The sequence below is a fragment of the Clinocottus analis genome, unplaced genomic scaffold, assembly GCF_023055335.1.
Source record: "Clinocottus analis isolate CAN_PGR_092001 unplaced genomic scaffold, fCliAna1.0.p SCAF_6, whole genome shotgun sequence".
NCBI classification, from domain to species: domain Eukaryota; kingdom Metazoa; phylum Chordata; class Actinopteri; order Perciformes; family Cottidae; genus Clinocottus; species Clinocottus analis.
This window is the reverse complement of record NW_027176218.1, coordinates 6,758,643-7,011,700: the sequence shown is the minus strand read 5'-3', so window position 1 is coordinate 7,011,700 and position 253,058 is coordinate 6,758,643. Positions and strand designations below refer to the sequence as shown.

General features: G+C 43.1%; 6 protein-coding genes, 1 long non-coding RNA gene and 1 pseudogene across 23 annotated transcripts; 4 read left to right on the top strand and 4 right to left on the bottom strand.

Moving 5' to 3' along the window:
* Nucleotides 1–19,217: 19,217 nt before the first annotated feature.
* Nucleotides 19,218–106,090, top strand: LOC137803806 (reelin-like). 2 transcript variants are annotated; one of them, XM_068602553.1, is made up of 64 exons: nt 19,218–19,791; nt 37,200–37,307; nt 52,562–52,700; nt 63,150–63,220; nt 70,212–70,244; nt 70,358–70,436; nt 70,569–70,665; nt 71,731–71,782; nt 72,933–73,041; nt 73,659–73,899; nt 74,142–74,287; nt 75,694–75,845; nt 75,943–76,058; nt 76,294–76,502; nt 76,996–77,124; nt 77,222–77,331; nt 77,538–77,604; nt 77,844–78,077; nt 79,051–79,212; nt 79,881–80,117; nt 80,334–80,526; nt 81,349–81,461; nt 83,367–83,504; nt 83,652–83,838; nt 83,932–84,137; nt 84,272–84,443; nt 84,637–84,843; nt 84,978–85,213; nt 86,264–86,421; nt 86,529–86,736; nt 86,850–86,926; nt 87,387–87,545; nt 87,648–87,842; nt 89,180–89,453; nt 89,558–89,698; nt 89,803–89,980; nt 90,120–90,204; nt 90,299–90,481; nt 90,635–90,803; nt 90,923–91,028; nt 91,149–91,375; nt 91,490–91,713; nt 92,097–92,247; nt 92,393–92,651; nt 92,829–93,078; nt 93,415–93,583; nt 93,761–93,901; nt 94,139–94,316; nt 95,053–95,246; nt 95,336–95,586; nt 95,710–95,864; nt 96,037–96,251; nt 96,462–96,639; nt 96,730–96,905; nt 96,987–97,093; nt 97,191–97,433; nt 97,534–97,709; nt 97,802–97,875; nt 98,246–98,407; nt 98,555–98,712; nt 99,042–99,261; nt 99,436–99,633; nt 100,253–100,351; nt 104,691–106,090. In XM_068602553.1, exons 1-64 carry the CDS (start codon nt 19,542–19,544, stop codon nt 104,785–104,787), a joined length of 10,428 nt encoding a protein of 3,475 aa, XP_068458654.1. In that variant the 5' UTR covers nt 19,218–19,541; the 3' UTR covers nt 104,788–106,090. The 2 variants fall into 2 exon arrangements, with proteins under 2 accessions (XP_068458654.1, XP_068458653.1); XM_068602552.1 differs by having other exon boundaries at nt 99,042–99,267.
* Nucleotides 106,091–106,596: 506 nt separating this feature from the next.
* On the bottom strand, nt 106,597–106,980 carry bncr (bouncer). Its single transcript, XM_068602430.1, has one exon. It carries the CDS (start codon nt 106,978–106,980, stop codon nt 106,597–106,599), a length of 384 nt encoding a protein of 127 aa, XP_068458531.1.
* A 952-nt stretch (nt 106,981–107,932) lies between these two features.
* LOC137803718 (protein Bouncer-like) lies at nt 107,933–108,851 on the bottom strand (annotated as a pseudogene).
* Nucleotides 108,852–110,625: 1,774 nt separating this feature from the next.
* On the top strand, nt 110,626–125,007 carry pik3c2g (phosphatidylinositol-4-phosphate 3-kinase catalytic subunit type 2 gamma). Its single transcript, XM_068603517.1, has 33 exons — nt 110,626–110,698; nt 111,098–111,459; nt 111,574–111,653; nt 111,800–111,957; nt 112,766–112,880; nt 112,966–113,077; nt 113,471–113,541; nt 114,026–114,089; nt 114,265–114,390; nt 114,549–114,579; nt 115,006–115,189; nt 115,285–115,407; nt 115,587–115,715; nt 116,248–116,362; nt 116,457–116,590; nt 116,843–117,031; nt 118,297–118,390; nt 118,598–118,692; nt 119,327–119,507; nt 119,641–119,748; nt 120,037–120,129; nt 120,466–120,595; nt 120,704–120,840; nt 120,960–121,129; nt 121,231–121,387; nt 121,483–121,592; nt 122,045–122,213; nt 122,400–122,518; nt 122,641–122,740; nt 122,835–122,898; nt 123,065–123,144; nt 123,289–123,414; nt 124,064–125,007. The coding sequence occupies exons 2-33, from the start codon at nt 111,163–111,165 to the stop codon at nt 124,214–124,216; spliced, it is 4,014 nt and encodes a 1,337-aa protein (XP_068459618.1). The 5' UTR covers nt 110,626–110,698; nt 111,098–111,162; the 3' UTR covers nt 124,217–125,007.
* Nucleotides 125,008–125,574: 567 nt separating this feature from the next.
* On the bottom strand, nt 125,575–140,419 carry LOC137804069 (1-phosphatidylinositol 4,5-bisphosphate phosphodiesterase zeta-1-like). 3 transcript variants are annotated; one of them, XM_068603036.1, is made up of 13 exons: nt 140,277–140,406; nt 139,883–140,034; nt 138,972–139,162; nt 137,328–137,529; nt 135,186–135,330; nt 134,756–134,908; nt 133,004–133,198; nt 132,746–132,902; nt 131,683–131,799; nt 130,066–130,238; nt 128,296–128,422; nt 126,031–126,180; nt 125,575–125,774 (listed from the first exon to the last, which is right to left on the bottom strand). In XM_068603036.1, the coding sequence occupies exons 3-13, from the start codon at nt 139,159–139,161 to the stop codon at nt 125,692–125,694; spliced, it is 1,692 nt and encodes a 563-aa protein (XP_068459137.1). In that variant the 5' UTR covers nt 139,162; nt 139,883–140,034; nt 140,277–140,406; the 3' UTR covers nt 125,575–125,691. The 3 variants fall into 3 exon arrangements, with proteins under 3 accessions (XP_068459137.1, XP_068459135.1, XP_068459136.1); XM_068603034.1 differs by lacking the exon at nt 139,883–140,034 and having other exon boundaries at nt 138,972–139,259; nt 140,277–140,419; XM_068603035.1 differs by lacking the exon at nt 139,883–140,034 and having other exon boundaries at nt 140,277–140,414.
* A 16,006-nt stretch (nt 140,420–156,425) lies between these two features.
* On the top strand, nt 156,426–232,632 carry LOC137803610 (pleckstrin homology domain-containing family A member 5-like). 14 transcript variants are annotated; one of them, XM_068602228.1, is made up of 29 exons: nt 156,426–156,557; nt 156,700–156,776; nt 158,116–158,173; nt 199,748–199,831; nt 206,349–206,469; nt 206,612–206,716; nt 208,712–208,784; nt 210,796–210,896; nt 212,519–212,634; nt 214,096–214,602; nt 216,015–216,498; nt 216,910–216,993; nt 217,722–217,841; nt 218,833–218,886; nt 219,756–219,836; nt 222,187–222,249; nt 222,337–222,417; nt 223,336–223,485; nt 223,617–223,718; nt 224,331–224,486; nt 225,061–225,216; nt 225,782–225,896; nt 227,107–227,222; nt 228,441–228,644; nt 228,760–228,921; nt 229,854–229,987; nt 230,416–230,558; nt 230,848–230,947; nt 231,707–232,632. In XM_068602228.1, exons 1-28 carry the CDS (start codon nt 156,466–156,468, stop codon nt 230,937–230,939), a joined length of 3,831 nt encoding a protein of 1,276 aa, XP_068458329.1. In that variant the 5' UTR covers nt 156,426–156,465; the 3' UTR covers nt 230,940–230,947; nt 231,707–232,632. The 14 variants fall into 14 exon arrangements, with proteins under 14 accessions (XP_068458329.1, XP_068458328.1, XP_068458327.1 ...); XM_068602227.1 differs by having other exon boundaries at nt 228,438–228,644; XM_068602226.1 differs by having other exon boundaries at nt 227,107–227,234.
* Nucleotides 183,781–185,356, bottom strand: LOC137804313 (uncharacterized). Its single transcript, XR_011080124.1, has 2 exons — nt 184,063–185,356; nt 183,781–184,028 (listed from the first exon to the last, which is right to left on the bottom strand). It is a non-coding gene; the product is annotated as an uncharacterized lncRNA (long non-coding RNA).
* A 1,142-nt stretch (nt 232,633–233,774) lies between the features above and the next one.
* Nucleotides 233,775–252,805, top strand: LOC137804528 (zinc finger protein aebp2-like). The gene is made up of 9 exons (XM_068603820.1): nt 233,775–234,343; nt 235,495–235,705; nt 236,147–236,254; nt 236,558–236,744; nt 237,681–237,805; nt 243,189–243,256; nt 249,903–250,016; nt 251,149–251,178; nt 251,952–252,805. The coding sequence occupies exons 1-9, from the start codon at nt 233,838–233,840 to the stop codon at nt 251,956–251,958; spliced, it is 1,356 nt and encodes a 451-aa protein (XP_068459921.1). The 5' UTR covers nt 233,775–233,837; the 3' UTR covers nt 251,959–252,805.
* The last annotated feature ends 253 nt before the right edge of the window (nt 252,806–253,058 follow it).

Here is a 253,058-nt window from a genome sequence, read left to right as displayed (position 1 = left end):
GCTTTCACAAAACAAATTCCTGTGAAACAACTTACAATCTGTGTCAGTCCTCTACATTGCGTGTCGTTAAGTGTATCCAACCATTACCTGTTCCTACGCTCCAACAAGGCTCTCACAATAGCTGCGTTGAGCCTTCAGGAATGTTAAAAATGGGGGATTTCAGCTAGTTTAACATTTTTCTGTGACAAACAGACTCTTGAGCAATAAATGTTCTTTTATAGTAACAAATATATGCCCTGTGGCAACGAGTTGATGAAAGCTTTGTGTGTTTCTGTGTGTGTTTGTACACAAGTGTGTATATTGAAGGTTTGGCATTGTGAGGCGGAACAGGCTGCGTTTGCTGTGCGTGACTGACTAAGAGCAGAGCACCAGGAGCAGCCAGCTGTGTACACCCATGGACAAAGGCTGCACGAGGGAGAGAAATAATTCACCACACCAGGTCAGATCACCAAACTTAAACACGCCCTCTTCCTCTCCCGGTCTATCAAAAACACTGGTCAACAACTTCTTTCTTCCTCAATTCGTCTCCATCTTTCTGGCTGTGTCCATCCGTAAATCATCCCAGCCTCCATCCACCTCCCCCCCCCCTCGCTCCCCTCAGCTCAATCGCAACACACCGGCTCCCTTTTCTTAGCAAACCTTTCTCTCATACATTATTGAGACTTGTTTTTTTTCCTTGAGTCTCAGAATGAAGAAGGGGAACGGATCTTTTGAATTTTTAATGCCCCGCATGAAAAATGTAGCATCAGTCATTTCTCAACGAAATGAACTGGTAAACTTTTAGCAGGACACAACACCCCAAGTCACGAAATGGTGCGACTCGAGGAAAGAATTGTGGTGAAAAGCCCCTTGGCCTCTGATTTGGAGAGGGAGGGAAGGGCATTGGTGGAGGACCAAATGAGACAGATAAATATGGAGTGAAATGTGACAAGCTGAGGTTCCCATTGAACGCATCATCGATCACAACCGTCTCGAAAACACACGCTTTCAGACATTGGACAAACACCTCAAAAAAGGAATAGAAGGTGCTCAGAATGAGCAAGTCAGGTGAATACAACTGAAGTGTCATCTCAAGAACAAGGAGATATTCATATTCAGTGAATACCTGGAATAATTTGAATCCCAAAGGTGGCCGGTACTTTGTAGTCTTTGTTAGAACACCCTCCAGTCATCCAACCCACGAGCGAGTCCCTCGTCACCCAAGCCACTGAGCATGCTCCACAGCTCTTCAAACAGCAGCCAGGTCAAGGTCAGTGTTGTGAAATGGTAACGTCCTTTGTCAAAAACAAGACTAACTGCCACAAATCAAGTCTGGACCACATATCCCTGCATCTGATGCGATTTATCAGGGCTCCAGCAACAATCCAGACATACTGTGACGGGAGACATGGGTTGTACAAAAGTAATGTTTGCTGTGTAGTCTGTGTACATTATTACGTTATTCTTTCTCTCTATTTTGCACCGTACTTACATTATTCGTAGCATATAAAAGGTGATTTATGCCCGAGCAAGTAAATAGCTGACGGTATTGTATGTCAGACAAGAGATGAGCTACATGAAGCAAGGATAGTAGAATTCAGGTAATGGATTCGACATCTATGGCTCTGGAAGCTTTCTAAGAAATATACCACTGCGGATGCGACAGGCTGATCTGCCCTCGTCTAGTTATCCAGATCATAAATCTCACTCTGAAGAAAGCTTCACTGTCTTCCCCCTCCAACCCTGTTCCATACATAAATGCATCTCACCGCTCAAGGTGGGGGAAGAAACAGAAACGGACCTATAGCCTGAGGGGGTCGTATATTCCTGCCATAAGCCCGGAGCATGTCATCTATATTTATGCACTCATTTAGTTGTTTGTGTCTGCAGATTGGCCACAGCTTGTAGTATCTCATAAATAATCTGCAAAATTGATGTAATATACCGTACCCCTATGCCCCTCCTTTACAACCTTGCATAATCTCAAATGAGAGGTTTATGCCTACATACACATATACAAATGAATGAGATGATGGATCAAGCTAGGGATGAATTAATGGGTAATCAGTCATCATTTCCATAATTATATTTGGCATATTAATGCAATGGGAGGCCTTTTCGGGAATTGTCTTGTTGATCATGTAATATTGTCTCTAAAAGTTTGGATCTTTGTACATTGAGCTCTGTGTTGGCTGCAATGGAGGGTATCGCACTCTTATTTGTCTCTCTCATGTTGGTTGCTTTTATTGCGCGTCTGCTGTCTCTAGTAGCCTTGGCCAGTTTATCACTGACTGACAGCCATTTGTCAGGGGGAGTGAGGTAGTCTAGAGGACAGGGACAGGGAGGGGGCCGCTGCTCCAGTTTCAGGAGTCGAATTGACAGCAAGAGGATGTTTCTGCCACAGGCCTTGGGTGGTTATGACTGTCTGGAGGATACATTAAGGGACCTGCCCTCATCTATAACACAGCGTCTCCGTGAACCCCATTTTGCCAGAGGTTCTTTTTTTCACAAGCAGCAGCAGCAGCATTGAAGGACAGCAGGAATGTGATTTACACCGTTTTTACAAGGCATCTGGTTGGACAAACAGAGATCAATTAAGACAGAAAGGCAATCATAGGTGTCTTTGAGCTACACCAGCAGGTAACTTTAGCTTCTCAATAATTCACCAGGTTTTAGAAGGGATTTATTCTCTCCATTGCCAAGAAACCACATAGTAAACCGTTGTGAAAAAAAACCATGATGCTGAATGCAATATTTTATAGTGTGCGTTAAAAGCAGGTGTTTCATATGCAGGTTTAATCCTTACATGCACAATATGCAGAATGTATAGCCTGCGGCCATGGACTGAAATAGAACCAACAGCCTGGCAATAAACTGTCAAGAGACAAGGAGCAAAAAGGTTCAAATGAGGAGGAGGAACAGTACAGGCCCAGCTAATGAAAGAAGGAGTGTACCACAGAAAATTCTCCATAACAACAGGAGGGAAACCGGAGAGCATCTATAATCATATGTGACAAAGGTGAATGTATTCTGTCTTCATTTTAACGCTCTTCCATTCCCTCTGTGATGGTGATGAAGTTCTAATAAGAAATTGATTTTTTTTAGGTAGAGGGAAGGCAGTTAAAATTGTGACCTTCTGACCCCATTGCTCATTGTCGGTGTGGCAAGGAATGGTCTTCATCCCTAAGAATCAATGCAGCGGGCCTCGTAGCCCTCCTCTGCCGATTCCAGAGGCCCAAATATGTCATCAATGTGTCATCGAGCATACGTCTTCGGCAGAGGCGACTGGACCTTCCTCAGCCGCTCCCCCCTTGTCGGATGAGAGGGCGGAGAGTGGCATTTCCCCCAATTCTGTGAAATGGTGCAGAAAACAGGAGAAAGAGGGACACGCCCCACCGTGTCTATCAATCCTGAGTCTGCAGCGCTGACCTCCTGTGAAACTTCATCTAGATGCCCTCATCTATCTGTCAGTGAATGGAAAGGAGGTAAAGAAGGAGGGGGTGGTATTGGAGCCAGCAGCCAATCTCCCCTCCCTTCTCAGATGCATAATTCAGTGTTTCTCTCACAACAGCCTGCGCTTCGAAGGGCTCAGCTCCCCCAGCCATGCGGCCGGCAGTCTGCTAATATGAAAGAAGCTCAGAATCCACTCTGTTGTTCCTTCAGGCTTTCTCGCTCTACATTCTCCGTCATACTTGTATGATTTATTCAGCTTGTTCATCCATGGCGTGAGACTCGGACCCCAATGGACGAGTTGGGGAAACATTTTTGTCCTTGTCAGGATCCAGCCGCAGAACTTGGCAGAGGAAGTGTGTCGGCATCATTGTGGGTTGTCAGAGTGACACTGGAGTAGCTTAACCTCCCACTGGTGGTTAGTTTTACTGCTCCTTCAGAGCGGCTCGCTGCTTAGCCAGTGTACAGAAACCCGGCCTTGGCCTCAATCAGCAGCCGAGGAAGAAAGCGTAGAGGACAAGAGCACAGGGTGACTCTTCCTGCTCCTCTAAATACTGTCCATTTTTGCTTCAGTCATTAAAAGTTCACTGAAAAATCTCTGCCATGCAACTTCAATCACATCAAATAGACAATTATAAAGTATTTACGCGTCTAATGCAGATACAATGAGTCAGGATTGCGGTATTTATTCATATTCACACTAAACATTTCCCCCCTGCGAGGGACTTTGGGACCATGGTGATTTGTCGGTTGAGGGAAGGAGGCCAGCTGTTTATAGAGTTAGACCTCTGGTAGGGGTATGGTGCTGGCTGAGAACCAAAGCTCCACATAAAGAGCCTCCTCTCTGAGCCACTGGACTACTTTCTATCTCCCTGAAGTAGATTATTGAAACTTGGCACCACCACAGCCATGAAACCGAAACGGTCTGGATAAGTTTGTCTGCTACTACAATGAATGGACTATGAGGAAGAGATGCCAAACATGTCATAGATTTCGAGGAGAAGGTTCATCAGTCAGCTGGTTTTCTTTAACCACTGTTCATTGTGTACACACAGGTATAGCCAGGAAGCAGGCTAGTATGTTGAATCATTTAATTTCTATCGGTGCTTTAAAAATGTGTTTGGAAATATATTATCTAAGGTTATAAAAGTGTTTCTTCCATGACTGTTCGGTAGCCCGTTTAATTTATTGGATTTGGCGGCATTTAGTGATCAGGTTGCAGATTGCAACCAACATAAACTTCTCCTCCAGACCAAGCTTTTTGGTGCCTGATGCGAAAACACGAATGGTCCTATCTCGAACCAGTGCTTGGTTTGTCCGTCCTGGGCTACTGTAGAAACGTGACAGACAACCTGAAAAGGATCTGCTCTGTATGTGCATGTAAACAACCAAAACACAGCATTTTTGTTAAATGATCCTGGCACAGGACTGGATTAAAGAGTCACAATTCCCTTCTTTTTTTTCTCAGGTCTGGATCGATCTTGAACTTTACATTATATGGTTGTTTCCCTCGTGCATGGAACGTTTTACTTCTTGTTATGAAGGGCCTCGCTGATCAATATCTAAAGACATTTTTCTTTCTTTTCCCTCCTAAAACAAAACACATGAGTGTGTCGGGTGCTGGGGGTGAGTGAGCATCGCCCGGCCCTCATAACCATAATCCATTAACTTCTGCTGCTGATGAGATCCCCTCTCCCAAATCATGATTGGAATTGCCATTTAATTGCACGGAAAGTTTCCACCCTGGTCCAAGCAAATGAGTTTGATCTCTCTCGCTGTTGTGTGAACATTTCCTATCCCACTCTTATCTCCCTATCTCTGGTGCTCTCTTGATCTTCTCCCTAATAGAGAAGAACGTAGCTTGGGGAGCAGGTTAATTATGCGGGAGCTCATTACTCATGTTTAATTATTGCAACTAGATTTTTAGCTGATCAAAACGTGTCTTCTCCTCTTCATTGTGAAGAGTGAAATTACTCCATTGTGTGATTTACCACTTATATGATTGATTTCATTTCAGCTGAATATTATTTCCTTTTACAAAATCTCTTCTCATTAATCCCAGAGGATTAGTTGAGCACTACAAAGCATGCCAAATGGATGATTCGTTCGAAATATTTTAATGGATAAAATCTCAGAGCAGATAGGCATTTATAATATATTTTTAGCAATACTAACCATCCGTACCTGTAAATGCACATTGTAGGTTTACAGGCTTTGCTTTGTGTAAGCTGCTAGTGAGGGACTTAGTCATTAGCTGACAGTCATTAGCAACTTGTTTAATTGAACTCATTTACAGGCTGTGCTAATCCGCTGAGGTGACCTTGATTCTGCGTCTGGGTAATGTTTATGCAGTGCAGCAGAGTGTGTCTCTTTGTTTGCTATTATGAGCACAAAATGCAGTGAGGCCCATGTTTGGCCGTAAAAGTCTACACTTCATTAGTCATAATTACCTTTGCTGTTGCCCAGAGAGGTGATGAGCTTCTGTTCTCTTACGAGACTGATGCCGGAGAACAAAACTCATCAGCAGAGGTGCTGAGGGCATGGAGTGCTAAAATCTTGGTTCCCATCTCTTCCTCTTTTTCCCCTTTTTTAATCTTTAACTGCTCACTGTATTTCAATCTAACCTTTGCTGGTGAACAGAGAGGTAGTAAATCTGACCGGCTCATGCAGACAAATGTATAGTGGGGGAGATGAGAAGGCTATAAGGAGGGGCTTGTTGGAGTGATAGATTAATGAGCCGTGAGTGTGTGTGTGTGTGTGTGTGTGTGTGTGTGTGTGTGTGTGTGTGTGTGTGTGTGTGTGTGTGTGTGTTATATCTAGATATATATATCTAGATATATCTAGATATTTATATCTAGATATATCGATATGTTATCACACAGACAAGGCCATGGCTCATTAATCTATCACTCCAACGAGCACCTCCTTATACCCTTCTCATCTCCCCCCACTATACATTTGTCTGCATCAAGTTCACGTGTTAATACCGCATTAACTTCTCAATCCTTTAACAACCTTAATTCTTTGATCATGTGTTCACAGAAAAAAAAAAAAAATTAAATTAAAAATTAAAAAAAGGGGTTGAGATTCCATGAAAGACACATGTTTTTTGCATTGGGAGGGGCACTGCCGCACACAGGTGCTGCACGTTCAATCTCTCCCAGACGGCGCAAATCAGACCTGGGCGTCTTACGGCTTTCCCAGTCCGGCCCGCTTGAGGTCAATCAAAAATGAAAAATAAATAAATAAGATGCATGCTCGAAATGCAATACAACAACACTGCTTTTACTTTGAAGCCGATTTATGTACGTGCGAGTGCGCTTCTGTGGCCTCAGCGACAGGCAGTGTTGAGGGCTTGCAGACTTGAGCCTGACGTGAAAGCAGGTATTGTCATGTAGTTTCTGTTCTCAGCGAGCAGCGGTGCTGCCACGAGCCGCTCCGACTCACAAAGCACTCACAGGCGGTCCACTCCCAGCTGCAGGCCCGGCGTCCAGATTGGCCATTCATCGTGCATGCGCAAAGCCGCTGCTTCACTGATACCGTCACATCTCATTTAAGAGTAGACTTAAAACGTTCCTCTTTGACAGCGCTTATAGTTAGGGCTGGCTCAGGTTAGCCCTGCTCCAGCACCTAGATATGCTGCTATAGGCCTCAGACTGCTGGGGGCATTTTAGGATACACTGAGCTCCCTTTCATCTTCTTCTTTCTTTTCTTTTCTCATCTCCCCTCTCCTTTTCTCTCTCCTTCTGGATAAGTTATAGTCTTTCAATGCACATTACTAACTCTATTCCTTTCCGGGAGCCTCTGTGCTTCCTTGCCTCAAGTTTCCATGGACCGTGGCTGTCTGGAGTTGGACCTGCACCCCCACCATGGATGATGGCTCTCTGGAGCTGGTCCTGCATGCTACGATGGACTGTGGCTATCTGGATCGTGGTCCATGCCTACCGCTCATTATATGAATGTTTTTGTTATATTCATGTAATGTGCTGCAACTCTGTTACGTTGCTCATTGTGGTCACATGACATCTATTGCTTCTGTCCATCCTGGGAGAGGGATCCTCCTCTGTTGCTCTCCCTCAGGTTTCTTCCCCTTTTCCCTGTGAAAGGGTTTCACTACCTTGACTTGGGGGAGTTTTTTTTTTGTGATCCGATGTAAGGTTCTCGGACAGGGATGTCATGTATACAGAATGTAAACTCCTCCAAAGCACACACACACACACACACACGTATATATATATATATATATATATATATATATATATATATATATATATATATATATATATATATATATATATATATATATATATATATATATACGTGTGTATATGCACACATGTACATATACACACTATGAACTTTCCTTATATTTTAAGGTTTTACAGTTTGCATTTCGTACATCATATTTTGCGTACACTTTACCCCCATCTTTACGAACGGCACTAAAAGAATGACCAACACATGCTTGCGTGAAGATGAGTCATTTTCCTGCGCCCCGCATCACCAGCCATATGTTGACACAGTGACACAGTTACACAGTGACTGCCACACGCAGGATCGACTTCCCTGGCTAGTAACCAGAGACAAACAGTGCAGTGACACAGAGGGAGAGGAATAGATTTTTCTTCTCTTCAGGTCCAGCGAGTTGAAAGGGAGAGCTTCCCTCAGGGCGAGAGCTAGAGACGTCGGTGTGAAGGGCAGAGGGAATAAGGAAAGAATAAAGGAGAGAGTAGGAGAGACTGAGTGAGTAACGGTGGATAAGCGTAGGAGAGAGAGGGCAACGATTGAGAAAAGGGCAACCATAGAGAAAATAGATTAGTCGAGCAACTACAGCAACACTTGGAATGGTATGGAATACCAGAAGAGGAGAGGAAATGAATGGAAATAGGTTTTAGATTTTTTTTTTTAAAGATAACACACTACTTTGCCGTCTTTGGAAGACATACGATTGGTCGGGGAAGGGAAGTGAATATACAAAGCACATAAGCCTGTGATTGGCAGACACATTTGTGATGGAGACAGACAAAGAAGGAAAGCTCTGTGAGCATAGTCAATAGCCATTTAGAGGAGACGAAGTGAGAGATGACAGCTGAGCAGAAGGGTGTGAAGAGAGGAGGATAAATGAATGAGGGAAATGCTGGGAGGATGGGGAGAAGTGAGTGGGGGAGGTCCTATTGTATATTGTGCTAGAATAGGACTGTCTTGTGACCTTTGACTCGTAATTGAATAAATGAGTGTGTGGAGCACTGTGCTGAAGGACCTACAGTGAAGGTTTCAGCAGGCCATTTCATTTAGTGTCAAGGTGTGGCTGTGTGTGTTTGCATGCAAGTGTTTCTGGTAATGTGCGTCTGCACCTAGCTGTTAATTACAGTCTCTAACCATCATGATGATGGCGGAGCAGATGTGCATGGAGCTCCGGTCTCTTTGTCATTGGTACACTGTAGTGGAACAGCTATTGTCCTTGGCTTTTATGATTGAACATGCAAGTGCACAGCGTCCTTTTAATTCACTGACTGAATTTCAAGTCAGGAAACAAATTCCACATCGGTTTCCTCTTTTACACGTATCACATTTCATTTTCGCTTTGGGTTTTCTCTTGACTGACAAATGCTCAAAAATATCACTGGATACAACTTTATTTGCAATTTGGCATATGTCACTTTATTAAGCCTCATCTTTAATTGACTCCCTTTTTAGATCAACTAGATGCCTGTGTGTGTCTGTGCTTTTGTTTGACTTGTTGATACCCCACCATGTGGGACCACCAGCTCCTGGTTCACTGACCCATATGATTAAGGGCAAAGGCCTCCCTCCTTCTATACGTAGCCACAAAGATGAAGGGCACATTATCATCTGTCTCATCTGTCTCACTTGTTCTCCACTAAAAACGCTCCCCTCGGCCGTACCTTTTCTTCCTCTATTGGTGGCTTTCGAGAGTACGATCTTGTGCTCTGTTTAAAAGATGTTGTGTAATGTCTGACCAAATCCATTTGGTTTACCCAGCCCAGGGCAAGATGTTCATCCATCTGTGTGGGGTTTACATGCCAAAACAGCAGTGATCCGTTGTGTCTCTCCAGCATCCACACCCACAGAATCCGCATCCCCACAGCCACTACTTATTTCTGCTTGTTTACACAGTGTAGCACAATATGTATTCGGCTACAACTCGGCTTAAATGAGGTGGTGGGTTGCAGCGTTTAGCCCGTGGAGTTACAGCAGGCTAAACCTAGATGATAAAAAAGAAGGTTGCATGCTGACTGCGGCCTTCCGTGCAGAATTCATAAGCTCCCATGACATCTTTAATTGGCGCCATCCCACCAACCCCAAAGTTCAACACAATAAACTGTGCAATATGCAATGCAGCCAATTGAATTTGTGACAGTAGATTTACACAAATGCATACAATGTGGACCTCGCCCCACTGCAGTTAGACTGTTAGAGGTCAGACCCTGCTCCTGTCTGGCGCTGCCCGAATTCATGTTGGGAATAAAGGAAAGCAGAAAACACCGTCGGTGTAGAGCTGCTGGTCTCTGGAGGCCCCGTGATAGGTGGGATCGATGGAGTTGAGATGAATGCTGGGTAGCCAGTCTTTGTGCTTCTCCAAAATGAAACCGTGATCAGGGATATGAAGAGGAGGGAGGAAAAGGAGAGCAGGGAGGAGGAGTAGGCTCCAAGACGGGTGTGAAGCTACTGGTTTAAAATGAGATTTATACTTATTTATTTATTTATTTAGCTGAGCTCATAGCTCAAGGCTGTCTGCTTGCTTTTTGTTGTGTGTTCCATGGCCTCAGTGCCCCTTCCCCCTCCTCCCTCTGTCTATCTGCAAGTGCAAATATGTGTGTGTGTGTGTGTGTGTGTGTGTGTGTGTGTGTGTGTGTGTGTGTGTGTGTGTGTGTGTGTGTGTGTGCATGCACATTTACACCTCTACTGCCCGTGTTTTTTCCAAGTGTGTGTAAGTGTCTATGAGTGTCTATTTTATCACTGCATGTGTGTTTACGCACCCTCTATCTTGTATGAAGTGAGAGCCTGAGCTGGTGTCTTGGGATGAATGGTATCTTTTGGGATAGATTTGTTTTATTATGTGTGTGCCAGACATGCTGGGCATCTATTGCACACACAAGAAAAGCAACCTCTCCCAGGCTGTTGCTGAGCACAATGCCTGAAAACAGCTCAGATTATGCAGGACACAGCAGAGTTAGAACAAGAGCTTTTTGTCTTTGTTTTTTTGTGTTTTTTTTTTACAAGTTCATGGACATTTGCACCAACCACACGAAAATCAATATTGTATCTATTAGGCTATAAGAGTTTTCCGTGAACGCAGAAGATTTTTTTTTTTTTGTGAGTGTGCGTGTAGGATTTCAAATGTTCGGACATTTCTCTATCATTCCTCTCATTGATTTTCAGCCTTGCTGATAGCTTATATTCTCTTGAATGCAGAACGAGTAACATGGGGGGATTTGGAGCAAGAATACTAAAAATTTCACGCCAGAAGGTCAGTCCATGATTCATTTTGTGCAGAAAACTGAGATCAGCTGAGGAAATGAAATCGTGGGACCAAAGACACATGGATCTGCCTCTTAGCGGTTAAATGTCTTCCACTCGCTCTGCTCTCGAATGCCACTCCGACACTAGCGTTCCTGTTTGTCTTGACTCTGCTGCGTCCCACATAACTTTGGCCTCCTGTCCTTTTCTAATTGCCTGCATGCTGGATGTTAGAATGGGGAAATGGCTGTCTGTGGTGTCAAACCACTCAGCGTTCACTCCGTCTGTCTCTGTCACAATGTGGCCATGTGTCTGTCATCTCCCATGTCTCATATTCCTCAGCTTGTTCTTTCACAGCTCCGTTACCATGACTGCAGGATGGGAGGGGAGTTGCTGTCATGACAGTGAACTGGGAGCTGAACTGAAAACGTGGAGTTTGGAGAACAGATTTCATGTCAAGCGAATGCAAGGCGTACGAGGCCAGCAGCCTGTGGACGCAGGCAGGTCTGAGCAACACACTTTGGCTAAGGTCTGAACTAAGAAAGAACTATGACTCACAGCTATTGAAAAATGCATCACACTTAAATTGTTCCAGACCGTGAAGTGCCTCCACCATTTCAACGCAGAAATACTGTATACAGACGCGCGTCTGCTGTAGCCGCTGCAGACAATGATGTCTGTTTGAATCCCATTTGTAATTCACTGGTTCGCGGTGAAATTGAGTGTGACTCACAAGGCATACAGAGCTAGGGCCAGCCCATCGGGACAACAATGTGCACCTGTACTGGTTTGACCTGTACTTATTTCTGTGTGTGTTCAGTGGAACGGGGGGCCCTCGCAGTGAATACTGAAAAAAAACATACTGTGGCACTGTCCCAATTCTTTACCTTACACTTATCATGGCATAACACATAAGGACCTAGAACTCTAACTGTAGACTGCAACAACCACTGCTGTAATGTTTGATTGAAAGAAGGCAACTCACAATTGCCCTTCCCCGAGACCGCAAATGTATCACCAACACCTTTTTCCCTCCACTTCAACACAATACCTGTGGGTTTTTTCAACATCTTTTTAGTCATGCAAAGCAAAAATGAATGATCTGTGCCAAACAGCTAGTTCCAGGGTATAACTCACCTGAGTACCAAATGGTCTTGGCACGCTGCTTGTCTCACAGGCCAATTGCAAAGGCAACCACTCAGGTAAGGACATTCTTCCGTTTTCTTCCTACGAATAGCTAAATAGTACTCATGACCAGTTTTAGGAATATTTATTCAGGACATTAATTAGTTTTGGGGGAAAACACAGAACAGAAAAAACACTCTGAAACACAATTCTTCAACCAACACAAAGTAGTTTGCATATCCTGATAAATGTCTTCCTTTCAACTTCAAACTATATTAATCTTTCCATGGACAACATTGTCTCGAGATTGAAGAATGAAAGAACTTAACTATTTTGGTTATCTTTAAGAGCTTTCACGTTTTACAGTTCACATGTAGATAAGGTCTTCAGCTTTCCAAAGGTGGTCGGCAGTAGCCTCAGACTGAAAGGTAAAAACAACTGACTCACTTGTCTGGATTCATTCATTTGATTAAATTCTCAGACACATTTCTCATCACATACTACACTGTGAATCATCTAATTGTGTCTAACAAGTTTTTCAGAAGACACAATTTCACTTCGACACCTTGCAACCCGTCAACTTAATGCTAAGACACTTTTTATGGCCTTATCCAAACAACAGGTTTGGGTCTGGTGGTCAGTGGTTTATGTGTGAGAGGAGGACCATGTGGGGAATGTTGATCCGACTGTTTTTCAAAGGATGATCCTCCACTTGGTCTGGAGGACAGTTTCATTTGTCGAGGTCTCAGCGGGGCCACTTCCAGGGGCTCTTGGCCTAAGCCTAAAGGTATGGGATAAATGGGGGTTCTCATCACATGCTCATGTTTGAAGGCATTGCATTTAAAGAGAAAATGAGCTAAAAAAAAATGTAAAAACATAACATAACTGAACTCGAGAACCAACAAACAGTACAACAATTTTCTGTGATCACTGTCATGTAAATATTTCACTGTTTTTAGCAACTGTTAAGTATAATTAGTTTACTCCTTGGTTCCAACTGCAATCATGATTCAGTCACTAGATTACTGAACAATTTCAGCACATGACAATCATCATTATTTCAGCGGTTGCGCCAAAGACTGAGAAGTCTGAATACATTATACAAACGTGAAAACATTCTCAAAATGTCAGGTGGTTTAGGCTCAATATTCTCACATGACAAACCACCCATGCATATAATAGATAAACATTGACCCACCCAAGACCAGACACGGCAGCAACTGGAGCAGAACTTAAATGGACCCGAAGAAAAGGACCAATGTTCACACCCACACAGTTTTCTTTTATGTTCATGCGGAGCAGAAGGGGATTAATGTCTCAATCACTGTGGAAACCGTGTATTATTTATCTTCTTTTTATCTTACATAGAATCCGTGTACAGATAACTTGTTGTTACAAACATAATGATAACTGTTGCCATTAAACACTTTGTTTCCACTGTGTTTCTGTAGTAGTCAAAATACAGTTTGACTTCTGGAATATTGGCATTTCATCTATTTTACTGTGGCTGCAAGCACATGGAAACAAACTCTCCAATGTGTAGTGGCTTCATCTGGGGCTGGGGTACAATGGAAAAACACAGATGTGGACTTGTGTGTCAGCAAACTCACTCATAATAACTAAATCCTACTTTTCTTGGGTCCCGATGTATTCAGTAAAATCGTATATTTGCAATTAAAAGGTCTGATAAAACTGTTGGCTTTCTAGTGTCTATACGTGTACCGTAGAAATACGGTCATTGTTCATATCTAAACCAGCACATACACAAAAAAACACGTCTGTGCCTTTTGAGGATCTCAACACATTCAAGTGTCTTCTTCATGTCACTGCGTTCGCCCAATGCTGAGTTGTACTCTACCATCGGAGTTGTTCCTTGTGTGCTGGCGCAGCGGGAGCCTCGACGGTCGTGACTGCAGCCCTCCCTCCGTGTCAGGGCATTGAGTTTTTGGGGTGATCCTGGCTGGTTTTATTTACACGTCGAGTAATGCACCCCTCCTTTGACTTCTTTCAAGGGGGACAAGCTTTTCATGGGACTAATTGGAGTGTGCAAGCCACCACAGCTGAAGTGCTCCCGCAGGGCCTCTCTTTCTCTTTTTTTCCTTCTCTTTTCTTGCCTTCTCCCCTCCTCCAACACCCGGGCTTTTATTATCATTTGCCATATCGAGTAAACAACCTGTTAGTGTAAATTAGGGTCCAGTGAGTGATGAAGCGACACATCCAACCCCTCCTGCCTCCTCTGCCTCTGCTTTCCCCCCTCTCTTCCTTTGCCATCACACTCTTTCCGTCCCTTTGAGCTCTTTCCTCTTTTGTGCCCCCACCCTCTGTTCTGCCTTGTTTGGCATGCAGCCTTTTCAAAGACAGTGGTGGTGATGGTGGTGTACGTATATGTGAGTGTGTTTGTGTGTGTGTGTGTGTGTGTGTGTGTGGATGCAGGGGGTCTGAAATGAAGATTGAAGTGGACAAAAAAGCCCGGGCGCAACCTTGAGGTAGAAATTAATAATGATAAAAATAATTACTGCCCCACTCCCCTCACCCACGCCTCCCCGACCTAGTTTTCATAATGGAGAACGATAGCCCCCAGTCGCACACTGTGTGTGTGTGTGTTTAAGTGTATATTAGTGTCCCTGTGTGTCTGCACATAGAGTAAGGCGGTGCAGGACGGCCACGGTGTTGTGGGGATAGATGTAGGACGGGACCTACATGGAGAGAACACAGAGGCCATCATGTACAGGGAAGCGTGTTACTGTTACTAAAGACAGCTACAGGTAAAACAAATGGCTCACACTGTTTCTCTCTCTTTCCCGCTCTTCTGCACGAAAACACTTTTGCTGCGTTGACACTGACTTTGCCCTGGATTTGTGCTCACCTTTTCAAGGGTCCTTATTTTGTGTGTGTGTGTGTGTGTGTGTGTGTGTGTGAACACTGAGTGCAGGTATTCAGCAGTGGTGTGTGGAACAGACGGCCAACACTGTGATGTGACCGATCTCTGCCAGTAGCTCTGGTCAGAGAGCGCTGCAGAAGGTCACACACATGTGCATGCACTTGTGCAGACACACACACTTTTTATAATGATGCAGGACTATTACACTATTGCCGTCTTTGACCATGTGATTGCACATCTTTTTGCCGTTATAAGACCGGGTTTTGTGTGACACATTCTTACTAATTTGATCACATTTTACGCCCCTGCTCAGATGTAGAGCTCTAGTTTCGCGATCTTCAGTTTTAATTTGAGTCTGGTCTATATTCTCTGCATCACGCCAGCAAATCTAGTAAGAAAATACACCGATAATCTACTATTAATTATATCAAAGACATATTATACATGATATGTATGATCTCATTCTAATAAATGATAAAACAAGTATCGCACACGTGCTTTAAAATTTCATCCCCTCTTTTTCAACTGTTCTCCTGGAATTTTCAATTCCCCTGATTCTTCTCCCACGTCATCAAATATATTTATGATAAAATAGCCGTGTCACTGGTGTTTGTGATAACGGTTCTAAATATACGTACTCATTTCTCAATGTCTAAACAGAAGGCCCTGACAACGAGCAAACACACACAAGCAGGCAGAGAGGAGCAGAACCTGTTGACCGGTGCAGAGAAATATGCAACTAGTGACGTAGCGCGGTGTCAATCTGGCGTTATTGTGGCATCGATCCAGGATGTAGTTTTGTTTTCATATGAACTAAATCAAGAACTTACACTTGATCGTTTTCTAATTAGTTGGTTTGCTCGAGGCAAACCTTATACCGAGCACATGTTTTTAAAAAGTGTTGCCAGACAACAGCTTTTTTTTCTGATGAAGGCTTACACCCCATTCTTACCCATCATATGCTTTACTAAAACCTCTCTGAGACCAACTGAAAGTCCTTTGCATCCGTAGACTCAAGTTTTGGAGTTTTGCAGAAGAGTCCTTCTGGCCTGCTAATACTTTTCTGCTGTTCGAAGTCCCTGGGCTATTCAAGCCTGACATGCCTTTGGGCTGACACACCATCTTTGGACTGCGGTCTCTTTAGCAAAGAAGAAGTTGTTATAGACCTTCGAAAGTAACAGCAGGCCAGTTGTGAGGGAGATTTGTCCCAAAATGTTGAAACATTGTTTTGGATATATTCCTCTTCCTTGCTTGAAGAGAGTGCCAAAATATGAGAGTATGCGACTAATGTGTTCTCAAATGATATCATAATATAAGGACTTTTTTTATGATTGTATTTATAATAGCATGTCTGCAAGCTTTAGTGGTTTTTTTTGTTTTACAACTCTGTGTCCACTGTCTAAGGTTTTTGAAAATATGAAGTGCAATTAAATAAACTGTCACACTCTCAGTGGATTATTGGCATTATAAATATCCGATATGACTCTAACTAGACATGTTGGGACCACCACCAGACACAACATCACATATTTTACATTTGCCACCCTGAAACAAGTTCCCCCTAGTGTCTTAGCAGCCTTTTCTCAAAAAACATCTCTTGCTTTTTACTGGACCAAAAAGAAACATCTTGTTCACTTGTTAATAAAAACTAAATCATCATGCTAAATTCAAGTGAAAACTTCAAAGTTAGGAGGTACAATGCTTGAACTACAATCTGGCAACATTTACAGAGTAGAATGCTATCAAAGCGGCACATACTGTAAGGACTTAAGCTCATTAAGAGGCCTCACCGGTCAGTTAATGAAGTTAGATTAATTAAAAGTGCTTAATTAAGGCATTGAGGAGCTGGAGAGTGGCTGTGGACTGGCTGAGAGGAACAACAGAGGAAGACTGCGATAACCTCTGACCTCACTCTCCGGTCTCAGCAGAGTAGTCCACCGAGCTGACCTCGTAGAGCAACGGGACGACGCGCAGTGTTTCTGAAAAAGTTACTGCCTCAGTTGGCTCTTTACTGTACTTTCTTCTGCAGCTCTTTTCTCACGGTGCTGTAGTGCACTGCGTCGACATTGTCGGAAATCAGCTTACTAACACTAACATTAAAACACCTGGTCCTTGTGAAGCCGCAGTCACGCTTTCCACATGGCTTTATCCCGCTCTCTGGTGTTGTGTTGTCCCATGCGCAACAGAAGCAGCAGAGCTCTGGTCACAGTATTACCATGGACTCTATTTCATTTCTCTTTTGAGCAACTGTGATGGATTCTTCAAGGTTTTTATGTTTTGGAGGAGAATTGTTGATGCAAAACTCAGAATCAAACACATGATCTCATCAGGCATAAAGTGTTTGCTCAGTGGAGACAGAATCATGAAAGACTAAATATGTCAAAGAAAGCACTGAGCAGGTATTTATTGGAGAAAGGCAGAGCTTTTCATTTACTTTGGACCAGCAGAATAGAGATGGTTAAGCTCTAATCTTCTTCAAAACCAGACTTTAAGTGTATTTGAAGAATTTCTAGGCTGTGTAGGGTTTTCTGACTTTTCTGGCTTTGCAGGTTCATATAAATCAGACTTACCACCATAAAACAAATCCCCAAAGTAAGACTGTGAAGCTCTTTAAAATTGCATAACGTTTGCCTTTTTCTCCAGCATTCCTGGATGTGTGGACCGCTATGTATACACATGCTGATTTTAGCTGGCCTGGCAGGTGAATGACTGCGCTTGAGAAAAATCATACTAAATAATAAAGCAGAGAGAAAGAAGTAATGGGCAGACATACAGTACATACGGTATATGGTACATACATGCATTTTGCTCCTGCGTGTATCTTCATGTTCATCCATGAATGTGCATATGGACATGTGTGTGGGATGTGTGTGGGTATAGGTGTGTGTGGGTATAGGTGTGTGTATAAGAGAGATTCAGGGTTTAGACTGAAAGAGCATCTGGCCACGCCGGCCCGGCTGTGTGCTCCTGCTGTGGGTCAGTCAGGCTGTTTGGACGTGAAGTGGCTGTGAGTGTGTGTGAGTGTGAGTGTGTGTGTGTGTGTGTGTGTGGGTGTGTGTGTGTGTGTGTGTGCACCTTGCTGGCTTGGGAGTGTTTATGTCTGTAATAGGCACTTAACCACACAAACCCAGCAGGCAGCTAAAGAGAAACGCCAGAAGAGATGCTCAGTGGTGTTAACAGCAAATTCTTTAAGTTCTTTTCTCTACCATGATAATTTATTTAATGTGGTTTTCTCTGCAGAACCACATTACACAGCAAACCTTCTCTGCTGAGAGAATATTCGAGGGGGGGGAGGTGGAGGGAGGGCAAAGTGTATCACTTACACAAGGAGAAAGAGATGGATGAGAGAGAGACATGAAAGAAATGTATGGCTGAAAAGTGTAAGGGGTTCAGATCCATGTTGTTTGTAGTTATTCCTGGATAGGAGAAAGCAAGAAGTGGGGGTGAGGAGGGGTGGGGGGGGGGGGGGGTGTACAGGGTGTTGTTGGACAGATATACTTATCCATCATTTGTTGAGCTGGAGCAGAGGCTGGTGGAGGGAGAGAGCAGCATTATGCCTGGTGTCTGCACTGTAGTGGTGGGTTGATCTAGAGCAGAGAGGCAGCGCATGCTTCTCTGACAGGGAGAAAAAAGTTGGAGAATCCTGTGGAAAAGAAGATTCTGATGGAAAACCCGTGAAAAAAGCAACAGTAGAGACGGAGAAAAACAAATCGGAGTGCTGCTGAGGACGAGAGGAGAGAGTGAGATACAGGGTTGGAAAAAGAGGGAGATTGAAAGAGGGGAGGGGGACTAAGTGGGAGAGCAGCAGAGAGACACAAGGAAGAAGAGGGAGGTGAAGAGAGCGGAAGAGGGAGGGAGAAGGAGGTGTGATAGTGGGTGGGAGAGGAGGAGACAGTCTGGTGGACGGGCGAAAAGACAAAGGAAAGAGAGGAGAGTGAAAGGGATATGTCAGTGAGCTGGTTAGGGATGAAGAAACTAACAGATGCATAGAGATAAGACAGCCAAGGTCTCAGGAGAGGGATACAGGAGTGTAATGTGGAGTAACACAGTGGTTTAGTAAGAGGTAAAGAGAAAGAGAGAAGAGAGGGGGGAGGAAAAGATTAAAGAAAAAGACTGAGTGATAGACTGGCCAAGAAGAGGGAGGAGAGAAGAGCTGGATGAGAGAGAGAGGAGGGAGGCCGTCTCGTACAGCGCATACAGCACGCGTGGAGCTGGCGTTAGAGCGAGAGAGCGACAGAGAGAGGGAGGGAGGGTGGGAGGAGAGAGGGAAACAGAGGGAGGGGGTGAGGTATTTAAACGCCGGAGCAGGACAGCACAGGCGAAGCTCTGAACTCCCCGAGAGTGAAGGTAGGACAGGGAGAGGAAGCAGAAGAACAGAGCTGGACAGTTTTCTTGACGGCAAAGCCCACACACTCACACACATAAATATTGCACAGACAAACACACTGCCGAAACAGACGCACTTATTCTCACGCACGTACTTTTGGACTTTGGACTCATTCGTGGACTCCAAAACGCAGGTCCTCTGGAACTCTACCTGTGCCTTCCTCGCTCCCACTCATCACTCTCCTCAACTCTCCATCCACCGCCACCACTCTCTCAGTCCCTCGCTTGGTGAGGGCAGATGGCCATGGCGCGGGCCTCTCTCGGGGGTGCCTTAGGCTGTGCCCTGCTGGCCCTAGTCTTGGGGAGCAGCATGGATTTCGGGGCGCCCCCTGCGAGCTTCTACCCCCGTTTCAACCCCTTCTTCTTCCTGTGCACCCACCATGGGGAGCTGGAGGGAACCGGGGTGGCAGAAGGTGGGGGAGAGGTGCTACTCACCCTCCAGATTACGGGCAACCCCATCGCCTACACCCCTGGACAGGAGTACCAAGGTGAGCACACCCCCTTTGGCGTCCACTTTCCTTTTTGCTGCACGTTGAAGAGAATGGGATCTATTGTTTTAGCAATTTGTAATTATCAGTGTTGTGTCACAGCCAGAAGGGACATGTTAAATGGATCTGATTTGTACATTTAATTTGTTGTGAAAATACATTTTGTATGACTGAAAATAGTTTTCCTCGTGTGAAAGAAATTCACTTTACAATTCTAGATATTTTCGTGGTGGATGGACATTGCTGAAATGTGCTAAAATTAGTATTATGCCTTAACTAATGTGAAGTACATTTCACATTGAGGAGATAAAAACAACTTTGTGATCCAGAATTCCACACACGCGAGTACAGTGAATACGATTCACTTGCAGGTGTTTTGTCTCGCACATGAGGAACCGCTGTGGTGTGTGCAGTTGGGAGGGTGCAGTTTGTGTGGGGTGGCTGTTGTTGGAAACCAGCATTTATGTAACTGTAATAAGTAGTGATGCTGAGTGGGACTCCTGTTCAGTGCTGTGAGCAGCTTTGGTGTTTTACTGAGCTGCGATCCCGATGCTCCATGTGTAGGTGGCTTCTCCACAGGACTAACAGTGAGATATCCCTTCAACTGAATGAGAGTGAGAGCGAGTGAGAGAGAGAGAGAGAGAGAGAGAGGGAGAGGGAGAGAGAGAGAGAGAGGGAAAACGGCGAGTACGAGTTAACACACGGAGCACCATAGAAAGCTCTGAAATAAAGATTTTGAAATCAGTAAACCAGGCGTAGCGTGTAAGAGGGGACAGAGATTAATATCCCCTTTCCCACACTGATGTGCTGGCACCTGGTCCTGGAAAAATGATCCCCTCTGACCTCCCAGACTGTGTCATCATTGCTCCGTCACTCACTCTCGCCACTCACTTAGCACTGGGGACAGTGACCCGCACAGGCCACCACAGTCTGAGGTCACATTCCCATGCAGCTATCTTCTTCACTAAGAGTTAAACATATATACATTTGATGTATTACTGATCAGATCTAACTTCCTAAATATGCACACACAGACACACACACACATGTTGTGTGTGCATTGCCAATATATTTTCCTAACCCTGTCTTTGTTGTATTTGATCTATTTTGATATGGCACAGGATACAATCTAATTCAAAGTTTTCTTGCACTGTTAACAATTCCATTATCATGGCAAATAAACATCTTGATTAAAAAAAAACAAACAAGCTGTGCTGCAGAGTTTGTGTAATTGTATATAGAAAGAAAAGGATATGAGAAGGCCAGGAAAACAGAGCAGGAAAGGAGAGAAGTCTGGAAGAAGCAGTATTATCCTCTGTCTGAAAATAACAGCCCGGATCAACCCTTCAGTCAAGCACCTTTTAACTGGGGCCGGGCTTGTAGGGAGAGCGGGTGGGGAGAGATTTGAATAACTAGCTGGTGGATGGGAGGGATAGAGCGCACGGAGAGGTTTAAATAATTAGCATTAGAAATGTGGTGGACTGGGAGGAGGGAGAGATTTAAATAGGGCCACGGCTGGGATCGGATGGAGTTGGGGGGAGATTTAAATGACGATGAGAGGATTGAGCAGATAAGATACCGGCTTGGACAGAAAAAATGACAGGGTTCCAAGCTGCTCACTTTTTTCCCCCGTTCCATGTTTTGGCACATGATCGCACCTCATTGTTAAATTTCCAGGGTTTTGAATGAGTTTGTATGGAGATTGAAGGATGAATGGCAAGTGAGCAAGTGAAAACGTGGCTGGCTGTGTGCTTGGTTGTGAAATCAGGAGCAATCCCAGTCCCTGTCTCTCTCTTTTTCCATTTCTCGCTCATCTTTTCAAACCTTCAGGATTATATCCGTCTTTTCGTGTTCTTACCACAGTCACAGCCGGCCTCATTGTGGCAAGAATTGAACGTTTTTTCAGTGCTATATATACATGTACAGGTGTTAGATTGAGGTTGGACATGTATCTGCCTGCTCCGCCTGCTGCAAGCAGAATGAGAGAAAAAGATAGAAAGAAACTGTAAATCACATATTCTGGTGGTGTGAAGGAAAAGGCAAGGGAAGTGTCCGTGCCATTTTTTTTGCCGATGCTTCTTGTATTTGGTTTGCGCACAAAAAAAAAACAACAAAAAAAATGTTTCATTGCTTTCTATGTGCTCTCTGGGCTTTAGTTTTGGATTACATTTGGTTTAATCTTCTAAAAGCAACGTGTGATCTAACCACTGAAAGCGCTGCATGTGGAAATGGTGGGCGGAAAGGCATTAGAGATGCTGGCCGTGTGGTTGTCGAACGGCTGTAGAAAAGAAAACTGAAGAAAGAGCGCAAAGGAGAGAGGTTGTTAGTGGAGGGAGGAAGAGTCAGAAAAAGAAAAGCGAGAAATGACCCCTTCTTAAAGAGGCAGGAGGTGAGTGTCTCCGAGACCCACCTCAGCATTCGGTGCAGAGCCAGAAGAAGATTCTGTGCGGCAGAATTGTCGTACAGTAATTGGGTTTCTGACCTGACCTCACTGCCTCTCGCTTCTCTGTTGCTTTTGAGTGATAAGACCATGCGTGGGCAGCGTACTCTGTGTGTGTGTTGTAGACGAGATTACTGTGTTTAGCTATCAGAATGAAATGACCAAGAGAGGTTGCGCTACTCTCTATGTTAAATGTTTGAGAGGGTGGGTGTATTGGCAGGGTCATAGTGGACAGAAAGGAAACCGAAAAACTGTAGAGACACTCTGAGCTGCTGGGAAACGGAACGAGGGGAAATGAAAAGATTTGTGTGCTTCCATTCAGACTCTCGGGTCAATCCTTGCACCGAACGAATGCAGACCAAGTGTTACACACACACACACGCACACACGCACGCACGAACACACATGCACACACACTGCCCACATGCAGCCTTATCGTTCAGAAGAGAGAGAATGAACTGAGGTCACAAAGGGATTTGAGCTTGTCTTCTAAATAATCAAACGGCCCTTTTCAACCACTTTTTCTACACTCAGGAAGAAGTCCTTTATTTCAATAATGTCAAAGCGTTTCATACATTTTGTCTTTGACCTCTTTTAACTGCTGCGGGAATGCGAGACGTTCTCCATACAGCAGCCGCTTGTTTATAGGAAGCAGCGTCAGAACACAAACCCCAGAGCTCTGTTTCTAAACACAGTCAATCAGAGCGCTCTTTTTCTCTCCTGTTGTTTCTGGTCCCTCTTCTTTGGAAACATTGCATGTTAATTTTTACGGATAGTAGCAGTTCAAGAGGCGAGGGTGACGCAGCAGTGGGAAAACAGGAAGAGGCAAATTCCTCCCAATAGGAATTTAGACGGTTTTAGTATCAGAAAACATGGTCTTTCCAGGAAAGAACATTTGGTTCAAATCATGAGCAGACGGGACACCAATCTACGGGGTCCTGCAGTGTAATTAGAAAGCACAATAGAAAAGATTGGTGAAGGAAAGAAACGGCAGCGTGGTGTCCTCTGCAAGTCCGTAGAGCCCAGTCGGAAAAATGGAGGTGCAGAAGCAGAAATTGGGCCAGCGAGGTTGATTGTGTATTGAGATATTTGAACAATTATTTTGTAGTAGTACATAGTATAAGTTTGTAGTGATGCGTGTGCACTTGTGATTAAACCTGTGTTAATTATGACGGTGGTTGTATAGTACTCATTGTTCTGTCTAGTGAAAAGCTTAAGTGAGTGCTTGTGTTGGCAGTATTCATATTAGCATATAGAGTTTTTGGTGTGTGCTACTATATGCCGGGTTATTGACGTCAATGTGAAGCACTGAATGAGCCACTTACACAAGACCTTGCTGGGGCGTGACAGTTCAGGTAGGCAGCATGGCTCTCCCTCTCACTATTGTCACACTGAGAAACGGTGGTGCGAGGGAAATGGACAGAGGGTAGAACAAGGGAGCTGCTTACAGAACTAGTTAACAGTACAGGCTGAAATGGACATTGCTAATCTGTCAATGGTGTCGACAGCAGTCCCGGTTCCATGGACCTCTTCGTGTGCAAATGATTGAAGAGGCCTGAGAAACAATCAACATTTCAAGGAGATTTGGACGGTGCCACTAAATGACATTCTTAATGGGAACTTGGAGATAAATTCATCCCCACGAAATGCCATCAGCTTTGCAGGATAACCTATCAGATTAGACATTGTGAATTACTTCAGCTGCTCTCCTGCCAACCACCAGAAACAAGTCAATGTGCCCTGCGATGGGAAAGAGACCATTATCTATCTGCAAAGTTGATTACTTGTCGTGGTTGGGGGAGATTTTTTTTTTTTATGTGAGTGTGCTGTTGACCGATGTCGGTAAAACAACAAGTCGGTCATGTCAAAGTGAAGGTCACAGGCACGGGGCCCCGGTAATGCTTGAGGAATTCAGGTATTATCTCTCCATATACAGGGTCACATCAGCAACGCTACAGTGAGACACCATGGAACCACAGGGTCCATCTTCAAGTCTTCGCAAACTCACAGTCGAGTCGTAGATTAAATACGAAAATGCCATCAATCTGCTGTGACTTCCGCAGCCCGTCAGATGTCATCATCGCCTTCTGCAGCACTTAACCTCGAAAGGGACCGTTACGGGTCTGCTTTCTGACCTCTGACCGCTGCTTGTCAGTGCTGCATTGCTTGGAGCTCTGTTCCTACCAAGTGATTAGATTTGGCCGGTGTCCCTACTTTTCCCGTCCACCCATCTAGTTCTCCTTCACATATCTGTTCAGCTTAACTGTAGCATTTCATATTTATCTATTTAAAAGACCAAGGAAACAAGATTTTCTTCCAGTGTAGCAAGCATTGGTCAGTGAACCATCAAAAGACTGGCCTAGTTTTCATTCAGACATTCAGTTTAGGGGAATAGGGACACTGCAAAAAGGGGCAAGAGTGAATGAGGAATACAGGGATAGAGGCTAATGGTTGAATATGTATCTCTTGTGAGCAAAGGAAAAGCAAAACGCAGCTAGCAGGAGCACTCTCAAGTGGTCCAAACCTGTGCATTCATTAGCTTTCCAGCTCTTTAGCCTCTCGGCCTCCTGCTGCTGTGCCTGACTAGGTCACTTCACTGAGTAGAGGGAAGTGTGTCAAGTGTATTACTGTTTGTAAGGGCTTGCTGGGTGTGTTTGGGTGTTTTGTCTTTGTGGACATTGAATGATCAACCATTTAAAGAGCATTGTATCTACCGAGATATGCCAGTTTCCTTTTTTATAAAAAGGAGCAGATGGGCGAGAAATGAGAATAGATATTCATTGGGCATCTTCTCTTTGTCACAAATGCACGCTTGGCCATGCACACTGCACTCAGCTCTTAGTGGGTGATCCATCATGACATAGAGACAGGTCAGATGCTACGCTGGCTAAACACAAATGTCATGATCAGCGGGCTATTACAATTCTTTGTGTCGATGTTACAACAGAATCTGACATGATAACATGAACAGGAGATTACTATTTTCCTCCTGTCAGGGGCTAAGTGGCTGTGTCACAGGCAAATGCTCGAGCTATTATAAAATATGGCATAAACCCATAAAATTGTAATGATGATACAGAAAACTTGGGCGGACGCACTCGTGTGATGTGTGTCTGACTTTTGTATTTCCTCATGAAGAGGCAGTGAGCCGCGGTGGATCTGGAGAATTTGAAGCCGAGATAGTTGAGACGGCCCAGATGTCACCTGTGCGCTACATTTGTGAAAAATTGATTTGCTGCATCATAGAACGGAGAATCACCTCAGATAACAGTGACATTGTTAGCCTTTGCCAGGCTGGTGCCAGAGTGATGCCAGCATGGTGCCAGGTGTGGCGGAAAGAGCTAAAAATGAAGGCAGTGAGTGGATCCCCGCCAAGCAGAGGTGTGAGCCTGTGCCAGTCTTATCTGGGCAAGCGGCAATGAACGCTTGCATTTTTTATTTTCAATTTCCTCAGCGGATTCATTTTCCAGCCAAAACAAGAAAGCTCTTAACAAGCAATTGTGAGCTGTTTTTTTTCAGTAACTTTTATGAGTGGGCAGACAAGTGGGCGTAAGTATTTTCAGGATGTTGGAGTGTGTGCTTGCCTTTTGGGGGTTTGCCTGATTTGGAGTGCCTCTCTGTTGATAATACAAGCTGGGGTGTGCAGATGCTATGCTCCTGCTGTCCTTCTATGTACTTGCTTGCTGTGTTTCCCTTGTGTCTGGAAGGTTTAAGTTTTCAACAGCAGAAGCACCAACAAAAATTCCACTCCTGGCATAACTTCAGCAAACGTAAAATGCCGAAAATACCGTGGCATTATTAGTTTTTCCACGCCTGAAGCACAAAGCTTTTTTATTTTTGTTGGTTACTCACTCACATTCCTGTTGTTGCTGAAGATTACCTTTGATGAGTAATTCTGTATTTAAGACATTGTATATGTATCAGTCCCTATGGTGAAGCACAGTGAGAAACAACCCCAGCTCACAAAGCCCACACAACATGCGCTGCACCCTGAGGGTGTGAGGCTGAATCCCAACCACAGTGTATTTACTGCTTAAATGTTCCAATCGAAAACACAAGGGAAGCACCGTTCTACAGTCTATTTGAGTTATGTTTTATTGGCACATTACAGTTCCCCCCCTCATTCCTGATGCCCCTTTGATGTTTACTTTCAACTTACAAACAGGTTGTAAACATAATTACAAAGGTTGTTGTTGTTTTTTTTATTATCACAGAAAGCCCAAATACCAAGTCCTTATACAACATTCAGAGCTCCGTGTGTCTATGCAAACTCATGCTAATGTCCCCATCCCAATCTACCTCATGACAATGGACCAGTGTTCATTCTCCTTAAGGAGTACCAAGTGGCTCTAAGCCGGATTTTGAAAAGTGATGGATCCTTTTTAAACCTTTCCTCCCTCCTCCCCATCCTTCGTGCTGGACGTGTTGTTCTCATGGGGTGGTTTCCCAGCCGCTGTTGATTAGCGTATCAGCTTTGCCTATGGCCTCTTCCTTTTAGAGAAAGGAGCTCCTGTTGGAGGGTTGTGTACCTCCTCCTCCTTCTTCTCCTCCTCTTGCTCTGGATCCTCCTCCTGGCGGCTTCATTGAGAGAGCTTTAATCCCTGCTTGGGGGGCAGTGTGTCGTCTGTGCTGATAGCATTCAGAGGGCCTTGTAGCGCTCCAATGGACCCACTACAGAGGAGGCAGCATGGTGCAACTCGCTGGGTGCTGGGCACACGTCGCGTGGCTCTGGCGGATTAGCCCCAGCTCTACCCCCCATTCAGCTCCAGCCTCCTTCAAACAACCAGGCCCGGTTTACCCACAGAGACACGGCAGGCTGGCAGAGGCAGATTACACATCCGCACACATGCACAAGCTCGCACATATTGCTGCCTAAAGTGACAGCATGGGTGAGGGGGTTAGTGTTAACAGGGGCCCTGGAAATACCTCATTCCCCTAATGCCCTGTTGTGAAATCCCACATATCAAACCTCCAGCCCCCACAGGTCTACGTGACACCAGGGAGCAGCATGACTTACACCTCACTGGACCAGGTGTTTGATTGCATGTCAGGGAGTGATGGGCAACTGGAAGTCAGAAGAAGATGAAGTGAGACCTCACCTTTATGCTTCACTATACTCGAGGGAGTCTGGTTGCGTCCATCCAACATAAAGGAGAGCGTCTCTCTGTTTTTGGACTGATGTCTCTCCTCGACTTCCCTTTTCCTTCCAGTGCTCACTTTCATGGGGACAGATATTGTGAAAGTAGACCAGCTGTTAAAAACACCTCAGCATTTTCCTCTAAGCGAGAACAACACAATGACTCAACACAGTTTTGTATGTGCACATATCACTTTGTCTTGACAGCAGACAATACACAGTGATAGTCACGGAGTGATCCTCGCTATCAAGTGAAAGCAGAGGTCTGAGGTAGAGGTTAGGACAGAAAAGAGGTGGAGATGAGAGATGGGTGATGGAGGGAGCGTGACAGTGTTAATTACAGCAATGACTGCATTCTTACCAAGCTGAGCTGGTGTGATTAAGACTGGATGTCAAGGGAAATGCTCCCCATTGATCCACTGCCAGTGGAGACCATCTAGTTTTTCATTACTGCAACCAGCTTGTTAATTAGAAATCAATCTTTCCCCTCTGCTCTATGAAGCCCCCCCTCCACACCGCTGTGTCACTTTCCTTCCACCCAAACATTCATACCCACAAGCTATGGAGGCATGTCAGACTTTGACTAATGTCAGTACTTTTTCACTTAGTTGGCCATAATCTGTAATTTTCATGCCAAGAAAGAGCAGGGAGCGGAGGGCAAAATAGTGAGGCACAATATCCTGCCTTCCTTTCCAACTCCCAGGACGTCTTTCAGGCCTTTTCAAGAATTTGCCAAACTCTAGATTGTTTGAAGATTAAAGACTGAAATGTACTTGCTGAATAACAATTATCATGTTGTTTTTCAACTACATCTGTGTGCAATTGTGTATTTTGGAGGATCAATGAGAGACCTGTAGATATTTTCTGTGGAAAACTAAATGAGACCGAATGGCATGGTCCATTGCTCTTTACTCTTTAAACGGTTAGTGTTATTTTACATACTTTGACATTCATTTAATAGTTTTGATAGTTGATCTATTGACACAATGTATGATTATGTAATGCATTACATTGTACCTGTTTTGGATATACAGTATATAATGGGTCACTTTATGCTCTATAGTCCCCTAACTATGCAGATACAAAGAAGTGCTGGATTGATAAACACATTGTTTAAGCGGGAAGTAGAGAGTAAAGAGGGTGTGGAAGAAATGCTGAAAAGGACGGACAGTGGGGATGTAAAGTGATCCCCTGTGTAAAGTGACAATTCCATTATTCATATTAGAGCTATTCTATCTGTGATAGTGGGAACATGTTACTGCTGTCAGTCTGTAATACTGTCGGCAGCTTGAGCCTGCCTTTGTGCTGTGTGTATGTGCTCCTATGTGCACATATGCATAGGTGTACAGTAGTAGGCGCTAATAGGCCGAGTAGCTCTCTGGTTTTGCAAAAGGTAAATGTTTTTTGAACGGTACCGCCGTAATTGTTGTTACTCTTCTGACAGGTGTGACCCTGAGAAGCCTCGACTGTATTACGTAAAAACTCTCATATTTCTTGAAAAGCTAACTTTTTTTTTGGAACACTAACAATAATTTCAAACATAACATAAAATCAGCAGCATGTCTTTTACTTTTCACGAGGTTGAAACAGTTCAGAAGTCCAGATTGAAACTGATAAAAACTGCAGTTTGAAGTGTCAGCCCATGAGGACGGCTAAGATGAGGGCGGGTGCACCTGGTGCTAACTTACTCACTTATTCTCTTTCATCTCGTCAACCGTAGTGAGCGTGGAATATTTAATGTTAGGTGAACATTCAGCAAAAAAAAGCAGGACTGTTTTAAAAATATATACATTTTAAGTATAATATGAAAATAAAGTATTAACTTTTTGACGGTAATTCATTTATTTTGGAAATAATTCAATAAAAGCACTATATGTGATTTAAAGAAACATGACTGAGTAGGTCCAAGATATTGACCTTTGTAAAGTTTGGTGCCCCTTGGGACATGAAAAATAAAATTCTGATAAAACGTTGTAGCTTCCCACCTTCCTTGGATCAATCACATTATTGAGGTATCAGCTTGCACACTAGATACTGTGATAAATACTGCAGTATCTGATGACCTGTGGGACAAGTTTCCAAGGTGCCGGGAGCTTTTTGAATCTTAGCACTTGAGCCATTGTGCTGGAGACCTCCAACACTGGCTTTGGCTATCGAAGATCCCCTTTCCACTTTTCTACGTAAAATAACTGCTTCTTTTAGTTCAACATTGTGTGTGTAATGGGTGGTTGTTCAAAATATATGACTTCTGTGGCCGGGTAGTGTCCCTTTTGTTGACATGATCGTCTGTCCCTCAGTGTCTGTGGCCTTTCAGAGCCTTGTCCAAAGTCTCAAGGCCCTGTTTTGACAGATGCCTTCCGGTCAGGGCTCGTTCAGTTGTGAAGCAGTTTGGGGTGGGAGGTGGGGGACAGACCAGCTGTGAGAAGGGGGTGAAGGTCACTTAGGCTAAGTAGCCTAGTGTCCCTGGGAGGGACATGGCAGCCAGTGGGGCTATATAGGCTGTCGTTGACAACTTGGCCCTCATTACCTCCTTCCTGTTTCCTTTTAGAACAGCTCCCAATGGAGCAGGTGAGACGGAAAGAGAGTTATGCAACAGTTTCGGTCCATGTGCAATGTCTGAATTTTGTCAGTGCGTGCTTTCACAGCTGGTTGGCTCAGTGTGATTGTCCCTGTTTGAGTGAGTTTTTCTGTGCAATTGCATGTCCTGTTGACGTTTGTCTCACTACACATGTGAATGGATGTGTTTAGTGTCGTTGAGCTTGTGATAGATTTAATAGTGTGTGTGTGTGTGTGTGTGTGTGTGTGTAGGTGTGTGTGTGTGTGTGTGTGTGTGTGTGTGTGTGTGTGTGTGTGTGTGTTGTGCATCTCTGCCCCGTGTAAGGAGTTGTGGTTTGGGTCTGACCCCAGTTTTTGAGGCTGACTGGGCTTCCAGTGTTTTCCTACATTCCTTTGATTTTGTCTCGGCATTCAAAGCCATATACAGAGACTTGTCCTCCGTAGCCTGCGTTTAGATTAAAATAGTTTGTATTCTCCTGTTGAACACTTTGTTTTTTCATTGTGTGTTAGCGTATCCAGTATAGCTCTGATAAGTAAAGGAAGATGTTTTGCTTGTCAGGGCTGGATGGCTCAAGCCTTTACTCCGTCTACAGAACACATGGTGTTGATCACAGGGACAGCTCACTCTCCAGTCCTGGCAGTCACCAAGTGACAGAGGGAAAGAATCATGGTGTTCCTGAACCTTATTACAATGTAACCCTTTACAGCAACCACCAATTATGCATCTTATTCTGAATGATATGTCCTTTATGCTGACTGCTCTGTAAGCAAAACGCTTAATAAGATGTTTAAAATTAGTAATTGTGCAGCATGTTGTTGCTAGCCGCTTTGGGCCTCAGCTCTTTTTTTAATCCAGTGGTCCTTTGTGTCTTCTATGTACATATATTTAGATATTCTTACCCTTTTCTCCTCTCATTCTATCAAGATTTCATCAAGATTGATAAAGACAATGTCCTCCCTGTAACATAACTGTAGATTATCAAAACCTATTTAGAGTCTCATAGCAGAGATCAGTATGAGCTCTGCATGCTGTTTGAGGCCTCTGTACAATGAACCAATGAATAATGTTTAAAGCCCAGAGAGATGATTTGCTATCAAAGCCACTCACAGGTAAAGAGAATAGCCTTTGAGATGTCCCAACGGGATGGACTTCTTCTGAACATATAATGTTCAGTTAGAAACTATGAAAAGATGTTCTGTCGTAACTGATTTGGCCTTGGTGATTAGTGGATGTGCCTTCATAATGGGGTGGGACCTTCCTTATAAATCAAATTTCGACCTTTTGGCACATCACTAAGACTGTGTGCTGAATATAATAATCTAATTGTTAGATATGAATGCAAATGGTGCTATACCTCAGAAATCCTAACGAAAGGAAAGACATTTTCAGCAAAGCATAAGAACTACAATACTCTGGAAGCTTCTTTTTGTGGAGAATAACTTACACACCTGTGCTAGTTTGTGCTCAAGCCTGTCACACGCGCGCTCATATGAATGTAAACAGACACACGCATGGCATGAGAGCAGCACAATGAAGTGTGATTCTGAAGCAGATTATGTGTGAGGAACAGGATGTTTGTGTCAGAATTGCCTCTTCACTCCTGTTTTTCGCTACTGCTGTTGCAGGGGTGAAGCCAAGTTAGGCAGTCAGTGAGGCTTGGACTGCACTCGTTGGTAAACGGAGGAGAACCTCATCAAATGGGACCAAGAACAAGCTTAGGCTGCACATTATAATCTCTGGCAGGGATCGTGAAAAGACCTGTAAACTGGTCCCCGGAGATGAATTGCTTTCATGCAAAATATGTTCGAGATGTTGCAGTTAAGCAGACCTGTGGAAGCTCAGTGGTTGATAGGTTGTCTGTGATCGAGTGTTTCACAGCAGCAGATGGCAGTGCCAGCAGGCCAGGATGGTGCCAGAAGGTTACGCAATGGAATGATGCCTCTAAGACCTGACTAGAACACCACATGACACATATATGTGCAGAAACACACTTCCCACACAATCTTCTGAAACTGCAGAGAGCCGTTCATACTTGCAGTTTCTCTGCATCTTCCTGTACTTGAAAGGGCCTGTCTTTCCCTTCTTTATCAGAGGAAATAGTGGTCCATCCTTCAAAGTGTCAGGCTCAGGTGACTGAACCATTTCAGGAAGCTCAGAGTGTAGTGGCACCCCGAGACTGGCATGGCCATGGAAACAGATGGAACTATAGCTTCCCCATGGTCTGGTCTCCATTTCCTGGTCCTCTCTGGGGCACGTGAGTGTCTGCCAGTGGGATATGGGTCAGATGGTCGGCTATCTTTATCCAGATTGTTGCCAGGAAAACCTTCATCCATTTGGAAACAAAAAGGGTGTCCTCCTGAATTAACTTGATTAAAAAAAAAGGGGATTTCATTGATAATACTTTCTGTTACAGTATCTCTTTTCAACTGTCTAACATTTCACATAATTTGACTCACTCTTTCTATCATATGCTGTAATCATGCAACAGTGCACACTATGCTTTTTTTTGTCTGTGAGTGCTCAAGTGAGTGCAAAGTGAGTGCTACCAAATCCAATCTTGTCAGAACCTCTTTGTGTAGTAGCCACGTCTTTTCAGTCTTGGGGACTTTCCAAATGTTTTCTGAGACTTGTTTTTAGGAAAGTTAAGGTTATGAATGTGGGTGTGGTGAAGACTGGTGGGTGTGTTTGTACACAAAGAGCAGAAAGGATCTGTTCAGGCTGTGCCAACCATACAGAGACTGAAAATGCAAGTTGTCTTGGCTGCGACATAGATCAGGTCTTCTCTCATAGCTCCCAGACTTCCTGTCCAGCTTCAGCCCAGTCCCTCGCCATGCTGTTTTTTAAGAATGAGCTCATGCCGCTAAGGATTGCCAACCACAGTGCCGACCATGCTTTGCTGTACCTGAAGCGAGGCATTACCAATGTTTTTACGATACCACCGGGTCCTATTTTTCAAGCCCCTAATATGATTGCTGACCGAGCACACAGTGCGCAACACTTTGGTCTGTTTTTCACTGTTTAATAGACCTGCTTTCTGTTTGAGAAATTGGCCAAAACCATCTATCAATCATGGCTGCTCCCTCACTGTGTGCACTATGAAGAAAGAAAGAAACAACCAGGGGGAAAAAACAGATTATCTGTCTACCTCAGGTGCATTCATTTCTACAGGAAACGCATTCCTCTTTGGGACCAGTGTAAAATCGTACTCTCGTATCTGATGACATTTTAAACATCTATTCCCTAACTTCCTATAGTGCCATGTTTGTCTCATGTTAAGGATGTTTTTACAGCGTTCAGGATGAGGTGATCCACTCTGGTAATAGCAGGAATCTTGATTACCAGACGATAAGACGTTTGAAATTCAAGCTGAAATATTAATCAAATAAATTAAAAGAGTTTAGGGGTCGAAAAAGTAGCATCCCCCATTCTGCTCATGGATAATTTGCCAGCAATTTTTTTGTGATCTTATATTTGCTCGTTAGATTGTCACAAAAATAAATTTCTCATCATTGATTAGTCATCACCCTGTAATTTTTGTCTGTGTCTGCTGAAGCTCTGAAAGACTTATCAGCAATAAGTGTGTGTTTTGTTGGCTTGTGTGGTGGGCTGGTACTTTGTTCCTGAACTTCACTCCTGGTGGATCCAGAGAAAGTGAAGAAAGCCCAGGGCCCATCAATAGTTGAGTAGAAGCACGGTTGTGTGTGTCTGTAATGAGGCATACCACATCGCATCATTAATATTACATGTCGGCTGAGGGCCAAGGGAGGTGCTCTGTGGTGTGTTCAAGTATAAAGTATGAACGTGTGCATGTTGGTGTGAGTGCTATGCATGAAGTGTAATGAGTGTTTTTTTCTAAGCTTGGTGAACAAGGAACTACTGAAGCTGGACTTGTCCAGGAGCATGTAGACTCTTGGATGTGGAGTTCATGTGGAAGAGAGGGATCCAGAGTACCCAAGAGGACCTGTAGGTCACCCATGATGCACCTGCGAGAGAGTGCTCTGGCTCCTCAACATATAAACAGCTGCAAACTGCACATTTTACTCTGCCACCACCCAAACCCCTCCCCTCCCCCAACACTAACCTGGCAATCAAAATAGACAGAGTTAACATACTATAGTATACAATTAAAGTTGTGTGCATCGGTTGATTGATTCATAAACCGAATAGTCTGCATTGTATCCAAAATACCTATTTTAGAGACACATAGAGTTATTTTTAGCAAACAAGTCCTGTTTTGTATGTCCTTCACTTTAAAGTCTTGTTTGCTAGTAAAGCTATTGGCCTCTTGAAAGTCTTACAGTTGGAAAAGCCTAAAATGCAGTCCAGATGTTTGGATGAACTGTGCCTAACCACCTGGTGTGTTTGCACATGAACAAAGTATACACAGCAGGTTCACACAGAACCTGCTAATGTGTTGAATGAGAGCGTTGGTTATAAAGTTCACCCCCATTCCCTCCTCGTGGCTCCTCATCCCCTCAGCCAAGCACTCAGAAATGAAGTATGGACAAGAATTTTAAAGGCTACCATCAAAGGCCGCCAGCCTCCTCCCTTAGATGTGTGTGTGTGTGTGTGTGTGTGTGTGTGTGTGTGTGTGTGTGTGTGTGTGCGTGTGAGAAGTTCCCCCACAGGTGATTGGATCTGATCTGATCTGATCTGATTGGCTCGTTCGTCTGTTGCGTTCCGCAAGCGAGGGAGAGAGGGGTGTTAGAGGCCTGTCTAAATAATTTAGATCTTGCATTTGTATTGATCAGGTAGCGCTGCTCTCCAGTGGGCCACTCCACTACTACTACTCTCTCCATCCCTTTTCGCCCCTGTTCTTGTTTCTTGATTGTAACCTTGTGCCCTTAGCTTTGCCTCCCCTCCACCTCAACTCCCACATCAAACAGAGTGCAGGCACACTGCTGCGAGGGAGCAGAACATGCATGAGAAGGGAGTAGATGGGGGGAAAATGCAGGAGAGAGCATTTTTACCATGGTTCCTCAAACAGGAGTGAGGCGAAGGGAAAGAGGCTGGGAGAGAGGTGTAAGCGGTGGATAAAGAGAGAAATAGCATGGTGGAGGCAGAACATTTTTTGTGTGTGCGTGTAGCTCATATGCCAGTGTCTGCGGAGATTAATGGAGTGTGTATAACCTTGCAGGTCAGTGGAAATGCAGAAATGAGCATATTGTGTGTATGGAAGCTGGTGAAGCCTGGGCCAACTTACTACATTAAATGCAGTCCATTACTCCATTACTACTGTATCATGCCATGGCCTTGGATCAATACAACAGCATGTAAACACTGATGACCTGGGTCACCACACTCTGGAAATGGATTTGTTGAATAGGTAATGTATTCAGAAAAGCAAAAATAGCATAAAGAAGGAGCACATGTATGCTCCGAATGAGCATGGTAATTGCTTGTTTGAATGGAAAGACATTTTCTCTGCATTCTGTTGGCGTTGCAGTTGTTAGAGGTGCACTGAGGAACATGGATTGAATATGATAATATGTCGGTTGCCAAGCAAAATATCTCTTTCTCACAATACAGCTTCTTGCTCATGCTGGAAAATATTGCAGTGCACACATCTGACAACAAGAGGAATTTATATTAGGAATTTATATTATTAAGCTCCTGTTTACCCTGTTCACCATGTTTCATTTGGCTTCGATCATATGGCTTAAGTGGGCATTTTTTAAAAATATTCAGAGTGCGCAGACTTAACAAATGTAATTTACTGTTGCATGGTAAATACAACATACAGCTGGATTACTGTGTAAGAATCACGTCAGGAGAAGGGGAGGACATGTCCGGATTTAATAACGAGACTTGTGGGATGCATTATTGAGGCTTTGATATGGAGGAGAGACGGGAGAGGAGAGATGGGCTGAACTGTGCTCTTATGACAAGGTGTAGCACTTCCAATATACACATACACATGCAGAACACACACATTCAGACACACACACACACACACCCAAACGCTGGGCGCCTTGCGTGAGGACGTGTTAATGGAGTCACCGAGACGGACTGGCAGGAAGACTGGGCCACACAGGAGTCTGCTCTGCCCAGAATCCCACACCAATCCTCGAAGAAAGAATGCCCTGAAACCAAAACCAACATATTGCTATTCTTGCAGAAAACGCACCAACGCCTCGGGTGTCTCCTCCATTTCCCATTCATTTTGTCCCCCAAAAGCGGGAGGTTGCAGGGTCAGGAAATAACAATGTCTTCATCTTTTCCCACTGGAAAGGATTGTTTTCCTCAAAGTGTAAAAGTGTATTTTTGTGGGGGTGTGCTCTCCTTTGAGCCGCAGACTGTTCCCCAGTGCTCTGATCCGTCTGGCTGGAAGGAGTCCAGTGGCTGAGCTCTTTTCCTCCAGCGATGTAGCTGGCTCTGTGGTCCCGTCACTCAGGGCCTTTGTTTACTGGGTAGATCAATAGTGAACTTGCTGCTGGATCCACTAAGCTGTAGATCTCTGTACAGCTGGGTAATAGACCTCTGGCAGTTCTCTACTCTGCTGCTGTTTGTGGTGACCTGTGATTAACGGAGACTCAGCAAGGCTATCAAAGTTACAGCCAATTAGCTCACCAATCTCTTCTAACTTGGTTGTCAATGTGGACAGGCTTTGATTAAAGTGCAGTGATTTGTTCAGGATGAGCGAGATTACATTGTTGAGCTGTTGGTTGTGAGACACACTGTGTGGTTTTGGAGTGTTTTTTCTTCAATTACTTGAAAGTGACTCAAACGTCACTGTGCCACTGTGTGTGTGTGTGTGTGTGTGTGTGTGTGTGTGTGTGTGTGTGTGTGTGTGTGTGTGTAAGAGAGAGAGACATTGTTGCTTCAACACCTGCTTGCACATTTGTGCGCTCTCCTCTGCCCCTGCAGGGCGTTTGGTCCCATGGGCCTCCCAGTAAATGGTCGCTTTCCATTTATTAAAACCCGAGCTCTGTGCTCATTAGCAGCAGGATGTTAGGGAGCTGTAGCGTGTATTCACTTTCAGTCTTCCTGTCCACACGAATGTTCATCACACCAACTAATTATCTGTGTAGCTTGCAAACGAAGTGTGAACATAACTTAGTACTTGTGATATCTGACACCTTATCAGCAGTAATTTACAGTTTATCTCACTGTCCTCTTTTGAGTTATCAATAAAGGGTCGCTAATAGATGTGAGGATCATGTATTATATTTCATAATTTACATGTGTGAAACAATTGCTTTACGATATAACCGACTGGATGTGGAATGACAGTGACTTCCAATGTTACATGTATCCTGTTTCTGTGTCCTCAGTTACCATCTCTACCAGTGTATCTTTTGATGGTCTGCTGGTGACGGGCCTCTATACCTCCACGCCAGTCCAGTCGGCTCCCATTCCTGCTCCAGCGGCGTTTGGCTTTGGTGAGTGCTCATAAGAAATCCCTGTAGGCTTTTCAGAGTCGTTTCCCCACTCAGGCTCTCTGTGCCAACACAAATGACAAATTCCTCATTAAATGCTGAGCTTTGCATTTTAGCACAAACAAGCCACTCTTTGATAATGTAAATAGTATCTTGGTCCTGGGACTATGCAGTATCACAGCGAGCACGATCCAGCTCAGTTCTCCACATCCGTTCCCAGAATGAGCAAAAGACCACTTCCCCTCTCCTGTTGTGACAGGCCGTGATGAATGAGGAGTGGGGATGATGTGGTGACCATGGTTTTGGCCAGATGCGTTTTCATTGATGCTTAAGGGAAGAAAAACTGAAAACTGATTATGAGATGAGAAAAGGAAAGGATATTGGGCAACACATCTGCAAAACTATGAGCCCTCTGAGAGACAAAACCAAACCTCAAATAATAAAGAAGAGAATATTAATGACCATCAGTCCAGCTGGTCAGATGTTGAGCTCCAGAAAAGTTGCATTGTACTTGGATTATATGCTGTATAATTTCAATAGTAAGAATTTAAAAAACAATCAAGGAATTGGGGACTTTTTAGTGTTATTCTTGCAGTGTTCTCAACATAATCAACATATTGTATTTGCATCATCTCCATGCATAGCTGTGTGTTATCTCAAAAGTTAGATTTGTCACGTAAATTGTTTTGACAAGTACAGTACAAAGCGTATTTTTAGACTCTGATGAAGCATGTGCGGATGGATTCCCTCCGTGCAGGCTGGGGGGCTCTCTCGGGTGATGGATCAGCCATAAAGAAGTCCTGTGAGAGCATGGCTACTGGCCCAGAACTGCTGCCCAGCGGGCTCACTTATCCCGACTAACTCCACTGTTCTTGAGACGCTGACTTCACCCCAACCGGGGCAGCTCTTCTCTCTTGGCAGCCCTGCTTTCTGGGGAGGCATATAGGCAAGGATTGCATCACCTTTGCTCCACTCTCATTGATTTTAAAAGTTTTAAGAGAAGGGCTGCACAGACTGACATGCAGCAGCTCGTGAAACTCTGAGCTGCTGCATGTTGTGTGTGTAAATAACTCCGTTACGGTATGTGTAATCTGCCGAGCAGCCGATCAGCTCTCTGCGCTGTGCCTCTCTGCTCTGTTTCTACTGCATCCTCTCCCAGTGTGCTTCACAGACATAAAGGCAAAACACTTAGGTGATTTATTAGTGAGACTGCTGTCTCAATTACAATTTTACTTTTCCTTGAGTTTATTTCTCTGCACAATTGTAAGGTAGATGGCATTTCCTTGAGATCCCAAGCGCAGCCTAAGGGGTCACATCTTTGGAGAGGAGGATCTTTGGCCTTTGGAGGGCTGAAGAATGATCATCATCATCAGAGAGAGAGAGAGAGAGAGAGACTAAAAGAGCTCCATTCATGAGCTTATGGAAACCTGGTTATGCTGTGCATGAGAGAGACGAAGCAACATGCTTTGAAGATAATGCAATGGAACAACAATGGAACGAGACACTGCTTGATGTCCATTGGTGTTGTGACAAATATAAAAAGATCTGTGAGAACAAGAGGGTCATGTAACTCCATAAGGGAGTTTTACAATCCCCGTGTTTAGTGTAGAGGGCCCTACATAGGGTGCGGCTCTAATCCCCCTCAATGGAGGCATGTAGGGGACGCAGCTACACATGGACATATACACCCAGAGAATGCAAAAAAGAGATACCCATCCACTCTGACTCAATAGCACATACACACACTCCAGCTGCTGGAGCAGCGACTGGCTGAGGTAACATGTGGATGACAGATGTGTCTGTGCGGGAATCAACATGAACTCCAGTAGGAGAGTTCACCTCACTGCACCGGAGTATCTCACACACGGGGAGAAGACTGTAGAGGCAAATCAAGATTGCAGAATGCCTTTGAGATTTGAAATCAGACTTTTAGGTTTGTAGATCTTGAATTGATGCTGGGTTGATGCCAGCGGAGAGAAAGGCAATGACGGAAAAATAGTGAGCATAAGTGGTTTGACGAATAAACAGTTAAAGGCAGGGCTCTGAAGAGACAGAGATGTTAGTCTGTGCACACTCTCTGTGGGGATGTTGATTGGTTGGTGTGGTAAGAGACAGAACGATTGCCGGCCGAGAAAGAGACAATTCCTTGTGGCCTTCTGTGTCACCCTTCATTGCCTTTTTACGGGGAAACCGGCGCATGGCCTCACTGCATGCAAATGCTCATGCGCCATCACTGTCCCTCTTTCTTTGTCTTTTGTGTTTTTCTGTTTTTTATATGTCACACGCACTAATGTAGATACCATCACATGTACACACACACACACACACACACACACACACACACACACACACACACACACACACACACACACACCATTGTATGGAGACAGTGGACTGAGCACTTTATTGGCTTCCACTCCGTCTGAATAACAATGCACTTCACACTACATTAGTAATAAAAATGTGACGCTTTGAGGGAAAGACTTTTTACTGCGTCGCCAGAACACCCACTCATTGTCGAACTAACCAAAATGTAATGGAGCAATTGGGGTGGTAATCGGTGTACTGTGAGGACTGCCATATCTTTGACTGCTGGGCTTCCTAAAGGCAGGGGATCCCCCACTAGCCGGCGGCTGGCTAACCACAAACCTTTATGATGCCGTAATTGCTTAGCTATGGCAAGTGCAAAATCAGACAAACTGGAGCTAAAAACAATGTTATGTTTGGGAGATATACCCACTTGAGAGAGGCAGAACACAGATGTGTAAATTGAGTGTGGTTTTTATAAATATGACCTTAATTAAGGGGCCCGATGAACCAGTCTGGCTGAGGCAGAGCCGCAACACTTATTCTGTTTTAAAGTGTGAGGCGCTGGCAGAAAGGACTCGACATGTCACTGTGGGATTCATTCGGTCACAATACACAGTTCATGGGCGAGGTCGAGTCTGCAAGGTGATTTGTTTCATTATATCGCCTTGCATAGTTTGACAACCTAATTGCCAAGCAGACGCGTTTGCAACAGGTTTTACACTGAAACTTGCGCGAGGGGATAGTTAAACACATTGCCAGAGAAGGAACATGATTCTGAACTGACTCAGCCGCTGGAGAATTGCAACTACTGCTGCGTGTCTTTCCCTCCTTTGACTGTTATTCCATTAGGAGCACTTTCTTTCCATTCCCGCCTCTTGTCTTTCTGTTAGGAACTCGCACAGATTTCAAACTTTTTACGATGAACACAATGACTTTTGTAAATTGTCATCATCGTTTTCATTTATTTGGTCGGGTTTAAATAAGGACAGTGTGTTGTTGTATGTCGCACAGCAATAATGACGTGATGTATTGGACTCCACAGACCGGGCCTGGCTGGAAAGAATTGTCACATGTGGTCTAATTTGCATTGCTCACTTAATGGCAAAATGTTTCCCATCACATCATTATCCTTTCAAACACAAAGACAAGTATTCATTCTTAATGTCTCCAGATATTTTATAATTACGATGATGAAGAAAAGGCACTTGATGGAAGGAGAGCGCTTTGAAAATAGACAGGAGGGGGGAAATGGATGGGCGAAAATGCCAGCATGGGGCTAACAAAGTGTTTGAGATTAAGGGAATGAGTGTGAGTGGTGAGGGAGAGGAGAAAATTGGAGAAAGTATGAATGAAAAATAGCGAAGAGGGACCAATGAAAGGGAGACAGTATGTGAATGATGTAAGGGGGGGGAAGGAGGGAGAGAAGATGAGAAGGTGGCGCTCCATCACTCCCTCTGACGGAGTGGCTGATTGGTGTTGCCGTGCCAATGCTGAGCCGCTGAGAAACTGGTCATTGATGGATGGCTCGTTTGCAGGGTGATGTTTATTTTGTCGTTAATTTGCATATTTGTATGTATTTGCGGGCGGTTGGCTTCTGCTAGCAAGGACCAGTCCCCATCTCAATATGATGGATCTGGCTGTCTGACAAAATGGACAGCTTAGTGACAGGGACATCCAGCCGACACTCTGTCCCCATGACGGATGAGCTCATGCGAGCGCACAGCACGTTTAGAGATGAAATCCTGCTGCACCTTGACCTGTGGAGGAGGGGCCAGAGAAGGCGCCGCCAAAAGTGTAATCACACCATACACATTTTTAACAGGACTCATGCAGAATTAGAAACATAGGGAAATACATGACACGATCACGGACGCTCTTTCCTTCTCATCGTGCACAATTATGCATGCAAATCCTGCTATCCACATAATCATCCATCTCAAGGCTGAAGGTCGGCTGTCTGTGTCCTTCTGCCACTAAGCCAGATTGAATGTCAGTCAGAATGTCAGACTATGAGAGATGGCAGCTCATCGTGTCAGTATTTACTGAGACACACTCACAGGTGTGATTCCTGCTGAACAAAGCCTTGTTTTGGAAGCAGTAACCGTCCCAGGGGAGCACAAGTGTGCTTCCGCATGCCTCTTCCATCAATGGCATGAGGAGAAAAACTGAGATGGAGATACTGTGTAGGGAGAGATGGAGGATAAAGAGGAATGCTATAGAGAAAGGGTGGTGCTGGGAGGAGGAAAGGGGTGAGGGAAGGGGTTCCCATGGGGAGAGAAGCTGTCAGTCCCTAGGAGACTTCAAACGCACTGAAGCCCTGTGATCAACCTGCTCCTTGGCTCGTTGCTGACAGCTCCCTGACTGCGCCGCTTAGACTCCTTCATGCACACACACGCACACACACACACACCCAAGTACACACTTGCTCTCACACTCGCTGATTTATCCACTCATACCACAACACATTCAAATTCCATTGACATACACACAATCATGCTGATTCTCACGTGGAAGATGCGCCTCTGTGACACATTTGCTCTGACATCCAACCTTGGACTCCCCTGAAGTTCCCCTGTTGCAACTCTGTCAAGGACACTGCACTGTCCCAAACTGTTGCTCCGGATCTGAGCAGAGGCAAGGTAGTGCTGCGATGATGTTGATAATGATGATGTGCGTGCTTATCTAAGCCATTACTCCTTCTCTGCTCAGACCTGAGGCACCCAAAGGCAGATCCCTCCTGATGATGAATTCATTAGTGCAGAAGATGAAATGAGTTGTCGGGGGCTGGGTTATGTATGGGAGGTGATTTGTGTTCTCTGCTGCACAGCGTTAGATCAGACTCGCGATTGGCTGGGTCGGCTTGCTGTAAATCTCACTGCTTTGCTGGCACAGGGCTTTTCCCACCCTTCACGCCCAGACCGAGCCTCTGTTCTGTCCCTCACATTGCCCAGAGCGTCCTCCGCCACCAATCTCACAATGCCTCGAAGCTGCTAACAGGTGGCTAAACATTTGGGTGCTCTCAGAGTCCAGAGGAATGCTCGGGTGATCGCGCGTCACAAGTTACGAAACTTCTTTCCATGCACATGTCTTTTTAGAGGCGAAAAGCCATCGCAACTTTCAAGAATTCAAACAGAATACAGCGCAATCCATTATTAATTCAAGGTGAACCTACAGCAGACTCCGGACTAGTGCATTAGTGTGTGCCATACATCCCAACTGTGCAGGTCTTGTGTCTCAGGTGGGACGGTACATTCGACCTGTCGGTGCACTGCTGCTGGGAGTTACTGGTTGGATAAATGCACACTCGCTCTCTTGGAAAACACAGTCCCGTCTTTGAACTCCCACGGCTTCACTAGGTGTGCTCGCATTTGTATGTGGTATTCAGTTTGTGTGTCCATGCTCATGCATATGTGCATCTATTTGTGTTGGGGAGTGAAGCTAGGTGTGCGTGTGTGCATGCATGCGTATGTGTGTGTGTGTGTGTGTTTATATTAGTTTTTTGTGGGGGCATGCACATGCTGAGCATTTGAGTGTTTTTTTTTTCCATTTTCTTCGCTGTATTTTCGCTGCATTCAAATGTATAGTAAAACAGGTCCAGGGTGACCACGAGAGCAGAAATCGGGGAAGGCAGGAGCTGGACTGACTGATGGTGATTTCAAAGTGTTGTGTGAGATGTTCGCCAGTTTTATTTTATTTATTTTTTTTATCCTGCAGGAGAGAGCAGCAGGCGTAGGCTGTTCCTCCCATGTGTGGTCTCTCTTGAGCAGAGCAATGTTATTTTCTGCCATGCAGAGAGGTTGGTTACATGCCAGAGAGAATGAGAGAGGAGAGAGAAATAAAGACAGAAAGAGCTTTGACTAAAAGACTGCTCACTTTGACACATTTCTGTGAACACTAGTGGGTTTGCATCATTTCAACAAAGAGGCAAGTCGACTTTGAAATGTGTCTTTGTTGTGTTGTGATATAAAACTCCTTATGCGCTATACCTCCACATGCACCTTGCAAGTGTGTGGGCATCTGTGGGTTTGGTGTGCAAACTGCAAGAAAGTGATTTTACAAAGCCTTCTCCACAAAGTGCATACCATCCAGGCTGCACTCTGAGGTCTATTCATTTTTAAAGTTCCCTTGCAGAGAGTATTAGAAAAAGTGCTCTCTCTGACTCTGTGAGATGAGGAAGCTTAGTGGTTCCACCGGTTTCTCCCTGTAGGGCCCGGCTTGGATCTGGCCCTACACCCTCTAAAAGCCTCAGAGAAGAACAGGAATGCTCCACTGCCTCGCCCTTTTTTTTTTTTTTTTTTTTTTTACATCACATACAAGTTATCTGTGAACAACTCACCCAGATCCAATCTGACCCATATTTTGGCAGCAAAAATAGTTGGTGACCTTCTCAGTGTTTCGCCCTCCTTACGAGAGCCAGGCTGTTGCTGTGATTAGTTCACTGCCTCCCAGCACTCCTCAGTCAGCCCAGGCTCAGCTCCAGCCTCCTCCATAAACACATCTAGGTACACACACACATACTACATATACACACACACACACATGCACTTGCTGCGCATGCACCATGCTTTGCTTCCCACTGGCTCCTCACCTGTCGCCCCAGGTCTCTATCTCTCATACTCAACATGTGTGTCAGGACAGAGCCTGCGAGACCCCGGCCTCACCAGTTTGTTTGTTTGCTGCATTGACGGGTGGGGAGCAGGGACGTGGGTGCAAGAAATTAGCACAAGTCAAATCAGATTAATTAATCCCCAGCTCAAACTATTAGCCGAGGAGTCGTGTTGAATTAAAAATCAAATTAGCCCTGGCGCCTGCTGTTAAAGCTGTGGTGTGTGCCTGCCAAGCTACAATGACACACACCCACAGAAGCCAGCCGCTCATGGGCTTCACTGATGCATGGATGTATGGATGGATGGACGGACGGATGGATGGAAGAAGAAATGGGTGCTGGAGGATTGGAGGTGTGGGGGAAGGGGAGTTTAGTGACTTTGCCACCCAGTGTGGTAAGCATATCCTGGGGTACTGGGGCTGGCTGTCCTCCACTGGGTGCTGCTCCACAGTCCTCACACCTCGAGCACTCTCTCCAGGTATGGCTCTCAGCAACATTTCACCCTGATGGTTTACATAACACACACACACACACACACACACACACACACACACACACACACACACACACACACACGCTGCAAAAATTCAGCTTCCAAAAACAAGAAAAAAAAGTAATAAAATGAGGGAAATATTACTTGAAATAAGACAAATTATCTGCCAACACAACAGGAAAATTTGACTTGCCAAGACTTCTTGAAACAAGTGAAATGCTCTAAAATAAAAACTGCCTGATAAGAAGAAATATCTTGTCAATCAAAAAACAAGCGTGTAATGCCTTGATCTAAGATATTTCATCTTACTTAGATTTAAATTTTTGCAGTGCACACACACACACACACACACACACACACACACACACACACACACACACACACACACACACACACACACACACACACACACACACACACACATCTTGAGCCTGGGATTGAACCCAGTTTTACACAGGCTGCTGTTTCGCACCTTGATTCTATCAAAAACATAAATGGAAATTCTAGTTTTACACAACTTCAGTTGCATTTTTGCTGTTTTGGCCGTCGGTACTATCAGTAGTAAGATTATGCTCACCAAATGAATCGTTGATTTCTAAGAATGTGGCAACATTGCAAAAAAAAGAAAGTCCACCCCAGCAAAACAACTTGAGAAATCTAATGATCAAATATGTTTTAAACATTCCCCCTGGTCAGTCAAGTAATGCATTGTTGTGGTTTTCTTACCAATGACTCACATGCACATGCATGTGTACATGCACTTGGGTGTACCATATGTGTGTTTGTGAGTATGTGAGTGTGCCTTTGAATGGATGACAGAGCTGTGCAGAGACGTAGAAGTCTCATCTATCACACAGGGTGGGTCTCCAAAACACACAACACTTGTTTGATTCAGAGCAACATTCATTTCAATTATGACACATTAGTTCAGGGGGGTATATTATGCTCCAGTAGTGCTCCTGTATTCCATTAATCATTTACGCTTATGTGGCTTGTAGCTCTTGATCATTGAAAGGAAGCAGCACAAAGCCTCCAGCAATGAACTAAATGTTTATTTCCTTCAAACTTGTATTATTTTTATATTATTCGGTTATTGCTTTTGATAGATGCAATGATGTATAGGGCACATAACAGAAGAATAAGCAATAATGTAGTTTGTAGAGTAATTGTTCACGTATGACCATATGTTGTTGTGTACAGTGCTGTTTCTCTTTCAGCTGGTTATAGCCATAGCGGCAGCTCTTGCAATGAGCTGTGGCTTTGTGTGTTGTGGGTTTGTGTGTGTGGCCTTGCCTTCAGAAGTTTATGGATAATGGATGATGGATGCTGTGAGATACAATGGGAGCCTAAATGAAAGAGCAGTTGTGTGAATGTATGCATATGGGCAAAAATTGGTCTGGTGCTGAGGGCCGGAGCCTGAACACGGACATTTTGTCTGTACACAAATGGCTTCTTTCACAGGACAATCAATTAAACGTACCGCGCTCACATGGAAAAACTTAATAATGTAAACACATACATATGCACAGGAAGCCTCTCATAAATACACGTGTGTGTGCACACTCACCTACACACACACATACAGCTCAGCAGACCTGCAGGTGTCCTCTACTGCCACTTCATTCATGGGGCAAACCTCGCCCACTCATATTTTCCCACAGAGTCTGCTACCCCATCTCCCACTGGCCACAGGCATCTTTCACCACCCATATTACCACACAGCTTCATCCTGGCATCGCTGTGCCGGACCCCTGCCACCGCCCCGACGCTGCCAACCCGTCTCCATGGTAGCGTGATTGGCAGATGCTGCGATGGATGCTCGTTTGAGCCAATAGCAGATGAGAGTCAGGTCGTCATGCGCCGCGAGACCGCCCAGTGGCCTGGCTGACCAGCTGAGGATGGTGTTGAGGAGAGGCGGTGAATGCAACACAACGGGCGAACACAAACGCACACACACATAGCATGGGATCATTCAGCAGCACAAAGCATATGGGGTCCCTACCCAGGCTGTCAGTACTGTTGTGATGTATCATTTATGTCGCCATTGTGTAGCCTTTTCTTGACGGAGGCATTATTTTGGCTTTTGACAGATTCCCATACATTCACAGGCTTTTAATAACACATGTTAATGATCCAACAGGTTTTTAGAATTACCAAATGAATTATGAGCCTTGAATGTGCCTGCTCTTCAAAATGATCTGCGCTGGTAACATTGGATTGCTGAGTCTGAACAAGTGGGATAATGATCACTGCTTATAAGGCTGTGCACATAGTGAAGACACACACACACACACAACAGGAGGACAAAGATGTGAATCATGATTATTAATCTGTGCTCTTTAAATGAGATGCACATTTATGTCTTTAATCAAAAAGTATATAGTGAACAGTGATAAATGTATCCTCATTTGCTTACAGCACATTACGCTACTTCATAGGGATTTATTTTATTAACTCTCCGGGCAAACTGCTGTGCGTACACATGCATTTTAATATTCTGTTTGTGGTCCTTTATGTATATGTGTGTGCAGATGTGCAGCGTGGAATTTATTGAACATGAATTCATTATTAACAATTGGACCAGTTTATTAGAATTTTTGTTTAAAAAAAAAAGAAGAAAAAGTAACAAGCATCCAGATTCCTTTTAACCTTTAGGACCAAAGTGCATTTTCCCGCTGCCTACCTGTCAATCAGAACTCTCGCAGGAAAAACATGTTTAACTGTCTTGAATGCATCTTAGAAACCATTAACCGTAAATGAACACAGTCGAATCACAGACACACACACACACACACACACACACACACACACGCACGGATCAGTCAAAGTAATAGTTTTCTGTTGCTCTCCAAGCCAGACATTGCTGAAGGACAATTGGGGAATACGTGCCAAATCCAGTAGCGGTTTGGTACTGACCAGATGTCAAATGGTGTGTATAAACTCTGAATGATTCTCGTAACTGTGCATATCAATTTGAATGGTGCCTCTCGAATCCTCGCAACTCTGCCACCAAAACCTAACTATCAGCTCTCATGCCAGTGAGACCGGCTCCTGCTGGTCCTACAGTGTGAAGTCGCTGCCAGGCTGAGCCACCGATTGCCCATCTGCTCCACCGGGGAGAATTTTCACTCCATCTATTTGACTTGTTTTGAGCTTGGCTGTGGAAAAACACATTAGCTTTGCAAAGTGAGATATAAAGACAGATACACAATAAAAAAAAAGGCTGTGTCCAAACAGATAGATGTTAAAGAGGACACGGACAGATGTGAATTGAAGTGTTTACATATTTAAAAGAAGAAAAACCAGATGGAGGGGAAAAATGTGGAGAAGACGTTAGAGACATGGGTGGACTGAATATGAATACATAAGAGGCGACAACTTCCCACTTCCTTTTTATGGGGCGTTTAAAAAGATTCACTACAATTACCAGCAGAGATTGATGTCAGGGTGACAGCCCTACAACCAACACATGACCCTTAAAATCCTGACACACCCATTTCCTGTGTGTCTCAGTATCTGAGTGAGGTTGTGTGTGGGCATGCCCAAGCGTGCATATATATGCATGTGTGTGTGTGTGCGTGGGTTTATATTTATGAAACATGCTCTGCCCAGTCACACCGTGGGAGTTAGCAGGTCATCTTGCCTTGCCATTAATCACTGTCGACAGCTCATAAGTGCCAATCTGCATGTGAAAGACCTGCATGAGTTTGAATGTGTGAGTGTGAGGAAGTATTTGCATGTGAGCGTTTGAATGTGGAAGTGTGGTTGCAACAGTTCTCCCAAGCCCAAGATGATTCCCCTCAACCCACCCACCCCCCCCTCCCCTTCTGTAGCAGCTTATTGAATCAGAAGTGGCCTCTGCTGATTTTTACCCAACATGCAGCATGGTGGCATTTATACTGCAGCTCCAACTTCTGTCATTGTCAGCTCGTTAGGGGAGTTCTGCACGCGGCTGATTGTTTGCTAACGAGTCATCACAGTTAACCATCACAGTCGATGAAGCATAAAAATGTGTCCACTGTTTAGAAAGAGGTTAAACGCCAAAATGGAGCGAGTTCTTCCCATCAATCGGTTACTTACTGTGTGTTTTAACGGACCTACGTCAAGTACTGTGATTTGAGTAAGGGAGTTTTTTGTGTAAAAGGGGAGATAAACAAAGCACAAGTTATATTGACAGAATAGAAAACAAGCATTCAAAGCAAAGATGAGATGTGTGAGAGATGTCCCGCGAAACATAACTCGGAGGTCGACAGAATGAAGAATGAATTAATAAACAGTTTTTTAAAGTTGGCGTGACCCCAGTGTATAAGGACACAGGAAGGGCTTTGTTATATATTTTAATTTCACAATGACGAAAGAGCATGCCTTTTTTATGTCCCTGGACAGAACCAGGAATGTTAGAGTTCTCCTTTTTCTGCCCAGGTTCACTACAGCTTGTTGCTTTACTGGAACATTTGGGATTTGGATCTATTTGAATAATAGTGATATTTTCTCTCTCTCTCCCTCTCCCTCCCTCTCTCTCTTTCCCTCTCTTTCTCTCTCCACACCCGGACATGAAAGGGAATAGTTTCGATATTTGCATTTTTACGCCTGAGTGTATTTTTCAAGTGGGAATAGAAATTCTGTGAGCGGTGTCGATTCCCAGCGCTGCTGTGTCCTGGAGTGCATCAGTCTGCCTTTTCATCTTCACCCTAGTCTAACTGCTCTCTGCTTCTCTTTAGCCATATCCTCAGTTCCTCCATCTCTCTCTCTCTCTCTCTCTCTCTCTCTCTCTCTCTCTCTCTCTCTCTCTCTCTCTCTCTCTCTCTCTCTCTCTCTCTCTCTCTTTCACTGTCTGCTGCTCTTTTTCTTTATTTTCCTAATTTTCTCACAGTGTTATGCTAATTTTCTTGTCTCAAACACTGACTCCCGTGTTTGGTTTCACTTCTTCCAGTATTCCTTCATTTTCCCATTCAAGTTACAGTAGCTTGAGGTGAATTAATTATGGTTGTATTACAAGAGTGTTTCATCACTGTAAGTGAAAAAACACTTAAAGTTGTTGTTGGTGCCCTGCCCACCTTTTTCATTCACTCAATAACGACAGACAGCACTGCATTCCTTTTAAATGAGTTTAACCGGCCAAAGCCCATTTACTGCTTACTGCTATCCCCTCTGCTCATTCTCCTGCTCAACTCCATCACCACGCTCTCTCTCTCTCTCTCTCTGTTTGTCTTCGTAGCTTTCCAGATACTATTTCCATTGTCACGAGTGCTAAACTTTTATTATGCACATCTGCGGGGATTCTCAGATTGCACCGCAGCAATGTGGTGAGAAAGATTCACTGTGGTTCTCCTTCTCTTCCTCTGCCACAAAATTGGACATTTATTGCCAAATCTGTTGTCTTGAGACCCTTGGTTGCGACAGTAAATAGGTGGCTTATAACAGCAAAAAAAAATTGTTCTGGAAATGGCACTCTTTTGTGTCAGAGGGGCTTTACAGAGAGAGGAGGAAGTATAGATATGCTAGCCTGAGTGCTATGAACGAGCAGCACAGAAGCAATTTCTGCTTCCCTGTATGTCGGCGGTAAAGACAGGCTGCTTAGGAGATCTTGCCTGGGCAAACAGCATTGCAATAAAGCCAAGACCGTTATGTGTGTTTATGTGTTTCCCCGTGTGAGTGTGCATGTGTTTGCTTAGGAGTAAATCGTGGTCCTGACACAGAGCGGTTGAAGCCGAGGGAACAGCAGCATTATTAGTGGGTGATTACATCTCGGTGTGGTGTTCCACACCAGCAGCTCCTTAGCGATGTAAAAGGCGGCTCTGCTAGACACCTCGTAAATCTGACGCACAAGGCCCACACGCGGCGCGCACTTTAGCATAATGATACAATACGTTTTTGTCACGTGAAACCTTTTAAATCATGTGATTATTCAGTTTGAACTCTAGTTAAAGAGCTTGATGTGTCTCTGATGAGAACGAGGGAACCTTTGCAGAGCCCGCAGGGTAAACAAATAAATGTGTGTCGCTCAATTTAAAAACAAGCTTGTTTTTTGTATTTTTTTTTTTGTCCGACAACAACTTGGTTTGTTTGGCCCGTGGCGCACACATACACACATCAACATAATTTTCATGCAACGGTACAAACACACACATACACATAAATACACACAAAACAGCTGGCAGAGTTAAAGCGAAACATTTATGGTGCTGTCGACATTGTGCGTATTTATGGATGCAATCTCCGCAGTCAGATTCATTACTGTCAGAAATGGGCGGAATTATTTATCTTTAATTAATTAGTTTTGAACCACACGCACGCACACAATCTTTACATATTGATTTGCACATTGATTCAGGGGATATTAAAGCTCCAATGTTATTAATCATTGTTGATTAGGTTTTCAGTGAGCTGAGTTATGATTGAAGAGAGGAGAGGAAAGTATTGTGTTTTGCGGGTTATGTCGAGCGGAGGCCAGCCGCGAGAGCAGTGCAGCACATCTTCATGCACAGATGAGACATCACATACATTTTTAAACTTGTTTAAATGTGTTTTCTCTGTGAACATTGGACCGCACTATGTTGACTTTTGATGTTGACGCTTTGAAATGATTACAAATGCTCAGATTTCTGCCGAGGAGATGCACACTTGTTTGTGCAAGTGAATGGACAAGTTGTGTTTGCATTTGTGAGAGTCACGGCTCAGTTTGCTGTTTAGCTACAGTACATTATTTAACTGTTGTGTATGTCTGCGCTGTGATTGATGACTCTGGCGGCGTCCTAGCCTTGCCCTCTGCGATACGAAGAAAAGATTATGTGACATGATGTCATTCCATCGGTGCAATCATAGCCGGACACAGACCGTCATTAATAAGAGCGCCGCTATGTAGTGTCGGCTCACAGGGAGGGAGAAAAGAAGGAGAGGGTCAAGAAAAAATACCTAATGAAAGGAGAGCTGGAGAGAGGAAAAAAAGACCAAAGTAGAACCGGTGGATGTGAAGAAAGCAAAGAAGAAGAAAAAGGTGGATGGAAAAAATAAATATGAATGGAATGACATGAGATCAAACGAAAAGAAGGGCGGATGGGATAAGGTGGATGTGTGCAGTGTGCAAAACTGGAGACATTGGTATAGGTATCAGTACTCTTATATCACGCAGGTCCGGGGGCTCGCCATCGGCTCGTCACTTTATTCAGAGTTATGCTGATTTGTCTGTAAGAGCTGTTACTTTATGATGTATTTCTCTTTTCGTGCTCTGTCTCCGAACAAATATTATTGCAGTATTTTAATTGCATACAAGCTGATAGGTTTGACTTTGTTGCAAATCACCTTGCACAGAATATCATTTTTCATTTTTGTATGACTTTCATTTAATGAATCAGCCGTACTTGAGATACTTTTTTAGCAATCCATCACAGTGAACTTCATTATTGTGCTTTATTTTTGTGAAGTGTCGTGGAGTGTGGACACATTTCTGAAAATCTGCTGATTGGAAACCAGTGAGAGTTGACAACCAAAAAGAAGAGGCTGTGAATTAAAGATAATTATTGACATCACATCCATGCTTTATTAATTATTTGCCTTTGGGTGTGGCTTTCTAACATTCATTTTATGAAGGCAATGCAATCAAAACATAATCTCATAAATGAGCTCACAAATAATGCTAATGTAAAGTTTCCAAAGATAAACGCAGACGTGACATGTACGATGATTAATGACCCAAACTTTAACAAAACAAATGGAAACTTTAGGGGAAAAACAAAAAAAAATGCATCTGATAATAAATGTTTTCATAATAATAATCCCCACAAATGTTGAGTACAAAGTAAATTATGAGATCATTTAATATATCTGTCCTTCTCCTCCCTCCTCCAGGTGTGATGCCAGAGCGCCAGTTTGGTGGGACCCAGTTTGTTTGCAGTGTGGTCGCTTCCCATGTCAGCCACCAGCCCTCCACCAGCTTCAGCTTTGTCTGGATCGCTCCTCCGCCTGGCACTGGCTGTGTCAACTTTCTGTAAGTCATGTGTGAGCGTGGAAGATAATTGCTGACGGAGAAAAGAACAGACCTCAACAGCTGTCACGGGTCTGACTCAGACATGGAAGTCGTTAACTGTCGCAGGATGTGAAAAGGCCATCCTCTCAGCGAAAGCATGCATGATGACTGGAAAGAGGTTAAACTGGGGACAGAGATTGTGTGTATGTGTGTGATAGTAGTGTACCTAGCTTGTACAGTGGTACGGGTGAGTGTGTGTGTGTGTGTGTGTGTTACAATAAATCCCCATCCTCTCATTCATTCAATGGCCTCGGCCCATCTTCTCATTGGAAACTGTGTGAGTGGTTGAACAGATCCGCCAATTCCCGAAATGCCTTCTATTAGGGGTTTAAAACAGTGTGTCCTCCCTTTCCAAGCGTGCTGAAGAACTACGGTGACCTTAAAGTAACGTGAAAACTTTAAAGGCTCTCGCTCCAGCCAGTGGTTGGTTAGTGCAACATGACAGACTGCAAAAACACAACAATTCTTAGTTGCAGGTGATTATACATGAATGAAAACATAGTTATACATATTATATTCCATTTCGGCTGATAAATCCTCCTAAATCATACAAAGTGTTCATTTAATCTGAAAATGAGACATTGTTATCATCATATAACTGGATATATCATATAATATATATGATATATCATATAACTAAGCTTGTATAGTCAAATCAAACTGCAAACTAATCCCCTTGTTTATTTATTTATTTTTTAATTGCAAGTCATCGTCTTTCAAGATTTGAAAGACGTTGCAAATTGCACATCAATGTTTCATAGACAACTATATTAAACATGTTGGCAGTACTCGTGAAAATTCCTCAATGAATTTCTGGAGGGACACGATAGACTATCAGACAAAGACTTTTATGGACAGACTGACAAAAAGTGATTCAGCTGGGGAATTTGTTGAAGTGGAGCTGCCATTTACACAATATCCACAGAGCCAAACAGATTTACTGGCTTTATTTTGTCTGCCAGCAAACACATTTACTGTTGAGCGTGTGTCAGCTTACGAGGATTGTGCGTTTCCTCAGTATTTGTGTGCCGTCCATGCGTGCGCTGTGTGTTTGCGTGCGAGTGTAAACCACGGAGCAGCAGTGTGCCATTGCTGGTGACAGTGTGGCTGGCAGGGGGCCACTACTGTATGACAATAGGGGCCCCTACGGCTGACCTTATCAAAGTCAGCCAGTCACACTCCGGCTGGCGGGACTGCTCCTTTCACACACACACCCGAACACACTCGCTGCACCCTGTTCCAGTTCACAGCTCCCATCTCCGCCAGTGGGGTTCAGTGACCTGACACCGGGAGGAATTCAACAGGAGAGGCCCTTAAGACTGTAAAACCAGGGCCACATTGGGTGCCATATTGTTTTTTTTTCCAGCGCTGACATGGCAGTGTTATTCCTCTTGAGGTTGAGATCAGACAACTGTCAATTCTGTTCCCTGTCATTTTTTTCTTCCTCTTGCTTTTTTGTTTTTCTTCTAAGAATCGAAGAATTGTTTCATAGCGGATCTTCGAATCACCTTAAAAGGTATAAAACATGTCAGTGAAATGGCATTTGTCTTGACCATACACACTGTATGAATGCAATGTCCTGCCCATGTCCATAGCATTCCTGCCCTGATTGATACACGGGCCGCGTCCATGAGTGTTTAAATTAAAGGCACAGACATCCTATGTCCTTCACAGGGCTGGAGCTGGTCAGCCACTGCATCAATACAGGGCCTGGGAGCAGTTTTATGGGCAATATTGTGGGAGCGTTCCCGGTGACAGATCGCTAGCAGGAGTGTGATGGAGTGCAGTGACGTTGGCATCCAGAAGAACTCATTTTCCGGGCGGCTGTAAATTGCCATCTAAAGAGAAGGGAGGCCTTGGAAGAGAGGAGGAGAGGAGGTGGAGAAACAGGGAGGACACACACACACACACACACACACACATACACACACACACACATCCACAAGTGAAAACCAATCAAACAATTCAAACTCAATCTAGGCGATTAACAGACAATCAATCAGCAACAATTTCAATATTATTCCAGTCGTTTATGGAGCAAAATGCCAACGAACATCTGCTGCTTCCATCTACTCAAATACACAAACAAGCTGTTTTCTGTTTCATATCACTGTAAATTGAAGATGTTGGTTGTTGTTGAACAAATAACATTATTTAACAACACAAACATGTTGCCTTTACATCGAAGATTGTGATGATTGTAATTAACAATGAATTCATTCATTAATTGCTTAATTATGGAAAATTAGCCAATGGATAAATCTGTAATAAAAGTGATCATTAGTTGCAGCCCTAATTTAATACGCTCTTAGAAGTTATACCTGCAGCTGTCATGGTAAAGCTGTGGGCCAGGATCAAACCTTTTCTTCCATACAACACATAAAAAACGAACTCAAGCTTGAATGATTGCATGAAACACAGTTGTGCCCCACTTTTTATTCCTCTTGTTCAGACATGACAGTCCACGCCGCTACACAATCTACTGAATGCTTTGCTGCACTTAGCGAAGGTGAGAATGGTTAATAGCTTCCTCTGGCGAATGCATAGATGCACTGGTGTGTCTCGTCCTTTCTTTGCCTTTATTCTGCTTCACTTACATCCCCAAGGCAGTCAGTGTGTGTGTGTGTGTGTGTGTGTGTGTGTGTGTGTGTGTGTGTGTGTGTGTGTGTGTGTGTAGGCGCATGCATCCATGGGATTTTGAACAGCTACCTTCAGAGAAACATATTCAACAACTCTCAGCATGGTGCATAATTCTTGCTTGTGTACGAGTGCTAACTGGCTGTATTCAGGTTTATTTGTATAAACACAAGCCTTGCACGAACATATCCTTGTATGTGTGTGTGTGTGTGTGTGTGTGTGTGTGTGTGTGTGTGTGTGCGTGTGTGTGTGAGATGTGTTTTTGATCATATTTTTTAAATTTCTGCTACATGTGGTTACTGTTTGAAACCACTTGTAGGAGCAATCAGGAGGAGAAATCCAAATAGAGTGAGGAAGGGGAGGTTGGCTCTCAAACACTTGCTTGTCTTGTTACCTGTGATTAAAAAGCAATGGCTCCTGTGCTGTAATTATGCCGGCTGTTGTTGTGTTGTTGATACTGCCATCTGTTTAAAGTAGGCAGGTCTGTGTGAGCATGCGGTTTGTGAGAGACACACTACGGCGTACTACGTGGCTCACAGTCCACGGCTGCTTCTGTAGAGAGGGCGTCGCTCTGAGCCAACGTGACTCCATGTGCGTTCACAACTGTGGTCGCAGCCGCCATCCTCTGCTAAGACGCCAGACCCCACTAACGAGACGTCATGCGGCTGCATGTGTACAAGACAATTAATCATGTTTAAAGTGATCAATTAAACTCGGGAGTTGACCTTTCCATTTCATGACAATCATGTGTCCCTAAACTAAAGCAGTCTGGTGAATCTGAGGTCAAAGGTCAGAGTTCAGACGTGAGGCTGACAGATGACCTATCTCACCCCGCACCTGAATTCTCCTCTTAATAGTCTACTCCATTGATTTCCTATTTTTCCAGTCAATGTAGTGTTGCGTTTTAACATAAAATCACTGGTAGATGAGCTCCCCTCATCATTAAAGCTCCACAGTAGCCTGTGGCTGCGTGACACATTCACTGGAGACATTGGGCCTGGGAACATGAATGATTGGTTCAAGGTGATCGCATTTTGGCATTGTAGATGTAGAAATATGGGGTATAAATGTGAAGCATGACAGAGCACATAAATCTGGTCCACTTTTTTTTTCTCTGCAAACCGACCAGAGCTGCAAATATGACACAGCCCGCCCATATAATTCCAATTTTCATATATCACACGTTACGATATATAAGACAGCAACTCTTATATCTCTCACATTCCCTTCTCTTTAAACTTTACTAAACTTTTAAAACGTTTTAGTTTTTCAGAATTTAACAGTAAATCAAACTTATAGAGGCATCTCCATGTCCTCAACAGTTCACAATGCAGACTCCTGTTGCTGTTCCCCCTAAAGGTCTCTGCATCCATGATATTGCCTTATTTCCCCAGGGACGGTCCATGACCCCTGTAATAAAATACATACACCTGTGTACACAGAGACACACACATGCACACACACACACACACATATCTGTCAATATTACACATCAGTGCTTTGATCAATACTGCCATAAATTGTCTACATCACATCTGTGCCGCGCCACCGTCGCAGACTCTCATCAGGAGGTCAACGTCCCCCCTGCTGGGATGTTGACCTCCTTATCAATTTGAGATGAAATAGAGCGTGGAGATTGAAACGAAAAAAGAGGGCGCTTGATTATGAATGCAGCAAAATGAACCATGCTCAGGGGAGAAACATCTTCTCCGAATGTCTCCAGTATTGTTTGAGAAAGAATTTGCTCTGTTCCTGCAGATGTGCTTCAATGTGACTGCTGGATTACAGACATCTCTCATCTCTCTGTTGTTGACTCTGTGTCAATACGGTAGATTATTCACTTTCTCCCCCTCTGGTCCTCGTCTGACCCTCACTGGCAGAGCGAATAAGGGGAGACAAAGGTTTTTCAGAGGCCGATTTTCTCAGATATTGACAACAAACCAACAGCTTTTTTAGAACCAGCTTGTTTTCTTTTTTTTTTCTTCCTCACATATTTACTAACTGCTGTTGTTTTCCTAATCCCCCTAATTATTGCTCACTAACTGTAGTCAAGGTCAATTGCTCTTCTCCTGGCTGTATACTGACTAGTAAGTGTGCTTCTTCTGGCTGTATTTGGAGCCGTAACTCTCCATATGACCCTGTGCTAACAAGCAGGTAATTTGCCAAACAACTCCCAAATCCCTCCTCTGTGGAGCTTCATTAAATTTGCATGTTCTCCAAGAGCCTTTTTCAATTAATTCATTTAGGGTCAGTGGGAGGGGAGGGGGGACGAAATGATGTTATTCCAAGAAGCCAGCCACGCCTCTTCGGGCCCTGATTGGTGGGAACATATCAACGCTGGGTTTAAATCAAGGAGTTACTTTACATTTCATCCAAGCTCCTCTGTGATTTTCTGAAGCAGCGCATTCTTCCCTCTGACTCTCATTGTCCTGTCTTCACTTCTCCATCTTCCTGCCGCTCCATTCTTTTTCCCGTTGTGCTTGATTGCTGTGCCATAACCACAGCTGGTCCTCAACAAGGAAGATAAATCAACCAATTAGGGTGTATTATTTTAAAGGCTAGGTCCAAATGCACCAAATCAGTGCTGGCTACTGAAACTGCACCCGGCTGAAGCGCCTCATATTAATCATGATTACCAACAAGCCTCGTGAGCTGGGAGGGAAAATTGGCTTTTAATTGGGATTTGAGGATAACGGGATGGGAGAGAGTCGTCTAACGAGGGAAAAATAGCGAAGCAACGTGTGTGTTCTACACCCTCAGATGTCATAGTTTGTGTGGCGGGTAAAAAAATGATGTTTTTTACTCCCTTTTTGCATAAAATCAGTTACACAGGTTTGTCCGTGTGGTCAGTATTCAGGGCATATTTGTGTCTTTAAGATAGCAGTCTCTATATTTGACTGCATGTATACGGCTCTAGGGTAAATCAACCGTCCTCGCTGTGTGTGTGCGTGTGTGTGCGTGTGTGTGTGGTTAGCAGGAAACTGTCAAGCCTGCTCCTGAGGGATACTTATGGCCGACAGCAACATGTAATCTAACATGGAAGACATGCTTGGTAATTACCCACTCCAGGGCCTTCTGGGAGCTCTTTGAGTGACAGCCTGTCCATCTGCATACATGTTAAAGCTCCTGTGTGGCTTGTGAGTGTGTGTGTGTGTCTGTGTGTGTGTGTGTGTGTCCGTGTGGACTAGATCTTGTATGCCTCACTATTTGACAGCAGATTGTGGACTTTGAAAGACGAGGCCATCTAACCCCCGTCTCTATCCCCACTGACCAGATCCCCCCCGCCTCCCTCCTATCCTCTCCCCTTCAATTTATCCATATCTCTCTCTCAATCCTCCTCTTTTTCTTCATCTTCCTCAATCCCTCCCTCTTTCCCATCCCTCAGATTTGCTCCTCTAGACTAATGAGAGGGTCGAGGATGACACTTATTTTCACAAGATGAATGATCCCTCGTTTGAGTATTGGAGAGAGGAGAACACCAACATGTTACGGGCCCTAATTGCTTTCCCCCCCAAAGAAAGTCAAATTAACATTTAGATGTTCAATAAATGTTTTGTGTGTATCAGTGCTGGTCGTCGTGTGTGTGTGTGTGTGTGTGTGTGTGTGTGTGTGTGTGTGTGTGTTTGTGCTTGTGCGTGGCTCCCACAGTGGAGGCGGTAATGAGAGACACACGTTGAGGAACCACTGGAGTGTGATGGCAGGACAGACGCTGGCGTCGCGCTACGATGATCACACGCTCTCTCCGGCTCAGACTAAATGCCCTCTCCTGGCTACTGTTTTAACGACATACACGTTATTAAGTCACACATAGTCAGACCACTCAAACACAAACACACACTTCCAAAGGAACTCTTTCCCACTGAATTGATCCCTTCTGTCAGTGTGGAGAAGATGCCTCTGTGTCTAAAACAACATAATTAGAAACAGACAAGTGTTTGTGGTATTTCCAAAGGCTATTCTGCATTTTTACATATTAAAATATGAGACAGCGTTCACATTGTAGTGATATTATAGTGATTAAACACGTTCACTAAAGTACTTTACTTTTACTTTTTACTTTTCAGTCTTATATTTATCGGACGGTTGCTTTTTGGATTAAGATTTTAACAACAAAATCTATTATCAATTCATCAAATTTAATATGTTGTTACAGATTATATAACCCAACTGTCCATTAAATATTTAAAAGTAGCTCCACCACAACCGGCTACATTAAAACATTAAACATTAAAATGAATGTTATTATGCATCAGTAATGAGAAAATTGAAAAATGTAATATTTAATTAAATAATTTTGACAAACCATTCCTCGTAATAAGCACTTTGACTTTTGATACTTTTAGTACATTTTGTTGATAATACTTCTACTGGAGTATCTGCGTCATTCATTGAGCTTTACTGTGTGTGTGTGTGTGTGTGTGTGAGTGTGTGTGTGTGTGTGTGTGTGTGTGTGTGTGTGTGTGTGTGTGTGTGAAACATGTGTGTTCGTTCAGGTGTGCTCTTTGATAGAGCCCTCTGTCTCCTGGCAGTGAACAGAATGTGTTTAGTGAACTTGAGCTGAGACTGTGTTTAGTAAATATTTAAGAGTCTTGTTCCTACATCCCCACCCGCTGTTTCGTTACGCGCCATCTTTTATTCATAAATACCAAACTCAAATTAGTTTTCACCCAATTCTGAAATATGAGTGTAATTAAGTATGTTTTCTCCCCAGCGCTGCAAAGGCACAAGAGCTCTTTACTAATTGATGAGCGGCCTATTCATTTATTCATGAGCTGAGATGAACGTGTAAATGCCTTGGCACCCATAAAAGTTCTGAGTATGCATGGTGGGCCGGGGTGGGGCGGAGGCGCGAGGCAGAAGCCGCATGAGACCGGAGAGAAGGACGGGAGATTGAAGCAGGAGAAGGAGAAAATCTGCAAAATGGATGTGGGACTCACTGACTGCGGCACCCACTATATCGTGTACGCCCCATAAAGTTTTGCTCAATTTCAATCTTTTCCTCATCTTCTTGGTCCGTGTTATAATGTGGAATACATTGACTGGGTGTGGCACAGCACACACACACACGCACACACACACACACACACACCCAACTGTCTGGATTGCTTCCATAGAGTTTGACATACAGTGAATTTGAAATCACAATGAGGTTTTTCAGACCTCTATTATTGGTTTGACTTAGATAAAGGGAAATGTTGTGTCATGCCTCTGGGTCCTGGGTCTGGCCTAAACGCTGAGACAACAGTGTGAGGCACACACGTGTGTCCTTATATGGCAGAGACCAAAGAAAAGAGGCCTTTTATTTCCACAAGTGCTCCTTGAAGGGACTTTCTCACTGTCTGTGGGTGGCACACACAGTTCTGTCTCAATGTGTGTTTTAGTGCGAGCCGGCTCCGATTTACAAGCCACAGAGGATGTTCATATTTAACAGCAAAGCCAAATTACAACATGAGAATTTTGTCAGGGAGCCGACAGATGACACGACTCCAACTGCTCTCCTCGCCCTTCTGGACAACACTGCAAGCAGTCAGTGAGGAAACACGTCATGTCTGCAGCGTTTATCCGCTTCATGTTTTTGACCTCAAACCCACTCCAATCGTTTCCCTCTTGAGTATTATGTGGGGAAAATGCAGGTTATACAGCCGGACTGTGTAATACTGATTTTACTAGCCATCTAAAAACGTAGTTTTGTCTCCGGTTGCACAGAACGTTCCTCCATGGGGCCTCTACACAACCCATTTTGCTGCTGCCGCTGACGAGAAGGAGCTACAAGAGCTCTGGACTGTAAAACGTAACTCATTTTCCAATAACTCATTTCAAGGACTCTCAGAAGATTGCAGCTTGTTCCATACTCTTTCCACCTCAATCTCCACCCCTGTGTCTGAGTTATGGAATTTTATTTTCATGTTTTAACACTTTAAACTATTACTGTTATCCCCCTTTTTAAATAAAAATAAATAAATAATAAAGCTTTTAATTTATATCGTGCCTTTCTTGTTACTTAAAGTCACTTTACATAACAGTTAAAATATCCTAAAAGCTAAAGAATAAAACAAATAGAATAAAACAAATACAAATAAATAAAAACAGTAAGAGCACACAGTCATACATTAAAAGCAATAATTTGGATATAATATTTATTGACATTATTTTGACATTATAACAACTTTGCATTACTATATTATTATTATTAGTAGTAGTAGTAGTATTTGTAGTAGTAGTAGTAGTAGTAGTAGTAGTAGTAGTAGTAGTAGTAGTAGTAGTAGTAGTAGTAGTAGTAGTCGTAGTAGTAGTAGTCGTAATGCAACACACGTTTATTTGTCTAGCACCTTTCAACAACAAGACATAATGCAGAAGAAAACAAGATTTAAAAACAATTCAGAACACTCATTAAAACTTTTAAAAAAACAGTCAAAAAGCACAAAATGGAATAACGGTTGCAGTGCTGTTTAAGAAATATAATACAGTAGTGAGATGCAGGAATGGTTAATATCCTTAAATGTGGTTCAATAATGGAAACGGCAAAGAGGAAAGTATTCAATAGATCAAAAGGAGCAGTCGGAGTGATAGCATTATGGTTGTTCATCATGATCGTTGACATTAAGAGCTGCTTTGTTAGTGTCCATCTTTCCCGGTATAATAAGAGCAGATCTCTTTCTACATTGTTCACAGTGTCGAGCATATCTCAGAGTCTGTGTAAAAGATACCACTGCACCTGATATTTCACCCTCTCAGATTGTAAAACATCTCTCCATTTTCAAATGAATAATTCATTTCATGGCCACCGGAAGGACATTTATATTGCATTCCATACATTCAGCACGCAACATACCATTTCCCTTTGCGTGCAAGAGGTCAGTACGGTAGTACAGGGAACTGATGATATTGGAAGGTATTTGATAACCCACACTTCATCTGATACCATACGGGCACAAAAATGTTGTTGATGAAAAAATAAAAACCAAATGATCTGTGATTGGTAGAAGGTTGGTAGGGTCAATCATTTCAACTCCGACATGGATGTTTTCACAAGCTGACAGCCTCCTGGTACAGTGCAAATGACAATGTCGCTGTGATGGGAGATAACTGTGCTTTAATAATGTTGCTACGCACGTTACCTATGTGGATGTGATAAAGCGACAGATCCGTTGGAAAGGGCTGCACGGTGGTCCAGCACTGTTGCCTCACATCAAGAGTGGTTGAGTCCTCTAAAATGGCGCTATTTGTGTCAAGAGCGGCTGTCATAGGTGTGAAAGTGAGTGTGAATGTGTGTCTATATGTGTCATACCTGTGATAGTCTGGCAACCTGTGAATACTGCCTTCGTCCAATGTCAGCTGGGATCAGCTCCAGCCCCCCCCCAGTGACCCCAAACAGGATGAGCACTTTAAAACACTGGATTGATCGATCCATTGGAAAATGACATTTTGACGTGGTGTCATCGTTAATCTTAATGTTCACCTTCATTTTGATATGACACACTGATTCACACTCTTCATTTCCAAACGTTTGCCGGCTCCTTGCCTCATCTGCATTAACTGATAAGCTTGTTGTTTGTTGTGTTTCTTGTTGTTTTTACCTCAAAGTCACATCGTAATCAACGTCAGAAAATGTCCTCTTTTATGGAGGATGCGTCACACATTTCGGTTTCGTGGGAAATTATACCATCTGTGCTGGATTGATCTTCACATATTAAGACCAGTTAACTTTCTCCTGAGTGCAGTTTGTGTTAATGCTCTTTTTCTCCTTATCTTTCTCTCTCTTGTTTCTCTCAGAGCCACGGCAACACATCGGGGACAGATCCTTTTTAAGGATGCGCTGGCCCAACAGCTCTGTGAGCAAGGAGGTGAGTAGCGTCAGCAGAGAAGTATGAAAAAATAAATATAAAGAATACTGCAACTTGCAGGAAGATATTTATTTGTGGATAGACATATATGTTGACACACACATGTGCTGCGACATATATACATACCAAACACCCTTCTCACCTCCCATTACTGTCCATCATATGCACAGATTGTCAGAATATGGATAACACATTATGGTCGATGTGCTGCTTCTTCTTGACAGTGGCATCGCTGTACTTCCTGGCTCTCTGTCTGCCTAATGATGTAGCCGGAGCCAGAGATATTTGGATGTCCTATATTGCCAGCTTAATTTCAGCTTATGCTAAACTCATCTTTTTACTTCTCTCTCTTTCTCGCTCTCTCTCACTCTCTCACTCTCTGCCGGAGATTTGCGCTTTATGGCCGACACTTCTTACATCCACTTTCTGTGACAGCCTTAAGTAGCTATTGACAGTGTAGTCCCACTCGGCATGCTGAGTGTGTATAATTGCTTGTTTACAGGGAAGAAGCCTCAACCTCACTCAAGAACTCCTCCTTGTAGATCAAGTGTGACTTTTAATGCTGAAAGTGGAGAAGTACACTAACTGCTGCTGGGGTCTTTTTGCAAACTCTTTCAGGGGGAAAACAACAACATTTCAGCCTCAAGGCATACTTAGTCTTCATTAGAAAATAAATAACCTCAGCGGCGGGTCTCTGAGGGCTCTTCATTTCTCGTATGTCCCTCAGCAGGTCATTGGAGACACGACCGATGACTGGAGTACATGCAAGGAAGAAAGTGCTCAACTGCATGGCCTAATGCCAATTAGAAAAGATGGCGCCAAGAGCCTTCAGTGAGGCCTAGAAGGGTGACAGAAAGAGAGCGACATGGCTCTTCTCCTCTGTCTCCTTGCCTGAGAGCTCATCCTCTCACTACCACTGACACACTGCCCCAGTGTTCTCCCTCTGCAAATGAAATATCTGTAGCCAGCAACAGTCCCTTAGTTGTGCGGTGCCAAGGCCCTGCAGTGTCACACTGACACACAACGACAGAAGACAAGCTGGAAAACTGAGATTTAGACCTCACAAGCCCTTGTAGGTGGCCTTGTAGTTGTGAATGGGAGCAAACGGAGAAACTAACAGTGAGGAAATGTAAGAAATGTAATCTCCAGAGACAATGTACGGGTGGGAGAGGTAGGACTAGTGGTGACCATGATATGGGAAACATGTACATTCCTAAAACTTGCAAAAGTGACAAAGGGACAAAGATAGTGAGATGAAGAGATATACCATTATTATTATAAATATTATATATATACATATATATATATAACTTCTACCTGCACGAAGGAGAGGCCGCGGGTAGAAGCACCAGCACCCCCAGGTGCAGCAGCATCAACAGCGCTGTGGCTACTTTATGATGAATATGACTGTAAATGTAAAAAAAAAAAAGTAACACAATCAGCATTTCACTCCCCAGACGCACATAATCCTCTGTGGGAAAGGGGTCATCAGAAAGTCCTTAGATTCTAGGTTCTAGGTGAGACGCTAGCTTCACTGACCAATCACAGAGCATGTTAATGGTCCCGCAGGCCCTGTGACCAATCACGCGTCTAGGGTCTCCTGAAGGCTCTTCCAAGTTTAACAAGGCTAATTTTACATAGATAAAGAGAAGTGAAATGTGATTGGATAAAAAATGCTCAATCCATTAACGGTGTTAATTATTTGATCATTTGTGAAAAACAATTACATTATAAAAAAAAGTTATCGTGCGGTGCCCAAATATCTCAGAAAATATTACAGAAACTAACTTAGAAACTGCTGAGGTAAAAAAAATATACATACCTCAGGCAGGTGAGGCAGAGGCCTTTGGCCTTCTCTCTTCCGGTGGGATCAAATAGGCTACCATCCCAAATTAAGCAGCACAGTGGCAAAGAGAGTGCAAGCTGCTTTGAGCAAAGTTACTTCAAATCTAGGTATTAGCATTCAAAGTGGAATAAAAGATATACGGGGCCAGCTCAAGCCACTTCAGAGGTTCATATGCTTAAGACTCGAGCTTTGAAAAGCTGGAGAAATTAAAGCTATCTAAAGCAGGGTTGTGATCCATGGAGTAGAGGGCGGGAAGGAGGAAACGAGAAAGGAAGTGATGGAGAGAAAAAGGGCAGGCTGCTCAAACAAGAAGGCAATCGGGGGCGATCAGCCAGGGTGAAGACTTTCAAGAACAAATGGGCACATTAGCCATGGAGATGAAAAATAGAGGGTGACATTGGAGTGTAAATTTCAGCTTAGCATGATAAAGATATGGAGATATATATATATATTATAATGTAAATAAGTGATCTAAGGATAAAGAAAGAAGAGGAGAGGTATAAGCCTTTAACTCAGGGTTTGACATGCAGCACTTTGCCTCTCTGTAACAGAAAGCTTCCCTGAGTGTTCACAAAGACAGGTGTTTGTTGTAATGTTTCCTCTCTAGGGCCCCTAAAAGCCTGCTGAGACCTATGCAAAGGCTGGATCTGTGTGTGTGTGTGTGTGTGTGTGTGCGTGTGTGTGAAATGATCTCTCTAGCGGTGTTGGGGGCTGCCTGGTCCCAGACACACTCCTCTAACAGCCCCTCTCTGCTTTGCATGTACTCCTCCTCACCCCATTCCTTCATTTAATGTTCCATTCATCCCTCCAACTTCTCTCCCAGTTTGTTTTGATCGACACCCCATTACGGTATTCAACAACCTGCACAGAGGAATACCCATATTTTGTCCTTACTTGTGGATTCAGAAGACAAAACTAATGGTTGTCTGCTGCAACCAAATTAAATGCACGGCACAACGGAGAAGTTCCTGGCACCAATCAGCACATTGCCAAATCGTTTGGACAGGCTTCTAGAGATACTTTAAAGCATGATGCGGCACAATGCAAATTACGGCACACTTTTAAACGACTGCAAGTACACGAACTGACAGGCAGGAAGTCGAAACAGAAGTACATTCCCACTTCTACTGAGCGACCATAAAAAGTCTTATTAAGTCCATACAGGAGGAGCCAAGGTGGAGAATGAGGAGAGGTAGGGGTGGGCGAGGAAGGGGTGCTGTGTGCAAGAGGGTGGAGGATTGTGGGTGTTCAATGGCGCTGCAGGCCGTCCATCAGCTCTATCTCCTGACAGCAGTCCTTGCTTTCTGCCCGGCATCGCCAGGTCCTCTCATTTCCACTGAGGGAATAAATCAGGTCTTTATGGGCCTGGCCGAGTGCACTGCACCCCAGATGGATTATTAAAGGGACATATAACTCAAAGAGGCCACTGCTCCCTGAGGGACGCCTGATCACAGCCCAACAGAGGAACGACGAGTGGCCTCCCCTCTCCCACCTCCTCGCCACCCACCCAGTCTGCCAGCCAGCCTGCTTGCCTGGCTGAACGCCGGCTCGCCTGACATCCCTCATCGTTCACCAGCAAGAAACCTTGAGACTCCGCTATCCAGTCTATATCTCTTCCCCTCTTGCGTCCTGACTGTCTCCTCTAGCACTCTTTTCTCCACTTCTTCTCGTCTCTCATCCCAGTCTTCCTTTATGTTCATCTTAAGCTGATATTTTCCTCTTTTGCTTATGTGTCTTTGTGTCATTTGAGTTGGAATTACCTTAATTATGAGACTTCAGCAAGCAAGGTGGGATGTGTGAATGAATATGCGGTGTGTTTCTCTAATACAATGGCAGCAAAGAGATGTTTGTCAAAGAAGACAAACAAAAAAAACCCCACCAAAACTGCATGTTTTATAAGCCTGTCCTCATGTTTTTAGACTCTTGGTCCAACTCCTTAATTCCATTTTGAAGAAATCTCATCTTTACCTTGGATTCCACTTTACTTATAAACACAGCTAGAAAAGGTAAAACGGAGATTGGAAAATAGTCTTTTTCCTTTGCTGGTCTCCTCTCCACTCACTATGATTATTGTAATGATGCCAATTGAAGCCCAAACAAAGGCCCTGGTTTTCGCTGAGTGGAGTGAAGTGGCTCCTATCTGACATTGGAGAAGCATTTCCCTTCTCGTCATTGTAAAAGGAAAAACAACAGCATCCTGCATCCTGGTGAGTCTGTAATTGCAACCGCCAGTTAGACGGGAGCAACGCAACTTCAAACGCGGTTAGAGTCGTCAAGGATGTGAGTCAGACGAGAGGGAAGAAGAGCAAACGAGAAGAGAACAAGGGAGATTGGAAGAGCCGGTGCAGTTTACGCGGTAGGGAGAAAAATCTGAGAAAGAGAGGAGATTAGAGCTGGTAGATGGAAAGAAGAGGGGGAGAAGATTTAACATGACTTGTGCCCTGCGCTCTTTGTGCCGATATGTCTGAGTCTGCCAAAGCTTATGCTCATTTAGTCCCCCCCCCCTCCACCCCGCCACTCGTACTACACCGACCCTGCTCATCAGCACCCATCCAATTTTTGTCCCGGAGTAGTTTATTGAGAATACCCTCCTTTTTGTTGCATCTGTGTATATGTGTGCATTTGTATATTAGGGAAATAGCAGAGTTGGGTCAGCTCTGGAAGAAAAAGCTGTCTGTGTGTGTGTGTGTGTGTGTGTGTGTGTGTGTGTGTGTGTGTGTGTCTCTGACTGCTTGTCGGTATAAGCCCCGGCCAGGGAGATACAGGCATTAGCAGAGATGAGCTGCAAATAGAGGAGGCAGTAATTGAAGTCTTTAAGAAAGTGAGAGGGGCTTAATCCAAGTGAAATGAGCGCCACTGTCTGCTCCCGATGCGCAGAGGGTTAGGCAGAGAGAGAGAGACAGAATGGGTGCGGATGGAGGGGTGGGCACGAAGAAGAGATTGTGGTAGAAGGAAAGTGAGAGAGACAGCAGGAGAGCGTGATGAAGCGTGGAGAAAGAAAACTGTAAATGAGGCCTTTTTGGAAAGCTTGAAGGGATTATCCACCCCAAAAAAATAAAAATCTTTTGGGCCTTTCTTTCGCAAAATGGCCTCACTAGAAAGACTGAGAGAGATTTAGAAGGGTTTGTTTAAGAGAGAGAGTGTAGAGAGCAGAATACCAACCAAGCATTTATTACTGTATGTCAGTTTGAAAGGGTGGATTACCAGGAATCGGGTTTTAGTTCATGCTCCGCTCAGGTTGAGGATGTAAGATGAACAATTTCTCATGTAAACTGAGCACAAAACTGAATTTCTTTTTTTTTTTTTATTACAGTTTAATAGGAATGTTAATAGGGTACAAGAAACATGAGAGAGTTGCACATGTTGGGATTGATAGCTCCTCTAAACATGTTTTGAATCAGCCATTTGGAGGATTATAGGGTGAGGAAGGGAGAGAGCAAGGGAGACAGAGTGGGAGTAAGAGGGCCCTTTGATCTGCTTTTAATGGGCTTCATCGTGGAGCTCGGGCTCCAGCCATGGAGCTGAGCATCAGGGCCCACCAGAGCGGCAGCAACAGTCGCAGCCATTGAACCGCCCAGCTCCGTCACACAGGCCACTAAGACTCCAACTTTTGCCGTCAGCATGAAACTTTTCCATCACTCTTTGAATAGTAAATCCATTTCTAAGTGCCCGGCATTTGGATCCAATGGGAAGAAATTACAGCTTGAGCTCCAAATAAAGAGCCATTTGCAGAGCCATTACGATAGTAAGAAATCTTTTTTTTTAATAATCCCCCCCCCCTTTCTTGATTCATACTTCGTTGTTTATGAGGGGTTTTAGGTGGGCTTCTCAAATGTAAGCCCCTCTCTCAGTGGAAATTTTAAAACCGCTGCGAGGTTTCCAAGAAACTCTTAAGTTACTTGAAACTTTTGAATGAGAGCGTTATCTCAGTGTGTTTTATCAGGTGGGCAGACTCATCCTTGAATGGAGAATACTGCGGCAGATTATCCGTCTCTTCTGTCTGGAGTAAGGCTGTCTTAAAAAAAAAAAAAGCCTACCAGAGTAAAAAAAAGCTCAAAGGGATTGAAGGATCACATGTTCACTAAGGTTAAAGCCGCTGTGCCAAACCCAACAGGGACTGATGAGGAAACAATTTTAAATTAAAATTCTCTAATATGAGCAACATAAACTCTGAAAATGTGCTGACCAAGATAAAACAAAGGTGCACTTTGCTTTATGTTCTCAGTTGCTGAATCCTCAACATACAAAAGGGAAAGTGTTGAGTTTGATTATCCCCTGGTTCATCTTTTAGTTGCTGCAAGTCTGAGTTTAGTGTATGACATCCAGCAAACTGCATTATTTGTTACACCCTCCTGTCTCTTTTTCCCTGTGTTCACCAGCTAATAAAACACCAGAACTAATCTTTCAACATGTCCTCAGTTTGATGTATTACGTCTTAAACCTCACTCGCTGCTCCATCTTTTCTGGAACGAAGGTCACCACCCAAACAGTACTTTGAAACTTTCTGTTTTTTTCTTTTCTAAAACGAGGGTGTATTCTATTGTGTTCTCAGTGATTGAGTCAGAGCCAGTGTGTTTTCTTAAACCCATGTTTGATTCATTAAGTCTGCACACTCACCACCTCCCCGCCCCTCTCAGAGCTGTGTATCCCCTGGGACAGATTGATGGTTAAGTGTGTTTGCTAGGCACTAGCCACAGATTAGAGCACACAGGCGCCTCTGGGGGTGGATGGCGGTTAATTGGCATTGAACCGTTAATCATGGCCGCCCGGCCTTTCATTACTGAAAGGAATTAACATCAGCAGCCAGGAGACTGCCGCCGCGGCCGGCCAGGACACAGAGAAAGTTTGTTTTACTCAAAGATGATTTAGGAATGGGCACATTTTGCTGCGCTGAATGACCATTGCACACTTTTTCCCCATACAATTAAGTATGTACACTGCACTGATAGAAAAAGTTGGTGTAGTCTGTACATTTACTTTTGTTCATACATTAACATGAAGGTTCAGTCCTACACTTCCACTGCTCTCAAGCTGCCTTCTCGAACAAACCGCCTGTAAATTAGGTTTAGGCTTGGCATCAGACTCTTCATGTGAATTCTAGACGTTAACTCACAATATTTCCTTTCTTCTCCGTTTCTGTTCCAGCTCCAACCGAGTCCCCACTGAGACCGAGTCTTGGTGAGTTTGCGTGCTTGTCTTTTGATATTCTACGCACACAGGTAATTGCAACGTTCAATGCACGGTATCACACAGGCCGTGTCTAACTGTGAGCATGTGGTGTTTCCGCGCAGTGGAGCTCCATGGGAAACATGCTGTGCTGCGTGACGACTTTGACTCGAACCTACAAGGAGAGCTGGACCCGAGCATCTGGTAGGTGAAAAGGTTACGACTCTTCTTGTAATATAAAGAGTTCAATCACTTTGTAAATCTTCGATGTGCTCCCTTGATACGTCTTGCTTTTTTGTTGTTGTTATAACTCAGTTTCCTCTCCCCTCCTCACAGGTCTGAGTGCAGTAACTGTGAGGTGGGAGAGCAGTGTGGTGTACTGATGCACGGCAGAGCGGTCACTTTCTGTGAGCCCTTTGGAGAGCGAGAGCTGGTAACTGCCACGTGTAACCACAACGCAACCACTGCACATTTTACGGCCCGTTGACCATACAAACCTAAACCGACCGCTGGTTAGCCACAACCACAGCCACAGGGAATTACAGCGTATGAGCTGCGACCACAGTAGAAGATAATGTTTTAACATCTGCATCTCTATAAGCGCTGCACAAATGTCTACATTACACTACTGAACAACTCAAGCAAACATGAAGCCGCATGTCATTAGTTGTGTTAGTTGGTTATACAACTTTGTACATAGCAACTTTTTTTTTAATCATCTGCCAACTTTAACTCCAAATATCTGCAAAACTAGCTTCTCAAACAATCTTCAATTTACAGTCGTGAAATACAGCAGTATCAGGACGCTGCCTGGCATGCAGTGTGGCACATACACACACACATTTAAACAATGCCAACACACACCCATACACTCATAATTGCTTATCAAACCACTTCATGCTCTCTGTCTATCTTTACAATGTTGATTTCAGACTGTTTATTTGGCTGTAAGAGATGAAAGCCAGTCAACAGCAGAGACGTGTTTAGTGCCTCATGAGTCTATTTACTTTTCTGATAAACAGTTGCTTTGTCTGTCACTGCTCCAAATGTTTGATGCCGCTGCCTGGCAGCTTCTCTGTCAAGTGCCACACGCGAGCACATCCAAAAACACAAAAACGCTTACACACAGAACGGCTCAGATTTAATATCACTGACAATGAGAACATCTATTCAAGTCCACACAGCCTTTCCTATGCTTCTCAGAGAGTGTCTGTGTCACACACACACACAAACACACACGCACACACACACTTCTAGTCTAGTTGTGTTTTATATATATATACGCTATACTCACCTCCAGGGGTTGAAGTTCTCACCCTTCTGCAGAGATGTGGCAACATGTTGAAAAACACTTCACACACTTTTTGTTGCATGCAAGTAGAACAAACTTCAAACTTTTCACCCCAGCGAAACAAAGTTAAAACACTTATATAACGTTCAGTTAAGGTTTTGATTATTTATGGGTGATATCCTAAACAGCTGTGTGTATCTTCCCCAGACCACTGTACCTCTCAACACGAGCACGGCCTCAGTCCTGCAGTTTGCCCTGGGTGAGTATTAAATCTCTACAAACACTGCAAACGATACGTGAAAACAGATTTTGTTATAACAGCCTTTTATACAGTGTGAGGCCTTTTGAACCCTGTTCAAATATCTTAAACCCTGCGTGCACAGTGTTTGTCTGCCAGAACAATAGATCCCTGTGTCATCCTCAGGAAATCACCGTGGTTTGTCCTATTTCATGCCAGTGTGGGTTTTCCCTCTCTCTCTCTCTCTCTCTCTCTCTCTCTCTCTCTCTCTCTCTCTCTCTCTCTGCCTCTCCTATCACAATGATGAATTATTTAAAATATTCTGGAAAGACACCCAGAAGGTCATGGCAGAGTTTTTAGAGAACGTGTCATGTTGTATTTTTCATGTCCATTACATGTATCCCCCAATTCTCATGGGAACATGACTGGGAGGAAATGAGAGTACATACTGTAACGGTACAACCACCCCCCCCATCCACACCCCTCACATCCCCCAAACCTCCCCCTCTGTGTGTCTCTTTCGCTTTTTTTAAAACAATTTCTCGTCCTGTCTGGCTGTGCTCTCGTTTGCAGGTCATTAATATGAGTTTGTGATGCAGTAGTGTTGTGTATGGAGCCGGTTAATGCCCGGCTGTATTCAGTGGGGATGGGCCAGCACGGCAGGATGCAGACGCTGCACACCGTCGAGCGTTGTAGGAAATGGGGGAGAACAGGGGAGGGGGGAGGAAAAGGTGGAGTGTGGGGGGTTAGCCTACTTCGTCCATTAGCCACCTTTGATCCTACCAGCTACCACGGCACCCCCACAAACCCACACACATGCACACATGTACAGACAGTGTCAAGCTCTAGTCTAGGCTATAGCGTCTCTGGTCCTCCATCGGCTCCTCTGATCACCTCTGCATACTTCTCTCAGCCCTGTTGAGCTGCTGATCACTTACTTCCACCACGACACCGTTTAGACACCATTTTCCACTCGGCTAAAGGGCGAACGTGGGAGCAATCAGTCAGAAGGAGCCACCGGGCCGGCCCGGCTGCCCCTCAGGGTATACGAAGGATCATTGCCCTGCTGATGAAAAAAAGGAAACTCGCTCACACTTTCGGTAGCTGTTCCCTCAACAAGAGTGTTAACTGTCATATATGTCTGTCCTCTGTGTGCATTTATCTTCCCCAGGCTCGGGCTCCTGCCGGTTCAGTTACTCAGACCCCAGCATCACTGTGTCATACAGCATAAGTGGTAACGCCAACACCTCAGATGACTGGATCACACTGGAGAAGATCAGGTCTCTTTCTCTCTCTCTCTCTCTCTCTCTCTCTCTCTCTCTCTCTCTCTCTCTCTCTCTCTCTCTCTCTCTCCTCTTCTTCCTTCTTCCTCATCCATCCCACAGTCCTTCCATCTGTTATGAACACTCGTCCACGCTTTTTTTCCCCCCTCATTCACACCTCCCCCTCTCAATTTGTCATTCCTCTCCTGTTGGTTTCTCTATGATCCCCCTGTTTTTCATCCCTCTATCCCTGCCTTCTCTCTCTCTCTCTCTCTCTCTCTCTCTCTGTTTAATCAGCTCAGAGGGAGAACAGAGGCATAATGTAATGATCTACAATATTTTATATTCTAACTACAATATTTAGCTGCAGTAAGTGGATGTTGTACTTGCTTGTGGACAGAGAAACCAACTCCTAAATCAGTGAGTCCAACATACTTGGACTCATCCTGAAACCTGCTTTTTCGCTCTCAGTTTCAATCCACCATAAGGACAAATAGTGTCTCTCCATATGTGTCTATTTCAGCCTCATTTAAATGTTTAATTAGGATTATTTAGTGTGTAAACATTGAACACATTTAATTACATAAACACAGCCATCACACACAAGACCCTCATGTTATGTGTTTCTTCTCTAGAGCTCCAACCAACAGCAGCACTGTCGTCCACCTGCTTCCTCTGCCGCATCAGTCCAAGGCTGATGGAGTTCGTCTCCGCTGGTCTCAGGAGGTCCCCCACGGCCCCGAAGGCTATGAGTCCTGCTGGGGGCTTGACAACGTTCTGCTGGTTAATGCTGCCCACAGACCACCCCTCATGGAGGATAACTTGGACCCTCCAGACACTGCCAACTGGCTCTTCTTCCCTGGAGCTACTGTGAAGGTGCACCGCTAAATCAGCGGCCATTGACATGGATTTACTTCTTTACACAGATATTTAAATTACAAAGAAATAGGATAGATTGATCAGTCCAATTAATAAACTCACTGGTGCCTGAAAGACAGCGTTTCAACTTTTGATTTGCTGCATGAGGAGAAAGGGAAGAACATTTCCACATTAAAGACACTGCTTTTTAAAAGTGGTAACCTGTTGCTCTTGTTAACACCCGTGTTCTTATTCGCCAGCATGCCTGTCAGTCCGATGGCAATGCCCTGTATTTCAACGGTGGTGAGGGAGTTGGCCACAGCTTCGCCTCCACCAGAGACATTGACCTGCATCGTGAGGAGGGAAGGAGCTACTGGGAGGAAGACTTTGAAAGCCCACCATCAAAGTAAGCCAAGATGATGACATATGAACACAGCCAACTCAAACCCACGGAAACGTTATCCTTGATAAATGTAGGGCTTGGATGAGAGAGAGTTAACACAGGTAATTATTTTGGGAGCATGTCAGTGCTCTGGTATTTCCCTGTGTGTGTCTATGCACATGCTTTGACACCTGTCACTTGTCATATGCCAAGGGATGCGACATGCAGCGTGTTGTACAAGTGTAAGTCAAGCCTGGGGGCTGACACAGGTGAGTGCCATGCCTCTGACTGCTGCAGAGACAGCAGTCCATCTGTTCAGATTGAGACACACACACACACACACACTCTTGCTTTCAAACACATACTGGCCAGCAGACAGCAAGGTAACACAGTCGGAGGCACTGCAAGAGGCAGAGCGATAAAAGCAGAGAGGTGATAGATAGTGTTACTGCCAGAGAGTAATTAACAGACCTCATGCACCAGGTCTGTCAGTTCGCCTTTTCATTAATGAGCGGCATCTACAACAGGAGGGTGTTTCTCCGGCCGACCCACCCCCTCACACTTCTCTGCAGCACGCCAACACGCTACACTGCATGCTATCTCTCGCCTATCCGGCGTCATGGGCTGACACACATGTGTGAGGTAGACAGGGAGAGATTGCTCGTGTTAAGGCGACTTTCTACTAAGTGTCATTTACCCAATACTGGCTGTGACAGACTCCAGGAAAGCGAAGGGGAGCGAAAGAGAAAGAGGCAGTGGAGGTAGAGGAACACAGGAGAGGGCTGACACACTGAGTTAACTTCTGTCACTGCTAATGAGGATCCTCCACTGTGCAGAAATATGTGTGTGTGTGTGTGTGGGTGTGTGTTTTTGTTCGTGTGAGTCCTGTTCCAGGTGATTTATACTGTATTACTGGCATTGTGTGTTTGTTTACGGGCAGGTTGCAAATTACGGCAACTGTTTACTGACTTCCGTAATACTCCAGGGGGAGATGCCGTGTTAAAGAGGCAATCTCTAAACGCAGGTGTTTGCATCCTATGATTTGCATGTGCCATTAGGTCAATAAAGTCTCATTTGGGGGTTAATATTTGGCAAAGGTTAAGTACTTAAGATTTAGAAATAAATGAAGCTCCCCTGTTTACTTTTCTATTAACTTGACTGTAAATTCACGTTATGTTGTTATGTTCAGGCTTCTTTTCCTTCTATAACTAGACTTACCGTACTCTCAATAGTTAGTCGTTGTCCTTTTAAACTATATTCAGGCCATAAACCCTCTGACTGTATTTACAAACACATAGTTAACGTTTTAAGAGTTGTAGCATGATTGTTAAACGGCTTTAACATTTTGTTGTTTGCCATACATATTGTGTTGAGAAGCGTCTTTTTTCCTCACTAAACCCGTCCTCCCTGCCTGTGTGTTTTCCACCCAGTTGGGACATCGAGGGCGCTACCTATGGGATCCAGTGTGGAGAGATCGAGTCGGGCTCAGCTCTCGTGTTTGAGAAAGAGGGCCGGAGGAGAGTGTGCACCCCGTACCTCGACACCACGTCTTATGGAAACCTTCGCTTCCACTTTATCATGGGTATGGAAACCCCCACATTCATTTCTCTTAAACAAAGGGAAATCATCACACGAGCATGTGACACTGCATGCACATGGTGAGGCGTGTCTTTGTTTAGGTGGTGGCGACTGTGATCCCGGAGAGTCTCACGAGAACGACGTGATCCTGTTCGGGAGGTCTGAAGGCAGGAGGGAACGCGTGGCCCTCGACACCCTCCCTTACTCTTCTTACAGGGTGAGACACACACACATGTTCACACGTACACACAAATGTTTACTTGTACTTCTTTGACAATAATATACTCATATCTAGGGGTTCTGGACTGATCAAATCAACTAATTTAAAACGATCTTATTGAGCTTTAGGGTATTGTGATTGTAAAAATACAGACTTTTCACTATTTTCTATTTAGTATCTCCCCCCTGGTCGGATCTGTTCATTCTTTCATTCTCTCTTTTCCTTATCTCAGACTCCTGCGGTGGTATCGGTGGCGCTGCCCACTGAGCTACAAACACCAGTCACCCAGTTCTGCCTCGAGCAGCGGTCACATGGGGGTGCCAATCGCCATGTGTGGGCTGTGGACTTCATGCAGCTGCTGCCTGTCCTGCCTGGCACTCACACACATGTTGCCCAGTTCTCCATCAACCTCGGCTGTGGCTCCTACCAGCCCGCCAACAGGTGTGACACATTTTTAAAACTAGGTTAGGTTCTGCTTTTATCTGGAAAATATTGCCACTTTTCAGGTTGAAATCACAAAATTGGGCTCCAGCAAAGGAGACCTCCACGCGCCAAGTTTGATTCACTCATTTTGGTTTCAGTAGGGTTGATGGTGCAAAGGGAACGTAAGGGCACGACGCTTAAATGTTTCTAAACAGCTGCATCTGGAGAAATCTGAACTCAATTAGTATCTAAAAATAAGAAATGTGAGTTTGTTAAGATCGTGTTACATTTCTTCTGAGTATTTAAATCCCAGAGTTTCAAATGTATTAAATTGGGCAGTGCTTTTTAATAAAATAGTGGAAGTGGTAAAGGGACTTTACAGTAGAGTCTCAGAAGACATCCTTTACTTTTTCTTGTCTAATCTAAATTAGAGCACTCGGGTCATTTTACTTTATTTTAGTTAGACAATTAAAATGTTGAGATAAGACATTCTTCTGTTGTTTTCCATTAGCGTGAGTCTGGAGTTTTCCACTAACCACGGTCGCTCCTGGTCACTGCTCCACACCGAGTGTCTACCAGAGCTCTGTGCTGGACCCCATCTACCTCACAGCACCATCTACTCCTCTGACAACTACAGCGGGTATGGATTAGTCTGGATTAGCAAATGTTTGTGTGACTTATACGTATGTATCAGTCAGTCACTTTGGATACATGCATAATGTAGTTTGTCTCTCCAGGTGGACCAGAATCACCATCCCTCTGCCCAACGCTGCTCTGACTGACACAACACGTTTTCGCTGGAAACAGGCTGGCACGGGATTGGGCAACATGTGGGCGATAGACAATGGTTAGTACTTTACATACAGGTCACATGGTTTTTTGTTTTCACACCAAAAATGACGTCCAAATTCTCCTTCATAATAATTTGTTTAGGGTCACAGACATTTTTTTTATTACAGCTTATCTCAGTATTTAAAAATGTTTAGTTTTGCATTCAAATCCAAATATTTAATGATCTGATTATGTAATTTCCATGCCTGTGTTTTGCTTCAGTGTATCTTGGTCCAGCCTGCCTTCGTTTCTGCTCTGGGAGAGGACATTGTTCTCGCACAGGCTGCAAGTAAGGATCTGCTTTTTATTAAACCAAATAAATCCAAAGTCTCTCCTTCAAAAACGAGTCTGCTCATTATCCACCTAATGCCTTACAGCACCAATCACCATTCAAAGTTAATCAAATTGTATTATGGTTATGATTTATTAATGGATTTTCATTATCACTGTCTTTTTTTTCTCATTTATATCCTTCACTTTTCTAATGTCTTCCTCTCCTCTCTTCCTCACTCTCTCTCCACCTCCCAGATGTGACCCAGGCTTCAGTGGTCCAGCCTGTGAGCTTGCCTCCCAGACCTTCCCGGCTTTCCTGTCGGAGGGTTTCTCCAGCACACGCCTCTCCTCCTACCACAGCTTCTCCTCGCTTCGTGGCGCTGAGGTCAGCTTTGGTTGCGGGGTGCTGGCCAGCGGCAAGGCCTTGGTCTTTAACAGAGACAGCCGGAGACACTTGGTTACCTCTCCACTAGACAGTTCCCAGGCCAGGTAATGAAAGAGCTGATACAAAACAAGATCATGAATAAAAAACAACAAAAGCATACAGACACAAACATAGACATGAGGAAACTCACATGTAAAACGCTCGTGTAAAAACTTGCTCATGTTCAGCATGCACACAAACCGATTTTGAATCTGCTGATTTTGCCACAGATTTCTTTGTAAAACTCTGGCTTGTCTTCATCATCCGCCTTTACTTCTGATTAATACTGCAAATGTTCCAGGCAGTCAGCTCCCCACACTCCTTCTTCGTCAATCCCTCTTTCCCTCATACTCTGGGTTCCTGTGCTGGGAGATGGATTGTGATCATGGAGGGGACTGCAGATGAGAGGAGTGATGAAAGGAGGGGATGAAAATGTGAGGGAGAAAGATAGAGAGGGAACGGTGAAGTTAGATATGGCATCTGTGTTAGATTGATTATGCCTGTTGAAACTCTCAGTGTGCCACCTGATGGCCATATTTAATGCCAGTTTCCTGGCTGATTGAGTGAACAGCTGCCTGAAAGAGGAAACAGCATCGCTATTGAAGCACTGCTCAGCCAAGGACAGAAAGAGCTGGAGCGTGACTGGCAGCCCAAGAAAAATGATAGGAATTACAATAAATATTACATTAGTATATATGATAATATGTCAAAACAAAGCAGAACACAAACAAGGATGAAAACGTGTGCTACGGTGGAACTGTGTACCGCAAACACGGACACATGGAAGTGAACTCTCATTTTCTCTCTGTCTGTCTTGCTCATTATTTCTTTTCACCTCCTCTCATCTAATTTTGCCCTCATTTATTTAATCATCCCATCCATCATCCCGCCACCTCTCTCCTACTTCTCTACTCTGCATGGCTGTCTTTTTGCCTTCACGAGCACTCACCTTACTTTTCCTTCTTCTCATTCATCAACCTGCCCTCTTCTCTTTTTCTTTCACACTACGTCTGTCCTAACTGCTTCTGCTCTCTGCAGGTATCTACAGTTTACGCTTCGCCTGGGCAGCCGCAGCACCCTGAGTTCATGTCCTGCTCCGGACCAGCCAGGAGAGGGAGTCCTACTTCATTACTCCTCAGACAACGGCATCACCTGGACGCTGCTGCAGCACTACGCTTACCAAGGCTTCCATGAGCCAAGGTAACCTATGCTAAGAGTGTGTGTGTACACTTATGATTCCACGGAGATACTATGACTCCATTAACACACACAATTGCGCTGCTAATGGTGTGCTGGAGGTGTAAGCCACTGGGACCCATTGAGTCATTTAGAGCAACTTATGTGTGTAATGAAGACAAAGTGGGCTGGGTTCCAGATGCGCAGGCCGTGTATCGCCGCTGGAAAGGTCAACTGACAATAAGTCAGAGGCAAGTTTTACACAACTATCTGACCTGCAGGTGCAATTGCAGGTTGTTACAAAACACCAAGATGCAGGAATAAGGCTTGACAAAGAGAAACAAGTTTTTGGTGTCGAACAGATTGGGCATTAAGAATCTATCTAACAAGTGACGCAGATGCTTTATTCATAAATCTTGATCGTATTGACCATCTGCGTTGTGTCAAAATCTGTTTCGGATTGTCCAAGCAGACTGCAATTATACAGGCTTTAGATCCAAGTCAGAGTCTGATTCCCAGTTCAGTCAGCTTGTGTGATTAATTTAAGCTAAAATGTTTGCCATTTTGGGTATTAACCCCAAATGCACTATCCTCACATGCGAGTGAATGTGACTATGCACTACTTACTTCAAGCTAACATCCATTGTCATTGTCGATAAACATCTGTTTCATAATCTCTTTCTCCCCATCAGGATTGTGTCAGTTGAACTACCGGCCGGCGCTCGTAAGTTCGGCGTGCAGTTCCGCTGGTGGCAGCCGTACCATTCAGGACGTGGTCACGATGTGTGGGCCCTGGATGAAATCAGCATGACCTCTGTGCTGTTCAACACCATAAGTCTGGACTTCAGCAACGTGCTGGACGTCACCCAGAGTCTTGGTTTCTATCTGGGCCATGTCCAGCCCTACTGCCAGCATGACTGGACCCTCAGGTAGGAGATCAATGATCTGATACAAAGCACTGTGTTTGCCGTTATTCATCAGTGGCATTTCAAAGCTTCTGTTTAGTCTGAACATGATTGAATAGTTCAACATTCGTCTATTTACAACTTTGATTTGCAACAGTTTGTATTTTTACCTGGCTTGTCTTACGTCCTACAAACCAAAAATCATCAGATGCAACAATAATGTCATATGTTCCACTCCAGTTTCTCTGGTGAGCCCAGCCCTGGCTTCAGTATTCGTTACGTGGAAACTCAGTCAATGCAGATCGGGGCCTCCTACAGTGTTCAGTTCTCACTGGTCATGGGCTGTGGTCGGGAGCCCTCGCCACACATTGACACTCAGGTCCGCCTGGAGTTCTCCACCAATCATGGCCTCACCTGGCACCTGGTCAAAGAGGTAAGGAGCGTAAACACAGCCAACATTGTCCCCCATGTTCAGTGATTGTTGACACCGATCCTTTTCGCTTTTACAGCCAGGTTCACACCGACGATCGTTGTTTATGACTAAAACTTGTAGAAGTCGTCCTCGAGAAATGACATGGGAATGTATGATTTATTCATGATCATGAATATTGATTTATCCATTACCACCTCCGTAATAATATGTAAATAATGAGAGTCTTTAAATGTGGCACTTTGTTTCAGATGAGAAATTATTGCAATTACTTTTTATCATCCTACTATTAGCAAATACATGGCAATACTTGAATCAGCAAGCAGATTATCTTCCCATGATTCAACAAAGATTTTCTGCGATCACAACTGGCTCATAAATATTCATAAGCCACCAAAGTATCTGCCAAGATTTTTATTGCCTTTGGAATTGAATAGGGCGTAATGAGTCCTCCATCACTGAATTTTCTCTAATTCTCCCATGTGCATGAAAATGTAGTCATCTGGCAAGTGTGGAGTGTAACTCACTGAATGTCATGTACTTCTAATCCTTGCTTTTGTTCCAGTGTTCAAGGTCAGAAATACTGTAATCCAGCCTTAGCCTTTCATGTGCACACACTGAGGGGCTCATGCAGCCTCAGGGTGTGTCTGCAGTGGATCACACTGTTTCTGACAATGTTTGCAATAAAACAAAGTCCACAATGACAAATGGAAAAAGTTTGTTTTAGGAATTCTGAGTAATCAACATGAAGCAATGCCTTCCCCCTCCAACTGAGTATATGATAAAACGTGTATTTTAATGAACGCTGTTATTTCTTTCACCCAGGCCTGTCTGCCTGGAATGCCAAGCTGCTCTGAGTTTACAGCTCCCAGTGTCTACCACCCATCAGAGTTCAAAGACTGGAGACGCATCACTTTGTCTCTGCCTCAGAAGACATGGTAAGATACGCCCATCTGTACGCTAGACATAGAAGACATGATTACGAAAGTGCCCTCTGGGATATCAAATCCTCTGATCTGATCTTTTATCTTTCATATCTTTTGTAGTTAACAAGCATAACACACCTGAGATTGAGTCGGATGTATAACACAAAGCTGAAAAAGAGGACACCAGGAAGCGTCTGCATCCATTAGTGTTAATGTCTGCATGCATAGACAGACACACACCCCTCACACACATCAATACACAGCCGGGGACATATTATTTTACATCATATTCTGATGTTTTAAAAAAGAACGTGAACCATGTTTTGCTTATAATCATTTTCACCAAGGCACTGTAACCATGAAACGACCTGTTCTTTAATACAAAACGTTCAATTGCACACTAACAAAACCTAGCAAAAAAATCATTAACATTTCCTTATATTCATCTTGAAAAACCTCAATACTATGACAATAATAAACAAATGAATAAATATTATGTATTATTGTTAACATCTCAAAACTGCGTGTGAACTGCATTTGCCAGTACGAACTACTCACTCCTCACTTAGTAATGTTGCCATGTTGGAGCGATGTCAAATGTAAAGTGAGACATACTATACCCTTTATAGTGGACTCAAAGAATCCCACAGAGCATTGTGAAAAGTGGAGTACAACTGATTGTCACTAATCGAGCTCTATCTACCATCATGCATTGCACTGAAGGAAACATGGCAGATGGACGAGAGGAGAGAGAGAGAGAGAGCCGTGTGATTGAGACAAATCCAAGAGTTGTGGCGTGGAAATAATATCTTTAATGTGATGAAAATAGCTTACAATATATATTTATTTAATGCATGTATGTCTGTATTTATTATGGGTATTAAACCAGCCGACGTTGATCTGGCACATTTTCATGATGTGACAGCAGTGAGTGTCATATTGCTGATGAGCTCACTTCACAGTCCTCTATATTGTCATCTACATAGAACTCCATAGATAGAGAGTAGGGGGTCGTGAATGAGTGAGTGATTTAGGACACAACTTATAGTTGTATAAAGATAATAACATTCTAATGTTTCAGTCTAAAGTGCAACCAGAACTGAAATAAGTCCCGGGCTGAACTGGTCATCCTGTACGCAACAGTTCCTGAGGAATACATGGACTGTTACAGCCCAAGCTCACACATGTATCAAACATATATCAACTCACACAATCACATAAACCTTCCACATGGAGCACTGTGACCTCCACCTCCATTTCATTCCGCCACCCAGCCCCTAAATAAATTGGCGGTCTAATCTCCTGCAGGGTGTGATAAAAGGTCACAGGGTCATGGCAGTAAATGATAATAAAATAGCTGGTGGCCAGTTCTGTATGATCAGGTGGTGGTCTGAGTTGATATGGGTCATCGAAGCAGCGAGCCAAGACACCTGCCTACCATAAAAAACCCAATATACCTGACTATCTACGCTCTGTAGACCATTTGTCATAGCTCGACATGCACGAGCATGTATCCACACTGCACACGCATTCACATCCACAGCCTACCTTTAGAGATGATGATGATAATTCCCTATGGCAGAAGCCCCCACCACCACCACCACACACACAAACACACACACACACACACACACACACACACACACACACACACACACACACACACACAAATAGACATTCACACATGTGATAAGGTTAATCTTTACCAGCCAGAACACTTAATCCACCAATCTCTATTCCTATAGAAGTAGATTAGTGAGTCTAACAGGATGATGTGGTTGACATTTGAGTAACCACTGTTGTGCATTTTTAACATTATGTTTGTTATTATCAGTTTCAGTATGTCATAAAATGTTATTTCGCTATAGTATAAATCAAGGTAAAATGTTTTTGTGATTGTGTACTTTCTATGTTTAGGTCCAGTGCCACACGGTTCCGCTGGATCCAAAACTACTATGGAGAGCAGGACGAGTGGGCCCTGGATGACATCTACATCGGTCAACAGTGTCCTAACATGTGCCACGGACATGGCTGGTGCGACCACGGACACTGCAGGTCAGCTTTCTCCTCAAAGATGTTCTTTATTGCTTTTTCTAATCATTCAACAAAAAGGCCCAATTATATCTTCTGATTGATGCTTGTGGGATTCTAATTAAAGCAGAGGTGAACCCAGAGCAAAGATAAGACGTTCTTCTCTTGTAGGTGTGACGATGGTTTCTCTGGAACAGACTGCCAGCCCACCTCCCCCCTCTCCTCCAGTGTACTCTCTGACTTTGAGTCCCAGGATGCAATGCTGGCTACGTGGCAGGAGGTGATTGGTGGAGAGGTGGTCACCCCTGACGTGGGCTGTGGGGTGGTCTCATCTGGATCGTCCCTGTACTTCAGCAAGGTAAAACAACTATAGCATTCATGAATAATTTTTGCTTATAGGTGATCATTCCTTTTTTTTTTAATATGCCTGGATATGTGTGTTTGTTGTCAGGCTGGACTGAGGCAGCTGTTGAGCTGGGATCTGGACACTGAATGGGCAGAGTTTGTGCAGTTTTACCTGCGGGTAGGCGGAGACTGGGCCGAGTGTAACCAGGCAGACAGCAGGGAGGAAGGAGTGCTGTTGCAGTACAGCAACGATGGAGGCATCAACTGGGGCCTCATCGCTGAGATGTACTTCACTGACTTCACCAAGCCTCGGTGAGAAACCTGCAGGAGAAAAAAAATGATATTCCTCATCTCTACTTTTACTGTTTATTGTTGTCAATACAGAAAAAAGATGATTCTATTTTGGAAGAGAAACATCAATAATCTGTCTCGTCTTCCCTTCTCAGCTTTGTCCACTATGAGCTTCCTTTGGCCTCGAAGACACCCTCCACAAGGTTTCGTTGGTGGCAGCCTCTTCACTCTGGGGATGGATACGACCAGTGGGCCATTGATGATGTCATCATTTTGTCAGAGAGAGAGAAACACATCATCCCCATGGCCAATCCAACTCTACCACAGGTCAGGAATCAATTTCAGCAGTCTTTCCTTTCATTCGTCAATTGTTCTCATCTTGAAATATCATATTTTCTTGTTTAGTAAAGTGTCAGCCAAACTTAGACATAACTTTGAATCTATCTGAAAATGTGTCTATTTATCTTATGAAGTAATATGCTCTGCTGCAGACACTGGTACCTGTCTTTTGTCTCCACAGAACTTTTACGAGAAGCCAGCATTCGACTACCCTCTGAACCAGATGAGTGTGTGGCTGATGCTGGGTAACGAAGGCATGGAGAAGGAAAGCAACAACAGCTTTTGTGCCTCAACGCCATCTGCCATGGTGTTTGGGCGCTCTGATGGGGACAGGGTAGCCGTCACCAGGGACCTGGCCCTGCGCCCGGGCTACACTCTTCAGTTTAAGGTACTCACATGGAAAGTGTAAAAACTCAAGGGCCAATTTAAGGGCCAATTTTGGAAAATATGCAGACTATACCAATTCATCAAAATTAAGATGTTGTTTTTTTTCATTTTTTTGTCCACGGTTTCCCCCACCAGTTGAACATAGGCTGTGAGTCAGAGTTCAGCGCGTCTGCTCCGGTCATGCTGCAGTACTCTCACGATGCCGGTCGCACCTGGGCGCTGATCCGAGAGGGCTGTTACCCAGGAACCCCAGGGGCAGGTGTCTGTGAAGGCAGTGGTCGTGAGCTTAGAGAGCCAACTGTTTACAACACTGGAGACTATGAACAGTGGACCAGGGTCACTGTGGTCATACCACGCAATGTTGCCGCCAGGTAGCTATATGGTACCATACATGCAATTGGATTTCCAACGATGTAATAGGAATTTTATTAATTTACTTTGGACACAGAGGGGCAAATTCACAAAAGGATTGTGCGGGTTTTGCAGCTGCTGAACCTGCACAAACAAAACTAAATAATCTTATAAACGCAGCCGCAAAGGGGGGAAATTTACCCCAAACTGCCCCGCCAAGCAAATAGCATCTTGGTGCTTGCCCGCTATGTGTTATTGGTACATATTTAAATAAGGTAATATGCATACATTTGTATTCAAGTGAGCCTCATTGCAAAAAACGTCCAGTTCTGAAGTGTTGCGCTACTAGCCACACACAATTACAGTGAAATTATTAGCGTACTCCTTTATTTTGAGAAGCAGTGACAGGAAGCAAAGATATTCCATCTATCCATTATCCAAACCACTTATCCTAGTTAGGGTCGCGGTGCAAAGATATTTGTGCTATGAAAAATTCATGATTAAAGCTCCCTTACATATGATGTTTTTAAACACATGAGACAAAAAAAATTCAAAAGAGGCTGAAAAATAAAATTACTATATAATTGAATAAACAAAGTATTTCTTCCCTCCATTCCCAAATCCTGAACTTACATTTAGTCCCTTTCCTCTTTCTTAATAGCCTTCAGGAGGTTTGGATGGAAGCAGCCCCTCCTGACAAGACCTCTGGCTCAGGCTTATCCCTCCCTCCCCCCCTTCTTAACTGAAGCATTGGCCTCAAACTCATTTATACTTTGCCACATAGATAATTGCAATCAGACTCAAAAGAAGGGAAAATTGCACTCAGCTGCAAAACTTTATGGACGTGTTTGTGCTGTAATTTCATTACAGTGGTGCAATGTCTTTGGTGAATCTGACCTTGAGACGGGGCAGACAGCAGTTGCAAATGATACGCAATTCGTGGTGCTCTCAGCGGACACTCAATCCATTCTTTGTGAATTCCCCCCCCCCAGAATATCTATTTATTAAATGGTAAATTGAAATGTCTGTATTTATCTCTTTCCCTTGTCCCCTTCCTCTCATTTTCACAGTAAAACCAGGTTCCGTTGGTTCCAGGAGAGCAGCATGTACAGAGATGCCCCACCTTTCGCCCTGGATGGGGTCTACATTTCTGAGCCTTGTCCCAACCACTGTGGGGGACATGGAGATTGCATCTCTGGAGTCTGCTTCTGTGATATGGGATTCACAGGTACAATTGCAGATAGAGACGGGAAAACGCTGAAATTGAAAGCAATGAAATAGATAATGTATGTATCTTTACATACTACACTTCTGATTCCCTATTTTATTCTATAGTGGAGCAGGATAGCTGTGTCCCATCGGTAGCCAGTCCCCCAGAGCTGACTGAAGGCTTTGAGGGGAAGCTGAGCCCTCTCTGGCAGAGCCTAAGTGGGGGACAAATTGGTGGCGGATGTGGCATCATCGGTGAGGGCAAAGCTCTGTACTTTAGCAGTCCCGGGAGGAGAGAAGCACACACAGTGCCTCTAGACACCACGAACACACGGTGAGGGGAATTCACACCTAGAAAACTCTCATTTGGAAGCACTGGAGATCAGTTAAATTGCTGTCTGTTTTCTTTTCATGTAAAACTGACATTTAGTCACTGTTTACACACAGGTTGATCCAATTCTACATCCGAATCGGCAGCAAGAGTTTGGGGCCCACTTGCACCAGGCCTCGGTCCCGCAACGAAGGTAATTATAACATTCTGTGTTGAGGCCCGCTGCTGCATTCATGTGGCTGTTCCTTAACAGTGCAGTGCAACGAGCAGCGACACCTCTGATCTGATCAGTTCACCACTGGCTTGTCTCATTTGTTTGTCTTTGATCTGCCTTGCGATTGAGCCATGGCTGTGTAGGTTCACGTCTGGTTGTCTGTTCTAGTCTGTTCACCAGTCAGCAGATTGTGGATCTCTAGCCGGCAGCAGTGCCGACGGCTCAGTCTGGTCGTTCCTGCAATGTCAGATAAAACACTGCCAGCTTCCTAAACAGCTTATCTAAAAAGAAAATCAGTGCTACTGGTCTGTTATTTGATACTATTGCATTTCATTTTTGTTAGATTTTGCTTTACTAATTTTACTTAATTTTGTACTTATGCAAAGGTATTTCCCACCTAAAAGTGCTCATAACTCTACTCTTTATTCTGTGATTATAGGTGTCATTATCCAGTTCTCTACCAACAATGGTATCCAGTGGCAGTTCATCAGGGAGCTGGACTTTAGTTCCTTCCTCGAGCCCCAGGTCGTAACCATCGAGCTTCCACCTGCTGCCAAAACCCCTTACACAGTATTTCGATGGTGGCAGCCACAGCAGGGTATGTGCATAATCAGGAGGCACAATATGACAGAAAAGCACACAAAAAATTACAGCTTCACCTTTGGTATCGATGTTTATTTCTCTCTCTCCATCCTTGTAGGGAAACACTCTGCCCAGTGGGCTTTGGATGATGTCTTGATTGGTATGAACGACAGCTCCAGAACAGGTTTCCATGACAAGTTCGAAGGCATGACGCCTCTGAGGCACAACTGGTACCGCATCCAGGGCGGGGAAGTGACTGTGGACTGTTTATCTCTGGACACAGCACTTACCTTCAACTCCGAGGCCATTGATAGTGAGTTACACAAAAACATTACTGCTCATAAGCGCATACATTCATGAGGAGGGCTTATGACTGCAGGGTTGGGAGTTGTAATTCCTCGACTGGCTCAGAAAGTCTGTGCATGGAGATTGAAGGCGTAACTCCCTCAACAATCACTGTCAAGTGCCCCCTGACTAAGGCACTTCACACCCAAATGCTCCAGTGAAGCTGCAGTGTTTGCAGTAAGCAGCCCAGTGTGAATGTGTTGAAGTGAATGTGAAGCAGGATGTAGCAGAACCATATACACAGCTGTATATATTAGGGACGGGAAACACCAGAGGTCCCACGATACGATATCGTCACGATACTTAAGTCCCGGTACGATATTATCACGATAATGCGGTATATTGACTATTGCGATATATTGCAATTCATTTGCTTTTTTTTCAACCGCAAATTTGCCCCCAAAGCAAAGCTTTCTTCACAAAAAAATAAATAGATATTACTATTCTAGGACCAAAAACGCTTAGAATTGATTAAATAAAAGATCGATACTTGGCTTCCGTGTATCAATACAATATCACCACGCAAAATATCGCGTTACTGTGCTGTATCGTTTTTTTCCCACACCCCTAGTATATATGCACATCTAGTAAACCACCACATACTATATATTTACATACTCAACAGAAGTATGCACATACAGGCCTGCACAGTGAAATCATAGTGTTACCCACACAATAGGCTGACATTGAATCACCCATTTACTGTGGCGCTGTGGGTCCTGCATTATTAATGAGCGCAAACCTGAATGAACATTCGGCTTGTTATTTATGCTTGCACCAAGCTGTGAATGGATTTACTTTGCACAAATATTACATTACAACAGGGCCCATTCATTACGCGTGCAAAGCCTGATCAATTTGGCAGCACGTCTGTGAACATAAAGCTCCCGTGTTTTGTTGCTGTTCGTCAGTCTCTATCACTGTTCTTGTATGCGCTACAACCTGCACACATTTGACAATGAACTCCTGTACCGAATATAGTCAAAGCTCTACTTGCATTTAGATTTTGTGTTTTGGGTGTAGACTTTTCATTTCATGTGGCATTGATGTGTAAATTAGTAACATGTGGGTTTTTGTTATTGTTTTCTATTTAGTGTTAACACACACAATTTAACTCATCATCGAGTTCCCAGTGACACCGGGACCTCAGAATTGGGCAGAATCCAACATAACTAACCAGACACACACACACACACACACACATTTTGTTGAGGGGCAGTTTAACAAAACATTGTTTCATCATGGTACCCTAGTGTGAAAACTAGAATCAGACTAAATACGTTTTGTTTTACTCTGTGTCTGCAGAGAAGCCGAGGTATGCAGAGAGCTGGGACTTTGAGGTGTCGGGCTCGTCATTCCTGCAATTTGAGTTGAGTATGGGCTGCAGTAAGTCCACCTCTTTCTCCCATGGCGTGCGACTGGAGTACTCCACAGACTGCGGTCATCACTGGTCTCTCATCACCCCGGAGTGTGTGCCCCCAGCCATCGGCTGCGCTGGTTATACTCAGAGTTCCATCTATACCTCAACCCAGTACAAACACTGGCGGAGGATCACCGTCTACCTTCCCAGTGCTGCTAAGTATGTGTGTTTTATACCTAATATTAGTCAGTATTGGTATATTATCTAAGAGTGCATGAACTCCTGAAGCTTTAAAAAAAGAAAATGTCGTATGTATCCCTTAGTTCCCCCAGAACTCGGTTCCGCTGGATCCAAACCCACTTCACCCCAGGGGCAGAAGGATGGGCTTTAGATAACGTGTTACTTGCCCCTGGCTGCCCCTGGATGTGCTCCGGACACGGTCTGTGTGACAATGGACGCTGTGTGTAAGTTAAACAGACTTCTCCGCTCAGCTGATGAATTCTAATGTTTTGTCATTTTTACACATATTTTCCGACTTCATGGAAACGCTACCTTTACGTTCTTATAGGTGTGACAAGGGTTATGGAGGGACCCACTGTGTGCCTCTGGCCCACCTGCCATCTGTGCTGAGAGAGGACTTTAATGAGAACTTGCAACAGGAGACGTGGCCTGAGGTGTACGGAGCAGAGAGGGGAACTCTGAGCGGAGAGCCTCTTAAATCTGGCACTGCCCTTATCTTCAAAGGGGTATGCCTCCTTAACATCATGCAGAAAACAGCCAAAGCATTCATAATGCAGTTAAATCATGCAGACACAGCTTGATATTATTCGACCGCTGATTACTCTGAGCTGATAAACACTGTAACCCTTGTCTGTTTGTTTGCAGGACGGTCTGCGAATGATAGTGTCACAGGATCTGGACTGCACCAACACTCTTTACATCCAGTTCTCCTTCAAATTCATCACTAAAGGTAATATAAAACTTGGTATAGCTGTACTTTGGAACATAATATTGCTCAGGATGTTGTCTATATTAATAATAGTTTTTCTTGTGTGCTTTTCTAGGTGTCCCAGAGCGCTCCCATTCAGTGCTGCTGCAGTACTCTGTGAACGGAGGAATCAGCTGGCTGATGCTGGATGAGTTTTATTTTCCAGCTTCCACTGACACTCTGTTCCTCCACCTGCCGCTGCCAGCCAGCGCTCAGACCAACGCCACCCGCTTCAGGCTCTGGCAGCCCTACAACAGCGGTGAGTGGACACATTGTGTGGTTGCACACTAAAATTCACTCTGTGCTCTTGCATATCTTGTCTGTGTCTTCGACACATTGCAATCACTTCATGCGGCCTGAATTAGTAGAACCAGTGTCTAACAGTCTCCATCCACAATATTATGTCCTTCAGGTAAGAAAGAGGAGGTGTGGGTCATAGATGATCTCATCATCGATGGAAGCTCACTACACAACCCACCGATGGTGATAGACAGCTTTGAGGATGGCCCCAATGAGTCCAACTGGTTGTTCTTCCCCGGGGGAAACACTGGCCTCTACTGCCCCTACCAGAAGACCGGACTGTAAGAGAAACGTTTTTAATGTTGACTTTTACTGTGTTTCTGATTTAATCATTTCTGATTTAATCATCTGACTAATCATTGTGTGTGTGTGTGTGTGTGTGTGTGTGTGTGTGTTTCAGGGAGGAGGATGAATCAGCCATGGTGTTTGTCTCCAGCGAGCTTGGCGAGCACTCCATTACCACCAGGGACATCGACGTAAATGAAAACACTATCGTCCAGTTTGAGGTACACAAACGCAGCCTTGATGACTCCTTTTCCAACGCAACAATAACTCATACTCAATCGAAACCTTAATCACGGCTCGTCATTCGTGACTGATTTTGTGTATATTTATGTCTCTCTTAGATTAATGTCGGCTGCACAGCTGAAAGCAGTTCCTCCCACCCAGTGCGTCTCGAGTTCTCACGGGACTTTGGTGCCACGTGGCACCTTTTGGTGCCCCTGTGTGCCGGTGGGCCACACCCCTCCTCACTGTGCTCCACAGAGCTCCACCCTGCCAGCATATATTTCCCTGGTACAACTCAGGGCTGGAGGAGGGAGGTCATTAACTTTGGCAAGCTTCGTCTCTGTGGGTAAGGACTGGATTCATCCTGAACAACATAAAACAAAACAAGGTGATACTTTATTCTAATTGTGTTGACAGTATCTTCTGTCTCTCTAATTCTTGCTCTTTGACCTCCTGACAGGTCAGTGAGGTTCCGATGGTATCAGGGCTTCTTTTCAACTGGTTCGGCTCCTCCAACATGGGCATTAGACAATATCTACATTGGCCCACAGTGTCAGGACATGTGTAACGGCCACGGGACTTGTGTGGGTGGCAGCCACTGCGTGTGTGACCCCGGCTACTCTGGAGCTGACTGCTCTGTACCTGACACCCCCAACCCGGACTTCCTCAAGGAGGACTTTGAAGGTAAACCAACATACAGACACAACAAGCCATCAGGAAATAACAGTTTATCTAAATGTAAGTGTGTGTGAGGAAATGTGAGTAGTATTTATTGCTCAGTCAGAGTTAGCATGATTTCAGGCTTATTACACTTATTATGCCCTTCGATATATTTATTTTTTAATATGTAACTTTCTGGGATCCCATTAACCCAATTACTTTTACCCACTTTTCTATGGTTGCAGTTGTGTACCTTAATTTGTGCAATTAATGCTGATGTTTTTATTAATATCTTTAAAGCATTTGATGACAATATTTGAATAAGTAAAGGCACAGTATATGATGCATTTGTGATTGTGTGTTTACTGTTTTGTTGTGTGTGTTTGTGTACATCTTTGTGTCTGTAGGGGGGGCAGTGGATGCTGAACGTTTCAGACTACTGAGCGGTGGCAAACCATCCAGGAAGTGTGGTATCATGTCGAGTGGAAACCACCTGTTCTTCAGTGAGGATGGCCTGCGCATGTTGGTCAGCAATGACATGGACCTGGCAAATGCCAGGTAAAGCTCCCGTCCCTCAAACAAACAACAAAGAAAAGCAACCTTCCAACTCTCTGTATATACAAATACACCACCAACATTTTGGTTGTTGTTTAATTGGCATTCGTCAGTGCTAATTTCATGCGTTCATGGCTGTACTCTGCAGGTTTGTTCAGTTCTTCCTGCGTCTCGGTTGTGGTAAGGCAGCTCCAGACCCTCGCTCCCAGCCGGTTTTGCTGCAGTTCTCTGTTGATGGAGGTCTCTCCTGGGGCCTCTTGCAGGAATTTCTCTTCAGTAACAGCAGTAATCAGGCTCGCCTGGTGGCCTTGGAGATCCCGCTGCGTGCCCGTACGCCTTCCACTCGCCTCCGCTGGTGGCAGCCGTCTGAGAATGGACACTTTTACAGCCCATGGGTCATTGATCAGGTACAGTAAGTGAGGATCCATCCAACCATCCGTCCATCAATATATCTTTTAATCATTTTCATTCAAGCAGTGAAACATCATGGCAATCCAAGCTTTCTTTTTTCATATCTCTGACAAATCCACTTTCTCTGCCTTCTTCACGATAACTGTGTAAACATGTGCCTTTTCATTCCCTAGGTGGTAGTAGGTGGCAGTGCCAGTGGATGGGGACCGTTGGAAGATGATTTCTCATCAATCGACGGGCGCTCATGGCTCCTCCACCCTGGAGGAACACGGATGCCTGTTTGTGGCTCCGATGGGCCTGCCTTCGCATTCATAGAAAAGTCCAACACTCGCTATGCTGTTACCACTGATATCAGTTTGGGTCAAGACGCCTTCATCCAGTTTGACTTTTCGGCTTCCTGCTCTGTCACCAACTCATGCTACTGTAAGCATCAAGAAATGGGAATAAGCTGTTCTTTGTAGTCAACGGGGCTGCAACTGACAATTATTTTCATCACTTTGCAGTATGGCAATTATTTTGTATTAAGTAATTGTTTTGTCCATAAAATGTCAGATATTATTTTGAGAAATAGTTGCAAATTATGTATTTGTTGCTATATTTAATGAAACGATGAAATGATGTTAAACGAAGTCCTAACACAACAACATCTTTATTTAGTTTAATCTTAACTTAGTTTGGAGACTGTCAAGATGTTCATTTTTTATGCAGTTTCTTGAATATGCGTCACGCTGACAACTGTGTTCCTCTTGATTTCTGCAGCGGTAGAGTTGGAGTATTCTCTGGATCTGGGTCTGACCTGGCAGCCCGTGGTCAGAGACTGTCTGCCTACAAGCCCCGACTGCTCCTCCTACACCCTGCAGAGGCTGCTGGTCTCTGACACTTACAACAAGTGGGGCCGCATCACGCTGCCTATCCCATCATATGCCAGGTCAGCACTACCCCGAACTCGCTCCTGGACAAACTTGTGTAGCATGTGCTGATTCAACAGTATACCCATATCATAAGCATATAGTGCCATGTTAGGATTTACACTTTAATTCCTTGCTGTATATTTGACTTTATCATAACCTGTGAGACGTATCTGTTTTTTTATTTATGTCTTTAGGTCTCCAGCCACGCGGTTCCGCTGGTTCCAGCAAGCTCCCTTTGACAAGCAGCAGACTTGGGCTCTGGACAACCTTTACATTGGAGATGGCTGCCCAGATATGTGCTCTGGCCACGGACGCTGCCAACAGAGCTCCTGTGTGTAAGTAATGGCAGCCTCATGCAGGCATTTAATGTATGACTTCTCAGCAATAAGGTGTACAAATGACATCAAATGTGTTTTCTTCGTTTTTTGCGTGCGTTAATGTGCTAACTGAATGTTTTATGAGGAACATTGTGTCGCCCTCATTATTCATTTGATTTGATCCTGTGATGTTACTGTATCCAGTGTGTTTGTGTTACTTAACTCACTGTACCATCTGATTTTGTGTATCTCCAGCTGTGACCCAGAGTGGGGTGGTGAGTACTGCGATGAGCCTGTGGTTCCTTTGCCCTCTCAGCTAAAGGACAGCTTCAGCCGCGCTCCTTCACTCAGCCAATGGCACGTACTCACCGGTGGGAAACTCAGCACTGTGTGTGGAGCCGTGGCCTCTGGAGCTGCTCTGCACTTCAGTGGGGTAAATATCCATCCATCCCCTCGTCGTTTGATTCTATTCAATTATGAAATGCTTCCCAACCAAGTATCTGGTGAATATTAAATGCAATTATATTTTGAAATACGGTTTTCACACCCTCTGGGGTATTTACTATCAACTCTGGTTTGTACAAATTCAAATGCTCAGTCTAGTTTTCTCCTCACATTCTCTTTTTCGACATTTTCTTCATGTGAATATGATCAATGCATTAACTTACCTTGCTAGGTAGGCATTAAAAGAACACACTTTTGCAATAAAGACTGCAAAAGCATTGGCATGTGTTGATTCAATGTGGCAAACAGACGATACAGAGAACAGTCTGAAAGATGCTGCTTGGAGGTAGTCTGTCGGTTAGATGTCAGGCCTTATGTCAGCTTTAAGTTTTCCCGAGGCACTCTGGGCAGTGTTGTTAATGGATATCAATTGACAGGCTGTTTTTAATGGACACACTGCCCAAGAAAGCTCTGAATAGCAGCAGTTAAAAGTCTTGCATGAAGCTGTATCAAGATAAATTACTACCTTGGTTAAGTTGAAACTTTATCTCAGTCAGTTTCGTTATGTTGGTTATGGTTCAACAACGTTTTATGTAATAAAAACAACATAACAGATCATAAACCTTCTGGGTTTGTTTTTAGATGGATTCTACAGTTAATAAAAAAAAATAGAAAGACAGATCAATACTGATTGACTTCACTGACTACGTTGTGTCTGTGCTCAGATTTGCAGCCGTCAGTTAGTGACTGTGGACCTGAACCTGACCAACGCTGAGTTCATCCAGTTCTACTTCATGTACGGCTGCATGATCCCCCCCAGCAACCGCAACCAGGGCGTGCTTCTGGAGTACAGTTTGAATGGAGGCATCAACTGGCACCTACTGACGGAGATCTTCTATGATCTGTACACCAAGCCTGGGTGAGTTTCTTTCCACCGACGACACATGTACACGACTAGCTGTCCTGCAGGGCATCTGTGACTTTCTTCTTGTTGTTGTCTGTGCTCAGGTTTGTGAATGTGCTGCTGCCCCCTGCTGCCCGTCAAGAAGGAGTGCGTGTGCGCTGGTGGCAGCCACAACATGAGGGAGCGGACCACAGCGACTGGGCTCTGGACAACGTCCTCATCGCGGGCTCGGACCCACGGGCGCAGATATCTGACACTTTTGGAGGGGTGGCGCTGCCCAACCATGAGAGAGCTGCTGCTGATGGGACCTCAGGGAGGATAGAGCAGCTGAGCGACCAGGAGGAAACACCGATAGGTATTACTGAGTCAATGCCTCAATCAAACAGAATACACAGGGATGTCACAATTACTTTTACCTCCAAACAAAGCCTGTTATTCATATTTATTTTTTGCTCTCCCTTCTTTCTCTCTTTCTCAGTGAGCGATCACTGGTTGTTCTCAGAGGACTGCTCAGTGCAGCGTTTCTGCAGCTCCCCTGATGGAGTGATGGTGTGTGGCAATGCTGATGGGAGAGAGGTGTATGCTGTTACACATGATATTGTTCCTGACAAGGGCTGGGTCATGCAATTTAAGGTAACTCCTGAGCCTAAAAGGACTCAAAAAGGCAAAACATAACCGTGTTGCATGATGTCCTTCAGTGTATAAAATTCATCGTAATGCAATGTATTCAACCTTCGTGTGCAGTTCAGTCAAAAAGACTTGATTTGCTATGATGGTGGCCTTGTTAATATCTGTGTTGCTTTAGATTGCGGTCGGCTGCAGTGAGCCAGAGCGTCATGCGGACCGACAAATCCACGTTCAGTATTCAATGGACTTCGGAGTGACCTGGAAGTACCTGATGCCCCAGTGCCTGCCTGCCGACCCCCGCTGTGCAGGTCAGATCTCCCAGCCGTCAGTCTTCTTCCCTGCTGAAGGCTGGAAGAGGGCGGTCTATCTTCTGCCTGACAGTCTGGCTGACACGTGAGTCATCCTCCCTCATATCTACCTTCACATGCTTTCGACAATGCACACAGTGCTGATTCACATTTAATTGTACCGTCGAGGCAATCATGACCTGAATTATGAATCATTGAGAGATCAAATCATTGTCATCAATTATTAAAACTTTCGTTATATAAATTATGGGAGTAGTATGCATGTTGTTTGACTAACCTATCCTATCCTATCCAGTGCGGTGCGGTTCCGGTTTTTCCAGCAGCACTCAGACATTCAGTGGGGTGTGGAAAACTTTTACATCGGGCCAGCGTGTGCCGGCCACTGTGGGGGACATGGAGATTGTCTGGACCAGCGCTGTCTCTGTGACCCAGGGTTCACTGGACCAAACTGTTACGCCAGCACTCCTCTCAAGGTAGAATCTGGCTCTCACTCAAAAGTCAGATTATAAAAGAAAAAGATAAGGCGGGGATTCAGATGTGTATGTCTTTTTTTTCTTCTGTAGGCATCTCTGAAGGAGCGCTTTGACTGGGAGGGGGCAGCAGGCCCCCAGTGGCAGGTGCTGGAGGGCGGGAGGCCCTGTACAGACTGTGGTGTGTTGGTAGAGGGGACAGCCCTGTACTTTGGAGGGGCTGATGCCAGACAGGCTGTCACCGCAGATCTGGACCTCCGCGGAGCAAAGTTAGTACTTCTTTCCACCACCGCAAAAAGTTTTCCGCTTCTTTAAATATTGTGCATTTGAAATTGTTGTTTTTGTGGTAGGTTTGTGGAGTACTGGGCCAGGATTGGAAGTGATGACAACATGACCATGTGCCACCGTCCAACTTGTCGTAAAGAGGGAGTGCTGTTGGACTATTCTACTGATGGAGGTGCGCTAACAGCATGCAGACTTTTTCTTTTCATCAACATCAGTTTATGATTTGGTCTCTTCTTTAATTTCTGTTTCTGTCCATATCTGTCCCTCAGGTGTGTCCTGGACACTTCTGCACGAGATGGACTATCTGAAGTACGTGTCAGTGAGGAGAGATTATATCGTCCTCCCAGAAGGAGCTCTGACCAATGCTACTCGCCTGCGCTGGTGGCAACCATTTACCATTTCCTCTGGCTTAGCCACGCCCAGTCTGGAGAGAGCCCAGTGGGCCATAGACAACATCCTGGTGGGGGGGTCAGACATCAATCCACCCACTCTGCTTGACACTTTTGATGATGGTGAGTTGGTTTGTGATGATGTAATCAGAGCCTATCATTGCAAATGAATGAATGTTCTGGAAATTTGATCTTCTCTTTTTGCGTCTTAACCTTTCACCAGAGGGCGTTTCGCATGAGGAGAGCTGGAGTTTCTACCCGAATGCCGTGCGCACAGCTGGCTTCTGTGGAAACCCCTCATTCCACTTGTACTGGCCAAATAAAAACCAAGACAAGACACACAACATCCTGGCCACTCGAGAACTCATAGTGCAGCCTGGATATATTTTACAATTTAAGGTAGAGTACCGCGAGACAGCCTCACACCTGCCATATTTGTCTTGCACATGGTGTCTTTAATCCTTTATTGTACATCTGTCTTGTTGATGCAGATTGTTGTTGGTTGTGAGGCAGACACCTGTGGAGACCATCATTCTGTCCTGCTGCAGTACAGGAAGGATGCAAGGTAAAACAGACATGCACGGGCCTGATAAAGAATTAGACTTTGACATAGTTATAAAGTGACCTTTGCACGTCAGGACCCATTTTTATACTTGATGGTTTATCCTTCCTATTCCAACTGTTAACAGCCAAATTGTAGACGAAGAACTGTAGAATTGTGTTCAGCCAATGTGGAAATAGACATTTATTATAATCTGACCTGACAGTCAGGGCAAGTGGTACCATGGCGGCATCGAAAACATGCATGTTAAATATCAGGTCAATAGCCTCAGTGACTCCTACCGCAAGCATGGCTTTACACCCACCATGTTAACCTTCTCTTTTGTAGAACATGTTTTTATACGGACAGTTTTCAACTCACGCTCTCCCTTTAGGTCTGACTCGTGGCAGCTGGTACAGTCCGAGTGTCTCCCCTCCTCAGTCAACAACGTGGGCTGCTCTCCCTTCCAGTTCCACGAGTCCACAATCTACAGCCCAGTCAACAGCTCAACGTGGACCAGGGTCACTGTGCAGCTGCCAGACCACGTCTCCTCAGGGTAGGAGCATGCAGATATTTGATTTCCTCGACGCTGGACCATTTTATGACTTTATGCTGGTGCATTTCTATATTCATATGTTATACATATCAGCAGAATGACAGTGAAAGCAGCGTAATCCATTTGTGATTCGTTGTATATTTCCAGGGCCACCCAGTTCCGCTGGATTCAAAAGGAGGGGACGGGAGAGCGGCAGAGCTGGGGAGTTGACAATGTTTACATCGGTGAAGCCTGCCCAGGGCTCTGCAGCGGCCACGGCTACTGTACAAGTGGAGTGGTCTGCATCTGTGATGAGGGACACCATGGTGGGCCACAAACAGCATATTTTCTTTGAACCGCGAAAAAGACACACAATTCTTTTGCATCGGTACTATTCAGAAGAAATGTGCAAAGTAAAAATGACGCACATGAAGTCAAAAGTTGCAACAAAATGTTTGCATGTGATTGAGACACTTTTTTTTTTAAAAAGGGAAAAAACACAGTTCGTGAAAAAAACTGTTTTCCGCCACAGTTGCTAAAACATGGCTTTCACTGTTGCTGCACGCTTTCATTTCACTGTCAATTTCAACCGCATCATTGACAGGCCCGCAATCTGCATTTCATCCAATTTCATCATCTCTCATCATCTCAACAGGTGACGACTGCTCCCTCTCCAGCGGCGACCTGCCCAGCTCCATCAAGGACAACTTTGAGTCAGGCAGTATGTCTCAGGAGAGCTGGCAGTTGGTCCAGGGTGGTGGAGTGGGCAGCGGCTGTGGGCAGCTCTCACCGCATGCCCACGGAGACTCACTCTACTTCAATGGCTGTAAGATGAGGCAGGCCGTTACCAAACCGCTGGACCTCACTCGAGCCAGGTACAGGTACTATCAGAGTAAACTGTCCGTACATTAATTATGTAAACGTACACCTAGCTGCCTCATAGCTACCGCCGATTAGTTCACCCCCTCAGCAAAATCTGTATTACCAACTACTGATGTTTTCTTTCTCCAACCTTCTCTCTTTTTCCTTCCCTCTCTGTCTCCCGACAGTAAGATCATGTTTGTGCTGCAGATCGGCAGCGTCGCGCAGACAGACAGCTGTAACATAGCTCTGGATCAGGCTGACACAGTTGACCGGGCTGTGCTGCTGCAATACAGCGTCAACAATGGAGTCAGCTGGCACGTGATCGCCCAGCACCAGCCCAAAGACTTCATCAAGGCCCAGAGAGTCTCCTACAATATTCCACTGTGAGTGACATTTTGAAAGCTTCATGTGTTGTAACAAATGGCTTTATTAATGTTAATTCATCTTTTACTACTGCATCATACTTGTTAGTAAGTCATTGATACATGGTAATGGTACTTTCTAATGGACCATCAGCTCGTGATCTGCAGTTATACGCAAATAAGTAACTGATACATTTTAAACAAACCTTCCATCAAATCTGCATTTGTAAATAAATCACTTTGATAAGTTGTCAATGAAAACACTTTGGACCAGATGCTCTACGGCGGTTTTCCAAGAGGTAAGCCATTTGGCGAAGTGTTTCTGATAAAGAAAGAAAGAGCTAAAAAAAACAAAGTGTTTGGTCAGAAGATAAACATCAGACAAAGAGACTTTTTAAAACCTCAAAGTGGTTCTTTATAATGATTTAGAGCTGATCTATAAAGCATTTAAAAATGTACGGACCATTAATAAAGCCATCAGTTACAGCTTTCAAACGCTTTATGAAGGGGAGCTTAATAAGAAAATGGTGCTGTTTGAACCAGTGTGGTAAACTTCACTCGGCCGGTTTGAAGCGGCTGTAATCTTTGACGCACTCGTTGACTGTTACTGACACCCCAATGTTCTCCATGATCTCTCCAGCGAGGCGAGAGTTAAAGGGGTGATGCTGCGATGGTGGCAGCCGCGCCACGACGGTGCCGGACACGACCAGTGGGCGTTGGACCATGTGGAAGTAGTTCTGTGAGTACCCAATTCCCAGCCTGCCCGAGGCACCCCAGACTGGCCCCCGAAAGAGGCCTGATCTCCCCCCCCCGTCTCTACCTCTGACTGCGCCTCACACACACACAGGGATACAGCATACATATTCTGTAACACGACATGTGTGCTGCTCACCACCTCCAACCAATCTCTCACCAGTTAAAAGATCTCATCACGACTCTGGTGTCAGGCAAGCAGTAGAAACATTACTGCAATGTGCTTTGTTCTGTTTGTGGATGACTGTTCTGCGTACCACAGATCAACTCCCTCTGTCAGATCATCATCTTTTCAGTGTCTTGTAGAACCCATGCATCTCCCATACAAACACCTTGTCAAGAATGTGTGCCTTTTTTCATTGAACTGTCTAAAAAGTCCAAAGTATACCTTACTTAAAACTTTAAAAGGTCTTCGTTATGGTTAAATTAAACAATTCCAGTTTTTAAAGCATTCTTTGAAATGTTGCCATTTGTTGTCGTACTGAAGCACTCATTGGATGTGAAGCATCTATTCACATTTTCATTCATGATTTACAGTATTCACTCATTAAAATGGACAGCTATCGCACCGCTGCAAGGCGTGACGTAGAGCGCTGAACCAAGATCATACGATACAATCGCAGAAACCGGAGGCGGCTTCACATCTATGACAGTGGGCCTTTGCTCGACTGCGAATCCAGCGTTGTCGGACGAGCCCACGGTCTGACTGGCCTTGTTTTCATTTTCACATTCATTTCGTGTGCAACAACGCTGCTGCATTCCATTCGACTGGGAATAAAAAACATTGTCCTCCTTAATCTTACATTTGAAAGCAGTTTCAAACGCCCTCCACTGATGGTTTCTCTCTTTCTTTCTTTCCATTTTTCCATTGATATTGCATTTGAGTCAAACCAAGATCATTAAACTATGTGGAAGAAATCAAAGTGGCAAAGCTGGAGATTCTGCAGGGCACTGAAGATATCATGAACATGGGCTACCCGGCTCCTCTGAACATGGCAGTATCATAAAGCATTTCCAATGCATTCTCTGCATGTTCCTGTGGGTATCAGAGCAACGTTCCCTCTGAAAGTGGCTGCTGATTGTTCATTCAGATGGGTACCCACCCGATGCATTTCAAATGCTGCACACAACAACCACGTACGGTACCATGATATATCACAGCTGATCCAAAGTTGCGTAACACACACACACACACACACACACAAACAAACGCACACATTTATGCCTAACCTGAGCTGTCCCCGGTCTACGTGGTTGTGACCTGTCCCACTCCCTCCCTCGCACGGATTTCAACAGTGTCTGCTGAAAAGAGTAACCGTGGTCCTCACACTTTGCTCTGTTGTTTATTTCTCTCTGCTCACCACACCTCCACTCCGTCACACAACCTTCCTCTCACTCCTGCTCCTGCTCAATCGTATCTTTTGCTCCACGCGCCTTTCCTCCCTGCTGCTTAATGTCACCGACGTGTTTGATCATGTGGTCATGCTCCCTCCTCTGCTTGTGCCGCATCGTATCCTACCTTCCTTCATCATCATCCTCCTCCTCCTCCTCCTTTCCTTCCTCAAAACTTGCCGTTTCCCTTTTTCTCCTTCCCTCTTTCCATTCTGGCATACAAACGGATGGATTGCTGCTGTATATCTCGCTGTCTGTCTTCTCCTCGACCTGTGTTTGTCTCTCACTTTCCATTCCTCTTTGTGACATCTCTCTGCTCTGTCCTCACTCAAATCCCGCCAACTACTCTTCTGCTCTGCATTCTTCTTCATAAATTCTGTCTTCCTCATTCTCTCTGTCTTTCCCACCCGCTATTTCTTCTTCCTTGAACCTCTGACTATCTTTATGCCTCTTCTCTCTCCTCCTCTCTCCCCCGCTTTGGGCCCCTGCCTCCCCAGGCCGGGGCTCCTACCCCCCCAGACCTTTCTGCGCGACAGCAGTCCCCTCCTCCTGCTTCTCCCCTCTCGCGCTCTAACCTCTGCTCTCTTCTGTATTCTGCTCCCTCTGGCATGGCTGTAGTGTGAGGTAAGTTCTCCGCCTCTTCCTGAATGCAGCCCCCCCCCTCCTCCCTTCCCTCCCTCACCCTCCTTCCAACCCTTTCTTCTCCCTGTTACACTGTGCACACCGTCCCTCGCTTTCACTGACACATCCCGGCCCTCCTCCTCATCACCACAGTCATCTTCATGCCCTCGCACTTAACTCAAGCCCCAGGCAGGTCAACAAGCAGGCCAGCTGCTCACAGTTTTCAGGTGGAGGCACGCTGACAAAATGATCCAACATGTAGCTCTAAAAGGTGGAGTGCGGAAATGGTGTCTTCCCCTTCTGGCAGTGAGAGTAACTACACAATTACTGCATTTTGTCCGTCGATCGCTTTCTTCTTTTACTTCAATCATTCCTCTGAATACAGAGCTTATCTTTGATCTGGAGCGTTCACTCCCAAAACTTTTCCTCAACATTTCTAAGGATTTCCCTCCGTACTCTTTGCTGCTGCTGTGCTTCTTTTATTGAGGCGTTTACACAACAACAACAGCTTGTGTATACAACCCGAGTCTACAATCAAAAAACAGGGACTAAAACAGGGACTACAGATTGTGACAAAGATTTAAAAAATAAAAATGAGATAAATATATGTCTTGTGCAGTGGTTATACATTGGAACAGCTTGTTTGACGGTTGGTTGATGGAAGCTTGGTTGATGTAAAATGATAATTTCTAGTGCACCTGACTGGCAAGTTACCTCATTTGCCAGATACAACCATTCCAGGAATAAAGAGAGCTTTTCATGGCGGCAAAGCGCTTAATAAGTATTGTGTGGACTCGTTGGACAAGGACATTATGTAAAAGTTACGCACTCCAACCCAAAGTAGGACTCACAACAGCACATGAACAGAGGCATAAACAGAGCAATACGATCTTGAGTGATGGCATTTTGGTTATTTTAAACGTTGAAATGGCATCGCATCCTCTAAAAAGTCACCAGACAAAAACAAATTCCGAAAAAGACAAAATTGATTTTGAATGTACAATTTACATGAATGTCAATGGTGCAGTGTTTGTGTGTATATGTGTGATGTAATCCATCACTATACCTGTATCTGTTTGTTTTGTTAAAGCCGTTGGAGTGTTTTTGACCTGTAGCTGCTAATTTACAAACAGCTCAAAAAATGATCCTACTTTAAATAGTTTTTTGGGGGGTCCAGCATTTATCACACTCAAGCCCAAAGTTGTTTTTGTTTATTTACCAGCATCAGTCGCAATGCAGGGCATCTCACATCACAAATTTAAAATGTAGGCCCATTTTACCTCCTCCATCCAGCTCCTTGCATGGCTTTACGCATTGACTGTTGCCACAGCTCTCCATCCCTCTTTCACTCATGGCTGTCTGTCTGTCTGTCTGTGGACAGCGACAACATGACGCTGAGCCAGGAGCTCCCTCCTCACTGCCCTCTGCTTTCTGACCAAAAATCAGAAAAACAAATGTGCAAACACACACACACACACACACACACTCTCAAACTCATACAGTTTACCAGCCATCCCTCCCATCCGCCTTCACACACGTCCACCTCCACAGCATCAACCATCACACACACACACACACACACACACACACACACACACACACACACACACACGCCCTCCCCTGCCCCACCCCTCCTGGTCACCCCCCCCCCGCTTCGCAGAGGCCCCTGGCTGCACTCCTGGCTCACTGGCAACGCCCTGCTGGATGGAAGAGGCAATGAACAGGCTAAGCAAGAGCGATCTTCTGCAGCTTTTCTCTGTCTCTCTTAGTTTCAAAACCACCCCTTCTCTGCTCATAACCCTGCATCTGTATGGTCTTGGTTTACTTATTTTTCTTTTCTCCCAGTGGTGGCTGTTAACTCTGACCTCAAACACTCAGATTCAGAGTCCTCCCCGTAGCGTCTGTGGTAGTATGTTTGTAGATTCTGTGTCCCATGTCTTGTCCTGTGGCCTTTGGTCTTAGATACATGTAGTTCTACTGCCATGTTCACCATCTAGCTGCATCTCATTTGTGCAGAACGTAATCAGAATCCAGTTGTGTAGAGTAGCGGCACCCATTCTCCGAGCCATGAGACCCATACAGGTGTTCAGTGTTTGAGGTTATGGCTGAAAAAATGATTTAAAAAAAAAAATGCCAGCATGAAAATGGATGCGAGTGAGTACAAAAGCTGCATTCAACCATTTGTGTGTTTGCGTGCATGGATGAGAGCGTGTGCATGGGGATGCATGGATCTGTCGTGCCCTTTACTCAGTCACTAATGTTCATACTCCTCCTCTTTCCTTCCCTCTTTCACTGTGTTTGTATCCCTGCAGCACCCGTAAACAAAACTACATGATGAACTTTGCCAGACAGACCGGCACGCGTCACTATTACAGCCGCAAGAGGCGGGCACTGCAACAGCGTGCCTGAGCCCACCGAGAAGGGATTCGCCCTCTGACCTGCCAATCATGCATTGATCCGCCATGCCCATCCTTTTTGCTCCTGACGACATATCGCCCTGTCGAGTCCCATCCACCAGCGGATTCCAGTCAGCCTTAGACTTCCCTCACCCATCTCTCCCTAACCTCTGCCACAAACACGGGCCATCCAATCAGCTTACGCCAACCAATCAAGGCCTTCCCAACCACACGGGTCGGCGGGAATGAAACTCAGAAGAAAGGAGTGAAGCGGCCATTTTGTTTACTTTTCTTCATGGACGGTCGGGGTTTCTAGTTGTTTTATAATTGTTGCTGTGGTTTCTCTGATTTCTCCGATAACCCTCCCTCTGGTTTACCTCCCCGTCACACCCCTTCCCTCTCCTCATCCTCCTACCACACTGTGAAATTGAGATAAAATATCACTGCTGAACTGACCAGCCGATTGGAGAGTTGCCTCCCAGTTCCACTGAGCCGTCGGGGGGGGGAGGAGGACCACTCCACTGCCGCCAACCAGTATGCCAAGAGAGGCGTAAAGGAACCGACCATTAAGAGGAAAAACGGCGTTAAAGAAGAGAAAAAAATAAGTTAAAAAAAAAAAATAAGAGTACTGTGTTCTTGCTGTTTTGTGTGTCTGTGGGTTCTTTTTGTGACGAGTTGACTGTGGTGTTCTGTTCATTTGTTCGTTCGTTTTCTACTAATTCATATGCTTTTAATGGGGGGAGGGGAAGGGGAGGGGTTCCTTTTTTCCTCGTTTATCTGGAACGAATTTGGGCGGGGTGGGAAAAAAAAGCCCGGCGTCCACAGGAAGAAGGAACGAAAGAACGATTTGCACGACGGGAAAAGGAGAAAAATACAAAAAAAAATTAAAGACTGAACATTGATTTCTTTTTTTTTTATCATTTTTTATATATGTCGGTTCCCGCAAATACAGATATTTATGGTAAATGGTTCTTCACGTAACCTATTTAAGATGCACTGTGCGTGAAATCTGTATGTTATTTTCTAGTGTTAAGTTATTAGGCAGTCGAGTCAGGCTCTCAGACTGCATCATCTCCCCTCTTCTTTCTCTTCCCTCTTCTCATGAGCTGTTGCGCGCCCCCTCCCCCCCTCCCTCTGCTGATTTCTGATACCTGGAGGTGAGGCTCTATTAGTGTTGTTTTTTGAAGTCTGTGTAATATGGACCCTCTGCCCTCAGTGTGACTCCAGTATAGCAATCTCCTGTATATATATGTATATCCACTATGGGGAGACCCAGCAGCCTTATAAAAGGGAAATAAAGAACTGTCCAAACCTCATACTGTACACATTGTTTGAGCTGCTCTCTTTCACTCAACTATAAGCAGACTATTTCTTGATACTTTTCTCATTGTGAATGTGGGTTTTTGTTGTCCATCATCGCCTAACGTCATGGTGGATTCCAGGCCAGCAGCACCGCTGATGGACCAAATCAGTCGTCAGCTACGGAGACGTATTTGTTGACTAAGAAAAACATAAAAAAATCGCCGGCATGTCTGGTGTATAAGAGAGAAAGAAAAGTCCCTGAAAATATAAAAAATACTTTATTCATAGACATTAAAAATTGTAAAAACAGATGTGTTACTTAAGATCATGTAAAAGAACGTGCTGAACTAGCTGGTCGGTGCACGCCTCAGTGTCTTCAGACTGGGCATTCACCACGGAGCGCTTCAGGCTCTTTGCATTACTCGATGCCGAGGCTGCAGAGATACGTCTTCCTAATGCTCACAGGCAGACATATTCCTCCTCATGAACCCCTAAAGAAACATAGCGCATCAGGTGTTGGTCACCAGCTGCCAGTCATCACAGAGACAGTCATGAGTGTGACAGTGACGTAGAGGGATTGGGCTGTGGCGCCCGGACAGGAGTTACAGTACGACGACTCACAGCAGCTGTAGCTCATGGTGTACACCGTTCCTTTGAGGTTGAGGTCGTGCTCCCGGCTGCAGTCCCTCTTCAGCATGCAGCCCCTGGCCGACAGTGCGCTGTAGTTGCCGTAGCGTCCGTCGGCCTTGAAGCACAGCTCATGGGGAGGGCACTCGGTCACAATGAGCTCCAATGTCGTCGTGCCCTCCAGGATGGGGCTGTAGTAGCAGAACAGGTTGTCACACAGCACCGAGGGGAGGAGGAGGTAGAAGCACGGCACGGCAACGTGCAGGAGCTGCAACATGTTCGGCCTGCAAGCAGAAGAGACGTTCAGGATTTTTCCGCCCCAATGACCCAATATTGTGGCAATTAAATCATTTTTTTATTCACTAAAAATTAAAAGAGAACAGCAGGTTAGTAATTGTGGTGGCAAATTCCTTACCCGCTGTTGAGTCTTATTAAACTCAATTGAATCCAGTAAAAGACAACTGGTCTTTGAAACAGATTCATTCTGCCAAGAAGAGGCCCAGTAATAGAGGAATTAATTCATATTCCACTTACCCAGTTTGTGGATTTTCTGGTAAACATTTGTGGCCTCAAAGCCGTGATAAAGTCACATGACAAAGCTCCTCCAGAGTCCCAACAGATGTAATATAACAGATTGTATAAGGTGTAGAACTCCAGCTGGCTAATATAGTTAACGTGACACGTAAAATGACACCTTCCAGTCTCTTGTTGGTCTGGTTTTAAAGGACAGCACAGGTGTCACGGATCTTCACTGATTGGCACATTCAACACAGTGAAGGCAAAAAAAAGAGATGGCAGACACAACTTCAATGTGCAACTTAAAAAATAAAAAAAAAACTATTAGGAAGACTCACCTACCCATTTTACAGATTTTAAAGTCCAATCAAACAGGTAAAACCTTTCAGAGCTTCTCCTGATGAACTCTGCTCTCTCCACTGACTCCGATCTCCCTGCACAGGCCACACCTCCCAGCACACCTGCTTGTGAAATCAACACAAAGGAACTACACGAAGTGGGATGCTTAATCATGGTGCTTTTATTCTGAAGCATTCGTCAGTAACCACAGGAATAATGGGATTATTTACTCCATTATTCAGGAGGATGGCTGACAAGTCCACCTTTCTCTCTGGAGCAAAAAAAAAAAATGTAACCAAACAAAAACACGCACCATGGTGTATTCTTTTCTCATTTGCACATGCAATTATGAATCACAAACATTTGATTGAATGTCAGTGACCTTTCAGAGACGCAGGTAAGTGCCTCAGGCTGACAGGCCTCTGCCCATCCTCCTGCGAGCACCTCCAAGATGCAGTGGCAGGTCATGTGGAGCTCCCCGATGTGTAATTTGCACATGAATCCCTAAAATCCTCTCCAAGAACATCAGTGGTGTTAGTATAATCTATTTTCATCCCCATTAGCATCTTCGGGTTGACGTCGGGCTTTGGCCGTCCGTTACATTTGTCTTTGCAGCAGCAGGTGTGGCTGACATTGTACTCGTCCCCCAGATAAGAGGTGATTTCATGGGAGCCACAGAGTTTAGTGTCCAAGCAGCCCTGCGCAGACAGAATGCGGGGGGAGCCGAAGGGGCCCTCGGTGATGGAACAGCGCTGACCAGGCAGACACTGGCTGGTGATTTCGGGGCAGGGGTTGGCTTTGCGCTGCAGAGGACAGAAATAACACAGCAGGCTGTCCAGGCTCAGAGCGGGGAGGACCAGGGCCGCGGCAAACAGGATGGAGGTCAGGAGCCTGCGTGGTCCCAGGTGATGGACGTCCAGACTAGTGTAAATCCACCCATAGAGTTAAACAGGAAGGGTGCAGAGTGCAATCATATCATCATTAGACACATTCATCAATGTGGTAGCAACAGTTATGTAACCCACTGGTTAGTCTTTTCAAGCTGAAATGACAAATATCATGAAACCAGAACTCATTTAAGAAGAGGCCCAATTAAAAAGTCACAATAAACGTTTACAAGGGAGAGACCAGGATGCAGGCTGTATTGGAACAGCTTGCTTAACAGCTGAGTGGGTCTATATGCCATTAAGCGGCTAAAGTGAACTACAACTCAATATATAAAGTTGATATTACATCAATTAGAGGTGTTATGGGTTTCCATAAGTTTTACCTGCTTTCTCTTTGAGATCCCATCTTTTTGTGTGTGAAATCCTTCAGTGTGACGATGTGTCGACCTGGGGTACCTCTAAACGCCGGCAAACGTTGATTACCAATGAGAAACAGGTGTGTATTTGAAGCTCTTTCTAATTAATCCATAAATAATTTTAGAAATGCGCACACACAAACAAGCTTTTGGTTTGGATTTTATCTTTCAGTTTATTGCTCAAAAAAAAACATCACGCTTCACGGTTCAAAATACTTTGAACAGTCTATAAAAAGAAAATCTCAACTGAGGAAAAGATCACAGCGCCATCTGCTGCTCTGCAAAAGACGTGTCATGAGGGAAGACATTTAAATGTATATAACGTGGGCCTGCAGCTGTGGAATGTCTCCCAGATGTTAGTTATCTGCATTACGGTGGCAGAAATCGTCCTTTAAGCGGCCACATCCTTTTTTCTTTCTTGGTTTCCTGTTCATGACCCGTAGAGCGATGACAAGGAGAGCTTTCCCTTCCTATACAAGAGTTCCTGTAAAGAAAAGATAAGTTTTAACAGTCATGACGATAGAAAATTGAGGTGCATTGTTTACGGTTTGTAAAGTTTCAGTGGTCTGCTCACAGTAAGCTCCTCCTCCTCCCTGCCACTGTCCGCCCACTCGTCTCGCTCCTCTGTGGCGTCGTAGCTGTACAGAGGAATCATCCTGTGGCGCAGCTCATCTAATCTGAAGCCAAGCAAACAAAAGAAACCAAATTGTGACAGAACACAAAAGATACCAAATTGTTCTGAAAGCATAAACCACAGAAAACAACTCACCGTGACCTCCTTCTGACATAAACAACCTGAACAGAAGCAAAACAATATCAACTTAAAAGATGAACTCATATTGCAGTCATGAGGAATGACATATACAAAACCCATTCTTACCAGTGCCACTACACATCCAATCAGTGTGAGTAGGACCAAGGGGATGAGTGTATAGTAACCAGGAAATCCAGGCTTTGGGCTTGGGGGTGAAATGTGGGCCGTTGTGTGGTTGGAATACATTTCTGTGTGCTTGATCTCCTCCCACGCCCAGCACACCCCACTGCCTCGTGCACCTCAGCTCACACCTTTGTGACACATTCAGTGGAGTGTCGTTGTTGTCGGTCACGACTGAAAGGGCCACGTTGGGCTTTCTAGTACTGTAAGTATCGCTGTAGAGAGTCAAGCAGCACAAGCTTTACTCACAGGGTTATGATCCGAGAATCAGTATGCAGGACTTAATGTTTCAAAGGACCTGCCTAAGAAATGTATCATAGCACAAAGAATGCCTCCTATTGCATCCAAACCTTTCCTCAGATCAACAACAAAAAAAACGATCTTACCGTATGTGTCATATGGAGAGCACGCAAACACACATTTCCTTCTTGCTGCTTTCATTTACCTTCACACAGTTACATACCTCAACCTGCTCAATGGCATTCCAGAGTGAGGTGTGCATGGGATGTGGTCTCTTGGTGTAGTTGAACTGGATAGATGTATTAATTACATATAGTACAAGTTAAATTGTATGGTGCTTATTTTTTTTTAATGACTGTTTTTTTTTTTTTTACAATAAAATGTGTCTGCATTGTTTTGCAAATTGAACAAAAGTACCAACTAATTGATCTCTACAACCAGAATAATGTAATGTTCTCTTTCTTCCAGCAGAGGGAAAGGTCCTGTGTGGTGCAGGGGAGGGGAAGGAAAGGAAAGGGGAGGAGAGAGGAGGAGGGACAGAGGGTGGGGTGAGGAAACACAGATGAGTCTTTCCAGGTCTTGGAGCAGGTCTAACCAGCTGTGCATGGCTCCAGTCGGGCACTCACCTGGTCAACACAAGATGGGTTAACAGAACTTTGATGGGTGAGTTGGCAGCAAAAAAAGAGGCTCAGAATACTTAGCAAAAAGACTACATTTTTTAAAGTTGTCAAAGTGAAAGTGCTTTTAATAAATGTGGGATCCCTAATAATATGAAAAGTCTGTTTACTTAGTGAATCAATGTTTTGACAGAGCAGCGTGTACACATCGTGGTATTGGTAATGGTGTTGTTGAGGACTTCTGTCATGTTCCCCTCTGCTGTACGTAGAGTGGCGCGCTGGTGGATTTCCTGTTAAGATTTGAAAACTTGTTAATAATTAGACAAATGTTTCGTTAGACTCCAGTCATAAAACTGCTTCCTTGTCCCGCCTGCAATACGTCTCATACACTCATGTCACTCATTCCTAATTCTGGTGTTGGTTCTGTGTTTTTAATACCCCTCAGTTCTGCATTGTTATGAAGTGAGGACATGCTGAAAGTGTGAGAGAGGAGGATTTGACTTCCTAAAGATGGATCCCAATCAAAGAACAAATGGAGCGATTCAGAGACAAGATGCAACTGACCTCCCGTTGCCTCCTCCCGACGATCGGTCTGCACCTCTACCAGCACGTCTTCCTCGCCTTCCACGCAGAACCAGACCGCTCAGTGCATGTTTACCAGGTACACAAGGCCATGCACCTCCTCCTCCTCCTCTTCCTCCCTCCAGGACACGAACACCCCTCAGCAACAGCACAAAGCAGCTATCCTGTGACCTCAATGAGAGCACTCACAAACTGATACGTTCCCGTACAGAAGTTCACAATCATGTGAGTATCAGTTAGCTACAAAGACAAAAAGCTCCTTTGTGAATGAATCATATGACCGGATTTAACGTTGGCAAAATCAGAGAAAAGGCCTGAGTCTTCTTTTTTCCTCTTTAGGACCCATGGACCATCCCACTCACAGACACTCCACAAGGCAGCACCAAGAGGCTGACTTCGTTTTGTGCTGCAACTTCCAGGTGAGAGAGTGCATGAAAAAAGTTCCAACATATGTGTAACAGTTACTTTTTCACTGCTGTGAAATGAGTTTGAATTTTTATTTTTCAAACGCCCCACCTTCAAGACACCGTAACTCAAAATGACGTGTAAATACCGTCTCTGGCAGGCTAATGTCACGATACAGGCACGCAGACAGCCTTCATAACTCGGGCGTGGTATGGAGTCGTTTGTCACGAATCCACCCGGACCTGCTGCAGCAGGTGGAGGTGAATCTCAGCGTGGCCACTGAGTGGGAGAATCACCAGCTTCCCTTCCCCACCACAGGTAAGACTAACCAACGCAGTACCACATTACAGTGATTAGAATAGCTGCAATTCGTACTCGCAGAGTATGAGGAGATTTTATCCCCATTAGGGATTCCATTCAGAAGCTTGTCTTTCATTTGATGATGTCATAGCTAAACATCACAATGATCAGAGGCGGAGACACACCAGGATCACATTGAACCAGCTAAACTAGAGTTTCATGACTGCATCCTGCACGGTTGTGACAGTATCCCGGTGCCAACATCTGGACACAGACAGATGTTTAAACATCTGGCAAAGCACTCAAAACCCATTCTGTGGTCGTTCCTTCTACAATTTGCCACGAGGACACACACACACACACACACTTACAGACTCACAAGATAAAAACTACAAAATAAAAAAATGGCCATTCAAAAAAAATGGCCATTAAATTCTTGACCATCACAGGTTGTAAACTTAGTTTTACTGGACAATTCAGATGATGACTTGACTTGGCAGCTGGATTCTTGTTATTAGTAAATGTCCTTGTGTAGATCACATCAAATATTTTGCACAAATCCAACCTGAGCAGCTCTAATCACCTACGAAACTGAAAGCATCTGTGAGGATGTGCACGGCCTCTAATTTATATTTTTAAAAAAAGGATCATATGTTTTAAGATGATCAAATGGTTTGAAAATAAAATAAAAGTGACTTCATTTGTGGATATGTAGTGGCGATGAAGTAAAAGGTCAAAGTAGCAGAAAAGCCCCACTCTTTTGTTGTTAGCACTTCTTCAGTCCCTGCAGAGGTGTGTGGACTCTGAACTCTGATCTTTTATCCAGTGAACAGGACAGTGAAGAGTCTGATTGATGAAATTTTGCAGCTGCTCGACCTCGCCCGCAGCCCAAGTGGGCAACATTACTTAAAACTGTGCAACTCTGACGAGTATCTCCGAAAGTAAGTCACTCATCTAGAAATGATTGTTCTGTTCAAACCTGGTGTGTTCCCACACTCATCGTTACGTTTGATGATCTTTCCTTAGTGAAGAACTGCTGGGCATGCACGAGACCATCCAGACCTCCTACAAGTTAAAACTAGTCGTCCAGCTCCGACTGCTCCACGAGAACAACCTCAAGCACCGTCTGTGCAGGGATGTAAGTCAGTTCAAACTCTAGATTTGTAGATTATTTACCCACAAGGGGTGGCCAAGGGCTGGCCAATCTTCAGTCAGGAAATGCTGCTCTCACACACACCTGAGCCTGGCACATCACCAGCTTATAGTTGTGGACTATTATAGCTGTAAAAACCTCCTCCCTCAGTTCTTGACTTTGTTCTGTTTACACATCACGTCATGGCTGCTGGCATTTAGCAGCAAGAATTGAATAGAGCAAAGGTGAACCTGATGAAACCAGAGATGAAAAGACATACAATAAAATATTCACTGGCATTTAAGAAACCTACATGCTTTATAAGAATTTTAAAAAAAAATGCTACACAATAAGTTGCCACAATCCTACACAGCAATTTGCATCTGTTTTTTCTCCCAGGGGGAGGACGACAGAGCGCCATGTCAGCTGTACCGGCTCCTGCGTCCTGTTTGTGTCTTCAACACCTGCAAGTAAGATGCCTCCCACATCGGCTCTGTGAAATGGAAAACTGTTCAGTGGGTCATGTGTCGACCGGCGTCTGTTTGTAGACAACATAAGGACAGGTGCTTTGCTTTATGGCCCTCTACCACGATGCTATATATGTGTGTTGAACCTGTCCTCTAAGGGTGGGAATCACCACAGGTCCCACGATACGATATTGTCAAAATACTTAAGTCACGATACGATATTATCACGATACTGCGATATATTGAGTATTGCGGTATATTGTGATTCATTCGCTTTTTTTTCCGACCGCAAATTGTCCCCAAAGGAAAGCTTTGTCAACAAAAAATGAATTGATTTCACTATTCTAGGACCAAAAACGTTTAGAATTGATTAAATAAAAGATCGATACTTGGCTTCAGTGTATCGATACAATATCGTCACGCAAAATATCGCGATACTGTGCTGTATTGATTTTTTTCCCACACCCCTACTGTCCTCCTCTCTCAGGTTGAGTCTGCAGGAGGTGCTCAGTAGTTTCAACAGAGAGGTGACAGAGCTGATGAGAAGTAAGGTCAGTAAAGAGAAGACAGTTCTTTATGTCTCGCACATATCACAGTATTTCATTGTTGTTTTTGCCTTCGGTGTAGCTGCGTGCTGTGAAGTTCACCACCTCAGAATAATTCAGATGTACTGCATCAGTAGTGATGTATCTGACGCTGACTTTCTCTTCACCGCCGTGTCTGCAGTCCGGGATGAACGCCAATGTGCTCGAGGTCCGTGTTCGGTTCATCTGCAATCTTCTGTGTGGGCTCTCATGCCAGGAGCTGGAGGACGCTATTGGCAGAATCAACAGACTCAATCCCATACCTCTGGTAGGATGTCACATACTATTGTTCAACAGTTCTACTTGCAGCGTCATCATTTGTCTTCTTGTGTAATCACTTTTGAATTCTGCTTTAAGCTATTTTTAAGATAATTTTCATAACAACACAATACAATGCTCCGTTTCCTCCATTTGTTTTTTTTGCAGAGTCATGATGAGATGTCTGAGTGTGAAGCAGGTGAGTTACTCAACTGTAAAAGCATTGTGGGTGTGTTTCAGATTATTTGTAGTACTTGTATAATTTAAAAGCTAAACTGGGTTGACAATTAACAGTTTGAGTGGGGACTATAACCCATATTCATAAACAATTCTAAATGATAATAAATGGTTTATAACACACTAAAGTTTAGTTGTAAACAGATAAGCTATAATCAGAGTCTGGTGTTCAAATCAATTATGAATGGCAGTACTGCACAACACATTTTTAGTAAGAAGAAACATGTGCTTCATAGGAGAAGTTTAAGATTTTGACAAATACTGTTAAAAAAGGTTTTTCCATTTATTAGATTATTATGAACTGCACACGTTAATTAGGGGTATTTAAAGTAAAGTGTGACTGGTTTGGTGCTTCAACATGAACTGATGTTTATTCTCTGTATTGCAGCCATGAGCATGCTCCACGGGGCGCTGCTCAAAGTGCTTCACATCTTTTTTGACAACTTCCAGTCCAACTTCAGAGGTCCGGATGTAACCAGCAACCTGCAAATAGTTGACGTTGAGGGCAACACTGAAATCTTCCAATTCAATATTTCAGCTTTCTACCAATTGCATCCAAACTGGTTGATCAAGTATGTGAGCATTTAACACAGATACAGATCTTGAACACGATCCTGATGAGGGCATGAGGTTTCATTGTTTTCTCTTTCCTCTCTATTGTTTTTAGTTATGAATACTTCTCTCTTTCCTGTGAGTTGACATACGGCGGAACAAAGATCTGTGACACGGGCATTTCTGAGAACATCAGCACCGCCTTGTCATCCGGAAACAAGATCCAGTGTAGCCGTGTGTAAGGGCAAAGATCTTGTAGAGACCTCAACTGTAAAAGATAGCAGTTCATAATTCAGTTGTACTGATGTGAGCAATAGTATGAAATAATAAGTCAACAAAAAGTGTACAGAAATATTTAACATAAATAGATAGTGGAGAAAAAAACCAACATATTCATGACTGTTTTTCTGATTGTAGGATGGTGTTTCCTGTTGTAGTAAATCAGCTGCCGTATGAGTGCATGTTGACTTTTCGCCTCAAGGCCTCCAAGCGAGGCAAGAGTCCCGAGCTTTTAGGATGGGCAGTACTACCTCTTTACAGCGACAGGTAGGTTGCCCACAACAATTACTCCGTCTTGTCAAGATTCTGTATCAACTTTTGGGCTGTTTTGATTTTCAAATGTCACATTTAACTAAATGATAACGGAGACGGAGGGAGTCGAATTATTGTCGCAACACAGCGATATGACTTCAGTATAAATGGACCTCTGTGCCGGCCTGAACTACAGCGAGGCGCCATTTGTGAAACTGCCGAAGTGGCAGTTTTTAATTGAAGCTTAAAATGAGATTTCACTTATATCTTTTAAAGAAAATGTAATTCATTCCTCTGACTACTCTCATTTTTTATGACTAAACATCTATAGGGAGACTTCTTTATTTGTTCCCCGTATATTATAATCAAACTTATTATTAATTAGAGCACAGCGTGGGCCTTTTGAATGTTGACTAAAAACTCAAGATGCTGCGCTAACCTGCTTAAATATTGTGGAGTCATAGGGTATAATTGTGTGTGTGTGTGTGTGTGTGTGTGTGTGTGTGTGTGTGTGTGTCTGTGTGTGTGTGTGTGTGTGTGTGTCTAGGACTCTGGTAAAGGGGACCGTTCTGCTCAGTTTGTCCACACGGCCTGAGCTGCCTGTCCGTCCCTCGCCCGCTCTGTCCGATGGCCACAGACAAGCCATCGGTGTCATTCTGCAGGTCTGTACCGCTGGACAACTCTGCCCCCTGCTGACCAAAAGACAAACAGCATCCCATTTCCTGCTCAAACGTTCGTCCTCCCATCTTTCCCCAGCTTGAGTTTCCAAATCAGCTCGAGTGGAAGTATCAGAGGCCCATGGCCCTGCCCGGTTCAGTGCTGTTTACTGAGCCTTGTGAGACGTTGCAGAGGAAGATGATGGACGTCTCTAAGAAGCACTGTCTCTGCTTGTGAGTAGACATTATGAACTACTGTATGTACATGTCCTGTGTTCCAAGTTTGACATTTTTTTGGACATGCATAATATTTCATTTCTAAAGGGAGATTTATATTCCCTTGTTCTCACATTTAAAGACGTGATTCTGACACAGTAGCAATAATAAGACAAACAAAAACACGGAGCACAGATCCATACATGGCTGACTACACATCCCTTGCTGTTTGTATCCCTTAACATCCTGATATGTTCTCTCCTTCCCCAGTCTAACAAACAATGAGAAGGAATTCCTCTGGACTAAGCGGCACAGCAGTGACAAAGGAAGTACTTTTCTCCACTTGCTGCTGGGTGGAGTCCCCAAGTGGCGTCCTGAAGACCTGACAGAAATCTATACTGTCGTAGAGAACTGGACCATCCTTCGACCTGAGGAGGCCCTCTTCCTGCTCAGTGACGAGTAGGTTCCTCTTGGTCCACATACAGACACGTGCATACGGTCATTACGCAAAAGCTGAGAGGGAGTGATGTGTTGTCAATTACAACAACCCCATTATTGCAGTAGGATATCTCCATCGTGTAAGGGGGTGATGCAAAATACCATGTGATGTTTTTAACCCGTCGTGCCTGCTCGTTTGTCCATTCTAGCAGGACAAGTGTGTCAGTTCAGTTTGACCGCCTATGCAAGCACAAATACACACACACAATACATTAAAACACTCTTAAAACAATCAAAGGTTATGAGCTTGAAAAGCTAGGGAATATCTAAAAACATAAGAGATTCTGCTGTTTAACAGCACAATAAATATGTATGCGGAGAAGGCTGATAACAAAAGGGGATAACGGATGATTAGTTTTACAGGCGGGTAGCACATGGAGAGCAGCAGAATGTGACCAGGTATGAACAATATGCTTATTGATTTCCACAAAAGAGCAGCTCCCCTCCGGCTGTTTCTGTCCTTCGCTGACAGGCGGAATCGGACAATTAGAAAAAGAAAGGTTGAAAGACTATCCATTAAAGATTGATAAAACATTATTAAGAATAACCAAACTGAATCCTGCCGACCGTATCGCTTTCACTTTACCTCACTCACCAGATGCCTCATTTTTCTTCAATGATAGATGCACTTCCACTTACCCTTATTCTCTGGATCAAAGCTCTACTGCATATTATTAAATATAGAAAAGAAGAAGAGGCTTCACAAAGACTTTTATGATGATATGGAATCCCTATCTTAACAATATCAAAGAGAAAATCTAATTACCCACTGCTCCGTTGGTTTTTTATTTTACAAACACATACCCGATAACCTACAATGTCCCCCCTTTTTTACATTTATTTTTGTGTTTTTGTTTATTTGTTTATCATCTCTATGTTCCATTCTATTTTTTGGGAGGTCTACATTATGTCTCTGAACATATCATACAGTATTGTACCACAGAAAGAAATAATATCCAAACGAGGAGTTCAGTTTTCAGAGATGGTGTACTCTTTATAGCGTCACTGTAGCATCAAACAGTACACAAGTACTTGTACTACCTGACAATGTCTTACTATGTTCTGCATGATGTTCTTTTTAATAATTCATTCGTTGAATGTGGTTTTGTGTGGGGCAGTCAACTTGTCACTACAAGGAGACCAGTAACCCCAAATGACATCCTTTGTCACAACCGTGATGCAAGCTTGTTTGGCAACGGAATAAATCTCTTTTTAATTCATAACAGTTTTCATGATCAGACCGTGAGGAGGGCTGCAGTTCAATACTTTGAGAATATTCCAGATGGAGAGCTCGAGGTGTTTCTACCACAGCTGGTCCAGGTGAGCCGACAAACTATTACTGCACACGCTCAGTGACCAAATGCAATGAACACATTCATCATTCATCGTCAGCCTTACCGTGTCTGTGACCGAACCAATATTTAATTGGTTCAAGCCATCTGATTTTGAATTTTGAAAAATAGTTGGCACACTCTCGAGATCCCTCAGTGGTGTGATTACGGAGTGATCAGTCATCCTGTCCTGCAGGCTCTGAAGAGCGAGTGGGAGTTGGATGGACCGCTGGTGATGCTGCTGCTGGAGAGATCGATGAAGAACATCCGGATTGCCCATCAACTCTACTGGTGAGCTGCAGAGTCGGACATCAAACTGTGGGAACGTCATCTTTGATTACTGCTCGCACGACTTGAAAACGTTAACAACATAATGACAGTTTTCATAAAAATAAAACTCCAGTTTTACAAATATATATTGACTTATTTGTGATGATGTAATCAGCAATGATGTTGCAAAAAGGAGTGAAGTTGAGGTAAAAACACTTTTGTGCAAAATACGTAAATATGATAGATAGATATTTTGATGGATATTAGGGGTGGGAATCACCAGAGGTCCCACGATGCAATATCGTCACGATACTTAAGTCCCGATACGATATTATCGCGATATATTGAGTATTGCCATATAATGCGATTTATTACATTTTTTTCAATCGCAAATTGTCCCCAAACGAAAACTGTGATTCTCGGACCTAAATACCTAAAGTTTAGAATTGATTAAATAAAAGAACAATACTTGGCTTCCGTGTATCATTACAATATTGCCAGGCAAAATATCGCAATATTATGCCGTATCGATTTTTTCCCACACTCCTAATAGATATATTTCTATTTCTGTTATTTTGTGTCTTTTAATCCTGTGTTTTTCACAAAGTATTTTCAGTAAAGTTCCGTCATTTATTATGTATTGACATGCTGGCAGGCAGCTGGAGGATACCCACACTGACCTCTACTACCAGGGTTGGTTCAGTAAGGTGCAGGCTGCCCTGCGGCACTGTTGTGGCCGAGCGCTGAGGCAGGAGCTGGAGCATGAAACCCGCCTGGTGTCTGTGCTCGTCAAGGTGGCTGAGGCGGTCCGCACCGCTGAAAAGGCTCAACGTAAGGTTTGTGAACGCATCTCTAATCTACCCCTATCTACTCAGGCCCTCAGTGGCCCCATGATCCTCCATGATTATAACTAACTGTGCAAGTCATGCATTTTATTTTAGCGCTTCCATGTGATGCTTTTCTCTGCAGAATATTCTGAACAAAGAAAAATTAAAGATTGATGACTTCTTCAAAGATGGGATCAGCTGTTGTCTGCCAGTGGATCCTGCAGTCCGTGTAAAGGCGGTGGACGTGGGCGTAAGAACATTACGCAACACATTACATTGTCTTCTGGAAAGTGTCCTCCTCTGATATGTGACTTACCAGACTCCTGCATATGTGGCTGGACTACTTTGCCCTTATTCAACAGCCCGCAATCTGCTTTTTATCTGTATTTATTTATTTTACTGTGTTTTCTATTGTGCTGTCTTAACTGTTTTGGCCTCTATTGTGGTCACTTTGGTTTAATTTATGTTTTCCTCCACTTTGTGAACGTTTTGTCTGTGATAAGTGCAATATAAATCAACTTTACTTCCTTACTTGCAGGCCTGTAAGTTTTACAACTCCAATGCTGCTCCTCTTGAGATCTCATTCATCTGCTCTGACCCTCTGGCCGAAAACATCCGTGTCATCTGCAAGGTTGGCAATAATCTGTTGCTTTGTTGTTCCACACTGGGACTCAGGCAAGAACAATGTGTCTTACTTTTGTTTTTGAGGTTTGCTCGTACGAGTTTTCAAAGTCAGCATAATCAATGCGACTAAAATTGCCATAGAACGCGATCTGATCTGTTCTGCTGTGTTTATAGGCAGGTTTTATTCACAATAATGTTTCCAATGAGAAGATGTTCAGCCTGCAGAGCCTCTAATCTAATAAAACAAAACATAAAGACTTGGTACTTGGACTGCCTCACTGCGTCAAAGAGCAACTTTTTTTAAGTGAACAATTTCCACCACTCTGTTAAATGTGTCGTTCAGACGGGAGATAACCTGCGTCAGGACATGCTGATGCTCCAGATAGTCCGTGTGATGGATGGAGTTTGGCTGAAGGAGGGGCTGGACCTGCGAATGATCACCTACAAGTGTCTTTCTACGGGCAGAGCTCAGGGTCAGTGTACTTGTTTGTGTTTTTTAATGTACATTCAAATTGTCCTTGTATGACAAACTAGCTCTGGGGTATTCATGTTGATTCACATGTATTGTGTGTGTCCGTCAGGCCTGGTGGAGGTGGTTCCAGATGCAGTGACCCTCGGGCATATTCAGCAGGAGTGGGGTCTGGGTGGCACCCTTCGAGAAGACACCCTGGAGAAATGGTTCCACATGCGGAACAAAACTAAGGAGGACTATGACGGGGTCAGGAACACTAGAAAATCTTTAATAACTTAACTTTTATGCTGGACTGTAGACTTGTATATCACAATAATTCACTTCTGTTGCTTGCGTTGTGTAACACTCCCATTGCGTATGTGCAGGCTGTGATGAACTTCATCCACTCGTGTGCAGGGTGGTGTGTGGTCACCTTCATCCTGGGCATCTGTGACCGGCACAACGACAACATCATGTTGAAGCACAGTGGACACATGTTTCATATCGACTTTGGCAAGATCATGGGCAACGCACAGAAGTTCGGAAGCATTAAAAGGCAAGTGAATAAAATTGCCACCAGAAGAGACACATAAAGTCAAAAATACAAATGTGAATCACCAAGAACCTTCCCCTGCTCTTTTTTTTTTACAATGATAGGGACCGATCACCATTCATCTTTACGCCTGAGATGCAGCACTTCATCACAGACGGCGGTCAGGAGCCTCAGCGCTTGCATCGCTTTGTGGAGCTCTGCTGTGAAGCTTACAACCTCATCAGAAAGCGCTCTGCCCTGATACTCAGCTTGCTGCAGCTGGTGAGACCTTTACTGAAGAACGTCATCACGGTAACAACCTCCTAAAATATCTGAGAATAGATAATATCACAGCTGTTCATTTGTGTGGGTTCCAGATGCTACATGCAGGGATGCCAGAACTGAAGGACTTTAATGACCTGAAGTATGTCCAGAACAACCTCCGACCTCATGACACGGACCTGAAGGCCACATCCTACTTTACAAAGTGATTGCATGCGCAACACACAAACATATGGCCACGCTCTTACTAAGCAAAATCTTCTTTAACGTCAGGGGGTAGCAATAAGAGTAGGACCCAAGTGCCAAGCGACAGTTCCAAAGTAAATGTATTGAACAAAAAACACTATATTCAAACAGAGAGGTCGACAGGCTTACTCATAGGGGCAGAGGAACACACAGGTAAGACACAGTACGAACCAACACTGGGGCAGGAGACAAACAGGGTTTAAATATAAAGGGGCGGGGCAAGTGACCGGCCACAGTAGGGCACAATCAGGGACACTCACCGGGGCAGGAAGTCCAGGGAACACACGAGACAAGGACTACAAACTAAAACAGGAACCAAGTCAAACCCACACCATGACACTTTTCTATTTGATATCTGCCTCTGCATTCATCTGATTCTTGCAGTAATGGTTTGTATCCCTCCTGCTGCAGGAAGATCATGGAAAGCATGGGCAGTGTGGCAGCCAAGTTTAACTTCCTGGCACACAGCTTTGGTCAAGGGAAGAAACAAGAGCCGCAAACCAGAGTCAGCATCCCCGCTCCCTGCACCAACATTCAAGAAGCTTTCGTCCAGGGATTCAGCAGCAAGGGAAGAGATGTGGTGAGGCCGCAGACTTCTATCATAGAAAAGTACATTTTTAATATTCATGGTTATCACGCTGCTGGGGTTTAATACACTTGTGTGTATCTAACGTTCTTCACTCAAGACTAACAGACCACTACAACTCTAAGAAGTAGATGCTTTACAGATACTTGAGGGTAAACGTTCCCTCTGTTTGATTTACAGACCTATCACCTCAAGGTAACCATTCACGATGGCATTCTGAACAGTGACAAGACATTTGGGCAGTTGGAGCTGATCCATAAGCAGCTGCAGAAACACTTCATTGAAACCAAGTTGCCTCAGTGAGTGAAGACAAAATAAACGCACACAACTCACATATCATGTGGCTATTTCAAATTTGTAACAAAGCTGTTTTGTTTTTTTTCCTTCCACGATAATGACGTAATTGGATGTCTCAAAATAGGTTCCCACAGCCGTTTCTTAGGATGTCATTCACCCCGAACAGGAGGATGTCTCTGATAAACGCGTACCTGAAACAGCTTTTTGAGGGACCGTGCAAGGGAGTAAGTTCCTCCTGTCACTTGTTGATTCCTCTCAGCGATCTCTTGTTCGGCCGGCTCTAACCTGCAAACCTGCCTCTCGCTCTGTCACTCGCAGGATGAATTTGTGTGCAACTTGTTCCTGGACGGCCCCAACACAGCCCCTGAAAGTGTGGTGGCAGGTAATTCCTTGCTCTTAAATATTCAGTGGCTGTCATGCTAAAGACATTATTTACTGTACAATGTGAAGATCGATTCTAGGCTATGCCGTGACAAAATGTCTACGATAGTCTTTATATTACATATTATGCTGTGATTTACTGACATTAATGCGCTGATCTATTGCAGCAGCCCGTCCTCAGATCCAGCTCAACATTTCTTACTCTAACTGTAAGCTCTCGGTCTTGGTAAAACACCTGAAGAACGTTGTGAGTGTCCTTTTTACTCTTCCCATTGCATTGTTTATAGCATTTACCAAGAGGAAAGCAAACATAAAAATGTGTTCTCTCTTATAAATACTTTATTGTTTGTGCTGAAGTGCAGGCTTCTGGCCCTTTTTCTCTTTCTAACAGAAGCAGGCAAACGGCGGCAACCCCGACGCCTACGTGATCACGCAGCTTAGACCGGACCCTCAGCTGATCTACAAGAAGAAGACCCCGGTGGTCCGCAATAATGACAACCCCACCTTCAATGAGCTGGTACAACTTCCATCCTCTAATCAGGATTTAAAACAGTCACAGCATCCTTCGGTTTTCCATTAGACTAAAGGTTTAAGGAAGTAATGTTTTAGTTTCCCTTTATTTTGTTAGAGGGCCGGTCGCTGTAACGTTGTGATTATATAGCCTCAAAGGGATTTACAAACTGTACATCAGATCCTCGATTCAGATGAGGAAAAACTCCCAACAGAGGAGGGATTCCCACCACGGCCTCTCATAAATCAAACATTTATATATGCTCTATTTTTATGATCTAAGGATGTGTATTTTTCCCAGTCGTTTTTTTTTTTTGCCGAGATGAAGTGCCGGCTGTCAAAGTTTCAAAAGGTATCGTTACACAAAGTGGAGTGAATATTTAATGTGTGCTCTGCCTGCGGCGCTGCTCCCCGCTGTGTGAGTCTCATCTTTGAGTGTTGAACCCCGCAGACTCTGACCAGAAGCTTCTCACATACTTAACAGCCTCTTTAAAATCTTTTATGTTGCGCAGAGAAGCCTTTGCAAAGCCAAACGGAAGGAAATGGAGAGAAAAAAATGACAGAAATTTCTGATAAAAGCCAAAACTGCACGGCAGAAATATTCAGAATGTAGAGCTTTTTTTTTGATCGCTAAAATATCTGCCTCTTATTCACAGTTGGAGTACAATTCCATCCCGCTGCTTCATGGGATGGTGCTGGAGGTGACAGTGATGAGCAAGAAGACTTTTGTCGCGGCAACCAACATTAGACTGGAGGATGACTTGCTTAACAAGGACATGTGGTTTCCCCTGGGGAACTGTGCAGTCTGACCTCAGAGAGCCGCACTGCAAGTCCGCTGCCAGCAGGGGGTGCAACCTCACCGAGGGACCGGATCAATCCAAAGATGTCTCACAATGAATGAGACAAATCCACCTGAGCAGAGGAACTGTGCGCTCTAATTTATACTTATTTGCAACTCAAACTCACTCCAGAGCTAAATATTTTGGCATTGGATGGTGTATTTGGGTGTCGTTACTAGACTGAGTGAAAGACTCAGAGAAGGAGACTGTTTACCGCGTGAAGCATCATTTACCTTTTGTGTTTTATGGTAAATATCAAATGTTGGAGTTTTGCTAATTAGCAATATTTTTTTTTTATGTGACCTTGGTGATAGATGAAGGAAAGCAACTACTTTTTATTGTCCTATTTGCACTTCCGTTTGTACTTTACCTTCAAAACCTTGGAAGTGTGTGTGGTCGAGACTGTCGCCGTGAAGGATTAAAGAGGTGATGCAGTGCAGTTCGGGGCTGACTCTCTGCGACCTGCTCACACAAAGTGTGTTTGTCCCTTTGGGCTGTGGCAACTGGATGTTCTTGACCACTGGAATTGGAGGCGTGAGGCAGGACGGTGAGGGGGAGGGGAGAGGGGTGAGGAGAGTGTGTGAGCAGGATGACAACTCTGCCTCTGCAGCCTGAGGGGCTGAGTTAACACCCTCCCCATCACTCCATCCTTTGTCTTATCCATCAGCGGCATTCAGACACAGTTATGCACATGCATGTCCAAACAGGCAAAGGCAGACACTCGCATGCCTACACACACACACACACACACACACACACACACACACTTTCTAGCCAAAATGCCATCTTACTCCTGACAGGCCTGCTGCCCATACTGTCCACTGCCTCATGCAAAGGATTTAGTGATGAACGAGGATAGAAGTAGTCTCCCAGCACTGGATACAGTTCAATAATGTATACCTCTGTGAATGCTATTTATATTATTCCCTGCTGGGTCTCTCACAAGGAGGTAGGCTTGGAAGTTATTGCTACTGCTACTCTTTCATAGTAGTGCTCATGGACTATTAATGTCTCCTGGCATCACTCATCAGTTTTCGATCTAATAGAAGAATTACATCTATTGTTTTGAAACAGATGATTAATCCAGAAACATCAGTGTCTTGTGGTTTCTCTCGTGTGTGATCAACTCAACCACAAATCATTGCACTTTCATCAATTAATAATTCAATGATAAGAAGCTAATATCCTCCTCCAGGGATTTCTCCGCAACTTGAGTGATGCCAGCAGAGACTTATTCTTCGTTAGAGTGTCTACTGGTCTTTTTCCTCCACAGTGGAGAGAAAGCATATCTATTTTCTGACAATAAAACTGGTATTTATATCTGAGGATGTGCTTGTGATTTCTTTATATATTTTTTGTTGAGGTTGCTGCTGCATCAGCCACGCTTCTCTATCTGTTGGCGAGCTGTGTGTGTGAGTGAGAGCGTCTGATATGAAGAGCTGTTTTTAGGAATACCAAACAAAGACGAAGAGGGATGCTGGATCCAGGCTGCATCCGTCTCGGGACCGGAGAGGCACCCAGCGGTAGCCTGCAGTTAGAGAAGAAAGAGGGGGGGTGTTAAAAAGAAATGTACGTATAGCTATAAATACAAGAGCATCATATGGATACACAGAAGCGTTGCCATCAAGCTCGAGCACAGAGCAGAGCCCGACCTTCAGTAATGCTGACACTGCCCATGGAGGGAAATACAATGATGGTCACACAATGTCACCTGGTGTAATTTAGCCCTATATCTGAGTCCCAACCCCCCACACTCTGTCGCTCTTTCCTCCTCTGTGGCTCACCTTTCTTCAGGCTGGTGAAGGGCAAGGTGTACTGGCCCACAAATTCGCTGCTGAGGAGGCCGGTCTGCTCACGAACACAGAAGCGGATGAGGCAGAGCTCGGGGACACTGATGCTGAAGTTTATGTCAGTATCCCAGCGAGGAGTCAGAGCTGTAATGGTAATTAGAACGAAGCAGTTCACTTGAATCAATAAGCATCAATATGTTTAGCTAAAGCCATTACATAAAATTGATCCAATGACTATGTGTATGGTGAAAGGTGTCACTCTACATGATGAGCCCGGGGAGTTTTATTACTTTACTGCTGTTCCCTACGAAGAGTTTAGCATCTTTTACCTCATTGCTTTGGTTTTACAGCCCCGCAGCTTTATTGCTGTGGCTCACTCTCACCACTCTAAATATTGTGGAGTATTTAGGTGCAAAACAGCCAGATATTGGACTAACTGGCAACCATAAACACATCGGAATCAGAATGAATGATAATGTTGCTCTGTTTTAACTTTTAAGTGGCAGTGTTAATCGGAAACGGTCGAAAAGTTGTGTCATCGTTACAGGATGAGAACATTAGTGTTGTGTTCAGCTTGTTTCTGTTATCCTCAAGCGCTCGGAAATTTCTGATTCCAAGCAATTTTCTCAACTTCCCTCTGTTACATCCACAATTTCATCTAAGCCCACATTAATTTGTATTAACCAGTGACCTTATCGCTTTCATCGTGTGAAATGACTTCATGATTTACGCCGAGGCATAAGACTCCAAGCGATATAGCAAGTGTCAGTTTAGCTTCACTTCAGAAACAACACCGACAACGTTGCCACAACTCACTGGCTCTCTCTCTCTCTCTCTCTCTCTCTCTCTCTCTCTCTCTCTCTCTCTCTCTCTCTCTCTCGCTCTCTCTCTCTCTCTCTCTCTCTCTCTCTCTCTCTCTCTTTGTGTCATCTCAGTAGCAGCAAAGCAGTGTTGAATTCCATCAAGGTTATGTCTTGATGCTAAGTTCACTTTCATGGTGCCATTCTTTTAAACAAAAGCTCCAAGACAAAAGTGACATAGTGTGTGTTCTGTGATGAAAACCAGCGGAAAAGTCTGTCAAAAACCTCAACGGCTGTAGGATTTATTTACACAATTGAAAGTATAATAACAGTTTTGGCCAGTAACTATAAAAGACAAATATGTTTCATTATATTCCATTTTAAACCTGCCTTCGTCGTCATGAAGGATTTTGATGGAGCACAAAAAGCATCAGTGTTTTTTCTGAGCACAAAAAAAATACTGCGTGTGAGTAAGGATCCAACTGATGCTTAAAATCCCTGTAGCACTTCATCCACTCTGCAGTGAATGTCAGCTCCTTGTTTCCAGTCACAGCAATAGAGCATGACAGACTTCTCTTCAAAGGAAATCCACTTTTACATTTTGAAGAAACTCATCAGCACACTTCTCAGAAGCCCAACACCAGCTTTCTGGGAAATATATTTAAAAGGAAGAAGAAGAAGAAAAAATACTGCTGTCATTGAAAACCTCACTAGTTTGGGTGGTTTCCCTTGTTTCCACTTGAAGGTGTCCATTGACTCGCATTACGAAGCATGTTTTAAGATGTATCTGTATCTGCATTTGTTCGTATAAAACCAGCGGAGGGCATGTGTTTAGCAATACTCGCTGCATGTTTGTAGAAACGTCGGCCTGTCAATCAATCCAACACTTAAGTCCTGGATGGATGTACTGACAGGACATTTTGTTTGGGTGTTCATGGTTTCCAGAACGGCCTTAGTGACTGTGTGTTGTTCTCTTGTGACTCAATGAGTAAAATATGGGTTATGTCCAAATACCTGCAAAACTATAGGCGTGGTAGTGCAAAAAAACATCCATGCTAGACATCAGCTTTGTCATTGTGCGCATGTTAGCGATGTTAAGTATTGCTGTGCCGACAGTGAGTACATCCTCACAGAGACTTGAGCCTGGTCTCTCTACTCCTACGGTACGATTTTAATATTGATGCATTTGAGCCACAACCGCACCATTTTTATAATGTCAAAATTCAGAGAGGACAAACATGACAGAAACCCACAAAACTCATTTTGACTTCTGATATGATCCAAAAAAACCTATGTTTTCCTGCTTTCTGTCATTCTTCATTTCGAGGAAATTAAAAGTTAAACTCTGCTCCGTTAACTGACAAAATACATCTTGGAATAATGAAAGTACAGATTAGCCGGGCCAGTCACGCTGTGTCTCGAGAACAAGGCCACATACAATTTGTCTGGCAGTACTTACAGTTGTTTTTGACAGAATTTGTGTTTTTTCGCCGTGAGTCAGATGCAATCCCATGAGTCTCCACTCTGACAAAGGAGTCCAGAGGTTTACCACTCCTGGAGCTGGGCAAGTTGGACCCACTAATCACCTGCAGAGAGACACACAGAGACGCATTTATGATCCTCACAATGAGAACGTAATTGAAATCAGGGAAGAACAGTAAATAGAAAAAGAGAAGAGAGAACCGGAGAGCCGGTGAGAGTAGAGAAAAGAAGGGAAGGGGAGAGAGCCGTAATTACACGAGTCTGGAGAGAGGCAGGCTTATCTGCAGTCCTCTCACACTGAGCCGTCCCTTCCCCGGCTCTGATCAAAGACAAACCTGCATGTACTTATGGCGACATGCACCGCTTGGCACTGATGGAGCTTTACGGTGTCCGGCCCAAAATTACAGTGCCTTCCCTTTGCTAAAGCCATGCCACAAAACCCCCTGTGTTACGCTCGTTCACAGTCACAGCGGTCCATACGTATACAACAGTTTGGAGTTGTCATTGCAAGATTCTCTATTGAGAAACAAACCATTGCCTGCAGTTGACAGTTTTATGCTAAATAGACTCACGAGAGCTCAAGGGGAAATGTTGTTTTTCTGAGTAGATGAATAATTCACTGTTTAAAGATTGAAAACTCAACCCTATCTAAGTTACACGACGCATGACTCTTATTTCCACTGAGTTGAGAGCTGAGTCAAGATTGCAGGATTTTCCCCGAAGTGATCAAATAATACAGAATGATGATGTGAATAAATATAGGTAGGGTGCCTCCCGGGGCACCCCAAAACAGAGCGCAACCACATTTATATTTCATGCACTGCGCTCAGATGGTGTAGTCTCTGCATCCTCCTTTAGAAGAGAACGCCTGATGCGCTCATTCATCACCATGAACTATTGTCTGATCAAGATGCATTTCCTTCATCAGACAACAGCAAAAACAAAGAATTGGAGTATAATTAAATACTGTATAAAGCGGAGGATGTATCCGATGTAGCAGGTTACATTTTTTTTTTTTAAAACAGACAGCTCAATTTAGGAAATTATCTACAACTGAGTGTTCTTGAAGAACAAAAACACATTAGCAGTCAGTTCAAATGATTCATAGCCGTTCATAAGACTGATTCCGGCAGAGGACGCGGCTCCCTCGTCTACCACCTCTGCAGCGAGTCCCATGTGATCTCAGGCAATTCCACATATTGTCTTTGCAGTACAAAGCCTCAGATATCTCTGGAGTCCCACCATTATGTTGTACACGAGATCAAACTGGTGTATCGCAGTAATTGGACGTAGCAGAGTTAGCGTGTGACAGTCGTCCTGATGGCACACCAAAGAGACGGGACTGTTCTCTCTACAGCTTCATTCACAGCCGTGTGTACATTACAAGTGTCCACTAACGCGATTAAAAGAATGGAAAATAAAATGATTTATTAATTGCACCCGGGTCTAATTTCATTGGATCCCCCCCCCCTCTCTTTTCTGAAGGAGGTAATCTAATTAAACGGAGACTATCTCTGGGAGATTTATGGTATTATTGGTTCCCAGCATCCGGCAGGAAAGCATTTATCTCGAGGCTAAGAGTAAGATGAGCTCTTCTGCACAACCCCTATATTGTGAGGCATAGACAAACACATACATGCACATTAAGCACACACACACACACACACACAGCCCTGTAACGTTACACCTTAAGCCATAAATCCTCCCTGAGTGGATTATTCAGCGTTCAGGTGCTCCTGAGCTGTACCTTGAGCAGCAGTTGTATGGGTTTGAGGCGGTGCTGGCTGCATCTGGGATCAAAGCTCCTCTGACTGGACATGAGCACCGACGGCTTCAGGACGTAGCCACAGCCCCCATTGTCCTGGAAACGGCCATCATTAAGGTCCATAGCCAAGCCCAGAGACTGGAAATTGAGAGCCACTGCAACACACCGCGGGGAAATGAGAAGCTACAGCTGGAACAAGGTTTTTTTTTTTACAAGAACAAAATCGAGAAAGCCTAAAGCTTGTCCGAATAAAACGAGCAACACGAGATGGTCTCCTGCATACCTCCTGTTTTCTAAGGTGTCCTGTTCATTGTGCAGGACGGAGCTCAATTATACATCGACTCAAAATGTTTCCTCAACAATTGCGGACGTTGCATCAGAGACACATTCAACTGTGTATTGAGCGCATCTGTAGTGCGATTGTTGCAGTGCAAAGCTCTTTGTTGGCCTGTGAGCTGCATATATCATGTGTTCAGTTACAGTTCACATGAATAGATTGTTAGACACAGGATGTGTCAGGGTCTGCAATTACAGCACCCAATAATGCAAAAAATACATTTCATTTTGTCCGAAACAACACACTGCCATGCATCGTTGTGCTGCTTTTTGTATACGTGTATGTCATGGGGTCCCAGTGAATGTTCTGCTCATCTAACTGTAATTGATCCTTCCAGGCTGCTGCCTTTTACCGCACTCTCCATCTGCACAGCTGCCACCGAAGCACACAGACAGTCTGCTCAGCCATCAGCGGGGCGTCGTGTCAGAATCAGCGGCTGGCTGAGCGATGGAGACGAAGGAAGAGGATGTGTAAAGACAGACGAAGTGACGGAGGCAGACAGATCAGGGTCGGGACTTGAAGTTCTCGGTGAGCACGTATTGGTGTAAAGTTTATGATTGTTTTTTTTTAAGAATAGTTACTCACCGGAGCAAAGGTTTGTGATATGGAGTGAAGCCCGATGCTCGTTCTGAACTTAAGAATGACAGCACAAAAAAAAACATCTAATATCTGACCCAGACAAGGATGTGTGTGTTGTTTTTTTTAAAAGAGAGAAGAAAAACACATTTGGGAGGGGTGGGGGGTGCAAATCGATTTAGGAAATATGTGATAAGGGTCAGGGGAGGACTTGCTCCGGGGGAAACACAGATGAGTTGGTCAGGCTGTGGACTGGAATGAAATGTTCTTTCACTGCTAATCGACAGGACACTTGGCCAGGTTTTTGCCTTTTGAAGTTTGACAATTTGAGTTCCCGAATTGCATTTTCTCTCCATTTGAAAAGCTTGTAATGGATTGTGGTGGTTGTTCAGTGGGTGAAGAAAACTGCGAACACGAGGAAACCAGAGAGAACTTCATGTCTTTTTCTGAAATGGTGTTTTGACCAAAATTGAAATGTTATTGGCAACAAAATACTAATAACATCGGGAACATTGTATTAACCACAGGTGTGTGTGTGTGTGTGTGTGTGTGTGTGTGTGTGTGTGTGTGTGTGTGTGTGTGTGTGTGTGTGTGTGTGCATGTGTGTGTGTGTGTCTGTGTGTGTGTGTGTGTGTGTGTGTGTGAGAGAGAGAGAGACAGGCGTATACTCGCCCTCTCTGACCCACCGAGCTGTGAGCCGACGTTCCAAAACTCCTGAGGGTTGTAGTTGGAGGACGACGTCCTCGAGCCTGCTGGGTAAATCCTGCTGAGGAACGTCTGGTTGTGCTGAACAAAATCTGCACCTGAGTGAGAGGACGCACGACACTCGCAGGTCAAGTGTCTCCTTTGACTCACACGCCGATTAATCAGAAAGTCCACTGCTCCAAACCTCACAGATGTCATGTGATTCTGAACGTGTGATGAGGTGATCAAGAGAAACTGAGCTTTATCTGCAGGGATGTGCTCACTTTATAATAGTATCACATTTCAAGGTTCCCGACGGTTTTTGACTGTTGAGTTGTTTTTTTAATCCAAAATATGACCTAAAACACGATCCTACGAGGAAGATTCACTAATTTATATATTATTTTAGCCTGATGTGGAATGCCAATGTCAAAACCTGAAAGGTGAACCATTTGTCATGATCATTTGAATAATTCTCTTCATTCCGGATAAGGCACACAGCTCCGGTCTGTGCGGTGTAGTTTCCCTGCAGGGCCTCAGGACAACAAGGGACTACTCAATTTTTACAGCATGGTCGAGCCTGTTGGTGCTTCCTGCCAGCCAAGGCAACAAGCTCATAATGGAGCTGTGCGTCTGGAAAGTGTCACTCCCCCTCAGCAGAAGCAGATTTCATTTCTCTTCATCACTCCGTTTCTCCAATATCCAGCCGCAGATCAGCGCGATGACAGTTTAACTGAGTATCGGTGGATTCGAGCCTTCGTGGGCTTTTTCCGCGTCTCTCACGGTGAGAGCACAAGGTACATTTTTGGACCGGTGCGGTGTCGTATATGTCATGTTCAATATGCTTTCGCTATTATGGAGGTTTATGACGCCAGATGTAATTGCATTTCTCATCCATAGAGGACCTGCAGTGACTTGTTCATTGAGCTCCATGTGATAATAAATCATGCAAATCTGCTGGGCTCATCAGAATAACATTTTGTGATATCTGCAATTTAATCTACATGCTCTTTATGACTTCCCTTTTCTCTTCACATGGTTTCAACTCTGCGCGCAACATTTTACCTGAGGCTTTGGCTAGCTTCCGAGCTTTCTTCTCGGCCATTGATGTGTTCTCACAGTAGTTCTGATTGTCCTTGGAGTGACTGAAGCTGTGGAACTTGACAGACCTGGTGTATATCACCAGGTCTGATAAAGCCTCTGCCTCAGCCACCTTCTTCTTCTACTCATTGCATGCAGGGTGGAGAGAAAGACAAGCCAAGACGAGTTCACCAAATAGCAACAAATGGGGTTGAATTCTGTTCCTAAATCCAACTGACTTACTTTCATCGGTGACCCTGCCTTTCTGGTAGTCCAGAACTTTGTCTTGGTTTGGTGACCTTCTTCTTCCTCCTCATTATCATCCTCCTCATCCTCATCCTCATCTACACTCTCCTCTGCCTCTGTCCCCGATGCGCCCTCAGTCTCAATGTGAGCCCTCAGCTTTTTATTCTTGATGAGGATCTTATACTTCAGGTCCTGGTATCTCCACAAAAACACAAACAGCACGAGTTCACATCAATACAAAGGTACCTTCGTCATTGCACCTACATTCTCCATCACACAGTTGCATCAGTCAAGCAAACTCCGAGCCGTCCCACTTCGGAAAGAAAACATCAAAACATTTGCTTTGAGCAAACCGCCCCCTCTCTGATTTGTCAAAAAGATGCTATTCTTCAAAGAGTCGCGCTGGGGCCACATCCAAACCAGCACGTTCACACAGACAAGTTCTTTGGGATGAAGAAGCAGAAAGCAGCAGGTGTACTAAATCACTGAATCAAACACATGCTGCTACATTTCACCGCCCTGGCACCAAATCTGTTAGTTCTCTATAGGGTTCTTTATGCAGATGAGCAGCAATATGCTGGAAGTGAGAAAAGAAAAAAAAGAAGACTGTTATGATCTGGACTTGGAAGCAGCTTCATCGTAAGCAACGCTGCAGGAAGTCCCCTTCGATGTATGCACAAGCAAAATATGCAAAATAATTACAGATCACTCGACATTTATAACCCATAAAATGACATATAATAAGGAAATATAAAGAAATATGAGCTTCAGAGCTGCATTTGGCATGGCACCCTTTAATTTAACACTAAACAGTCTGGAGAGCTAGAACAGATGCTTCGCTTATTTCGACGTAATTTGGGATGAAAATGTGCCCATGTTTGCGGTATGAAAAGAGTAAAAATGTATTTAAAGCCCTTGATCTAAATGGTTCAAAGTGAAGAAAAAGGTAATGAACAGTTTTGAGAGTTGCATATTGGTTACACTTTCATAATTGGATGGTAACTTGGGTGTGAAGCTGCATGAGTGTGACACATGAACACTGATTATGTATTTTAAGTTGCTGGGGGTTAATCGTCAAGATGAAACCATTAGTGCTGAGGCTCCTATCTAAGCCCCCACTTGCTGAGTCATAAAGATAAAGAATGATATGGGGAAGAAAATCTTATATGCACACTCAGGATAAAACACATCTCATCTCTTGCTGTAAATTCCAAAGCAGTAAGAAGTTTAAGGGAGCAAGAAACTCCAGTGAGACAGCACACATTCATCCACTCCCAGAGAAAAAGCTTTCATCCTCCTCATCATATTCAATAGACTGTAGAGACTGTGCCGGCGTCTCTCAGGCCAGTCACTCAGTCAAGGATTTCACTGCCGAAGTCAGAACCCAAACAGGGTAATCCAAACGAACAATCAGCTCCAATGCCTCGGCAGGCTAAAAAAGATGGTCCCATCTCTGGCTCAACCACATCACATTCGATTAAAGAGATTAAAGATGCTTCCAAATACAGGTGTCCATTTACCCCTGTTCCCCAGTGGAGCAGAGAGGCACAGGAAGCCTCAGAAAGACACTCATGGGGCCTTCTGCGACGACCAAAAGGCTTGTTTTGCTTTGCAAAGGCAGGCGAAGAGGATCTCTACACTCCAACACTGGAAGTCCTCTGCCTGCACCAGAAGCTCTGACATTACAACATTGATCCTGTATCTGATGTACCACTCAGATAGTCAAACTCTCTCTTTTCTGACTCTCACATTGGGACTAGGGAGGGCTTCAGCGGTTGGGTGATCCAAGGGAGTTCTCAGCAGCTTTTCCCCGAGGATAGAGATGAGGTACATGGCCATGACCTCCTGCTGCTCCTCGGAGCAATGGTTTTCCAATGACAGGATCACCGGGTAAGCAGACACCTGTCAAGAAATAATCACATCAAGAAAGAATCATGATTTAAACCCTATTTCCGGCAATTAGCATCAACCTAGATCTACTGCTCTCTCCGCCTGCTCTAAATTCTCTCGGCACATTACAGAGAATGGCCTGAATCAAAGGCAACTTGCAAGCAAAGCATTATGATCAGAGATGCTATTAATTAGAGCAAATGCAGCTAAGTAGGGACTCCTGGCGGCTATGGAGGCAGAAGTGAACACTACTCCAGAATATGTTATGCAACACACGACAAGCTGTTACCTCGAAGGCATGTTGCTTTACAGTGGTGATGACATCCTTAAATAATATCTTGGTGGTCAGGGTGTAGCCATGGTAGACTATGGGCTCCATATCGGGCCCATCCCAGCAGTCAATCTCCAGACAGCGACAGCCTTTCCTCAGAGCACTGTGCCGCAGAAAGACACACACACATCAGTATGAATGCACACAGAGACACATGCACACACTGAGCTGTGCCAAGGCTATTACAAGCACTTCTAATGGGCTGCATGAGAAATTAGAAGTAAAGCAGTGAAGCAAAAAACTGAGCTTTTTTTTCCTTCCACGCACAAATTCAAGCAATCATAACCAGTCCCATACAAGTGACACATTACTGTATATTATATTACAGTGTGATGTGTGTAATACATGTGAATGAATTGAAGAAAAAAATAGCAATCTACTAATTTAATCCAAAAGCTTCTTCTACCTGAGTGGATCTTATCTGCTCCTCAAATGGTGCTGCTACATTTCCATTTGTGGTATCTTTATAAAATCAAATATGGTCAGGTATACACAGGACAGACTGTGTCTTGCTGTCATAAGAGATTGCTTTTTTCATTCTGTTGGTCGTGGAACTGGGGTTGGGGAAATTTACTTTTTTTTTTTCCTTGCAACCTCGATGCAAATTTAAATCACCCTTTTACTCCTGACATTTTAACGGCGGGACGGTTTTGCTTGTTGGGGATTCAGCCTTTTCCACCAGTTTATTGCTGTTTTATGATGCCAGACATGTGCATGCGCCTTCAGTGTGTTTCTTCAACAGTTGGAGTCTGTCGTCATGCTATTCTTTCACCTCAGTTCTCAGCTATGTTTTTCTCTTTGGTCACAGAAATGGCATGAATATTGTTGTGCTGTAGTTTTTGCATTGGTGATTGAGTTGTTTTGTAATAATACTGGTATTGTGGGCAAAGTTAAGTCACATTGTGACTGCTTCCTTCAGAGACGGGGCAACTGGAGGATCTGCAGCACATCATCTGGTAGGTTCATTTTAATCTCATACATTTTTAATCATATTTTGGCTATTTCGTAATCTTTTCTCTGTATTTGTTATAGGTCAACAATGTCCTGACTCCACCTCCAGCAGACAGACAGGAGTAGTCATATGCTACGCTAAGCTAACAATGGCCTAACTATAGCTCTATCCTTCATGTACAAACACAGGTCTTCATGCTAAGCTAGGTTAACAATAGCCTGACTAGCTCCAGCCATCGTACACAAAGGGGAATAGGTATATGCTAAGCTAAGCTAATATTGGCCTAACTTTAGGTCCATCCTTTATACCCTGACATGAGAGTAATATCAACCTTTTCATCTGACTTGCATAAAGAAGACAAATAGGTGTATTTACCAAAATATTTGTATTATTATCTTACCAGCTTTTTCGAGTGGGCAGTATGAATGTGTTATGTTGGTGCTAAGTTCCCATGTAAGTATTGTTGAAGCTGAAAAAGTTCAATGCTAAATTATGAATGGTTAATTGCATCTTCAGATTTCACCATTCTTTGTCAGTTGTTTGTTTCACAACATATCAGCTCTCGGGAAGCTTTTAATTCTTCGCCCATTTTTTTTTTCTCAACTCACCTGTGAGGTCGTGGGATATCTAAAAAGCCACCTTTACTCCTGACACTTTGCTCTGTTCTATATGATACAGCCATTATCTAAGTTAACCAGAGCTTCCAGGCCGCTGGTTTGGAGGCTTCCACTCCAGCAGCCGGCCAGGGCTCTCAGCACATTCACAAGGACCATAAATACGGTCCGTCTGCTGCCATCAGCCCCTTTTGTAATCACTCCATAAAGAGACCACAGCAAATTCCCTGTGCCTCAGCACACGAGTGGGTCAATGAAAAGAAAGAATCCTGATAACACTCATGTCGGTCTGCGGAAGAGACTTTAGAGCGAGAAGGTCAAAGTGTATTGAGGGGTGGCCAATTTAAATGATCTTATCTGGGTTTTCTTGACCCACGTTAAATAGCAGATTAAATAGATTTAAAGATTTAGCAGATACGTGTAATTACACATGTGGCTGTAGAATTCAGTCATGTAGGGAATTGTTTCTTTGGAAATAGGGTGGTGCTGCATCATGAAGAAGACTGCTGTCCAGTTTTGACTGTACTTCCCTACCAAGCATAGGCATACAGGTGGCTCTTTCCGACTATCTGATCTCCAGTCAGGTAGGTGTTGTGTGATGTGGAGATGAAGTAATTGCTGAGAGGCCGGTCCATGGGTTGGTACACAGACGTGTGGGCCTGGTCGAACACGCAGCAGTCTTTGGACTCCATGAACCTGAGGAACCCTTCAAATGTCATGGACCTATTGTCTCTGGCTGCAAGAGGAGGAAGAAACAGAGTAACACTGTAAGTGACAGTCAAAATTAGCATTGACTATTCTACTAAGTGCAAAACTAAAAAGTTAGCCAACTGGAGCAAAAGCTCTGTTCCTATTGTTAAAAAGTTGAAACAACGCCAGTCAGTCACGACTACAATCATGTCAGTGGCTCTGTGAGACTGCAACCTATTGTAACCTACCAATGATCATGCTATGTTTAGCAGATATAACCATGTTCAACATTTTAGTTTAGCATGTTAGCGTGCCAACATTTGCTGATAAGCACTAAACACAAATCACAGGGTGTTGGATTTGTCATTAGTTTTTATGGTGTTTATTTTGTCATTGATTAACCTGACGATGCCGGGTGAAAAGTCAGGGGATTACCTAATTCATTGGAATTAATCTTTTGGGCACCATGAATGTCTGTTCAAAATGCCACTGCAGTTCATCCAACAGCCATTGAGACATTATTATAGTAACCAGCTTCAATGTTATCCCTCATTAAGCTACTTCGTAGAGGTTACTATTTTTATTATTACAACTGCATTCCATAGGTGAGCTACATCCAGCGTCACACGGCGGCTCACTGTCACAGCTAACTGGGACCCTCCATGGTGTACTGCTCCATCATTAAGAACATTTGTTTCACCTGTGCCTTTTCCTCGATGACAAAATGTCTGCTGTGAAAAAGGTGTGTTTTGGCTACTAGCGCTATGCTGAACCTAGAGAATAAACCATGTGGAGCTGCTTTTACATTCAGCAGCTTCGACCAGTTCAATCTGAGATTTTGGTTCAGATATGGATGAACTCAGCAAGAATTAAAGTATTAAAAAAAATAACATTTGTATTCAGCTAGTAAATATATTTGGTATGCAGTGTAATTATGCTACATAACAGGTGTTACAAAAGCTGAAAATTGCTCTTCAAAAAACGATCCTACTCAAAGAACATGACGTGAAAGAAAGTGAGGACAGACTAGTTGTCAGTCTGTTTTGCTGTTTGTGCGGCTGCACGCTGAGCCCGAGACAACATCTGGTCTATTAGTCCGCGGATGTGCCTTTCTCTTATGTTTTCCTTCTGTCATTTCAACCCCTCTGCCTCACAGCAAATCCCTTTGTCAGCCTGGGACCACTGGAGCTAAATCCTTGGCTTCTGTTTTAAAAACCCTCTACTCTTTAAGGACTAATCACATAATTATACTAATTATATATATATATATATATATATATATATATATATATATATATATATATATATATATATATATATATATATATATATATATATATATATATACATACATACATATATATAACACATATAATATATATAAATATAGTTATTACGTAATTATTCCTTAAACGTAGAGGGTTTTCTTTCCCCATTGTAATGAGCAGCACGCAGCCTCACATGGTACACAGCTCTCTCTTCACTTACCTGTCTCTTCAATCTCATATCTGTCAATCAAACTCTCAGCCGTCTCTTCATTTGCTGTGAGCTCCATCTGTTTCTCGTGGAGGAACCTGAGGAGGGCGCAGGCTGGCAAAACGGTCTGCCCTGAGGCGTGGCTTTGGTGCAGATGCTGGATTTCAGCTCTCCTGGAGGGAGGGGCCGTGCCTTTCTTCATCCTGCCCATGCACATAGTCATTTCAGCCTCTTAAGCCCTTGTCGTCAATCCCGGGAAGTTAGCCTTAAGTTTCCCTGTGAAACCTCCAACAAGCAATTCTGAGAAGAGAATGTGGCTACTAATAATTTATTAAAGGCTTGTGTTTGTCTGCAAGGCTGAATATCCGTCATGATAGTGTTAGAAGGAAGAAAGCGTTGAATTTGGGTCCTTTCAAAGCATAGTACTTCAGATTATTCTTTATGTTGTCATCTTGTAGACATTTCAAACACTTTCAAAGACACAGCACATCACTTGCTCTCTAAAAATATACAGGAAAAAGTGAATAAAATGTCATCTCGGAGATGTATCCCAGCTTTTACCTGAGCTCGCTGTTGAAATACTACTTTTTCAAACTCAGCATGATAGGGAATAAAAGAGAAGTCAGGGTCTTTCACTCTGCGCAAAGTTCTCCCATCCTCTCACGCAGCATCCTCCTCTCCTCTGTGCTTCTCTTACTTCTATCAAATACTAAGGCAACGTCTGTGTGACTTTCTCCTTTTGGTCCCTCTCCTCTCCTTGTCATTCCTCTCAGTCAGTGAAACCAAAGTGTCTGTGACTTTCCAGAGCATTGTGTGTGTGTGTGTGTGTGTGTGTGTGTGTGTGTGTGTGTGTGTGTGTGTGTGTGTGTGTGTGTGTGTGTGTGTGTGCGCGTGTGTGTGTGTGTGTGTGTCTCCCTCCATACCTTTCATCTCTCAGACATATGCCTATGCCAGTGTTGTCACTGGGTACCCTGCCGTGGGCCGGCCTCCCGTTGCATCTGTCGCCTCAGCGTGAGCAACATAAAACAACCAGCTCTGCTATCATCTTCATTAACCTTTTATGCCATTGCAGCAACTGTTTCCAACCCAGGAGATAACCTTTAGAATGCTGTGTTATCTCGAATAAATGTCTATTAACTTTAGAAGAGTCACTAATCTGACCTGAAGATGTGGATGAATCTAAATCTCACATTTACTACCAATATTCACTCATTGTCAATGAGGAGGGAACCAGCTAAGCTAGCTAGAAGCTAACCCCAGTGGGACTGAGTCAAGAGTTTCCTGGAAACTCAATAAGATATCATGTAAACAGCCTACCTCAGATATTGATGGTCCCTGGGTCCCAGTAGAATAGATATGTATGATGTTTTTATACCCAACTGATAGTATCAGTTGGGTATAAAAACACTCAAAACTGTCTGATTTATCAGCAGGTTTCTGGGGAAATACACAAAGTTGTTGCCATAGCGACAACACATTCCGCTTATAAGGACAGAACATAATCTCTAGGGGAAGATCCACAAACTTGTGTGTCTGTCGCTCTAATAATTTTCAGATTCGAGCGGTGGGCTCGGTTGTGAAATACAGACAGAATCGAGGATGTGAAGAGGGAGCCTTCGCCTTCATGTTCCTGACTGGTGGCGTGAGTGAAGAGTCTTTCCCTTTACATGTTTTTGTCATTGTATCACGATGTGATTAAAAGGGTAAGCCCACAACATAACATAGTGCTCAAATATACAACTTACAGAAGTCAACTTACACTGGTGGTTACCAGTGTTTTCAGTTCTGTTTGAAAAAGGACTTAAAATAATAATGTGTGTGAAAGCTAAATTCTGCTATTTTGAACATAAGATGAAACAAATATGTTTTTGTTTTGTTAACTCCTAAATACACTGTGTAGTTCCACAATTTAAATAAGAGAATAATCTATTCCCTCGAATATAATGAGGCTCTTTCTGTAAATGCTACGACTAAAATGTCCATAACTTAGTGTTCATGAGTCTGACCAACCTGAAATTTCTGGACAGGATGAAATTATTCTCCAGATATCTGGGCCATTGTTGGCCAATCAGCATTACTGCTTTACTGAAAAGTGAGGTTCAAACATATTTAATTTAAAAACAATCACTTTTATCTGGTCCAAATTACTTGCTTGTAATGTTCAGCATGGTGAAGCATCTCCAATGTCTGAATACATCATGCAAATACATGTCTGTTGACCGCGCACCAGAGATTAATTTCAACGGTACTAATTTCACTAAGTCCACCATCTCAAAAATGTCATAACCACAGTGGACAAAAAGGGTGAATGCACCATGAAAAGTCATCTACGCAACAGTCAGGGAGGCTCAGAAACATTCTCCACTGATTCTGTAGTTGTTTTAGTAGGTTTGACAGCAGCTTCCTCCCTGGTTGTCTGTGTAAATCTGAATGTTATTGGTGTGTTGTGAATCACTGGTGCACAACAATAGTCATCGCCTCGTCGTCGTGCAGCAGTCAGTCCTGTCTGCACCAGGCTGTAATGGCCCGGCCTTGGGCCTGTCAGAACCATTGGGCATACAAGTTTGATGTGATAATTCCCAGGCCGTGAACATGAAGCCCTGTACATGGCCCCCGTCTCTGCATCGCTGCGCCTCCCTCTCCACGGTCGGTTAGCTGGACTCATCTGGAAGCGGAGTATGCTTGTGTTGTACGTAGCTGACGGTTTTTGCTTCTGCGCTCGTGTGCATCTGTGCATATTGGAGGGGTCGATGGTAAATAAAAGATCAGCAGTCCGTACTTGTTTGTGTGTGTGCTTCGGCATTACACATGTGGCGCTCAGATGCAGCCGCACGCTGCAGCACCGGATCACTTTGCCTCGTATCACATTGTGATGTTCAGACATCAAGGTTTTATCGTTATCCGGGTTTAATGCTGTGGCGAGGCAGAGTAAAAACCGCACCTGCTCAGATGCTTGAGATGAGAAGAGCTGGGACTTGTGCGCCGGTTTGAAATGTGACTGTACTTGAATAAGGAGGTGGGGGGTGGGGGGGCAGACCACGTTTCCTTTTGACAAGGTATTCCCACCTGGATTTCCTCTGGCTCATTTGGTATTCATTGGCCCGTTGGAGCTTTGAGTCAGACAGAATGCCAGAGGTAATGTTTGATTTCAGGGGATAACTAGAGAGGTGTGAACTCTGGCATACAGTCTGTGAATGTATGGCGAATGCTTTTGTAGCTCATCATCTCGCACCCATGCGTCCTTAAAGATCTATAAATGTACTGGCATGGGGCAAAGAAATGTAATTTCTCGCTAATCCCGGGAGGCCGTCAAAATGGATGGTTGGGCAATTTGTTGTTTAAACTATTACAACACTTTTTAAAGAAAAACTATAGCTTTTGTCAAATGTTCTCAGTGTTCCGTCTGGAGATGTGTTCAGTATTTTTCAAATGCAGTGTATTTGCTTCAACAAATATCTTATATTAGACGCGGTCTGTCCATCACCTGTATAGCATACGTTTAAAATAGTGTCGCAGCTGTAAAGTAGAATGTATTCATTGGTAATCCAACAAACACACACACACACACACAATCGCATGCTGGCAGAATTAATTGCCAGCTGGGTGAGGAAGATGATAGTAATGGGCTCATTATTATGAACAATTGCTTTATTTGGATCTCTCCGCTTCCCTCTCGCTTGGGGCTCTTGCACAACTTTGTCATCAGGAAATCCTGAGTTCACTTCAGTTTGGAGAAACTGCTGAAAGCACAACCAGCAAAAATGGGGAAAATATTTCTCACTGTAAAATAATCATAAATAACTAGAAGGCTGTGGCATCGAGATTAATCAAAATTCATGGCTGCTTAGTATTCTTGCTATTCCATTGCAGAGATATTGCTATAGCCCAGAGCAAATGGCCATCTGTTGGTGAAAATCACCATCCAGCAGCATGCATGTTGTTCAGGCGTCGGAGTCATCATTCTCTGAAAGTGCTGGTGTGTTGAGAGGGGCAGGCATTTAGTTATTAAGAGAGATCCCAGTCGAGGGAAATCAGTGAGTCAAAGCAGCAGGCATGATGCTCATTCCTTATTCAGCTCAGGGTGGAAACAACGATACGGATCTATATGCACCCCGAGGAATGTTTTACATTTATGATACACGCATGTGTACAGGTTGTGATGGATCCTCCACATCCAGCTCACATGCGGATATAATACAATATATCTACACACACACACACACACGCAGATATAATGTGCAGTAATAATACTCTGCAGATTCCAGAGTATTATTACTGCACATCTCAAACAATGCTACCAGTTTCTCACTTGCTTCAAAACCTTTTGGTGGGAGACAGAGCTGGCTTTCTGATGTAATGTCATGCTATTTTCTCATTACGTTACTATACAATTTGTCAGAAGACTCTTCAGCCACCTAAATTGAGCTAAATATAATGAATTGGCCTACACTTTGTATGACTTATGCAGAGAATATAGCTATAATTAGAAAGCACTACTTTGAAGTGTGCTAATTGAATTACTACTATTACAAATCATAGCATCATTGTTAAACTTTTGCTGACTGCTGTTTTAATTATAGCTGGTTCCAGCCAATGTGCAGTGATCCCTGGCAAATTACATATCCCCTTTCTGTCCCAGTCGGCTTTGCCCATCCATTTCCTGTGCCATCCTGCCCCATAATAGCCATGGCAGATTAATTGGTGTCTCTTAGCCTCACTGACTGCCAGGAGTGATGTGAGGGAAGTGCAGCCACCTGACAGGGAAAATTGGACCATTTAGCTTTCTATCATGGTTCACACAGCTTCGCCATCCTTCCCAAATAATTGATGTGCCCGTATTAATCTAAATAGAGCTAAGCATCAAAATGTGGCTTCCACCCTCTACTAGACAACTTGGACCCAGTACAGGATGAAAGAGCCAATAGTGTTTACGGTACATCAATCTAGCATCTGAACGTGTGTGTGTGTGTGTGTGTGTGTGTGTGTGTGTGTGTGTGTGTCCACTGCCCCGTGGGTGCAGGTTGTTTGTGGCAAAGACAGAACTGGATACTCTGGCAATTCATCGGGCAAGGATGGCTCAGCCAACCATCATCATATCATTAAATGATGGAGAACTCCCTCAAACACTTACAGGAGCAACAAACTGCCAAAGCTCACATACATATCGGGCCCTGATGTTGTTAAAAGGAAGCCTGATTCAGCTTGTCAGCCCCATTACTGAGAGTAGGTAAACATGCGGCATGAGCCTCTTGAGCCAGCAATGGAGGTTTTAGCGCCTTGGGCCATATTTTTGCACAGGCAAACTGTGCCAGGCAGGGCTTCATGAGGTAATAGTTGCTTGATTGATGCCTGTCCTTCATGATGCAGCATGGGTTGTTTGGTGAATCGATATTCTCCTCGATGAGAAAAGAAGCTGCATCTTGCAGTGGAGTAGCACACAGCAATGTTGGTGACCACTGCTGATTTGAGCCATCCACAGTCCAACTTTTTTGAGCAAGGCTTGCTTGTGTTTTGTGTTACTTTTGTTGGCAGAGGCGCATGTAATATATATGCAGTACAACACAATGTGAAAAGGCAGCTTCGCTAGGGTAATCCAATTAAGCCTCACCACGGCTGATCTCTGTGCATGATTAAAAAAGTCTCTAAAATGAGCATATTTAAGTAAGAAACAGAAATTGTTAATGGCATATTTAAAAGAGCCTCTCTCAAGCTCTAGAAGTCATTCACGGCATTGTGGCAAAGGTACACGCCTACATACAATTCATCGTGTAAATATCTTGGACCGAGTCGTCTTAGTAATATTATCAAAATCATTATTGAGATGAGATTAGCGTCTTTACTAACTTAAATTAATAAATTCACATTACTACTCTCACCACTTTCATAAGGGCTATTCATCTGCCGTTTGAATTATTCATCACGGCAGAGGATTAAAATGGTTATCATCTCATCTCTGTTCACAGATTCTGTGCCCTGAGGTTTGTTAAGCTTCAGCATCGTTTTAAAAAAAAGTGTTGACACCAGAGTGAAAAGGTGTGACACGCAGACACTCTGCATTTATGCTCTCTGACAGCCTGTCAGAAAGTCCTCAACAGGAGGAATCAAGACTTTCCACCCTGACAGTGAACTATTACACAATGAGTCCAACTGATATGGGACACATTGATATTAGCAAAGCCCTGAGCAGTGCTGGAGTGGGAGATGCTGAGGCATCAGCACTACAAAAGGAAGATCATCTGTATGTATGACACAACACAGGCCAGCGACAGGAATAGCAAGGTAAATGTGACCTTGTGCATCAGTATCCACTGTGTTCGGGGGACATATGCTTCATATCTGAAATGTAGCTACAATGAGAACCACTGGCGTTGAGGGACTAATTGCAGGACGTCACCCTCTCTCAAGTATACGTCTGTCTGCGGTCATTGTGAGCTGTCTTACGGCTCCCCTTATCTATATTTCAAGTGACTTTCCTGCTCACACTGAACCTGAATAAAAAGCCACCGACCATTCTTCAGTCCTCTGTTTCCATCCATCAAGCGGCAAACAGATTATTCGAGCCGGCCTGTGCTGTCCCACTCTCAGAGAGAGAAATCTTTGAAAAAGTATAAAAATGCAATTCGCCTCCATATTTGAATTTGTGCAATCCTGCTATTGTTAATTCTGGGCAAAGGAAAAACATTTGTCTTTCACAACTTAATGTTAAAATACTGCGAAACAATGAAGAAATCTAGACATGTTCAGAGGATTCACAGTATTTCCTCCAACCGTGTGCAACTTTTGAACCATTCCCACTGACGGCTGAAACTTTATCGGTGCTCAGTCTCAGTGCTCCCCATACAAATACTCTTCATGGCTCTGTGTGGGCTGGTGGACACCTTGGACCACTGGGAGCGCTGCACTTCTGCCTCCATCGTTCCTTATTCAGGAGGCTGTACTAATTAATCAGTTTCTTGGCAACATCTGGCAAGGGCAAGATTTATGGCAAACAGTCTAAACACCTGTTATGCTGAGACAGGAATGGGTGGAAGTTGAGTTATTGTGCAGCTCATCCGGCCCTCTCACACTGTCTACATATCTGGCAGTCGAATGAAGTTTGACTGGGACATTTACATATTTAGGCCTCCTTTGCTCTGGATTTGAGCAGCTGATTTGGTTTCTATTGAAAATGAACACAATAGCCTCAAGGATGTTTCAACTCCAGCTTTATTTTTACATTTTTCACCAGATCACTTCATTAGATCACACACCCATTGTTGTCAAATGAAAAGCGTGCAAAACATTTATGCCCGTACGGCTAAGATAAACAGAGGCTTTGTGGCTTCCTAAATGTTCCTCTCACATCCTCATTAATCCCACGCATCATATTCAAACAAAGCTTAACTACAAAGCAAAGATTTACAGAGGGTACCTCCAATTATTGTCCTGTTTTTTTTGCTAAATTCTCTCGTAGCTTGCCTGCACCTGCAGGGACATGGCAGTCATCCAGGGAACCGTGTTGTCTCACATTTTGCAGACGGTTCTCCTGGCATTAGTCGGTTTGTTAAAAAAAAAAGAAGAAGAAACTTAGTCTGTGGCCCTTGCATGGCCCTTTCCCAGCTCATTCCAAACAATAGGCTCTTCACCTACAGTTCTGACATCCATCGCAAGCGACACATTGCTGAATCTGTCAGGTGATCCCCAGCTTTGTTTCCCTGTTTCTATATTAAGCTTGGTGTGTGTGTGTGTGTGTGTGTGTGTGTGTTAACAGTGAATTGTATTCCTTTCGTAATGTCTAAATTTGCATTTCTTTGAATGTACCTTTATTTTCTGTCTCCCGCTACATCCCTGCAGAGAGAATATTTTCCCTTTCTCATAGAGGACCCTGTGCTGAGCCGGGATGGAGGGCTGTGTGCTGCCGTGTGTCTCTCTGAGCTCAGAGGAACTTGTTCATCACGGCGCACGAAATAAATCAGGAATTCCTTAATTGCATTTCACAGCAGTCATGATCTACAAATTAGGAACCAAGGAGCTCGTTTTGTGTACGCTACTGTAATTGCATGGTCGTCACAAATGCAATTATTCTGATCCTTTCTGCTCTGATTCATTGCCAATTTGGGCTCTTTCTGTCATTTTCCCCAATGTTTCATCATGTATGAAGGTGTTTTATTCATTTTGACAATGTTTCAAGTTCACAAGGAAGCCAGAGAAAGTTGAGAATAACATTGTGTCATTTAAAATGAATATTTTATTGGAGCAGCACTCATTAGGCAGCTGCTCAACACGGCTTGTATTTCATTCTCACCACCAGAGGCTGCCTGCAGAAGATATGACACATTGTGACTCCAGGACAAACGTGTGAAGCGCCTTCAGGACGGGGTTTGCGTTGCACTCGTAGCTGAGTTCAGGTTGAACTTTGGGTTAAACTTCTGGGTGCAGCGAGCCGCGTGCCGCTCTTTGCCTACGCTTTGATCAACTCAGCAAACAGCATGGTGCTGCTGTTGTCGCGTTCTGAGGCGGTGGGTGTTTGGGTATCATTCTGAGTTTGCCAATCAGTCAACAACTGGGAAGTTGTGTGTACATTTTCCCCATTGTAAAGTTCTTTCTCTGAATCTACAGTAATCAAGGAGCTCTGCCACAACTGTCTAAGCTTAAAAGTGTTTTTTATTGCTCATGAAGCACGATTCTAAAGTTGAATGCTAAAGCTTTCTAATCAATAAGGTATTATGTGTAAACATAATTACTATGGTCCAAAGCATGTCTGTCAATCAAATGCATGTTTCTTTATTGTAACTGTAGTGTGGCCCAATGACATGCCTGCATGCAGTGAGTCACCATCCAACTCTCATGAGGATTAGACAGAGAATCAAAATGTCGGTCCAGGAAATCGTGATTTGATGCATAAATAAATGTGATCAAGGAAAAAGGACAGGTGACATATTGTTACATTTTGATGGTACAACTTCCAAAATGTTCTGTCGATGAGCTCTTTAATCTATTGGCTATAGAGCGAACACACCAACATGTGTGTTGCTCATGCACCTTCTGTACCGCTGCTTTATTGTCAATGTGTAGATACATTTTCATAACGCTTTCATTATTATTGCTATTTTGTCACCTGGATGACTTCAAATCCTTGTGTGATATTCATCTCTTAGCATCCAGCAGTCGGTCCATCCATCCATTCATCAGCCCGTCCATGTGACCGTCAGTTGAGAGGGTTAGCTTGCTCTTTATTTATTTTACCTTTCTGCTGAGCCCAGCAACTGCGTTGAATGTGAGCCATCCAGCCGACAAAGCGCTGATTAATTGTCTGCCTGCAACAAGAGGAGAGTGAGAGCAGCAGGCGGAGGAGGTTTAGAGGATGAACGGTAAAGAGGACACCAGGAGGGGTATAACTGTACATGCAAGCTTTGACAAGTCCAGTGTGAAAATGGAGAAAGTCCCCTGGCTGAGTCATTGTGTGCGTCCTATTTTCTGTGTATACATTTCGAGTGTATGAATGCAACTCTGTGCATACCGGCCCTCGTGTACGTCTGTCATTTCTGTCAGTCAGTGTGTGCCCAGTGTTTGCTGACTCCAAACCACAGGTACGCAAGCTTTTCACTTACGTGTAATGCCGTGCCTTTGTTACACAGCACGGCGCCAACCCTGCTGGAAACCCTTCTCCGCTCCCCCCGCAGGAGGTCAGATGTGTGACACCTCATCAGCCAGGCTGTACTTGAGATAAGTGAGGAATCAATACGTATCGATCGGGGGAGCCGCCACAAGAAACTCTTTCCCTGCGCCGCCTGCTTTGCCTCGGCATCGCGGTGTAGAGAGCAGATGGCCCCGCGTACCGAACGGCGCTCATCACGCGGGACAAATTTAGTGGCCCAGACGCAGCCTCGCCACAGGCCTCAGCTGCGTCCTGTAGCCTCTCCAGCAAACGGACAAATTTAGATTACTGTGCAGACTCACACACACTGTGGCACTCTCTCACTGAAAGATATGTCAAGGAATACAAATCCTGTCATGTTCCGGAATAATGTTGAATTCAATTGAATTTGGGGATGTTTGATTAAAATGCTGTTTGGTATTTTTGCTATCTTCATTCTTTAGAAAAGATTTTTCATTACAGTGAGTGTGTGGGAACCGTTCTTTACATTTCTGTGCAAGGTGCAATAAATCGCTGAATGTTGATGCACGGCCCTTAAGCTTACTGGACCTTGACAAGAGAGGAAATGAGCTCAGATTTCTCCAAACCCATCACTCCACTTGTCGATTCGGAGCCAATTTACTGCCCCGGCACTTTCACTGTTGCTGACACTGGTCATCTTGACAAATGGCTCAACTAGATGCATTTTTGTCTCTTTTTCAGTTTGTGGTGTACTTGGGAGCTGTGTAATACATATTTCAAAGGCAATGTCAAACTCCTAAACAGGTGTGGAGTGGGAGGTAAAGCAAAGAGCTGAGTCACTGACTCAGCACAATGTGCAATCTGCCACATAAGCAGAATAAATAAGAAAAAACAGTTGTCTTATGTAGCAGGAAAATAGAGACACCCAAAAAGGATTAAATTCAATTATTTTGCCTTAATCTATTATTAATAGAGAGGCCTGACCTTATAGACCAAGAAAGAGGACACAGATATTATTAAAGCGACTCTGGCAGAAATACTGTGCCAAGTATTTTGTGTTTCATTAAAGGAATTTATAACAAACATTGAACTCTTTGAGTATAACTGGTGGCAGGATAACATTTCCTCACATATATCAAATTCTTTAATTTTCCATCTGAACTGGTTATCTGTGTTTATTTTGGAATAGTAACTAAATTAACACATTGTGTGGGAGTTCCTCTACTTCTGATGCAGAATGACTGAAGGTCCCTGCTTTGCTTGTGTTATGAACCAAAACCAGCACCCTCGGAAGTCTCTACGGACACATCATTTGTGATAGAGACATTCAGTGCTAACTTTGTCAACGTAACGTGATAATTTGCATTAAGCTGTGTGTGGCACCTACATGCATACTTCATCAATCACATAGACAAATCCATCCTTTCAGGAAGTTACGACAGTGGCATTATATACACAAACAAATAAGGCAAAGCATCTACGACTGAGTTCTCTCTCAGTTTGATAGAGAGCTCATTTACTCAGTGCCGAAGGATGCGGGTCGGGTTGGGAACAAGAGAATAATTAAAGAAAAGCAGACACTTTTTTGACGGATAAGCTTTTGCTTCGGATGGGACATTTTTCTTTTTGAATATACTGAACACACCCTGCTGAGGAACACAGTCACATGCACTAGAAAAAAACACTCAGGAGTTATTTATGCAAACCCACAGAGTGACTTATTTTGTGTGGAAATCCAGGATTTCCCCACATTAACTCAATGACTTTCAACATGATAACCATAACATAGAAATGAAGCAGTAATGATCATTTTAGTCATGATTGTACATCTTTGCACTTTTTCCATGACCTTGAATTGTAAAAAAAACTCCAGGCCCAAAATAGTCCCAAGCAGAGCAGATGTTCATACATAAATATGTGTACTGTGACGTCAGAGACGAGGTCATATGTTTCCTTCCTCTTCTCGAATATCTAACACAGACTTGTATTAACAAAATGAATTACTTGGGTAGACATAAACAGTCTTTAGATTTTCTCTCAAGGCCACCAGTTGACAGCGACTCAGCGAGGTAAGGTTTCTGTAAAGCAATTCATCTTTTTTATTAATTCTGCTATTTCAGCATTAAAAACCTTTGTGTTCCTTATAAAAACATTTCCTGCTTTTGAACACGATATTCTGGCTACAAAGCTTTTTTTTTGTTCTGTGCGGGGTGAGATCTGGATCTCAGTGTGCGCACTGCGCATCCTATTAAAATGCAATCGTTTCCTTTCATTCATTAGGAATAATGATTAATGTATTAGACAGCTCTCTTTGAATTTGAAAGTAGTTGCTGAACAGAGTGGGAGGGATAATCAGTTGTCTCAAACTTCAGGGGATCGTTTGGGAATATCAGCGTCGTCCTTGAGGATTTCTTGCCCTCCGCCTTGAAGGAATATTCCTGGACTGGAGCCTTTTCTCACATGACCCTCGCTGCCCCCGAGAACATGCTCATGACCCGTTTGTCACATTGCGCTGCTTTCCCATCAGACACAGGATATGTGTGTAAACAGGGGAGGACTGCATGCGGAGACATCCTGAACACTGCAACGCCAAACAGATGTTGTGGTTGCATTGTTGCAGTACATTTCATCAACTTCTGTAAAAAAAAAAAAAAAGAAAAGGAAAACTTCTTGTGGTTGGTTTCACATCCACACTTTAATTAACATTGTGCATCACCTCAGAGGTTTAAGATGTCTGCAGTGGAATGTGGCCTTGTCCCCTCCCACCAGATAACCGTGCCTTTGAAAACAGCTCTCTCCCATTAAACTAGCCCAAAGTAGTTCTCTGAGACCTGATGTATTACTGCTACTTAAGCATAATACACTGCGGGGTGAAGGCACAGCCTCGCACCCGTGAAGCTGAAAGCAGGATGTGTGTCAGGATCCGTGGTGTCAGCACATGTCATGAGGTTTAATGAGCACTGCATATTGGGGGATCACACCCCATGGCAGGTTATTTATGCATTATACCAAAGTGGAGCTTACGACCCTGATCAATGTTAAGTGGTCCTTCATTTTAATTAATAATCTGCTCCATTACTTCAATGACACAGCAGGATCTTTTGAGTAATGCGCCAGCTGCAGTCAATAAGGAATCTACTCGTGTTTTGTGAGGGTGATTTAAAGTCCAGTGCAGTTACAGTATAGCCTTTTACTTACTAAGTACAGATAGCAATTAATAAAGCAGTTCATGATGCAGAGAGCTGGAGGAAAGCAGGTCAATTTCATGATGTTTACACAGAGATTCTTGTCCAAACCAATAATGCCTAATGACATTATGTTGGGAGGATTATGATAATTATGTTAGTTTAGATCTCATTAATCGTGCGAGGTTGAGCTCTGGCCCTTTGATACAGAAGATTTATGACGCTTTATTTCTGCCTGTTTCGGCTGCTGGTCTTATTGTTGGGCTCTGCTGAAAGTATCACAGTCGGCTTTTTCAATACTTTAATACAAATAAGCCGTCACATAGAACACAAGTCCAACTATGTTTTAACTTAACATACAAAAATAAAATAGGTCTGGGAAAATAGCTTTTATTTTTTTGCCACAGACAAGCTGCAATGCATTTCCTCTCACAATCACTTCAGTTAATAACTGGCTCGGGCCACTTGCAACATCTTCTGATTACAGCATGGAGTACCCTTACTCATTCAGTTTTAATGGCACATATCACGAGTGGAAATCTCATAAAACCTGGAAAGAAAAACATTTGGACTGCACCCAAAAAGGCTACGGATCCAATGAAGTCATTGATGTGATGAAATAGAGCCATTTGTGGGTGTGGTTTTAGTCAGACTGTGAGTAACAGTGATTCAGAGACGTGTGTTTAATGATTCAGAGGTGAGTTGTGAGAACTGCACCTTCTTTCAGGGTCTGTTTCCACACACTTTTAAAGCCTAGTGACCCATATTCCCAGCATCCGCACTGCTACTACTGCAAATATCCGCATCCACAGCTAAATTAAGTGTTATACCATTTTTCCAATGTTGACGATTCCCCGCTCCTGCTGACTTGACTGGCCATAGAAGCTATACTGGTCTGTGGGTGATGCATGCCAGTGAAATGATACAGTGTGTTGAAAATGGAGCAGCATGGATAACATCATGTTCACATCTTAGAGCAATGAGTACAGGATGGGAATGGTACAGTTCAATAGGAAGTTATTGTGCCCATGTAAGTCCATTTTTACACTGTATGAATATTACCTCCGGAGGTTACTTTTACTTCATCAAAGAATAACACATTTCCCCCTTAGTAGTAGTTAGATGGCAATGTAATACAATTTTGCAGGTTTACAATTCACTAAATTCAAAGGGCTGTGTTCAGGCTGAAAGACGCCTCTATCTGTTCAGGCTTTTGATGCCACCGTATGAGAAGGTCTGCAAAGATGCCTGAAGAGGAGAGCCCTCCCTCTTACCTAGCACAGACAGGCACGGGGCTACTGCTGAGCTGGCATCAGAACAAAGCCCTCCAACAGCTGCTTGACAATGTGCAACCATTAATTACATTCTGATGCCTCAAGTCTGGCCTCTGAGCAGAGAACCCTTGCTTTGCCTCGCTTTGGCAATTATGTAAGAATGCTTTGCACAATGTTAACCAGACACAACACTGTATGTTCTAAATAATGATTCTCCCTTGAACTTTTACATATTCAGACCCTGGCTCTCCTTCAGGACTCAACTTCATATGTCGTTAGTTGAATTGAGTCTTGGAGAAGCTGGTTGTATTGTTCTATTCAGTGGATTGTGTATCTTTTATTCTCTTTAAAACAAGGGGCTAAAGTCAGGAGACATTTCTGATCTTTCAAAGTCTCTCTTTTGTGTTTGCATTACATTATGATAAGAGTGTGACCTTATGTGGATCCCATACACACAGTTAATGAACAAATCTGCAGGACTTAGGTTCTGTTTGGTCTGTTCTCCAGTTATTTCCTTTCTTATTACTCAACTAGATGCTGCTGATGTTATCTTGACACGCAGCACCACCTGCGTGTCCTGTCTACCTTTTGCCGAAAGATAAACATACTTTATCACTCTCATTTAGGCTCCCACTTTAACTAAATGGTATGAGGTTGCCTGAGAGCTGATGATAAGCTACAGTGCAGTAAAGCATTTATCATTCACCGTGGCAACTGTGGGCTGCAGTTGTGAAACGTCTGCTTCTGCCAAAAGGAGAATTACATGTCCTGACCCAAAGTGCAAGACTTTCTGTTATGTCAATACTGTCAGACCTCGTAAATAGAAGTCCATGCAAACTTGCATATTGAGTGGGGAAGCTTTAAAGTTCTCAATTAACCCTGCTACTCGCATCCTGTGAAAACAAAGTTGAATAAAAGGAAACTATTGACTATTCAGACTTTTTAATGTAACATATAGTTTGTGCCCTATATCAGATTATTATCCTATATATATATATATATATATATATATATATATATATATATATATATATATATATATATATATGTATATATACATATATATATATATATACATATATATATATATATATATATATATATATATATATATATATATATATATATAATATATATATATAAGGAAATAGTGTATGCTACTTTTCTTTCCTGGTGGCTATGAATGGCGAGAAATATGCAGGAAGATTTGAGTTCCCAGTCTGAAAACTAAGGAGCAGGAACCCTGGCTTTCAGACACTACCTTGCTTTCAGATCCCACGGGTATACCAGCACATACAGAAAGGTATCAGGCTCTAATCCAATCATTTCCATCCTACTGGACTTTATTCACAGATATTCTAAAATGAATTAAATAGTGATGGGACTGCTGGGGCTCGGGCAAGTTAGGCATTGTGTCTATTCCCTCAAAAATATATTTCAACTGTTCAAAAAAGTCTGAATTTTAGATCAAAATCTATCTCCAGATTTGATCAAAATGTGAAGGAATGGGTAGTATTTAGCTATGCATTATGCAACACAGCCTCTACACTCTCAGTCTCAAATTGATGCAAGGTTAAACAAAAGGACCCACGAGGCTCAGCTTCGTTGAATATTATTTCACTTTCTTCACATGGCCCCTTAGTACCTGGGTGAAAAACAAGTAGTTCTTTTGTACGCCAGATAGCCAGAAAGCTGTGCTGCTCTGCCCCAGGTTGAAAACAAAGGGCTCAGTGTTGTTGACACCTGACGAGGAGCAGCATCGGTGACTAACTGCACCCCCTCCCTTCAGAGTTATTCCCATATTCCCACTTTATTCAAAGTGGATGACTTTGCAGTTGGCGGATACCTTGACTTCCCTTCACCACCACCACCTATACTGCCTTTAAAAGCTGTGGCTTACCATGTGTCCAGAATACAATGCAACGCAACAAACAACACGCGGGCCGGGCACAGTGGTGTTGTATGACTCGTCCTCTTATGGTGTGAAAGGCTGATGCTGCCGTTTCACAGCACAATGACAAAAGGCGGAGACCGAGAACCTAAAGGTAGAGTTGAAAGTGTGTGTTTGCGAGTGCACTCTGGTCTGTGCCACCATGACGGCTGGATTACCAACCAGGCAGAGCAGGCTGCTGCCCCAAGACGCCAGAGGTCCAGGTGCAACAAAAGCTGCCGGCTTCCTGTGTGTCATCTGGGTTGAGCTTATGATTTGTTTTGGACTGTGTGTCGCTGAAGCTATACCGTGTGACAAGATGCTTCAAGGTGGCTCCTGACCTCGATGCACCATTTCTAAGTCTTTAATTAAGACCTCCATTATTTCTGTTTTGTGCAAAGATATTTCTTTTTTGGGGGCTTTCAACTTTATTTAACAGCAGACACTAGGGAGTGGAAATGGGGGAGTGAGAGATGAGGGAAGAAATGAGTCAGGGAGGTTAATGTTTTATGGTCAGTGTTTTAACCAGTCACCAGTACTTCCCATGTTGCCATTGCTGGATTAATCAGTGAGTAGGCCCCCATTGAACTCCTTGAATAAGATCACGTTTATTTGATAATTTGAAGAAAAATCTATTGAATTTAAAGTTACAATCTTTAAGATTTGTCCTCTTAGAAGAATACAAATTGACTATGACAATAAGCGGTCGTTGCAGGAGAAGCAGGTGTAGATTTATAAAATGAATGAAGCCTGAATTATGTAGTGTCTTCCTTTTCACTGCCACTCTGGCACCGGGACTCTTGAACAAAGGGACCATCATTAATGTCATAAGTAACACCTGTGCTTTTCCTAGAGCGCTGAAAGAGTCTGCTGTTATAAAAGGTAAAGGCCTTCAGGGGCCTAGCGGATCAATTTTTCCCAGGGGGCTGCCCTGCAGGTTAATCTGGCCCTGTTCCCCATGTTTGTTCATACTGGAGAGAGAGGTGTCTTTGTTTAGAAACAATGTGCATCCACAACCACACAAATGTATGGAAGCCCAAGTAAGAAAAAAAGAGATAAAAAGTCATAATTTTGAGATAATAAGTCATAATTATGAGATATTAAAACACAAAATTACGAGATACAAAGTGTGTTATTGTTTCCCTTTGTATGGAAGCAGTAAAGTCATAATCATTCATTAGTATCTCATAATTTCGACTTGATTATCTCATTATTATGAGTAAAAAAATGTAAAGTAAAATAAATGTGAAGTAAAATAAATGATTTCCAAAATCAAACAGCAGAAGAATAACACGTGTTACTGGAATTCCTAGAGCAATAACGCACAACAATAGAATCTAGGTATTGAACACGCCTGTCAATCAAACCTCCCCCGTTCCAGAGTCCTGTGTTACCTGTCGGCCCGACCCCTCTGCTCCGGCCCGCCCCTCACACATCCGCCGTTGCCAAGGTTCCCGTGTATGCGCTGCCTGCGCGAGAGCGGAGCCGCGCGGGCGGTTGTCATTCAGTACAGCCAGACATGGCGGCGGATCTACAGCCCGAGTGGATTTCTTGTCTCCCTTCTTCCTGGAGTTACGGGGTTACTCGGGATGGACGCGTCTTCTTCATTAAGTAACTATCCCTTCAGAGAGTAAAAACGCCTCAAGTAATTCCCGCGTGATGTTTCCCGAGTCGGAAACAAAGTCTCCGTGTAATAATAAACGCATTTTCGCCCTCTCTCTCCCTCGCTCCCTCTCTCTCTCTCTCTCAACAGCGAAGAAGCCAAGAGTACAACCTGGCTGCATCCAGTAAGTGGCGAGGCGGTAATAACCGGGCACAGAAAAACTCCAGGTGAGGTGTCAGCTCACGGCTCTCAAGTTTCTGTGTTATGTTTCACGTCGCTCGTGTCCGCCGTCATGTGTTGAACCGATACTTCCCACACTGAGAGAGACAGAGAGAGAGAGAGAGGGAGAGCGGAGAGAGAGAGATAGAGAGAGCATGACATCCATGCTGTGTTTCTAGGTGCACGCTTTTTTTTTTTTTTTTGTGGCACTGGTTCCGTGCAAAGTGAGCCCTCCTCGCATGCCCACCTCTGCCCCGCTCGTGCCACTTCGTCGTGAGCCTCAGCCTTCAGTTTAAGCTCGGCGCGAAGTCGTGAAACGACGACTTTAAATTACAAACACCTGCATGCATTTTAATTTCGGAAGCGTTTCATTTAATGTTGGATACGTCCGATACGTCCACCGGAACAGTAACTGATTGACAGGTTTACAGCAACAGGAGCTTTTGTATTGGGAGCTTTTACGTTGACACTTCGTCTGCCGCTTCAAAAAGCTCCGTGTCTCCACTAACACCAGCTCCTCGTATTGTATGCTACTGGTGACGTTTCCATGCCACTAACTATGTAGCAGCCTCCGCTCAAGTCCCTGCAGAGCTTTCCCACTAATGGGATTGAGTGGCTGCTGCATCTCAGTCGGGCTGCGACTAATGTTTCCTCGATTCATCATTTCAGTCTCGAGGCTAAATGTCAAAACTAATGAAAAATGCCTGACTGAATTCCCCACAGCCCAAAGTAGTTACAGCTCAAACAATTAGTGGACGCATCGATTAATTTGATTGCCAGCAAATTAATTTGCAAATATTTTGATATCGATTAATGGTTTAAGTGATTTTTCAAATAAAAAGGCCAAATGAGACTTAATTCCAGCCTATCATTTTAGAGGACGTTCTGCTTTTAATTGTCTTTTGTCAGGGAAGGCAAATTGGGTACATTTCGATTTTTTACTCCTTTAGCAGTCTGATGGGTGATTTGCTATTATTTTCCATTCTAAAAACAATTAATTGATCAAGAAAACAATTAACAGTTTAATTAATTGTGAACTTGATAGGTAGTTGGGACCCCTGAAACTTAAAGTGAAGGATACAAATTGCTTTACTTTTCCGGCCAACAGTCCAAAACCATGAGATATTTCATTGACAATTATGTAAAAGAGAAACAGTGAATCCTCAGGAACTAGCAAATGTTTGGCAGCCTTACTTGAACAATTATAACGATAAATCAAACGACTAAAAGTTTAATCAAGCAATCAGAGTTGCAGCTATCTGTGGATTGACAGCTTAGAGCGCGTGGCTGCTGTTGGTTTAATACACACAACATCTGTTTGTTCATGTTTTTGTCCCTGTTTCACAGACCTACCCACTGGATGGGAAGAAGGATATACTTTCGAGGGTGCACGATGCTTTATCAAGTGAGTTTGACAACCTCACAAGACACACACACCCTTCATAACACCAGAACCTGCTAACATTGAGTGCAGCAGGCGGTAATTAAAAACAGGATGCTTTTACTTATCACTGTTTTTATCACTTCGGTTCAAGGAAAAACTTGTCCAAGTTCTGGGTTACTCCTTAAACCGTGCTGTGTATACGAAGTAAAGATTGCATGGCTGTACTTTTGGAACCTTCACTCCCCATTTCTGCACTGCAGAAGCCTATCGCAAAAAAGTTAATGATTACACAGAAATATTGTGCAAATACTCGACGGACATGAGCAAAGTGTGGTTACTGTCTTCTTGCAGGGTGTTTTTATTTAACCAGACTTACCCTGCTCAGAGCTGAGTTTACTTGGAGAATTGAGCAAAATTATAATGCGTTCTCTTTTTCTGACATTTATTAATCTGACAAAAACAGCTTGTTGTTTTTGTTTATGTGGTTTCTTTTCACCTAAAAAAAATAAAAAATGACACCACTTGTTTTAAGGCGTTTGCTGAGGTACATGCCAACCTACAGTATTATATGCATTTTCAAAAGACTTATTTAAAGTCTCCCTCCATTTATTTTTCCCTTAACATTATATCCCCAGTACTCATTTGTTGGCACCATGTCGGCAGGAGGAAATATATCAAAATACAAAAATATCCTCCATGTCGTTGTGTTATATATATTATTCATTTTTAGTGTGTTGTTGTTTATGATCATTTGAAACTATTAAATGTGTCTTTCACTACCCTGAAAAGTATTCAAAAACTAACATGTATTATTATTATGTCCACTAAAGCCCTTTGATGTGTTAAGTTTGTGCCCTTCTATTTTTGATGACCAGGATCTACATGAATTACATTAGTTGGCTGTGCTACACAGGCTCTGAACCCCAGTACATTACATGTTTTCCTCTTCCTCCTCCATGGTTGCCTGATGCATGCGACAGATCAAAAGAGATCACAAACGCTGTGGTTCAGTCAGCACTGATTCGTCATCTGTCCTGAGAATGTTTTCTAACAAGTAAATAACTTGGAATATTTAGTTTTTATACATGTCCTCTCACACAACAGCTACAGATATGTTGCCCGTGAACATTTCTGTCAGACAAGCAATGTTTCTGCACTGCAATATACAGCCTGCAAACTTAGGATATTATGCCTCATTGTCCTCACTGAATCCTCTCTGCGTCTTTGACTTCCTTGTGAATTTGGGGAGCTTCATGTGGCAGGTCTCCAGGCAGGCCAACTGGCAGTCATTTTATATTCCATTATTTTCACCATGTCTTCACAGTGCAAAACGGACCACATTCAATAGTATATCACTTTTGACTCTGGCACAGTCCAATAACAGCAGTACCCTCTGCAAAGCATGCGGACTGCATATGGCAAGTGAAAAACCATTAGTTTAATGTACAAGCTACATTTTAGATCTCAAGGAAGCATTTAGTGTAGTTCCTTTTGTAATGTGTCTATAGAACAGACTTGTAGTCATACAACATACTCTATACTGCCTCGGAGAATATTGTATATTGAAATGCAGATAATGGTGTTCCATATGCTGCCTCAGTCTTGCTTGTTCTACTGGGACTGGCCCATGAGTTTCTTCTTCGTTGCTTTACTCAAGGGTGCTAAATTAGAAATTCAGAGCCTAATATACCATATAGCAATATAGTGGAGTAGTTAAAATGAGAAACTGGGCTATGTGAAACCAGGCCTGTTAATTTCATTGCAATTTCATTTTGACATAGAGATTTGTTGACACGTTTATGTGATAACTGCCTTGGAACGTACTTGGGACATTTTAAGACTTTATGTGAGGCTGCCAATAAAAGCTTCTGAAAACTCCCCAAAGCTATTAGCCTGATGACAGTCTATGCTTCATGTTTTACAGTAAGTTAGCATTATTCCTTCATCATCAGTTTAGTATGGCAAGTTTAGTTTTTTGTTGTTACTGCCAAAAACAACAACAGTAGCCTCATGTTTTTGTTTTCTCAGATAAAGATTAGCTTATTGATTCATTTCTATGACTCGGGTCTGTTTCACAAGCTGGCCGTGTGTCTTGGCCGTGATCGGGCTCCACAGTGCGAGCATCAAGTAGCAGATTGTGCTGACGTAGAATGTCCTCGGGTGGAGGGAGGATAGTAGGTGCAGGTTGTTGCCGTGATGGTGTTGACTAGAAGCATGGCTCATCACAAGATGTGATTATTTCTTGGGACTGCGAGTTTTGACTGAAGGTCAGCGCAGATGTTAATTGAATCAGTCACGGCTTACTGCTCGCCTCAGACGGAGAAGCCTCGTTTGAGTTGCTGGCTGGTTTGCAAGTGGCTCAAAGCCAACGCCGCTTTTCAGTTCTTGGAAGTGTCAACTGGCCTGTACTCGCTGTCAAACTAACAGAGAGTAAGATAATGAGGAGGTGTAAATCTGAGAACTATTAGCCGGGGGCAAACATCATTTTTCTTTACAAATGTGCTTGTAAAATGTTTTTTTTTGTTTGAAGAGCATATATCGATTACATACATACTGTACAGACACAGAATCATTGTATCTTCCCATTTGCTGTGGCTCATTGAGAAGAGAGGAACGGGTCAATAGCACCCACCCATTAGTCCTAATCTATTGAACTTTTGCAGCCAGAGGCTTTTGGCTCTGGTCTCAACTGCTGAATTTGGCGATGAATCAGAGCACACTAAACTCCATCCAGCCATTGGGCTGCTTTGGTCCTCCCAGAGCTGTACTATAATACTCCACACTCCTCACAAGTGAGCGACACTTTCTCCTTCAGATGAAACTGTCAGGCGACTTTTTACCTTGTGTCGAGACTTGGGAGCTCGGAGACTTACAGTATCTCTTATTGAACTACACTTCTGTGCAAAGATCTGCAGCTGAGGTAGGGCCGCTCAATTAATCAAATCTAAATTGCAGTCACGATTTTGACTTCCCACAATTAATTGAACATGCTCGACATTAAAAAGGCACACTCCGCTTATAATCAAACGGCTTCCTAAACTAACAGCCGGCCACCAGACTGTGATTGAGACCTTCTGGCTTCACTTTTGAGGGGCTGTCATGCTGCTGCTGCGTCCTCGGAGTCGATCAGTCAGCTAACTGGCCGGTTCATCAGAGGCTCTGTGCAGCGTCCTCTATGGAGAGTCAAGCCATTGGACATTTTATTTTTATGACAATATCTCTGGAACCCTGTCTTGGGTCTTGTGGTAATTTTTACGACCGCATAGAGTGCAGTATCTGTTCAGTTTTTTTGTTTTGTTTGTGACGTAAACAGCGTTTTGATGAGACTGTGCCATCTGGCAGATGATTTTTTATTTATTTTTTTTTTAAAAATCTTTCTTAGCTTCAAGCTTTATTTTGAACAAGATGGAGGAACATGATTTGGGCAATTGGACTAGCATTTTGTTTTGTTGATTGTTGAACTGTGATGACCTTTCAGGAGGGTGAATTAAGATAAATGGGGTATAATCAGTTTGACGCAAAAGGCTTAATATGTTGGTCAGACAGCGATCGCCCTAATTTATAAATCTATTATAACTATCACCTCATGGATCCAGTACGACAGTAATTATGTTTCTGCAAAGACAGTTACAGATCTCCTGGCAGTTGCCTTATTTTTTGATATTCTTCATATCCCATTTATTCTGACAGAAGGAGGGGAACTTCTGAAGTCAGGGCTTATTGGGTAGTTTACACGATCAGATTGCTGACTTCTTGTTTTGAAGACTAATGAGTGAGTAATAATTACAGTAGTAGGCTCGAACAGCTAACCCTCACAATGATAGAGACCAAAAGTATTCCTTTATTAGTGCACAGTTATTAATGTTTCATTTGGCAACATTTTGTCAGCGTCCTTTGAGGCCAATTTGCCGCTTCCGAGTGCTCATCAGTATAAAGTGCAACTTAAAACATTAATATTGTACTCGTCTGCTCTGCAATCACCACTTTCATGAGACAGTTCACTTCCAGAGCTGCATAATTTATCACTCAGAATAGAGGAAAGTATGTCAATTGAAATTTAGCAAATTATGAGAGAATCTCTCTTGAGGATTTCTGTTTTGCTGTTGGTTCATTTTGTCCTTTGAAGGCCCACACACTTTGCAGATTGTAGGAGCATCAGGCTGCTCTTATCAATATTCAGCTGTGGTAATTATCACTCAAAGAAAGACAATCAAACATATATTTTTTTGATAACCTGTTAGAGCCTCTGTTTGTCATAATGACGGATGTGATGAAAATTACTAAGAGGCTGTACATTTCCTGAGATTAAAATGTAGCATAATAACTTGCATGAAAGTTATTTTTTCATGTTAGCAAATGATTTCTCATTCAAACATCCAGCAGATACTGAGCACCATGAGCACTCATTTAAAGATGTGTTTTTGGCTTGAAAAAATGTAAAAGGTGTTGAAACGTTCCTTAGACCTGCAGAGTCAGATGATAAATCTCTGTTGATTCGCTAAGTTATTTCTTTCACATCACACATTGTCATGTGATCCATTGTTATTGTGTTAGCATTTTTGATCGTAGCCACTTTAAAGAATCATTTGGTTTGCCTCCACACTAGTTCAAAATACCCTCCCATTCAACATACACTAAACTTTCAGTATATATTCAGTATACTTTTCAGTTTACTACTTGCATGATTCCCAAAAAAGTGTCCCTTTTCATGCCATTTGTCCAAACCAAGTATTCTGTTCGTGCCTCTTCCCTTTCTAAGTTTCATCTCTGCAGTTCCCCACACTTCAGAGACTGACACTTCGGGGCATCAGTGAAATGAGGCAGCTTATCAGACATCTAAAGAATGGATTAGACTTCCAGCATAGGGGATTTGTTTTCATTTTCACGAGTGACATCCGCCAAAGTGAGTGAAAATCCCCAATGCTAAGGGACAATATGAGGAATGAGCTCACATTGATTCTCATTTCTGTCTGTCTGTTCTGTGGTGGCTTGGAGTTTAGGTCTTGATCTTTCAGGGCAAACCCCGTGGGAGTTCGTCCATATCAGTCACAGATTCCTCCATACCTGTCAGACACACAGTAATGGCAGACTTTAAAGGCTCTCCCTTCTCTCCAGGAAATAATCCAAGCTTTTTATCTGTGCGCAAAGCCTTCTGTCAGACCTGATTATGCAACCCTGAAAATCCAGTCACAGTAGTGATGTGAGAGAGGTGACCAAGTGCATGGATTTGGAATTCAAAATGAAATGCACAATAATGGCTTTATAACCCTTGAAGATAATAATTTTACTAATAGCCTAATTAAGCATAACATTAAAAGTGCTCTCAAGTAAAAAAAAAAAAAGAAGCTGTGACCAATCGCAAAGGCTTTCTTTTCTTTTCTTTTTAATCACGCTGTGATTAAGTGTTCTCTGCTTCCAAAACATGATCGCAGCTGTAGTAAAGAGCACTGTCACTAGATGGTTAACCTTCAGGGTCATGGAACTACATTTTTAATCTAGGGATCACAGCTTTTATGCCATGAGCATGAAAAAACACTTCCGATTAGCCGGCAGGTGAAAGATTGCATATGGAGACACCTCAGGAATAGCTCAAATCTATCATTAAACCACCGTTGCAAATCAGTGGATGGTATTTTTCTCTCTGTAACACATTCAGGTCCAGCAGTGGCTCCATCTTCATAATATGTTGTGCATTTTAAAAAAACGTACTTAAAATTCTAAAAAGTTAAAAGTTTTGCACACTACTATAACTATAATAATTTAACGTTATGGAAAGGCTCAGCTTCAGCATAAGTGTCACATTGCGACATGAACATTTTGGGACAAGCAGAGACTTGCTATACTGTATATTTGTTATTGCCTAATAAAGCAGAAGTAGACCATTTTTACAGGCTACAATGTAGTAACCTTAAGGCAGCAATATTTAAGCTTCATACAATACTACTCGTTAAATCCCACTGCTGAAACTAACCTCAAACCTTATTAACCTTACCCTGTACGGGGTTGCTGGGGCAACGCTCACAAATGTTCTTCTTTTTGCATTTTCTTTCAATTTAATCAGCAGCGAAACAGCCCACTTTCACACATCGATGTGTCAGGCTCCCCTTCTTTCTCAGCGCAAATTTCCTGGCTGGTAGCACCATGAAGTATTTTGAGAGATTTCTGATAAAAGCAACAAGAAGAGCCAGTTTGTTCCATTTGTTTTGCTGGATCAGCAGCCTATCGCTGCACACGTTAGGTGAGAGGTGTGTCGCACACCGGACTGCTCACCTGTCTGCCAACGCAAAGACAGCGTTATTCACACCTATGTGTAAATTAGTCTTGCCTTTTTAGAAAATCAACATGCAAACGCCTATAAACAAACTTTAACTGATCAACAGCCTTTTTTAAAAATGACCTTTTGGGAAAATATCATAGTGTACGGGAAACATTGCACTGTGAGCGGTTATCTCATTGAGAGTACCGTAATGGACTCTTAAGGAGATACACCTCTGATCTTTTCCTCGATCTAGTACATTATTATTATTATCATCATTATTATTCACTGATTTCATTTAAGAAGTCTGATGAATAATGTGCCCTCCGTATTCAGTGACATAATCCAGGTGCTCATCGTGATCATGAAGCCCGTATGCAGCGGTATGTTTGAAAAGAAGTGCTGGTTCCCAATACACATGGATAACATTAACAAATGGCACACCAGGGACAATGCTTTATTCAAACTGCAAAGCTCTGAGAGTGTTTACTCACCCCCTTGGCAGGGGGAGGCTCTGATGGCTGTGGCTGCTGACTCACTAACTCTGTCAGTGCTCGGTACTCATGCAGCTCACTTGTGTGTACGTGTATGTGTGTGTGTAATGTGATTTAAGAGGGAAACCAGTGGACCTGGATCTGCTGTACATCATCCCCGTCTCCAGCTCCGTAACTCTCTGTTTTGAGGGTCGAGTGCTGACGGGGAGACAGACAGTCAAGTAGGCGAGCTTTGAGCTGCTCAGACTGCTCTCACGCGTTTCAGTCTCCGTGGGGTCCCTGACATCTGGTTAGCACTGGAGGAAAAGTGTGCATGTGTCTCGTTGTATGGATGCTGTGTGTGTGTGAACATATGTGTAAGAGATCCTTGAATGTCAGTGATGCCCTTAGGTGCTGATTAAGACTCAGTTTCTCAGTGAAAATTCACATCAGACCAAGTTATCTTCGGCTGTCGTTCATTATACTCTTGGCTATCTCGCCAACGTTTTTTTAGATGCATTTGTTGTTCATGAATATTGTGTGTGCTAATATTAGCTTATTCCTCTTTTTGTATCCTATGGGAAGGGTTGTTTTTTTTTCGCAGGGCTGAAAAACTAAAGGCAATGTTGCTCTTAACAGGATCAAGAGACTCTTTCTCTGCAGTGGTCCCAGTTGCTATCAGTCTTATTTTGTGTCATTTGTTGGCTGTCACAGTGTGCAACAACCTCTGACAGCCATTTGAGAAAAGGTGCATTCTGTCAGAAGCTGTAGCACACTCTGACAAAAAGCACCTTTTCTCAAATCTCATCATCTGCGCTATGATTAACGTCCGGTATTAAAGAATATGGATGTTATCCCCAATATATAAAATTGGTAGAATGTAGGCGCACCTTTTGTGTTTAGGAGGGGCGCATGCAGCGTTTTGTAATTCCTTGGTCCTAAAGCATCTTAGTTGTGTGGTATCTTTGATTCAAATGCTGATAGAGCTGTTGAATTTGAGTAATCTCTGTTGTAACCTGCAGCCTTTGCTTATGTTGTGCTATGGTTGAACCTGGGGATAGCTGCCATCAGGGTGGTCATGCTGTCGGTGTGTTATTATTCCACACATCATTCGGTCTACATCTAAAGAACTTGGTATACTAGCCGTGTTTCAATGAGAATTAATCCAATTGATTCCTCACTATTTAATATTTCCGAGGGAGCTGCTTTGCTTTGCCAGCTGCTTAAGTCTCGTTCTGCATTCTCTTCCATCAAGTCCACTTACCTTTATATTTTATCCACAGAGTTGGAAAGTAGAGAGGGATATAAAGTTGGAGAGGCACAAGTGAGAAAGTTTCTTTGCAGCATATATGATCTTAAGCCACCGTAGTCTTCAGTATGCTGGCGGTTCTCTGCTCTCCTCTGAAGTCAAATGTTCCAAATACCATCCTCTCTTCTAAAGGGCCTGTTTCGGTGAGGAACTCAACATTGCTTCAAGTTAAAACTTGCAACCATTACAGTGCTTATGCCAAGTTACTGTATAGAGCCAAAACAAGGGCTGATCAGTGCAACTGCAGGTGGAAAGCACCTTGTCTTTGCTCATGGAATTCCTTTACTTTGGTGGCACGATATGCTCTGTGATGTAGCCGATGGATATCTCTTAAGCTCTTAAAATGGTACAGCTCCCATGGCAAAGCATACGCCTACTCAGTGCTCGCACTATCTCTTTCATTCTCCCTCTGTTTCTCTTGTCTGTCTACCCCAGTCGAGTGGACAGTGCACGGCCCAGTTGTTTTCCAGATGGTCTGTGATGATTAGGGAGCTTTTGGAAGCCGTCACTCTGCTCAAATGTTCTACAGCTGTGAGCCTTTGGAACGTCGTGTTAAAATGTCCACAGAGGGCTTTTGAGTAGCGCACTGCTTCCTGAAACAAATTGTTACAAATTCAGCCTCTTGAATTTGTCTTTATCTGTGTCCAAGCAGGCACTCATCACTCTCCTTTTTTTCCTCTGCAACCGTTACGCAGTGAGAGAATCCAAGGCTCTGCTTTCACAGTGATCACACACCTTCATAAACAGGGTTTCCTAACATATCGCAGCGTGTCTTCTTTTCACCCTCTTCCGGAAGATTGAATAAAGGGTGTAGTGCTATACTGATGTACTGGTTGCTGCCAAGATTTCAATTTAGCAGCAGCAGTAGAGGGATTAATATTGTACCCTCCTGGTCCTGTGGCTTTGGCTTATTCCCTCCCTCCTTTCTCCTGGCAACAGCGTCAGCTGTACCGTTCCCCCTGCAGACCTCCTAGGTCCCACAATTGTCTCTCCCCAGCAACTGTCTTTCAGGCGAGACATAATGTATACTATCAGCAGGACATTGTTTAATCCTCTCACAATTCATTGTCAGCACAAATGCTTTTGACTCCCTAAGTGTGAGCCTCTGAGCTTTTCATGACCCATACAATAGTTAGTGTTTGTAATTGAAAATAAGTAGCTAGCTGCCACATATGTCGTTTTGAGAACCCTTACCATAAATATAAGGCTCTAATCACTTCTGGCTTATGTTAGGTGCACTGGTATGCTCCCTCTTCTCTCTCGCCCACCTCCTATGCTGGCCCCTGTGGAAGCCATTCATTTAAAGAGCCCTTGTGTAATATCAAAACTGTGCAAAGGACTTCCATAGCTATTCCCAACAAACATCAATCCAAAGTGAAAATGCTTTTTACAGCCACTCATCTTGCCTCTTGTTGGTCTGTGTGAATGTGGTTAAGTGCGAGGTACATCGTCACTTGAGTGCACTGTAAATGCTGCTGCGAGATGGGGCACTTGACAGATATAAATAGTAGCCAGGTCATAACGACTGCTTTAAATAGTACCTAGAGGTGTATTAGTACTATCAGACCGTTTATAGATATTTCCTGTGCGTATTGTGCATTGCTTGCTGGAGATTTGTCTGTCGTTCTGAGGACAGACAGTGGCAGTGATTGGATAATACACTGCATGTATTGCTCAACGGTTAGGTAGGGACTGTTCTACTGTCAGAGGCCTCTCCCACGCTCTGGCTGTTCCTGCCTAAACAAATATTTGAACTCCATGCCAAGTCTCATTGGATAATACCTGCTGTGATTGATATTGTGCATTTGTGCACAAGCTTAATGGCATCACTGGAGCTACCATCAGAAGAATGTGACACGGTGTGGTTAGAGACACAGGAAACATATAAAAATAGTTGTCCCTCATTACAAATGAACACAAGCTGTGTGTCCAGCAAACACAAAACCCTGTAAAAAACGCTGAATGTGCAATCCTATATTTTTTTCTTCCCAGAGTCCTCGCCATCTGTTTGAGGTCAGGTGACTCACAGATAGCGGAAGAGAATATCACTGCTTGGGATGTTACCCCAACCTCTCGCTTCGATTGTCTGTCTGAATCCTCGGTAGCTTGGCTTTTCTTTTTCTATAGCTATTTCTATAACATTTGAGGAATCAGTTTTTCCATCTTCCCCTTCTTGTCAGAATACATTTGCTGAGATTGAAGTGGATTTGATAAAGCATTAGAATATTTTTTTTTCTGCAGGTATTCATTTCATACCTACCTTTTTATTCCTGAAAATATTTGGAAATCTTTTGCTTTTATATATTTTAAATATATAAATATATTTATACTGCCGTCTTACATTTCATTTCCACCTTTTACCACACTTTTCTACCACCACTGCACTTTGCAATTTGCAGAAATATGTTCAACTTTACTCCTCGCCTTGTGCACATAAAACAACACAGGGCCCTATACCAATCAAAAACATCACTCTGCCTTAGTGGTTAAAAACTCTGTGGGTAATCCTTTAAAGAGTAAGTGCAGTTAAATCAATCCTATCACTTGATACTACATATCAGCTCTGTGCAGCAACCTACTCTCCGTTTCTGTTGGAGGGTTTGTGAGAGTGTGAGAGTGAGTGGAGTGAGCTGACAGGGGCTTCATAACAGTGGTAATGGTTGCACCGCATGGTGATCCATCAGTGTAATCAGCTGTCAGTCCTCTGCAATATGTTTCTGAAGCAGGATGGACGGATGTCTCTGGAAGTCAAAGAGTCTGGTTCAAATACAGGCACCACTTGCTCAAGGACAAATGCAGCCTTGTCACCTCTATGCTGCTATTCACAAAATGATGTGTGCCGGCATTCCCCCTCCTCTTTCTGGATGAGGGGGAGCCCACTGTTTTTTTCACTGTAAGACCTCTGCTGGTGGTTCGGATAAACACACCCTCAACTCTGACTGTGATGTTGTGATTTCTATGCCTGTGTGCTCCTTGTGAAAGGCAGCAGGGTTTAGCAGAGAGCGTTTCAAGACATCTACACTGTGCGACAGCTTTATTGCTGCCTGCCACTGGACTGACGATGGTCCTTATTGAGTGTGTGGGCGGGTGTTATGGTGTGAAGGGTTGGGAAATATGACTGGTATAAATGTCACAGTGGTGGAGAGATGAGCCATGATATGAATTTGACTGTCCTGTTTGCACCAACATAGGAAAGACTTTGTCACATAAAATACAATTCAATGTTTTAATTGATTGTCAGAAACTGAATTTTGATAACCAATTCATTGTTTTAGTTCTTGAATTGTGATAATGTGCTGTTTCTTTTGCTCTTACCTCATAGTAACTTTTATAGTTGTAGGTTTTGTACAGACCATGTTTCATAGACTACATGGTGACGTTAATAATCAGATTGATTGATTGTGAACACAATTGTCAGTTACAGCTCTAGTTGTGGTATACAGGAAACAGTATATTGTGATATAAATTTGTAGTCTCGGTTTGAACACGTCTGTTTGTATTATTTTGGTTGCGATCCCTTAAATGATTGAATGTGTCATTTTGAACTGCTTGATGAATACAGGCCGTGGTCCTTGATGCTACAGACTTCTGTTACTGCTGCATCTGTTTGTTGAAAGAATCTAAAACCTTCCCCAAATTTATCAGAGGTTTTTATGTAGTGATTTGAAACCGACCGTAAGTAGACTGTAAGATCTTCTTCGAGCTGTTAGATTTGCCGCTCTGCCTATTTGTTTTCATTGTTTATTTATGGGGGAGAGAGGCTCATTAGTCATTCAGTGTGACAGTGTAATGTGTACACAAGAAGTTTGCTCTTTGCCAAAAACCAAAGCACAGCTGAAGCTGGCTCACCGCCAAACTTAAAATTGTCTTCACCCTACCAACAGTGAAAATGGCAGTGTTCTCAAAAACATGTTTTTTTCCTATATATTTTTTTAAACCTAGCAAGCACAGTGTCCAAGGGGACTTGTTGTAATTTTTGGCAGATAGGTTGTACATCTATAAGTCCCGAGCAACATCTTTAAATAATAGATAATTTAGAATATCTATTATTGGCCAACTGCTCATCGTGATGTTCTGGTGGTGGATAATTTTATAATAATTCTATCAGGAAGGACTCCAATTAGTCCCACACTGTAGCAATACAGCTGCGAAGCGAGGAGGCTTTTTAAAGGCATTCAGTAAAAGTCCTGTAATTTTTTTGCATGGACAGTCAATATCAGGTGACAGTCACAGGAGCACTTCCAGGGCTTGGTTGGGCATGGGACTCTCCGAGTTGAATCAATTGTATGAAAGATGAGGAACATTTTAAGAAAGAAATGTGGTTCTGAGATTGAAAGCCAAAGCCCCTGTACAAAAAAACCTGAAGCTAGAAGTCAACTGTGTCTTCAAATTGACATTTTAATACAATGCATCAAAGCTGAAAAATGTGTTTCATGTTTCACGAGCAGTTGCCAGCTCTTGTTAAAACAAGTCTGCTTATAGAAAATAGGCCGATATTGGACGAATTCAGCAACTATAGACACAGACTCAACCTGATAATGCGACAAATGTATGTTTCTTTCATGGAGCCAACGACATAATTGTAACTGTGGACAAAGAGAGTCTAGGCTTTTGTAAACACAGACACTGTGTACTTTGGTGTTCATGTTTCTTGTTGTCCTCATGATGACCTCACATCTGAAACCTGCTCAGTCAAACTGCAGTTTGGTGCTGTTTACAGAGTTTCAGATTTCAGATGCTGCATGACTCAAAAGCACAACAATAACAGCTTTGTAACTCAAGCACTCGCGTTTCATATTGTTCCTCTTGAAGCGTGAAGCGGTCTTCAGGTAAATCTCTGCAGCCACGCTGAGCCAGGAGGTCGTTGGTTATGTTCCAGCAATGTCAACAGAGCTATCCTAGTAATGAGGTACTAATAGACTCATGATGAGAGCCCTCCTCAGGGAAAGATGAGAGAGGTATGTGTAAATGAGACCAGCTTTTCATTCGTATACTCCCACATCTCCTTGTACGCTGCACACAAACTGACAAAATAGACCTGTGTGCAATGCTGCATGGTTTTATGCCATTAGCGTGTGTTGCTAAGCCGCAGTATTTTTTTGGCATCAATGTCAAACACGTGGCTGTACAGTATGGACCTTATGGACAAATTGCTTGCCTCCAGATATAACGGTCTAAAGGTGTACAAGGGCTGATTTACCCTTCTGCATGAATACACTGACTCTGTGTGACCTGACTTGACATCGCCAGAAACCAAATATTAGTGCGTCTACTAAGAAAAGGAGCAGTGTTTTGTTGACTAACGCAGGACTAGCCAGGAAAAAAGCATGTGGGGCAGCAGTCACAAACGTGGCGTAGCTCTGGTACTTCCTGTGTGTTTCTGTGTCATTCATGTAATCTTTAACAGTCACCGCCTATATCAATGGGGTAGTGTGCACAGGGATAGGGATATTGAATCACACAGCATTGCTCAAGGTGATTAAACATCATATTACATCGTATCACAGTGCTATGTTGACAGACGGATTGCTCATTTTAATGTGGATGTACCTACCTGTGGATCACTCGTTCCTTTCCTAGTTTGCATTCAGGTTCATTATTGTTTAGCACCAGTACAGTGAATGTTTTAAAAGGATATTTACAAGCTGTTGTGTTACCGAGGCGTTTGCAAAATTAAATTGTCTTTCCCGTGAAGAGTTTCTTCTTTTCTTCAAATGTGACAGAACAAGGTATGACATTTCATCTTACTATTAGTTTGGAGGATTGTTCTTTTTTTCTTCTTTTTTTCTAAGTATTCTGATTTGGTTATTTAAGATTTGTTTTCAAGCTGCTTTGTATGTTTGGTATTTCCTTGTAAAATAGTTCTTTTACGTCCAAGAGAAGCTCTACAAACGGACCAGAATTCCTCTGCCCCTTTCCCTTAACTCGATTACCACCTGATTTTATAATTAGTTCATTTGTACAGAAGGGTAAATCAATTTCCGTGTGTTGGGGACAAGTTCATGTTCTGTCAACAGAACTTGTCAGCCCAATGCTGCTTTTACCCATATACATCTACGCTGAAGAGGCTTCTGATTATTCATGAGTAATGGAAGTCTGCTAATCCTGTTTACATGCTTTGTGTATCGGGAAAAGGCCTTTGTGACAGTTCATTATGACGTGTGTGAGGCTTTCCCTGGGTTTACTCTACAGTACTCCAATTCACTGTTGTAATTCATGTACAGGAGGACTGCAATCCAAATGTGTTTATGATTAGTTTCTTCCTCTATTTCTTCCTTTAAGACATTCTACTTTGAGAGGAAGATGGCTATTGGCTTGGCTTTCATCTGCTGTCTGAGATAGGACCCATTCTTCTCTCATGAATACTATCTGTGGCATATCTTTTGGTTTGATGTGATACGCCAAACTGCATTATCTGCCAGTTCTTTGCCTCCCTTGGTGTTGAATTAAATCAAACTCCAAACTGAAATTGTAACATAGCTAGCAAGACTAGCCGAGACATATTTTTCTTCAAAGGCATTCTTTTTTAATTGAAAAAAATAATGAAATGACTAGAAGAATAGCTGAGTTAAAGGTGCAGTGTGGAGGATGTGGTGGCATCTAGCGGTGACATATTGCAACCAACTGAAACTTCTCCCATACGCCGAGCGCGTAGGAGAACTACTGTGGCCGATGTGAAAACTCGAACAGCCCCAATCTTGCCAATCTTTAGCAAGTCTTTAGTTTGTCCATTCTGGGATACCGTAGAAACATTGTGACTTTGTGAAAAGGACCTGCTCTGTGTGTAGCTATAACGGCTCATGTTAGGTAACCAAAACATTCTGATTAATTATTTTCAGGTAATTGTACACTAGAGAAGAAGTAACTTATTAATAAGATATTCCATTTCTGCCAACAGATCCCCCTAAAAATGCTCCACACTGTTACTTTTTTTGCGATTGGCAGGGAAACCCTGGAGGCCGCAAGCCATTTGGTCTTTACACACCGGAGACTTGGCAGCGTGTCTCTTTATTTGTGATATCGATGTACAATATATCACGGCACAGCTGAGGCCTGGAGAACAACATCAGTCTTTCAGAGTCCTTCTATTGTTTACCGGTAGTTTGTTACATGACTGTTGCCTCCCACTGATATATTGTGGTTTCCCAGCTGTGTGGGATGCAGTTAGAATGAGATCGAACACTTTGAAATCCACGACCATTCTTCTCTCTGAACAAGGTGGTGTGTCCCTGTGTTTTATAAAGCAAACAGATGTCTATGAGCTTTATGCGATAATAGGAAGGATCGTGTACACACAGCATCTATTGCATGTCTGTCCTGGGGGAGGGATCCTTCTCATGTTGCTCTTCCTGAGGTTTCTCTGAGAGAGGGGGCGTTTTTACTCATCTAAATCAAGGGTCCAAGGAAAGAGGGTGTCGTGAGCTGCAGCTTCTGATGTGTTAGTTATGTCTGACTGTGTGAATCATTTGGGAAAAGAGAAAGAGAGAGCACAGTGGCAATATACAGACATCTTGATTTAGTTAAAAGTAGCTTGTAACACTTTTCATAACACGTGGAGGAGTTCAGTGGCCCTGCCGCTGTACATTGATGTTTGTGCAGCTGATTCCCTCTGTATTAAGCTATTTGAGGTGATTCAGGCATGTGAAGTTTCATGTTTCCTTTTTGGGGTTACCAGCCAACAGATGACTGAGAGGAGACCGAGGTGGGGACCTGTGACTCAGTGGAGAGGTCACATTTAGATTGGGCCACGGGGCAACTAGGGATCCCCCATGGGCAGCTCGAGGAACCTGCTCGTAACATATACAAAATGAGGGACAGCAAATGTCAAAATGTGCACCCTAAAATAAATTAATTTCAAATATTTATTGCCCATATTTTGATGATGAGTTGTATGTCTCTTTGTCCGTTTGTGACAAGCTATCTCAGCAGCTTTTAGACAGACTGGTCTTCTCAGTAGTAGAGAGCATGGTGTCACTGAAGGAACCCACAATCTAAGACTTCAATGCTGAAGGGCCACTGAGAGAACACAATTATAAAACAGAAACTGCTCAGAATTTTGTCCCGTGACTGCAATTAACCTCACATTATTTTATGTCCCATTTTTATAATTAAGCTTATATGCAAGTGCATAATTACTCAAAATATAAGGTGACTAGAAATGACAACCATATTTTCAGTTTTGGCAACCAAAAGCGGATGTCCTCTTGCCATCCTGGAAACTACTTTTAAATGTTAGTTTTTAGCCCCGCCTTTGTTTAATTTCCCTCCAGCGCAGCCATTAGCCGAAGGAGTTGCACATCTATGCAGCAGGGAGATGAAAGGCACTTTGATCTGAATTATTTTGAAGTTTCTTCATTTGATTGGATGTATTTTCAAAAGTTTTATGTAGCCTATTCTTTGATCAAGCTTTAGTTTGTGACATTGTCTGATTGAGTTTTAAATATTGGTCTATTTTTAAAAATACATATTATCTGTGTCTCTGTGGGAGTTTAATATGCATGAAAGTATGATTGTATTTAATATGAAAAAAAAACAACCTTTCTCAGCTTCCTGATCACTTTGGGTTTCTGGCTGTTGCTTGTGTCCTTGTCTGATGCAACAACAACATCTCAAATACCATTTTTTTAAATTTGTTTTTTACCTTAATGATTAGGTCTGCATCTATACTGTACTTCCATAATATCATTAATCATAAAGGATTGCTATCTGCATATGGCAAGTCCTGCTGGACTGTAATTTGTATATTTACTAATAATAAGCCATGAAACATTTATTTATTTATTTAATGTCCGGATTAATATTGGCACTCATGGCTGAAAGTAAACAAGGAGCTGGTGTTGAATATTTGCGTGTGACGGACAAGGTGTGTCTGCTTTGGATTTGTGTCTGTCTGTCTGTAAGCCGTCTCTCCTAAACATAGACGAGTCTTAAAACTGAACAGCTGTGCTCACAAATCTCCTTCTCTGTGATTTCTTTGGTGAATATACATAGATATACTGAGATCATCCAAGGCCTCCTGTTATGTAGGGTTAATTGTTTACGCCTTCGCGCATCGCTCATCTCCAGAAAAGGCTTTTCTTTGTATCCTTTTCCAGCTGCAGGGGAAGCTGGCTGTGCTGCTGTAACTAAGAATTAGGCATACAGATTAAGACCAGATGTCAGATGTCAGATGTGTACCATTAGTGAATTTGCTCACCAAGTGTAATTATGAATCTTACCCAGCAGAGGGCCTCAATGTATAACAACATGGTCCACGTTGTAAATCCATTTTCACATTCTTACATGACACTGGAAGGAAGGAGGTGCGTGTTGCCTCAACGGAGAGTATAGTTCATTCCAAATGGGATATTTTGCTACAGATTGCATTATTTGTTAAGTCTCAGAAGCTGGCTCTGGTGAATTGGAAACTGTTTTCATAAATGTTATAGTTATTATGATTCTTTTTTTTTATTATACTTGCGCACCCTTAGTAAACTAAAACCATTTTTCCCAACGTTGTGTTAAAGTAAAACTGTTTGCAGTTTGGTTACGTCTTGTTATTGGAGTCACGTGATTATATTGTTGTATTTGTCATATTGTCTACTGTTGCGTAGATATTCTGTGTAACTAACAATTTTGGCCTTTAGAGGGCAGTGTTGGATTTTGGCCATAACATCGAGCATCTCTGTTGATATTGTATTCATAATTAGCAGATTTACTGCATTAAAAGATATAGATTACTCCGGTTACTGAGTGTGGCAAATGGATTCATGAACATGTTGCTCTGTGGGAGCAGCATCCAGTACTTTGACTTGGACAATGTTGTACACTCTTCCTAACGGTTTCTGTTTTTCTCCTCGCCCCCCACTTGGTGGGCTTGTTGCGTCATCTATCCAGGTAAGTGGCATCTAAGTGCATGTTTAAAAAGCCTTGTCTCTGCCAGGAGTAGGAGGATGACTGGCTGCTTTTCACCTTGAGGTGTTTACAGTAGAATCTGGCCCACAACAGAGAATATTTCACCCTATCGTCTTACTGCTTCTCACAGAGCTGCATGCACACTCAGTTTTTTTTTTAATGAAAATAGCTCTATGCATGTGTCCCATGCTACTGCAGAGACAGTTTCTGTTTAATCAGTTTTGCAGTTCTGTGTAGTTTCATCTCTGGTTGAAGTAAAAACTGGACATCATTTTGTTCTTTGTTCTATTATTTTGTTTTTGCAGTTCAGTCGGCGAGGTTGAACCATTTACCCAATTCTCTCTCTCTCTCTCTCTCTCTCTCTCTCTCTCTCTCTCTCTCTCTCTCTCTCTCTCTCTCTCTCTCTGTCTCTCTCTGTCTCTCTCTCTTCCCCCCCCCACTCCCCTATAATTTATGTGTTTGTCAGGAAGTTGATGCATTGCTTTGTGACCCCTTATAACTCTTCACCTGACACATGCAGCTGTTGGTCAGAGGACAGCACCCGGGAGGGGGGCTGCAGCCGAGAAATTCACAACAGATTTTCACTGAGCTTGTTTGTATGAAACAATGTCATCCCTATACAGTTGTCGTGAATGAGCTGACCCTGACTACTGGGATGTAGGCGTGCTGAGCTGTAAAGTAACAGGATTCAAACCCCGACAGAAGTAGCTTGTTGTTGTTTTCTCAGAGGGTTTGAGTAATTCAGCTGCACCTATAAAAACAGCAGTGAGGGGGAGGGGGGCTTGAGAAGAGACACTCCCTGTAAAAGTAATGCAAATGTGGCCTCTCCCTGTGATTACAAAACTCAGTTTTGTAAAGCAAATAGAAGTTTGTGAAATTGTCACTCAGCCTGTCTCAGAATTAGACGCCGTTGATCTGTTCGAGGAGGGTAGATGACAAGAGGAAAGATGCACAGACGAGCCAAACTCCCATCGAGTCACTGGCTCAGTTGAGTGCCCTGCACTGAAAGCTGTCCTCAATTTGTCAGCCGTGCCGTCACCCTGCTCACACCCGGCCCTTGTTCTGGAGTGGCATTGATTGCCCCATTTCAAATGTGGATTAACAGGGTGTTATATTAGAGTGTCAAATCAGGATTTGGTAAAGCTCAGGGGAGAGACAGAGTTTGGGATGCACTTATAGTTAAGGCACTGTACTCCTATTTTATTTATTAGCCAGTACTCACAAGTATATCTGCACTGTACACTAAAAATAGCCAATAGGTAAAAACTGGCCACTCAAGTGTTTATGAGGTACAAACACAGTTGCACGTCAGTTATTCCCCCTGCACTATTCTGAAGCCTGTTGACATGCATACAAGGTCAAATCTCCTAAATGCTGTGATGAAACTAAATGCATATGACAATCATGTCCTGTGTCAGTGTTTTTCAAGTTCACCACTGCTTCTCTGTGTACATCTGTTAGCTTGGATTAGGCCTGCTGACGAGACAGCGGTCGGGCTCCAGTTTTGAAGCTGTGGCCAATCCATTTCATCAAGGATCAAGCGTTCAGCGTGACGTCTGATTTAGTTTGTTGTTGTGTCTGCACGGAAGTTTTCATGGAGGGGAGGGAGGTTCATGTCTATATGGAACTTCTGTCTTCTGTAAAGTTTTAGCAATTGCTGATATTTTGCAGGACCATTATACTTGGTTCACCAAATGCAGATAATGCATCTGACAGAGTAAATGCACAGCAAAGGCGGCCAGTAAAACACATTAGGTTACTTCATGTAGTTTCACTTCTACTTCACATGACTGAAACTGTAGACGGGATCATGTGCTAAAACATTATTTGTTTAGTCATCTGCCGATAGCGTTCCTGCAGGCTAGTGGTGATAATATTTGACAACCCAGAGCACATGAGTGTTTTTGCCAGAAAGCTCATCTGGTTAAAAAAAATAAAAAAGCCTGTGGAAATTATAATTTGAAATAACCAAATGCACATTTAATTGTCATCTAACTCTCATGTCACAGTAAATACCATCATGTGTGATTACAGGCACTGAGTCTTTTAAGGGTAAACAAACACTGTTTACTCAACAAAGCTCCCTCTTTCTAAATTCCAAGACGAATAACTTTCTGAAGTCATACACTCACATTTGTTCTCTCTCTCTCGCTCTCTCTCTCTCTCTCTCTCTCTCTCTCTCTCTCTCTCTCTCTCTCTCGTTCTGTCACTCTCATGGCTGACCCAATTCTGTTGGTCATCTTTTCTGTAATCAGTTGGACCGATGTCTGAGTGAGGCAGTGCTGCCTCGTCTCTCTGCTCACGCTAGCAGCTATCTTTCTGCCTGGGGACTAGAGGAACTAGAGCTTAACAGATCCTTTATCGCTTTTTATTTCAGTGTCAGTTTATATCTGCCATTCTCTCAGTCGCTATGTCGATGCATGTCAATTCCATTATTTTTCCTTCAGCTGCAATTGTGGTTGTGGCTTTTCCCTCCAACTAGAGTGTGTCCATATCTTTTCCTGGTAAAGTCCTGAGTGATAGACAGATCAATAACACCCATCACCAAGGGTGGTACTATTTGTTTGAGGCTGTGGTTGACGATATTGGATTTTTCTCCTATATTGAGGGCGCACACACATTTCTCTCGGTCACACACTCTTTGTCAAAGTGACACACACACACACACACACACACACACACACACACACACACACACACACACACACACACACACACACACACACACACACACACACACACACACACACGTGCAGACACACACACACACAATCACTGCAAAGAAACTTTCCATGACATTATTGGTTTTATCAGAAGTAGGACAAAGCAGGAGCCCGGCCCTCTGGCAGGCCTACTGAGCATGCTCAGCACTGCTGAAGGCTAGTGGGTCAAAACCATGTTCTACTACTACCAACCACCACATTTCTCTGTCTCTCTGTCACAGCACAGACTCAATGATCTATTCGAAGATCATACACAACAAGATCTAACTGTGTTTCACTGTTACTGTCGTTGTCATTATAGGTTCTCTGTGGATCATTTTGCAGTTTAATCGATTAATCTTTCGATCTATAAAATAGGAGAAAATTTCATTTCACAAAGGACAACGAAAACAATAAAAGTGTTGCTGCTTTGACTTGGAAAAAGTACTGCAACATTGAATTTGTTCTCCAAATATTTGCAGACTGATTATCAAAGGCAAAGATAGATTTAGTCTGCAGGTCAGTTGTATCTGCCTTATTTCCTGGATTTGTGGGAAAGTTGAAGAAAAAGACGAGAAGTGATGATAGTGAGAGAACGGGAGAGAGATAATGAGAATAAATAATCTGGCAAACCCAGGTGGATAATATCAGGTCTAATGACCTCTCCCATCACAATATGTGGGTAAAATCCAAGAAAAAAACAAAGACAGCAGGAGCACGATCAAAGAAGCTGTCACTGTCTCTGTAAGCTAATTTTATTGTAAATACTAGCGTAATACATTATGTATGATGATTTTTCTGATGATATTCATGCAACCAGTGTACTGTCATTTACCAGTTAACCATTAACAGGAAACACTATTATTCAGAAGAAACATTAGAATTCCAGTTCAAATAAACTTTAACAGGAAAATACAAGATGTCTCTCTCTAAAGATGTACTTTTTTTAGATTGTTTGTTTTAGCATTTCTGGAATTGCCTTACCCCCATTCATAACTTATTTAATTGTATTGCAGCAGCTCCTCCCTTTCCCCTGTGCACTACATTCAAACAGTCATTTAGTATACACACTGCATATTCAAAACCCACTGAGAATAATTAGGTACTATGGCTCTGAGTGTGTCAGTCTTCTTTTTTAATGTCTGTAAGTATAAGTTATTTCTCTCCTGTAGCAGACACAACAGTGTTGGCCGCAAGAAGAATACATATAAGATCCATCCTCCCTCCGGCTTCAATAATGGTCATTTAGTGGCTGTACTATCTTACACTCTCTCTGACTCTCACAACTAACAATTCTCATTTCTTGTCCCAGCATGTAGTTGCACCTGTTGAAGCAATTCTGTGTCTTTAAATAACTAATTCAAAAGAAATTCTTTCATTTCTATTTCAGTTCCTGGTTTCCATTCATTAGAATCTAGGCAATTAGCTTGTTCTTCAAATAAGTAGGTGTCATAAAAGGTTTTGTGGAGCTTTTCAAACGTGACAGCATAAACATTCTTAATGGGCCCCTTTTGTATCTGCTGTTGCAATGTTTGTTAATGTCGTAGCTGACAGGAAGTAAACTTGGACGAAAGCTGTTTCAATAGCAATATACAGTGATTGTAATAAAAAGGGCTGTCTAGTTAGTGGGTACTGGTTTTGTAGTCCCTGAATAGTTGAGTTGAATATGTGACACGACAGATTTCACTCAACTCTGTAGCAATGACGGAGATACTTGTGAGAGAAAAGGGGCCTTTCTAGCCAGTAAATGGTTTTCCTGGCTGTGATAAATGGTCTCATTAACTACGAAGGCAAAGTTATGATTGTTTAGAAGCGAGATCACTGTTTCTTATCTTTTATTACATGCAGACACACATTGCCCCAGGTCTGGTGGAGCAGACTAGATCACATTCATAGCTTAAAGTTTGTCTCAGCTGCATTACTGTAATGTTTATAGTCTCCTTTTCATGTGACACAGGCGGATTCCGCATCTGAAGGCTGTTCTTTATAATCAGTCTGTGACTAAAACGTAACCTCAGGAGGAGGGAAATGAGCTGATGGAAGGAGGTGATGATACATGCTGCGCTGTGCTTCTCCATCAATTTTCGTATTTGGTTATGGAGGCTCCTCGTGTACGTGGACAGGCTTGGTGTTATTGGCTCTATCAAATCAGCACCATGGGCTACATTATCCACTCCCAACAGGCTCTCTCTCTCTCTCTCTCTCTCTCTCTCTCTCTCTCTCTCTCTCTCTCTCTCTCTCTCTCTCTCTCTCTCTCTCTCTCTCTCTCTCTCTCTCTCTCTCTCTCTCTCTCTCTCTCTCTCTCTGTGTCTGCTCAATGTTGGCAAGGTTATTAGTTATTAGTTGCTTAAACCCTCTCTGATTGAAATACCCAACCTCCAGTTGCCTGGATATAGAATATCCTCAATCACAAGCTAAGTCGTCTCTAACCCGCAGTCAACTCATGTCCCTGTGCATCATCAGGTCTGTTGGTGCATTAACCCATTCAAAATTAATGGCTGACTCAGATCTACATCGTAGCTTTCGTAATCTGCAGGACAATTTGTGGGGGAGATTTTGTGGACACTATGTGCTAGTTTAGGTGCCATAATAGGGAGCAGAGAACACATTTCCAGTGTAATTCCAGTGATGGTGTTGTGATTCATGCATGCACAACAACACCTCCTCTTGCATTCATATGCAGTGCTGTTTTCTTTTCTTTCTCCGTTAGCACCAGAGCTGACTATTTATATGACTTGATCAGATTCTAACAACCTCAAGGAGTTTTTCACAGTGCCCAGCATATCACAGGTTATTTAACTCATAATTCTGCAAAGCTGAAACCCCACAGATTGATGATTTGCTTATTCACGATGAAACTATTGACCTCTGTGTTTGGTTGCCTCGGTGTTACTCAGTGTTAAACACAAAGTCAACAGTTCGGACGCTGTCAGTTTTATCATCCAAAATGAAATGCGCCTATGAATATTTTTCGCACAACTGGAGTTGGGAGCCTCCGTACCCTTTTTCTGATACTGAATTTAATGGGAAAAGAAAGTCAAGCCTCTCAGCAAGAGTTGTGTTGGAAGGGGGCGGGGCTGGGCGAGGGCTCATGCTACAGCTCATCGCTATTGGTGTTTTAACTTGCAAACTTTGGAATGTGCGACTGTCAGTGCTGCCAAGGCTCACAAAGCAGCCTGTGCAGTGAAACGAGTCCATCCGAGCCCTCTGTTCTCTGCTGACCTTCTGAGATGTCACCCACTCGGGTCATTATGCATGAAAAACACTGTGGGTTCACTGATTTGCAGGTCTAATTTTCCTCCCACATTTTTGCTTCATCACGGTTGTGACTCTGACATCTCTGTGTGATACCGGGACGGCACGTCGCCTGTGCCTTCAAGTGGAATATCTGCTCTTGTGCTCCTATGACACACATCCTAGAAACAGCCTATCGATTCTCTATGTGTCATTGGCACAGGGATTCTGGGCTGCTCATGTGATTATGGTCAGTGGGGTGTTGTTATTCACAAGAGGATTCAGTGCTCATAAATTTCCTGGCAGCCTGGGGGAGAGAGGGACTTCCTCATTGATTGGTCCATTTTGTTAGCCTCGGCAAAATTAGCCATGGTCCTTTAGATTTTTTCCTAATTAGGGTCCGAGCGACTGACGTAGTCATTTCCGAGAGGACCCTATTGTAACTGGGGAACATTGGGCGCCGTTTTGGGGGACTTGTCATACTCCAAAACTCACCAAATTTGGACCACTTGTCAGGCCTGGTGAAAATAGCTATCTGATATAGATGTAAACAAAGTACCCAAAAATAGCACTCTAGCGCCCCCTAGAAGTTGGACCGGCGACGCCCCTCACCCAGAATGTCCGATTGACTTGAAAGAAATCACACATGTCCCGCTCCACCTGCTGTATAAAAAAGCCTCTCTTACCCATAAAGTCCGCTTACCAAAATTTTCCGCCATTTTGAATTTTGCGAAAAACACGTTTTTTTTTCACTTTTATCCTAGAACGCTTTTTCCAATTCATACCAAACTTTCTGTATATCATGAATGGAGCTGTATCTTGAAGACTGCGTTGAAAGATTTTGAATATCTCATTGCGTTGAGGAAAATCAGACCAATTAACCTCTTATGGGCGTGTCCTATTTTTAAATACTCATAACATTAAAACTATAAGGACTAATGACTCCAAACCTTTTGTGTATGTGCACATTGCATCCCTTAACATGCAATAAATCAGTCGTGCAATTCAAACATTAGGGGGCGCTACAGTTTCGCCTTTTTTTTCCTTTCTTCAAAATGTATCTCCGCCTACAATTTTTAACCGACCGACTTCAATTCTGTTCAGGGATGATCTAAAGACTCTTGAGAGTATGAATTGTGCTTTGTTCACGTTTTCACTCAACGGCCGCGACGTGACGTGAATCCAAAGACATACCTATTTTGTGCGTTCGCAATGTGATAGAAACCTGTTGTAACTCCAATGCAAATCATGCAATCAGCCCAAAACTCCTCATGCATGATGCCAGTCCAGGCCTGAGCACATGTACATGAAGAAATGTTGTGATTGTCATCGCGCCACCTGCAGCCAAAATTAAATATGCCTATATATACATATGTGTATGTATGTATGTATGTATGTATGTATGTATGTATGTATATATATACATATACTTTATATGTATATATATATATATATATTATAGAATATACACATATATATATATATATATATATATGTATGTATATATATATATATTATAGAATATACATAATTATAATTAGAATATTATATATATATATATATATATATATATATATATATATTATAGAATATCATTAATCACAAAATAACCTTCCGTTAAAATACCATTTGAAACATATTTTATTGTTAAAGTTACAACTTAAGTTACAAGTACTTCTTCGTTATAGTCACTGTCATGTCATATTATAGTTCCAATAATAATCTTAATATAACTTAATTTAACAGGCGGAAACAGCATATTGATTTGATTTGTTTTGTTCAAATTTATTTGGGAAATTGAAGAACGGTAAATGAACAGCACATGCATCACACAACACGCCGTCATTCACACATATTCACACTCTGAAGGGAAAAGCTAGCATCATGATCGCTTCTCCCATCAGGACAACATTCACACACATTCACACTCTGGAGGGAAAAGCTATCATCATGATAGCGTCTCCCATCAGGACAACATTCACACACATTCACACCCTGGAGGGAGAAGCTAGCATCATGCTAGCTTCTCCCATCAGGACAACATTCACACACATTCACATTCATGCACAATAGGCACAACTACGGTAGCAGGTGTCTTGACCAAGATTACATCAAGATTGCTAAGCCACCTGTCGACCGGGTGGGGCATAGCGCAAATGGAGATCAAGGAAGGAGGTTTGGACGACAGGCTCCCTGGCCGGCACCTTTGCTATCATTTTATCCAACTCTGTCCTTCTGCACTGCATCCTCCTGCCTAAGAAACCAAGATTCCTCTTTTTCTGTCTGAGACAGACGTCCTCCAGAATCAGGATTTGGGTTTTCAGCTTGCAGATCTCTGCCTCATTGCTCCTTTTTGCAATTTCCAGATACTCACATTTGACATTCAACCGGTCCATCTTGGCAGCCTGCTTCTTCAACTGTTCCAAAAGATTTTTGCGCTCTGTGAGGAAAGCCTCTCTGCTGGACTCTGAGTTCTTTTCTGGCAGGACCCTCTCCTGCTCCAAAGTGTTGTATTTAACCTCCCATGACTTGACCAGCTTGCATTGAGTTTCTACTTCCTCAGACAGGCTCTGGATTTTCTCCTTCAGATATCCACTCTCTGAAAGAAGAGCATCTGTGCTAAACTCTGAGCTCTTCACTGTAAGGACCCTCTGCTGCTCTAATTTGATTTGCAAGGCATCTTTGCACTGGCAGACCAGCGTTGTTTGAGATCCTTTTTCCTCAGACAGAGTCTGGATATTTTCTTCTAGATCTTTGCCCTCTGAAAGAAGAGCATCTGTGCTGGACTCTGCACTCTTCTTGGTCAGGACCAACTTAGACTCCAGAGCTTCATTTACGATTTGAAAGGCCTCGCGGCTCAGGCGGATCACCTCGTTTTGAGTCTCTATCTGTTTAGACATACTCTGGATCTCCTTCATCAGATATTCACGCTCTGAAAGAAAAGCCTTTTCTGTCATGGAGCTCTCCCGCGCCAGAGCATCACATTTTTTCTGCCAGGACTCATTGATTTGATGTACCATCTCTGTTTGAGTCTGCATTTTAGACAAAGTCTGGATCTTGTCCTCCTGACCTTCAAGCTCTGATTGTTGGAACTCTGCATGGCCAGCCCCGTAACTCTCGGTATTTACTTGAGACATTTTGTGAAGAGGTTCGGAAATATAAATGTGTCTTAAAATAATTGTGGTGTGTCTCTTAAAGGCGATTGGGAAGTGTCTTTTTAAAGACAATAGTGGTCTTAGTGACTAAAATGAGTAAAAGACTTCAAAAGTCTGTCTGTCCAAAATAACCTTCTTGTGTTATTGATCTCAGTAGATCCTGTCTTACTGCATGCAGCATGTGTTTAGACGAAGAAGGGCTCTCATGAGAAATCTCTCAATATATAAGTTATCTGTGGAAAGAGGCTTTAATGATGTGTGACGTCACACATCATTAATGCCTAAGTGTGCGAGCATTCCATCCCCATGGAAACAACACTGACAACAAACCAAGATGGCGTCCACTAGAGCCCATTAAATCTTTCCCAACTTGTTTTTTTTTTTATGAAACGCTAGTCAGCTTGATATCACGTTAGCTAACGTTTTTGCGTTGTGTATGGGTACGGTGACCAGACGTCCTCTTTTTCCCGGACATGTCCTCTTTTCAACACATAAAAAATGCTTCCGGCATGGATTCCAGAAACGTCCAGGATTTTGCCTCGTTGAATGTTTGTTTCTCAGGGTCTTTCACAAACTAGTTATGACTATAGAGAAAACTGTCATTGGTCGACCGATCTCAGTATTGCCAGATGCAGGATTGCTATCCTCCAAATACGACTATTTTGAGGCATTGGTAGGATACTTCTCCATTTCCAATCTGGCAATATTGAGCACCTTGTCACCGCCACTCGCGACGAATATCCTGTTACGCTCTGAACAGAGCCACCAACTCTCACGGTTTTGCCGTGTAATACACGCTTTTTCATGTTTTCGCACGCTCACACGCCACACAACCAATATCTCACGGCAAAAAAAAGTCTGAGGCGCGTTGGTTCCTTTTCACCCTCCCCGGCGATAGATGGCGCTAAGGAGCGTATCTGTAAACCTATTCGCTGCATAGACATCCTATTTACCCCAAACAGACACAGTTTGCGCGACTATGGGACCGCCGGTAGAGAGGAGCAGAGAGACTGAGGTACGTGACTGTCACTCATTTCGGTCTTAAGTCACGCCCTCCCGGCACCCAGATGTTCGGCGGCGCGCGTATTTCTCGTTGTCGTCGCACTTTGGTAGCTTAGCGCGACTCGGTTTTTTTGTGAGCTAAAGATTGCGTAGATGCACGACTGTCTGTGAAGCGGGATGAAACGAGAACGGGGTTCTCCTTACGGCCTATAGTTGCATTGTTTACTTTTCAGAATGAAAGAGGAAGAGGACGCTATATATGTAGCGCAGCTTGATGCAGGGCTGAGATGCAGGTGGAGCTGGGTCTGAATATGGAGGTCAAAACAGAAAGGAGTGCAGTACAGCTTCCCACTGTCCCAGTATTTCATACAAATGGATAAAGCAGGGTATGCTAAAAGCAGCCTCTGCTCCAAGGAGATCAATTGCAGTAAAACTGCTTGCCCTCTCTTCACACTTAATACATAAAATACAGTAATTTGAGGTGTTCTGAGAAAAATGCTTTAAGTGTAATATCCGATGCAAATGCGTTCATCTCTGCAGTCAATACAGATAATAAAAGTGTGTCTTGTGCTGAGATTAGTCAATTCCAAACATCCTTGTCTCATCTACTGCTCTGTTCTTTGGAAACCACATTAGCATCTGTCATATGGCATCTTTCCTTGAGCATGCCATCACCTTGTCATAAATGAATTAGTCCTTTTAAGTGTTTCTCAAATTATCCAGTGTTTTCATTCCAGAATTCTCTTCACAAACGACTATATTTGCATTCATGTGATCCTGTGACTTAATCAGAAGACGTATAAATATCTTCTGTTGAGGAAAATTTGAGTATTTCCAATTCTCTGATGTCACTGAAGTGACTAGGTCTTTGTCTTTTCTCAGTGGATAATGACTGCTCACACACCCAGGAGTCAGCTGTTGTTCTTTAGCTCCATTTGACACACACACACACACACACACACACACACACACACACACACACACACACACACACACACACACACACACACACACACACAGCTAATTACTGGAGCAGAAGACACCCCCTCCCTCCATACACTCACACACCGATGCACCAAGAGGGTGGCCATTCCAGCCCATTTTCTTGCAGGCTCCGTGAGGACAAGCTTGAAGCGGAAGTACTTAAGCATGCACTATTCTTCCACTATCGCTTAGTTGGTATAGAGGCTCTCGCAGAGTGCTGGTGCCCAGATTTTGGCCTGTCTTCTCCACCATCAAACTTAAAGCTACTCTCACTCGCAAACCAATGTACCTGCAGATGTTCATAGCACCAGCAGGTAATAACCTGCACCTATGTGACAAAGAAGAGCGCGTGGGCGTGTAGGTGGAAGCAGAAAGAGTCTCGAGCGAGAGTGGGCAGGTAGGAGAGTATCCTCCGAGAGTGGATAAACATGTGAACACTTCCCTCTCCCTTCCCGTCTCTCTGTGACTCTGTGTGGGCAGCTAATGAGTCTGAAAGCTTCTCCTCGGCATCTGTCAGCTGAGAACTGGATGAATCCTCTTGTGCAAACCGGAGCAGAAAAGAAATGCTCTGTTGCTCATTGATAATTGGTACAATGTACCACATAGGAGCATTTTTTTTAAATTTACTTTTACTTGTCATCTTCATCTATAGACTATCATATTGGTTCGTTTTTTTTTAAGACACACAAAAATATTATGAAACTCAAGGTATTAATGCTTAAAGAAACAACACACTTTTGTGTTCATTTCCTTCCTTTTTTATGTTTAAGGGGAAGGAACACAACATAACTTGAAATCAAAACAAACTGGCCTGAAGTAATAAAAAAAAAAAAGAAAAGCGATAACTCCCCACCTGTCTAAACAAAGCTTAGTTATAAGCTTTTCAAAGATAGTCCTCTTAATAGCAGGGCTTATTGTACTGGATAGGTTTATGTTGTACAGGTGTTGCTATTGTCCGAAGTCTCTGTACCTGCCATCACACACACAGGGGCATCGTCACTTTACAAGGCCTTGGCAGCCAGACGGGAGTGGTGGAGCCAAACTACTCTGCTGTGATAACATCATACATATCTGAGCCTGCCCACCATGTTATTCTTCCCCCGTCATAAAGCCTAATGGTGTGTAGCCATAAAATGGAGTGTAGTTAAGTTTGGAGTTGAGATGCAGTTTGTTTGACCTTGCTATGTCCATACACTCCTCTTAAACAGATTCTTGGAACAGTAGTCATGTCTTCCACTCCCACTGAATGCCTGATGAGCTGGTGTAAAGGCTATTTTTCCCCCACTAATAAGCCTGAGCGTGACATATTACCTGATTTATAAAAAGGAAATTATAACACATATCTTACACTGGTTTTCCCAAGAAATGCTCATCTGCTGGGTTGATGGTAATTGATTTCACAAATGCCTTGGGTCTCCCCGACAAGACACTCCTCAGCCACGAGGCACCAACATGTACAACACCATGAGCAACTTAAATTACAGCATCTGTGATTTTTAACCCACCCCGAAAGTGTAATTCAGGGAGTCTTGGTGGCTGTGATGGTGACATTTATGCTTTAATGATCTAGGAAATGCCTTCAGAATGACTTACGGCGAGTGAGCAGTGAGAACAATGTCTGGAATACTTTGATAAAATGCAGTGTTGTGAGGATCAAACCCAGCACACTTTTGTCCGCCAGCACCCTGTCTTGTTTCTTTTAAACAATGGGAAAGGGCTTGTCAGTAGACTGTTGTTTGATGTTGACAGCTGACACTGATTCAGTAACCCATGAAGAAAATAAAAAAGCTCTCCTGGTGGAATAACACAGCAAATACACAGATGGCTAAACAGCTTGCTTTGACTTTCCCCTCTGACACTCTTTTGCTGGTGTTTGAGCACACGCTCCTTATTGGCCACAGAATGAATATCATATGACGTATCCTCCTGATACTCATTCCTCTCTCTGCTTTCTCCCGGGGTATGGTGTCCATGCTGCGCCCCAGGTGGTGGCCATATCCCAGGGCTCCAAGCTCCAGCATTAGGACCTCCCTGGAGGACCACGGATAGATGAAGGACTGAATGTTTTAGTGTGCTCCTCCTTCCCCCGCGTTATAATGGAAGCACACTGCATTATTTATGTGGTAGAACTGGTCAAGGTGGATTGCATATTACTCATATGTTAATATCCATAATGCCACTTTGCTGTTTTCACACTATAAAAAGTAGTATTAGTGTTTCTGTTCATTTTTTTTTTTTTGAGAGCTTCATTGCGCTCTAAAGAGATATTGAAGTATTACTAAATTGAGGGGAAATGGAGAGAGAAGTAGCCACGAGGACCATATTGACTGTCCTTTGGTGTCTTCTTGCACCATTGACTACACAGCAGGTTGATGAGTGGAGGAGCTGTTTGCCTTCTAGGTTGGGGCCGGGGTTATTGTCCGGGCTTAGATGTCTTCAATAGCTGCAGGCTCCCTGCTGAACCCACTTGATATTCAGTTCTTTCTCTCGCTTCATCCCATTGAAACTAACAAGCTTCAAGCATGATAGCATACCTCCGGTAATTTGAATGCTTACGAATGAACCCAGGCAGACAGTATTACGATCCCTAGAACTGTGGCCTACAACTTTATCAAGATGATTCGAAAATACTTTCGCGATGAGCCTTTTCCTTTTTCAACGTGCCCCTTTTGTCAGGACTTGCCAAAGAATGAGCTGAGGGAGGTGCAGCTACCCAGCATTCATGTGGAGGCTCAAGGCAGTAAATGCCAGAAATAACATATATAGTGCACTGAGGAAATGAAGCTTAAATTCATGCATGTGTTATAAAATTGACCTGCCTGGACGCAGTCCCACATAAACAATGGAACAAAATGTAAATTTGGGATATGGTGTCACTTGCAAAAAAAAAGACTTTTCCATGCTTCCACGTCTGGTAGAGTTTGGAAATTGCCAGTAAAGCAAAAAAAAAAAAAAAATCCTACTCGGCTACTGTAGAAGGGAAGTACTGTAGTGTTTTTTTTTTTTTATTATTCATGTGACACTGCTCGGGCTCTGCGTGTGTGGGCGTCCTCCGTTTCGCTCTGTCCGCATTTGCGCTGCGAGCGGAATAACAAAGGCGCCGCCGGCCACCTTGCTTTCTTTACATCCGGACCGTGACATCACCGCCTCTCGGGTTTCAGTGTGTCTCTAATACGGGCGCACGCGGCGCAGCAGTCAGCGCGAGTGCTCCTTGCACTGTGAGCACAGCGGCGGCGGACTGAGCGGACTTCACCACGCGCGCTCCTCCAAAGTAACAAGAAACTCTCCACGTCGGTACACGTCTGCCGCGTTCACGTTTGGATACATCGATTACTTTTTTGGGGGGGGAAGGTTTGACTTCACCGCGATTGTTAAACTGGCCCGGCGTTTATGGAAGCTTTTCATTGTAAGTATGAAGGAAAGAAGAAGAAGAAAAAAAAAAACCTGCAGTCGACGAACATCACACTACACACACAGAGTGGGGTTGGCTCCCAACGCGAGAGTGATTGAGGTGTTTGGGGTGTTAAACTGTGCTGACGGTGGTGGTCGGTGCTATTAAAATGCTATTCAGATGGATGGGGCTCCTGTGATTGCCTTTCAGTATTGCAGTTAACCAGTTCCTGCCCGACTCCCAGTCAGCGTTTTGTTCCTCACATGGTTTACTGTGCAAACAGGGCGCTTTTGCACTGGACGCCACCAAGATGGTCAGCCTTTTTGTCAGATCACCTTCTGTGTTGTCAAGTTAGGGCATGCCCAAGACCTAGTATTATTATGCTTTGTGAAATCTGATCTAATTATTTATATATATATATATATATATATATATATATATATATATATATATATATATATATATATATATATATATATATATATATATATAACCAGTATTTATTACCTCATGTATTATTTGGCCCTACTATGCCAAAAGGAAATTGAAAATCAAATTGTACATTTCTGTCTTTCATAGTTTTAAAAACTCCCATTCTGCTGGCCAGCTAAAGCTGATGGTGGAAGCAAACCCCTGGAGGACTTTTTTGTTCCCAGTTTCTGTTTTGTTTGACTTGTTTCAGAATTTCAGTGTAGTTTGTTTTTGATGGAATTCCTTTCCCAACCCAAAAAGAGAACCTGTCCTGCCACGTTTAATACACTGTATGCAGTTATTGGAAACATTTCCACTGTGTTACTCATCACGTTACTATAAGCAGTCCTGAAAAGCCACTGTTTATCCCTCCAGGACTGTTTCCCATTACTTTGCATCAGATGTATGTTCTTCAAAAGCTTTCATCTGTTAACAGTCAGTTAAGCCATAATTATAGCATTGCCCACTGTCTCCCCCACAGCGACCTAGACTATGTCCTCTCTTTAATAACGCATGCAGACCAGATCACAATCACACGATCTGCTAAGCAACATGTGTTTATTGCATTTGCCTTTTTTTCATCTTGTGGTTTAGGCCAGAATTCCTGGAAACAGGAGACGGGTTGCAATTGGACCTGTTCCTTGTGATCCAGTGGGATGTGTTTCAGGCACGTTGTTAGTCTTATGTTGTTGAACCCTCATGTGTAGCATTAGACGATGCACAAACATCAACCGTACAGCAAGTCTGTGTTTTTGCATCCGCGTATAAAAAGTGTGGAAAATCTGAAAAACGTTTTTATTAAATGTATTCAGCCGGGGCTTGTGATCTCAACTCTGTCTGTATAGTCTGATTAAATGGCGACTTTAAGTGGATGTTTGCACTGTCTAATCAAAACCCAGTCTATTAAACATCTTATGCTGAGTAAAGTTGTGGTTTAGCATGTGTGTAATGTTGCAGTCACTGTAAGCCAGAAGATTGGGATGACTTGTCAAAGCCACAGGGAAAGAAGGGATAGCCGTTATTCACTTTCCCCATGAGCTCATGCAGTGTCCTCACTGTCCAATGTTTCCTACAGTAGATACTTCAGTGAAAATTCAGCAATCTTTCCTGCAGTTTATTTGTGCTGCTCAGCCTGGGGCGCTCGTTCAACAAACACGTCAGTTGACTCCAAGATATTATTGCAATAGCACACACACATTTTTCAGAAAGTAATTTTACCAATCTATATAATGTTGCATTTTCTGATTTAACTACTCAAGCAGACCTTTTAGATTTAGATGGTTTCAGCTGGATAGTCTGTCTAGAGTAGGAAATATTCATTAAAAAACTTTAAGATAGCCTAGCTCAATAAATTATATATATATATATATATATATATATATATATATATATATATGATGTATTATTCCATCGTATATGCATAATTATGTAATTATGTGTATATACATATAAGAGACACTGATACATCAAATAGCAGGTCAGCAGTAATGGCAGTGTGCAAGATGGCTTATTATTGGCTGCAGGTTCAGCCCTGCCACTCACTGAGCAGAAGAGATCAAGGGGAGAAGAGAGCGGAGCCGCATTTGATTTCAGGTTTTGGGTCCTGAGAGATAAATCAGCAAAATGGTAAAACTGCAGAGAGTTGTCCACTCCCTTATTCAGCCCGGTGGTCATATGAAGACCTGCCGTCCTTTTTAAAATGTTTGTGTTCTCACTGAGATATGGAGAAAATGAATGTTAGAAGCCACCCGCTACATGTGATTGGTTTCTCATTTGAATGCTATGTTTAGTTTGCATGATGGCTGCAGCCATTAATGGCTGCTTACACATTTTGTAACATTTCATTAGAGGCCATGTTCTTTCTTTCAAAAACATTCTAAATTTTCCATGAATTCAATTGCTTCTCAGTTAATCTGTTTCTTTATGCAATTATGATGGGAATAAAGACCATGCAAGCTATTGTTACTACTTTCTTCCATCTACTAGTCAAGTCTTTAACACTTAAAATCAAAGCTGAAGGTAAAGCTTTAAACCTAGTTTGAAAATCTAGTCCACAAGCCTGCAGCTTCCCATCCTTTCATCCATCTATTTCTTTAAGGAGATGACCTTGATAAGAAGAGGCTGCGTACTATTCTGGGCGATTCTGCTCTTTGTCCTGCAGTGGACCTTCATAGCTACACAGTATGGATATGATGTCTGTCTCACTTTGAAGACATTGAAACACAAATATCACCATAGTGTTTATTTTGTTATAAACAGCACTTTGGACAGGCTGCCTTTGGGTTTCTGTTGTGTACTTTAACTGCCATGAAAGCCTTGATGAATTCTAGCCTGCTGTTGTCTTTAATGAAGCCTGAAATTGAACATTGAATGGTTAACAATGTGAGTATACAGACACTGAAAGTGAGAATAGAAACTTCAGATGTGTGATGAATGTAACGTTTGGGATTGTTTTTTAAAAATAGTTTTAAGGAACTAATCCTTTTGTCTAATGAGGAACAGTTGTATCGCGTTGGCCTCTGGCGAGAAGGTCACACTGACGCTTGGTTTTATGATCACACTGCAGTTTATCATCTTAAATCTTTCCTAAGACGCACAATTTCACTTCTGTTAACCAGCGTCTCATTTTTCCTTGAAGGCCGCTCGTTTCCATGGCTCTAAAATATTCTCATTGGCCTTTCAGCTGTGTCACCTTGTCACACTTTGCACATAGTCGCAGCTGCTTTGAGAGGGCTGCTAATTGAATTGTTTGTGGAAAAAAAAAAAAACCTGATTTGCTGCCCAAATGAGCAGCTGTTTTCTGCGGTTAAGTTAAAAAGGTCTAAGGTGAACGTCGAAGCTTGACCGTCATCCAACTGAAGCCACTGGCTGCTTTTTCCCACAACATTGCCATCAGAAGATACGTACATGTATAAAGAGTTAAGGACACAGCATTAGTCCCAGTATTGCCATTTTGTGACAGCACATTGCTTCATGTGGCCGCACTGCATTTCGTGTGGCTTCTTGGGGTCTGCAAAGCCCTTGTTTTGTCTTTTCACTTACTGCCCCCCACATGCTCCTGCTCACAAACTGCCTATTCTGCTTATTCAGCTCTGCTTTTGTGATGTGGGCCATTCAAACCTCCAGTCAATGTCCATGAGGTATTGAGGAGTTTCATTACAGCCAACTCTTCCTTTTTTTATTTTATGCTGGTTAGGAATACTCACCTGGTAATGTGACAGCTTTATTCAGTAGCCACTGGTCTGGCCTAATATTGTGCCCAAGTTCCTTCCTGTGTAATAGGATTAGCTTTATGAGCATTAACACAATCACTAATTATCGCTGAAAGGCTGTGTTTGGTGATTTGCAGGATTTGTTCCAGGGACCAATACGTTTTCCTACTGACCTCTTGTAGACTTTCCCTGTGATCATGTACTGGCATCTCAAAATGTTGGTGTGATCTTAAATGGGAGAATGCAGAGTTGAATGCGATAACAAGGGTGATATGGGCTAAAGGGGCCGGTGCAGAAATGTGTACCATGCAGTCTGGTTCAATTTCACTCGCTCGGCGCTGCTGGGATAAGGGTGCGATGCTACCAGCCATGCAATGTGTGCTAAAATTCTCACTTGTGAAGGCTGTGATTTAGAGCATCTACTGGGCTGAGATCTGTCATTGGATCACTTCCATGGGAAAGGAGGCGGCATGCTTGATTGCTCTGACCTGCACTATTCACTTCTCTACAGTAGGAAGCCCAGTTACTTAAAGCCCTGAAGCGGTTGAAAGAGCATTCAATTAAAGATAATCAGGATACATATGCTGTGGTAAGGCAGTATTATTCAGTAGAGTTGTGAGGACAGACAGAGAGGCAGGGCTTCCTCTGCTTGAGGTTTCTAGGACTGTAACCGAATGTCTTATGTAATCAAAGCTTTTATTGAGGTTTTTTGAATTAACTTACAAATGTTTGCCGTCATATTTTATGACAAACAAAAAAAAGAACAGACAAAATCCTCCATTTGTGATTTATCAGATTCAATTATTTAGTTAGTGGAAAAGCCAACATTTTTTTAAAAGCAGAGAAAATGTTGAAACAAATCAGGTGTTGGAGTAAAAATGTTTATATAAAATCACCCCCAACTAAATGAGGACAACCGGTCCGATTCCTTTTCGTTGCACACCATTTATTTTGATATAAACTGATCGCTGGCCCATTTTTAGAGCACACCTTTCATGCCCCAATATACACAATGGTCAAATAGTTATAAATGGATGTGCTTTAGTGTCTCATTGGCATTTTTAGTATCAGAGGGCCAAAGTAGCAGTACTGGTTTTAAAAGCTTGTTTAAAAAAATCCCCCCTATCCAAATTAGCAGCATTTCAGACTCTTTCCGATGACTTTTTTATTTTTTTATTTTTTTAAACACAGAATAAGGAAATCCCCTCCAGTGTTTACAGTTCCTCCACACTAAAAAAGAAAAGACAAACGAAAACCAAAAGTATTCTTTTCTATTTGGCCTCTACACAGTAAGGCTGTAGTGACCACCATCATTATTTCTCTACTTTTGTCTTACAATCACTGCTCTTTCAAAGAAATACAAAGGTTGAGGAAGAGTTGGATTTGAGTTCAGATTTTCTGACTGACTTAATTTTAGTTTTTTAAGGAATGTCATGACATTCTACATCATTTCTCAGTGAAAATGGCCAAAAATTTGCGTGGCTGTTTTTGGCTTAGCACATGATATGAATAGGTGGAATGCTAAAGCAAATGTTTTCAACAATGTATGAAGCAAAGGTTCCAAGTTTGGTTTGGGTTTCAACTAAAATAATTACACAAGAGAGCTTCGAGTGGGGACCCCAAACTTTGGTCTTAAACCCTTTCTCGCTAATGTAAAGATCCTTTTTGAAGCCTCTCAGTTGTTTGTGGTTAAACTGCAGTAGAAGGGGAGTGCCGGATCAAAGAACCACCCAGAACAATAAAAGCTAAGCCCATGGAGTGTTGACCCCCAGACCTTAAGCTCTTCATTACTGCAGCTCACTGCTAATTATTCTGGACAGGACAGTCCTGAATTGCCCAACCCTCCTCACAACAGGGTGACCATTTCTTACTGCCACTCCTAATTCCTCACTTCCATACATCTGAGGTGAAGAGGCAAGGAGCCTCCCTGTGCCCTTCACCCCTATCCACCCAATAAAGCAACATATCCCTCTGGAAAACAAGGAGAAATCTGAAACCTAACTGAAGCGAATACAGTGTTTTTGGTCCGCTGTTGAAGCAGAAATGTTACCATCTGCTCCCCTTACCGTGCAGCCCCGTGACTTTATGCGGACTTACTCTTGAATGTAGTGACCACAGACCACATCCTCCAGGGCATGTGTGACTGTTGGAAACACTGTTTTAAACTAAGATTAGCTGGCGGAGGTATTTTGGAAAACATATTTACTCAAAAAGAGATTTTGAGCCGTTAGTTGAGCAGCATCTGTTGATTTTGATGCAGCAATGATTGCTGTCATCGACTTACATTATCATCCAGTGATGTTTTCTGAGGGTGCTTATGTTGTCTGAGACGAGGCAACCCACCCACTTATTCTGTCAATAATTGTTTTGCAACATAAGCCTGTCATATTTGCAATCAGCTATTGATGCCATGTGGTGGCAATAAATCTGACTCGTATTTGCAATGTGGGTTGCAGTCATGCTTTTCCTCAGCATCACCCCAGTGATAATATAAATGTCACTACAGCATAATGTGAATAGGAAATCTAAATGGCTTCAGAAGAAGTTCAAATAGAGACAGCCACTGATCGTCATGGGCTAAAAATGACATTTCTCTGATAAATAGGAAAATGTTTGTTGCCGTTACTCATCCTGCCTATTTGGGCCTACACATAATCGTGTTGCTTCCCCCATGTTTCCCACTGAGATTGAAGAATTTACTGTCCTCCTATACCACATGGATCATGTTGGGACTGTTTAGGACCTTCTCAAATGGCTTCCGTCCGTATCGTATGTGGACTCTTTGATGTCACACCGCCCTCTCTTAAAAACACTGAACTTGCACACGTGTCAAACTGCACATCTGCAAAAATGATCTTAACAGCAGGAGGGCCTTATGATTTTATAGCCGTTACCCAAAGACCTTTGGTCAACTTCTTTTTGAAGGTGATAGTTTAACTAAGGCTGGAGCTTTGAACATGATTTACACCCTTTTCCCTTTAGGGTCTTCATCTCAAGGATGAGCTTTTGTCCTCAGCTTTCAGCTCAAAACAGATAAAACTGTTGAGTCAATCATTGACTTTAATTTCTAATTAATTTGACATTTAATCTTCTAAGTATTGATGAACAGGTGTTGTTCATTTTTCTTTTGGGCCAATACCAAGTTCCAGTATCAAATTCCTATGGCTATTATTTCAGCAAACCCCTGTCAGAAAAAGAAACAGAGAAACATGGACATCCTATCGGAGCCCTCTTTAAGTATAGACTAAGGGTATGTGTCAAGTGTCAAGTATTTAGTCGACTTCTACTGTAGCCGTTGTTTTGTCTTCCTACTTCTGAGAAGCTGTCTTGGTCTCTTTTGGCTAGCTACAGTCGATGTTTTACTTTTATTTTTTATGGCTGTTTTTTCATTGGTTTTCATGCAAGTAGTGTACAATTTGCTGGTCTGATCTCATGTTGTATGCTGAGAGCACATACCCACTGTACCATCATTTATATCCATTGGTACTTTGCCACATGGACTGCCAAACCAAAACAATGAGCTGAAGGCAGCTGAAATCTGCTTAGAACAGCACACTGCGTGTTGATTCCTGGTAGAAATGGCAAAACTTAACAATCCTTAAATATTGCTCAAAGTTATCTGATTGTTTAAAGAACATAAATATTACTTAATTAGGATTGTAGATGTTCTAGAAACATTTAAGGTATGTGTTGATCCTCGTGATGTTGCTAATAATTAGGTTGCATGCCATTCCTCGTCGGGGAACATTGGAATACGTCACTCCACGTTATTGAATAGAGGCAATGTCAGCATATCGGGTTACTTGATACTTTGCAGTCACTCGATAAGAGACGATATATCTACCAAAATGGATACAGTGGAGCGATTTCCTTTAATTAGATCATCATTTTCTTTTTATATCCTTGGCGGTATCAAACATTTAGCTCTCCTGTAATAAAACGGCATGCATTGTCAATTGATAGGTTGGCCAAACGCAAACCTCTTTTCCTTTTAGCCACAATTAATGTACCACATGAAGGCAAACGTGCATTAAGAGTATCAAAGCTAGAATATTCTTACGTGTGGGATAGTGATTGATTATTACATTCCATCCACGGTTCCACCTAACATCAATCCTTCTACGCCACTGCTGAAATCCTCAAACCAGACTTTTTTTTCTTCTTTCGAATCTTTCGCCAACCTACGTGCAGAACAGTATAGGCACGTGTGAAGGGATACCAAAGAAAAATGGTGCCGTTGGTTGGGCCCCGAGACCGCACAGAGGACTCTGCTGCCAACAGTGTCTCCAGTAATTATAGACCAGAGCTGTGGAGACCGTTGCTCTGCAGGCTCAACTGAAACTAAACCCCCTATTTCATGCTTGGTATTTGCTCTTTTCAGTACATGAGTACCCCGTGTTTAAAAACTGTTATTTTTGGGCTGTAGCTTGACTCTCTGTTTATAGTTCAGCCTGACTTGAGTTGCATTTTACATTTACTGAGCAGTGAAGGCCATAGTAGCTTCGAAGACTTGTTGACACTGCAGCTCATGCAGCCCATATTATCTGATGTCTTGTTTAATAATTACTGCTGTCGTCTATTTGGTTGATGTATTGATACTCTCTACAACGACTAAAGTTGCCATTGTTGTAACTCACTGGCAGTGTAATGAAATAACCATTGATTTTCGATGGGAAGCTGATAAACTGGATCCGGATCTTGAATATTCCGATGACGCTGTTGATACAAAATCTTCAGGATTCACCGAACAGTGAAGCTTGTTATCCTGACTGGAAAGTTTTTTTTTCCGCTGTCGGCCTCAGACCATCTAGATCCCACACAACACTAACCAGGCTCGACTTGACTGGAAAGCTGCTGTTGTTGTGAAGGCCCCCGGTACAAGACGGTGTGGTCTGTCCTGGTGCTTTAATCATGTCAGATGTAATTGGCCCACAGGATGGTTGAGTAGCATCTTCTGTCCCTCTGTCATTAAATGTTCCGTGTAGGATGACACAACAGCCTGCTGGAGCCTGTGGTTTTCATCATTTTTATGTTTTTTTATGTTCGGTGCACACTACTAAATTGCTCCTTTCTTCTTTTTTACCGTGGACCTCATCTTTCTGCTTTTGTTTGGACTCGAATGTAAACGTTCGTCTTGTCATGGGGCATTTAAGCTGTTGTTTGGTGTGCCCTGAGTGCTTGTCCTATTTTCACAGTATATGTCAGATCGGACCAGTTCATAGCACAGCACGCTAATTTATCCCACATTGTGTATCAGTTCTGTCTCCACTCAATATTCCTATTTCTACCCAGCCAATACAAACTCTCATGTCTTGGAAGTCAAGAATTCTCTCAAGCCTTTACAGCTGGAGCTCTGTGAAAACATGTTTGGGCTGTCAGGGCAATTAGCGGCATATAAATTCAGGATTTTTAAAGATGGATCAAATCTTATTTATGGGCTAATCAATTGGTCATGTATATGGTATTTTCATTATTATTGATGACTCTTTTTTTTTTTCTCTACTCTCAATAGTCATAATGAACGGAAGGTGACCTGCAAGCATCCTGTCTCAAGCTTACCATCCCAAGACAATTGCATCTTTGTCATCAACGAACAGTAAGTCTCTTGTTTTTTGCTTTAAGAATGCCACTGGGTAGCATGTTTGAGCACTACAGTATGCTGTTGCAACGCATAATGTGGAGGCGACATTGCACAAGTCTGTGCTTTGCCAGCCTCTACTTGCAGTTCTGCTCTTTCCGTTCAAAGGCTCTTCTATCCTGTGCTCCTTCATTTATTTATGTTCATAAACACATTCCTTAGAATTAAGACCTAACCTTGAACCGGAATGCAAATGCCACTTTAAAGACTTCTTATGCGTGTACTTGCAAATAAGTTTTATTTATTGCATAGTTGAGCTGCTGTTTTTTGCAAGTGCCATAGATGCTCAGGGCTGACAACGACAAAGCCTTTGTATCGTGTGTACATCAGGTAGTTGGAATGAAATGATTCACGGCTGGGCCCCCATTTTGCAGAGTTCACGGACATTTTAGTTTTCATAAGTAACAAAAATATACGTCACCTGACAATGTTACAGCCATGTGATCATCTACACTGTTTTTAGCACAACAACCATCACAAGGCTGTCCACATGAGTGGGTCAGAGGCCAGTCATCTTGAACTTTCAATTCAAGGACAATTACTCTATGAATATTTCACACAACAATGTCTTTCCATTTCAGGAAGTATCTGTACTTCCATTTCCAGTTTCACTTACCTTTAACCCCACCCATGGGTCACTTATAGTGACGTGTACTCCTTCCAGAGGTTTGCAGGGTGTTCACTACAGAAAAAAAGAGGGCAGATACCGATCTATAACTTTGACCTCCTTTACAGAATCATTCAAATGTACATACGTGTCCCAATCCATCAGTGTACTAAATATACATTTTCTGGACTGCTTGCGTCACAGTCCACACACCATGACACAAGCCTCAACTTTCATCTACCACCCTCGCCATCTTTGCTTAACATTGCGCGACATGAATCAGCTCCACTCAGTATCTCACTTCCCCCATAAAACCCCCTGTCATACCAGATCCTCCACAATGCTATATTGTTTCCCTGAAGTGATGTCATCTCAACTGGTGTCACTTATCTTATTGAGCAACGAATGCTGATTGAAATATTTTTTTGCATCAAAGCATGAAATTTTACTCCCACGTGTGAAATTATGGCAAAAGTCCAATAACTAGTGGAGTAAGAAACCACTGATGTCCCATTAAGGGCACCAGTTTCAACCTGTTCAATGTTTGGCTTTGTAATTGATATATTTTATATTATGATATATTGAGTTTTCTTGTCTCGCCAAATTCTTCTGAGCAAGGATGGGCTATTTGTAAAATGGTTGTGAAGACACGTGTTGTGCCAGAACTGTCATACTGCACTCTCTTAACACATTCCTTCCCTCACTGTGTTACTCTCACATCTCTGCTGTTTTTCACGCTGAGGAGCACACCATGCTGATGCAAGATGATATCTTATTTAGCAATTAGTGTTTTGTCGTTGTAAAATAATCAGCAAAATGCATCTCGGATGTTGTAGAGGTCAACTTTGGGAAGGCAGCAACAAGAGGATAAATCCACTACTTGACTCACTTTTATATTAATGTTTATTACAGCACATTTCATCCAGCAGTTGGCCATGTTTTTTTTTTTTTTTAGAAAAAGTACTACGAGGGAAATCTTCACCCTAGACGAGCAATAAAAGGCAAAGACGGATTTAAGCTGCCACAGGGATAAAGAGGCAGGAAATCACTGTCTAATCTGCCCTGTGCTTTAAGTAAATCCAAAACACGAAATTTGGTTTAAATGTACAAGTATAACATAAAAAGCACCGAAACTCAAACTACTCAGAAAAGGGTCTCTGCCACGATGGTTGAAAACTCATTTGTGCATCCGTGATGAAGTGTGTGATTGTGAGTGTGTGTGGAAGCCCACACAGCTAAAGAGATTAGCTGTACCACGCGGAGTTCAGGGTAGTTTCGTTGATCGCACTCAATCGTCGGCTCAGTAAAAATTACTCAATTACATCCTGGAAATCTTTTGATGCTATATTTAAGCTATTACCTGTACATTAGCCTCTCATAATCTGCTTCAACATTCCTTATGGGTTATGAAAAGGCTATATTATATGTATCTGTCACTCAAGTGTTGTTTTATCACACTTAAGCTTTCAGGTGTGTGTCGTGGTCTTGAGCAAGAAGCCCTGTTTGTGTAAAAGTGGCGTCTCCCTCCTCAGTGAATGTCTCAGCTTTCTGCTGTCATTACGGTCCATGTCTGGGTCTATTCTTAGCGGCCCACAGGCCCATGTGCGGGCTGACGGGAAATATTTGCATCACTCACATGTAACACATGTTTACCAAAACATGATCTGACCACGTCTGCAGTAATAACGTATTTCAAGAGCGTGGTGCTCATTGCAATTAAGGCTAGATGACATGACAATATGAAATGCTGCAAAATGTGTCAAAGGTCTAGCCGTACAGATATTACTGTGCAGTTTATACTGATGCAGCTTTTCGTTTTTAATATCTCTGCATGGACCATTAAAGCGGATGATGAAAATCAGAGAGCAAGACGGCATTATGACGGTGTTAGCTTAAAAAAAATGTATATGAAGTATCTAACACTATCCTGTGTTTAATTAATTAATAAGTGTCCGTGAAAATGTACCATTATTAGGATATGTATAAATGTGCAGTCAGTCCAGAGAAAATACACGATGAGTAAGCTCTTCAGTCTTGGATATAGATCCAGTAAATAACACATATGCTTTATGTGCAGCAGATCTTCAAACCCCTCATTGATCAAAACATTCAAGCTTTATTTCTCAAATGTTTCTTTCCTCTGTTTTGTAGCGTGAATTGTGGAAATTTGTGTCACCCAGCATTTAGCAGGTAATCCTCTCTTAGGTGCAGATGAAGATGTGTGTTCCCCACATTTGTTTTTCATGTAAAACACTTGGAACATGTCTGTCTGTTAATACTCCTTGTCGTTGTCCATTAACAACAGACTGTGGGTGTTTTGACTGGTGTTTTGCCTGATGACCTGTGATGCATTTGCATTCCAAAGACGTGTTGTGTTCCTCTTTCCCGTAATGAACCACTAACCGCAGATCGATCATTACTCCATTTTGACGTAAGGTGAGCTTTTGGACACATCTCTAAAATCCCTGCTACTTCTTCTTTGTCAGTTTACTGATTTCTCAGGAAGCATTACTTCTGCTCTCCTATTTGGTTGTCCGATCCCAACAACTGGTTTCCTTATAATAGGCCCAAAGGCGTCAGACCGATTGGTCATTGTGCACTTTGTGATACCGCAGAGTGAGGCGTTCATTTAGTTTTGTCAGACTGTCAAACTCTTTGACTTTGTGACCATGCCTTTTATGCTCTGTCCCCTATGGATGTGCAGGCTACAAGTATGCAGGTCAGAGTCATGGCTCTGTTCCTTTGTTAAGCAAGAGCTGGGTGAGATGATTAACATTTGAAATGTTTTTTTACCCCCTCCCATTAGGCCAACACGTAACTACACTAAACTTAACCATGCTAAACTTGAACTTGTCTGTACCACGCTGCCTTCTATCGAAACACAACTCTGAGCCAAAGTGCTTTTGTTTTGAGGGCTTGCCTTGTCTTTTACTCTTTTGTTCGTTAAAAAGATAGAGGTCAGGTTTACCGCCAAACAAAAGTGTTTGAAAGCACCCTTATTTCTTTAGAAATGCTGTGTGGTCATTTTAAAATGCACCCTCAGCCGCTCAGTTCACCCCATCCCCCCCGTCCCCCGCCCCACCCCCGTTACCCCTCCCAGTCTGCTTAGCACGCCAGGCTTCAGTAGCAGTGTAATCCCTCCTCACTCTTTTTGCACACACAGGCACACAAAATCCATGCTGGACCAGTTAGTGATGGGACACACTAATACACACGGGTTAGTCTTAATAGTGTTTCTTTGCAGATAGAGGCTCGGTAAACCTACGCTGTATTTATTTGCACGTAAACTAAGCAAAACCTTTAGCAATCTAAACTCCCATGTCCCTTTTTGCTGATCCAGTAGAAATGTTTTTCAGGCTTCGATATGGGATTAGTTGACTTTGCTTTTGTCATGGAGCTGTGGTAAACCCAAAGATCTTTGTCTTTTAGCTCTGGTGTTTTGCTACAGCTGTAACTGTGTTCGTACAGCACAGCCGTGTCCACTGTGGGCTCCTGCTGTCTGGAGACAAGCACCAACCTAAACAAGACAATAGTCAATTAAAGCAGACAGACACTCAAACAGCATGTTGTGGAGGTTCATGACAACATGTTAGCAGAGCAACAGAACAGTTGGTCATATAGATGTGAAGTATTTGGTGGTCTCTGTTTGCGGGTGTGCATTGTTTTCCCTGCATGTGAAATTAATGCTACAGAGGCCGTAAAGAGTTAGGAGCTAACAAGTTGATATCACTTTGTCTAGGCTTTATTCATAGTGTTTAGAACTATGTTCTGTTGGCACAGCATTTAACTTTGTGATTGGGATTGATCAAGCCTATACTGTACAAATGTACACTAGTGCTAGTGATCAGTCAATTAATCAGCAACTATATTGCCAATTGCCAGAAATGTCTGAACTGCTGCAGCTCAGTTGTTATGATTTTGCTTTTTTTAGTTGTGTTGTGTGTGATAGTAAACTCAACTTACTTGGGTTTTGATCAGACAAATTTGTTTTTCTTCACTATTGTAATTTTGTGTTAAATCCTAGACATGTTCTTTTTAGGGATTCTTGCTTTTCATCTTAACACTTTTCTAACACATACAAAAAAACTGATAATGAACCTTTGCTTGAGTTTACATTTAAATCCCCATATCCAATATCTACTGTTGTGCTGTTTGATATTTGTACGCTGTGCATAAGGACTGTGATGCAGCATCATTTCTTCTATTATTCACCATCTGCTTGTGGACCCATGCCAGATCTTGCACTGAAGCAATTTGATGTACACACACTACTAGTTGACTCGTCTGCATACAGATTGGTTATCAGGCCCAAACTAATTATCAACAAAACCCCAATGCACACAAACACCCTGCCGCTCAGAGACTGTAAACTGTCTGCGGGCCTAATGGAGAATCACAGTGCGACACCGCTCTTACAACAGATTCAGTCCGGTTTCTCCACCCCAATGTGTTTTTGATGGCTGGTCGACACACACCGTTGCTTATAGTTAACTTCGGATTTCGTCGGTCACTGGAAGTGCTGAAAACCCTCCAAGCTCATTTTCTTGTGCGAGGTCATTAGTTGGAGAAGACGGCACATCTCAGAGGCAGCTCATCACTCTGCACAATCGGCCATTTCAGAGTAGAGAGTTGAACATTGTGTGCACTTCAACTTGAGAGTGCTTTAGTCACCCACTTCATGTAACGACTTCCATCATGAGTCACACACCTATACTGTACCCCCTTATGTATTTCGTAACTTAAGACAGCCTGTCAACTCTAAAAATAAGAAAAAATATCTTTTGTGTCTGAAATTCAATCATAAGCTCTTATGAACATAATGAATAGATCGGGTTGCTTCTGGCAGCTATAGGCCTTACATTTTCACTTTTCTTCTACATTCAGGTAAGATAAAGTTAGTCTGTGATCATCATTTTGTTGTATTTGATAATTTCACACCTGTCATTGTGCTGCACGGGAATGAGCATCCTGGTGTGTTGCCTGCTGTTGTGAGCCGAGCTGACGTTATCCTTTGTGATCCCTTTTCATGTTTGTAGAGCAGCATGGAGTCTGAATTGTTAAACCGTTTCTAAATTGACTCTGAGTTTCCTTTTTTTGATCTGTTTTTAACGGATGGGTAGAGTGAAAGATTGATCTAGTTGGTACTGATGGTAGTACATGTAGATGACGCATCTTTTGTGTTGAATGGTACCAGATAAGATGATGTTTTTCAAACGTTGGGTCATTCATCAAATGAGCTGGTTAGATGGGGGAGTTTGCTGTGCATGGTTGGCTTTTTTTGTCTTCATTCAGTGACCTAAAACTAATATATCTGAGGGATTTTTTCTTTTCATGGTTGCAGTATTTCTGCCTAACTGTGGTTTTGCTGCCTAGTTCCCTTGAGACACAACGCTGTTCCCTTCCTCAATAATGTACTCTATCTCCATAGGCCAGAGACAACTTGCTTCACAAGGTGTTCTATCCTATGGCAATTGTATTGAACTCAGTATGCTTTCAAGTTTTGCTTTAAAATAGTTAAGTCTTTCAGAAACATTCTGACCTGATTCACTGCAGCAACTGCTGCATTTCAGTATGTCAGGCAGACTTTGCAGTCCATTTAAAGCTGTAAGACAACTGGGAATGTATCTGCAGTGACATGGTGGGAGTAATTGGCATGATTCATAGGCCCATGTTGAGATCTCATTATAACAGTTTGAACTTCAGAGAGATGGGGGAACAGACAATAAAGTCTGCTTCTTCCTATTCTGTTTTTATTTTTTTATTATCAAGGTCAGTACATAAATCGGCTATTTTTCTTCTATAGCCATCATATTTCTGACTGATTTGCTTATATGGTCTTGGCATGCGTTGTGTCTTGAATTTGTTCAGATCTGCCTCCAAAGTGCCGGCGAATGAGAAGAAGGATCGGCCAATAAGCACCATGAGCGAGGCCTCCAACTACACAGGCGGCTCGGACTACGCCGCAAACCCCAGTAGCCAAACGGAAAGAGTGAGTGACACACATGCAAACAGAGTAATCATGCATGTGTGTTAAGTTATGGAAAATAATGGAAAACCAGTTTATGAGTCAAGATTTTTTTTTTGTGGATTGCACACACTTTAACATTTTCTCATTCATACTCTGTTTCTAGTCATCAAGACCTTCCAAAAAAATCCACAACTTTGGAAAGAGATCCAACTCCATCAGGAGGAATCCCAGTGCCCCAGTAATCAAGAGAAACTGGCTTTATAAACAGGTGAGCAATTTTGTCGGACTTCAATTAAATCACAACAATTTGTCATATAATGTGCTGAGAAGCAGAATATGTAACCTCATACATAATCTTTAGCCGCACAAGCCCAGCAGTGTCTGTCTGTCAAGACTGAAACGTCTCAACAGCTTGTGGGTGGATTGTCTTGAAATCTGATGTTTGTGTTTTTCACATTTGCATTAAATATTAAGAGAACATAACGTTACAATAATAGTTGTGTATGTCATATTTGTACTGCTTCATTTGTAATGTGATATTTAGACATATATTTTATATAAGATTTGGGGAAGATCCATCAATTTAGTCTTGAACATCTTTTCAATGCAAACTCGATGTTTACTCAACTTTCCTTCTTTTTACACATTGAACAATGTTAAGTTCTCCCTGTAAGATTTGCTGCAACAGTCTTAAGCACAAAGGAAGCTGTTTGATGTCTTACAGGATCTGAGCAGGTCTTTGTCCAGTGTCTCTGCTCAGCCACTCTTCCAGTGCGGGAGTGTTTAAATACCAATCCCTCATCACAGCTCCTTGGTTACTAACGGGAGGGTGAAAAGGGGGTGCTTGAGGCAGCTCTTTGCCAGACAGGAATCTCTCATGCTTCCTAAGTGGAAGGCTCATTTACTTTTGATTGCGGCCTCCCGACGTAGTTTTGTGAACACATGATGGCTTCCTTTGGTACAGCTGCCAGCTGCTATTTCTTTGGGGACCTCAATCAGTGTGACGTAGATCAAGCGAAAGACTCACAAATCTGCTCCCCTGAATAAAAGGCTGGATTTGCACTTTTATTTCCCTGCCTCATTGAAACCTGGAAGCTATTGAAGTCCTTGGCGGAGGAAAAGCTGCATCCCTTCAGTCGATCCACTGGGAGAACAAAATGCCACAGTGATTGATGTGATGGTAAAAGCCTCCTTTTCTTTTCCCGCCTGAACCGAGCGAGATCCGCCAGAACTTCTGATGAAGTGTATTCATGAACACATTGTAAAATGAGTGGTTAAGACCTTGATTGAACAAAGGGAAGGTGATGAATTAATGGACGCAAGAAGTTTGAATCTCTCCTTTGCATTTCTGATGCGTCCCCATCATGAGCAGCATCTGGTAATACGACTTTTTGATACTAATGTGTTAAACATACATGGGGGTGGATTTCCATGGAAGTGGATTTCCATTTCAAGAAAACTGCAACCCACATGCCGTTTGACCATAATGACAGAGTTGTTGAGGTCCCTACCCCTACTTTTGTCTCCGGGTGGAATCCACGATTAAGGACTGTGCTCAAGTTTTCCAATAAAGCGAACGGGGGAGTTAATACCCTTTTCCTCACCCTTCATCCTTTTCAAGCAGCAGCCTGGAACCCCCTTTGATCACAGCATTACGATACCAAAGGACAATTTAAGCAGGGGAGATTTATTTCCGTTGCCTATTGAACCACATACTTTCTTTTTAAAAAGGCCTGCTGTTTATTTGGTTGCATTTATATACACGGTGGAGTACTCTCTATATAATGTTTATTTCATGACAGAAAACAAATCTGTCCCATGAAGCAAATTAGGTACCCTCACTGCATTTTGAGCCAATATCTAACTTTTGAGTGGCAGAAATGTTGCAGTACAAAGCGGATGAGTTCCACACTGTCTCCAATAATGAATGTACTTACAAAGCACAAAAAAGAGTCCAAGGAGGAGTTTTTGACCGCAATGTGCCGAAAGACCAAACAGGAAGTGATGTCTGGTTTGTAGATGACCTATTTGGAGTTGGCATAGCATGGAAAGTTGTCAATGGATTATAATGCATAATTCAAACGAATGAAAAAAGGAATTGATTGGCTTCAGTCATTTTGGATGTACTATATAACAGTAGCAGACAGTTAATAAAGTAAAACAATTTAATGAATTAAATCCAAGAAAGTGACTTTTTCACAGTCTAACCATTCACACTGGTTTGCGGAGTAAATGATCCCGATTCCTTTTGGTGTCTTTTCAGGACAGCACGGGGATGAAGCTGTGGAAAAAGAGGTGGTTTGTGCTAGCTGATCTGTGCCTCTTCTACTACAGAGGTGAGTCCCGTCTTGTCAGCGAACATGTTTCATTTGTACTGCACCGATTACAACAACACTGCTAGTCGATTAGTAGTTCTAAGGGCTGCTGTGACCTTCAGAGCCATAATAAATGTTAATATATCTGGATCCAAGGCCCTGTGGTAAGCAGCCTGACAGGACCACCCAGGGAAACATATTAATTGAAATGCCTCTCCTGACATCTGATTTGCCGTTTGAGTGATCATTATAACCTCCAAGCAAAGCCAGGGCTTTAAATAAAGCTTTCATGCAGCCATACTGTAGATGGAAGAAGCATAGCAGGAAACGGGATCTCGCGCTAATGTTAAGTCATGAACAAAGTTTCCAGAGATGATGCTGCTTTTATACAGTGGTTGCACACGTACATAATTCTTGGATTTAGTTGCATTAAGCACCATTTATCTTGCTAACATTTAAAGAACCCCTTCTAATTCCACATTGGAGTGGCCGCTGTTGTATTATTACTGTGATCATCCTTCTGAATATATGTGGTCTTTACGTTGTTCTGTTATTGAGTGAAGACAGACTATTATTTCATAACAAGTACCACAAATGTATATTCATAGTGAAGCAGAAACCTGAATGCATTTCTATCTCATCTGCTATTCTATTACAATCATGTTTTTTCATGATAGTCTTATTGTGGGAATCCCAGTCCAGTTGAAAAACATTACATTTTGTTACTAAAATCTGTCTGTTCTGATAAACCACCCTCTTTAACATTTGCAAGCTTTAGACGTGATCTTTTTTTTATAAAAGCTATTGACTGAGCTTCTATTGACTGGGCATCCTGGCTTAACTCATGCAGTACTAATGTTCATATCAAATATTGACACAGCTGTGTCCAGTGAACACTTGAGCGCTTTCCTACTGAAAAGAAAAGAAACTAATACAGTGACTCTGTGTGGTCGTGAAGTAATTGTAGTGAAGGTCTACCGTTAGGCTGCTACTGAGAGAACATAAGTCTTGCCTGGCACAAGTCCACATATCCCAGTGACCCCTGCTCACTTAATGCGGATACAGTCATCATTTCTGCTGATCAGGATGACATATAGTCTGTGTTATTTCTGGTGTCTGCCAGTCCTGTCGCCTTCTTTCCGCACACTGACTGATAAAAGCCACAGACAGCAGCAAACCCAATGGCTTTATCCAGACGGCCATGTTGAGAAATCCACCCATCAGCAGTGAGTAGGCAGAGGGGTCATGAACTGCGCTGCCCCTCAACTAAGCACAACTGCTATCTGTTGTAGTTATCAGACTATTATTGGAAGCTTAGGATCTCCACTGTGCAGCAACACAGAAACAGAAAAAAAAATATATATATATATATATATATATATATATGGGGTGAGTGGGCTGCAGGTGATGCTGGCAAACCGATCGATCCTTCAGACTTCAGTAATGGGCTCCAATGCCCAAGCGTTTAAACGTACTGTTACTACCAGAGGTTGACCATAGTTCAGATACAACATGTCTCCCAAAAATATTACTCTCCGCTCACCTTTAGCCTCTTTAACACACACACCAATCAGACAAAGCAAATACACGTTTGGGACTGCAGCTGTCACTTTACTGATATATTTTGATTTGCTCCACTGTTTTGGGGTATGCATGCAGATTGCTTATAACAAATTAGGAGGTTTAGCAATTCTCTGCTTAAAACTCGGGACTCAATCCAATCCCCCCTGTGGAGAGTGCTCCATTGTTACTATGGAGCCCTGTCTGCTAACTTAATGGGGATTACAGTGGCCTAGCTGCATAAGACTTTGAATCGATGTTCATCTTTTCCACTGATTGGACACTGTTCATCTGACCAACACACCCCTCTTTTAGATTTGATCTCGCTTTCCACTGCTTTTGGCTTCTGGCCCTTTTTACCTTTACAAATTAGTATTCTACAAGAGAGTTTAGTGAAATATCATGTAGAAATTTAACTTGACTGACAAAAATAGACTTTAATGCATTGCATTGGCTTGTTTTTTCTCTGTAGATGAAAATGAGGAGGGGATACTTGGCAGCATCCTCCTACCAAGCTTTCGTGTGTCCATGCTGTCTGTGGATGACCACATTAACAGGAAATATGCCTTCAAGGTCAGTGCATCTTTCTAAGACTGGACCTACAGCTCTAATAAAATTAGATGATGAACATACAAACCTCCCAAAAGGTACTTTATACCGTTTGAAAGTTAGAAGACAGTTTTTGGTGGTAGTGATCTTAAACCCCAGTGTTTTCTTCAAAAATGTTTTCTGTTTACTTAAAAGTTACTGTGCAGAACTTTTAACTGGTTTTGGAACGGTCTCAAATTAATGCTGATGCCTCTATATGACCTACATAAGTTAAAAAGGCGCATCAGCTAGAAGACTTTTTCCGATGTAGTTATTTTTAATGCTTCTCACTGGTGCCATCGGGTCGGATTTCTGCGCAAAATCAGATGAAATTATGCAGCTTCACCAGAAAGTCCTCTAGCCGGGCCTTCAGCCGGTCCTCCAGCAGCGACCAGCTGCTATGGACAGACTCAGATCTGGCTCCGCCGCCACCCTGCAGACGGGTGCTCTGGTGGGCGGAGGAGAGAGGCAGCAGCCTTGCTGGTCCACTGGGAGCAAGCTCTGGCACCGTGCTGCTGGAGACCCTGGCCATATTGCTGGCCCCACTGGAGGGAAAGGAGGCATGGAAGAACCAGGACTGAGCAGATCAGACCTGGTTCTGGTTTGTTAACGCAACATTAAAGTTCCTTGTAGTTACTTCCAAATGCCTGTAGAGTGAAGTAATGCATGTCATTTTTCAAAACTTCAACTGCTCATAGTAAGAAAGTAAAGAAGGCACTTCTAAGTTGACTCGGAAATCCTAAAGTCACAGCGCAAGAGGCATATTTTATGAGAGTTCAGTGGTGTGTACACTATTTGACTGTGGGTCCTTCATAAACCCGAAGAGACAACAAAGTTGTCCCGCCAAGTACAGCCAAACACAGACGCCCAGGAGTCTGCTCAAGGCCTCTCCAACCACACAGCCCACTCCTTTTCCGACTTAGACTCGGGCCGAAAGAGAGAGAAAGTTGAGGTAAAGTGAAAAACATGAGAGCAAGCCACGACCTCTTCAGTTTACATTGATTTGACTTTTTGACTGCATATTTTTCACTTTCAACTCTTCCTGTCTCTTCAATGGCCATGCCATTAAACGTTCCTTATTCCCCAAGCTAATTCTGATGTAATTGGAGCACTGACTGTGCTTTTTTAGTTTTTCAGACATTGGTAAACAGGATATTGAGGTTGTTCACTAAACACTCTGTTTTTCCCCTCTGTGTCTGGCTTTAACAATAAATGTGTTTGTTCACTGCAAGGGAATAGAGCAACTGATGAACAACGTGTCTGCCATACAATGAACTGCATGGTAAGTCCGACAGTATACTGGCAGATATCCTCACCTAATTAGTGGTCTGCATGAAACTCCAGTTACTCGTTGTTTGATTGACGTATGGAGATAATACAAATGCCCACAGCCATCACATGACCTGCATGAAAAGTGATTGTTGCCTCACAAAGTGCCTCGACTGCTCTACATAATACATATTTAGTGATAGACCTACATAAAGGCAAACATGGGTCACCAGTAAGTGTTTTAAGTGTGAAAAATCCCAGTTGACTTGATGCTTTTCTCCTCTCTCTTTCAGGTAACTTTCTCTTTGTGTCACTTTTCCCGTCCATTGTCACAACAGATAACGCATCCCAACATGCGGACGTACTATTTTTGCTCTGACACAGCTAAAGAGATGGAGGCTTGGATGAAAGTGATGACAGATGCTGCACTTGTGCATTCAGAGCCAGTCAAAAGGTTTGTAAAAAAGGATCACTATTACAGTCCTCTATGCAGAGATTAACAGTGGGTTGTCACTTTTGAGTGAAGAGAAAGACATTTTAAAATGGCATTCGAAGGCACGCTGTTAAACTTAGTTCCTTAGTTTGATTCTCAATCCAGATTTTATTTTATTTTTTTCATTTGTGCTGTAAGCAAGAGCTTTTAAATAAAGCTTTTTAATTTAGGCTTGTACCCAGTTTTGACATTTCTGCACTGTCTTTAACTATTTTTAGTTTATTACAAAGTAAAGTCTTTTGTGAATGCGTGGTGCTGGTTGATCTGATGTTGTGCACAGCTGCGCTGGTTGAAGCGGATCAGTGACTCATCAGGATATTTTTTTTCCCCTTATTTTTTAAACTGTGTTAAATGTCTGTCATTTGGCAGCCCGCCTGTCTAATGCCCTCCTTTTACATGGTTGAGCAGAGGCGTAGTGGCAAAGTGCTTTGTAATTACACAGAGCAGTAGTGCCTGAAATTCACTGAATAGCAAAAGGACAGTGTGATGCTGCTATAAGGCAGTAGTGTAACAACATGGCAATGTCTATCTTGACTATAGGCTATCCTGATTTCAAAGTATTTAGTGTATTACATACTATGGACAGTATTCTCATATCTTTCTATTTTTTTCAGGTGGTCTAAAATAACAAGATCTTATAGCAAAAGACCTTTCCCTTTTAAGTTGTTCTACAGTCTCTTCAAAATCTCTTTAACAGTATAAGTAAATGCACACAGACCTTTGTTTGGGCCAAATGTGTGCTCTACTGGTCTGATGGAGCCTACCGCAGATGGCTGGGATAGACATTACGTGACTAGTGCTGCTATTTAAAAGGATACAAGTGGAAACTCTGAAGGAAAGCCTCCCCTCTTCCCCTCCTATTGCTAACCCAGCGAGCCATGCTGCTAAAGGGAATTTGCCAAACTTTGAAGCTGTGACCTTGAGTCCGTCTGAGGCCAAGGAGTAGTGGTGTCAATTACCTCCGGAGACCTCCCTCAGGACCACGGAGCTGTATATATGTATTCTAGAGAGGAGGCGAGAGGGAGCTCCAATGGATTACCGGAGTCTGAGCAGCACCTTTGTGACAGGCCCCATGAGAGGCAAAGTTTTATTGGAGATATCTGATTTCCTTTCACAGGCCTGGCCTCCTCTGACAGCTGGAGGAAACATTGTGCACCTCCACCCATTTTCTTTGCACTTTCTTTTTGTTTCATTGCTCCATTAGCAGGGTTCACAAAGGCAATGCATTAGGTCTGCAATGTCTCAATCGCCTTTTTCTGGTGATCTGTTACGCAGATGAATATCCCAGCTTCCCATTCAGTCTAATGTAGTTATCATCTTTTCCTCTTTTGCGCAGGTGATCTTATGTGTCTTGATTGCCTTTAGCTAATTTAGGGTCTCAGATGTTTTTTGTTATAAGGCCTCCTCTTTTGTCTTTATCAGGTTGGACAGGCTAAAAGTAGAGCAGTGTGGACCACAAGAGATAAATCATGTGGCCAACCACAGGCCTCCCCTCACCCAGCCTGAGATCCAGAACAATCAACTGAACCGCGAGGTTGACCGTGAGCGCACCACAGAAGTCCCCACCACCGCGGCAGATGAAGAGAGGAAGCAGCACGAAGCTGAACGCTACGGCTTCCCAAAGGATGGGGTGGAGCGCGAGCGCCCACTCACCAAGATCAACAGTATCAAACTGCAGCCGGCCGAGGCGGCAGCCGTCAAGGCCAACATTGCCTCGCCGCAGACTCCGGCAGAAATAGACGGGTCACATCGCAACCCCCAGGTCAATGGCTCTGGAGAGCATTGTCCACCCGATGGGACGAGAGGACCTCCTCGGCAAAGTCCCACTCATGAGCCAGACCGCACCCTGAGCAGGACCAGCTCCATGCAGCAGCTGGAGCACTGGGTCCGTACTCAGAGAGGACGTAACCAGGACGAGGACACCAGGAGGTTGGCTTGATTATGTTATCTTTTGAGGGTTTGAAAAAACAAAACTAAAATACCTTTATCGTTCACATTTGTTTCATTGTGTAATATCAAACTATTTGTGCTCCAAGGGGAGAATATGTCAGCACAAGTTTTTTTAGGTTATTGCACAAGAGTCGAATCTTGTCCTACTTTGACAACACAAGGGCGAGCTTTGCTAAATGTGTCTATAAATTTTGATTCAGCCACATCATGAGACAGGAGGTATTTTCCTTCAGCATCTGAGTGCCCACATGCAGCACATATGCAAACTACCAATTTCCCAAAGCTCCTTAGTCCCGTTTCTCTCAAAAGCCGTTTTTGTTTAAAGCCAGAGGATTCACACACTCCTCGCCACGATTTAAACACTTTGATATTCCACTGTAAAGTGTACTGGTAAGTAGAACTGGTGATAAACAATAGCTGAGCAGAGCTGGTAGACAGAGTTACTGCCTGCCACCGGCCCTGCTGTGAGAGTCCCATTTTTAATTGGTTGGAATTAATCTTCCTCTCTCCCTGTCTGCCTGCTTGCCTGTCTGCCCGTCTGTCAGTGTGTCTGTCTCTCCATCTGTTTATCGTCACCTGGCTTGTTTGACACAGCCTTGGCCTTTTTGCCTTCATTCACTCCTTGAGTGTGTCAGTAAAAAAAAAGTGCATACTTGCTTTGAGCAAAGCATGAATTTATAAAAGTCCTTGCTCCTTATTTCTGTAGCGGTCCCCCGTGATAAGAGTGTAAACTCCCTCTCTAAGATCTTGCCATTCAAGTCTTTCAGCACTCTGTTCGCACTACATGCATCTTCTGCAGAATAATGCTTTGTTTCCATGTATCACAAGCCGTTTCATTTTGAATGCTATTGAGTTTTAAAGACGTTTAGTCTTAACGGGAAGCTCTCTCGGTGACAGATGCACTGACTTTGAACTCACTGTTGAAGTGGAGCTTTTCAAAGCTTTGTTATCACTGGCAAGGGATAATTTGTTCACAAAGATTTTAAAAGGCAAGTCCAAACCTTTTGCTGTACCTTAACATGACAATGCTATTGATGAGTGTGGTAGCTAGCGGGTTATAATTTTGTTTTGTGTTATTTAAAAATTCTAAATAATTAAACTCTATTTGACAACGAAAATGTCTTCTGTACTTTGAACTTGCCATGTGAAGCCTATTATTCATGACACAAGAAAATAAATAAATAAAATAATAACGTCATTGTAGACTTATTAAATTTGACCTCCTTTGATGGCTGATGGCAATTTCCTAATAAAGATATCTATATATGAAAGTAGATACTGCGCGACATGTGATATAAGTATCTCTGCTACTTATCTGCGTTAATATTAATAATGTGTAAATGGTACTAAGTAAATGGACATAGTCAAAGAGTTTGTCTTCCCCCCCACAGCATCACGTCATACCAGACGCTGCCTCGAAACATGCCGAGCCATCGGGTGCCATACATGCCTCATTATGGCGACGGCTACTGCAGCATGCCCAGGAATAGCATGGCACAGAGGGACAGCATCTGCAGCATGTCGCCTTCGTTGTACGACCAGGCCCTGGGTCCCTCGTCAGTCGACAAGCGTCGCTCCATGCGCGACGACACCATGTGGCAGTTGTTTGAGTGGCAGCAGAGACAGGCCTACACCCCCAGGCCGCCGGGGCTCTACAGCAATATGGCCAGTCCCAAAACCATGATCAACCTGTCGGATCATGCCGCACCAAGCCACTCCATCCCCCCGTCGCCCTCCCACGGCTCCCTGTCCATGTATGGGGGCTACTCTCCGATGCGATCCTACAACATGAACAGCGCCCGCTCAGAGGTGTCCTCTCCCATTTACAGAGGAGACGTGAGCATTGACAGACGGCACAGGCCACAACTCAACAAGGTCAGTTAAGGAGCAACTAACATGAACATGTTTTCCAATTTAGTGGTGTTTAGTGGTGTCTAGTTCTGCAGATCTTTAACAAATATATTAAAAAATAAAAAATAAAATGGCCTTCCACAATTACTGTCAGATTACGCTGGAAAATGTTTCTATCAGTTTCCATTTACTTCAGAAACAGTCTTTTGAAAAACTGACAGCAAGTACTTTGGATAATCGTTTCCTGGGAGAAAAAAAATGTGCTTACGATTTTTTTTTAAATGTTATTTTGGTATGTAAGAAAAAAATTCCACTGTAAAATGTCCATTTATTAGCTTTTAGAGTGTTTGAGCTGACTTTGTTACATATAGTGTTCTCAGAGGTCAAAAGGTATTTCAAATGCTGCTTTTGTTTTTAATTCATTGTGCCGCGCAGTATGCCTACACACCTGATAGGAGGTCGATGCCAGCAGGGATCCCAGTCCAGACCATCAATGCCCAGTCTCTCCAAGGCAAAACAGTACGTTCTTATCCACGTTGTCCCCTTCTGTGTCCATCACTGTCCTCTAACTGAATTTATGTAATGCACCGCCCAGTAATTTCACGCTTGAATAAATACATAGAGCACACAGTTATTCATTTGGGTTTAATTGGACTTCTTACATGAAATACAAGGCTATTTTTAACACACCACCTACCCTCCCGCTCTCCCTCTCCCTTTTTGCCGTCCTTTATTCCCTTCCAAGAAGACGTTGTGACAGAATCTTTGGAGACAGATTTAGGCAGAACTCAGATGTATGTTCCAAGTGGTCGGATTTAGGGTATGCTCACTTCAGGAGTTCCTTTGACTCGCTTCACATGAGTTGAGACTCAAAAACTGCCGTCACTCCCATCTTTCTAAGCCAGATCAGGAATTTATGTCAAAGCCGTACACAGTGCTATGTCCTCTTGGAGCTTGTAAAGTGTGAACTGGATTCTGTAATGAATGCTAAACTGCTCTTGTGTCTTGAGTGGACGTGTTGAATTTGCATGCTGCTGAAAGCGATTGCACCTTGGTTAATCTCACGGTCCTGAGCTGCATGGAAAACTAGATGGAGCAACTATTCACCTATTGAGAGCCTGATGTCTAAATCTCCTTGTCCTGGTGTCTTTCTCTCTTTTCCTCTCCTACTCCCTTTGCGGTGTGTCCCTGTTTCACTGTGGCTGTATTTCCCTGCCTCCCTCCCTCCATCCCTCCCTTCCTCGCAGCCTGAGGAACTGACTCTGCTGCTGATAAAGCTGCGGCGGCAGCAGGCAGAGCTAAACAGTATCCGGGAGCACACTGTAGCACAGCTTATGCAACTAAACATGGATGGAGACAACCCAAAGGTCAGGCCCCAAGAGATGCTCCTGCAGGCTTGTGTGTTAGCGTGGGGTGTGTATGCCATCTTTAACCACTTCCATCATCCATCTCGATCTAGAGGTTTTTTTTTTTTTTTTGGTCTTCACACCTGGCTGGTTTAATGAGAAAAGGTGCTGCAGTCGGCATTTTCTCCACAAAGGACTTTTCTTTGCCTAGAAGCTTTCCCTTCATCATACTTAGGTAACAGCTAATTTGCTTTTGACTTTTTCACAAAACATGCAAAATGTCTGGGAAAAAATAATCTTATTCAACATGATATAGTTAATCAGATCATTTCAATTGATCCATTTCAAATTGAGCAAGCAGTTGGTTGAGTCATTTTACTTCTCTAAATAGTCCACGCTGATGGTAGCCGGAAATGAAACTCAAAGCCAATGGTGAGCTTAAAAAGTGACCGGCTAAGGAGGTTCAGGCCACTGGCATACGTAAATGTTAAATCAGGATTTTTGCATTTCAACTCTGCCCTAAGACGTCAGTAAGATTTGACTGTTGCTGATGTGGGTCAACCAGGCCTGAGGTGGTGGAAAGTGGTGTTTGAGGCATTTAGGTTTATAATTAATCTTGTCTCCGAGTAATGATTGTAGCCCAACCTGATGTAGTTTCATAGGTTTAGTATTAAGATACTCTCATCCAGTTTAAGTGACGTCAATGAAGGTTATCGTTTACCTGCATTGTGTCTGTACACAACTGCACACGTTGGTCATTATGGAGCTCGAGTCTTTCATTTCCCATAGTGCACCCACTCTGTTAATTTATATAGTACACCTGCCACCTGATTTCTTCACCTTGACTTTGTCCTGCCTTCCTTTCTGTTTGTTCATATTTGGGCACACTGTACATACTTGTGTGTTTGTGTGAGAGAGAGAGAGAGCATCAGAGAAAGACTGTAACGTCCTTTTCTTTTGTCTCACTCTCTTGTTGCGTTTTATTTCCTCTCCTTTTTGCTGCTGACGTTAGAACGACATTCTCTCCCATCACCTCCAAAGGAACCTCATGTATTTGGACAATCAGGTGGGGTAATGCATGACTGCATGGCCCTGTCTCCTGTCATGAACTGAATTGAACATTTAATGCTTTGCTATTTTTGTATTAAACAGTACAGTCTGCTGAAAAAGCCGTTGATTTCCTGTTTGATGCTCTGTTTGCTCATCTTATTCTATCTTATTTAATGTTCTACTAGGTAGCATGGACCAACATTGCATACCACAGTGTTTGTAGCCCAAAGCTCGTTTGCATTGCCCGTCCCTGGATGGGCCTATTTATTAATTCATTAGTCTGACTACGTAGCCTAACCTCATGGTCAGCTATATGAACTGAATATCTGGGTATCCTTCTATTTTCTATAGTTTAGAGATGTGACCAAGCTTCATGTTATCCATTTACAGCGCATCTAGGGATGTGTGTATCATGTCAGTGAACCGTTAGGGGCCTGCAAAGAAATTGTATCTGCGGTTATTTTATTGCTCTGAAGTGCTTTGAGACTTTGAGTGATTATAAACATTGCGTATATAGTACACAGAGGCCCAATACCACCTGTCTGATTGTGTTGTAAATGTCATATTTAAATGAGTTTGCTTCAGATTTGTGTAACCATTGAGGATTGTGTAATTTTGCTCTTCACTCTGAAAGTATTTACCATCTACTGCCACGTAAGCATTTTAGAGCTTCACATTACAATGTCTTGTTTGTGAGCGTCTCTTACTGCTTCTTGTTACCTCTTTCCCTGTTTGAGTCTGCTTCATGAGAGAGAGAGAGCGAGAGAGAGAGAGAGAGCGAGAGTGTGAGTGAGAGAGAGTTGTGGCAACGTTGTCGGTGTTACTCTGAAGTGAAGCTGCTATAAACTGACACTTGCTATATCGCTCCTCTCCACACTGGACTAGATGAAGGAAAATGACCCTTTAATCGTCATGACTCACACTTTGATTGAGAACTCTGCCCCAAGGCCTCAACTTTACCATCAAGTAAGGCCAGCCGAAGGCTTTGCTCCTCCTCATCCTCACCAGTCGCTGTTGTTATTTTGGTCTGTTTTGCAATGCTCCTCCTTCGGTGTCGAAGTCCTCATGGCATCTTGAGACTAGTCTCTCCCTGTATTGTCTGTATCGCCAGCACCTCCTCATCCATTGCTTTTGACTGTTCTCTTGTTCTGACAAGTCATCCCAAGATGGGCATGACTTGTAGTCTGATGCGTTTACCTCACTGTTCAGTTAAGTCCCCTCTTTGCTCGCTGAGTGTTTACACAAACTTCCCAGAGCGACAAAAGCTAAAGCTCTCTTAGCTAGCAAAGCCTCAAGCCCTAAACATTGAAGGTTAGCGTGGGATGTTTCATAACCCCTTGTAGAATGCTTTCCCTCTCATTAAACGAGCCGCCTGGATTTGGCAAGGGGACTCTAATTAGTGTTACTTAATTCTGTGTTGTCAGACATGTCACTTCTGAGTCCAGCGCATTACCAGATACTGTTATCTTACTGTGAAAAAAGGGACTGAAGGGGATTGTTTTAATGGCGTAGCACAGGTGCAGTAACGTAGATTGATTTTCACTCGCAGTAGAACACAATAACATCCCACTATCCTCTAACCAATATCCCCACCAAAGTTATACTCTGTTTACAGTTAATTTGGAGTGTTATTTTGTGTTGTCTTAAACTGGGTATACAGTATCTTCTGTGGAATACAGTACACCTGTATTGCCAGTGGGTGATGATGAAGATACAAACTGATGTCTTGTTGCTGAATGTTCTCTTCCCTTTTAGCTGTCTGCATTACTTCCCTCCCACCCCCCTCTTGTTGTTCTGCCGGTGGAAAGGTGAAAGAGGGCCCGCTTGCGTGTGACGATGGCTATGACATCACTTTGCCACTTTTGTGACCGCCTCTTGCGGCGTAAAAGTGCCGCCGAAGACACCTCGCCCCCCTATCTGGCAACAGCTGCATTCCCTCCCGTTCAGCTGCCAGAAATCTGTCTTCCTCCTCCCCCTGCCCATGTCACTCATAATCCACACCACAGTGAAGCCCCCGCGCTGTGGGAGAGTCTGCATGTTTCTGTGTGGAATGCCATGTGGACCTCAGGTCCCACCTGCTTTAACTGTCCTGTGTGGTTCTGCTGAGGAAAGAGGTGTCAAGAAAAATGTGTGTGAAAGAGTGCAGGTGTGAGTGTGGGACATGAATATCCAGTGGAGTCTCGAACCATTTGGACCGTGAGTCATTTTTGTCGTTGTTTTGGCTCTGTAGACCAGGTCATTAGATTTGAAATGTGATATTGTCTCTGAAGTTCAAGTGCTGACTGTACAAGTTAAGGCTTTTTTAGGTAAGTGCAGGGTAAATTATCAAAACATACTGTATGACAAAACCGCCACTGACTTTTGGGTCAAACAAACATGGGATCTAAAATGCAATGTGATTACTTGCTGAAGACCAACCTTAAAGCAAAAAGCCATCCCCAAAAAAAAGAAAATGGGGAAAATGGCTGTAGTTCAAGTCTGGCAGAGCGTCTGAGGGAAAATTAAAAATGTCTGCTGATGTCTGTAGTTTGTAGACTAGCCAAGCATTGGCTGCACATTATTTAAAACCAAATATAAAATATGATTACTGAATGTGTGATTTTATTTTTATTAATTTGATTAATATCCAATGTGAGTACACAGAACAACACAGAAATGGCTCACTGTCCTAATATTTATGGAGCACATGTATTGATTGAAGAGTGAATGAATGATGAAACATTATGTGAAGAATTGATTTTCTGGAAACATGGGATCCAATGCAGTTGAAATAATTTCCCACTTGACCACTGTGCCTTTTCGCTTCTTCAAAATGAGTAGATGAGTGGTATTAATACAAGTAGAGAGAAGGATGTGGTTGTTTTTTTTTGTTTTTTTTTAAACGTAGCTAGATACAACACACACTAAGTTGACCACGGCTACCAAACAGTCTTTGGACCGATAGCTGCAGAAAACGTGCTGGAGAAAAACACACACTTGGTGGATGCACTTTATGCGCCGACTCGAGGGTTCAGTAAGCAAGATTGTTATACGTGCCTTCCCCCTTTCATTTCCAATAAAACCACTGCATTGTGCCGACGGAGATAAACAACTGTGGGTAACCATCCGAGAGCACACTATGTTTAGACTAGCTGCCCTCTCACTGTTGGTTTGTTCACTTAGGTTGTCTGATTCAGTAAAATATGAGTTTCCGCCCGAGGACAACACCCCGCGGCTCAGTGAGAGAGCCTCGTCATGACACTGCATTAGATCTCCAGATTCTAATGTGTATGTGCATGTTTGGTGTCTCTGTCTAAAGTCCTTTCTGTCTTCACAGCTGAGTCCAGAAGAGTACAGGGACCACGCCTATACATGTGTGCCAGAAGAAGTCGACATTGATGTAAGTACAGTGTCGAGCTATCACGTGACGCTCAATACCACTTTATTGTACATGATGGGTCACACGTCTCTATTGCTTTCTCTTCAGGCCAAACTTAGCAGGTTGTGCGAGCAGGATAAAGTGGTGAGGACACAGGAGGACAAACTTCAGCAGTTGTACAGAGAGAAGGTGACTAAACACTGCACATCTGTCATCACGCCTGATTACTAAACACTGTTGGAAATGCTTACAGGAGTGTGGTGCAAAAAAAACAAAAACTATGCTATTTATACTCTGTTTAGTATAAGAAAAAAAAGTCTAAGAAAAGCTTAAGTTTGTATGAACACAGAGACAAAAAAGCCTATTATATTTTTTATAATGTATATTTATAGCCAAGCTACTGTCATCAACTTGCAAGACTTGTCGGGCTTGCAAGGATTTCATAGCCACGTTATGATTAGCGTTTCTGGCTGTCCGCTGTCAGCAGAATGTTGCTGTGCAACTTTGTTGCAGAGAGAGAAGAATAAACACACACTGCAACAACAGTACTGCAACAACAGTAATGCACTGTTTATTATTCACCGTACCTAACTCGAGTCACTTATGCAAACTGCAATTTTTTTTGCATACATGGTTTTATTTGTTTTATGAGATAAGGGAATAAAGTTTAAAATGTAGCGCATTCTGTCGACAATTTGAAGTCGATATCTCCATGCCCAAAAACTAAATAAACATAATGGAATGTAATTATTTTTCTGAAATGATTGGCTTGTTTTGACAATAAATTGAAAGTTCGGGTAATGAATTCTTGAATTTAGTAATTGCTCAATTGAAATACTCAACAATAGCTGCGAGAGTTTTGCCTATTATTTTTTTCACTGATGGGTATTTGTCATTAATTTTTCATCAGCAATCGCTTGATAACACAAATAACACACAGTTTTACCAATAAAGAAAACAAGTTACTGGTAGACATCTCGCTCTCTTTATTTTAACTTTGCCAGAAGTATGTGAGTTAAAAACCGGGCCCACGGGCCTTAAAAGAGAGTGGCTTAAACCATCCATATGACTAAAGTTTGCTGATCGCTGTGTTGCGTGTTCCCTCAGCACACCCTGGAGACGGCTCTGCTTTCAGCCAGCCAGGAGATAGAGATGGGCTCTGATAACCCTGCTGACATGCAGAGCGTTATCCAGCAGAGCGACTTGCTGCAGAGCGGCCTGCTCGGCACCTGCAGAGAGCTCTCCAGAATTGCAGCTGTAAGTCATACCGTGCACGCGCTCGCGCACACCGCGACTGGACCCTGAAGATCTCTTTCTTCAGGAGTGCTATCAAGGTTAGATTTTTTTTTTTCTTTTGTCATTCACAAAGTGTATCTCTGTCAAACCAGGAGTTGGAGCAGTCATGGAGGGAGTATGAGAAGCTGGAAGGAGATGTGACTCTTGCTAAGAACAACCTCCTGGAACAGCTTGAAGCGCTGGGAAGCCCTCAGGTAGGATCATTCTCCAGCCTGAAGCTGCGCTGCTTTAATCTCGCACTGCTTGTGCTGTCTAAAACTGGCATGGCATACTAGTCAGACCTTGGTTATGGGACATAAACTGCAAATCTTTAAAAAAAAAGAAGCTGAATTTGTGGCAGATTCCCTTGAATACCTTGTCATCCTTTTTGTAGACTTTGGGGAAAAGTAAAGAAGGTGTCTGTGCTCCAGTGCCCTTAGCAGCAGCGTGAAGGGAGGTAACCGAGAGATCAAAGCAACATAGTTGGTGATTAATGACTGTTGCAACGATAGAGCAGGTCTTAATTAAGTCTGTCTTTTATCTTATCCTCCATCACGGAAGACGTGTAGAGACGGGGAGAAACTGTTCAAGCAGCGATTCCTGGTTGAGCTTGTGTCGGAGTCCAAGCTAATTCAGAGTAGAGAAGTTGGGGCCTGCAGGGAGCCTGAACATCCATTTCTTGAGTGCCCTTCACTCTCAGACATACCTGCCATCAGTGAGGAGATAATTACACATCAGTTTCTCTTGCTCTTCTGCTTCCCCCTGTGTTCAGAACACCAAGGTAATCTTCAGGTAATAATTTGTGTCGTGTGTGTGTGTTCACTCAGACGGAGCCTCCCAGCCAGCAGCATGTCCGCATCCAGAAAGAACTGTGGAGGATTCAAGATGTGATGGAGGCCCTCAATAAAAATAAAGCTCAGAGAATTGCTGACGGTATGAGCTTGTATGGGGCCCATACCAACATCAGCCATTATAAAAACGAGGTGAGGCACCGCCGCTAATAGACATGTTCATACAATTCTGCACCGAAACAATGAAGCATTTAAAGGAATAATTGATCGACGGAAAATTAATCGACAACAATGTTGGACATCAGTTAACAGTGTTTGTCATTTATGAAGAAACAATTTGCTTCCTTCTTATGTATGTTTTGTTTCTTTTTTATCTTTTTGAATACAATCGTATTATAAATATCTTTGGGTTTTGGACACCATGGTAAGGAACAGTTTGTTTCTGATATGTTATTGACTAAACAATGAATCTATTATTGTGAAAAAGTTATTCGATCAGGAAAAAAATCCGTCGTTGAAGCTGAACAAAATGACACAATTTAAGCTGAGGCATCAACCTGCCAGCCCTGCTCATGCTGGTGGTCTCTGAGTGGACATGTCAGTCGCCCTGTAACAGCTTGTGGCGCTTTCTCTCTGGCTAATCAGCTGGGTTGCCCATCCTGTGGTCCAGAGCTACTCTGTACCAGATGGCGGTTGCCCTGAGCGTGCGTGGTGGCGCCATGTGTCACTTTGCTTGCTGTCCTGTCATGCACTGTACAATCTCCAGGAGGACGACTCCGTACCCCCACGGCCACCCCTCCCCCAGTCCTATGAGCCCAACCCCCCCAACGTGCCCCCTTTGCCCTCTCATGCTGGTGTGCGCCCTTCATCACTTCACAGGCCGGAGGACAGGAAGGCCAGCCACAGGAATGGCACGCACAGCGTAAGCTCGTTGACTCGTCAACCTCATCACGGTTGAGCCTGCCCTCATCTGTGTCATCACACGTCATTGCTCGCTGTGATGGTGTCCCACTTTCATTTTGACCGACATTTCCTTTTTTTCAGTTTCTTTCATACTTCCATTCTGTTATGTTTTCAGTTAATTGGATGAAACTCATGTGTCTTTTTTTTTCTCCCTCTTTTAAGTTGAATTGCCTTGTTTTCCTTTTCTGTGACTCTGTGTGTTGAAAAGCAGTGATTTTGTTCCATTTTGCTGTGTTCTGTCCTTGGGTTGCAGACTGTGACTGCTGCCTACTTGTGTGTCATACTCAAACAACATGGAGAGTTTTTCTTCAAGCTGTCCACATTCCTGTTTTGAGATTGAGATTGACTCATTTTGTCTGTTTGCCACCATCTCTGAATTCATTCTGCAAGAGAAAATGGCAATTATTGTCAAATTTTAAAAATCCTACTTTGGAGCCAAACTCTCCATGACTATAAATGAATCACGACTATAAATCAATGTGTGTGTATGTGTGTTGAACTTGTTATTTCCTTCTCATCTGCAGGGCCCAGACTACAGGCTGTACAAGAGTGAACCAGAGCTCACCACAGTGGCTGAAGTGGATGAGAGCAATGGAGAGGACCGATCTGAGCACCCGTCTGAACATTCTGGAAACAAAGGTACATTACGCCGAGTAATATGATGCCAGTTTGTGATAACTGTGCAGTTTTCCATTAAATCATCAATTTTGTTGGCCCCAAAACCAACTCTATTGCCTGATGAAATAATTAATGTGTGATCTAATAAACTAGTACTGATAGCTGCCACGGTTACCATGGTATTTACACTCGCATCACTTTGACACCGAGCATAAATACAAGGTTAGGCTTCTCTTCAAAATCATTATGCTCGGCCAATATATCGCAAAGTGAATATCATGGCATCCAGTATTTGGCACACTGGGTTTAATTTACACTGCTCAGGTTTGTGTTTCAGTAACTTTGTTAACCTATTAACTTGACTTTATTCAGACTGTATGTCACTATGCGTTCTTTGTAAAAAGACGGTTTATAAAGAGCAAATTGGCCTAAGTTTAGTGAAACAGCTTGCACAGCGTAATGCAGGGGCTCTGAAGTTGAATGATTACACTGTAGCTCCTCGCTTGTCTCCCACACGATCAATAGTAACAACTTGCCGATGCTGCAACTGCTGCGGGAAGTACTGTCATTGTCGGTAGAGTGTGCTTCATGCCAGACTTTACATTCAAGGTCTCACCAACACGAGGAAGATTTTATCAGATGAACTAAAGAAGATATGCAATGCGAAACTAGAAGTATGGCCTTTCTTTAATGACACAAATATTTATTGAAATACAGAGTGTGTGTGTGTGTGTGTGTGTGTGTGTGTGTGTGTGTGTGTGTGTGTGTGTGTGTGTGTGTGTGTGTGTGTGTGTGTGTGTGTACACACCCATCACTAAACTGTAAACGGTTGCTGCTGTGACTTGATGTTTTAACCATACTTAATTATTTGCGACTATGCATAGCGCACTTTATACACTCAGTGCAGTGAAGCTGTAGACAACTGTATGGTGTTATAATTGCTCTACTGTTCTTAAAATTCTGTGCCTTATTTTTTATATCTTTATACTTATACTATTAGCATTATAGTATTTTTTTTGTATTATTTATTCTTCATTTTAATGCAAATTTTTCCCTTTAGTTTTAAGTTATTGTAATAGGATCTAGCAAACAAGCTTCTCATTGTACAGAGTGACTCTGTTAACTGTGCATATGACAATAAATCTATCTATCTATATTTATCAATCCAGTGAATTGCGACACATGAAACCAGGTGACTTACTGATCTTGTTTTGTTTTTTTTACCTGCTAGGGATGTCCTACCCAGTTGGCATTGTACCACCTAGGACCAGATCTCCAGTACCTGATTCGTCCTCCATAGCGTCATATGTTACCTTAAGGAAGAGCAAGAGGCCCGACCCCAGGACGGTGAGTCTAATGGTAACTGCCATCCGTTGTCAGCAACTAACTTTAATAAATTGGGAAAAGTGATAAGCCTATTTTTTTGTGTGGCAAACCATCTTTGTCTCTAAGCAGTAGAAAACCAATAATAATTATAGTAATTATGATAAGAATGATGATTCATTTTGTATTTTGTTTTCTTTTCTTGTTATCTTGTCATTGTAAATCTCTAGTGGGTAAAGCAAGCGTGTCACCACTCCAGTTGCATTTACTTTCCACTTAATCGGTTGTTATGGTTATTAAGCTGTTGGCTGAAAGTTAACATGTGGCAGCCATCACGCGACACGGGTGTGACTCATGCTCCCAAGACCAGGCTGTCATAAAATAGATGCCAAGCTTGGTTTATACAGTTTCCAGCCTCCAATACTATCAACCTAAATATACTAACCATGTCATTAGTGCACCACACTGTAGGGTGTGTCTGTATGTGTTGTGTTAGGGAACAAGAATGGACATATAGTAGAAATGTGAACTTTGTGAAATGTCAGCTGAGCATATGTACAGAACTCTGTAGTCTTCCCTGTTGGCCACATAGCCTTTAGTTGAACAAGAGTGTGTCACAGGCCTTTAGAGTTCAGCTTGGGCCCTTGGACACGAGCCTCTTGAACAATCTGGACAGTGGAAGCTGCGTCCTCGGGCTCTGGACTGAACCCAGATCGGCCAACCCCTTACGGCATCACATGAACCTGAAACTTCTCCTCAGTTCACTTCACATCATCAGCCTGTCCTGCTCGGGCATTAATAGGCCCTAAACCTCTCTGAATGCACCCATGTGTGCCAGCATGCGTGTGTGTGCATAGCTGCCATGCAGGTTGTGGTTCTACAAGCGTGAACAATAAAGAGCCGCTTCACAGCCATTGTTGTGGTTATTATGTCAATTCTGACTACTTTGTTTAAAGTAGTTAAAAACTTTTTTTTTCTGGAGGAGATGTGATTAGTCGAGATGGTCAAATTGAGAATGTGTTCAAACAATAGCTTGTATACACTGACCACAGTATGACGCAACTTAGCTGCACACCCAAACTGTGGTTCTGCATTGTAAAACTTTACAGTCGTAACATTTGTCCTCCGAGCATGCCGCAGTATTATTAACTTCTCTAAATGTGTGTGTGTGTGTGTTGTCTGTGTTCCTGTGTCTCTTTCCGTTCTGCGTGCATGTCTGCGGTTGTCCTCTCTGGCTAGCAGGCGCGTCCTCGCAGCGCGATGGAGCAGCAGCTAGATAGCGGGCGGCCCAGGATGAGTGTGGAGGAGCAGCTGGAGAGGATCCGCCGCCACCAGCAGGGGGCCCTCAGGGAGAAAAAGAAAGGTCTCCAAGTCCGGGGTGGCAGCCAGGAGAACACGCCCTCCCGCAGTCGCTCGTTCACAAAAGAAAATCATTTTCGGATGCAGGTATTGGGTGACTGCTGACTTTAGTTCTGAGTAGGCTGGTATCAAATCCTGCAATTTATGCCATGTGAACCAATCTCTCTGCACTTTTGTCCCTTTTTTTCTGTCTCTCTTTTAGTCCCAAATGAGACGCAGAGAAGAGGGGCTAAGCTGTGGCATTGAAGAGCTGGAGGCCTCACTCAGGGAGCAGGAGGTGGTGAAGGACCAGGAGACGCCCGCCGAGGAGATTGCCCGTCTCAGAGAAGCCTCGCAGGATGACCACTTAAATATGGACCGAGAGGTGAGGCACAGCAGTCGACTGTCTTTCTCATCAGACTGAGAGGGCTAATATTAATACACACAGATTATTTAGGAAATTGTGCGTATTGTGGATTTGATTCTCAATACCACTATTTAGTTTTTTTTCTACTCAAAGTGGACTAATTCAAGAAACATACCCAATTGCATGGTATTAGTATTAAAACACATCTTAATATCACACATATTTGACTGTATGTGCATATAGCAAGATTATAAAGGTAATATTACAAATGTGTGTGTTGATTGACAGGTACATTTTTGAAAAGGATACTTTGATTTTAGCAAGATGAAGAGCCATGATTGTGTGGACCACAGTGCATTTGACAACATATTTTACTATCAAACTACTAAAAAAGGTTTACTGCAATTCCATACTTAAAGTCCTTCCTCGGAAATCAATTACTTAACTGTAAATACTTTAAAAAAAAATCTATTTACCAAAATGCAAAGTTGCATAACATTGTACAGTAGACTAGAATTATTCCAAAGGCATGTGCAGACTATGAATACTCCTCCTAAAATATGTTCATAGGCTGCCTATAAGCCATAGACTTGATTTTAAGTTCAAGCCCTTTCTCTGGATCACATCAGTAGAATCTCCATCTGATCTCTGCGTGCTGCAGAATGTCTCACATTAAGTGTTTCTCGCTCGAGGACAAAGCCTGCGGTGATGCTCGTTTTAGTTCGTACACACCCAACTGAAAATGTGGAACAGGCTTTCCTGCACTGATGATGATGACGACAATCATCTGTTATTTGTTTATAAATGTTCTGGTTTATATAAGTTTCTGATTTATCTGCCTTTTTTTTTAGATTGTGGTGTTTTTCTTTTATTTGTACAGCATGTTGTATCCCATTCATTTGAATGAAGTGTGCAATGTAAAGTGTTTGTTTGTGTTTTTGTTCCTTCAGCTGTCTGTGCCGGACAAAGTGCTGATTCCTGAGCGTTATGTGGAGTCAGACCCTGAGGAGGCCCTGAGCCCTGAGCAGGAGGCTGATAAGCAGAGGAAAGTGGACCGCATCAAAGCCCTCATAGCCAAAAACAGGTACGAGAGCCATCATGGTCTTTCTGTAGAGGTAGCTTTGAATTAGCAAGGACAAGGTTGCTCAGACCATTGATGTTATGTCTGGACCTTCGGACAGAGAGGCTATCTTCGCAGGTGAGCGCTGATATTTCCCCAACAGAGGTCATGCGGAAAATTCTTTCTCGAAGTGAGGGGTAAGTTTGGGGTCATAGCAGGGCATCACGATAGATGTCTGCTCTTACCATGCACATCAGTGCCTCAGATGTTCATAAAAGTCTTTGCTCTTATCTCTTAGCTACTGTGACATTTAATTCTAAATGTCAGTCCTCTTGAATTGATTTGAAAGAGATAGCCTCTCTGTCCCGAAGTAATTGTGTTTATTCTGAAACAATGTTTACAGCTACAGCTGCATATTACATGGGCCATATCGTGTGTATTTGTTCTCCCAGCATGCAGAATGTGCTGCCTAATATGGCCCTGAGCCCCGAGGAGGAGAACGAAGTGGAGGTTACCGTACAGGAGAAAGAGAAGATGATTAATATCTCCTATGAGCTGGCAGCGGAGGCCTCCAAGCGCAGCAAGCTGGTAGCAGGTATATCTCTACAGAGAAGAGGAGATCAAATAATGCATTTGATAGAACAAATGCTTGTGTGAGGCTGTTCTTAAAAAAGGCTACTCTTTCATTGTGGTTCATCACACTGCAGCTGCTTCCATTGTCTTTATGTTCAGTCATTTTAACTGTAGTCGCGTAGATTCTTAATTCATTTCATTGACTTCAGTGATTATTTTCTGTGTTGTTTAGCCATTTAGCTCCCGATGTGATTATTTGTTGTTTTGTGTTTGCCTGCGTGTGTTGGACATCTTGCTCTGTTTCATTGCAGTGAAGAGCCTGTCGTCCTCTTCCTCACCCCTTCCACAGACTCCTAACACACCCCCCCAACTCACTGATGGGTCTCACTTCATGTGTGTGTAGTAGCACCAGTAAGGGCCTTCATCAACCTGTTTTGTCCATACTCACAATGCTAAAGTGTTCTCAATGTTTTAGTCGTTGCTTCTGGGTAGAACGAGCATGTGATAATGAAAAGATTGATAGAAAGTTATGTAAAAGTAAAAGGATAGAAGCCTGTTGTGATGCGTTTGTATGTAGTTTGTGTTTCTGTCGAACCACACTCTTCTCATTTTGTGGTATTGTCTGTGTTGTCTCATGACAAAACTCAACATTGTTGTAGGACCATCATGTTTTTACCCTATACCCTATCCTTGTTGTATAATCATAAGACTCAAATAACCTTTTGGGCAATTCAATGCAAATATAATCCATATAATCTTCCTTTACAATGTTGAGTGTTTGTTGACATTGTCAGAAATTGAGATTGAATCAATTGTTTATTACTGGGTTATAGTTAAAGGTGGTGTTGTATGTGATATTGTCCTTCACATTTACATATGAGGTGGCAAGATATTATAGAAAATAGAAAATAATGCAGTCCAACACAACCACTAACTGTGACAATTCATTTTACACCTTTTATGAAGGGGGTCAACAAAACCTAAATATTATAACCATTGATGAAAGTTGACTTAATGGCAGTTGTTTTGGCTCACATGAAACTGCACAGGTGGCCACTCAGTGTGCAGGGGAACTATGTCAAGTATCCCAAGTCTGGTATTATTTTTGGAGAATAATTTAACCTTTGCCCCCAATAAAAAGTCTCACATTCCCTCTCTCTCTCTCTACAGCACAGGCTCTGGCCTCAGTGAAAACCTACACATGAAGGAAACAGCAGAGGAGGTGTGAAGATGCCCCTGAAGACTTCCCCAAGGACATCAGCACAAGGCCGCAGCCTACAGAGAGTGAAACTGCCTACTCGTACTCTGGGTTATTAACCTCTGACTTCTGTATGCTCACTGTGACGTCTTACGCTCTTATGCCACCAACAACACTTTCCCTGTGATATTTCTCTGTTAATTCCCCTCGCCACAGGATACAGCTTGATACTGTTATTGTTGCAGTTTCATTTTTAGTTTTTACATGGTTTTTAAGGTTATTTTTATTATTTATATGGTTTTATTAGGTTCGTGTTTGAATGCAGGCCAACATTGGTCTGTATATGTAAATATGAGGCTAATGGACTGAGCTCTGTTGTTGGCTTGAGGGTCTGGTGACAAAATGTTTTGGCTGAATTTTCCATTCATGTTTCACTATCTGTCCTAAAAGGTTTCAAAAACATATTTTCACATAATTTTACATTTACCAGATAATTATAGTATTTTATAAGTCGCTAACCCATTCATATTTATCCAATTATTGTAAAGAGCATTTGTCAAAAGTTGTAGATCTCTCCATTATAAATGAAAGGAGAAGCCACTTTATTGCTGCAGACCAAGATTATTTGTAATTTCTCCTGTTTTTGGGTTGTAATTATTTAAAAATGGGATCGTCTGTCGTCCCCGTCGCGTTGTTGCCGACACATATGTGAATGTTTATGTCACTCTATTCTGTCTTTTTTTGTATTGCTGAGAGATATATTTAAACTGAGAGAAGGAAAAACAATCGGAGTTTGGTTCTATTTTATGATATGTTAGTTTGAAGACTTGGAACTAAGAAAAAAAAAGTTGGCACATGTAAAAAGCAATAAAAAATACAATGTTTGTGGATCCAGGAATTGTGTGTACAAAGTGTAATTATCAGAGGTTTACTGTGTATATAATGTACATGGTACAGCGGGATGGAGGGGATGTATCCAACAAAAGGTTACATACTAAATTTGATTTGCAAATGTTCATATCCCCATCTGTTTTATATCATGTTAAATAAATGTTGCTGTTCTTAACGAGAGGTTGGGTTTTGTTCTTTACCTCCCATGTAGCCGGCTGTAGTGGGCAAACTGAGAATGAGACCATTGTAGATCTACTTGCTCGAGTTCAGCTGTGTGCTGGACTTTTACAGCAAAGTATTATGCTAAAGTACCGCAGGACTGAATGCATTTAACACAAAGGGTATTCTATATTTCAGCTCTTAAGAATTGTTGAGTTGTATGGGTGAATAGTGTATCAGTATAGATATAATCCATAGTATATCAATGTGTCATTTGTAGTTTACAGATGGAGGTGGATGGGATTATTTAGTCACTCAGACTTGAGATCTTCAGTGTGAGTGACCCATGGTTTAAATGTGGAACTATGGCTCCCTCTTGTGGGTTTACAGCTGCAAAGTTAGTGTTATTTTTCAGTACACTGCATATGTGGAGACCTCATATTTCAATTCAAAAGAGCCAAAATGAGACGTTGGTTTGTATTTGTCATACAAAAGAAAACCCAACATATCATTTGTCCCTAAAATGTTTTTATAATGCTGTGCAACAAAACAGACGGGGGTATGTAGCTATGAGATTAGCATTGTTTGAGTTTGTAATAACTATCCATTAACACGCTCAAACAACCCATCCATGAGTTATAAAGGCTGAAAAGATGTCCATAAATTGATTGTAGGTTCAGATTCATAGCAGGTTTTTCCAGAAGTAGTCCTTATAGATTAGGATGAAAATCAGCAAAATAATTTGTCACAACCTGTCCACCTACAAGTTATTTTTATTAAAGCATTGATTAAAGTTTACTGTCCCTCAGCATGTTGATACTAAAAACTAAAATGTAGTAAACGCAGACTTCCATATTTAACAGAAGCTGCGTGTTTTTTCGGAAACATATGGGAAGTTTAAATACCAACGTCAGAGCGTCTGCTCCTCGTGCCGCCTCTGACCAATCAGCGAGCAGACGGGAGGGATCTGACCCAGCCCTTCTTCTGCAGTGGGGCGTTTGTCGGTGCCACGGGTAACCCTCTACCGTAAGTGTATCACGGTGCGCCGCTGAAATGGCTGCCGCGCCTACGGAGGAAACCACCGCATTGAGCGTCGAGAACGACGCACCGTCCACGGAGAAAAACGAGAGACCCGCCGAACCGGAAACTGGGGAACCGGGCCGGAGCGCAGAACCGAAAATGGAAGCGGCGGTGGACGCGGAGGCCGGCGGAGAGCAGAAGCCCGCTGTCGCGGCAGACAAGGCCGCGAGTGAGGCGGTGACAGACGGCAGCGCCGGAACGGTGAACCGGGAGGCGCCGGAGACTCCGGGGGAACCGGAGCAAAAGATGGAGTTGCAGGAAAGGCCGGGAGACGGAACCGACGAACCCGCCGCCGATAATCCATTGAAAGAAGAAGCGAAGGAAGAGCCGGGGATAAACTGCGAAAAGAGCAAAACAGTGGGTGAAGATGGGGAGAAACCCGGCGGCGGGGGCGGGGAGCTGGGCGGCAAGAGGCGGCCGAGTGTGGAGATCTCCTCATCGGACGGAGAACCGCTGAGCCGGATGGACTCGGAGGACAGGTTGGTTTGGGGGAGTGACCGGTTATTGTGGATCAGTGGGGTCGGTTGTGAACAGACTGATGCCACAGTTGTAACGTCAGTTATTTCATCTCATCTTCAAACGAGCAAGTGGTAACAACTGTCTAATTAACGTTGAGGAAATGAGTTCATAGGTCAAGCTGTTAAATACACGCGCCAAAACATGTTCACCTCATTAATTACCATTTGTACTTAAAGACTAACATAAAGACTTGACTTGTTTTGAAAGCATGTTAAAATACTCTGCATGACTATTTTTTTTATCTATAAAAAATTAGTATGTGTATATATATATATATATATATATATATATATATATATATATATATATATATATATGTATATATATGTATGTATATATATGTATATATATATATGTATGTATATATATGTATATATATGTATATATATATATATATATATATATATATATATATATATATATATATATATATATATATATATATATATATCCTCCCTCCTAATTGGACAGACCAGAGTCTTTGTATATGCATTTATTGAAAAGTATACATCACATATAAGAATATTTTTTCAAAACTTTCTCTGCTGGATGCAAGTTGTCCCCAACTTCACTAATATTCTCAGCATTCGTTTTGGAGGAAGATTCAAATTTCCCCATCACACTTTAGTAAAATTGCACGTTGGACAATAATTGTTACTCTGCACAAACACAATTGTGCACAGAGAAGGTCAATCACCCATTTATTGAAATGCTCAAATGAATAAAACTGCATCCACAATATTGGACTAGAAGTGGGAACAAGTGATAGTGACTGATTGAGTGATGCCTATGAGCCTTTTTGTGATGTTGACAGTGCAGTAAATTAATAATCTGGTGCTCGGAGCATTGAATACAACGATATCATTGATTTGACATGAGTGATTAAAGCGGCATGCATGAAAAATCGGTTGCAGCCTGAAGGCTTTCAGCCATAGTAACTATGTAATGTGGCTTGAAATGTCTGCACCTGTTCTACACGGCTGTGCAACGCTTGAGCTAAGCTATGAAGACATTCTCGGTGGCCTTAGCACCCATGTTTTATAACAACGGCTCTGTGTTCCTCCTCCTTCACCCCTCTCTCTCTCTACCAACCCACCCTCTCCTCTCTCAGTATCAGCAGTACCCTGATGGAGATGGAGAGCACCGTGTCGAGTGGGCGCTCCACCCCTGCTATGATGAATGGACAGAGCAGTGTCGGCTCCTCCGGGGTGAAGACGGTGGCTTACTCCTGCTGCTGGGACCTCTGTCCGCAGTGCTTCAACTCCAGTCCGGATCTGGCTGAGCACATCCGAGGCATTCATGTGGATGGACAGAGAGGAGGGGTCAGCAGACTATGAACTTTAGCACAAACTTCATGTTGGTCTCCTGTTTTCTGTCCGAGAGGTAGCCAAAGAAAGATAATGTCCTTTTTTTTAGCTTCATCATTGACAAGCCATACAGATACCCAAGTTAAATTAAACGTTTTGATTATTAAAGGATTTGTTCAAGAGGCCGAAAGCATTGAAACTACTTTCTACTCAAGAAATTATCTTATTTTTGTTGACGTTTTCTATTTCTTGCCTAAGTCAAAAGAGACACCAGAAAACAGCGGGACCTCTTCCACCTGTAGTCTGCATTCAAGAAAGTCCAAGCCGGATATAATTAGAAAACTCTCTCTTTGTCTGTCCAATAATCCCTCACAGCTCTTTCGGCAACTAACCCAGCCCCACTTTCTTCCTCTATGTTTTTCTCCTCTCTTCCCGTCTCCCCCTCACCTCCCTCAGGTGTTTGTGTGTCTTTGGAAAGGTTGTAAAGTGTATAACACACCGTCCACCAGTCAAAGTTGGCTTCAGAGACACATGCTGACCCACAGCGGAGACAAGCCCTTCAAGGTAAGAAAACAGTTCATCAAATACACGGCGCATTTGCAGCCGTTTCTCTACGTTCGCATAATCAATTCGTTCATCTAAATTGAGTCAGTCGTTAGTGACTGAGTTGTTTCACTTGTGTAGGAGACGGGTTGCAGAGGACAGATCCCTTTATGTGTTCGTGATGGAACGTGTACATGAATGCTGTTCCAGTCCTTATCCTACCATGCCATTAACGAAAACAAAAAGTGTTAGTCGTTTATAAAGTTGTTGTCCTGTTCAGTGGCAAATATACTAAATGTCCCGCGTTTTTGTGTTCTGCTGCAGTGTGTAGTTGGTGGCTGCAACGCCAGCTTTGCTTCCCAAGGAGGGTTAGCTCGCCACGTCCCGAGCCACTTCAGCCAGCAGAGCTCCTCCAAAATGTCCAGTCAGGCCAAACTCAAGGAAGAGTCACCCTCCAAGGCGGGACTCAACAAGAGGAAGAAGCTCAAGAACAAACGCAGGTGCTCCCTACGTACGTACCTAAAGGGCACTCAAACTAACCTCATTTTAAAAATGTTTCCCTCTTCTAGTAGTTGGTAAGGATCCCAAGCTGAACAAATCTTTTGAGGAACCGCGTTGTTTGTTGTGCTTTAGCCGATGTTTTCGGCTTCTAACTTCCCTCCTTTTGGAGAGGCTAGAGCTGGACAGCTCGCACACAAACTAGTCCTGACGCTTGTGCCAGCGAGACAGATTCTCCCCGTGGCAATGCTCTGCAATTCAGAGGACAACTTTTTAATCTATTCGCATAGTTTCTGTCGGCCAATGCTTTTGATGCTGATGCTGCGCTTTTCGGTTTGAATTAGAGCCCTGCACCGGCCAAAAACTCCACCCTCAGGCTCAATAAACTTAGACTTGCAGCTCTCTACTTTAAATGCAGCAACAGGTCAACAGACAGTTTGCCACACCATTACAATCAGATGATAATGGAACATAATCATAATCAACTGGTTGGAAATCAGTGGATGTCTTGAGGTTGATATTCTTGCATTTACCTCTTTCTGTTTTTGTTGCGAGTGAAAACAGTTGTAAGCAATATTCTTGTGGAGATCCATTGAGTCTTAAGCAACATGCTGGGCAGCCATGTTGAAGCTTGGAATTTTATTTATTCATCTCAATGTTGTTTATTTTCTGGGCTTTAGACTCTGGACATGACTAACATTAACGTTACCATTCAGATCACTAAACATAAGAATCTAACTACCAGAGTGTTGTACATAGTTCTTCAACTCCTTTGGTCTTTGTCGCTGTATAGCAATGTTTAAAAGTCAGAAAGGAATGCCATTTTTCAGTCATGAGAGAGTTCTGATGTTGTTCTGGCTACAAAACAACTCCTTGGTTTTTCAAGTCTTTTTATATCGGATCACGTTGTTTGACTCTGCTCTCACATGAATCCGTTTCCCTCCTCCAGCGAGGCACCACGACTTCTTTGATGCCCAAACTATGGATGCTATTCGTCACCGGGCCATCTGTCTTAACCTCGCCACGCACATCGAAAGTGTAGGCAACGGCCATAGTGTGGTCTTCAACAGCTCGGTGAGTCCGTGTGCAGTTTCACTTCCTGTGTATGTCTTGTATTGATGGCTCCTGGTTACCTGTTTCCATTTGAATGCGTGCAGATACAGCCAGTAGCCGAGGGACATTAAAAACGAGGGTTGAACGATGCATTCTTTTTTGTTGTAGAAAATGCCAGATGCATTTCTCTGCAATTCTCTAAAAATATTAAAATTGCAAATTTTAGATTCAGCCTTACACACATGCATGGGCCCATCACTAGAAATTCAACTTGTAATAATGATGTATACAATTTGTATTCATTGAGTTTAAGGCTACTAGTCTAAACATCTGACTTTTTATTGTATTGAAATATTATATTTTAAATCTCCACATCAGAAAGTCAAAATCTTCCAACACAATAAGGATTCTGTTTTAGGAATAACTTATTTCATTAAAAAAATGTCTATCTATCTATCGATTGATTGATTGATTGTTAGGTCAATGTGTGATTTAGATAATATGGGGGTAGTGGGCTCAGTATTCCTGTGCTCCATACACACTGACGTAACATAGTCAGAAGACAAAAAGCATAAATGTATCTCTATTGAGACATTGTTGAAAATACATGAAGCTTATGTGGGTAGTTATCATGTTAAGGCTTACATTTTATTACATTTTAAAATGTTTCACATTTAGAAACCTATTTTTTCTCATATGTTGTTTTATTGTTGGACAACAGGGGGCATTAAAGAATCACTATTAAAAAATGTGCCTCCGATCACTGCAGATCTTTTCTGAGTGCACTTGAAGTGAACCTTGTGAATCGCCCTCAGGCTCGATGTTGTTTTTCTGTGAATCACTCTTCACGAGAAAGACAATTGGATTGTTTCTGTGTGTCGTCCATTCTGAGCCCAGCGCGCGATACATTATTAATGAGCTCTAAAATGCCTTTGCACCATTCTGTTGAGGGCACATACGAGCACTCATCGGAAAAACATATTTTTTCCGGTGAAAGATTCTCCTTCTCTCACTGACGACGGCTTCAAACAGCAGAGGAATTATTGAGGGAGGTTAACCATGATGACATCTTGGTGTGAATGGCAGATTTATTTTGTGAACGACTGCTTTTCTTGTGCGGTTCCACTAGGGAGCGCTCTCTCCCCGGTTCAAAATCCCAACAGTACATGACGGTGGAAAGATGAAAGGATTATTATCCGCTGTTTCTCAGCAGTCGCTCATTTTCGTACAGAAACGGACTCTTTAGTCATCAACAATCAACCGGTTTCCATTGGGAACTTCACAGCAGACTTTTGGCCTGTGTTGCCTGTTTCTTGCACTCTGTAAAGTAAATTTGTTTGTTTTTTTGTTTTTGTTTTCCCCCTCAGTGAGTGGAATAAATTATGGATATTTTCTGATATCAAAATACATCACAATATGACACGTGTGCAAAATCACATCATATAGCAAAGCAAAGAACGTGCATCCACTGTTACATGAGGCCCCTTTCTTAATTTGAGTTAAAGAAAACTTCAATAACTTAAATAGTTGGATTTTAAGTACAGCTTGCTTGTGGAAGCATACATGACATAAATTAGCAGACAAATAAAACCCCATCCAAGAAAAAGATCACATTGTCAGAATGATTTAAAGTCCATGATGCAAAGTCGGTAATCTATAATTTATTAAAGATATTTAAGCTAATAACATTGAAAGTGTGTGTGTGTGTATTTGGTGCCCACAAGGTTGCAGCTGATCTAAATAAACCTGCATGTCTCTAATGCATGAATGCACATTCACAGCATGCAAATAGATGGCAATGAAGCTACTTTGAAGGATTTCCACTCCAAATAATTCAAGCATTTCTGACAATGTGCTGTTTCAGACAAGCTCACTGTCGATGCTTCTGTTCCTGTGAAAGTGTAATTAGAGTGTTGACACTGCTGTTATCCTCACTACAGTATTTGTCTGCTCTCAGCTCGGTCCCTTTCAACTCTTTTCTGCTTTGCTCGGCTCCCTGCAAACCTCAACTGCTTACCAGCAGCCAAGAATTTTAAAAGAAAAGCTCAGAGAGGAAAAAAAACAGTGAAGATAAAGCTTGGGAAGAGGTTAAGAGAGGTAACCACATATTTGGACGCAGACTGAGAGGGAGGACGGGCCAGCCAGGGGAGGGAGAGAAAAAGGAGACTCGGAGAGAAAGGACAACTAAAAAGGGGTTAAGTGAAGTTCAGGGTCATGGAATCGGAAGGAGATCTGGCCAGTATGGCAGACGTTCTCCTTTTCTCTAATCCTTGGAGGGTTGTGGTGGAAGAGGACTGCGGTGCTGCGTCAGACCCCGGGCCCCAGCGGACCCTCCCAGGCCCGGGGAGATGGAGTGGAGCTGTGGGGGTTCTGTGGAGTTTGGCCAGTGGGCCTGCTGACATGCCAGAGCAGCTCAGCCATGTTTATGATGGGATATTTTTGTTATTGCGCCAATCTGCGTCATCCACAGCTTGACCCCCCTGAAACTAGACAGGCACCCGGTTTTAGCAGGCCTGCCCTCCCCCGGCTTCGGTCCTGCAGTTTTCACTGCCTCGCTTCGGAGCCTCACTAATGTTCACTCCCCGTGTCCTCCTGCTCTTTCTTACCTCCATCTCTCGGGTCTATAGAGGATTACGATCTGTCCCTTCAAGCACCAACTGCCATTCTCAAAGCACTCGGCTCACAAATCACTTCATGCTGGTTAAACACGGGCTCACTTCTTCATCTTCAGGCTTTACATACATGGCCATGGCCTGTTTGAGTGTAGCCTGAGATTGTGATCATTAACCTGGTGCTTTGAGTAGCCCCGGGGGCACCGGTTAAAAGCTATGCTGCTTTAATTAAAAGGGCAGTGAAGCAGCTGCTGGTGCACAGACTCTTAGCCTTAAGGCATTTACTGGAGGGTCCATTGCAGCCAGCGCAGGATTCAGGCTCGTGCTGAAGCCTGTTGTTGACTCCGAGAGGTTGTCTCTTCACCCACGTGTGGATCCACCGTGCAGCAGCCAGCCAAGCCCTGGTGGGAAGCCAGGAGATAATGGCTGAGGCAGATTAACAAGAACAAATAGCAATGTTAATTTATGAGGCGAGACGAATGCTCTGAGAAGCAGGGAAGGAGTTTTCTTTTCTCTTTAAAGATTGATTTGGAAACGTGAAAGAGGGGTCTCTAATAGCAATTCAATTTGATCGTGATTCAAAAAAAGCACAAGAAATATCTGTTTTTATTGGCAGATTAACATCCAGCCTACTCTAAAGTATTGTTCCTGTTTTACAGAGTGACAGGATTGTTTTGTTAATGAATAAAGTAGAATACACTTTAAATACACAACGGGACTTGTATATACAGTCAAACAACGCACAATTAAAAGTCAATTAAAAACACTGTAAAAGATCTTAATGTATTTTCATTTGAGATTCAGATCATTGTCGTTCAGAGAGGGTAATACACACTTGTGTGATTCTTCATATGGCGTCGTGGGCACAAGAGACATTGAAAGGAAAGGCAGCAAACTAGGTGGATATTTACAAAAGTTTTGTTTGTGAATATAAAATCTAGCAAAAACCTGCCTGGGTCCAAGGAAGGGTTTAGATTTCACATCAACAGTATTTCTATTTAAGTGTGAGAAGCTCAAGTCATTTGACGGTTCCCTCACAGATACTGTTGTGCTGTGTTGCTCTGCCTCTTGTTTTCTTTTCCAGTTTTACGCTTGAACACTGTATTACAGACAAGAGGCAACAACAAGGTTGATTTGCCAACTTGGCTGCGGTTCGCTTCGCTTCTCACAGACAAAAAAGAAGGCACCGAGCCAACAACAACAACAACAACAACAACATTCATATCTCTGAGCAGAGCCTCAATATTTCTTACAAAAAGTTGATCAAAGTATAGCTAAATGGGTTGGATGTGTCAGACAGCAGCTTATCAAAAGTAAACACCCCTTCTTGCCGCTCTTTTACTCACCGCAACACGGGAGAAGGATATGTTCTAACATAACAGTTTAGAAAGTACGGAAAAGACGAATAACACACTGTTTTGCTTTGTGCTAGACGGCAGACAAAAACATGGACCAGCATGGAAAAAAAGGCCAATTTGTCAGATCAGGGAGATAAATAAAGAATAAGGTTACAAACGGTTGGCTCAAAAGTGGAACGACAGGAAAGGTTCAAGATGAGGAAGACAATGATTCTGGGTCTCCGTCTGTGTGTCTCCTCTCGGTGGAGCCTCGTCCCTCCTGTCCTCGAACCAGTTTCCATCAATGCCGCAGCCATTCCCCAGAGTCACAGGAATAATTTCAGATATTTATGTGCGTAAGCGAAGTTCTTCGCATGTGAGCTCATTCCCCATCCTAAAAATAGACATTCCTAACAGGAAAAAGAGCCAATTGACGCAAAAGGTTGTATCTCTGGCTATTTATGACACTCCTGCTTATTTTTCCAGCTTTACTTTCCCCTACTTTCAATGTCTCTGTGAATTCCAGTCCAGTTTTACTATAAACCAACACAGCATGATAGAGGACATGTTATGCATGAAAGGGGCCAACTGTTTAGGGAACCGTGTATTGTCTCAACTGTATTTTCCCAAGAAGAAAGCCCTTGATAATTGTGGGTGTTTGGGCACATTAAGTGTTGAGGTGACCCAGCAAAAATAAAATAAATGCAAGTTAGAATGCAGCAAATGTTGACAGTGGGTGACAGTCATCAGACGCACCCACTGTCTAAAGCACAAAGTGTCTGCTGTCGTGGATTATGTCGACACCAGTGGCATGTTTACAATGATAACTGCTCCTTGTGTAGCCCTCGTCTATCTTCTTTGCTCTCAACAATGTCGGCCGCGATAAGCAGCTCTCAGCGAAGCCTGGTTGCTTGAGGATTTTGAATTTCTTGGTCTTACACTATGTTGCAGGGGAATGTGAGAGAGATCCTGTTGAAAATAGAAATCTCAATGAGCTCTTGCATGCATTATTAAGAGTGCTCACATTGCTTATTAGTGTAATGATCAGCCACTGTATCACTCGGTGAGATGTTTGAAGCATGTAGCCTCATTATTCGTCAGAGAGATGGGGCCAGGATGGGGGCATGCCTTTGAAGCCGGTTGTCCACAGACGAGAGAGAATGCTGCAATCATAGCCAAACCAAACACATTTATGCTAATCTGACACTTGTAGACTGTCTTGGAATTAACCATAAAATGTAGGTTAAAATATATGTCTATGTCTATTTTTGGTGGTTGTTTTCCATTGGTGAAGCCGGTTAGAGGTTACTCAGTTATGCATGTGTCGGATGTCGACATTACGGCAGAGGAAAACTGACAGCACGAGGACAGGAGTAGTCATTTTCTTTGGCTCGTAGCACTGACTGTGTCATTTTATTGCTCAGCTTGTGTTTTTGCTTGATTGTCTCTGTGCAGGTGGTGGCCAAAAGGAAAGAGGGGTCTGGCAAGGTGAAGGTCCTCCTGCATTGGACACCTGAGGACATGTGAGTATAAAGCGTCCCCTGTACTATCCTGGACATCTGCAGAAACCTTCACCACAGATAGAATTTCAAAAATTGAAAAATGTAGAACAAATGGAGGCATAAATTGCAAATAGTCATGATGACAAAACGCAAGAATGAAAGTGCCGAGAACCGTTTACTGTCAAATGACTATTTCTGACGTGATGTACGTTACGGATTTAATAAAATACTGTAGCAGATGGTGAGGGGTGCACGGATCACACTGAAGTACCTTCATTTGAAAGCGTACTGATATGAAAATAAAACATTCTTTCAAAATTATCGTTGGAACTGTCATGGTGTTTTCAACACTGTGACTGTAATCAATAAATGTACAGCGTGACGCTGTTGTCGACATTTTCTTGATGCAAACGGAGCATAACTCTTTGCAGTAAGGCTGTTAATATTTCATCCTTTAACCCGGCTATCAGGGAAACACTTAAAAGATGTTAAAAATAGTATTTCTTCTGAATGCGCAGAACTCAGAGGAGTGAGATCGTTGTCTCGGAGTAGTTTTACGAGTATGCATACATAAGCTCAATATTGGACTCAATTCTGGTTCTAAACAATATAAACTTCTGCTCGATGTGCACTGCGTCCCTGTTGCTCTTGTAGTGAACCGCATAGCAGTTACTTCTGAGATGTCCCAACTACCTGCCAAAGTTATTCATTGTAGTTTTATTCCTATTGGGGAACTAGATTTGAAATACTGTTCTGTATATGGAGGCAAAGGGCTTGTTTGCAGCACAGATATGCGTCCATAAACACTTTGAGATTTGTAGTTAACCTTTAAAATATCACTGACAACAGCACATTTACAAATGTCATGCACATCACTTACCATGTAAAGTCTTCACACAAACATTTCCTTTTCAAGCAGCAGGGGTCGCATGCATGAACATCAACAATGTATATATGCGCCTCTCTCTGATAGTTTAAAGAATCTCTTTTCCATCCAGTTGTTCACTCAACATGGTGGCCTTCCTTCTCCACCAGGGCTTGCAATAAATCATCGCAACCTCCCTCTGTTGGCTGATCCAATATTTGTTTTAGAGCGCTCTGTGTCAGGATTTCAGTTCCCCTTCTAGTCCACATCATCTTGTAGCCCCTCGGCTCTCCTCAAAGGGATTATCCGCCAGCATCCTCACTGATGTAGAGGCGCTGGTTCTGTACCATCTGCTTGACTTGGTCTTACCTAGACAAGCAGATGGTAAGACCAGGCTTGTCGAGGTGGTTGCAAGATGATTACTCTCTACGGCTGTAGCTCATGGGGAGAGTAGTCGTCCTGCAAAACCACAAGGTAGCCGGTTCAATCCCTGGCCTCCCCATAGCTTGCATGTCAAAGTGTCCTTGAGCAAGACACTGAACCCCCAGTTGCTCCCCGGGCGCCTCGTGGCAGCACACTGCTCCTTAATTACTTAGGATGAGTTAAATAATTCTTCTTCTTCTTCTTCTTCTTCTTCTTCTTCTTCTTCTTCTTCTTCTTCTTCAGCTCCCAACATTTCTTGATTTCTGTTCTTTTTCTGTGTGGCTCCCCAATACGTTTTTAGATGAATTCCCTGTTTAAGTGAAGGTGAGCCTTGGCACCACTTAAGCTCCTGCAACAATCTGGCAGAAGGGCGGGCAGTTTTTAAATGTGCTTATGAAATGGTTCGGTCTCACAGCGAGAGAGAGCTTCACAGAACGCTGTAACATTCAGCAGGGTTCCTGCTCAGGGGAAGCGCCCACCACACGTCCCACACTCTCATTAAAGGGTTTGACTGCACGGCCTCTGAATATGATCAGAGAGAGGAAGAATGAAAGGGAAGAGAAAAGAAGGTGAAGGAGTTGAGAGATGAGAAGAAGTCAGCAGAAAGGAAAAAGAGGTGAATAAAGGAGGAGGAGGAGGAGGCGGAGGGGTAAAAGAGAACAAGGTCAAGACAGAGAAGAGGATGGACAACAAAGAGAAAAATGGATTTGGCGAAGACGGCACTGGGCAGAGAAACCCAGATGATGCATCAAGGAGTAGATCGCAGCTGACAGCTTCCGATGAACATACTGTAGCTAAACCCTTGTTCTCTCAGTCTTTTCCCATCCGTCCTTTTCCCTCTCTGATCCACCTCTGCTATCTCCTCCTCGCCCTGCCAGTGGGAGTTTAATCTTGGGCATATAAAAATAATGAGAGAAAGATGAACTTTGGTGATCAGGAAATACTCCTCGAGTTAATCCCAATCAGAGACACAGATTGAGATTGATACCGAGCGTTAAAAGACAGAAAGATGCAGATTGGGGGAAGACAGAAACTAGACAAAGGTGAGAGATGGGAGTTGGAAGAAAACTATTGTGGGAGAGAGAAAGAAGAGGCAGAAGGAAAACAATGTGAATGATGGGAAGTAAACAGAAAACGACAGTGAGATGCTTTTCATTTTTTTTATCGCCTATGCAGGACAAATCTGCAACGCTACTGATGCTTGTAGTTGCGCTGACGCAAGAGAGTGCTCTGATCGTTAATAAACATAATGCATCCATAGAGGGATGGTACAGGATCACACAATGATATCTTTAATCTGGGAGGGTGGCTTTATTATCCCCAACAGAGCTTAAGCAAGACACTTAACCCTGAACTTCTCTCTGTTGCTGTGTTTACGGTGTAGCAAAAATGTAAGTGGCTTTGTATGAAAGCGTCAGCTAAATGTAATGTAATGTCCATGAATTTGTAAAAAAAAAAAAAAAAAAAAACGCTTCTCAAAGGGATTCATTTATGGCTACATGCATGATGTGGCCCTAAAAGGCAAATGCTAAAGCTACACGGCCCAGTAGTTACGTTTCTTTGGGTGACTTTAATTGGGTTGCAGGGATGTTAATTTCCCAAAATTCTCTAAATAGATATAGCTGCTAACTTTAGCCTGACATTTCCCTGCTGGTTAGCTGGACATGCTGAGGAGTGAAGCGACATGAGAGGAAATAAACGCATCATTTAATTCATTCACTTATACTTCAGAGTTTTTGCTTTTGGAACGGCTAAAGAAAATGCACCACAATGCATAAATGATGGCTACTGCTTTTAGTACCGCCTCACTCACACCGCTTCAGCATGTGGAGGAACCAAAAGCTTCACAGGCATGTAAGCGCTGTTCAGGGAAGACATCTTGTGTGCTGTAAACTGTTTTGAGATTATCGTTGATAGTGAGTGTCAGTTTGGTTAAGTTAATATTTAGTCTTCGCCTCAGTGTAATGTCCTCGTATCTGACGGGCTATTCTGTGGTCATTTAGCCAGCCATCAAGTGTCGTGACCCTAAATGTCAAGGTCAAGTGTTGCTCTGTGTGTGTGTGTGTGTTTTCTCAGTCTTTAAGTCAATGATTAGCCGTGTGAATGTTGGAGGTCATGTTTATTAATGTTGGAGCACACCGTTCACATTCTGACTGACACTCATTAACTCCATTTGGATTAATGAGTGAACCATTCTGAACATGAACCACCAGCGGCTCACTGAGGAAGAGGAGGAGGAAAAGGAAGAGGAGGTGGGTGGGCTAGGAAAGAAAGAGAACCATAACTGCTGTCTTTGATGGATGGCTGAATGGATTCCCCTTTCATGCTGTTGAATGCCGCCGAACAACAAACTCACAGTCGGTGACAGTAAGGCCTCGAGCCACCGGAGGCATGCTGGCACATTGTTTTTGTACAAACTACACAGTGCTTATCATACTTGCACAACATGGGTTTAGCTCTGAAAGCTTTGTGAGCTGGTTTGCGATATAATTATTTGGTAACTGTAAATACAAACAAGGCAAAAAAACATCATGGGAACTTGGTCACATCAAATTGGCAACACTAATTCAGCGTGCAGAAGAGGGGCAGAGATCAAGGATCTCTAAATACACTAATGGTCCATAAGCAGCATCCATTCGAGCTGTGAAAATGCTCTCTCTTCTTTTGATCAGCGGTACACAAATGACTGACTGCATTATGAGCGTGAGTGTCATTTTTATTCTGCACCATAAACGGTTGCATTTCGGGTCTTTGGTATAGAGAATAAAAGAAACACTTTGATGCTTTACAGCAGTTTATAAACGTAATAAAGTTTACAATTGAGGAACCGTTGCTTTTTATCTTGTCCTAATAAAACCATCTTCCTTTCGGGGTTAAAGGGTTGCACACTAGCAAAGCAGTCATATAAACCTAGATGCCACGCAAACGTATGCATTTGCCCAATAATATACCCACATACACTGGATTCATCTGCTACGACTCAGGTTTGACCCTGAAGTTGATACCCGACGGTCAACTATGAGTGGCTCAATGAGAATTAGCTTGGCAAGCCTCTTGATACACCTTTCTAACCACTCGATCACTATTTTGATTAGTTCCATGCATCCATAAGGCATGTGGGAGTGCAATCACAACAGTGAAGCGTCTGTACTGTGACTGTGCGCTCTCACTCTTTTTGGCTGACACGTTTTTCCTTTAGGCTGCAGTGACCTTCGCCGTCCCTGAACCAACTCTCTCAGCCCGCTCCCCTCTGATGATGCAGTTTATAAGGACATTGCACTTCCACAGCCCTTCCTGTTGTTCCATATATAGCCATCGAGTGTGTTAGCCATTCGCCATACACTTTGCTGCTTTGTTATAAACTTATTACTCCTTTCAACACTGGGAGCTTCGAGGCCTGGAGCCAGCCATCAATCCAGGCTGGAAGGCTGGGCTTCACTCCGGCCAGTAGCTCTCCTCGCAGAGGCCTCACTCACAATATACATTTCTATCTCATAAGGAAGCAAGCCAAATAACTGTCTCCTCTGGAAAATAAAGTAAATCCATTTGTCTTTATTTGGCTTGGTGTGACTGAATGGAGTCTTTGGGTGGAGATGTCTTTGAAAATTGGTTTGTGTGTGTGTGTTTGGGGGGAGGGTATGAACACTTGGGTGTTTTTAAATGTGTGTGCGTGACATGTGTGTCTCACATGTGTGCCTCACATCCATCAGAATATAATAACTCATCAGTACCATGGCACACTCGCTCTGACTTGTTTACGGTGACTGGAAAGTGAGCGTGCTCGCACACAAACACACAAGTGTTTACTACATTTTTAACACTCAGCCCTCGTCTGTCATTTGAGGTTTGGCTTGCACAAGGACACTAACTCAAGACTAACCCAAACTTTAAAGCTGCTTTGAAGGGAACTGTTTCTTGTCTTGTCCCTGCCTATTCCCGACTTCCTCTTTCTTCCAATCCAAACACTAAAGGGGATGGAGACGTTTACCATGCACCGCAGAATGGAAATACAATGCAGAACTTAACTAACTAGATGGTATTTATCATATTTTTTGCAACTTAACCGAGTACCTTTTTCAACCAAAATTACCAAAATTAGAACAATTTCTTTATGACATTGATGCTTATCCATGCATTCGAAATCAACACTTTTTTTTCTGAACCTACGTTTTTTATGTCTCATGCTTCATTTTTATTTTACTTGTTTTATTTACTAAATTGTTCTAGTTCACTAAGCCCACCTTCCAGTCATGTAAACGTGCCACAAAGGGATTTGTAATCTCTGTTAAAATGAGCTTTTGTACATTAACATGAGCCACTTCTTTTTATCTTTCCTCCCCTCGCTCGGCTTTTCTTTTTTTTTTTGGTGCTGTACAATTCCTTCGTCAGTTTTCTATCACCTTTCCTCTATTGTTCTCCATCTCTTACCTGCACCCAGTTGCGCTGACTGTGATGCATGTGCAGTGCAACCTGCACACCATCCCACTGAATGGGCTGACTAGGCATGTGAATGAGTGATTTGGCTGGGTGGCTGCCTGCTTGCCTAACTGCCGCCTGCAGTGTGTGTGTGTGTGCGAGTATGTCTGCATCTCTGGGGGCTCCTGTGATGACGCACATAGTGACGGAGGGAATGCTGGGGGTGGAGACGGAGTGGGGGCCGTAGGAGGAGAGGGGGAGGCGCAGCCGACTTGCAAAGCTCTTTGTTTCTACTGCACCTCGACTTGCCACGCCAGTGCTCGCACTCTCCCTTCTTTCACTCTCCCTTCTTTCACTCTCCCTTCTTTCATTCTCCCTGACTGTGCTGGGTACAGTAGGGTGCTGCCGAGCAGTACAGTACGTCATGTGCACATGTGTGTATGTGCGGCCATCTCTGTAGACAAAGAGGTGGAAAAATCAAGCGGTTTTGAGGCGCACAGTGTTTGTACTTCAAGCTACTTTCTTGTTGGATCATTTTAAATGCACAACAAACACTCTCAAATGCATGCACGAGCACTGAAATACAGTCTTTTACTCGTCCCACATTTGATTTCTAAGTGAACAAATGCCAAATATGAAGATACAGTGTAAAAGTTACTTGATAATAAGGAAAACGGGGGAGGAGAGTACGCTTTGTCCTCTCTGTGTGTGTGTGTGTGTGTGTGTGTGTGTGTGTGTGTGTGTGTGTGTGTGTGTGTGTGTGTCTCAGTGCTTTGGTCAAGGCCATGTTACTTATGGAAACATACTCAGTGTTCAGAGGAAGGTGTTAACATGTGCGCTGGACTCAATGAGGCTCTTTGTGCATCCCTCTCACCCCTTTCCATTCATCACTGCTCCAACTCCTTTTCTCTCCCTCTTCGTGTGTGTGTGTGTGTGTGTGTGTGTGTGTGTGTTGTCTTACAGACTACCTGACGTGTGGGTGAATGAAACGGAGCGATCGCAGCTGAAGTCTAAAGTGGTGCACTTATCCCAGTTACCGCAGGACGCTGCCATGCTGCTAGACCCAAACATCTATAGGTGAGTGTGTGACGACACACCACGGGCTTCTTTGTACACGTGCACACACAGACACACATACTACTGCAGATCCTTTGTGTGTCTCAGCCAAACACATGTTGTCCATTTGTAAATGTTTTCGAAACCTCAGTAGAATGAATTGTGTTTGAAAGTGCTACAAAAGAAGTGTTTGAAAAGTGCTTCCACTGCCCTCTACACCTGTGTGGGTGTGGGTGTGTGTGTGTGCAAGCGGGGGAGGGGAGAGGCGGGGGGGCTGGCACACTTAACACTTTGTTCCACCAGGTGGCACCAACCCCTGATTTCAACAATTTAATTAAAAAGGCCAGTGCAGAGAAACCCCTTTTTGTTTGTTTCTCTGTGTGTGTAGGTGTGTATGTGATCAGAGGAACAGTTTACACTCTACAACCTGATCCAGCTCCAGTTGCAAAACCTCATGTTTTAAATAAAAAAAATCTAAATAGAAATAACATATTTTAAACCAGGAAAGATGTCTTGCTTCCATGCAAGTGCAACTTCGCTGCCTATTTTTTTGTGCATCACGTTCCACTTAACATTAACTATGATGTTATTTAAATCCAGTGCAGACTTGGTTCACTCATCACTGAGATGAAAAAACAAGCGTAGCTTTTATGATGCCCCATAAAAGGCTGAAAATGAATCCTGAAAGAGGAACAATGTGCCTAAAATAACAAGAGTGGTCATCTTACCGGAGATATATGGCTCACGAGTGTGCTGATCAGCACACAGGCTGGCTGATTTTAATTAGACCTGAAGGCTCAGTAACTGCAGGGGCTGCTGCTGGCCTCTGGTTTCATAGTTGAATATAACCGTCAGCACTCAGCCAGTTTATGTCAAGGTTGTCCTAATGCATGAAATCCCCAAACAAATGAGGTGGTTGGTGCCTGTGGCAGTAAATATAGCAGTGTGTTTGAACCCCTCTACATGTGAATGGGGCGGCAGGAAGATGCTGACGTAGTGGCAGTCTAGGATTATATTGTTTCACCAACGTTTCCATGTTGAGATTCTTGCACTCTCTCACAAGTCCAACCGGACGGAAATCGCCTCTTAGCCCATGGTCACGTTCTACGATGTTTTTGCACAGTCGCCTCACAAACTTTTCTTATCTTTTCAGAGCACTTCCTCAAAAGCAGCTGAAGCGCAGGTAAGCAGAGACTGTTAGATATAGATCAAAATATATGACCAGTTACACAACACAGTACAAAAAAAAGTAGTGCACCTCATACTGTATTGTGTCGACGAGTCATTTGCAGTATTTGCATAGTTTGTAGCAGCAATAATGCAGCTACTGTATGCACACAAAGGGAAGGCTAATGCATAAAAGATAGTGGAGGGATGCATTGATGTCACAGCTTTTGTAGTTCATGTTGGTCTGTGTACACAGACAACACAGAGCTGCAGCATAATTCTTGCTTCATAGCGCAACAATCAAGCGTCTATATTGTTGTACCATAGGCTTTAAATTTTCATATTCTTTGAGCTCTAGTGGAGATCAAACGATGCTGATGCCTCTATGGTATGGTAATACTCGAGCATCCGCAGTATTACTCGTAGCTCTGCTGTGGTGAAACATCATTGCAGATGATTACTTATCGCCTACAGTTTCTTGGTTCTATGTACCGTGAAGCCAGTTAATTGGGAAACGGGCCATTTTGGAGGCGCGACCCTTGGCATTCCCCTGTCTCGCTCAAACAACGAGGTCATATGTGGCCGTTGTTCATTATTCCATTAATTGACCTCAGTAGTTTCATGCGGCAAAAGCTTTACAATACAGAGTGTCATGAGTCTACAAATGAAGTCAGCTCGATGTCTGAACATCCAGGATGAAGCCTGTTTCTCATTCTGTAATCCGTCTCATGACACAGAACAACTCCTTCTCTCCCCCTCTGTGTCTTTCTCTCCTGTCTTTGTGCTCAGCCTGTAAGGACTCATCTGTGGACTTGGTACCTAAGGGGAAACGCTTGTTCATAGAGGAGCTTTATCTACATGGGATGGGACGCTCTGCATCTGCCTCAGCTGAACGGGGGGACTGAAGTGCCGATAAAAGGAAATTGAACTTGGCGATGCTGCAGATTTTTCTCTTGAGTTTTGTATATCTGAACTGTTGTAGCCAAACGTGGTGGAAAATGGGTCTAACAATTCTTTGGAAAAGTTTGTGTTCATCAAAAATTCAAATGAATGTTTTTTTTAACAAGCACCAAACAAAAAAAATATTCTTAATACTTAATGGTGTAAAAATATGTTTTGTGTATCTATGTCAGAAAATACGGCATATTTTATAACTGTTTTTTTGTGTAAACTATTTATGCAGATTTGTAACTTATTTTTTATACTATGAAAAAGCTGGTGTAATGTGGATTTTTGTGAAAGTTTAAAACGGAACCGTATTTACTGTGATAATCTATGTTAGCTGTCACGTATAGGCATATTGGGAAATTTCTAATTGTACATGAGAGAAGTCTAAACAGATTATCCTATTTATACCGCCTGACTGCAGTACTTTTACCCGTGTAAATGACAATGAAGACTGAGGTTGTGCCAGGCATAACCTTGTAGACAGTCAGCATAGACAAGACTAACATTTCATCACACACTCCAAGTGTAAATCACAACTTCCTCTTCCCGGAGTAACATCAACTGTACATCATAGTTGTTGTGATACATTTACGTTACTGCTTTTGAAGCACTCAAAAGTTATCGTTAAAATAAAGGTGTTTTCTACTGTATGTGATGGAAGTGGAATGCTCTGTAATAAAGCGAGGGAAACGACACATGCTGACAAAAGCAAGTGGTTTGTACAAATGATGAGGACGCAAGGTGTTTGAATGGATCCATTGTCGTATGAAGATGACTTCCTTATGTGTGCGTTGGAGGGATTGGCCGGGTTATTTGGCGTCCTTTAGCGGAGCAGCTTTGGGAGCGTGCTGTGGAGGAGCTAATGACCGGGCCAGCAGGGCAGACCCCCTGCTGGCCTCAGCTGTTGGTGAACATGCCTGCAGAGGAAACTGAGTTCAGGGAGAGGTC

Bases quoted from the DNA above. Each gene is read 5' to 3' on its own strand.
- LOC137804069 (XM_068603034.1), bottom strand. From the start codon at position 139,182: ATGACTATGTGCATGGGCAGGATGAAGAAAGGCACGGCCCCTCCCTCC. The intron at 137,530-138,971 runs GTAAGTGAAGAG...CTCCTCTTGCAG, and splicing joins ATATGAGATTGAAGAGACAG to CCAGAGACAATAGGTCCATG. The intron at 128,423-130,065 runs GTACAGCTCAGG...GTCTCTCTGCAG, and splicing joins CCATACAACTGCTGCTCAAG to GTGATTAGTGGGTCCAACTT.
- LOC137804528 (XM_068603820.1), top strand. From the start codon at position 233,838: ATGGCTGCCGCGCCTACGGAGGAAACCACCGCATTGAGCGTCGAGAAC. The intron at 235,706-236,146 runs GTCAGCAGACTA...CACCTCCCTCAG, and splicing joins TGGATGGACAGAGAGGAGGG to GTGTTTGTGTGTCTTTGGAA. The intron at 243,257-249,902 runs GTGAGTATAAAG...GTTGTCTTACAG, and splicing joins CATTGGACACCTGAGGACAT to ACTACCTGACGTGTGGGTGA.
- pik3c2g (XM_068603517.1), top strand. From the start codon at position 111,163: ATGGATCCCAATCAAAGAACAAATGGAGCGATTCAGAGACAAGATGCA. The intron at 122,741-122,834 runs GTAAGTTCCTCC...TGTCACTCGCAG, and splicing joins TTGAGGGACCGTGCAAGGGA to GATGAATTTGTGTGCAACTT. The intron at 123,415-124,063 runs GTACAACTTCCA...TCTTATTCACAG, and splicing joins ACCCCACCTTCAATGAGCTG to TTGGAGTACAATTCCATCCC.
- LOC137803610 (XM_068602225.1), top strand. From the start codon at position 156,466: ATGGCGGCGGATCTACAGCCCGAGTGGATTTCTTGTCTCCCTTCTTCC. The intron at 214,603-216,014 runs GTTGGCTTGATT...TCCCCCCCACAG, and splicing joins CAGGACGAGGACACCAGGAG to CATCACGTCATACCAGACGC. The intron at 227,235-228,437 runs GTAACTGCCATC...CTCTCTGGCTAG, and splicing joins CCAGGACGGTGAGTCTAATG to CAGGCGCGTCCTCGCAGCGC.
- LOC137803806 (XM_068602552.1), top strand. From the start codon at position 19,542: ATGGCCATGGCGCGGGCCTCTCTCGGGGGTGCCTTAGGCTGTGCCCTG. The intron at 70,437-70,568 runs GTAGGTGAAAAG...CCCTCCTCACAG, and splicing joins GAGCTGGACCCGAGCATCTG to GTCTGAGTGCAGTAACTGTG. The intron at 90,482-90,634 runs GTGAGTGGACAC...TATGTCCTTCAG, and splicing joins CTGGCAGCCCTACAACAGCG to GTAAGAAAGAGGAGGTGTGG.
- bncr (XM_068602430.1), bottom strand. From the start codon at position 106,980: ATGTTGCAGCTCCTGCACGTTGCCGTGCCGTGCTTCTACCTCCTCCTC.